Below are 224,931 nucleotides of genomic sequence, written 5' to 3'. Positions count from 1 at the left end.
TATTTCCCACCTCTTCAAAATGAAGACAAGAAGTTAAGACATAATAACAAACAAACAACCCTGTGTTCCCTGTCCTCCCCAAGTGTCCCCTAGCCCTCAAGGAGCTGCTATTTTCAACGTCTTAAAGGAAATCTATAATCGGCAGGGACATCCAGGCCAGCCTTTTCCAAAATGGTGCCCTCCCGATGTTTTTGGACTATGGCCTTGTTCATTGGAGATGATTAGTTTGAATCTGGAGAGCACAAAGTTGGGAGAGGCTGATGTCGGCAATGTGAAAAGGCAAAAGCAGAGGGGGATGGACTTGCTCAGAGTTATAAGCAAAATGCTCTTATAAAAGAGAAACCAGTCAGGCTTCCTGTGGCTATAGTCCTGCCCTTGCAGCTTTGCTCACTTTTCTTACCTTGACTGCTGTCATCTAATCATCATTAGAAAAGAAGAGATTAGAAGATGGTATCACTGGTCCTTGACTCACTAACTATGGATGGATGACCTGTGGTTTTCCTCCTACAATCACCCCTGTCCATAGACCACCTGGCAAGGGCTGATGGAGTCAAGGATGACCTGTGGTCTTTCTCCTACAATCATCCCTGTCCATAGACCACCTGGCAAGGGCTGACGGAGTCACGGATGACCTGTGGTCTTCCTCCTACAATCACCCCTGTCCATAGACCACCCTGGCAAGGGCTGATGGAAGCTGGAGTCCAACAGTTGGAGGCACCACATTGGCTAGTCCCATTCTGTGCACTTGGTCTCTGTATTACATTTGTGCAAATAAAAGTTTTTGAGTGTATATGGTTAAAATCTGAGCACTGTATACATCTGTCCTTCACAAACCCCATGTTGGAAGCCTTATCTATATCTATATCCATTTCCTTTGCTTTAATCTACATAGATTAGATACTAGAGCACAGTTTGAAGCATCTGCTGTCCTTCCTTGCACTGACAGGCTAGCTTTCCTCTGCTAAGCTCAATTCAGCAAATGCAAGCTCTCATCAGGTTATATGTAGTACAGTTTTGTTCTGAAAACATTTGCTGGGTCCTTTCCCTTCAAAACTTGTAGGGGTGGGATGATAAGGATCGATCTCCTAAATATACTTTGGGTCCTACTATCATAAGCAGAAAGTGTGTGCCATAAAGTGATGTGGATTTTCAAAAAAACACACAAAAAGCACTCTCCACTGCCCTAAATCAGTTGAGTTTTTAGAGTACAGTGGTACCTCGGGTTACAAACGCTTCAGGTTACAGACTCTGCTAACCTAGAAATAGTTCCTCGGGTTACGAACTTTGCTTCAGAATAAGAACAGAAACCGCGCAGTGGCGACTCGGCGGCAGCAGCGGGAGGCCCCATTAGCTAAAGTGGTGCTTCAAGTTAAGAACAGTTTCAGGTTAAGAATGGACCTCCGGAACGAATTAAATTCTTAACCCGAGGTACCACTGTAAAATCTGGGTAAAATTTTGGGGTAAAATCTGTTTGGAAAAATTAACAAATTTTCCTTCTGTAAAATGGGTGACCTATTGCCTCGAGTGGGGGTTAAAGGAGTGATCCACCTTGCTCATCTCTGCCTTGTCATCTTCGTGCTGTTTCAAACTGCTAGTCTCCACGCTGTTCAACATTTCTATTTGTGCGTAGCACGTAAAGTGGTCCCTAGAAGCTCACAAATACAGCAACTGCTGGCCAGGCTTAAGTACTGTTATTTACTTACATTTTTTTACATTTATACACCACCTTTTCCTCCAAGGTGGCTTTCATGATTTTCCCCATCCCTCGTTAGTTTTCCCACAACAATCCTGTGAAGTAGGTTCAGCTAACAGGTAGTGACTGAATCAAGGACTGAACCAAGCCATGAGGTTCATGGCTGAGTGGGGATTTGAACCCTCAGGGGTAACTCAGGGGTAGTCAACCTTTTTTATACCTAGTGCTCACTAATTCATCTTTCTTGATGGTAAAATTTCCTTACCGCCTACCAGTGCTCGATAGAAGGAGGATTCAGCTTGTGCCGTAGAACCCCCTACCGCCCACCTAGAATCCTGAAATGCCCACTAGTGGGCTGTAGGGACCAGGTTGACAACCCCTGCTCTAACCACTATCCCACATTGGCTCTCAGATTTGCCTCCCACCCTTTCCAAAAAAAAGCCAGGGCAGCAAACATCAAATGTTGCAGCCATGACTACCATATTGGCCTCACTCCCCCCCCCCCAATTCCAACCCTGAAAAGTTAAAGTGCGGCTAATATTCACAACTTTACGGTATGCAGCCAGGAGCGCAGTGAAGCGTCACCCTCCCCACGGGCAGTCCCCTGTCCTCTCCCCCAAGGCCAGGAAGGGAGAGAGCGAGGAAGAGGAAAGGCCGCCAGCAATGCAGCGTGCCCCCCCCCATATGCAGCCAGGAGCAGCAATGAAGGGAGTGGCTTATATTCGGGTACCGTATTTTTCGCCCCATAGGGCGCACCAGCCCATAGGGTGAACCTAGTTTTTTTTGGGGGGAAATAAAGAAAAAAAATTATTTTGCCCCCAGGCGAGCTTCCCCCGACCCCAGCCCCCAGAACAGGCTGCTATCCGCAAGCCTAGGGAGCCCGGCGGGAAGTCGCGCCAGGCTCCCCAGGCTTGCGGATATCTGCCTGAAGCCCGGGGTGCACACCCGAGGTATCGGGATGCAGGCAGCTCTCTGCAAGCTGTGGGAGCCCGGCCTGACTTCCCGCCGGGCTCCCACAGCTTGCGGAGAGGTGCTCGAACCCGGGGTGCACTCCGCTGCGCGCCCCAGGCTTTGGGATGCAGGCAGCTCTCCGCAAGCTGTGGGAGCCCGGCGGGAACTCCCTCCGGGCTCGCAAGGTTTGCGGATAGCTTCCTGAAGCCTGGAGAGCGAGAGGGGTCAGCGAAAGCCTGCATTTGCCCCATAGGACACACACACATTTCCCCTTCATTTTTGGAGGGGAAAAACTGCGTCCTATAGGGCAAAAAATACGGTAATTTTTCTTTTCCCCTCTCCAATTTTAAAGGTGTGGCTTATATTCGGGCCAATACGGTATCTTAAGTTGACCTCAACACTATTTTTGCAGCTGGGCAGGCATACACACACACACACACACACACACACACACACACACACACACACCAAAGTAGCAAGTTTAAAAATGAGGTTATGCTGTAGGCCCAATCGCCTTCTCAATCTGGCCTGTGAACGGTCTGGGAATCAGCATGTTTTTACATGAGTAGAATGTGTGCTTTTATTTAAAATGCATCTCTGGATTATTTATGGGGCATAGGAATTTGTTCATTTCCCCCAAAAAATATAGTCCGACCCCCCACAAGGTCTGAGGGATGGTGGACCGGCTCACAGCTGATAAGTTTGCTGATCCCTGCTGTAGGTGATTCAATGTAGGATCTCACTATTTTGCTGTAGAACTAGATGAGATCTAGACCATGCAAAGCCATGATCAATAAAATGTCTGTCCCTCTGCCCATCTATGGTGAGACATTAAGCTTCCAGGCAAAGGTTGGAAGTGAGCAGGGGAGGATGCTCCCACCCCCTATGGATTTCCAGAATGTTAAACAACTTAGATGTTTAAGACAGCTTCATTCCTTTTTGCATTTCCAGACAGCACCCAGACCTGCACCAGATTGCCAAAAAGATTGATGAGCTGAGCCCACCATGGCCAACCACAGAACACAAACATGGACACCCTCAATCTGCTTCCTGCTGATCATCCCCTCACAACCTCTCTGCCAAGAGTCACATTCCTGAAACATGGAGCCAACAATCAGTGTAGCAACAAGAGGGGAGATGGGGGGAAACAGGAAAGGACTGAGCACCTCTGATGTCTGCTCTGGCTTGCACAAACCAGCTGCCAAAGGAATTTTTCTCTGGATCTGACTGGTCAGCCTGACCTTAACCCTGAGCCCTTGGGCTCTTGGCCAGTCTTGTTCCACTGTTAAGGAAGGGAGGCTGTCTTGGATGCCTGGGCTGTTTGTAATGCACAGGAATGGGTGATGAAGACTCTGGCAGCCTCTGCCTGTTATGGGGAGGCAAGGCAGACAGACGTTGCTCAGCAGTAGAGCATCTACGTGGCATGAAGAGACTCCCAGTTTCAATCCCTGGAATCTCCAGGTAGGAGTAGGAGAAGACTCCTGCCTGAAACTTTGAAGAGCCATTGCTGGTCCATGTAGCTGATACTGAGCCAGATGGACCAATGGTCTGATTGCATATAAGGCAGCTTCCTATGCACCTTGACACACTGGCTGCCTTGGAGAGGAGCAGGACAGGCAGGCAGATCAGGTGTAGAAGGGCAAGCAGACCTGCCCAAGGACATTCTCCAGGAGCCTAAGAGCACAGAGTCCTAAGGGCTGGAGGCACACATTCAAGCACTTCCCAGTTCCAGGGAGACTTGGAGGGTCTGGAATTGGAACAACAGGTGATTCAGATTCTCCATGGGTTGCCATTTGCTCCAGTTCAGTGGTAAAGAGTGAGGTTTTGCAGGACAAAATGGGAAGAAAAAGAAAAAATGATTGGACACAATGCTTTAAAGTGTGGGCCTCTGCCTAGAAACACAGCAAGAAAAGAAAGTCAGGGTGAGCCCTGAGACTAATGGGGAGGGCCAATCACCCCTGGGACTGGTTGGAAGTAAGTAGGGAGGTGGGCTTGTAGGAATCAAGACTCGGGGAGGTGGGGCAGTGCCTCATCTGCCCTGATGCACCAGCCTCCAGTCGTGTAGTGGTGGATTCAAAAGTGCACGGTCCATTCATGATAGCCATGGACACACACTTTTCCAAAATAATACAACTGTTTAAGATTATACAATCATCTTATCATACAATCTTATAATCTTAAATCAATCAAGAATCTTAAATCCTGGTATTGACACAATGTTTTTGTATTATATATTTTGTGTTTTTTATATTGTAATTGTGTGTTGTGAACTGCCCTGAGATCTACAGATAAAGGGTGGTATGCAGATTTAATAAATTGAATCATCAACGTCACTGACCTAAGGCAATTCCCTAACAGTTGTTACAGAAGTCTGCTGCTATCCAATATCTCTTTGTGCCAGTCCCCATAGTGCAGCCAAACTTTATTACTACAGTAAAAGCTGAATCCTACAGATACTTATATTAAATTTCAAATGACACTGTCTGCCCCTGGGGGGCAGTGAGGTTACCTGGGAGTGTGGGTCGCTAAGAGGCAAGGGGCTGGCAGGGGAGCACTGGAGGGGTACAGTGTGATTGCATACTATGCACATTGAATTTACACATTAAGCAGTTGCAAACACACACATGGAAGGCAGGGAGCTTGCAATAGGGTTGCCATATTTCCAACAGTGAAAATCTGAATAGAAAAGTTGTTCAGCTTTCTTTTTTTTTTTTTTGCTTTGCCCAAAGTTGTTGAGCTTTTTGGGCAAAATCACTTTAGAAAATGCCTTCCTTCAGCTATTTTTATGCACTGCCATACGTCCAAATTTTCATGGATGTTTTACCGATTCCTGCACAGATACTGCTGTCAACTGCAGTAGAAGAAGAATCTTTATTTGCATCAGCCACTAGCCATAGCAATAAAACTGAATAAAATGTACTGAAGATACAGGTTAAAACTTAACTATGGAAAATACATTTGGGGGGTTTACATCAACAATCAAATAGCAGATCTTATTCTAATTGCCCCTGCTAAAAACCTTGCAGTTTTCTCTGTCACCTGCTCATCTTGATCTGCTAAAATAAAGAACACAGTAGCAATGGTTGAGCGACCTGGCAAGAACAATAATAGAGGGGTAATAACCTCACTCCTCAAATCTTTTTAAAGAGTGCAAGTAAGAAGCACATGAGCCACTGACTCAATACTGCCATCTCCACAGGGACATAACCATTTTTCTAGTGGAATTTTTTGAAATCGACCCTCAAATACAATCTTGTGAAAGTGAAAAGTGCATCTGTATTTTGCAATTGTTAAATTTGGCAAATAGGGTGCCAAAGTGTCATGACTAATTGGAAAATAATCATACTGTACCATGGACAAAATTTCCTTATTGTGGCCAGATTATTCTGTCACTCAGTATCATATATGCACTGTCTAATTAAATTATTTGCTTTACTGAAGTCCAGTATTAATAACTGTTGTGGTGATAAACCAGAAAAGTAAAGCTTTTGGTTGACAACTTAGTCCAAGCACTCTCACGACAAGCTTGTGATACTAAGGGTAGTAGACCAGTGGGGTTTAAATTTAGGCGAAGCCAATAATTAAATGTCCTATGCCAAATCTGTAATTAAACAGAGGGGAGGTTACCCTCTAAGCACAATGAAGCATTTGGAACACAGGATGGAACAGAATTTTTTTGCCTTAGGAACTTAGATTGAGCAGCTTCTGTAGATCCAAGGTGAGGGCCTGTTCAAATCTGAGCCCCATATAATAACTCTGCTAGGGGTTTAGCTTTAAGGGCTTCAAGTGCTGATGGTATGTGATTGCCACCTTTTGTATGGAAAAAGTGTGTCAGAATTTTGGCACTTTGGGACGCTTTTTGGTATGCATATTTCTGAAGTGCTCCCCATGACCCTGTTGCCTGGAAAATAAGGCCGAAGTATCCCAGCAGCGGGGTGAGCTCCCATCTTTCGGTCCCAGCTCCTGCCCACCTAGCAGTTCGAAAGCACCCCTAAGTGCAAGTAGATAAATAGGTACCGCTTTATAGCGGGAAGGTAAACGGCGTTTCCGTGTGCTGCGCTGGTGCTGGCTCGCCAGCTGCAGCTTCGTCACGCTGGCCACGTGACCCGGAAGTGTCTCCAGACAGCGCTGGCCCCCCGTCTCTTAAGTGAGATGGGCGCACAACCCTAGAGTCGGACACGACTGGCCCGTATGGGCAGGGGTACCTTTATCTTTACCTATTTAAAGACTTTAACTTGTTCAGTCAACTGATTATACCATCTATGGGTCCTATAGTTTCTTGAAAACACGACGACTTTCTTGTAATTTACAGCCAGCTGTTTTCTTTGGCAGTAAGCCAACTGCAGTATTCCGGATATGACATATTAACATATGGTAAGGTTACCAGATGTCCCCGTTTCCTGAGGACAGTCCCCAGATCAGTCCCCTGACAAAATCCATCTATTTAGTAGGGAGTTGAAAAGTGTCCCTGGATTCATTGAAAAAAATCTGGTAACCTTAGCATATGGCAACCCTAGCTTATGAGCTCTTTTTGCACAGGGTTTATCTGGTATGGAAAGAGCTTTTCAGCTCTCTGCCTTGCTTACCAGGCAAGGCCCACTCAGTGTGTGGACTCTGAGATGCTCTCGCAAGATATTGCAGGGCTGGCATGCTGAGAGGGCCCTGCCCCTTAAGCAATGCAGAGAGCTCAAAAGCTCATTTTGCACCTGGTAAGCCAAACAGACCCATTGCAAAAAGGCCCTCTCAGCATGTGGGTTACAGAAGGGTAAAGATGCTCCCATATGGATTGTTCAAGTATGTGTTCTTGTGGATACATGGGACACTTGGAACTGAATCCCTGTGTAAGATGCAACTCTTAAAAGATCGAAATATTTTAAAAAGCTGATATCACTGGATCATGTTCGTCAATTGTTTTGAATTACTTAAACAAAATAGTTCTAATGGATTTTGATTGATGGAAATGGTTGTTCCAGCTTAGGTTCATGGCTCTCACAAGCAACTCTTGAATTCCTATATTGATTATTTAGGAACGTTACTGTTTTGGAACTAAGTCTAGTTTCACTGCCTATGCAACTTTTTCTGAATGCTCTCTTTCTGAATTTCTGAATGCTGCTCTCTTTGGAGAGTTTGTAAGTAAACCATTTTTAATTTACAAAACCTGTGGTATTTTTCTTTGCTAGGAGAAGAGGGGAACCTTGGAACTCACAAGGGGATATTTTAAAGGTCTAACATTCTATATTTCCTTACTATACTGCATATTTTTTGACTTTAAATTTCTGTAGTTCTCACACCAAAAAATACTTCCCCCAAACTTGGATCTTGGCACCCAATAATTATATGCAGGCAACTCCCCATTTATGCATACTCTATTTGCGCATGACCATGCACACAAGTGGTGCTGGGAGTCTGGAAGTGGAACCTGGAAACGGGGAGCACCCTGGAAAGTTCTTCTGGCTTGTGAGGACTTTCCCAGGGCCCAAAGAAGATGTCCCATAAATGCGTTGTGAGACCTGCTTTTAAAAAAACAAACCCTGCTGCTGTTCACTGCTGTGAGTTTTGTTTTTAGGCTGCATTTTGCCCTGTCTTTAGTTGTGTTTTTATCTTGCTTTGTACTGTGTGTCAGTTTGGTGCCTTTGTGTACTTTTGTAGAAAGGTTAGGTGTGTATGTTCATACATCACAGATGAATGCATGTGGCTGAAAGCTTAGCGGTTCAATCTCCATGAGGTTGGGCAAGACTTCAGATTCTGGAAAAGAGCAGCTGCCAGTCAGTGTAGACAATACTGAGCTAAATGAACCTCTGATTCACTATACAGCAGCTTCCATCATAGCCAAGTTCAATTTTAAAATAGGTTTACATGGATAAGACAAGGCACTAGAAATTGCCTTGACTTTTAAAGTAGCTTACCTTTTTAAGCAGCCAAAATCCTTTCACGGCTCATGTTTTATTGCAGAGAATTTCGATGACTGATGTGTACAGAATGTTATTCCACCCCAAAGTTATGTTTCTTCTTATCATCAATATTGTGGTGGTGGACTTTCCTCTAGCTGCAAGCTGGAATCTAATGCACAGGATGTTTTGGTTGCCCCATGAATGTTTCAGGAAAGATTTAGATTTAGGTTTCTCATCTCTGCCAAAAAGGAGTCAGCAAACATTTCCCTAAGCAGCAGCTGCATCCTTGAGAGGAAAAGGGATCCTCTTTCAGAGCTTTGGCCCAGGGCAATATGTGAGCCACAAAGCTGTGTGGGACTCACCTGCCCTACATCTTGACAGCCTGTTTTTGCAGGGAAAGGGAGGGGCAAAAGTTGAAAGTCCACTGTCATCTTGGGGGTTAGAGCTTGTTTCGGTAAACCACACATTGGGCCAGCCTGCTCCATTATAACTATTTCTGCTGTGTGCATGTTCATATCGCCCCCATTCCAATGCAAAATGCTTTGTCTTGTGATCATCCCCGCAGCCAAAGAGATGTAGAGGCAAGGTGAGCTGTGTGGTCTCTCTTTAGCCCATGTCAGTGAGGAAAAGGAAGTTAGCCCTTCTATTGTGCCATTTGCACAATTAAAGTGCTCTAGTAAAGGTAAAGGACCCCTGACAGTTAAGTCCAGTCAGACTCTGGGGTTGTGGCACTCATCTCGCTTTACAGGCCGAGGGAGCTGGCATTTGTCCGCAGACAGTTTTTCCGGGTCATGTGGCCAGCATGACTAAGCTGTTTACCTTCCTGTTGGAGCGGTACATACTGCCGACCTTCTGATCGGCAAGCCCAAGCAGCTCAGTGGTTTAGACCACAGCGCCACCCGCGTCCCTCTACAAAGCTACTATTGAGACCAGCCTTCCAGAAATCTTGGCACCTTGCAGATGATTTGAACAATTCCCATCACCCTTGACTACCTAGCTGTAGTGATTGATGGAAGTTGTAGTCCAATCATCTAGAAGACACCACATAATGAAAAGCTGATTTAGACATTCTCTAATGACAAACACATAACATCAGCTAGCAGGAGGTTGCTGCAATTGTAAGTCAGTGAAATTCTGTTCTTATAATTTAAATGGCTAAAAATTGTAGTTTGCTCTGGCCCACTTCTGCAGCTACTACAGGTACCATAGCACCCATGCCACATTTGTAGGAACTCAAGTCCTTTCGTGTGGCAGCCCCTACACTTTGGAACTCCCTGCCTGTTGACATCAGGCAGGAGCCTTCACTGCATTCCTTTTGGTGTCTGCTAAAAACATTTTTTAGACAAGCTTAGAAAGTTGGTGCAAGCTTTAATCTGTTTTTAGTCTATTACTATTTTAACTTTTTGAAAGTCTTACATTGTTATTCATTATTCCCTGGGTCCCCCCCCCCAGCAGGAGCTCAAATCAGGTGGGCACCATTGCCATTATAAGAGAACAAGAGAGGTGTTCATGGTGAGTTCCAGCACCTCTTTTTCTAAGAAAATAGCACTGGTTCTTCCTGTTGATAAAGTTTATTATTTTATCTTTTTTTGTAAACGGATTTGAGGGCTTCCCCTCCCCCTTACAATCCGATGGTGTAAAAATATATATAATGAAACGAAAGATAAATAATTGTTTATCCTGACCTGCTGTGGGGCAGAGCTTAAGCCCCGCTTGCTCTGCCAGCAAAAGGGGAGAGATTATTGGACTGGGGTGAGCAGCAACCTGGGCAATCTAGGTTGCCAACTTACCCAAGTCAGGCCACAAGAGTGAAGTCGAAGCGGGTAAGAATCAACCCGGCAACATAAAAGGTGACCAATTTCTAGAGTTAAGAGCCTTGCTCTGTTGGCCACTGTTAATCAACTCAAGAGGGGTGGTGATCACCCCACTGCCAATTTTCTGTGTCAGTGGTTAGGCTTGCGAACGTTTTTTCTCCTTTGATTTTAGGCAAATAGCTAGAAATTAAAAAGGCGAGATTTCCTGAGACTAAAATGCATGAAGAGGCGAAAGTGTCATCTGACACAAATCGGGCAGGGCACTACTAAAGGCACAACAGCCCCATCAGGAAAAACACAAACATCAATGCCTGCTGGAGGGGGGGACAGAGTGGACCTTTTGCATTGATCCCTGAGAACACTCTGAGATTTGTTGTGTTACCTTTCTCAGTATGTGTTGTGTTACCTTTCTCAGTAACCTTTGCAGATATGTTGGGCAGATCAATGGGCATGGCGGCTGGGAGCTGGAGTACAACTGGAGTTAAGAACCACTGTGGTGTAGTGGTGAGAGCAGTAATGGCCCCTCTATATGTTAGGTGTAGTCAAAACATCTGCAGGCCACCACATGGCCTACCCCTGGGTTAGAACACTGGACTAGGCCAGTGTTTCCTAAACCTGGGTCTCCAGCTGGTTTTTGGTTACAATTCCCATCATCCCTGACTCCTGGTCCTGCTAGCTAGGGATGATGGGAGTTGTAGTCCAAAAAGTTTGGGAAACACTGGACTAGGCCCTTGCAGTCCTCTGTTCAAATCCTGAGAGCCTCAAGTTAGCCACCCCTGTTGCAAATGCAGTGGTACCTCGGGTTACATACGCTTCAGGTTACAGACTCCGCTGACCCAGAAATAGTACCTCAGGTTAAGAACTTTGCTTTAGGATGAGAACAGAAATCGTGTGGCGGCAGCAGTGGGAGGCTCCATTAGCTAAAGTGGTGCTTCAGGTTAAGAACAGTTTCAGGTTAAGAACGGACCTCCAGAATGAATTAAGTATGTAACCAGAGGCACCACTGTGTTTCCACCATCTAAACACTGACGTGGATACTGAAAAAGTAGAAGCGATAAAAACAGTCTGAAGCAAACCTATTTGCAGAAACAATTTTATTTTCTCCATAAATACAGTACAGGTACACTTTGTCATGAGGTTTACAGTCTAGACATAAAAAATAATAATACACACATTCCTATACTGGTGCAGGAGAAGAAATATATATATAGAGAGAGGCACCAAGCGAAGACATTCAACATGTTCAGAGTTCCGCAAATTCCCTCCTTCCAACAGACTGGAGACACAAGATGTTGGCATCACCCCTACAACCAGTTCCTGAATCATCTGGTCTAATGGGTCTGTTCCCAGTGGGAAGAAGTTGCAGGAAAGACCCCTGGAGTGTTGCGACAGGGTTGGGGGGAACGCAACTCCTGTTGATTTGCTTTCAGAATCATAGGATTGGACGTAACCCTAAGGGTCAGTCCAACCCCCCTGCAACACGTAAGAAAAACTACAAAGCCTTCCTCTATACAATCTACACATAGTCTTCCCCGCTGGTGCCTTCAAGATGTTTAGAACTACTACTGTCCCCCCTCCCCACTGGCCATGCAGGCTGGGGAAGATGGGAGTTGTGGTGTTCCCAGCTGGGGAAGACTCATCTACAGCATAGCTTCTATTACCCGAGTTTGTGTTAAAACTCTTAGTCTAACATTTGGTTCAAGCACAAAGGTTATCAGTTTTATATTGTCTTGCCTCATGTCCAGTACCAATAAATTTTACAGAGGAAAAGAGAAGCAGAAGAAGGAGCGTTGCGCAGCATAACTTCTTCTAAGTAGTGTCAACTTCCAACTTAATTCCACAGCAGGCCAAAAGTTACATGTGAGGAAAACAAATTTTCCTAATTACCAGGCAGATTCCCAAAGTCCCATAATTAGCATAATGAAAAGAGTGGGTGACTAGTGGAAAACCTCACTTGCTTGCACAAAACTCCCAGCTACTATGAAGTTAATTTGCAGCAGCAGAGTTGCAAAAAATAAAAAATCAGGGTGTCCCCAAATGTGCATAGAGAAATCTCCTTCTCCTACCCAGCCTGGCACAACATTTCAGGGACGAACCTGCAGCCCTCCAGAACTCCTTCCACTGGCCTGGGGTGAGTACACTCTCAAATAATTATATGGTATAAGATCACTTGCTTTGTCCCTGTTAAGGGAAATTATCCTGAAGTTCAAAAGGCACCATAGGACACAATGGATTCTTCACTTTTTTTTATGCCATTTCAGATCTTCTGAAGATGCTAAGGAGAGGTTGCATGCAACATGCTCTCTCACCTACCACAGGATGGGAGGCACCTGGATAAAGGAGAGTAGACTGACGCTCAGAAGGCACTTCCCTTCGGACACAACTTAACCCACAGTTTACATTTTGTTCAAGGGTTCCTTCTGTTGCCTCTGAATGACATAATCTAGTTACTCCTCCACATCTGCTCATTTCTCTAATATACGTAACTTTGGGATCTGTGCTGGCAGTTGTTAAAAACATGTACGACAGAAACACATTCATTTTTCAAACTTTAAAATGCATGTTTGAAATCGATCCCTGCAAAGTTTGCTACCTAGTGCTGCAATATTTATGTCAGCTCCCAAGAAACAAAATAATGCAAGTTACAGGTGTGTGTCTATATGTATGGGTATGAAAACCTGAAACCTTAGGTATGAATCTATTATAATTTCTAAATTCGTGCAGAAGATTAATGAGAGTTTTCAGGAAAATGCAAGGTTTTCAACCTGCAGGGTTGCTTTACTTTATTTAGAAAAGGACCCCAGTGTAACTATTATCTTGAGTAAGGCACTACATTCTTACATCAAAATATACAATTATTTTAAGAGAAAAAGCTGCTAACTTCTGGAATGAATCGATTATAGTCGAAGAAGGCATGTGGAAGAGGCAAAAATATGGTTTAGGGAAAACTCCCAGCATGGCCACACAGAAAATCAAGTTTCTGTCTGGTGACACACCCTGCCACTTGCTTAGTTTAGCAGTAACTCCAGTCAAGCCAGCTGAATGGCTGCAGTTTAAACGGAACAGAACAGCAGAACAACATGGAGAAAAGGCTCACAGCTTGTTCACTGAAATCCTGAATGGGATGCATTATTCCTCATCCTGCTGCAAGGGTAGGAAGCCCTTTGACATATATGAAATAAACAGAAAACTCCCCTTACATCTTGGGGTATCTAACAAAAGGACAGAATGATATGAACAATAAGATGTATTTTTTAAAAAAACAAAAAAACGAGTGCAGGCACATTGTGGAAATCAACTTATTTTTTTCTAGTCCTGGAATGTTCTGTGAAAACGGACACTCTCATAAGGAGGGCAAGGAACGTGAAAAAATGTCGTCCCACCCTTTGGAGTCCCATACGTACAATGGTTCTCAGGGACCCCTGAATATTTGGGACACTTAAACGACACTCAAAAGTGACAGCACCATGTAATCATCTGGCAAAAAGAGAAACCTGGGAAGTAACAGGCTTTGTAAAAAGGCATTATGGACGTCAACGTCTAAATAAGGTCCTTACTTTCCTTACAACACAGGGTTGTTGTTTTTTAATAACAAAAAAAATACTGACATTTCAAAAATTTAGTGCATTTAGGAGCTTGGTTTAATTTTTATGCAGATGCTATCAGATCCAGTATTTTTAAAGAAACAGAAAGAAGGTATGGGAAAGAACCTTCTTAAAAAAACAACAACCAGAACTACTTTAATAATTTTGGAACAAAATATAAGTTAACCTGCCCATACCTTTGAGAAAATATATATATATACAAAACAGCAGAAAGCTCTGGCTTCCTTTACTATGATCTGCTTAAAAAAAAAAAAGTTTCACAGGGGGAGGGGTACGGAGACACTTCTTGCTAGTCTGCTTCAGCTTTTGATTTCTTCAGATGAGATACTCCACCATTTCTGCATCATTGAGGTCCTGCCCCAAATTCTGAGCTGGGTTCTTCCTTTCTAGAGTGTTGGAATGGAAAACTGGTGTATCTATAAAGCAAGAGAAGGAAATAAGTTTAAAAGGTGGCGGGGTGTGTATAAGTTTATAGGGGTGGTAGCCAATTGACAACTACTGTATTTTTCACGCCATAAGACGCACCTGACCATAAGATGCTTTTTAGAGGGGGGATGCAAGAAAAAAAAATATTCTTTAAAGGGAGCACTGAGCAGAGCCTGTATGCACCCCAGGCTCTGCTCAGCACTCCCTTTCATGAGCTGCGTGGAGCATGTGTGTGGCACTTGTAGGCTTGTGGGCTGCCCTTCTCCCTCCTCGGGGAAAAACACCCAAGAACCGCACGCATGCTTCATGCAGCTTTTTAAAGGGAGTGCGGCTCTCGGGGGCTTTTCCGGGAGGTGGGGGAAGGGACTGAGGGGCTAAGCCAGAAGCTAGAACAGCAAGAGGGAGTGCTGCGCAGCGCTCCCTCTTGCTGTTCTGGCTTCTGGTATAGCTGTGCAGCCTGCATTTGTTCCATAAGACGCACACACATTTCCCCTTACTTTTTAGGAGGGAAAAGGTGCATCTTATAGAGCAAAAATATACTTTTCCAGCTCTTGTTTCCATCTAGCAAAATGCCTTCCAACTAGGGCTGCAATCTTTAAGTGATTTAACTGGTGAGATAAGCTGTTCCCCAACCTGATGCCCTCCAAATATTTTAGACGGCAACTCCCATCATCTCCAGCCAGTATGGCCCCTGGGCAGAATGTCACTTTAACTCATTGAAAGCCTTTAAATTATTGTTGTTCATTATACTTAAGTACTGGCTTAGCCAAGGGGAAAGTCCTCATTACCTGCTTTGTCCGAAGTGTAGGTCAGATTCATAGCAGGGAGCCTCCCCTGCACAGGAGGCAAGGCAGAGGAGGAAGAGGAGGCGGAGACCTTGCTTTGCTCACTTCCCCGGTCCGTTTGAGTGCTACAGTCTCGGCTGCCGGTCTTGGAGTGCGCAAACAGCAGTGGAGGGGAGGGGAGGATGGGCGAAGGAGTGGAAGGAATGGATTCGGAGCGGCATTCTGTTCCCAGCAGAACACCTGAAGGGGAGAAAAAGGACAAGGCAGTTGCACACCAGACGCATGATGCCAGCTTCGTCTTATATTCTGCTCCCTGGGAGCATCCCACAGCACCCAGTCTGTTAAGGCAATGTAGAGTTTTTTAATAATAAAAAAGAGCCAAGAGCCTTACTAAAGTATGCATTCCAGAGGGTCACAACACACACACATTTCCAACAGTACAACCTTAGGCAAGTGACTACAGTGGTACCTCGTAAGACGAAATTAATTCGTTCCGCGAGTTTTTTCTTCTTGCGAAGCACGGTTTCCCATAGGAATGCATTGAAAATCAATCAATGCGTTCCTATGGAAACCGCCTTCAGACCAGGTCCGGGGACAGTCTGTCCCCCGACCTCTTCTGAAGGCCAGCGGTGGGCGAAAGTCTTTGCTCCCGACCGCCAGCATTTTAAAAGAGGTCCCCGGAGATTTCCATATGGGCTTTCTTCTTGCGAAGCAAGCCCATAGGGAAATTCGTCTGGCGAAGCACCTCGAAAAACGGAAAAGTCTTTCTTCTTGCGACTTTTCCATCTTGCGAGGCATTCGTCTTGCGAGGTACCACTGTATAATGGCACAGCCAGAAGTACAGAGTGGGAAAAGATGCATTTGTGCTGCCGTGTATGTGTTTCACTGATGGCTGTCGTGTTCCTCACTGCCCAAAGCAGGAAGATGTGTCCACCCCACCCCTTGCCGCAGGTATTTGAGCCTGGAGTCAACATATTGGCACCAGAGAGAGAAAATTCCAGTGATTGTTCAAATACAACGATAAATCAAGATGGCAGTTTGAGCTGACTCTCCGTCACTTCCATGGGGACAAGTTCTAAAAATACATGCCCCCGATGTCAAAATTAAATTCTACCTAAGGATAGGGCCGGTCCTGCAAGGCAGGATTTGATCTCTGGTCAACTGGACTGCTCAGATCCCATGTATGATTTGTGAAAACACACCACACACACACAACACACACACACGTGTAAATCACCTAAGCTGCCCTTCCAGCTCTTGTCCTCTCTCTTATCTTCCAGAATGGGTGTGCTGCTCAGTGTTGAAGAATGGGAGAGCAAGCCTGAGCCAGTGTTGGAGATGGACATCAGGGATTTTGCTGGCCTCATGGAAGACAGCTGGTCAGTCTTGCTGGCCTCTTTCCTGGAACGCTGCTGGAGCACTTTAATCATGGCATCCTTCTCAATGATTTGAGCATGGAGTGTCTTGATCCTAGGACAGGGCAAAAGGACAGTCATCAATATATCAGTGATCCTGAGGCTTTTTCTGACTGCATCCCTCTTCCCAAATATTAAGAAAACTGGGCAGAGTTCATGGGTCTGTCAATAGCATGCTTGACAGCCCATGGGCTCTTGCAAATGAGCTGGGGGATGTCCTGCTACACTCAAGAAGACCCCAGATAATTTGTCCTGGTGTTGATGGGACTTGAGGTCCAAGAAACCATCAGGAGGGCACCAGGTTGGCAAGACTTTTCTTTAAATAATTGCTATTGTTTTGTAAATATAAAAGTTACAATTTTATCACTGCAAACAAGAAAAATCTAACCAATGTGGAAACAGAAATTCAATCCCCCTTCCAAATAACATAAACTTTCTTGATCCTGAAATGGTATGTTAACTACTCTCAATGTCCTTTATTAATCCACAGAGATAAATAACTACAAAATATCAGTTTATTAATATGTGTATGAAAATCGTAAAACAACAACAATCAACCACTTAATTCCTAGGAAAAAGGAATATTAAAACAACAATTTTATGTTAAAGAACTGATTATTAATAAGCCAAAAAGATAAGAGATAAATAAATAGATGAGAGAACAAATAGAAACAGGAATAATCAGATTATCATTTTAAATTAATATAAGCATTCATCAACTAACGCTTAAATTTCACGTGTTACAAATTTATACATAATGTGAAGGTGACTGAATTTAATTAACGCTGGTATAAATACAATTGGCAAGACAGGTCTGAAGCTCAATGGGGTTTCTAATCAGGGGCAAGAGAAAGAAGAGCCAGAGAAACTATAAAGGTTCTTGAAAATGAAGCATTTTTTAATACAAAAAAAATCACATTCCAAGAGGAGACTTGCCGGGCAGTGTTCAGACGTGGTTCAAAGCAATTCAGTTTGATGCTGGACACAAAGGATGTTCACATGGAAGGAGGAACCAAGAAATATCTAGCTTTTACACTGTTATAGTTGCAACATAACACTTGTTCCACATTTGTAAGAACTCACACTTTGGAACTCCCTGTCTCTTGACATCAGGCAGGTACAGTTTTGTTTAGGCAAGCCTATCCAGATATGTAGAATGCTGAAATGTGATTTAAACTGGCTTATCATTGATTTTAATTGTGTGTTTTTTCAATGTTTTGAACAGCTGTTTTTAACTGACAATCTTATTGTTTTTTGTTCTTTTTGTAAACTGGTTTGAGATTTGTTTGTTTTTACAATTTAGTATAGAAATTTTATGGGAGGGAGGGAGTTGGGTATGTGCACACACGTCAAAGAAGTTACGCTCCTCTTCCATGGACCAAGTTATCCGATCCTGGGAGTGGAGGAGCCACCTGGTTAGCCAAAATCTCTTCCTCTGGTGTTGTACTACTAAGCCTGCTTGTGTTAAGTATCATTCCCACAAAAAAGGTTTTCTGCAACCCTATGGATTGTGCAGCATATCAGTTTTGACTCCAGGAAAAAGGGTGTGGGTGTGTGAAGAGAAGAAACGTTTCCTATCCTAATTAATTATGTATTTAAAAACTGATACGAAGGAACAGCACAAGAAAAATGATCAAGCTGCAGTTTACCTTCCCTCCATGTCTAGGCATCTCCTGTTAGCCATCAGGATTTCCTCCTCTTCCTTCTGGATGCGGGCTTCAAGAGAGGTGTCATAACTGGCGTTGGGCGAGTGGCTGATGACAGTGGTGTCCCTGAAAAACAAGCAGGACTAGTATCTGGGCAGCGTGTTAGCAGGATCCCTACCCAACAGAACTCATTGCAGTGGAGCTCCTGCGTGTAACCAGTGGAGCTGAACCTCATCCAAATGCTAGCCAAACTCCTGTATCTGAAGAAGCCCATGTTGCCACACAACGCAAGGGTTGGTTGGCTGCCAGACTGAGTTTTATTGAGAAATTTAGAAATACTAGCCCTTGTGGTTGTATGAAAAAGCACACAAACTTTTATTACAAGCCAGGTTCATAATAATGAGATCCTGGAGGTTGCCCACTCTTTTTTTCTTTTTCTTTTAAAATATGTTTTACTAAGAGTATAACAGCGAATTGAAGTAAATAAGAACAAAAGGGGCAAAAAAAATTTAAAACACTTTTAAAAGCAGAGGAAAACAACACTCTCTTCTAAAGGAGTGGGTACACAGCTTCTGCATCCTTTGCTGTCGTCTGAGGCTCAGGTGACCTCAGTGGCTTCCATCAGAATATGCTTCGGCCCTTGAAACAGACACGCCTTACTTGCACATCAGTCTACGGAGCCATACTCCATGAATGAAATGAAATGAATAAATAAAAACACTGTGGGGACGTGGGCTCTATAGATATTATTTCCTCTCCCCTGGTTTCTGTACTATCAACTCCGCTTCCTACCTCTGGGCAGCAACTGTAGCTGCAGCATCCAATGCAAACTGCCTCATGACGCTTTCTTCCAGGTACTTCTGTTCCCACTTCGTCATATCTGCTTCCAGGGCAAGAATCCGTTCCTCCTTTTCCCGCAGGAGCTCCATAAGTGCTGTGGCGTTGTATTCAGAGACACTGGCCGGCTGAGACGTCCCCTGGCGCTGATGATGAAATGAGCCAATAAGCTGCTTAGAACGAAGGCTGCTGCCATATCAGAAATCCCCACTGAACACATTTTTTTGTTTCAGGATAAATATTCGTTGAAAAGTGCAAACATAATACAAAGGGAAAGAATACAATGAATTGAAAATGTAAACCTAGAGGGCCTTATTGGTGGCTGCTCCCAGACTCTGGAACTCCCTCCCTAGAGAAGGCAAACTGGCTCCCTCCTTGTTGTCTTTCCACTGGCAGGTGAAAACTGTTTTATTCTGACAGTCTCTTGGGGACTGACTGTGCTGTTTTTATCAATAGACCTGTTTTTATATTGCTTTAATTGTATTAGAGTTTAATTATTTTTAAACTATCATCTTTCATGTTTTTAGCCTTCTGCATTTTATCAGAGTTGTTTTAATTCGTGTAAGCTGGCTTTTCCAGTCTGGGGAAAAGGTGGGTTATAAATAAAGATAAAGATAAAGATAAACCATAGGACATCATAGCCTGTACAGTGCAGCTCCAGAAGGGGTAACAAGGCATTGATTCATACAAATATTCCATTTATAAGTATCGAAGAAATGCAAAAATAAAAGTGTTCTCCACCTGCAAGCTCCGTCATTACTATAAAATTGTAGGTGTGCCTACACTGGGGACACTGAGCGACTGTCCCACTGATCACATTATTATTACACTTGCTAACTCTGTGGCTTCCTGGAGAATAAAGTCTGATTCACCTAAGTCAGCCAAATGTTGGATTGCTTGGCAAGTTTGAAGTGTGCTAATTATCAGTTGTGGGACCAAGCCGTTCTGTGGGTCACTTGGACAGAACAGTTTTTATCCCCTAGTAAGAAAAATGCACACATCTCACCATGGGCTGAAAACCACGCAGTGGGACAACCTGACAACTGTTCAGCTGGAAGCTCTGCTTTGACACACACTAAATTCATTACATAACAGAGGCACTTTATGAACAGTGCACGAAGCAGCAGAAGGAAAGGCGCCTGTGATGTGTCTCCTAACAGAAAACAAACGCTCACTCTTGAGTCGCTAACTAGGGCCAGTGGCACAGTGTCTGCTCCACATGCAGAAGGTCCTGGGTTCAATCCCATTTCCAGGTAGGGCTGGGAAAGATTCCCTGCCTGAAATGCTGGAGAGCTGCTGCCAGTCAGTGTAAACAATACTGAGCTAGAGAGACAAAGCAGCTGACGTGGTGTTAGGGTTAGGTTCCTGTGTGTGTTCACCTCCTTTCAAAAAAAGCAGTCGGTTAAATAAGTTTCACTAGGGCTTTTTAAAAACCAGAAGCCCAGCTCCTCCTCCTCCTATTATTTATACCCTGCCCATTTGGCTGGGTTGCCCCAGCCACTCTAGGTGGCTCCCAGCAGAATATTAAAAACATGATAAAAGATCAAACATTAAAAACTTCCCTAAAAAGGGCTGCCTTGAGATGTGCTCTGAAAGTCAGATAGTTGTTTATTTCCTTGACATCTGACGGGGGGGGGGGCGTTCCACAGGGCTGGCGCCACTACCGAGAAGACCCTCTGCCTGGTTCCCTGTAACTTTGCTTCTCGCAGTGAGGGAACTGCCAGAAGGCCCTTGGAGCTGGTGTCTGGATGATGGAGGTGGAGACGCTCCTTCAGGTTTACTGGGCCAAGGCCATTTAGGGCTTTAAAGGGCAGCACCAACACTTTCAATACTCAGTTGGAAGGTGGAGTTCTGCTTAAGATCCTCTTACCTGCTGCATCCGGAGGGATTCGAGTTCCCTCTCCAGCCGTGTCCGTAGTCGGTGTTCCAGCTGTTCGCGCTTCTCGCAGGCTGCCTGCAGCTGAACCAAGGCCTGCTGCATTTTCTCCACCTTCTCAACATAAACCTGCTTCTTCTTCAACTAAAAGAAAAAAAGGGTGGGGGGAGTGTAGGTGGTGAAGCTCCTTCAGCATCCAGAAGCATCACAGCACCTGCTAGCTCCAGCAAGCCTTCGTCAAGAGCAGCAACCCAGATCCCCCCTCCTCCCAGTCATCCCAAAAGCACAGCAGGGGGAGGGCAACAACCACCCTTTTGCTGTCCCCCCAAATCAGGGGAAGGGCTGTAGCTCAGTGGTAAGGCACTGCATGCAGGACATTATAAGAACATAAGAAGAGCCAGCTGGGTCAGGTCAAAGGCCCAGGACTCTGTTCTCACACCCACTGACCAGCTGGAGAGTTTGCAAGCTGGTTTGGACTACAGTTCCCATCATCCCCAGCCTGGACAGTCCTATGTTGGTGGGGTTGGTGATGGGAACACAGCTATCCTATCTGGGGCTGATGAGAATTGCAGTCCAAAACATCATTAATAATGATGATCATCACCACCACCACCAAGAGGTCCCAGAGCAGATGACAACAATTCAAACAATTTAGTATGGCAGCACCTGCACTTTGGAACTCCCTGCCTATTGACATCAGGCAGGCGCCTTCACAGTGCTTTTTGGCACGTGCTAAACATTATTATTCAGATAGGCCTACCCAACTGCTTAGAAACTTGACATTAAAACTTGACAAGTTTTAATCTGTTCTTAGTCTATTGTTATTTTAACTTTCTGGAAATTCTAAATTATGGGTGTTGATTTTTTGTATTGCTAATTTAATTGTTTTATCTTTTTTGTAAACTGATGTTCATTGCAGACACACTTTTAATTGATCAAACCCTTCTTAAACCAACTAAAGTAACTGATTCGAGCCAGCTAAACATCACAGGCCTCTCCAAGAGCAGAAATAATTTTGCTTCAAGGAGATGCCTGCTATGACTGAAAAGTATTTCATCAGCCAAGTGCTTTGGTCCAGCATTACTTCTCTCTCCTCATTCCTAATCTTTTTATTGATTTTGCATTAATATACATTAAATGGACACGATAATATCCATACAAAGAAAAAATGCTAAAGTCTCCCACTGCCTCCTTTATATTCTATTGCATGATCATCACTCGTGTTTGTTTAGTATCTATTTTTGCCATTTCTACAACAGGGATCTTATGCATCAAATCATTATAGTCTCCGAAACCTGAAGGAGAAAGGACACGCACAAACATAACTTTAACAAAGGGGAAAGCAATCAGGAAGTCAGATCTGTACTGATGTAGCCAACGCATTCTGGATACATACGTAATGAATAGCCACCAACTGGCATAGAAAGTTTCCGGTTTCTTTTCCCCCTTCAATAATGCTACATCTTGAGTTATTTTCTCTGCAAGTGCTATTCTCCATACACTCTTATTTCCCTTATATGTTCCTTCTCTTGTACGTATGTACTTCCTTATCTTTTGATTAGAGAATAAACCTGTATTCTGAATGGGAGGGTTTTGAGCATTGCTGAGTTGTTGCACAGAACCTTTGAGAACCAGACGTCACGAAGCGCCACCATGCCTCAACAGCAACTCAAGCCAAACCCATCTGGTCAGTTCTTTCCCACTTTCTGTTTGCTTATTTTAAAATAAGTTATAACCCTCAAAGAGCACCTCTGGAAAATTACTCACAGACCAAAATGGAGCGTTTTTGTTTTTTTAAAACAGTTTAAAAACAACCCAGCAATTTCTGTGGCACTGCATATGCATGGACCCTTGAAACACACACACATACTATAGACAGACATGTTATATCTATGGTGTCCTAGTCATAGAGTGTTGCACTAAGACCTGGGAATCCAGGGTTCAGTTCCCCACAATTAGCTATGAAGCTCACTGGGTGACCTTGGGGCAAATCACTGCCTTTCAGCCTAACCTACCTCACAGGGTTGTTGTGCAGATTAAATGGGGTAGATTAAACAGATTAAACAGGGTTGTTGTGCAGATTAAATGGGGTAGATTAAATGGGGGAGACCGTGTATGCCACCTTGAGCTCCTTGGAGGGAACGTTGGGATAGAAATGCAATAAATGGTGGAAAAGATGAGTAAAATGAATATTCTTGGGTGAGCACATCAACCATATTGCACTTGAGGCGGGGAGTAAAATAATCACACACACACTGCAAAAAACCCCACAAAAAACCCCCAAAGCCTTCACAGAAACTGGAATTTGATCTGGTGATATCCCTCCCACCCCGCACTTTCGAGAGAAGGAATAGTGGACTGACCTTCTCTATCAGTTCCGCTGACAGAAGATAACTATGTGGTGATTGATGATAGTAAGACAGATGGTCTGACTATTAAATCATTTTGGGAGATAAGAGCGATCAAACAGGAGAACCCTCAAATGCTTTGATCAAGGCTGTTCTCTGCTTCCTGCACCTGGGGGCTTGGATGGGTGACAGAATGAGACTGCAAGCTGAGGAGCTGACACTGTGCCCAAATGCCACGTAACAACCCTCTGTGGGTAAGAAAACCAGCATCCTCTCTTTCTTAAATACTTCTGGGACAAGAAAAATGCAAATTACAGAGATTTCTCTGCTGATTAAAATTTACAATCAGAAAACTTGTAACAGCCACTTCCTGTCTCTAAGAACAAAGGGGAAAACTGGTGGTGGGAATTAATGGAGGTAAAGTTAATATTAAAGAAAAAACTTGGTTGATATTTACCAATAATAATAATCTGGGAACCCGACTTGGACTTTGGTGGGGGAAAAGAAAAGAATGATTCTGAGAGGCTTTGACTTAAAAGAAATACTGTTTAACAGAAAGTGGAGAAGATGGAAGTTATCATGGACTGACTGATTATTTCTTTTAAATGTAATTGGCAAATGGAAAATTGGAAGCCCGTTTTATCTATCTTTAATCTTTTCTTTTCTTTTCTTTTCTTTTCTTTTCTTTTCTTTTCTTTTCTTTTCTTTTCTTTTCTTTTCTTTTCTTTTCTTTTCTTTTCTTTTCTTCTCTTCTCTTCTCTTCTCTTCTCTTCTCTTCTCTTCTCTCTCTGTTTCTTCTTTTTATTTTTTCTTTGGAATCCTATGCTTGGGGCCTTTGTTAAGGTCCAGGGAATTAAGTATTCATGTGGGTGGTGGATGGTTCATGGAGGACCCTGGGTGGGAGACAGGGAAGTGTTGTCCCTCCTCCCAGGGTGAGTGGCTGGGGGGGGGAGAAAGGAAGGATCCCAGGTGAGAGATGGGAGGGACTGATGTGTTGGGCAGGGGCCAAAATGGTCAAAGGCCTGGAAATGATGCCTTATGAGGAACGGCTAAGGGAGCTGGGCATGTTTAGCCTGGAGAAGAGGAGGTTAAGGGGTGATATGATAGCCATGTTCAAATATATAAAAGGATGTCACACAGAGGAGGGAGAAAGGTTGTTTTCTGCTGCTCCAGAGAAGCGGACACGGAGCAATGGATCCAAACTGCAGGAAAGAAGATTCCACCTAAACATTAGGAAGAACTTCCTGACAGTAAGAGCTGTTTGACAGTGGAATTTGCTGCCAAGGAGTGTGGTGGAGTCTCCTTCTTTGGAAGTCTTTAAGCAAAGGCTTGACAACCATATGTCAGGAGTGGTCTGATGGTGTTTCCTGCTTGGCAGGGGGTTGGACTCGATGGCCCTTGTGGTCTCTTCCAACTCTATGATTCTATGATAATTGCCTTTGGGAGAGGAATCTATATTCTACTTGTTCTGCTTGTAGTTATAGTAGCGGCTATCTTATTGTATTGTGAAAAACTTTAATAAAAATCTTCTTTTTTATTTTAAGGAATTTGATGAAAGAAATGGAATTCATATCTTCCCATATAACAAAGGGAAAAGCTTGGCTACAACAACTGCAGACTATCGGAGAAAACCAAAATTTGAAAAGTATACTTTGAAACAAATACTATTAGCAGCTTGGATTTGATCACCACAATAGTTATTCGGCGGAAAGAAAGCAAATTAGAAAACCATGGCCATATTATCCCTGTTGATGCTGATCAAGGAACCTTCCCTTATTTTCAAAAATTCTTTTGGTGCATATTCTGCATAGTGACCCAAAGCACAAGATGTCTTCCCAGCGGGTCAAAAATTCCAAGCAATCATTCAGCCATAACTCTAGAGCTGCCAGTTTGGGAATGAGTCCCAAGACGCTTGGCAATGTTTGTCTCGTAACAGAGATGAATCCTTCTCCAGCTCCTATTAAAATCTGGGTGAGAGAAGGCTTCCAGGGCGCAGACACAGAAAACAACCCCTCTCTTCAAAGGAGATGGGAAGACAACCAAGGCAGCTTTAAAAGGGGATTGGGGCAAATTCATGCAGGAGGAGAGGGCTACCAGCAACAATGGCTGTGCTCTGCCTCTACAGCTGGAGGCAGCAATGCTTCTGAGTATCTGGAATGCTTCTGAGATGCTGAAACTGCAGGAGTAGGGAGTGGTCTTGTGCCTGAATCCTGCGTGCTGGTTTCCCGCAGGCAACTGTTTAGGAGAACAGGATGCTGTACTAGGTGGGCCACGGGTCTGATCCAGCAGGTTTTTACGTTTTTAATGCAGCTGCTCTGAAATCAGATAATCTAGCAGCTGCAACCATCCTCCAACATTTGTACTGAAAACACAATAGCACCAGCATTCCATTGCATGAGGGTTTCTTTCTTTTCTTTTACAGCCTTGGTCACCCTGGTGACCCCAAGATACCCTGGACCACAACAGCCACCAGTCCCTGGCCAGCCCAGTTCCCCCACCTGCACAATGAACTCATGTAGCCCACCCCATCTACAAGCCCCCCGCCCCCCATTGCTACTTTTGGAAGCATGGAAAGAAAAAAACAGAGAAAGGAGGAGAGCACAGTTCCCCATTTTATTCCTCACATACCCAGCTGCACAAAGACTGAAATCCCGCTGTCTCAGACGCACTGAAGAATAAGCATGCCACCGTCCAATTTTGTTATCTGGGCATCAGGAATGAAGCCACCCCACCCTACTTTATTTCCAAAAGCAAGCTCAGAGGCCCAACTGGACTTGCATAAAAACAGCCTTCACAATACTATGCCCAATCATCCTCTTAAAAAGGAGTCTGGAAAAGGTTAAGCAAGCAGAGGAGAGTCAAGGGAGCAAGAAAAGCGAAGAAGCAGCGTGCACAACACACACACACACACACCAATTATCTACATGTGCCAAGAACACCACTTGGCAAAATCCTTCCTCTTTCGTAAGGCTAGATTGGAAATTATTTACAATTACGGGCTCAGAAATGTGGACTAAGCACACAAAGGATCTGGCCAAACCACCTATAACAGCTTGATAACCAGTCGGTGCTAAAATCATAGGCCTAGTTCTCCTTTTCAGAACTCAAACACCCTTCACACAATGGTGTTTTGGAAAATTACAGTAAAAAAAGAAAAGGGCAAGTCTTTTAGGGATTTTAGTTTCCTTAATAATGCTCAGTGAGTGTTTGAAGAAAGGGGGTCCGGCAGTCAAGCTGGCTCCTTAAGGACATTCCATTCTTACTGCCTTTTAGCAGTGCAGATCCTATAAGTTTAACTGATGCTCATTCATGGAAAAGCATCCACATTAATTTGCAAGAGGAATGAAAAGCACCAACCTGGCCCTTCACAAGAGCTTTAAGCACAAATGCTGGTTGGGATCTCACTTATTTGAGATGAAAGCAGTGGAAGTTTTCCTTTTCAAAGTGTTTTGTTTTTAAGACCAATTTCCAAACTTTCTAAACTCTCCAAGGGACCTTTGCAGATATGACTAAACTGAGAAATACAGCTTTAACTATATTCTTTCATGACTCTCTTGAGATAGATGAAAAAAGCTTTTGTGCTGCCTCCAGGACATTATATGATGGGCATCTGGATAATTTGTATGGATTAATAAGAATCATTTATGCTACTGCGCAACTTGATATGACTTTCTTTGCTTTTCCGTTAAAAGTGAATGTAGATGACAGAATGCAAACACAAAAGTGTGAAACAAGAAACAGACTGAACATGTGACGAGAACCTCCAGCAGCTCCTCTGAGCTGGGGAATGGGGCCTTACCTCTTCTTCCAGTTTCACCACTTTGGCCTGAGCATTGTTCAAAGCCTGGTCGCGAATTTCAATGTGCCTCCTCTGTTCCTCATTAGCAGAGCGAACTCCAGCCAGCTCAATCTCTAGCTTCTCCTTCTCCCTCTGGGTTTCTTTGTCTGTCCGAATAAAAGGGGAGTGGAAGGAAAACTTTTTAAGAAAATGGGCAGAAGGGCAAGGAGAAAGATTGAGTCGTCTTCTGGGAAATCCATTTAAAATCTCTGTTTCTTTTAAAATGCGTATCACCCTTCTTCATTCTACCTTTCCACCAAGGAGTGCAAGGCAGTTGGCATGGTTCCCCCCTGACACTTTTATCCCTACTACAACCATGTGACAGGCCGTGACACTGGTGGATCTCAAGTTCTAGTAAAAAAACAAATTACGATTCTGCAAGCCTGATGTTTGTCCACCTGTCTTTTATATATTAACAGCCTCAAAAATCATAGCTCTTGCAGATGTCGAATTCAGTGCCTCACCGTGTACAGAAAAGGATAATATACGGCTAGCAGGAGTGATTTCGCACACCTAATTCCCAGGAAGATTATCTGACTGCTTGGTCAAGTCCAGCCTTCGCCCCATTCCTTAGCTACATGAGCTCCACAGTGGAGTTTGCTACAAATGAGACAGACAACACCCATGCAAACATAGATCCTAACTGTGCAATTCCTTGTTCGTGTGAAGGAAAGTCAATTCTGGTGTGCAAAACAACATTTTGTGCTAGTGATTAAGGATTTGGATGACTTCCACATAATATGCCTAGTGTGATTTGGGTTGGGTGATTAGAGGGAGAGAAGTGAGTCTACCCCCACACAAGGGAATTGTGTAAATTGGACTTCAACTAAGGACATTTGATTTGGCTGAAGCAAGCACACACAAACGAGATGAATCCCAAATGGAATGGATTCGCGGCTTGCTTTAATCCAACAAGAAGTGTTCTACGAAGAATGAACTATCTGGAACCTCTGCAGTGAGGTGTCCAAACAAGACCCATTTTACGGGTTACTATGTTAAAAAACAAAACAAACAGGATAATCCAGGCATGCCTAAGGCATGAGGTGGCACGGCAGAAATGAAGAATGAATTCACCAAGGGTGCTGCTTTTTGTGGAGCTGCTGTGGTTCTCAGCATTCTACCAGTTGGATGCCAACACTGACTCAGCTGCAGAATACACACCTCTTGAATAAAATATCCAGCCCTGACAACACAGGAGAAAGCACATTCCAAGCTGCGGCATCATCCCATGCCTAAGGAATCACACCAAGTCATTTTGTTAACAGAACCAGATTTTATCCAGCCAGCAGACAGGCTAAGCAGTGCCGGTCTTGCAGGTGCGGAGAGAATGGAAGCAGAAGATAATCACACACAGAATTTTGCACTGTATTCACATTGAGATTTTAGTGGTAGGGCTCTGTTTATAAATGTTATATGCTGACAGAGTCTCACTCCCATCACCAATTGTGCCACAGCATTCTGCACTAACTGCAGCTTTTGGATCAAGCCCCACATAGACCACATTCTAGTAATCCTATCATGAAATAACATTTTTTTAAATTGCATTTTTAATTTTAATGCAATGGCAACACAGTTAAGTGCTGTCTACTGGGTGGAGCTCTGAGGACAGTAAAACAGCATTTACCTTGCTTAAGTCCTGAGACATTTCAGCCCAGCGGAAATGTCGTAAGAACCTGTAACATTGGTTTTTACTATAATCCATCTGCTCCTCCAGGCAGGGTTTGTAACCCAAGGCTAACTCTACACACACTAGCAAAGAAGTGGCATAGTATAGTTCTTCCTCAGAGGAAACACCAGCACCACCATCCATCCTGCTCTCTTGTCTGGATTGGCCTAGTTTCACCCAAGTGGCTACACGGTGGATTTATATTCAGTCTCAAGGACCCTGCACTTCAGAAGTGCCTAGAGGAAGACAAGTGGAGTTAACACTATAGCTCAGTGGTACAGCATCTGCTCTGAGCGTGGTTCAGTCCCCAGCATCTCCTGCAAGGTCTGGGCATGCTCCACGTCTGGAAGCCTGGAGGGCCACTATCAGCCAGTGTTGACAATACTGAGCTAGATGGGCCAGTGTTCTACCTCGGGAGAAAGCAGGTTGTGTGTGCTTGTCTGTGGTTTGTAGCTCAATTTTAATGCTTCTTTGCAGCAAAAAAAAAAAAAATAGGTTCGCTCATGTAGGGAAGGCTTAGTAAATTGTTCCCTTTGCATCAGTTCAATGAGCCAGAAAAGAAATCCCTGCTGGCATCTCCAGGAAGAGCTGGGAGAATTCTATAATCTCTCACTTTGTTCTGCACTATAGAAATACATCCAGTACAATTTAGGAAAGGTAGCGGTAATGTGGGGGAGAACCAAGGGGTAGACAAATAAATGTTCAGGGGAAGTGTAAACGTGTGGAAGTCAAGAACTGTAGTGAGTAAAGGGTGGGAAAGTGAAACTGTTCATCACTATGAGCAGCACTGATTGTGCCTAATTTTTTTTTAAGACACCTCTTACCATCTTATGCTATGCTGAGCCATTCCCAAGCCCACCCACTGCTTGCCTGAGTGATTTCTGAACAGCTGTCACCTCAAGCCCAACTTTGCAACAGGCCTCAACCATATTAAAGGAGAAATTCAGACTCACTTTGTGCAAAGAGCTGGCAGATGGTTTTCTTGTTATCCTCAGAGCCTTCCTTCTCCGCAAGCTGCTTGTTGGCTGTTTCCATACGCTCTGCAGAAGAGAAGATAAATACATTTTACAGAATCCGCACAGCTAATTGCAGTTAGCATACTGTACGTTTTTCTAACACCAAGCTTCCTCAATCAATCTGGTGCTCCGGCTGGAGCTGATACCAAGTTGCAGTGAAGTGGATAGCAATAAAAGATGACTGGATAAATTAACGGATGGTAAAGCTATCAATGGCTACTGGCCACAATGGAGGCTAGTTCTCATGGCTGAAGAAATAAGTGCAACAGCATTTCAAGAAGACTCTGTTAGGCAATCAGGGGTGGTGAGGGGGCAGTGGGAGAGAAGGAGAGGTGCAGGGTCACTTTACTGGAGCACCTGAGAAACCAGCTGTTATTAGCCCTTCCTCCCCCTTGAACTGTTTATATCTCAGCTGCTCATTAGAAGATCTCTTCTGGTATCTGAGTTTGCTTATTTTCTCCTCCTTTCCCACTCATTTGCCTTTTCTGCTGTGTCTTTTAGATGGTGTGCCTGAGGACAGTGACAGTCTTTCTTTCTTTCTTTCTTTCTTTCTTTCTTTCTTTCTTTAAAAAACTGATCTGAAAACACCCTCCAAGACTTCTTTCCAGGCTGAAGGGTGTAGTTAGAAAAAGCTATAAATAAATAAAAGTTTTAAGCATAGAATTTCTCAAAATAGGCTAGAGAGCTTTTAGGTATGGCAAACTGCCACAATGGCACAATTCAACATCTGTGCCGCTACAACAGAGTCATAAGACAGAGAATGCGGCACTTGGGTAGAAATCTCCCTTGAGCTGTGAAGCCTATCAGACAACCTGGAGTTCATCACACGCTCTCAGCAGAACAGAGTGCCTGTGTGGAGTAGGGGTTAGAGTGTCGGACTAGGACCTAGGAGACCAGCGTTCAAATCCCCGCTCAACCATGAAGCTCACTGGGTGACTTTGGGCTAGTCATTGCCTCTCAATCTAACCAACCTTACAGGGTTGTCGTGTGGATTAAATGAGCCAGGGAAGAACTATGTATAGCACCTTGAGCTCCTTGTGGGGGAAAGAAGGTGGGATATAAAATGAATGAATGGGTGAGTTCTCAGAGACCTCAGAGTTGCCATACAGCAAGTTTCGCAGGCAAGCAGGATACCAATGTTTTCCCAGTCCAAGTTACTACACAGAGCTGTTGTAAGGGGAGATGTGCTAAGACTTGTAAGCCAATAAAAATTATTTACAAGGGAAATAAATAGTGTAGTATTAGAATCAAAAATCTTTCTATCATAGTACTATTCTTAATTACATACATTAGTCAGTCATCAGTTATCAGTGCTAACACGTAGAGTATTTTAAATGTATTTTTAATGCCTGTGTCTGCACTTCTGGAACCATCTGTTTAGAGAAATGCTGGTAGCCTTAGTGGCCAAAGGTGATTTTTATTAGCCTGCACAGTAGCCATGGCTCTAACTGGAACACCTGTACCTGGAAGAAAACAACATTGGCATAATGTGTTCCTGGACTGCAACTCCTATCATCCTTGACCACTGGCTTTGCTGGCAGGGGTTGATGGGAGCTGGAGCCCAGCAACTCCAAGCCCAGGGAAGCCTGCTTTAAACTCATGTACAAACAGAAATTTACCTCTGAGGTCTCTATTGAAGTCATGCAGCCTTCGTATCTCTCCTTCCAGCTTGTTCCTCATGGTCTTCTCCAGAGTCTCCCGCTTTGTGGAAGACTTTTCCAGGTTATTGTAGGCTTCTGAAACTTGCTGAATTTCTGTTTCCAGCTGGAGCAAACAAGAAAAGAAAACTATGCATGCATTTTCTATCCATCATCTATCTATCTATCTATCTATCATCTATCTATCATCTATCTATCTATCTATCATCTATCTATCTATCTATCTATCTATCTATCTATCTATCTATCTATCATCTATCTATCATCATGTACCTACCTACCTATCCACTATATAACAGTATTTAGCATGAACATATATAAGCTTTGTGGTGGTAGTGGGGGAATGAATGACTAGACCTCATGCAAAAGAACGCAGATCACAACCATGTTGCAAACAGAACACCTTTCACTCAGTGAACCAAAGGCACACGATACTGTTCTTACTGAAGCAAGCAGGTCTGGTCCTGAGAAAATTGGATGGGAGAAGGAGGGCCATAGCTCAATGATCAGAGCATCTGCTTTGCATGCAAAAGGTCCCAGGTTCAAGCCCCAGCATCTCCAGGTAGGACTGGTAGAGACCCCGTGTCTGAAATCCTGGAGAGTTGCTGTCAGTCAGTGTGGACAATACCGAGTTAGGTTGACCAATGGATCAGACCAGTGGCCCATCTAGTCAGCATCCTGTTCTCACAGTGGTCAACCAGATGCCTCAAAAGGAAGCCCACAAGCAAGAGCCCTCTCCCCTTCTGTGGTTTCCAGCAACTGGTATTCAGAAGCATTACTGCCTCCAAATGTGGAGGGCAGAGCATGACACCCTGGCTAGAAGCCATCAATTGCCCTCTCCTCCATCCATTTGTCTAAATCTCTGTTAAAGCCATCCAAGTTGGTGTCCATCACTGCCTCCTGTGGGAGCAAGTTCCATAGTTTAACTCTATGCTGTGTAGAAGTCTTTTCTTTTGTCTGCCCTGAATCTGCCAACATTCAGCTTCACTGGATGCCCACAAGCCATCTAAAAGGGTGTCCCATGGAAGATGGAGCAAGCTTGTTTTCTCCTGCTCCAGAGCGTAGGACCTGAACCAATGGCTTCAAGATTCTGACTAAACATCAGGAAGAACTTTCTAGTGGTAGGAGCTGCTCAATAGTGAAACAGACTCCCTCAGAATGTAGCGGACTCTCCTTCCTTGGAGATTTCTAAGCAGAGGTTGGATGGGCATCTGTCATGGAGGCTTTAGCTGAGATTCTGCATTGCAAGGGCTTGGACTAGATGACCCCAGGGTCCCTTCCAACTCTACAATTCTATGATTCTATGAAATGAGTCTCCTCCACCTTTCCAAAAAACGCAAAGTTTTGTGGGTCAACGAGAGATGTTTCAACACCCTCACAAAAGCCACAATTTCTAGGACATGTGCACAGGAAGCTGCCTTCTTGGTCAACATGGCTCAAGTGTTATGCACATTGACTGGAAGATGTTCTCCAAGGATTCAGGCCAGACTTGCCCAGCCCTCTCTAGAGATGCTGCTGGGGACTGAAGCTAGGACTCTCTCTGTACAAAGCAGGTCTCAGCCACTGTGCAAGGGTCTTCTGAAGCCATAAGCAAGACAGCAGCAGATGTACGCAAAAGCAAATGTGGTCCAACAGTATACATGCAGGCTAAACCAAGACATAAAAAGGTGCTCCCAGTAGATGCTTACACACAACAACTGTGGTGTCCTCCGGCTTCAGAAAAGGGCAATCAAAGTGATGAAGGGAATGCCATCACTCCCCTATGAGGAAAGGTGGCAACGTTTGGGACTTCTCAGTTCAGAGCAAAGGCGAATAAGAGGCCAAACAATAGGAGTTCATAAAATTATGCATGGCCTGGAGAAAGTGGATAGAGAATCGTTTTCCTCCCTGTCTCATAAAACTAGAACTTGCTGGTATCTGATGAAGCTGAAAGTTGGAAGAATGTTGGACAGATAAAAGAAAGTACTTCTTTACTCAGCGCACAGTTAAACTGTGGAACTCCCTCCCACAGGAGGCAGTGAGGGCCAACAACTTGGATGGCTTAGAAAGAGGAGTGGGCAAATTAATGGAGGATAAAGCTATCAACGGCTACTAGCCATGATGGAGGCTGCACTTGGCCTCCGCGTCAGAGGCAACAATGCTGTTGATGGAAACTGCAGGACAGGAGAGGGCTCTTGTGCTCATGCCCGGCCTGCGGATTCCATACAGGCATCTGGTTGGCCGCTGTGAGAACAGGATGCTGGACTTGGAAGGGCAGCGGTCTGAAGGGCGCTTCTTACACTCCTAAGAATGAAATACTAAATGGGGGTGGGATGGGGAGGTTCCACCAGTTCTTACCTTTTGGAGCCTGGCTACTTTCTCATAGCACCCTTCCAGCTCCTGGCGCAAAGCTCTGTTCTCATCAGAGAGGATCTCCACCATCTGTTGGGCCCTGGAGACAATGGCGAAAGGGTCGACAGGCACCTGCTGGTATGGGGAAGGGGTTGGCTGGGGCCTGCTGAGGGCCGAGTAGGAGTCCCCTTGCTGATGCTGATGATGTTGCTGCTGCATTTGCATCTGCATCTGCTGCTGCTGGAAATGCTGCTGCGGCTGCCCAACCACAGGCTGGCAGAGCCGGTAAAGCTCTCCCTGGTGGACATGGCTGGGCAGAAAGAGCTGCTGGGTCCGTTGCTGGGAGAAAGGGTCTCCTTGGACAGGGGTGTTTGGAGGCTGGGAAGGAGACACCCTGGAGGGAGGCAGCGACTGCAGGAGCGTCATGGAGCCCAAGGAGGTGAGTGAAGATGTTGGGCTGTGGTGGTGGTGAGGCCTCTGCTGCAGCTGGTGCTCCGGGTTCTGCCTGCAAAGACCAATAAACACCAGTGGCTCACTTGGGCTGATCTGGCAAAGAGACAAAGTCATATGAACAGAGATGGGTGTGTGGCCAAGGCCTCTACAGCCTGGCCATATAATGCAGGGGGTGATGGGAGTTGTAGTCCAGCCCGCAGGGGTTGCTTGGAGTTGTAGTCTGACCTGCAGGGGCTGGTGGGCATTGTAGTCTGACCTAGAACCTGCACTGTACCGCTTCAGATTGCAGGTGATGGTTTTGACCATGGAATGGTACCCGACCGAAAATGGTTCCTAAGTATGAAGAGTTAGCAGGTCAGGTAAAAAGTCTTCAACCCAGAGAACTCATTTTTAATGTGTAAGACTTTGTCCTTTTTTCCTGACATGCAGGAACTGTCAGTCACATGGGCCCCCATGTGCAGTCTGAATTGGTACAGTCAGTTGGTACTGACTGACAACCTCAGTGAGAACTAGATGCTTGTTTGGCCCAGCTACTGTATATCAATCTTCCATCAAATACAAATTAGCCTGAAAGCATAAACATTTCAGAAGCAAATAAAAAATTTTGAGACTGGCTTAAGAAAATCCCTTCTAGCATGCCAAAGGGAAAAAGAAGAGTGATCAAAGTGCCCCACTGCAAAAACCTTTGTTCTCATGTTAAGGTTTACTGTCTGAAGCTCCCAAAAATTTCTTACCTGCTGCATTCTGCATTTATATTTATTTGTGAAAAATATTTTGCCTGCTGTTCTCCAGATGGAGAATAATTTTTTTTAAAAAAATGCAGTGAAAACATCAATGCAACTATGTAAAGGAGACAGTGAGCATTCCCTCTCCCAAAAGATGTGGCAAACATTAAAAGCTTGTTTACAGTTTCCTTTGAAGAGACACAGCCTGGAATCTGCTGGATGCTGTTCCGTTAGGGTACCGAAAAAGACATATGTGCTCCCTCAATTGTTACCCAGCAGTAATCATTCCATCAGGCTTCCTGAACTCTCCATACCAGCTGTCCATTACATGAACCTTAACTTTAAGAATGTAATCCTAAGGACAAAGACTGCCTTACTACTCATTTTCGTTAGCAGTTCTGGAAGCCCTTTCAGCTAAAGAACAGGGTACAAATGCTATGAATGAATGATTAGGCCACTGGTTCTGTAATCTGTAGGCCGCCATCAAGGAAGCCCTCTCCACAATGACCACCAGCATACAAAGAAAATAATTTAATCAAGTTCTTAAAGAATGGGAAGGTCTCATATGGAAGAAGACACACCTTCAGCAATCAATGCTCAGGTTAAAAGCAGAGCCTCACCACCTTGAATTTCACCTGGTAACAAACTGGTTAGCAAGAGCAGCGCACACCAGCCCACATGTTAGATGCTCTCTGTCACCAACACCAGAAATCACCTGCTAACACATTGTCTACTTAACACAAGAACAGCCCTGCTGGATCAGGTCAGGGGTGCCAACTATAGGGGGCCCCAGGGGCCTGAGCACCCACAAAAATTTTGTTGTGGGTGCTCAGAACCCACATTGCTGGACCCCCAACACAACTTCCGGTGCCTCATGAAGCACCAGAATTCACGTCTGAGGCCTTGCGAGCCCTTGGAGATTTTAAACAGCATCGGAAACAGAGACCTCGCAAGACAGGATAGCTCAGTTGGTTAGAGCTGACAAGAGTGTGGTGCTAATAACAGCAAGGTTGCAGGTTTGATCCCTGCATGGGACAGCTGCATATTCCTGCATTGCAGGGGGTTGGACTAGATGGCCCTTCAGGGTCCCTTACAACTCTATGATTCTAAATGGGTTTCCATTTTATCTTAGAACAGTCTGTCCTACCGTGGCATTTGAAGCAATGTGTGCTGGTAAGTTTGCTCTTTGAAAAAATCTTTAAAAAATCACATGCAAGAGGGTTTGAATCTCATAACAGAGATACTATGTCTAGAAGAGATGCTACTCAAAGACTGCCTGTCTGTCTAATAAATTTACTTATATGGACAGACAGTTGTCCAGGCGGGGGCGGGGGGCTGGGTATGCTAGTCCACAGCAAATAGCAATCTGAAATTCTGAGATCATGCATGTCCATTTACATACACCTATGCATGCCAGAGAGATATGACAGACATCTGCCACTCCGAGATGCAGATTCTAAGGAGTTGGAGGAAGGGACTCAGTTTATTGGGAAATAAACATTACGAAAAGAGATATTTGAATTTCCCTTAAGAACAAGAAGAGGATTAACAACGGAGGTACCTTTAACCAGGATTATCCCTAACACCCCAAGATGCGAATAGAACACATGCAGATGGCCACTATATATGGCAGGACAGGACAGAAGGTAGATTGGGATCTACCAGCAGATCTCCAAACAACAAAAAGCTTTTGTCCCTTATGAAGAAACACTCTGGCAAGACCCAGGAATGGAATATTTCTTGGCGGATAAAAAGAATAACAACGTTAATGACCAAGTTTTGCTTCTCAGCTGAAAGGTCTCCAAAGATGAAACTTTCACGTTAATTGCAAATTGTACCTCATGTTTTTATTTTCCATATCATATAGTATTTTAAATATGTGCATATCTTATCTTTTGCATCATACTGAATTTTAAACAAGGAAATGTTTTAATTAATCTTCAACGTTTCTATTCTTTGTATGCTCTGGGTCTGTGACAGGATAATAAATCACAGAATCATGAAAAGTCAGAAGAGACCACAAGGTCATCCAGTCGTACCCTCTGCAATGCAAGAATCTAGCTAAAGAATCTCTAACAAGACGGCCATCCAACCTCTGCTTGAAAGCCTTCAAAGAAGAGGAGCCCACTACTTTCCAAGGTAAGTCCACCCCACTATCAAATAGCTCTGACTGTCAGAAAGTTCTTCCTGATGTTTAGCTGGAATCTCCTTTCTTGTAACTTGAAGCCACTGGTTTGTGTCCTACCCCCTGTAGCAGTAGAAAACAAGCTGGCTCCATCTCCTATGTGACGGCCGTTCAGATAATTGAATATGGCTATCATGTCTTAGAACATCAGTCTTCTCTCCTCCAGGCTAAACAAACCCCACACCCTCACCCATTAATGACTGACCAATTGACAAAAATCCTGCCCAAACCATCTAAAGACTAAGCAGGAGTAGTGGATTCTGTGACCTAGTCATGATTCGTGGGCTAAGCAAATGCCTAGAGGAACCCTGGTCCTTAAATCTATGTGTGCACCTGCACACACACAAAACACACGCATCACATAAAAGCACATTAGGCAAAAGCCACTATATGGGACCTGGTTCCAGTTAGTGGACCACAGGGTTCTAGTCAGAAAAACATAAAGGATTCCACAAAACCATATAGTGCCTAGTCCGGTCTCTGGAAGCTGCTCCTCCGACTCCAAAAAAGGGAGGGAGAACGAGACACAGTTTATGGTATTCATTATTGATCTAATTATCTCATTTATAACTCACCTTTCCTGCAAGGAGTTCAAGGTGACATGCATAGTCTTTCTCCTCCCCATTTTATCCTCAGAGCAACTCTGCAAGGTAGGTCCAGCTGACAAGTAGTGACTGGCCCAAGATCACCCAGTAAGCTTCGTGGCCAACTGGTGATTTGAACTCTGGTCTCCAAGGTCCTAGTCCGACACTCCAGCTACCACATCACAACTGGCTCAATATCTCCTCCAAACAGTAAACGAGGAAGATGTGGGTGTGGTTTCAGAAAAGAGAAAAGGGTCCGTGTTTCCCCTTAAATTTGTCAGGAACCACAAACTCAACCCTGCAAACTCAACCCTGCTGAATTCATAACCGTGACAGATGGCCTGGGACTGCAGAAAGGAGGCGAAAGGACAGTCTTGCCCTGTCCATTGGCCGAAGGAACAACAACCACTAGCCAGCTGTTTATTAGGCAAGATCGGCGAGAGAAGATCAGCTTGACCTGAACCAAATATAAATACATAATAGCTTAGCAGTTCATTGCAGTCTTGAACAGTTGAACCCTGTCCTACATATTTTGCAAGCTTTGTCTTCTTAGTCTGAAGTCAGATACTTATTATTATTAATAATAATAATATTATTATTAATGCTAAGGAGTTGCTTTGGGGGACAGTAACGTTAACACTTGCTGATATTTTGTGAGCACAGTATTATTTCAAAGTACCCTATGCAAAATGAATTACTGGTTCATTTTGGATTCTGTTTGCTTTTAGCTATGCTTTGTGTACATCTTATGGGCATTGAACTAATGTGACTTCAATCATACGCAGCTGAAGACTGACGGGTTGAAATTCTGCAAGATAAAGGTGGAGAGCTTCAAAGCTCCTTTTGCACTAGGTTTTCCTGGAGCAAAAATATCCTTTCAGCTCTCAGCCTTGTTTGGGGGGACAAGGCCCTCTTTGTCACGTTGGTTCTGGGATGCACTCACGAGATCTCACAGGACTGTCTTGAGATCCCAGGAGATTTCACATTAGCAGGGCCCTCTCAGCACAGTCACTCTGGAAAGTTGAGATGCTCGTATGGAGGAAAGTTGAGTATACAGTCATACCTTGGAAGTTGAACAGAATCTGTTCCGGAAGCCCTTTCGACTTCCAAAACCAAAGCTCAGCTTCCGATTAGCTACAGGAAGCTCCTGCAGCCAATCGGAAGCAGCGTCGGACATTCGGCTTCCAAAAATAGTTCGCAAACTGGAACAGTCACGTCTGGGTTTGCGGCGTTTGGGAGCCAAAATGTTTGAGAACTAAGCTGTTTGAAAACCAAGGTACAACTGTACACATTTTTGTGCACATATTGAACCCCTGGAACCAAACCACAGCATAAAATACAACTGTACTGTAGTTATAGGGTGGAAATATGGGGTGGATTTTTTTTTTAATATTTTGGTTGTAAATAACCTCTAGTACAGTAATAATTAACAATGAAAATGAACTGAATGGCAAAAAGTATGCAGCCTACAAGTGCTCTCAGCTGCTCTGAGCTCTTGGTTGGAGGGCAAGGAATTTATTTCTAAGTTTTAGGTGTTCTTAGTCCGCTGCTGCCCTGCTTCCATTGCATAATATTACCTGAATTAATTAATTGCCACCTGTCTCACTTCCACACCCCCATTGCTGCTGCTATTGCCTCCCTCCACAAATTACAAGTTAGGAACTATGTGTTTAAGTCTTCTTACTGTTCTTCTGTTATAACTGTCTTCACAATGGGGGTTATTCAGGTTAAAAAGAAGGGAGGAGGGAATCCTTGTACATATTATAGAGGTGAAATTTTAGCTGCTTCTGGCAAAAAAAAAGCATTCTAAAGTTCTCCTAAAAAGAGGGAAATGAAGTCATGTGAATATTTAAATTCAAATATGCAGAACGGGATTCACAGCCCAAAAGGAAGAAATGCATCACCAGAAGATACAGATTTTGCATTAAATCAGTGTGCTGATTTATAAGCATAGAGACAGATTTAGAATTGATTGCTATGATTTAAATAAAAATATGGTGAATCTGACCATGGGGAGTGGAGGAGACTGTGCTACCCCAATGCAGAAAAAAATTGCCCAAAGACAAGAAATAACTCTAATACACTTTAACACCCAAAGGCTGTCTGTTGGTTGAAGTTCCCATAGAAAATGAGCCTCTAGGAAAGGACATTATTAACATTAATAGTAGTGGTTATGATAATTTTATTATCATAATCATGAGCAATCTGTCAGTTTCTAAACCACCAACTCAAAGTGATTTAAACAAGTTAAAAACAGCAAGTGCATTTAGAACAAGACTAAAACCCTAACAGAAAACCTTTCGGATCAACGATATCTTTTGATTGTTTATAGAAAGTGCAGGCAGTTGGCGATTACAGGGATGCTATTCCGTAGGGATGCTATTTGCAAGTGAAGTGCAGGGTGTATTAATCACCCTGTCTTCCAGTGGTTAGGGCAGAAAAATACTGTATTGGGATGAGATGGGTAAAGATTAAATAATACATGAGAGGTTCAGGTCTTTGAATAATCAAAGGAAGGGTGGGGAGCCTGTGGCCCTCCTGAAGTTGTTGCCTTCCAACCTCCATCAGCTCCAGCCAGCACTCAGAGTCACAGGTTGGCCTGATTTAAGGGTCCTAAACAAGAACCAAAAAGCAGAGTATTTAGGAAAACGCAGAGATTGGTTTTCCTGCATGAAAGAAACCAAAGGCTTCCTGAACTGTTTTTGAAGGTTGGTTCCGTAAACTCAGCCCCAATGCCCCCTGCCCTATAAAAAGCATGATTCAGAATAGCGGTTTGCACATTCCACTAAGGAAGGTAACAAGACAATGAAAATTCAGAACAGCAATGATTAATCGCACATTTATTCAAAATGCAATTGAAACTATTCAGTTTAATTAATTTAACAAAACTGATGAACTTGATCTGGTGATACCAGTTTTTCGAAGTCTGACAGTCACTGAAACCTCCAGCGCCTCCCTGCCTGTTAGCACTCCCTGGGGTGTGGGTATGTGCTATTGCCCACTTGGGGAACCACTGAACTAAAGTGTCCAATCAGCTCAAGGACTACTGTTAGCACAACAAGGCATCTCCCTCTCTATGTCTCATGTTCCCTGCCCTGCATCTTTATTTTATTTATTTCTTTATTACATTTATAAACTTCCTTTACCTTCCAAGGAGCTCAAGGTGGCATACATGGTTCTTCTCCTCCTCATTTCATCCTCACAACAACCCTGTGAGGTAGGTTAGGCCAAGAGATGCTGACTGGCCCAAAGTCACCCAGTGAGCTTCATGGCTGAGTGGGGATTTGAACCCTGCTCTCTCAGGTCACAGTCCCACACCCTAACCATTACGCCACACTGGCTCCAGAGGACTGGCGGAACCCCAGAATAGATTTAGGAGGTGGGGGGGGGGAGAGAAGAAGTGGGAAAGTTCCGCTGTGCAAGGAGAAATCTTTGCGCCAACAGAACTACTGACTTAGCACTACCCTGACTTAGCACAAACCCAATTTATGTTTTTATGCAAAAAAAGAACCTAAGAGCAAAGTGCTCACCACTTTTGAAAGACACCATGCAAAATAGCGTTTTTTTCCTCCTCAGGGCTGGACGCCACCTTCTTGGCAAGTAGACCTAGACTTCTACAAAGCTGCTCAACTACATACCAGGGGAGAGGATGTTTTTCATCTTCGTGGGTTTGAATGCCTCAAGCTCTGATGACCCTGTGCATCGGGAAGGCTCACTGCCTGATCTCACACAGAGTTAGGCATCTGGTTTAGGCAATTATTCATAGGTCTGACTTTCAGAGCAGAGCGGAAGACATGACTTTAGCTGTTAGTTGGTGGTCTCCAATTCTGGCGAACTTAGCAACACAACTGGTCACTTTCCTTCAAGATGGCGTTCCCATATAGTTGTGCCATGCCAATCCTTAAGAAAAGTGATTGCTCAGAGCCTTGGAGCTACAGACCTACCAGTCTTTTAGATGTAGTCTCTAAACTATATAAGATGTAGTCTCTAAACTATATAAGTTAACTAAATAAGTTACAAGAATGGGATAGGAAACAATCTGTGAAAAACAAGCAGGTTTCATGCAGGGCAGGAGTACTGTAGACCAGACTTATCAGCAAATTTGTGAACACACAAACAATCCAAACAAGTTCATTTTTATAGCCACTGTTCATGTTCATCAGCCTGTAATTTAACAGAGAGTGATTATAGCATAAACATTGATAAAATAATACTCTGGTTATTCAGTTACAACATCAAGAGAATTATTTGCCTTATCACGAGCATTTCTTATCAAGCAAGGAATGAAACAAGGCTATATTTTGGCGTAATTTCTAGTAACTATTAACTATTTAAATCCAGGTACAGTGGTACCTCTAGATGAGAACGGGATCCATTCCGGAGCCCCGTTCGCATTTAGAAGCAAACGTAACCCGTGTCCGCGCATCTGCGCGGGTCACATTTCGGTGCTTCTGCGCATGACGTCATTTTGAGCGTCTGCGCATGCGCAAGCGGCGAAACCCGCAAGTAACACACTCCGTTCCTTCCGGGTTGCCGCGGAGTGCAACTCGAACACGCTCATCCTGAAGCACATTCAACCCGAGGTATGACTGTACGGCTTTCCCCTTCCTACTTTCCCCCTTCAATTGGAAATCGTAATTTGTCTGAAATGCTTTGGGCTGATGACCTGGTCTTGCTCTCCTCGAACAGAACAGGCTTTAAAGGAACATTAACCAAATTTGGGCAATTCTGTAAAAGAAGATCAGCTGGCAGTAAACAATAGGAAAACTAAGGCCATTAGACATAGGAAGAAGGCACCTAAGTTCAGGTGGTCATTAGATGGGCATGCCCTTGAACATATCCACATGATGAGAAACTCTTATGGGTGCAATTAAATTACTGCATGCCAGGTCCATACGAAAGGCGGCTAAGTAATCAATACTGCTCTTGAGATCTTTGTGGCTAAAATCATAGCACAAATGTTACATGGGGCATAAGCTTGGGGAATAGGAGCCAAATCTGAGCTGGAAATTCTGCAGAATAAGTTTATGAAGCAGACACGGGGAGCCTTGAGCTTGGTCCTTCATTGATTGCAGCTAGAATCTGTTTAGCGTACATCAGATATTGTCATAGACTAAACATCCTGGAACGCTAAGCTTTGCTGGTTGGAGCATTTGAAACGCTATTTCACTGTTATAATTTTTGTGTTCTTCCATGTAAGAGATCTATTAAATAGTACTCCTATTGCAACCCCCCCCCCCAGGACCTTAGGATGATGGGTAGGCAATAAATAAAATAAAATAATTAATGAAAATAATAATTTAAAAGTTGTTGAGCTTTTTTCTTTTACGGAAAACCTCAGAATCCAAAATTCCCCCCCCCCCGATAAATGGCAGCCCTAAATAAAAGATAGACAAAGGATTTGTAATCTCCCCATGCGGAAATATCTTAGTCCCCATGTTCTCAGGAACTGGATTTTGGATCATGATGTTGATCAAGACAAAGCATCTGTGGTTGATGCTTCCCCCCCCCCCATCTGGTACACCTAAAATCAAGATCAATCATTCAAGGCGCCGTTATTTCTATTCACAGCTCCTCGGAGCTTTTACAAAACCTAGGTTTCGGCAGATGCCCTCAGCATATTTGGACAGGAGACACCTTGGAATCTCAGTTGCAGAATGGATATGGATATTCAGTTGTAATCAGATCTAAAATATTATGCATATCTCCATGCATATCTGCTTTTCTTTTATTGATTTGATAATTGCAACGAAGTGCAGACATAACAAAGAATCAAAAATTTAAGCCATTAAGTGCCGCAGCATGGAAGGACAAAAGTACAAAGCTATAGTACAGGTCCAAAGAAATAATAAAGTATTAACTTATACAAATATTCCTTTTACAAATAATAAAGATTTATAAAAATAAAAGTATTATGCACCTATGTATAATAATATTATTCTCATTATTGAGAATAAAGATTATATATAGTCTTTAGGAATAAAATTTGCGTAAGAAATAAAATTTGCTGTTCTGCCCTTTCCATTTGGAGCCCAAAGAGAGATATTTATCCCCTATTCTTCAGCTATATTCAGAATGTCTAGCTGATAAACACATTACACATTCGGTAGCTAAACTTGCACTGTCAAGAATTATTATGTATTATAAATCTTAACACAATGTTTTGTTACCCTTGCTGGATGGCACACATGGCTACTAATGGTTGTCCTGTGACTTTCTGCAACATGCATCTCCTTTAATTCATGCATTGCTTTAGAAACTATATAATTTTTGTACTGGAAATGCCTTTGGCTGTGTTCAATAAAGCTGACTGTCAGCACAGCAGCAGCAGTAGCAGCTGGTGGCTCCCTTGCTCAATGGGAGGAAAAGGCACTCTGCATGTGCTCAGGTAAACTCTTTTAATATTCCCACTGGCTAGAATATTGGACACAATTTGCTGACTGGGACAAATAAATAAATTCTGGTCCAAGCTGGGCAGCAATCATATTTCTCATTTCATAGAGTCACAGAATTGAAGAGTTGGAAGGCCCCCAAAGGATTATCCAGTCGAACCCCCTCTGCAATGCAAACTTTTCTGCAAAGACAAAATTTAGAATACATCAACCAACAATCAGAAAGGGGGGGGGGTCCTTTCCTGCTGCTCTTCAATCTCTATTCAGAGGTATTATACAACTAATTTCAAATCATGCATGCAAACCAAAGCTTAAAACAGAGAAGCAGCGCAGAATTCATCCAGCAAAACCCCATCAATTGTCTACCTGCAATCTGAAAAATGCACAGAACTTTTGTTGATATTTGGGACAACTCACATGTCGTATCGTGAAGTGTAGAAGGTAACAGAGTCACTCCTGGATGGGGGAACACGTTTCTTCAGTGAAACAAAGCAGCCGGTAAGCCTAGGCTTACATTTCCAATCTTTGGAGGCACCAGATTTGGAAAAAAAACGCTCCATCATCAATGCCTGAGCCAAAAGCACAGCAAGAATCCTATAGACTCAAGAACACCAGACTCTTCCCTCAGCAAGTGAGGCAAGTGTGGAACCAATGTGGAAGGAAAACGCCTATGCGTCCATACAACAAGAGAGAGACAGACAGACAGAGAGAGATATCTCAGTGCCTCTCCAAGAACACACACCAAGGGGGATGTACACGGTCAAGGCAACAACTGACATCAGGCATGCGCCTTCCCTGTCCTCCTTTTGGCGAAGGCTAGAAGCATTTTTGTTTAGGCAAGCCTATCTAGATATGTGGAATGCTGAAATGCAATTTAGTTATATTTCAGCTCAATCGTCAATTTTAACTGTATTTTGAATTATTATTTTTGTAAACAAACAAACAGATGCTTGCAACTTTGTCCCATGTCCATTGTTTTAATGCTTTGTTCTCCTGTAGAATGCTTAGAGATTCTATTTGCTGTCAAGAAGGCAAGAGCCAGTGTGGGGATGAGGACCTGGAAGAGACCAGGACTCAAATCTCACCCACCTAACCACTTGGCCATGAATCTTATTAAATGAGGGGCAGAGCCATGCACACCACACCTTGAGCTCTTTAAGAGGAAAAGGTAGGATGGAAATGCAATGAATAAATGACTGAACTGATTGTTTTATTTTAAACCCTACTCAGCATATCTGGACAATGTGCTTTGTGTGCTTCTTACATTGATCATAACAATAAAGATTTGAAGACAGAAAGGATAGTTTGTTTATTTATATATCACATTTAGATCCCTTCTTTTTTCCTCCAAGGAGCGAAAGGTGGCACACATGGTTTATCCCCCTCCTCATTTAACGCCCACTACAATCTTGTGAGGTAGGTTAGGCTATAAGAGACAGTGACGGGGGCTCCATGGCCAACTGGGGATTTGAACTCTGGCCTCCCAGGTCCTAGTCCAAAACTTTAACCACTATGCCACACTGGCTCTTAAAGGTTTCAAGGTTGGGCCAGATGGAGCTCTCTTCCAGGTCCTGGAATCCCACCAAACTGGCAAATGGATCTTATGGGAGAGCATCCTCCACCAACCCTGAGGCAGCAGGCCAAATTGCAGTAGCGGGACAAAGGGAGGCGATGTGGCAACAGAGGGGAGTTGCTAGAGGCTCTGGAGCAATAACTGTGAGCTGCAGCTGCCCCTGAGAATCTGCCTCACACTGTCTAATGAGAGGGTTGGGCTTGCTGAACACACCAGCAGGTTCTAATTCAGACTATATTCAACGAAACCCTTGCTCAGCCATGCAGTACACCACAAGAGCAGCCACAGAGAGCTGACAGCATCCTGCTGCAGAGTGTGGTTTCTGTTCATGGAGAGCAAAAGGGAAAGGCATGGAAGAGGGTAACCTGGAACATTTCCCAGAATCCTCTGCAATGGGCAAGCATTCTGTAGTGAATAAATTGATGTGGCACTTGTGCCCTGGGGGTAGTAAGTTTGAAAGCCACAGACGTTCACAGCAGGAGCCATAGCTAACTGAGGAGTACAGCGTCTACTCTGTGTGAAGAAGGTGCCAATTTAATTCTCAATGGGATCCCTAGGTATCTTATGCCCAACACCCAGGAGAACCGCTGCCACTCAGTGTAGACCATACTGAGATAGACAGAGCAACAGCTCTGACTATCACAGCTTTCTACAGTCTATTATTTTAGTTATCTGCTTAACTTACAAATATAACTGCTCTTTGTTATCAAATTCCAGGATGGTTTACAAAGAAAAAACCCACTGAAACAATAGTAAGCAAAAATCACAAATACTGTACAACATTCCCATAGTAACCTTCCTGCAACAATGCCAAACAGAAAACATGTCACTCAAGAGGCTGGTAAAAAGATGAGCAAGTGTTTGTTTATATATATCAGTCTCTAACAAACTCTAAAACATACTCCAGCAGGGAGCCGGAGTAACAAATCTCCTACACCAGCAAAATATCTTTCTCTGGTTGCCACAAGATCTACACTGGTAGTCAATAGGAGCAACCAAGAAGGAATGATGCACAGATCTCAGTGAATGGGAAGCTTGACTGAGCTGACCGCTGCTAGCCTGAGTGATGACCCAGTAACTGCTATGTAAAACCACCAGCGGGAGAATTACCACTCTAGTAACCTCTATCCTGGAAGGGTCAGGCCTCTCACATCCCTTTCTGCCTACAGCACTTTTCAGTGACAGGTGCAGCTATCACGAAGTCCTCTTGTTCCTCCAGCTGTTTTTAAGGAAAGCCAGTTTCACATTAGGACGGCTACTGGCCACCATGATGGCCATGTTTTGCCTCCAGTGTCAGAGACAGAAATGCTTCTGAATACTAGTTCCTGGAAACCACAGTAAGGAAAAGGGCTCTTGAGCATCTGGTTGGCCACTGTGAGAACAGAATGCTTGACTAGATGGGCCATTAGCCTGCATCCCGCAGGCTCCTTATTTTCTCTTGATTCCCATTAGCGAAGTACAAAACCGAGACATCACCTGAAAATACTACAAGTTCCCAAGGATGGTTTGTGCAGACAGGTAAGGAAAAAGCTGAGAAGAAATTCTCAAAAGCGCCAGCAAAATACAGTTAAGCCCACAACTTATGTGCATTTAACTTGTGTGCAATCAGCAGTTATGTGTGTTGCAAGAAAAATTAAAAGGGGGTTGACAAGGTGCAGGGTTCCAGGAAAAATGACTTTGGCAATCTGGCGTGCCACTGAACCCAATGTGTCTTGACTATAAGCGATTTTAGCTTTGGGCGTTGTCCTTGGAACATAAGCCCTGTGTATGTTGCGGGCTTACTGTAGCTCATTCTGGGCCCTTTGAGGACCTTGGGCTGATTTGCTCCCTTTCTTTGGTTTCGTGCATGAAAGGCAGGCTGCTTACCTGAAAGATCCATATTCAGGAGGATGCTGGTACCTCATCAGTGGCCCGTCAGCTCGGCCTTGCTGACCCAGGCGGTGGTCGCTGTAGAAATGCCCAGGGTCCATCTGCTTACAGCTCATCGGAGGGGTGGGCATGTTTTTGTAGGGGTACTCGGGAGGAGGCCCCCTGTGCTCCATCCCTTTCATATTTGGCTGGGGCGGGGCTGTCACAGAGTTCTTGTAGAAGTCGTTGGTCTGCTGGGGAGAGAGCGGGGAGAGCGGGGCGCTTGTGACGGGCGCGTGGGCCTTCACACCACTGGTGGCCAGAGACAGCTGCATCAGCCTCTCGCTCAGGGAGCGGACGTGCCCTTGCTTTAGGTCCTTGAGTCCTTCGTCCTGGTGGACCTTCCCAGGGCTCACACGCTGGACTGTCGGGCGCCCCTCAGTCCTCATCTTCTGGTTGGAGACCCCCGTCACATAAAATGCCGCCCCAACGCTGGCGTGCTGTTGGCCCCTGAAGTACTGGGACTGGACTTTCGCTTCCTCATAGGTTGGGAGGTCTTCGCTGTTCTGGAGCCTTGGGGAGAGCTGCTTCTCCATGACACTGTTGTCCATTTGTATTTCCTGGCCCTGGGGCTCCTGGCGGGCAACATGGGCTCCGGCCTGGTGGTCCTGAGGGCTCAGCCCTTCGCTTGGAGCCCCTGGGCTCCCGTTGCTGGCGAAAGTGGGTGTGTTGCCCGTAGCTTGGTGGTGCAAAGCGAGGAGGTTGCGGCTGTCGTTTGGGTTCCCATATCGCAGCTGCTCCTGCAGCAGGCGCTGTAAAACTGTCGTGGCTGTTTGCTCGTCTGAATTCCTCATCTCAACTGCGAGGCCTCGGGGGTGGAATGCGAAAGGGGGCGCGCAGGCTGCCCGTGACCTGGAAAGGAGGGATAAAAAAGAGGGGATTGTTGGCCTACATGTTGAGTGAGAAAGGTGGAAGTTCAGAGGGAGAAGGCAGAAAACCCCATACCTTTCCTTATTCAGCGAGTGGGGCTTAACAAAAAGATTGCCATTAGCACCTTGGGACCAGTTTGTCTATGAGACTGCCCTACCCTGACTGCTTCAATCTGTGGCATTAGCACTATTACGGGCGCTGCCTGCTCCACATTTGCAAGAAATCAATCTTTTAGTGTTGCTGGACCTATAGTCTGGAACTCCCTCCTTATTGACATCAGGCAAGGCACCTTCAATGCACTCTTTCCAGTGCCTGTTAAAAACATTTTTGTTTAGACCTACCTGTGCAGATATGTAGAATGCTGACACACGTTTTAATCTGTTTTTCATTTATTGCTGCTTTAATCTTTTATATGTTTATAAGAGGTTTTTTTTTTACTGTTTTTAGTGATAATTTTATTGCTTTGTTCCCTTTGTAAACCACGTTGAAGGGTTGTTGTGGGTTTTTTTTTTAAATAATCAAGCCATGTCTAAATTTTGTGAAATAATAAATAAATTCAGACAAAGGGATTTATCTGAGAAGGTGGTCTGAAATAAGAGCGACAAGGAGCATCAAGAGACTAGCCATAGGTTTGATTGCTAAAATACAGACAGCGTCTATACTGTCAAGTTCACACCATCATGTTGAACCATGGTTGAAACCTCATTTTCAGACATGGCTAAAAAATTCCCACTTTGCTCTCTCTCCCCTCCCTCCCCCCGCCCACTGCCACAACTCCTGCTATGTTGCCAGGAAAAGGGACAGAGTTCATGGCTGTGCGGTTTCTTTTAGAAAAAGCAAACTTCCAAGCAGTAAGCTCCTTATTTGCTCCTTGTTTGGAGAAAAACAAACCAAAAGCCCAAGTTTGGACATCGCAACAAGCTAGTCCACTGGTTCCCTAACAGTTTTGGCCCATCAGCCCCTTGGTTCCAAAAGCTGGTGCCCATTCCCCACCAACCTTACCTTATAAAGAATGTTACAGTGGTGCCTCGCAAGACGAAATTAATTCGTTCCGCAAGTTTTTTCTTCTTGCGAGTTTTTCGTCTTGAGAAGCACGGTTTCCCATAGGAATGCATTGAAAATCAATCAATGCGTTCCTATGGAAACCGCCTTCAGACCAGGTCCGGGGACAGTCTGTCCCCCGACCTTTTCTGAAGGCTGGGGGGGGGGGGACAAGGGCTTTTCTTCCCACCGCCAGCCTTCAGAAGGCTGTTCTGAAGGCTGGCGGTGGGAAGAAAAGCCCTTCTCCCCACCTCCCACCCCGCAAGCTCCGGGGACAGGAGGGCTTTCCTCCCGACTGCCAGCATTTTAAAAGCCCCCAGGACAGCGGAGACTTCTCCGCTGTCCCGGGCGATCTGAAAATGCTGGCGGGCGGCACCGAAACTTTTGCTGCCGCCCGCCAGCATTTTCAGATCGCCCGGGACAGCGGAGAAGTCTCCGCTGTCCCGGGAAGGCAGGCGGGGGGAGCAAAGACTTTTGCCCCCCGCCGGCCTTCAGAAGAGGCCCAGGACCTCTTCTGAAGGCCGGCGGAGATTTCCCTATGGGCTTTCTTCTTGCGAAGCAAGCCCATAGGGAAATTCGTTTTGCGAAGCACCTCCAAAACGGAAAACTCTTTCGTCTTGCGAGTTTTTCGTTTTGCGAGGCACCACTGTATTTAGAATAGCGGTTTTCATGATCCACTAAGGAATATAGTAAGATAATAAAATTTGGAACAGTATCAGTTACTTGCACATTTATTCAAAATCCAACAAAAACTGTTCCGTTTAATTGATCCAACCAGACCAGGGGTAGTCAACCTAAGGCCTGGGGGCCAGATGCGGCCCAATCGCCTTCTCAATCCGGCCCATGGATGGTCTGGGAATCAGCGTGTAGAGTAGAATGTGTCCTTTTATTTAAAATGCTTCTCTGGGTTATTTGTGGGGCATAGGAATTCATTCATTTATTTATTTTTTCAAAATATAGTCCGGCCCACCACAAGGTCTGAGGGACGGTGGACCGGCCCACGACTGAAAAAGGTTGCTGACCCCTGAACCAAACTGATGAACTTGATCCAGTGACAGCAGCTTTTCAAAGTCTGAGCGTCATTTACACCCTCAGCGCCTCCTGCTGTCCCCTTGCCTCTTAGAACCCCCTTAAATAACCCCACCTCTACCAGGTAGTGCTACTGCCCCTTTGGGAACCACTGAACTAGACTCTGAATTGTTTCCTGGCAGCAGCAGGAGTAGAGAAGGAGCACAGAAATGATTGTTAAATGTAAACAAAGTGGAGAGCTTAACACTTTGTTTTGCACTGGGTAACCCATGAGGAACCAGAGTGAAAACAGATTCTAAGCCAGGGGTGTCAAACTCAAATTCATCGGGGGCCGCATCAGCAGTTTGGTCACCCTCAAAGGGCCGGTTGTATCTGTAGGTCCTACAGTAAAGTGGAGGTTTCCTGTGTAGAACGGCGGCGCCACTAGAGGGCAGACGTTCTCTGGCTTGTAGACTGCCACGCATGCGCTGAAGAGGCGGCTTTCTTGTGTCAAAAAAAAAAAGCGAGAATAAAAGGTGAAGGCTGGCAGTGGCTACACGGGCCACATGACGAGGTCTGGCGGGCCGGATTCGGCCCGCGGGCCTTGTGTTTGACACCCGTGTTCTAAGCTCTCCGCCTTGCTTGCTTGGCAAGACTTAATTTGTACACAGGCCCTGGGAGAACAGGGAATTCTCTCTTTCTAACCCTTATTCACTAGTTGTGGGGCAGTTCCAAAGGCTTGCCTATATGCAATTTCTGGGATCGTATGCTAGAAACAATTAGAAATGTCATCAATCAATCAATACCAAAAAAAAGTTATATGGTTGTATAAAACAATAGAAATAAACCAATCTAATTTAACAGCTTAAAACTAAGCAGGAGAGGGAATAATGCCTAACACAGTAAAAATATTTTTTTAAAGTAATATACCAATCATCCACACTCTCCAGAGGATGCAATTATTTCTAAGAGTTTGTATCCAAGATTAAATCTTCAAAGATCCAGAGGTCATGGCCACTAAAAAGTCCCCCGTTTCTAGCTGTTTTCTGCAACTCAGGAGCACCCCCTTGCAACCAAGTTGAGATTTCCTGCTACGAGATTTGGGACTCTCCTCTGGTTGGGTAGAAGAGCGGAAGACAGCCTTTCAGCCCACTCTCCAGAAAGCTTTTAGATGTGCTGAAGAGGAAAACTTTCAATTGTTGTACGATTTGCATAAGCAAGCAAACAAACTGCTTGCACGCAGTAAAATGGACTACTTCTCTCTTGGGCCAGGAGCAGGAGGTGAGATCTGGCTGATTTTCACCCCTTAAATCACTAACTTTGCAGGTAGCAACTGATGGTATCTTCTGGGGAATTTCAGATAGTCTCTCAGTGTGAGACCCATTGAGGTTTGCAAGTTTTACTTGTGGACCTCTTGCTGTGCTGGCTGGTTATTTAAGGGGTTTCTAATTGGTTCTGGTTTTGCTTCTCAAAACGGCTCTAGCAGCAACGCAGTGCCTCTCTTCTCTTGCTTTGGCTTTCATTTCTTCTAATAATAATATTTTTGCTGGCTTCCCTGCAGAATAACGGTTTCCCCCCTTTATTTGGGTTCTGCTGCATCTCTCTTTTTCCCCCTAGGAATGCAGGGCTGGGGAGAGCAGACTGAAAATTATGACAAAAAAAGGAAGATTTCCTTTGGGTTTCCTTTCCTGATCCAATAGTCACCTTTGACTGGACTTAACTGTCCAGGAGTCATTTACCTTTACCCTTTCTGTGTACCTACCCATTCTGAAGTTTTATTTTGTGTATCTGATGGTGTGTTTGGTATGGAGCAGGGAGTGAAAGTAGGGTAAATATTCTTATATCTTGAAATAGATAAGAAAACCATTCTGGTTTAATTCATCGTTCCGGTCCTATCCATCTGTGATAGTGAGTTAAATTTACTGGATGCGTGTTGTCTGCTTTTTGAACCTAGGTTTGCAGCATGAGACACAGCATCTTTCTAGTCCTTTCTGGAGATCACAGAATCATAGAGTTGGAAGGGACCCTGACGATCATCCATAGCTGTCAACGTATCCCCTTTTTAAAGGGAAATTCCCTTATTCCGAATAGGATTTCCCTTTAAAAAAGGGGAAAGTTGACAGCTATGGGATCATCTAGTCCAGCAAAGTTTGCTGATGACACTAAGTTGTACAGGGTTGTTGTTGTTGTTGTTGAACTAAAAGAGGCTATGAGGCGACCAAAAAGATCTCTCCAAACGGGGTGAATGAGAATTAAAATCACAAAACTGGTTCAATGTTAACAAGTGTAAAGTGATGCCTGCTGATTCTAACATTACATATGTTACTGAGCTCTGAGCTGGTGGTGACTGACCAAGAATGACATCTTATGGTCATAGTGGATGGATCAATTAAGATGTTGATCCAGTTGTGGCAGCGGTTAAAAAAAAAGGGGGGGAAATTAAAGTTTAGGGATCATTTTGAAAAGGATTGAAAACGGAACTGGCAATATCATAACCGCTTTATACAAGTCTATGGAGCAACTGCCCTAGAAATACTCTTTATAATTCTGGTCACCACATCTCTTAAAGGATATCATAATGCTGGAAAAATTTAGAAAAGGGCATAAAACCTCAATCCTGTTGTCGTTACTCTTGAATATCACATTTCCAGAAGGCATGGATTGAAATATTCATCTTCTCTCCCCTCCCCTCCCAAGGCATACAAAGGAGAAATTTATAAGATGGTAGCTGAATGGGAAGGGACGTGGGTGGCGCTGTGCGTAAAACCTCAGTGCCTAGGACTTGCCGATCATATGGTCGGCGGTTCGAATCCCCACGGCGGGGTGAGCTCCTGTCTTTCGGTCCCAGTTCCTGCCCACCTAGCAGTTCGAAAGCACCCTTAAGTGCAAGTAGATAATTAGGTACCGCTTTATAGCGGGAAGGTAAACGGCGTTTCCGTGTGCTGCGCTGGCTCGCCAGATGCAGCTTGTCACGCTGGCCACGTGACCTGGAAGTATCTCTGGACAGCGCTGGCCCCCGGCCTCTTGAGTGAGATGGGCGCACAACCCTAGAGTCGGACACGACTGGCCCGTACGGGCAGGGGTACCTTTACCTTTTTTAGCTGAATGGGAATGAGATGCAAAAAATACGGCCAGTGATAATTACAGCTTAATTGTATGTTCAATAAGCGGTGAGATCAAACATGGGAGAAATGGGGGGTTTTGGGTTGTGGAGAACGATACAGCTCCTTGCCAAGGGTGCAAACAACCCTCGACATGCCTCTGTCACTGAGTTCAACTGCGACTTAGCTGTCCAAAACCATGTGTAGGTTTATCACATTATCCAGCTTCTCCAGCAAAGTATCCTTGGATCTTTCATATATACAGGGATAATTGAGAGACCTCATGGATTGGCCTCCATAGAAATTTTATCAAACAGGACTGTGCCACCATCATCACAAGAAAGCCAAAACACTGCTGGGATATTTTAGGAAAGATTTCAAAACAATATTGTGAAAAATGAATAGGCTGAATGTGTGACTCTGCTCCTGAAAATATTTTAAGAACCAACTCCTGGATCTGTTGCTAGGGGGAGTATTAGAAAACAAATTGCAGTCCATTTAGCAAATAAATTAGTATTACACACTACTGTAATGATAATAGTGCTACCTTCTTATAATCGGTTTATATCATTGTCATATCAAGTAGTGTTTCTTACTAATCTAGAACAATATGTTACACCCACACCAGCATTTATAAATATTAATTATTCAAATGACTTGTGGTCGGCACCTAAGGCTGAATCCCATTTATGTTTGTCCAATTAACAATTGCTATGAAAAATGTGATATTAAAAATGTGTCACTGCAATAAAGCTTTGTGATACATAAAAAAAGAATGCCAAGACACTGCATTTTAAAAGCTCACTCTGAAACCCGGTAAGGGAGGGCAGTGAAGAGCTCCTGGCTCACCCCTGCTCCTTCTACCTGCGGTCAAACCTATCTTACCGCAGTTGGCAAACTAAGATACAAGCATTTTCCAACAGAGATTTATACAGCCACATGAAAGCTGGCCACAGTTATCTTCTTGCTTGGAAAAGATTGTGGAGGCCTTTGATGTACCTTAGAAAACAAACTTAAATTGGCGACTCCAGCCTTGGCTCTTGCAGCATGAAGTGGGAGTTCTGGTATGAGAGATGACGATAGTCCCTCTTTTCTTCCTTAGTCAATAGTGGCAGCGTATTTTTGGGTCCCTTGAAATTTGGGTTAGCTTGGCAATTCCTTGACACTTTAGAAAATTCTGAAAAACAAGAAATGGTGGAAACTGATTAAATAAGGCAGTATTGGAAAACAGCTACTAACTGAACTCTGGAGGCATGGTGAGATAGGCTATGCAACACAGCCCTTATAGAGAAATGAATGAAGCATCTTAGCGTGCTCAGGAACACAAAGGCCAACGGTGATTTTGAAACTGTATGGCCCCTGGCCCATGTATATTCAGTGTGCTGGAAAGTGCAGTGCTGCCCCCCACCCACAGCTGCCCACAGCTTCCTCTGGGCAAATCTGTCTTGAGAGTAGAACTGTAGAGTTGGAAGGGACCCTGAGGATCATCTAGTCCAACCCCCTGCAATGCAGGTATATGTAGCTGTCCCATAGGGGATCAAATATGAAACCTTGGCATTATCATCACTCTAGACAACGGAGACATTTAACTGATGTGATCCACTCTAAACTATTTAAAAATTTAATGTTTGGCTGCATTTCTTACATGGTATACGCATGGAATGTTTATTGGGGGTTAGGGATAACATGTTTATGTTTGTTACGTGTCCTTTTAGAAACTGAAAAATAAAGTTAAGAATTGTTGGGATTTTTTTAAAGGAAACATTCCTACTTTCATCTGCGGCATTTGATAATACTGCATCCAGTTTTGACATGCTTGATTAAAATGTTGTATTAAAAAGATATTACTTTAAGCAAAAGGAAGTGCAGTAAACAGCACCTATTTCTAGGTAAAGAAGCACATTTTCTTCTTAAGTTCCGACCCTAAGCGAAATAAAACTGAGCAGATCAGAATCAGTTAAAATTACAATCTAAGTAAGTTGAATGCTGCCAATGTCAGTGCTGACACAAATACAAACGCTTTAGGTTGCGGTTCTTCATGTTACGGACCGCCGAAACCTGGAAGTACCGGAATGGGTTACTTCCAGGTTTCGGTGGTTGCGCATGCGCAAAAGAGCTAAACCGCGCTTTGCGCATGTGCAGAAATGCCAAATCGCAACCCGCGCGTGCGCAGACACGGGTTGCGAACACTGTGGGTTGTGAACGTGCATCCCGCACGGATCACGTTTGCAACCTGAGTGTCCACTTTAAGGCACAAGAGCCTTTCCGCCCCCCCCCCCCCGTGGCCCATAGCACCCCAGACGATAAAAGATAGAGAGGCACGTTATCTGTAGGGCAAGGGGGCTGGTCTCCCAATGATAACTACATTAGCCTCTCTCCATTGCACTGAAATTATTAGCAGTCCAGCAGAAAGAACAGAGTCTCACCAGTGACTCGGGTCCTGCTAGAGAGGATCCCACAAGGCATCTTGTTGGCCATGTGAGAAGAGGATGCAGGACTAGATGGGCCACCGGGTATTCAGCAGGGGCTCTTCTTACATAATTACGGAAGCCACCAGAGAGTGCTCTTATCCTCAGATCCTGATTGTGGACTTCTCATTGGGGCATTTGGTTGGCCACTGTGAGAAAAGGTCGCTGGGCTAGATGGGCTATTGGTCTGATCCCACAGGCTCTCCCTCTGTTCTTATCTATTTGTCACTTACAACCAAAAATGAAAGCTATGGGAACAGGCAGCCGAGCTTTGTGCGACAGAGGTTGTTTTGGCTGGCAGGAGTGTGTGCATGTGTGTATGCAAGCATGTGATAACAGCAGCTGTTTCTGCAACGTGAAAGGATTTTGGAGCATGTTGTTTGTATGCATTTGGTCTTTGGAGGAAGAGCTGGTATTCGGGGGGGGGGTGAGTAGAGGAGATGTGCTTTAATTCACCAATCCTCCTAACACCCTACTCTTCTGCCAAAATTGATCAAGGATTTATTACAAAACTCTCTCTGTGTGTGGGGGGTGGGGTGGGTGGGTGTAATTTGGTTCCATAACCCATTTGAGTTGGACACCCCTTCTCTACATTCTAGCAAATTGTGAGGAACAAAATCAGTAACTTAAGGACATAGGTTGAATGACAATATGCCATTGTTTTATTTCTTATTCAAATATTGAGGGAGACAGTCAATCAGCACCACCAGTATATGCAAATGCCTGGCTCATTTAAGACTTTACAGAAACTGTTCTGAATAATGATGGAACTCTGAACTATAGATATGTTATAAAGCAAGATGAGTTGGCAGAGGAACTGAGGGAGGGTGCCAAATAGCATCTTGGAATGTTTTTTAAAAGCAGATATAAAAAGCAGATATTGCAATAACAATTATTATTTCACCCAAGTTCAAGTCTTTATTTGTGATTAAACACACAGAGAATCTCTACTGAGCCACTGATTGTATGGATTCTGTGGCTAAACCCAAGAAGATAATCAAATTTAAATTGGTTAAATAAGAAGCGACATGACAGAAGTTTATGAAATTATGCATGCCATGAGAAATTCGGTAACGAGACAAATTCATGGAGGAGAGGGCTGTGGGTGGCTACTAGCCATGATGGCTATGCTCTGCCTCCACAGCTGGAGGCAGTAATGCTTCTGAATACCAGTTGCTGGAAACCACAGGAGGGAGAGCTCTTGCACTCAAATCTTGCTTGTGGGCTTCCCATTGGGGGCATTTGGTTGGCCACTGTGAGAGAAGGATGCTGTAGATGGGACACTGCCTTGAAACCGAAGGTTCTCCTTATTTTCCTAAAACAAATCTCCTCCTGCTAGATTCAGAAGGATGTACCAGTCTTTGGCACTCTGCTGCCCCCCCCAGATGTTTTGGACTGCAATTACCATCAGCCGCAGCCAGCACAACTGCCGGGAAAAGGCTTCCTAAAGACATCTGCCAACAAACATTCCAGCAAAGGTAAATCCAAGTCTTAGAACAACAGAAAAGCAGAACCTTTCTGGCATGTTTTACAAGGAGCTAACTAAAACCATTCTTACTTCAGCTGTCCATTTTTTTTTTTAATGCCCAAAGCCACTCACAACACAAACATAGTTAAAATAACAAGCAGTGAAGGGAAATACAAGGGAAACGGGGCGGGGGGGCGGGGGACAGATTCAGACTGAAAATACAAAGACTAAAACCTTAACAGAGCAGCTGGTCAAATATCTGCTGTAAAAGAAAAGTCCTCCTCTTGCAACAGAGGACCACAAGAAAGGAGGGCCAGGCAGGACCCACTAGGAGAGTGTTGGCGAACCTATGACACGCATGCCAGAGAGGGCACTCAGAGCCCTCTCAGTGGGCACGCGCGCATTGCCCCAGCAGGGCCGAAACAGCCTTCCCTCACTCAGCACCAGGGCCGCCAGAGCTGGAGGAGGGGGTGGTTGCTGTTGTGGCAGCGGCAGCAGAGGGACCCATCGCTGGTGGGAGTCAGGTGCCTGCTTGCTTGCTGCCCGGCCTGCCTTCACTCACTAGGAAAATTAAGTGTGGCACTCAAAATGGAAGTTATACTCAGAACAGAGCACGTTCGGCTTCTGAAAAACATTCCAAAACCGGAACACTCATTTCTGGGTTTGAAGTGCTCAGGTTCCAAGTAGTTTGAGAACTAAGCTGTTCAAAAACTGAGGTACCACTGTATTTATTTTTCCCAATTTGAACTGTATTTATTTCCCCCCCAGTGGTGATTTTCTTGAATCAATATGAGAGTATCCCTAAACATTTTTTTAGAAAAATAGAACCGAGTTATACCATAAAATTATATATCAATGGAAAGAAAATTTAATGAAGAATGTAATGCAATAACTTTTATGAAGGATTATTTATTAAAACAGCAGTCATAAAGAAGAAACATGAAACACACAGGAAAAAAAAGAGATATACAGGTTAAATTGCCGTGTTGGCACTTTGCGATAAATACTGTATTTTTTGCACCATAACACTCACTTTTTTCCTCCTAAAAAGTAAGGGGAAATGTCTGTGTGTGTTATGGAGGGAATGCCTACAGGTGGCATGCCTACGGATTTTCCTCCTCTAAAAACTACATGCGTGTTATGGTCGGGTGCGTGTTATAGAGCGAAAAATACGGTAAGTGGGTTCGGAGTTGCAGTTTGGGCACTCGGTCTCTAAAAGATTTGCCATTACTACACTAGGAAGACAGTTCCACGGACTTGGAATGACCACAGAGAGAGACCACATCCCAAACAGACACACTGCTCAGATGCTGGTGGGATGCAAAGGGCAGCCTTTCCAGAAAATCTTAAGGACAAGTTCATCAGGGGAAAGAGAGTTCTTGAAGCACCCTGATCCCAAGTCATTAATGATTCAAAAGGTCATAGCCCGCATTTCAGATTTTGGCCTGAAAACAGACTGGGAATCAGTGTAGCTGTGGCAGGAAGCGAGTCACAAGCTCTCCAAAACTGGCTGTAATCAGCATTCTGGACTCCTTGAAGTTTCCAAAGGTAGCCCTACTTAAAGTACAGTATGACTGAATCTCACACAGAGGCTCAGTTCCTAGGGTTCTGTGTATACATGAAAATCGCATATACCCAAACCCTTGGAGCTGCCCTGACGCCTAGTGTGGGAGGGAGAGAGATAGCTCTCCGTATTCCCAGAGCTAGCACACTGAGCAGGACTTGCCCAGCAAGTAGTGCAAAGAGCTTAAAACCTCTTTTCACACAGGGTGAGCCCAAGCAGACCTGGTGCAAAAACGGCTTTTAAGCTGTCCACTTTGTGCAATTTCATCCAGCACGCATATGGCTGAAACTGTGTAGGTTGAATGTGTGTTAAATGCGCAGAAGGTGCAATTGGTTGATGTGAACAAAGGCATGCGTGTTACCATGCCCATGACTGCATCCAATGTTACATTCCCAGGCTGAGCACCAACTATGGCCAGAACAGGCTGTTCACCTCGGCAAGGAGACTGTTTTGAAGTGGGGAAGGCAGTTCCCCAACAGATTCTATGCAGTCACCTTCAAAGACACACAAACACAGGCCAGATGGGGTACCTGAATAGAGGAATGCAGCCATGACAAAGTAATCTGACTCCACCTTTCCAACCTTCCTCCCTCTAGCCTGCTGAGGTACCACAAATCCTAAAGTGAAGGCTCCTAAGTCTTACTGTTAATTGCTTCTGCCAAGCTGTAAGCAGCCCAAATCATTTTTTTTATTATTAGAAAGAAAGAGGGGCTTTATTTGTATTAGACGTGAAAGTCTATTCCTGCCTCTTTGCTGCCATATTCTCTCAGTGTCAACTGGATAATCCCATTTACTTGTTTCACATGCTGTTGTTTTAAACAGACAGACACACATTTCTCTGTTCTCCAGAGTACATTTTGGTCGCCGAAAACATTCCACAGACCCTAGTTTTCAATCTTAAAAATCTATTTAAGGGGTGGTGGTAGAGGAGATTACTTCATTGGGTGGGATCAATGAATATTTACGAATAAGCCACAATGCCCAGGAATTCCTCTCTCATGCTGACTGGGATGATTAAGATGACAAAGACTGGCTCCTGATTGTGTGACCAAGTTCAAAATCAATTACCTCCAAAGTCATCACCATTTTCTGCAGGCCTAAATTCCAGCAATATTCAGTCGATCGACAGCAACAGCACAATTTTACCTGCCTGCATCAGTCCAAGGTACGCCTTAGTGTAATGACCCACATGCTTAAACGTCATGCCCTCACACAAGCTTGTAGTCCCCAACCTGATCTTATCTCTCCTCCATTTTATTCAGCCATCCTATTCTTTCATTCTTATTTACTTATTTTTGCTCACCTGTTCATTTCACCGATACAGTGTTTTCCTTTATTTCTCCTTCCTATATTTATCGTCACCTCATTTCCTCCATTTTGCATGGTTATTTCCTGGCTGGGGCCCTCAAGAAGCAGGCCACAGCACTTTCACCTCACATCAGAGACCCTGCAGGCATCTCACCCTCCTTAGACCTGCAGTGCTGCCTCATCACCAGGGAGAGAGTGTCTGATGGTCACATCAACCAGAGCTAGGGAATGGAAACCAGAAGACATGATCCATTGCCATGGGACTGGAAAGGTATCAAGGACATTTGAGGAACGGGTTCATGTTTTTGAAGCAAAGGTGTTGTTAATGGAGCACAGTGCCTCGGGAGTACTCTCTGGAGAGGGCTACAAACTCATCCTGCAACCGCTTCAATTATCCTAATTCCATGCAGTGCACACTTCAAATGTCAAAAAGGCCACTTGAAAAATATGGAATGAAATAAGCAAGATGTAAGTGATCACATGGGGGATGAAGTACTTGCAAATTATGCCACATACTACTTCCAGAGAGTGCTGCAAGCTACCGTATTTTTCGCTCCATAAGACACACTTGACCATAAGACGCACCTAGTTTTTACAGCGGGAATGCAAGAAAAAAAATATTCTTTAAAGGAAGCGCTGAGCAGAGCCTGTATGCATCCCAGGCTCTGCTCAGCACTCCCTTTCACAAGCCGTGTGGAGTGGAGTTGTAGGCTTTTCCCCGAGGAGGGAGAAGGGCAGTCTGTCACTGACCGGCTGCCCTTCTCACTTCTCAGGGGAAAGCCCCCAAGAGCTCCACGCAGCTCTTTAAAGGCAGCGCAGCTCTTGGGGGCTTTTCTGGGAGGTGGGGGAAGGGACTGAGGGGCTAAGCCAGATGCTAGAACAGCAAGAGGGAGCGCTGCACAGAGATCCCTCTTGCTGTTCTGGCTTCTGGGATAGCTGTGCAGCCTGCATTCGCTCCATAAGACGCACACACATTTCCCCTTACTTTTTAGGAGGGAAAAAGTGTGTCTTATAGAGCGAAAAATACGGTATTTGTCAGATTGTCTGCTGCAACTGAAACAGTAACAGGCACATACAAGTGCTTCTCCTCTGCTTGCAAAATTAAGAAAAGTGGGCCACAAGATTTGGTGTAACCTGCAATAACCTGCCCTGGAAAGAGCCCAGCCAAGAAATTAATAGGGAAATATTCCTAATTGGAAAGAACAAGTTCACCTCCCTTTGTGGGCAGGGCACCAGGGCAGGCCTGCCCCTATGAGTAATCCAATGTTAGCCATAATAAATAAAACTAGAGGGCTCAAAGGCTTGGGTTAGTAGACTATTATTTCACAGTGGAAGGTTCATACTATTCTCAGAAGGCTCTCATTATGTTTGAAAAATGCAAACACAACACAAGCATCCACCTGAGTTGCAAGAGGAAGGAAACTGTGTTGACAGTCTTATGAGAAGTCTCTGAGAATCAGAAGCATTTCTCTGCCCTCAACCCAGCAGTAAACCTCTGAGTGTACACCGCACTCAAAGCTATTCCTGAAAGAACCCCCCTTTAGTAAAATGGGAAAGAGTTGTGAAAGTGAATCCATTAGAAAAGGGCTGGGCAAAAAGGACAAATGCTCAGTGTCCTGTTCAGCCTGAGGCATCACTGTCATCAGGCTGTGCAGTACATAATGAAAACTTCAAAAGGTGGCTTCTGCCCAGAACTAAAAATTCCCATAAGCAAACAACAGAGATCAAAAGCAGAGGGGACAGAAATCCTAAAGGACCCAACTCAGAGCCTGTGGAACTCTTAGGGGTTTCTTCAAGTAACTAGGACCCTTGAGGTGGAGCAGAAAAAATAGGAGCATGTTGACAGGAAAGTGAAATGACCAAGAGGAAGGCATGGAATGGAAAGCTTGGCTAAGAAGAATGTTTACAAAACAACGACTTTTCAGCTTTCTGTATAACTAGAGTTAAAAGTCAATTATACTGAAGTGTACACAACTGGTCCCAATTAAGTAAATACAGTGACAAAGAAATGGGCCGCATTGACAATTATGCTGCTTTAGCTACCCCTATCCCAGTTGCCTACCAACTGTGTCTCAGGTGATCACACAGGTGTGGCACCAAGCAGGTCAATGGACAAGGGCCAGTATTACACATCCTCATTCCAGAGAGTGAGAGTCACCCTCACCACCACCTCCTGTTAATTAGAAACAAGAAGTGAGACTGCAGGAGACATACACATATTCTTAGCATGAGCTCAGCTTCCCAGCTCCTAAGGCAACGGAGTCGTACAGGCGAAAGGCATAATGGAAATTGCTCCTATGACCCGGTGATGCAAGGCAAAAGCTCATTTTCAGCAACCACTTGCCATTTTAAGAAAGGAGTTTAAGCTGTAACCACAGCCCATGTGATCTGAGCGTTTCCCAATCAATTAAAGTTCAAAACTGGAGCACCAGAGCACATTCAGACCGAAATAATAATATTATAATAATAATTTGCTGGGCCAAATTCTCCAAAGTGAACCAAACACAGTATGATCACATGTTACATGGGGAGTTCAATTCCAAGAGTTCTGCATATACACGAAATTCATGTATACCCAAACTCTTTGAGCCACCCCTGTGGCTAGCATGTGATGGGGAGAGAGAGATTCCCCAGCACTCCTAGACCCTGTATGCTAAGTGGGCCTTGCCCAACAAGCAAAGCAGAGAGCTTAAAAGCTCTTTCCAAGCCAGAAACCCCAAGTGGACTTGAGATAGCTCAGTCTCTAGAGCATGAGACCACTCATCTCTGGGCCATGGGTTTGAGCCCCATATTGGGCAAAAGATTCCTAGTGGTCCCAAAAGCTTTTCAGGCAACCACCCACTCAGTTCCATAAACTCGCCTCCAGTGTCCTCTGCCCTGTTATTCATAATAGCAGTTCTCACTAAGCAACCCACTAAGGAGTAAAATTCAAAACTGAGACAATGAATTGCACCTTAATTCAAAATGCAATTAAAACTATTTTGTTAAATTAATTCAACAAAACGGATGAACTTCTGGTAGTCATTTACACCTCCAGGGACCCCCCTGCCACACCCTTGCCTCTTAGTGCCCCCGCCTTCGTAATCCCACTGCCTCCCCAGTGCATAGATGTCAACTTTCAGATTTGAAAATAAGGGATCAGCAGCCTCACCTGTCCCGGGGTCAGTCTACGGGATATCTAACAATCCAGGATAGCGGTGGGAAACGGTGCTGGAATAAGGGAATTTCCCACAAAAAAAGGGAAGGTTGACAGCACTGCCCACTTGGGAAACCTATATAATATTTACACACCCATTGTGAAAGTGCTAGGCAGGCCAAAAAGCCTACCCAGTACAGTTCTATCGCAAGAGCCAGTGACCCAACACAAGCAGGAATTTAGGAGTTATAGTTCAGCTCCATTCCCTTTGCTTTGCTCCTTAGCGATCCGGGTCCTGCTCTTTCCTCTCTGTTGTTAGAAGCCCCATCCCACAAATATCCTAAGAATGCTTCAACGTCATCTTCATTTATTTGAGTGGTTTTTGCCATTCCTCTGCTTATTTAGCCCAGGCCTCTCTTTCTGCTCTGGGGTCCCAGTTAATGAAAACCACATGAGATCACAATGTGAGTTTGCCTAGTGCTCAAATCAATGTCATCTGCATTAATGGGGGGGGGGGGAGAGCATTTTTTAGCATATTGTTTTTAACAAGGATCAAAAATGTCAAGCTGCAGTGCGCACAGAGAGATCAGATAAGCGCACAAATTTACCCACCTATCCATGCCCCCTCTCCCCTGTCCCGGCCACTGTAATATACTTTTGCAGAAATGCCAGCTGAGATTATAATTGTGCTTAGCACTGAAAGCCCTTTTATTATGGCCGAAGTGCTTCGCAGTATATTATCTCACTAATCCTGACAACTGCTCTTTAACGGAGACCAATATTATAATTATTGTAGATGACCTGCTGATAGGGTGGCCCTTTGTACATTGCCAAAAAGGGGAAAAGAGAAGAGGGTGCAGATTTACATAAAATTTGCATGTGGTAATTACAAAAAAACCCACAATTTTTGTAATAATAGCTATGATCTGAACAGCAACACACCTTAGCGCTGCTGTGAACAGGTGACCTGTGTTGCTTACTCAGCCTGATGCCCAGCTGCAAACTAGGGATCAGGCCTCCCTGATCTCTCCTTTTGGGGATCTTTAAACTGGATTTGCAGTGGATAGCCTTTCAGACACACACAAACTGTTTGTAGAGAACTGACCTCTGTAAAGTAAGACACACGGCTGCTCTATCGGGTCAGTCAGAGACAGGGCAGGAGCCTAGCCTTAACTAAGGCCCCCAATGAGTGGGCGGCAAAGGCAAGGTTTGAACAGGGGACACAAGTTCTCAGCCACTATTAGCACAGGGTGGCATTTAGGTTGGCCCTAATGTGGTGAATGGATTCTTTGATGGCTCTGCTGGATTTGGTCACAGAACTCTCAATTTTCAGATTTATATTTGTGACCTACTTTTTACTCAGCACTTACACCACCGTGAAGTTGTTGAACTGAAGAGCAGGATACACACCCTGTCTCAAGTAATCAATTACTTGTTGCAGTGTTTCTCCATTAGCACATTACCCTTGCCCAGGGTATGTGAAAGGGTTTCAAAGGGCACACAGCAGAACTTTTTAATTTTACTTTATCATAGTATAACTCTTTATTAGATACTAATGAATTGATGCCACATATTGTAATTGGTCCAGTCTAGATAAAACAGTACAGTGGTACCTTGGTTCTCAAATTTAGTCTGTTCCAAAATCAAGGTGCACTTTCCCATAGAAAGTAATGCAAAACGGATTAATCCGTTCCAGACTTTTAAAAACAACCCCTAAAACAGCAATTTAACATGAATTTTATTATCTAACTAGACCATTGATCCATAAAATGAAAGCAATAATCAATGTACTGTACAGGGTGGATTTGATTTAAATCAAATCGATTTAAATCACGATTTAAATTACTAGTCAGTAAGGCTTGATTTAAATCATTTTTTTTTACAGGAAGACTCATTCTTTCTGGTATAATCTTAATATTTACAACCATATGAAGGTTTCATTTTTGGAATAATAAATTTTCAGAGTAGTTTTTACAGTTATATCAAAAATTACTGATTTGATATACTATTAGAAATACATAGACAGATAATTATGAAATTATGGTGAGGTTTAATAAGTTAACTGTTTATATTTGGACAATATTTCTGCTGTACTTTTTTGGAAAGAGAAAAATAATCATTTCCTTACTAACCATTTAAACAATTTATTTAACTGGTTATAGTCATTGTTTGGATGAGGGCTTTTATCCATTTCCACAGTCACACAATCAATCAATCAATCAATCAATCAATCAATCAGTAGCTGAACTGGGATCCACGCAGTCCCCAAAACAAATTAACTAAAAAAGCCTCAAAACAAAAAAATGCAAAATAAATAGCAAAAACAAAAGCACCAAATATAACCTCCAAATATCACCACAGAACACTGCAATTGGGAATGGAAGGCTTGAATTACAATGGGAGGGGGCACAAATTAGCAGCGCAACAGGAAATCACGGAAACGGAAGGCTTGAATTACAACGGGGGGGATCCAAAATAGAAGCGCAACAGGGAGACTCAAAACGGAGCATGTTCAGCTTCCGAAAAAAGTTCGAAAAGCGGAACACCTACTTCCGGTTTTTCAGCGTTTGGGTTCCAAGTTTTTCGTGAACTAAGCTGTTCGAAAACCCATGTACCACTGTATTATTAAAACTACCCCCGAATTACCTTCACCTAAGAAGAGGCATGGCAGTAAGACTAAACTCTCAAAAGGGACTGAGTCAGGACACTACAAATGCTGTCTAGCTTCCTCGATCTGCATAATGGGAGCTGGGAGTTCCTCCTCCTGCTCCATCCCCACCTACCTCTCTCCGATAGGGCTGGGCGATATCTGGTTTCCAACATTGTGATATATAACCAGCTAAACATTGTGATACACTGATATATCACTATGTCTGAAATAAGGATGGAGCTATGTAGAGGCATTGACTGGCTTCACGATTTTCCCTGCATCATGATTGCCAAGTCAAAAATTATGAAACTGATGTCACGATATGGACTTCATACCAGTTTTGGACGATATATTGCCTGGTCCTACTCTCTTGCCATGCCCACCCCAGCACTATCAAATACTGGGAGTTGACCTGCTTGCCCTGGGATGTTTCACCAGTTGACACCTCCCAGTCTCCTGAGTCTAGGAGGAGTACTAATATGGTCTTGGTGTGCACTCCTGTTCTTATCAGGATCAAGTAGTTATGCATATAGAGAGAGCCAATGTGGTGTAGCGATTCAGAGTGTTGGACTAAGACCTGGGAGATTGGGATCCCAGTCCTCTCTCAATCTTAATCTAGAGCTCACGGACCTCCAATGAAACTGAATATTGGAAGATTCAGAAAAAATAAGAGGAAGTTCTTCTTCATGCAGTGCATAGTTAAACTAGGGAACTCACTCCCACCGGAGGCAGTGATGGCCACCAACTTGGGATGGCTTTAAAAGAGGATTAGATAAATACATGGAGGAGAGGCCTACTGACGGCTACCAGCCGGGATGGCTCTGCTCTGCCTGCACAGTTGGGGGCAGCAATGCTTCTGAATGCCAGTTGCTGGACACCACAGGAGAGGAGACAGTGCTCTTGTGCTCAGGTCCTGTTTGCAGGTATCCCATGGGCATCTGGTTGGGCACTGCGGGGACAGGATGGTAGACTAGATGGGCAACTGGCCTGATCCAGCAAGGATAACAAGGGTTCTTGTTATGTTCCTACGTTCAAATCAGTAGTAATTAAAATGTTGTACAGTACTTGAAATATACAGGTCATCCCAGCATGCGGATCAGGCAGGCCAAGAAGCAATTAGTTCTACCTTTTGAGTCACCATATTATATCTGGCTCCAGTTGGCAGGCTTCAATGTTACAGTAGACACAAACACACCCTTCAAGCCTCACTGCAGGCCAGAGATGGGGAACATGCATCGCTCCAGATGTAGTTCAACAACATAATGGTAGTTGTAGTTAACTACCATTATCCCATAGCACTGCCCAGGAGAAAGGGGGTTGGAGCCCAACCACAACTGGAGGGCCAAAGATTTCCCATGCATACTGCTCAGGGCAATTTTGCCTTCGTGAATTTTTCTTGGAGGGTAAACTACATTTTTTAAAGGGTCAAACTCTCTATTCCCCATCACTTGAATCTAACAAGTCCTTAAACTAGTATTAGATTGGACTGATGGCACCAGTTCTGGAGATCTGATTAGTCACATGCTAGCATAACCATGGAGCAGGAGGAACTAATTCCTGTCTTAATCAGAGATCTTTGCAACTACAAAACCTAGCACTCTAGCTCAGTGGTTTCCAAAGTAGGTAGCACTGCCCCCTGGGGAGGATAACCTAGGGGGCTCTAAGAGGCAAGGGGTCTAAAGGGGGGCCATTAGAAGCATAAATGAATATCAGACTTTGAAAAGCTGGTATTGTTGGATCAAGTTCATCAGTTTTCTTGAATTAATTAAACTAAACAGTTTCAACAGGATTGTGAATTAAAGTGCAATTAGTGGTTATTGTTTTGAATTTCATTTATTATCTTCCTTAGTGGGTTGTGCAAGCGGAATAATGCTTTTTATGTGTTGTGTAGTGGGTTCTGGGGATGTGTTTATGGAACCAACAGGGTGGAGGTGCAAAGAAGTTGGGGAACCACTGGACTAGTTCTTCACTCGTTTGTCCTGAGAGAAGGGAGAAAAAATAATGGGTCAAACTCAGAGCACAACCTGCCTTGTAACTTACAGGAACATGCAGTGTTTAAGTCTTTTATGGGTTGCACTGAACTGCAAAGGTGGAATAAGATCTGTTCATTCCAATGCAGTTTCATTTTAGTCTTGTAAGCAAGAGTGAGATGTTAACAACAGTTCTCAAATACCTTGGATGCAACAGCCACTTTGAGGGTTGCTGTTGCTGTTTACAATCAAGTGGCATGTAAATTTTATGAAATAAAACAAATTTAGTATGTATTACACCCAGACCAATCCCTTTGCAGGGCCTACCATGCTGCTACGTAACAATATAAGGGTCATAAACACACTTGGTATTCAGACACCACACCAAGTCAAACCATAAGTTTAGCATGAGTATATGGACTCAGGGAGAGGAGACTGCAATCACTTCATTCCTTTCTGGTTGTTCTGCCACTATGCCTCACTGAGCTAAGCCATGGTTTGCCGTAGCATGTTGTCTTACTTTGAACTTATGATATAGTTCTCCAAAACAAACCATGAGCTACAAACAATAAGATAAGCTTTGGTTGCACCAGGCGGGTGGCGCTGTGGTCTAAACCACTGAGCCTAGGGCTTACCAATCAGAAGGTCGGCAGTTCGAATCCCCACCACGGGGTGAGCTCCCGTTGTTCGGTCCCTGCTCCTGCCCACCTAGAAGTTCAAAAGCACATCAAGTGCAAGTAGATAAATAGGTACCGCTCCGGCAGGAAGGTAAAGGGTGTTTCCATGCACTGCTCTGGTTCACCAGAAGCAGCTTAGTCATGTTGGCCACATGACCCGGAAGCTGTACGCCAGCTCACTCGGCCTAAAGAGCAAGATGAGCGCGCAACCCCAGAGTCGTCCACAACTGGACCTAACGGTCAGGGGTACCTTTACCTTTACCTAAGGAAGCTAAACCAAAAGCCCAGATTTAAGTGGCACACTAAGCGGAACCATAGCTTAACTCCTTCCAAATTCCAATTCAACACCGCAGCAAAAAGATCAGGGAGGCCACAGCCTCTTCTATGGGAGCCTGCACACGAAATAAGTCATGGTTTGGCTTATCACGATATACAAACCAGATCATTCTGTTATCCGTACCGTACTAAAAATTAACCTATGTGGGATGATATGGGAGGGAAGTATCAGTGCTGCTGTAAACTTCAGTGGAATACAATAGGTCAGAAAAAATCAAAGTGAGGCTGAAGAGACATTGGGGGCAGGGAGCAGAACTCGCCCCAACCAAAGATTTTAACACAGTTAACAATGCCTAAGTAGGGCTAATTTTGCACCATTTAAAAAAATGTTTACACAAATCTGCATGTGTAAAAATATTTCTGCCTACATACTTTGCTTTTGATCATACAAGCAGGTTGTAGCAATGATCTTTTTGGATAAGGTATTTCCTCCTCTGGGAGAGAAGAGGGACAATGGTTCTCTCAATGATACTTCCACTCTCTATTTTTTAATATCTGCATTAAAAATTATGAGTTATATCGAACCAAGTTCTACTCAGAATAATCCCACCGGAAATAATGCACTTAAGTTAGTCCTGCCTGTTATTTTTAATGGGTCTACTTTGAGTATATTTATACCATGCCCACCTGGCTGGGCTTCCCCAGCCACTCTGGGCGGCTCCCAAGATAATATTAAAAACATAATAATAATAATAATAATAATAATAATAATAATAATAATAATATAAAATAAAACAACTTTTATTTATACCCCGCCCTCCCCAGTCAGAGCCGGGCTCAGGACGGCTAACACCAGTAGAATTACAATAAAAACATAATTGGGGGGGGGACAATTTAAAATACAGGTTAAAATGCAATTTAAAATGCAGTCTCATTTTAAAAGTAGCCCATGGATCAAAACCATAAAGGGAGGGAAAACATAAGGGTCAGACTGAGTCCAAACCAAAGGCCAGGCGGAACAGCTCTGTCTTGCAGGCCCTGTGGAAAGATATCAAGTCCCGCAGGGCCCTAGTCTCTTGTGACAGAGCGTTCCACCAAGTCAGGGCGAGTACTGAAAAGGCCCTGGTCCCAGTTGATACCAATCTAACCACCTTGCGATTTGGGACCTTCAAAGTGTTGTCATTTGTGGACCTTAAGGTCCTCCGCGGGGCATAACAGGAGAGGTGGTCCTGTAGGTACGTGGGTCCTAGGTTGCGTAGGGCTTTAAAGGTCAAAACCAGCACCTTAAACCTGACCCTGTACTCCACCAGGAGCCAGTGCAGTTGGTAAAGCACTGGGTGAATGTGATCCCGCGGCAAGGACCCCTTAAGGAGCCTCGCCGCGGCATTCTGCACCCGCTGGAGTTTCTGGGCCAGCTTCAAGGGCAGCCCCGCGTAGAGCGCGTTACAACGAGCAAGCCTGGAGGTGACCGTTGCATGGATCACTGTGGCCAGATCAGGGAGAGAAAGGTAAGGGGCCAACTGCTTAATATGGCGGAGATGGGAAAATGCCACCTTTGCTGTGGCTGCAACCTGTGCCTCCATGGAAAGGGAGGCATCGAAGGTTACACCCAAGCTCTTGACAGAAGGCGCTGGCACTAATTGAGCCCCCGCAAGAGATGGGAGTTGGCCCCCCAACCCTATGTCATCCTGACCCAGCCAGAGGACCTCTGTCTTCGAAGGATTTAACTTCAACCAGCTCCCATGCAGCCATCCAGCCACAGCTTCCAAGCATCTGGTCAGTGTGTCCGGGGTCGAGTCAGTGCAGCCATCCATCAACAGATAAAGCTGGGTGTCATCAGCATATTGATGACAACCCAGCCCAAAGTATTAAAAACATTAAAAACTTCCGTAAACAGAGCTGCCTTCAGATACAACCCAGTCTCTTTACCCATTTTGTTTCTTCTTTGCTGCCCAGTTGATTGGGGAAACCTTCCATAGTTTAAAACTGATTAATTTGGGCCACTGCCCCCTTGATTCCATAAGCTCATCCCCAGCGCTTCTTACCCTATAAAAAGCATTATTCAGAATAACTTACGGTTTGAGATGTATTTGATTTAAACGTAATTTAATTTATTAATTTTATCTTGTTATACCTGTTTTGCTGTATGATGTATTGAATATGGGCCTATGGCCGTAATAAACTATCTATCTATCTATCTACCCTATAAAAAGCATTATTCAGAATAGCAGTTTACAGCAGCCACTAAGGAAGATAGCAACACAATGAAATCCCAAACAGTAACAACTAATTACACATTGATTCAAAATCCAGTTAAAACTATTGAGTTTAACTAATTCAATAAAACTGATGAACTTGAGCAAGTGATGCCATCTTTTCAAAGTCTGATAATCATTTACACCTCCAGTGCCTCCCTGCTGCCCCCTAAGTAATCCCACCACCTCCTGGGGGCAGTACCACTCACTTTGGAAACCAGTGACTTAAGTTGTAAAATGCTTCACCCTTAGTGCTGGTATAAGTTAGGTGGTACCATCACTGTTTCACCATCAATGGGAAGAGGCAAGTGACCACATAGACTTGACCTGGGAGAGTTTACAGGCTCTGCAAAGTGTCAACAGTCTGGATTCTGCAACCGCAATGATTTGCATGCAAACCACATGTAACAAATGAGGATGCTCATGCCTCCATCTCGCCCATCCAGCCAGACCCTTCCAATCCCATCTTGTCCAAGAATCCCAGAAGCACAGCACTGGAAGGAGCCAGCTTGTGTCACACCCCACCGTGGGAAACTGAGAAGCTAACTGGAGGGGTGGAGCACCCGTTCCACGGCATTCCTCCTCTGCCCTGTGACACACACAGCCTGGGAGCAATAAGAGATGGAACCACAGGACGTACAGGCAGACATGCTTTGCCTGAGCATGGTGTATGCAGGCACCATGTGTGCTATATACACAGCCAAGTAATGTATTGGTGCTATTTCAGGTAAACATTGAGTTGTGGCTGATCACTTCTGTTAGCAAAAGAAATAAAACATCTAATTGCAAGTGAATGTGGTTTAATGCTCTTAGGCTTGGTGCACTCTTTAGATCAATGTTTCTGGAGAAAAGCCTGAAGTGTTTGGTTATTTGTTAATTGGTTCAGTTGTACTTTAATTTCATCTGTACTTGAAAACAGTTGACAAAAACGAACTGGAAAAACTGAAGACGAAATAATACATAATTGCAAGGAATGTGGTTGCTCTGCTCCAGTATTGACCAGACACACAGTACTACCAAAATATATGCTTGGGTCTATTTCCACCCACTTAAAGAATGCCCATTAAAAAAGGTACTGAAAAGTCATACTGCTCACTTATGTTTGCTTGACAGCAAAGCACAGAAAGCAGTTTCTGAAGAAGTGTAAGAGGCAAGAACAACTGGGCCCTCTGCTTAAGCATAGATGGAACTGATTTGGAACAAAGGGACCCAGGAATTAATGATAAACAAGTCAAATTAAAAATCAGTACTCAAGTTCTACTATCCTGTTGCCCTTTTAACTAATGTTACTTTCCATCCCAATATTATTGCAAGAAAGGATGCTGTTATGGCTCAGTTTACATATTGGCCAGTGTGGTGTAGTGGTTAGTGTCTTGGATCATGACCTGGGAGAGACCAGGGTTCAAATCTCCACTTGCCCATGAAGTTCATTGGGGTTGACCCCCTGGGGGCCAGTCTCAGTCTAATCTAGGGTTGTTGTGAGAATTAAATGAGGAAGGGATGAATTATGTGTGCCACCTTTGGCTCCTTGGATAAATAAGTGGGGGGTGTAAATGCAATAAAATAAATAATACAAAAAAAGTTAAGAGTGGCAAAATAAAGTATTAGTTGTCACTGTTGTCATTTGGCAGTGAAGACTGACAAGCCCACTTGGAGAATAACTTGATAATTCTAACTGGGCTAAAACTTTAAAAATCCATCAGGTTCCACACCAGGTAGCTCCTGCATATCTTCCCCCATGTTAAGTAAAATTACGAATTGCCAGAGAAGCCGCTTTCGTCTTAAGGGTGTTGCTGTCGCAGGGAAACAAAAGTGCATAACTTTTCATTCCTGGCACACACACAGGCCCGTGAGAGAGAAGGAATACTGGAAGGAACTTGATTTCCCAGTTGCAAAACCCCTTCACCAGCCTTTTGCCTTCAACATGCAGGAATTATATACTTTTGTTTTCAAAAAGTTGGGTTAATATATATAATATATATTTTGCCCAAGAAACCAAACCTGTGCGCGTCCCAGCATCACAGGAGGCGGAGGCGGAGGTCCAAAGGGGCGGAAACGGTGCCGCTGGAGAAAAGCAAGGGTGGGGTGGTAGGGGCGTCCGTCCCGACGACTCAGTTTGTCGCGTGCGAAAAGGCTGGAAAAGGGGCGCTTCCTCTGCACAGTCTCAGCGGGAGCTGCTGCCGCTGCCCGGGGGACAGGCAGAAGCGTGCAGGCGGCCCATCCCCGCGTTCCCGGGGCGGCAAGAAAGATTCGCTTGCCTGCTGCTGGTGCCAAACTCCAGAGCGCCGCTCTCCTCTTGCGCGCAGGCGTTCAGCGCTCCGCCCGCTAACGAGGAAACATGGCCGGGGAGGGGGGGAGGGAGGGAGCAGTGGGAGCGGAGTGCATCGGGGAAGCGGAGAGACTCAGCCCCTCGCTTGCCTAGGGGAGCCTCAACCAAGGAGAGAGAGAGCGCTCAGCGCCGCCGCAGCCTTGCCAAGCGCCCCATCTCCATCGCCTTTGCGCGCTCAGGACGCGCCCTCCTCCCGAAGACTTTAAAGCAACAGCAGCCGCTTTGGAAACCAAAAGCTTGGAAGGAGAGGCAGGCAGGAAGGTCTGCCCAAAGCCACACGCCGTCTGCTCACTGGCCCGAGCCGGCCCAGCTGCAGATTTCCGTTGGCTGCCCGGCCTGCCAGTCGCGCTCATTGACAAAGAGGGAGAGGGAGGGAGGCGAGACACGGTTCTTTTGTCATCTCTGGCTTCTGCAGCAGAAAGAGTTGCAAAAGAGCCCGGTCTCAGGCAGCGCCCCTCCGGAGTAGGCTTTGCAAAAGGCTCCTGATTTTGCTGCAGGATCTTGTCCCGCGTTAACGCAGAGTTAAGTTCCACAAGGACACAGACGATCTCACACAGAAGACCCAAAGCCATCTTCCTCGCACGGATTCACACACATTAAGTTCAGCAATTCTTACAAACAACCCTGCCGGGTAGGCAAGCATTACCTGCATCATACTGACAGGCCCCTTGTGGCCAAGTGCAGTCGAGGCCACACAGTGAAGTCCTGGCAAAGGTTGGAGTTGCAATTAGGACTTTGCAGCACAGTACTTCACTGCCATGTCCTGTCAAGTTCCCATGAGATGCCCTTTTCAATCCCAAGGAAACAAAGGGCACATTCCCACCATACATTTAAAGCACTAGGAAGCCACTTTAAACCATCATGGCTTCCCCCAAAGAGTTCTGAGAGATGGAGTTTATAAAGGGCACTGAGTTGTTAGAAGACCCTCCCCGCCAATTCCCCTCCCAGAGCTACAGTCCTGAGTATACTAGAATCAGAGGTGTACCTAGGCTCCTTTGTGCCCTTGGCAATGAACTGTAATGGTGCCTCTGAAGCTGGGAGAGACTATGGACAAGAAACTCAAAAAGTTTGCTTTTCAACACCTTTCATGCTCCGCCACTTACTTCCTCCACAGCCATCAAGGCAATAAGGCAAGGGCCACTGGGAACGAGGTTTAAGGAACCAAGGGCAAGGAGTGGCCTGAAAAGCTTTGGGAACCACTGGTCTAGTGAGATGTACCAATGGGACAGTTTTGGATGTTGCTCTTAACAAAAAAAACAGGACTGGTTGAAGACATTTTGCTCTGTGTTGAGCGACAGGATGCCAGCCCTTCTCATTCCATATGCAGAAGCCAATTTGCCTGGCAGCTGTATCAGACTTCAGCATGGTCTGCCCCTCTCCTCCACCCAAGGACAGCTGTCTAGCTTAGGCACACCACTTCTCTGACCCTCAACTTCACTCTGCCTGATCCTGGGGAAACCTCTGACTCACCACATGTTGCTAGGCTAGATTACATCGTCTCTGACCATTTATCATGGTGGCTGAGACTGATCGGGGTTGAATTCCAACCAACATCTAAAGGGCCACAGGTTCCCCATCCCTGACTGGCTAGGAATCCAGGCTGATATGTTTGTTGGTAATTTAGTTTTTTATTGAGATATGTTTTAAATAAAGAAAAAAATTAAAGTACATATAACACATCAACAACCACAACTGGGGTACATTTCAGCAGGTAAATCAACAAAGGATCAAGAATTGGAGGTGTGGGGGGGAAAGGGTCACCTTAGGGAAGAGGCAAGTAATGACACATTCAGTGTTTAGGTAGTTGCTTAGAACCAAAGCATTTGACAAACTCACATGAAGGACCAACAAACTCACATGAAGGACCGCAAAGTACAGCGAGAATCTGGAGGCAGGGGGGCTCCTTGTTAATGTAACACAAATGAAAACCTTGTGACTGAAAAAGGTGACTTGCCTTTAAGTCCCCAGAATTGTGGACTATGTCCTGTAAGTTTCTTGGCCACTGCCCTTTGCCATACCCCGTTCCACCACCCTGCCAAAGAAAAATGGGCATGAGGCCTCCAGTGGTGCGCAACTTCCATGGAATTGTAGAATCATAGAATTGTAGTGTTGGAAGGGATCCCAAGGGTCATCTAGTCCAACCCCCTGTAATGCAGGAATCTCAAGCATCCGTGACAGATGGCCACCTAACCTCTACTTAAAAACTTCCAAGCAAAGAGAGTCCACAACCTCCAGCGGTTGACCATTCCAGAGTGGTTACAGTTAGCCAATAGCACAATCAAAACTTTGTACAAAGTGTTTTGCATATTTTCTAACCAGCATTTGTCAAACCATGCCTTGAGATCTGTTGGGAGGGCTGCCACAGCTTATTCTGCAGCGGCTCATAGCAGGGCCTTCTTGCTTATATAGGCACTATGGCTGTAGAAATCCTTTCCATTGAAGGGACACTTGACTCCCCCACCAATGTTTCCTCAACAATCACTGAAGATGTACTTGTTCTGCTTGGCCTTTGGGAACTGGTTGGCTTAGTCTGTTCACCATGACTCATGCAGGCACTGGTGAAGATTGGTGGGAAATCTGTGAGCTTTGATCATTTGAATGTTGAATCCGATATCATTGCAATGCATACCCTGGTCTTAAATTGGGAACTCTGAACATAAGAAGAGTCTCCTGGATCAAGCCAACAATGACCCAGCCAGCATCTGGTCCAGCATCCTGTTCTCACTGTGGCCAACCAGATTCCCCAAAAGGAAGCCCACAAGAAAGCCCTCTACACTTCTGTGATTTCCAGCAACTGGTATTCATAAGCATTTGTTGCTTCTGACCATGGAGGCAGAGCATAGTCTTCATGGCCTATAGCCTTATGCTCCCCCATGAATGTTCCTAAGCCTCTTTTAAAGCCATCTAAGTGGGTGGCCATCACTGCCTCCTTTGGGAGAGAGTTCCATAGTTTAATTCTGCTCTGTATGAAGAATGACTCTCTTTCATCCGTGTCCTGAATCTTCTAATATCCAGCTTCATTAGATGTCTACGAGTTCTAGTGCTATGAGAGAGGGAGAAAAACTTTTCGCTATCCACTGGTAGTGTAAAGATATTATTAGGTTAAAATGATGGTGGTGGTGGTCAGGAAAGCCCTGACTGAAAGACAGCTCTAGGAAGTTCTGGAAAAGAGGCACGCTGGTTCCTTTACCCTTTCAGAAACAGTTCTCTTGTACTGTACTGTAATAGCTCTTGTGTGACCAGTTTCCTTTAATTTCAGGAGAGCAGGAATGCATTGCGTTTTCTAACCAAACAAAGCCAGACACGACAACTTGAGCTGAACAGGAAAGGAGCAAGGAAAGGAGCAGGACATCCCAGGTTCCCTTTGCCAAATGTTCCTCCTTCCCTCCCCCCACTCCGTGAGCTGCAGCAGCACACTCTTGAGGGCCTGCCAGATAAAGGAAGCTTGCGATTTTCCATGAATAGATCACACTACAATGTCAGAATACAGGAAACAGCGCAGGAAAGGAGCTAGTAAAAGCCACTAAATTGTAGTGCATTTCTCAAGCCAAGTTACACAACTGAGCAAAAGGTTACTTCTGGTCCACGGAAAGAACAGAGAACACAAGGGCTACTCTGCAAACAAATTGGAAGGCTCCAAAATGCCTTTTTTGTTGCCATTGCCTCCCATAGGAATGTGGCTGGAAAGAGCTCTATCTCAGGTTATTAAGAAGCTGTGTAACAGGGATGGTGCTGAACAAAAGGGTACCCTAAAGGTCTTCTGTCAGTGAAAGAACAGGAGACTGCAGCCATCGGTATTAAATTTCCATAGAAGGATGTTTGTTGCACAGTGAAGACCACTGAAAAGAGAATCTGCAGAATTTTTCTCCTTAAAAACTCTGGAGCTGCAAAGTGCGCAGGAATCTTCACTAGTTCAAAAACATGCCACAAGAGATTAACTCAAGCTCATTTGTTAAAATGGATTAAAAGTCACAGAAATAACCCATAAATTCCCAATACGCCACTCCCTATTTGTCTATATCAAAGACAACCAGGATAATAATAGGACACTACTATTTTCAGGTAGGATGCAAACACATACCAGCAAATTCAGGATGTGCATTTACAGTTGATTGGGAGGTCTTGTGCAACAAATCCGCTTCTCTAAAAGATCAGACATTTTGCGATAAGGAAGGTGGCAGAAAAATGCACTGGAGAGTGTGGGACTACACTTACTTAGCACCACACTGTCTAACCTCCCTGCAAAAAAATCAGGATAAAGGCTCCACATACAGGTCATTGGGAAGCACTTTTACATTCTCTTATTCCTGTCTCCCCAGTGGGTGAAGACAGTTATCAGGTGGCTTTAATATACATAGCTGCAAAATCTTGTAGCACATCTGGGTGCTACCTTCAAGGTTCTTGGTGGGGATTAAAGTAGTCTGAGACCTATGACCTGCTTGCATCTCTAGAGCCGTTCAAATACCCAGCAGTTCAATGAATACTTCTCCATATAGATGTGCACCCTATACTAGAACCTCACAATCTACCAGCTGGAGCCAGGTGTAAAAAACACACACAGTTAGAATTGAAAAAACAGTGCTGAAGTCAGTTAGGCTGGCAAGCACACAAGGCCTTCTTGGTGGCGGCCCTGCAGTAATGGAACTCTCTTTATGTTACCATTCATTGGCCCCTCCAGCTCTAACATTCAACAAAGCCTTAAACACGTGCATTTGTTACTATTACCTTAAAGAGAGTTTAGGTGATCCAGTTCGGTTTCTCTCATACACATCTTTGTCTGTATCCATACTCCATGTTCTGCCTAATGCTCTGTTGCTTTATCTCCCTTCTCTGAGCTTCGTGAGTTCTTGGCCAGAAAAGCAACTAATAAATAAGCAGAATAATACATATTCTGAGTTGAGGAATTTTTATGCACCAGAACTGAACTGAACTTATACAGCCCTTTGACACAAAAGGCCACCCCCTGTTAGCATTCCTCATTACACCAGCATGGTGTCGTGGCTAGAATGTTGGACTAAGACCTTGGAGACCAGGGTTTAAATCTCCCAGTGGACCTGGGAGACCTTGCCGGGGGGGGGGGGGGAGGGCATGTCTGTCGCTGCCTCTCAGCCTAATCCACCTCACAGGGCTGTTGTGGGTATTATATGAAGAAGGTGAGAACAATGGATGCCACACTGAGCTCCTTGGAGAAAAAAGCGGGATAGCAATGCAGTGAAATAAATAAAAAATAAATGTGGTCGTCTGCATCTTAGGTGGGAAAAGTTGTTTCATTGTTGCTCTTATAAAATGATTGGGTGTCACGATAAATCACTCAAGAGATCCATCACCAGATCCCAATCTACCTTCCACACACCCTTGTGTTAGGTCCAAGGAAAACAAATTCAGCAGTTTGTATGGCTTTATTGGAGATTTGGACTGATCTTCTCCAACTTGATACCCTCCAGATATTTTGGTCATCAGCTCCCATCTACCTTAGCCAGTATGGCAGGATCAAATCAACGATTTCTAGGCATGATCCTGGGGACAAACCACACAAAAGGGTGGTGGTTGTTTGTGCCAGACTTGTAAGCTTCCCAGAAATGCCTGGCTGGCACTTTTAGGAACAGAATGCTACATAGATATTTGATCTAATATAGCAGGACCTTCTGCACACATTGGAAAAGCTCTTCCACTAAGCTATGGCTCTTCCCCAGAACATGCCATGTACATTGATGGTGCTATGATGCTACTATTATGCTATAATGATGCCTACGATTAGTACCATGAAGTGGCTCTTGATTCTTTTGAGAGTCACTTTCTTGGAATCAGAGAAAGTACTGTAACAAGGAATTCAGAGGAGGCATAAATTTGCTTTGGCCATGTACAAGCCATGCTAGATGTTCTTGGTTCTACAGAAAGTGCTGCTATCACAAGGGAAGCCTCCTTGAACAAGTTTGGAGAGTCTCTGCTGAATTCAAACCCCATTCAAGCCGAGAGAATGACCCAGTTATGCAGATGCTTATTGTGATCAGAAACACAGCATTTATAACAACACAAAAGAAGAGCCCTGCTGGGTCAGGCCTATGACCCATCTAGTCCAGGACCCTCTCCTCACAGGGACCAACCAGATGCCCCAAGGCAAAACCCACAAGCAGGATTCAAGCCTATGAGCCATTCTCCACTCTGGTGGTTTCCAGCAACTGGTATTCAGAAGCAATTCCCATCTGTGGAGGCAGAGCACAGCCATCGTGGCCTTCTCCTTTATGAATCGGTCTAATCCTGTTTTAAAGCCATCTAGGTTGGTGGGCGGCCACCACTGCCTCCTGTGGGAGCAAGTTCCATAATTTAACACTATGTGCTGCATGAAGAGGTGCTTTCTTTAAACTCCCCTGAATCTTCATTGTATGTCCACCAGGGTTATTACAAGAGACGGAGGAAAACTTCTCTCTATCCATTTCCCCCATGCCATGCATGATTTTATAAACTTCTGTCATGTATCCAACCCTACATACAAACTGCAGGCAAGCAAAACTAAAGGTGGTTCTTCTCATCCTGTCACTTTTATGCCTTGGAAAAGGTAAATGCAAATAGAAATGTAGCACCCCCTACTGGTGGTATGTGGCTCCACAGGCCTTTTTGAAAAGCCATTATGGGCCAGTTTTAAATGAAAACAAAAAACAAAAAACAAAGCTCTGCAATTACCCTTGCAAAATATTACTAATAATATCTGGCTACAGACCTGCTCCAACCTTAGGGACCTTGCAGCCATATGTGTATGTGTGTGTGTGTGTGTATACAAATTTCATGTTCACTAATGGTGTAATATTACACTATGTTCACTAATGGTGTAATATAAAGCTAAAGCAAAGTGGGCGTTCCTTTCTTGGTTTTGAAGGAAATGGTTTAAAGATATAATTTACGGGCAGATCTTGCAGCCAGCCTTGGTGCAGCAGGTGTTGTAACGGGAATGATATGAGGCACTGCCATTAATCCATCCAACTCAGTATTGCCTGCACTGACTGGCAGCGGCTCTCCGGAGTTTTTCTCCCAATCCTACCTGAAGCTGCCAAGGACTGAATCTGGGGCCTTCTGCATGCAAACGAGACCTTCTTGCGCTAAGCTAACCCTACCCCCGACCTGCCTTTTATCAAATCTGTCCACCTAGCTCAGTATTGTATATACTGGCCGGCAGCAACTCTCCAGGGTTTCAGACCAAAGCTGTCCCCCAGAGGCCCAGACCTACCTGGAGAAAGTCCAGGGACAGAAGCTGGGACTTTCCACCTGCGCACGCTCTGCCATTAAGTTGCGCCCCATCCAAACACTTCTCCCCGCAGCAGGCAGGCAAGCCTTCCTTCTCCAACTCCCACAAAGGCTCGTTCTGTTTTACTCGTCAGCAGCTACGAAGCCGCTCCGAGGCGGGTTCAACCTCCCTGCTCCCTTCCCGCCGCAGCTGCCCCAGACCCCGCTTGCATCGGGGCTTGCAAAGCAGCCATGCACGGCAGCTCACCGACTCTCACAAGCTCCCCCTTCCAGGAAACTGGCTGTTGCAAGGTCAGTAGCTGGACAAAGCCCCCCACCACGCGGCGCCTCGCTCCCTCCTATCCACCTTACCGTGCGCCTTCGCCCTCGGAAGCCCCCATGGTTAACAAGGGCAGGCAGCCGCCCTCTTCCTCTCATTAACTTTTACCAGCCAACTTCAGCTACGATCCTCAGCGTGCAGCTAGAAGATACGGTGAGCAGCAAAGGCTCTTGGGAAATGTAGTTCATTGCCCCGAACAACCTTTGCTGTCTCGTCGATTATGGCAAGGCAGTGGGTGCATCGCAGCGGCACCTCCACCAGGACCCACTTCTGATTTACCAGAAGTGCATTCTAAAGCAGACTTCACCAACCCAGGTGTCTTTCGGACGTCTTGGGTGGACTACAACTCCCACCAGCCCCTGTCAGCAAGCTCATCAGCCTGTGGGTGTTGTAACCCAAAACATCTGGAGGGCAGTAGAATGATGATAATGATTATTAATTTCATTGCATTTGCATCCCACCTTTCCTCCGAGGACCTCAAGGTGGTGTACGTGGTCGCCTCCTCCCTCTCTATTTTATCCTCACAACAACCCTGTGAGGTAGGTTAGGCTGAGAGGCAGTGACGGGCCCAAGGTCACTTTGAGGCCTAGTTCTAGCTGGCACACCACACCACAGGGTCTCTAGAAGGCTCTTGTTACAAGACTGCTCTAAACACACATGGAGTAAGACTTGCTTGTGAACAGACATGCATAATGCTGTCACTCAAGAACAAAAGTAAGAGGCATTGCTTCTGCAGAGCGTTTATTATTAAATTTCTATCCCACTTTTCCTCTAAAGCAGTATTTCTCAAACTTTGGTCTCCAGCTGTTTTTGGACTACCTCTAGCTAGCAGTGATGGGAATTGTAGTCCCAAAACAGAGAGAGACCCAAGTTTGGGAAGCACTGCTCTAAAGAGCTGAAGATTCAAACATAGTTGGGAAGGGTCTTATCCCAGTGACAGATCATCTGTTTGTATGCAGAAGGTCCCAGTGGGAGATGGCAGTATGAGGTAACCAGCCCAAATGTACCCTTTTGAGTTTGCACCTGTGAATTGCGATAACTGTAGGTGGTTAAGGGTTTTTCTTGTTTTGCAACCCAGACATGTATGCTCTCCCAGCAGATATAGTTTCTTACCACCATCTCCCACTTCTTAGCCTAGAAAGTGGTGGCTGTCTTGCAGCAGGGCTGCAAGGGCAGAAATTGATTGCGCAGCAGCTCCTGCTGGCTACACCAGCTTTTCTGCAACATTTATGGAAAGTTTGGTGAAAGGAGATGAAATTATAAGGGCAGTTGTGCTCTTTCACTCTCTCAGCAGTTATTGATGCCTAAAGTGCATTTCAAAACTCAAAACCTGAATACAGTATTTGGCTGCAATGCAAGCTCTCATGCTGAACGGTGCATCTGTCTCCCCTTTCGGTCTTGGGAGCCAGTATAGTCGTGAGTGTCAGACTAGGACCTGGGAGATGGGTTCAGATCCCGACCATCAGCCAGGAAGCCCACTGGGTGACCTTGGGCCAGGCACTCACCCTCAGCTTAACCTACCTCAACAGGGTTGTTGTGGGAATTAAATGAGGAGGGAGAAAGAACTATGTACAGCTCCCCCCCCCATTTATGTGGGGGTTATGTTCTAAGGCACCATGCACATCAGTGAAATCACATGTAATTGAAACCGATTGGAAAAGCCTGCAAACACCCAGTTCCGCCCCTTTAGTGATGTTTCAAGGTCCCTTTTGGGTTCGGTGCGATGTGCGTATACATGGTCACACACATATTGAACATGATGCATAAACGGGGGTCTGCCTGTATGCCACACTGAGCTCCTTGGAGAAAAGAAGGTGGGATGGAAATGCAAACAGTTAACAAATCAGCTCTAAAAGTAGAACCTGTGGCTTTGCGCAGAGAAAGGCCTGGCTTCAAAACAAACTCCAGCTTCCCCAAGCAAAGCAGAGGAATAAATACCTTGTGTGAAATGTTGGAGAGGGGGTATCTGCTAGTAGTCTGTGTTGACAATTCTGAGCTTGGTGGACCCATGTGCTTATTTGGCACAGGCAGGTTCCTCTGTTCTGTTCAAACAACTTCATGTTCTCAAAGCTTAGCCTTTATACATCGTAAGAGTAGCATCATATATTGTTTCTGCTGCCACAGACTAAGACTTGAGGCAGCTTATAGACCAAAACATTTACAATGGCTTAAACTTTCAAAAAGCTTCTGTAATGTTTGCCTTTAAGGTGCAACACTCTTTGCTTTAACCCTTTTATCTTTGGTTACTTATTAAATGTACTCCAAATGTTTGCTCTCCTCTGCCTTCTCTCCAACTGCCACCTCCACTGCTAGACCAATTATTTGAACTTCAGCCATGTATTTGCATTTAAGTCCAAAGCTCATGCTTCGGACTAAAAATCAGCTATGCTGCTCCTGCAAAGATTAACACCCCCCCTCCGAAAGAGTATAATTGGATTTCCCATAACAGGAAAATATCTTCAAACTTCTCAGTAGCTATATCCTGTTATTGGTAACAGAATTTATCCTGTATCCCCAAGGGATTATTGTCTCCTCTCAATCTGTTGCTTCCCCCAAAAACCTTGTTATCATATCAGCACTCTTCATGTTTTAGCCTTTCTCTGAAGTAGTGAATAGCATGTTCTTCTTTATCCTCCAACTCATGCTACATTAGTACGGCAGTTTATTCAGTTTCCCTAACTGTATTATATTTGAACTTTCATGTGTCATAAAAGGCACTTCTGGAAATCTAGTGGAATATAGTGAAAACTTGGCACTCATTTCTGTGTTAATTGGTTCCAGAAACAATATATTTGCAACCCTAACCCAGAAAATAGGAGTAAAGTGATAAAATTTGAGGCAGAATATAGGTATATAGTCCTTTCCTGCCATTTTCTGGGTGAATCATGGAGCAACTGGACAGAAGATTATAATCAGGAAAGCTAATGCAATATAATACATGGAGAATTACACCCTCAGACTTGAAGCAAATTCAGGAGTACATGTATGGTATTTCAGATAAATTTAAATTTAGGAAATTCAGGGAAGGAAGGAATAGAAGCAATTTGTTTCCCACCATAAACAAGAAATTAAATAATCTGTCTCTGAATAAGCATTAAAAATTGCAGTCCACTACTTATAATTGTTATAGAGAGTTTAAAAAATGTCACATGCTCACTTAGGAGCACTTTGAAAGATTTACAATGCATACTATACTGTACTAAATTTAAAAGGGGGGCATTATTGCAGAGGCTGTGCAAGTCTGGTTCAATGATCAAATCCAAAACAATAAAACTCATACAAGTAAAACTAATATTAAATTAAGTATTAGGAAAACTGTTAATTCTGAATAATTCTAAACTGTGCAAAACACCACCTACTTATCTGAGATCTTTACTCTAAAATTTTGGGTAACCTCAAGGCAATCTTAAAAGATTAGGATTAAGAGCGGGTGGCGCTGTGGTCTAAACCACTCTTGGGCTTGCCGATCAGAAGGTCGGCGGTTTGAATCCCCACGACTGGGTGAGCTCCCATTGTTCGGTCCCGGCTCCTGCCCACCTAGCAGTTCAAAAGCATGCCAAAGTGCAAGGAGATAAATAGGTACCGCTCTGGCAGGAACTAAACGGTGTTTCCGTGTGCTGCTCTGGTTCACCAGAAGTGGCTTAGTCATGCTGGCCACATGAACCGGAAGCTGTCTGCGACAAATGCCGGCTCCCTTCCCGCCAGAGATGAGTCAGATGAGTGCCACAACCCGAGTTGTCTGCGACTGGACCTAACGGTCAGGGGTACCTTTACCTTTTAGGTTTGCTGTGGGGCCAGAATCTTTTACTGTGATATGCTGGGACTTTATTTTAATCATAGAATTGTAGAGTTGAAAGGGACTTCAAGGGATGAAATGCAGATATCTCAACAAAAGCATCCATGACAGATGGCCGTCCAACCTTGGCTTAAGACACTATCAAACAGCACTTATCGTCAGAAAGTTCTTCCCAATGTTTGGTCAAAATCTCCTTTCTTGTAATTTGAATCCATTGGTTTGGGTCCTACCCTCCAGAGCAAACAACCTTATTCCCTCTTCCATGTAGCAGCCAGCCCTTGAGATATCTGAATGTGGTTATCATCTCTTCTCTCAGTTTCTTCTCCAGGCTAAACATACCCAGCACCCTCAACCATTCCTCATAAGGCTTGCTTTCCTGAACCTCTCCTCTGCACATGTTCCATCTTGTCAATATCCTTCTTAAACACCAGACTTAACCCTGACCTGCACACAGTACTCTCGGTGTGGTCTAACCAAGGTAGAATACAGTGGTACCTCGGGTTAAGTACTTAATTCGTTCCGGAGGTCCGTTCTTAAACTGAAGCACCACTTTTAGCTAATGGGGCCTCCTGCTGCTGCTGCTGCACAATTTCTGTTCTCATCCTGAAGCAAAGTTCTTAACCCAAGGTACTATTTCTGTGTTAGCGGAGTCTGTAACCTGTAGCGTATGTAACCCGAGGTACCACTGTAGATCTATTTACTTCCCTTGATTGGGACACTGTTGATGGTAGCATTAGCTTTTTTTGCTGCTGCATCCCATTCATGTTCAACTTGTGGTCTAGTAAAACCCCTAAATCCTTTTCACATGTACTACTGGTAAACAATGTGTTCCCCATCTTATATTTCTGCAGTTGGTTCTTCCTGCCTAAGTGAAGCACCTTACATTTGTCCCTACTGAAATTGTGTTAGTTTGCATCCCACTCTCAAACCTGTTAAGGTCATATTGAATCCAGATTCTGTCTTCAGTGGCATTTGCTACCCCTTCCAGTTTGGTGCCATCTGCAAATTGTATGAGCATCGCTTCATTACCTGCAATCTAAGTTGTTTATAAAAATGCTGAACAACAGGCCCAGGACAGAACCCTGCAGCATCTCACTTGTCCTTTTTTTCCAGGATGAGGAGGAACCATTAGTGAGCAATCTTTGGGTTTGGCCAGTTAACCACCTACAAATTCACCTAAAAGTTAAGCTCATCCAGTCCACATTTTGTCACAACACCTGTTGGAAACCACCAGGATAACTTGACTTCAGGTCTTCTGTCAAGGTCCAGCTTTTATTATTGCACTGGTATTTATTTTTGCCTCTCATTGATATATGATTATCTTATATACAGTGCTAATGCTCCTGCTCTCCCGTTCTGCTTTGGAGGAGGGGAATTCTTTATGTAGACTTGATGTTCTGGTTTGCTCTCTATACAACTGAAAAACTAATAAAAATATATTTCTTCTAGTTCATCTCAGTCTAAAACAGAAAACTGTACCTATGTAATTCATTCAGACTCCAAACAGCAGACGTAAGAGGCCTTTTCAAATAGTTGCACCCAACCTGGTGCTCTCCTGATGTTTTAAGGTTGCAACTTCCCTCAGCCAAAGCCAGCTGCCAGCACCTGCATCCAGCAAATATGTGGCAGCAGGATTTCTGCAGTCTCAAATATCTGGAGGGCACAAGCTGTCCTAGAAACGGGTCCAACCTGCAATTTTCCAGTACTAATAAGATCATCTTTTTTGGTTGTCTTTTATCTATCTGCCAGGCTTAAATAAACAAGTGCTAGATAATTTGCCTGTTGTTAACATACGTCCCCACCATGTCCTCCAAAGGGTAAGAAATATAAGCAAGACTATAGAAGTATACAAGAATAACCAGATGCACAAAACAGTGTGAAGATAATGTGCATGATAGCCCAGGGGTTGGGGGCGGGGGGAGAAGAAACACACTTTCAACTCTGTTTGCATCTCAAAACATTTATTTAGAAGCTAACATTGCAGTTGACATCTGTATTTTCCCTCTACCTTGTGGTACTGTGCAAAGGTGAGAATTAGCAGTAGCTAAACAAGCTGTTGAGATTGAATAAAGAAACTTGCTTTGAGGTACTGACAACTAGTAGGGGAACTTGGCCTTGGTAAGAAGGCAAAAATATATAAATATATCCACTCTAAATATCACAAAAACCATTTAACACTAAATTCAGGTGGGGCAACAGTCAACATCAGGTAAACTGCAGACAAGAGCCATTTTAACGCTGCTGTAAATTTTCCAGGTTACTTTATCTGACTCTGCTGCCAGTACGAATACAGAAGCGCTGCAGTGGTTGCTTTAAGGGCTGTGCACAGGAACATGTCAGGGGGGAGCTCTTATTCATCCCACGCTCTCATCTACTGCTACACGTTGCTCAGAGCAGCCACACCAGGAAGAACTTTACCTGCACAGCGTAAGAGAGACAAACACATATAAAGATGATGCATCATGGAACATCTTTTAACACATTTATAAAGAATCTATAAAGGATGGTACATGGAAACTGGCTTTGGCTGACATTTTCATGACTGCCTTATATCAGGCAGGTGTCTTTGCTGTACTTTTTTTTGGCATCTGCTAAAAACATTCTTGTTTAGACAAGCCTGTCCAGATGCTCAGAAAGTTGATGTGTATTTTAACCTGTCTTCAGTCTATTGTTATTTTAATGTGGAAGGTTTTAAATGGGGAAAAAATTGTTGATAATTGTTTTTATTTTTTTGTAAACAGCCTTCAGATTTTTGACTTTTTTTTATAGTCAAGCGATATTTAAATTTTATGGCATAAAATATAGTTTATTTTTAATAATTTATTTTAGAGTCTCTGTACCCCACCTTTCCTTCAGATTGGAGACTTGCAGTGTGTGTGTGTGTGTGTGTGTGTGTGTGTGTGTGTGTGTGTGTGTTTTGGTGGTCAAGGAATCACATACCCCTGCACCTTTGGAAGCTTTAAGCAACATCACAGGAGTCTTCATAGGACCAAGGTGAAACTGCCACGCTCCCTTGTTATTTTAGTTATCGATAGATATTTGCTATGATGTTGCTATGAGATTATTTTCATGATGGTTGATTTTGGGACATATTTTTTGTGGTTGTAGATCTGCGCATGATTCTTTTTGTGAAAGGGCAGCATACAAATAATAGTATTATACATGACAGGGGGCCCAATGTCATTCTTCCCTGCCTCCGTCTCACTCTTGGGAATCCCCCTCCCAGGCCACACACCTACACTCCTCTGCTTCAAAACCCTCCTTCAGAGTTTTTGCCTGACTTTAATGTATCTTTGAGCTCTGATAATGCAGTCTGTTTTCTTGGAAGGAGGATAGAAAGGGGTCTCTCTCTCTCTCTCTCTCTGTGTGTGTGTGTAGAGCAACTAGCCTAAGGCACAGAAGCAAAATTTCTATGAATATCTCCACCCAGTTTTGCCCCAGGTGCTGCCCATGATTTCCATGTGGCCCTTGGAAAGCTGTCCAGGAGAATGCAGCTCTTGAGCTGAACAAAAGACCCAGAACACATATGAGTGTTTTTTTTTAATGAAAAGGAAAAATACCCACACATTGAATTCTGCCCAGAAATTAATTGGTACCCAATAAAGGTTAACAGAGATGTTACATCTACAAAGCCTGAAACCCATCAGCAGTCTAAAGCTGCAATCCTAATCCCCACATAGTTCAACAGGATTTACTTCTGAGTAGATGTAGTTAGGATCGTGCCATAATTCTGCCAACACTTTCACCTTTCTACTAAAATAGGTTTAAAAGCTTAATTGACAGGTGCTTTCACATAGAACCAGAAACAGTTCTTTTCAGAACAGCGGAGTAATCCAGTGCCAGACTTCTCAGAGGTAAACCTCTTTTAATTCAATTAAACATATTCCCAGATAAATATGCTTGGGGCTGCATCTTAAAACCCTAAGATTATTTTATTTTTTCTCTGAATTTCTGATACACATCTTGCACTGTGCAACTTAGTTATTATCATTAAGTTTGCTGCTGGGGTATTAGTCAGGATTGTGAAAAACTTTAAATGCTGATCTGTATAGAAAGCACAGTCACAGTCCTGAAGGTGGACAGATAATAAAGTATTAAAATTGCCTCAAGTGCTGAAAGCTCTCCATGAGCACCCTCTGAGTAAGCTTTTAAAGAGGCCTATTATCATTCTGGGGCAGGCTGGGGGTAAGAATGAGGCAGCAGTAGCCGGTCTAAAAGCCACAGTGAGATTTTGAGCAAGGCCTTTTGACAAACTCAGGTCACTGCTATCATTTATTGCCTTTCTATCCCCTCTGTCCTCCATGGTTCTCCTCCCTCTCCATTTTATCCTCACAACCACCCTGTGAGGTAGGTTACACTCACTTTTATCTTATTTACAATGAATACAGACACACACGACTCCCTCTCCATGGTACATTGTGAAATTTGGCTTTCCAAATGGCCTTAAGTACTCTATTTACCTAAGTCTCCTCCAGATATACTGCACTGCTTTTTTGTATTTGTAAAACCCATTATTTTTATTGTATTGCTTGATGTACTCCAATACAAAATTATTTTTTAAACGAATTCTGCAATCTGTGACTTTTTATCCAATTCCTTTCTCCCCAATCTGAAGCTGCCTAACAATTCTTCTACAGTTAAGGAAAAGGAGTTTGGTGCAATTTAAAACTCTGAAGTTTAGTGCCACTTAGCAAAGCCTACATTTCCCAAAATGTCTTCCTTTGGTGTGTATACCATTGCAGGTCTCCTTTTATTGGTCTGCATTTTTTCCTTTCTCCACTACTTCCTAGGCAACAGAAACAAAGCCCTTTCAGAACATAACTTTTGGTAACAACAGCTGACGAGTCCAGTGCCGCCTCTTTCTTTTTTAGGGGGAAGGCACTAGGGTTTGGAAAATGTACATGTATTAAGAAACAGCTAATTACCAGAGGAAGCTCCCAAGAGTCATTCATGAAACAACAGCACCCACAAAAAACTTCCATTGACAATGCTGATTGAACACTGAGTAAATCGACACGGGACAGTAATCCAGCTCAGTGGTGAACCATCTGCTTTGCATGGAAAAGGCCCCATGTTTGATCCCCCAGTGGCATCTCCAGGTGGGGCTGGGATCTTGGGGAGCCACTGCCAGTGAGTGTAAACATTGCTAAGATGGATCAAGGGTCTGACTCAATATAAAGCAATTTTCTAAACTGTTTCTATTATAGACAGCTCTTTTAAAGAGCTGCAAATATGAGGGCAACTCTTTAGTCCTGGAATTACGAGCCTGGTGAAAGAGTAGGCAATGAATTTGGTTAAGTGCATAAGCCTTTTTTTGGCGGCGGCGGGGGGGGCACATAGTAAACATTAGTTTCACCCCTTTGTTTAGTCAAGGCATGTGGCCAGAAATGATGTCCTGCGTCTGGGTTTTATGGAGGCCTCAGTCCGAGCGCTTGAGAGATGTAGACCTTTTTCTGGTCACCATCAAATATACTGTTATGCAAAAGTGCAGCTGTCATGAAAATGGTCCCTATGTGGGGTCTGCTGGAACCATCACAGGCACCAGCTACTCTACTTGTCTTGCCCCACGTCCCTGCTCAAGAACCTTAGGAGGAGCTGCTCATCCTGCTCTCTCTTGCTTTCAAGTCTTTCACTGGGAATAATCTGCTGCCTTTTTGTCAGGAAAATGAATGGATCAATACTTTTGAAATATTAAGATTTATTTTTATTGTATTGTATATGCATTTGTATTGTATTTGCATTATTTTATATTATTGTATTTGTATGCATCTGTTTATTCTTGAGAGCCTTTGGGCTGAAAGGGGAGGTTGGGTGGCCATCTGTCATGGATGCTTTAGCTGAGATTCCTGCATTGCAGGGGATTGGATTAGATGACTCTTGAGGTCCCTTCCAACTTTACAATTCTAAAGAAACAAACAGTAGTATAACATGACATTGATTTTCTTTAGCCACCTGGCCCTGGTCTTTGAAGAGTAATCATGTGTGTGGATAGTTGTAAGCATGACCTAGGTACAAAAAAGCATACAAACAAAATTAATCCCCTGGACATCTTTAAGGAAGAGGGAGGAAAACACACACTACCTTCTAGGAGTTCCAAGCTGGCACCACCTCCAGTACTAACATGACTAACTTTATCCTCGGTGTTCCATTTGGCACAGCATGTAGCAGTGTCTCCACCACCTGTTCAAGAAAACACAGTCAAGGAACCTGAAAATGGTTTTGGAAGCATAATTTGGAAGCTTAACTGCGAGGTCGCCTTACCCCATACACTGGCATGGTGATAGGTGCCACATAATACTTTTTGCATTTGTAAGAAACTGGTATTTTAGTGTGGCAGGACCTATACTTTGGAACTCCCTGCCTATAGACATCAGGCAGGAGCCATTGCCATACTCTTTTTGGCGCCTGCCAAAAATGCCAAGTTCACCTGTGGAACTTATGGGCAGGGCTGCTGCAATAAACAGGTGTGCAAGCCTTTGGGAAGCATAAAAGCAAGAGGGCATCAGAGGGAAGGAAAGAGGGACAGAGGCCAGAGTTGCCTGGAGCACCCCTGACTATCATTAAAGGCACCCCAGGGGCACACTGGCTGAAAACCACTGCACCAAAGGGATTGCTGGGGTGTGTGCTAAGAGGCAAGGGGGTCATTGGAGATTAAAATGACTATGAGACTTTGAAAGGCTGGTATCACTGGAGCATTTTCATCAGTTAAATAGTTTTAGTTGGATTCTGAATAAATGCACAATTAATTTTTACTATTTTGAATTCCATTGTTACTATCTTTGTCATTGGGTTGTAGAAACTGCTTTTCTGAATAATGTTTAATCAGTTAGGGTAGGACAGGGGGTACTGGGGATGAGTTTGTGAAACCAAGGGGGCAGTGGCCCCAAAATGTTTGGGAACCACTGGCTTAAAAGCTCGGTCCCAGAGTCTGACCATGTATAAGGCAACTTCTTATGCCCTTCTTATGAAGAGAAAATAAATAAATCAAGTATTCCAAAAGACTGAAAAACTATTCATTTGAACTGGAGAAGAAGACGAATGGTGGCTCTTACCAATGATGGTGATGGTGCCTTTGGATGTAACTTCCACAACTTTATCCATCACAGCTTTAGTTCCTTTAGAAAACTTGTCCCACTCAAAGACACCAACTGGACCGTTCCATACAATCAGCTTGGCCCTGCCCACTGCTTCCACAAACAGTTTAACACTTTCAGGACCACAATCCAAACCCTAGGATCAAAAAGAGGAGGGTGGTAGCTGTTCAGCCATTGCACCAGAAAGATCAAACAAGTAGAAGAGCTCCTCAACCCACCCACCCCAACCTCTCCCCAGTCTTTAAGCCAGAATTCTCCATGTGGGTCCCTTTGATGCTTTCGACTGCAACTCCCATCAACCCTATGCTATCTGGAGATGATGGGAGCTGCAATCCAAAACATCTGCAGGAAATCAAGAGTTAAACCTACCATCCATCCATCAGGTATCCCAGAGGCCACAGTGGCTTCTCCAGTGTTAGCATTCTCATCAAATTTATCTGCAGTGACGAAGTCAACAGGCAAAGTGATGCGTACACCATTCTTCTCTGCTTTAGCCATCAGGTCCTTGACTATTTTTGATCCTTCTTCATCATACAGAGAGTTGCCAATCTGGAAGCAGAAGACAATGCACTATGTAGCTATCTACAGATGTTTGTGTAGACTGCTACAAAGCAAATCAGAATCTCGAAAGCAAGGTATTTTTTATTATTAAATCCAAGTAACATCAACAGATAATATAGGTATGTTAAAGAAACTGTAACTAACAGAGGACAGAGAATTAATGCAACCTCTTAACTGCTGCCAGGATTATTATTTGCCAGAAGGGGGCAGGGCGGGGGGAAAGATATCAAGAAAAGCAACCCTGAGGAAATTTATAACTAAAACCTAGGACCTAGTACTATTATTATTTATTAAATTTGTATACTGACACCTGTAAATCTCAGGGCGGTTCACAACATAAAGCTACAACATGAAACCCACAAAATACTTTAAAAATATAAGAAAAAAACAAAAATCCCCCCTACCATAACACATTTAAAAGAGCATTAGATGTCAATCAGCCAAAGGTCTGGGTGAAGAGGAATATTTTTGCCTGGTGCCTGAAGTATAACTGAAGGCACATAGTAAGTAAGCATGGTTAAGCTTACATAGTGAAAACCAAAGAAGGCAGGTAACAAACAAATGTCTTCATAGAGAAATGAAGTCTTTTTATAATGTACTAGAATAATAAAGAACAGGATAATGTAAATCCTTTTGTGTTACTTGAAACCTTGTGATATTAATTTATTGTGTTAAGACTTTGTAATGAAAATCTTTTTTTCACTACAAAGTCTTAACATAATAAATTAAATAAATCCAAATTATGTTTAGTTCTAGAAATCTCTTTCTACTTCTATTTGGCATTTGTTGGTATACTTTATTATGTTAGGTAAAGTCGTGGCCGACTGTGGGGTTGTGGCGCCCATCTCGCTTTATTGGCCGAGGGAGCCTGCGTACAGCTTCTGGGTCATGTGGCCAGCATGACTAAGCCGCTTCTGGTGAACCAGAGCAGTGCACGGAAACGCCGTTTACCTTCCCACCAGAGCGGTACCTATTTATCTACTTGCACTTTTGACATGCTTTAGAACTGCTAGGTTGGCAGGAGCAGGGACTGAGCAATGGGAGCTCACCCCGTGGCGGGGATTCGAACTGCCGACCTTCTGATTGGCAATCCTAGGCTCTGTGGTTTAACCCACAGCGCCACCCGCATCCCATAACTTTATTATGTTAAATATATATAAATAAGAAAACACCAGATAAACTACATGAAGCTGCAGGAAAAACATTTTCAGCTTGTCCTCCGAGCGTTTAAGTTACAGCCAACAGCCATAGATTTTACCAGCAGCCTAGCCTGCCCCCAAATCCAATGTCCTGTTATACATGATTTATTTTGCTCATGAATTTGCATCCAGATCTGTTTAGCAAATTTTAAGCCATAGAATGCAGTTCAAAAACTATTGTCAATTAAGATTGCACATATGGAACAGTCTTCCCCAAGCTTGTGTTCTCTGGAAGTTTCAAACTATAATTCCCATCAGCCTCAGCCATCACAGCCATATGATGCTGGGGCGGATGAGAGTTGCAGTCCACAACACATGGAAGACACCAGCTTGGGGAAAGGTTATAAAGAAACAGTCAAGGAAACATAATCAGCATCTTTATCACCGAAATTATATATAGCAGACACTGCAGGTTGCATACCTTCATGTTTTTGAGCACTTTAAGGAAGGTAAAAGCCATTCCACCACCGATAATCATCTCATTGACTTGATCCAGCAGGTTTTTGATCAGCTGAATCTTATCCTGAACTTTAGCACTGATGAACAGAGAGAGGTTAGGGGAAGAAAAAAAAATGTGAGTTGATGCACCACTTTATTAGCAGGGTTGTAGACAAGCCTACTATTGCCAAGTTTCACTTGTTATCAGTACCTAATACAGAAAAATAAATAGAGAGAACAAATACATAATTATTGATCAATGAGGAAGTCACATGTATTGATACATATGCATGATAATCTAATAATTCTCTTAAAGCAAAAAAGGGGATAAAGTTACAACTGTTAGAAGCCCACTCTCCACCCCTGCCTGGGGAAAAAATCAAGGTTTGGCTAATGATTTGAATGTGTATCTATAAACACTAGAACTACAGGAGGTATCCAACATTTATTAAATATGTGGTATGGTTGGACTCTTGTTCCAACTTCTTCCACTGCATTGGATGTTACTAGGATTTCATCTCATTTTACAGAAGCATGAAGCAATTTAACTCAAAGCGAAACAGGAAAAGTTGCAGCAAAGTGGGAAGGAAAATACCCAGGGTCTCCAAAGCTGGCCACTCTAGTGTGCTGCTCCCTACCCCCCCCCCAAAAAAAACGGATTCTGAACAAGGCACTGTCTTGTTTTTATTGATTGTATGTAAGCCACTCTGGGAACCTTTTTGGCTGAAAATGCTCTAAATAGTTATTTCTAAAAGACATTATGCACTACAATCATACCTTGGTTTTCGAACAGAATGTGTTCCAAAAATCTATTTGACTTCCGAAGAATTCAGAAACCAAGGCGCAGCTTCCGACTGGCTTCCAATTGTGCAGGTGTGTCGGAAACAACAGTGGAAGCTGCATTGGATGTTTGGCTTCCAAAAAAAGTTTGAAAACCGGAACACTCACTTCCAGGTTTCGATCGTTCAGGAGCCGAAACGCAAGAGTACCAAGCCGTTCAACAAGTACCAAGGTACAACTGTACTGGTAGCACTGGTTAATAGGAACACAGGAAATGACTAGCATGGATTCATTAATGTCAGAGTAGTCATATTCACTGGTCAATCTAGCAAAGTATACTCTCCAAGGACTGGCAGGAATTCTCCAGGATTTCAAACAGCGTTCTCTCTCAGCCCTACTTGGAGATGATAGGGACTAGACTGGACTTTTATTATGCAAAGCAAGTGCTCTATAAATTATTGAATTTATCACCCATCTTCTCACCAGCTGGTTTCATTTGACACCCACAATAATGGGCTGACCAAATGTAGTGTCTACAATCCTACCTCCGTTCGACTTCCAAAAAGTTCGGAAGCCAAGGCGTAGCTTCTGATTGGTTTCCGATTGTGCAGACATGCTGGAAACAATAGTGGAAGCCACACTGAATGTTCGGCTTCCAAAAAAAACCCAGTTACTTCCTGTTTTTGATCATTCGGGAGCCAGAATGTTTGATTCCCAAGGCGTTCAGGAGCCAAGGTACAACTGTACACACTGCAGTTTTAGGTAAGAGATTAAAACAGCACACCTACTGTTTTTAACATTATGAATTGAGTTGGCACAACATGTTTAAAACTGGGGGAAGCAGGCTTGCTCCCAACCTCTGCGTTTTGGACTACAAGTCCCATCATTCCCAGTCAGCACAGGGAAGGCTGGCCTTTGGAAACGCCATTGAGAAATTTAATGGACTTCTGGTAGCAGCAGCACAGCAAATGAACAGAGATTGGTCAAGTCAAGAGCTGCAAGGATACTGTGTTCCCTATTATTCATGGTTGCATGCTTGCCCCCACAGGGGGGCCTTTGCTCAGCGTCAAAAGCTTGCTTTGTTTTTGCAGGGAAGAAAGGAACAGAAAGATTTTGCCATCAAAGCAGCTCAGGTCTTTGTACTTTATCATACACATTTGAAAGCTGTAATTGGGGCAATCAGGAAGATTCAAAGCAGTGCACAATAAGAATGAAATCTTAATTGCAATGCAGTCCTTGAGATTTGCATGAGGATTATGATTTTGTATAACTACATTTGTGACAATCTGCATTCTTAAAAAAACAAAACCCTGAAAAATGCTTTTAAAAACCCTAATTTCATTTTTCTAAGCAAAGCGGGGGGGGGGGGGGTATTCCAGACAAAAACAGCATTTTAGGCTTAACATATAGAATTCTGGCATCTGACCGCATGTTCTGAGACTGTACATCTACATCTACATCATCAAACTATGCCTCTTGGAAGCTGTAGGAGCTGACATGTATCCAGCTACAGTTCCTCATAGTTGCATAACGACAGGCAGTGTCAATTTACACACAGCACTGCTGAATAAGGACTATGTTTGTACTTTAAACTTTGGTGGAAAGGTCAGCCACAGGCAGACACACAGACATGCTGATTTGGCCCATGACACAATATGCACTGACTGTACTCTACACTTTTATGTACTCTATTATGAACTGGTTTGAAAATGCCTTATTTATAGCCATATCAGAGAAACTGACCCACCAACTTCAGGTTCTTGGAGGAGATGTGGGCCCATTTTTGTAGTTTAACAACACATTCAGGCAAATCTTATCCAAATGTGATTTCATGTGGTGTAGTTCTTGATTACAATACATGAGTTTCTGATCTGCTGTGTCTTATCTTGGAATACTGCCATATTGCCTTTTTTGCACAAATTCTTTTAATATTTTCTCCTTATCTTATACCTAATCATGCTCAAATGTTTTTTCTTACCACCACCCCCCTTTGTTGGATTGTTGGGGCTACTTCAGGCTTGTTTGTTACACATTTAATAAAATTTAAAAATATTATTTTTTAAAAGAATTACTGAAATAGACATAGTGTTGAAAATATGGAAGGTAAAACTATTTGCACAGTAAACCAATTAGTTGCAAGTTTACATAAAGGTAGAAGCAAACAACAATATAGGCAAATATATTTTGTCCTTACCCTCCCAGAATTGCTAGGAAGGGTCGCTCTGGTTTCTCTAGAGCTCTTGCAAAATACTCCAGTTCTTTCTTCATCAGGAAACCAGCAGCTTTGTGGGGCAGATTGACACCTACCATGGAACTGTTACATCGGAGAGAAAATATACAAATCAGCCAATAAAAATGAGTTCCACTGTTGTTTTTGATGCTATATGTATGGATGCTACAAAACCCTTCAAGTCTACAACTGTGCAAATATTTAGCAACAAATAAATAACTGTGTAAAAGGCATGTTACTTCAGAAGTCCACATAAAAAAATTGTTTTGTTAACAAATAAAAGTGCAGACATAAAACACAAAGATACACCGCAGAAGCCTTCTCCACCTTGTGAACTCCATCACTATTGAGAATAAAGGTTCTATATAGTCTTAAATGAGCCAGGCATTTGCATATACTGGTGGCACTGTGTGACCTCAGAAATTAAACCATGCCTTGTATCATAAAAATAGTTGAGCTCTTCCATCTAGATACTTTTAGGTTATGAGATAACAAAAGTCCAGATATTTTTTTCTGATCTAACAGGCACATGATCTGCAGATTCTGTAAGGAACTTTTTTAAAAAAACATTTTCAATATGGAATACCCATTTTATGCTACTGGGTGAAATTCTGGGAAAAGGGAAGTGAAAAGATCCATCACCAGAGTTTTGCTTTGTTAAATGAAGAGTGGTTTTTTAGAGGCTGCATGGCAAAACCTGAAAGTTATTTCTGCAACTTGACAAAGGATATAGATTTAAAACATGTGCATGACAGAAACACACTTCTCATACCTTGGCAAACTTAGTTTTCAAAACCGAATCAAGGAGTATCCAAGGCCTATGGCAGTCAAAATTTTCCATCCCACTGGGTGTCAATGTAATGCAGCTGCTTAGTAGAATATACAACTCAGCAGTCTGAGTAAAACTGAGCCCATATAAAGCTGTTTTCAGTGCATAAAGCAAACAATACTACATTGTTAATAAAGCAAATATCACTGTGTATTTCATAAAAGATTGAAAGGATTCTGTGATAATGGTGAGAATCCAAACCTAAAGTTCTGTGGAATGGGTGCTGTTACAGGTGCCACATAATTCTCTGTGTTGTAAGTGTGGCAAAAACCTATACCCTGGTACTCCCTGCCTACTCATATCAGGCAGGTACCTTCGCTATACTCTTTCCAGCTCATCTTAAAAACATTGTATTGTATTGAACTTTATTACGGCCATTGGCCCATCACACGACAGTTTCCCATTTTTGTTTAGGTGAGCCCATCTAGTCCTGCAGAAGTTACATGTGTTTCAATCTGTTTTTAGTTTATTATTTACCTGTTTTTACTGTCTTTTATTGATAATGTTAATGCGTTTTTCTTTGTAAAGCCCTTTGTAAAGCACTTTGTTAAAAGCCAGTCTCTGAAACAGATAGAAGCCCAGCCATGACAAAATAAAAGTCAGAGGCTTACATACCTGTGAGCTCTGTGTGCAGTTCCAAAAGCATCATTGATATAAACATCTCCAAGTTTAGAAAGTGACACTCTGAAAGCATCAACCTTTGCTTGATCAGCCTTGATCTGGGAAGAGAAAGAGAATTAAAAACTCACCAGTTTTAGTTACTTTATCAATGGGCATTAGAAGCCACCAAATCACTGTTTAAATAGAATTGTTAAGAGCTTTTCCTGGGCAGGGTAGGGAACCTTTCCATCCAGTAATCACAACAGTTGATCTCCTGGTATAAGATGTATTTTAAATGCCTCTGAGCACACATGTAAACTCTCATCTTGACAGCAGTATTTAAAAAATGGAAAGTGAATGCAGTACATACGAAAAGTACAAAAAAATAAGGAAGACAGGTGAGTTTTAAGCTTCATTAAAATGCCATCATCATTAAGCACTTCTGTACAGGTTGTTTCATTTATTTTATGTAGCAAACTTTATACAGGTTGACTGCAATGAAACCTCAAAACAGTTCACTAGGAGAATGGGCCACATTTCTGTGCCGTTTCTGAACTATGTACAGAAGAACAGCTCATCATATTGCTTCCACCACAAGGTGGTTCTCATTCAATGCAAAGATCAGAGCTCTTCTCTTTTCTAGGCTAGTGAAAGCCATTCTGGAAGGGGTGCAGATTCTACTCTGATAAATGTTCATTATAAAAAAATTAAGAGAGGATGTGACTCCCCTTCTGCCTCTTGAAAGAGCAAAACAGTTTATTAATGAATCAGAATGAATGCACACAGTATTTTTGCAACTTAAACATCATCATCATCATCATCATCATCATCAACAACACAATCACATTTTGAACTAGTCAAAGGCAAATAGACTCTGCCTGCTAACTCTCCCATTAAAAACAGGGCAAAGCTCTTAAAGTCTTATGTGACTCAGTATCTCAAGGACCACCTCTCTCCATATGAACCGATTTGGACCTTGCAATGATAATCTGAAGCCCTTTTTAGGTGCCCCCTCCAGAGGAGGTTCAGAGGGTGGCAACATGAGAACAGGCCTTTTCAGTGGTGGCTCTGTGCTTGTGGGATGCTCTCCCTGAGACTTGTCTGGCACCATAACATAAAAGGTAAAGGGACCCCTGACCATTAGGTCCAGTTGTGACTGACTCTGGGGCCGTGGCACTCATCTCGCTTTATTGGCTGAGGTAGCCGACGTACAGCTTCTGGGTCATGTGGCCAGCATGACTAAGCCGCTTCTGGTGAACCAGAGCAGCGCACAGAAAAGCTGTTTACCTTCCCGCCAGAGCGGTACCTATTTATCTACTTGCACTTTGACGTGCTTTCGAAATGCTAGCTTCACGCATAAAAAGTTTTTCTTTTCTGGCTTTTAATTATGTATGGCCTCCTTCAGAGAGTGGGATGTTTTAATCTTGCCTTTTAAAAATAGGATTGTCTTCTAGATTTTTCTTGGTTTTTTCTTTTATGCTGGTCTCAAAGTAGGTGCTATGCTTTTGAGTTATCTTGTTAAGCAACCAATTAGTTAAACAAACAAACAAACAAACAAACAAACAAACAAACAAACTCTCTTCAGCCTTCTTGGCCAACAACACACTGAGAAGCAGTGTGGTGTAGTGGTTAGACTAGGAACTGGGATACCTGGGTTCAATTCCCTACTAGCCTAGCCTACCTCACAACATTGTTACAGGGATTAAATGAGCTCCTTGGAGAAAAAGGTGGGATATAAATGAAACAAACAAACAAACAAACAAACAAATATCCAGTATGGCTTTGGTTGAGTTGTGCAGTTCAACCTGCCAAAGCCTCTGCTCATATGGCAGTGGAGGTAGGGATCTTAAAAATAATCCTGTTTCAAGACTCGGAAGCAGCAGGAAACACTGCCAACTAACAGTTGCATATAGGCAGTACAGATCTGTAGCATTCCTCTAACCTTGAGGAGGGGAAAAAATCTATTATTATTATTGGTTTAAACTAATACAATCAATTGCTGCTTCATCTCCTCAGCTGATCAGCTTTATGTACTTAGTTTAACTGTCTCTACTACAGCCAGTGGCAGCTAGCAGAATAGGAAGTATGTGCAATCCATTCTCCTTTAGCTCCTGATTAAGTCACCAGCACAGCACATAGGCGCAACACATCTTAAGTGTTTGCTGCAGCATTTCTAAGGCATCTGCCGTTTATTCAGCTCAGGCTTGTTGAGGCAGCCACCTTTCCTGTTGCTTCTCCAAGGTAACATACTAAAGCAGGCAAACAATGAGAAACAAGCCATACTTAAAGTGCACAACAAGAGCAAATACTTAGCTTTTCTGTAATTTAAGATGGAAATCCTCTCAAAAGATGAATTGCACCCAAATGGGCAATTCCAAATATTCTACATTCACTGAGGATTATTCCTCCTGATAAGTAGTTCTATAACTTATTTTATGCTGTTCACAACACAAACTTTTTTCTTAATATTGGCAGCATAGAAAATTTTGCAAGTAAATAATTACATTTCAGTGATACAGGCAATACTATCCCAATATTTCAAGAATAGAAGAGAGGTAGACAACAAAAAGGGAAGCCAGGGTCTTAAGAAAAAAATGGGACCATGGGAACAAGTGTTAAAAGTGTAAATGCAAGGTAACTTGACAGTTACTTTCGACTGGAGATGAGGACGAAAGGATTGTGCCAAGAGGCTGAAGCTGGAATCTCTAAATTCAAGCTCTTCATCTTGAGAAGTTAATTTGCATGTGCTTTTATAGCACAGTGTGGTGTTCTGTATCAACCTAAAAAAGGACACTGTACTATATATCACTGTGGCTGCATCGAAAAGGAGCCAAGACTCAAGTCTTAATAGGGTCAGAGGTGCTAAGAAAAGAAACCAAATGGTCATGGCGACCTTCATTAAAATGTCAAGAGGTATGGATACCCAAGCGGCTGCCCAAGCAGAGTGTGGCATCTGGATTCAAAGGTTTTGCCAGTCCCAGTTAACAGGGTTCAAAAAGCCTATGAACAAATCACAGCATTAACTGAGCGGAGAAGGGAAACATGCTTCTCACATGCTCTTGCTGAAGATATTTCCTGCAAAAACATACCCATAAACCTGTGTTTCCCAAACCATTTCAGACCGCCAACCCTATGGTTCCAGTAACTCCCCACCCTAACCTATAAAAAGCAGTACTCAAAATAGTGGTTTGCACAACCCACTAAGGAAGAGAATCACCCAGTAACATTCAAAACGGTAACAATTAATTGCACATGTATTTAAAATCCAATTAAAATTATTTAGTGTAGTTAATTCAAATTGATGATCTTGATCCAGTGATACTAGTTATTTCAAAGTCTGATAGTCATTTATACCTCCAGCAGTCCACTGCCTATTAGCACCCCCACCCCAAGTACCATCCACTTTGGGTAAAAGGTAAAGGTAAAGGGACCCCTGACCATTAGGTCCAGTCGTGATCGACTCTGGGGTTGCGGCGCTCATCTCGCTTTATTGGCCGAGGGAGCCAGCGTACAGCTTCTGGGTCATGTGGCCAGCATGACTAAGCCGCTTCTGGTGAACCAGAGCAGCGCACAGAAACACCGTTTACCTTCCCGCTGGAGCAGTACCTATTTATCTACTTGCACTTTGACGTGCTTTCGAACTGCTAGATTGCCAGGAGCAGGGACTGAGCAACGGGAGCTCACCCCATCGCGGGGATTTGAATCGCCGACCTTCTGATCGGCAAGTCCTGGGCTCTGTGGTTTAACCCACAGCGCCACCCGCTTTGGGTACCACAGCCTTAAACAGTGATTTTAGTTATTTAGCCAGCATTCTTCCTTCATTCTCTGGGCACAAGATGGTTAATCAGCACTCATGCACTGCTCTATACTTATATGCATATCATCAATCTCCTGTGAATTATTTACATATCAGGCTTAAACGCTCAGCTGAGCATCTCTTCATGCTAGTTGCTACAAGTTGTCTTTGTAACCATATCAAGGAAAAGGGTTACAGATAATAGATAATAGATTGCTTGTGTGGGGGCAACTCCAAGCGGGTGGTTGGTATACATATGCTTTGGTGTATGCATGTCACTCCCTGAACATAACCCCTGCATAAAAGGAATGATACCTATATTGGTGCAAATAAAACCATATATCCCAAGGACACCACAGTCACTGCTGCCTTCATTCCAAGAAAATTGAACCTTGGAGAATCACCTAGAACCCCTGGATTCTCTCACCACTTGGGAGATTGGGGTGGCATGTATCAATTTCTAACTCTAACGCCATCTGAGAGCATGAACTATTAGTAACTTTGTGGAAACATCTACATGAGAGTGGCACAATTTAAGCACCCAGAAGTGATGCAGTAGAGAAAGCAGAACACAAGACGTCTCACCTTGTTCCCTGAAGCATCCTTTCCCTTCCCTTCCTCTTCTACATGGAATCGGAGGTTTTCCAGAAGAATGACTGAGCCAGTTGCAGGATTAGCGCAAGCAGCTTCCACCTCTGCACCCACGCACTCATTCAGGAACATGACATCCCTGGAGACAATTCCCAGATAAATGTATAGCCTCAGTTTACCAATTATAAGAATGCTTCACAACAAATTATCATTCAAAGCACCTCTTTCTAGTCAGTCTGTAATGTCATCGTGCCATACCTGCTTAGCAAAGCTTTGAGCTCTGCTGCTACTGGTTTCAAGGAGTATTTGTCCGGCATAGGAACCCCATCAGGCCGGCCCAGGTGACTCATCAGCACCACAGACTTGGCTCCATTGTCTAAGCAATGCTTGATGCTTGGGACAGCTGCCTTGATTCTGCAACGAAAATAGAAGAACAGAAGGTTCCCACAGCAGTTCCTGCGGCATCTAAGCTACATCAACAGATCATGGTTTTAAATGAGAGATTATGCACATCAGCTACAGAATCAAGGGTTATTAGAATCAGGAAGTAATAGATCCCATTAACCTCTTCATTCCTACCTCACCAAGGTAGAAATATTCTCCCTCATCAGCTGCTATACCACACTAACTGCTCCCTACAATACAAACTGCCTTGGTCACTATCACTTTACCATGTATGGGACTGTAACAAATGTTTCACTAGTCCTGTTAAAGATGGATCAGTTTGATACCATTAAAATCTTTGCAGCCATTAACTTGCTTGGTGCACAGACTATCCGTTTGGTGCAATAACTACTCAAAATGCAGAAAGGCTGAATATACAAGTCGAAATAATATATAGCCCCTTTTGGGTGGTTGTGTTAAAAAGAAAATGCTGTGGCAATGCCTAGTTAGCTACTCTGGAATGAATGTTCTGCAGCGGATAAGTGTTTTTTATCCTCATTCTCAATAAAATAATTTCTAATCCTGTTTTAAAATATCAATCCAGAGAAAAAGAGGCACATCCAACAGTTACAGAGGTCAGTAGGGCTTCTTGCTACTAGAACCACAGCCTGCAAGAGGGGACCTGCTTCAAGCGAGACAGGTCGCAGAGCTCCTAAGTACAGATCCTGCCTCAAGTTTTTCTCCCTGTTTGGCCCTGTCTTGCCCCTTTCTTTCCTCCCGGCCAACAGAAGGCAAAACAATACACCAGCAGTGGTCAAATTCAAAAAGGTGTGTGGAGAGGCCTCTCCTAAAGTACAATGCAAGTGTGAGCTGCTAGGAGACCAATGGTCTCGAACACACCTCTCCTGCTCAAGCCCCCTCAAGCCTAGCACAGCATTAGCAGGAAACATGAAGCTGGTATGATGAGCTGCCTTTAATCAGAGGCAATCTTGATATCAACTTTGACTAGCAGTAGATTCAAATAGAAAGCTGCCTTATACAAAGCCAGCCAACTGGTACATCTAATTCAGTATTGTCTACGCTAACTAGCAGCAACTCTCCAGGATTGTAGGAAGGGAGTCTCTCCCAACCCCACTTGGAGATACCGTTCAGGTATGAACCTGGGAACTTCTGCTTGCAACGCAGATGCTCTACCACTGAGCTATGGCCCTAAATCTAGCTTGGCAGGACAGAATGAGCCCAAGACATGTTTCACATCATCAGTACCTCAGTATCTTACCTGGAAATATCAGGGCATCAGTCCTGAAACCTCATCTGAGGAAAGTACTTTTTTCTTTTTCTTTCACTGAGTCACAGTCTAGTAGAATCACTAAGCAAGGAATGACTAAGCATATGCCCTACTTGGAATTTGCAGGGGACTCTTACCTTTGGTTGTTGGTTATTTTGTTGTCCTTCATTGGAACATTGAAGTCAACCCTAAAAAAATGGGACAGAAATGTTTCAATGCAAGTTGTTCACACAAACATCATTAATTACTGGACACTGTTGTTAATGTCCCAAAACAGGCAAGATACTAAAAAAGAAGCTGCAGCAAAAGCTGCACTTGGATGGGGTGAGTGGAGAGGGAGAGCTGTCACAGTATTACTGCACTACTCCCTTCCCCTGCTGTGTTGGTTGGTACAGCACTCAAAGGCTCTTAAATCCATGCAGCTTCTCTTCTCTATACCAGGGATATAAATTTCAAAACCAGGGTCCAGTGGTGGAGCATGAGACCATGTGAAGGGAAAAGCCTAACTGTGCTGAATCACTTTGGGTAAACCTGTTGCAAAAAGAAAAAGGCTTGCAAAAGGGTTTTGCAAGAGCTGTTCTGTTTCAGAGGCTTCTTGAGTGAATTAATCCACTTTCAGAGCCAGCATGGCATAATCATCAGTGTGTCTGACTAGGACCTAGGAGACCAGGGCTCAAGTCTCCACTTGGCCATGAAGCTCACTATGTGAGCTTGGGCCAGTCACTCACTCAGTCTAATTCACATTGCGGGATTGTTGTGGGGATAAAATGAGGGGGAGAACCATGTACACAACAAAGAGCTCCTTGGAAAGGAAATTTTGCAAATGAGTAAATCATGCTGAGACAGCTTCAACACTCATGAACAAGGCTATATAAGCCAGCTGTATTTCCTGCTGGAGGCTTCTGCTACTGTTCAACCCCTAGGCAGGCAAAAGTTTAGAATTCATTACTATGTGAATGAGAACACCAGAATGTTGTTGGGCCCCAAGTTCCATCAACTCCAGTTAGCATGGCCAATGATGATGAAGGCTGCAGTCCAACAATACCTGTGGGTATGTCACAGGTTGGCCACCCCTGGCCTAAAACAAAAGTGACCAGTTATGAATATCTAAGTTATCAAGTATTAACAGAGATGCCCTTGACTAGAAAGCAAAGGTTGAATTCAAAGAGAAAGGCAGAGAATAGGAGAAAAATGTTCTAACACCCATTCCATAACCAGGAAGGGTAGGGGTTTGAGAGGCACAAAAGCCACCTAGACACAATACGAGTTTTACAGGCAAGGTAAACACGGAGTGCAATCATATTCAATATCTGTTATAATCCCTTATTTTCCTTCACAAACTGCTTTAGCTATACTGTTGTAAAATAATAATAATCCAGGAAGGATGCAGCATCTGAGGCTTGGCTGTGACTAAAGCAATGGGCTTTTATACAGAAAATCTAGGATCAAGTCACTTATCAAGCTTGTATGATTGCCTTGGGTCAACCTAAATACTCTGGGATTACCATCTGGGATTGCAATTACCATTTAATTATTTATTTAGTAAACTACTGCCCCACTTTTGTGTAAACTACTATTTTAAGTGCTGTATACAATCTCCCTGATCACAGATGCTTGGCAATTCTAGCAAAATGTTATAAAATAAAACTTTTATTAAAAAAGATAATTCTAACAAAACTTTAGGGCTTCCATCACCTGGGATGTCAAAAACAAGCACATAACATTTAGCAAGCATTTGTCTCAAGCATTTAGCAACCATGTACAAGGTTTGGATTTTATAAGAGGCCTGCTTGATTCAGCCAGCACACTGTACAAAACGTAGATTCAATAGCAAACGGTGATTCCAGAAACACTCATCTCACATGCCTACGCAGGGAGATTACTCAGCAAAGGCCCGCATGATGTAGCCTGCCCAACAGACAGAAGAGCAGGAAGAGCCTCAGAAGCCATTTCTACAAAGCATGCTGTGCCCCAAAGCTGAAGGAGACAGGAAGTCATGTTGCATAATACAGCAACTGGCAGAACAGAACACATTACAGTACGATTAACAGGACTAGATTTTGTTTTAAGCAATGTAAGATTTTTAGAATAACATTCCCCAAGTTTTAAAGGCACGAAATAAACGCAGGAGCAAATCATTTCTTTTCTAGATTTCTCCATAAATAACATGCTTTGGTATATAACATTCTGCTATCATTAAGTTAGATGGTAAATGTGGAGGACTGGTGGGAGAATTGGACTGATGGCCACAGTATATAGAGGGTAAGCTTTTATTATGTATTTTGTGTTTTTATTTTGTATTTATATGCTGTGGACTGCCCTGAGATCTTTGGATGAAGGGTGGCATACAAATTGAATAAATAAAATAATAAATAAATAGCTCCATGCTTTTGATGCTCTAGTCATCCAGCTATAAATCAGATGGCAATTTAGAGCACAACACTGAACCAATAGAGAAAATAAATTTCATGCACAAACTAGGGTTATCACCTCGCAGCCAGAATGAAATTCTTTTATCTTTGAAGATCTGGTACCTCAGTTAATGAGGAGGCACAAGCAGAACAGGGGTAAGCAGCTAACTAAAGATGATAAAAGCCAGAGTTTCTCTGCCTGAACTTTGCACCTATGTAGTTGTATCCATTGGCCTGCATAAACACAAACAGGCCATTGAACATCTCTACACAGGGTATCAAGTGGGAGGCCCTGCTCACCAATCTCCTTAGTTTGTGTGCAGCACAAGTGTCTTCACAGTGAATAAAGGTGGAGTCAGTGACCAGACTGCAAGCTGGCAACTATTACCACAATGGAAGATGCTTGGAAAAACAGGGTATGAATGAAAGAATGCCCATGACATTAAGGTCACTTGGTAATGCAAGTCTTTGGGATAGATGTATAAAAAATGTAGAAAAGTGAAAGTGTTCCACTGAAAGTTTCACAAAGGTTTAAGAGAGAAACTGTCACTATCTTCAAGGAAGAAACTGAAATATGAATAACAAAATGAAATGCCTTTGCTTAACCTCAATGACCTTGAAAAAAAAATACTGGAGACTTTTATAATACACATATACAAGGTTTGGAGACAATAAAATACCCACACACATGCGGTATGAGTAGCAAACTATTTCATAACAAATTTTTCATGGCAGTTTAAAGTCTTTTTTTGAGGCTTACAACTCAATACCTGAAATTAAAGTACTTGCCTCAGCTCAAAATTCTGGTTTGACTGACTTCTGCTTTTAATAAGGTAGTACTACAAAGTTTAGATGCAACTGACTTTCCCTCTTCTAATTTTGATTACGCTCTGTAGGCATACAGTTCCTTAGCTTGGATTTTAGACTCCAGCCCCCACCTATGATCTCTTGCCAGGCTTGGAATAGTTTGGCATTTACAACTTTCCCTGTCAATCAAATGCTGGACTAAATGAAAAGCCCTCTTTAATATTAGTTGAAATAAATAGCTTAATTAAAGCACATTTCTGAAATTATAATATACTATGCATGAAAATATAGTTCTATGCAGTTTGCAACACCCAAAGGGATGCTGAAATGAAAATTAAGATCTTGCTTTGAAGTTGTCCTTGGTTTAATTGACTATAGGGAGCTCAGTATTACTTCTGGATAACGGAACCACCTACAACTCCTTTCCTGTGCCTGATAGGAATCACTGCAATTCTCAGAGTCTTATTGCTGAGGGTGGGGTTGAAATTAGTGACACAAGCCAAAGAAGCCAACAAGCTATGAATAAAATATGCACCTGCAAGCGGAAAAAGGTTTACTATGTGCATCCTGTATTAGCAACGTGTATAGTGATTTGTACAGTGATTATTAAGCACTGTTAGTATAAGTTAATACTTTATTTTTAGAAGTCCTACAAAACATAATCACAGTCCAGTTCTCCCGGATTTGGAATCAAATAGCATAATTTTGTCCCCACTGTGTTCAATTATAAGTAACCATGTTCAGAATACACAGCATAAGATGTGTAACATCTTAATTAAAACAGAAACTAGAGTTTTTATGGTTTCCTGATCCTGTGACTTTATGATTAGCACCTAAAAGACAGCGCTTTACTACTTTTCTATACTGTAATGGGTTTATGCTAATCATTCCACAATACTGCTCCTTCCCACGTGGGTAACTATGGGGCTTAAGGCCATTTTGACCCCAAAGTAGATATATGCCATTGCAAAAGGGGGGGGGGGTCTGATACGCCATGTAAATATTCTGTGATGGCTGAAAAGTTCAGCAGCAGATGCAAGTCACTGTGTTGTAGTGTTTGAAGTGTTGCACTAGGTAGGCCTTCTGGCAGGCCAGAGTTGAACTCCCTGCTCAGCCATAAAGAGCACTGGGTGACCTTGAGCCAGTCGCTGCCTCTCGGCCTACCTCGCAGGGTTGTTGGGGGGATAAAATGAGATTAGAGAAAACTACCTAGATCTCTTCGGAGGGGGCTGGGGAAGGTGGGATATAAATACAACTGTTTGTTTCTCCCCCTAACATTATCTGCTTCGCCAGTACTTAATTGAAAGCCTCAGTGAACGTTACCATAAAAATAAACCCAACCCATAACGGTTTATGTTCATTTACGTTCTAATTCTTACATCACTTGCTTTGCCACCACTTAACTGAAAACCTCAATACACATTGCACATATATAAATGCGAAGAGGTAAGCCAACCTCCCCCCCCCCGCCAAACCCTCTTGAAGATGCGTTGCTTTTCCTTCCGCTCCCACCAGCCCACCACACCAGGCTACCCAGTTTTGCACCCAGCCCTGCGGTGCAGGCCTACGACGAAAAAGAAGCAGCGAAAGCAGCTCACCGCATGACCACGCGCTTGCCCTTCACGTCCACTTTGTCCAGGGTGAGTTTGTTGGAGAGAGACATTTTCGCAGCAGGAGCAAACAAACTGCAACCTCTTCCTCGTTCGCCGGCAGCAAGAGAAAGAGGAGGAGGGAGGACGAGCTAGCGCTGTGGTGACCTGAGCGTGTCGACCGGAGCCCCGCCTACCACCGGCTTCGGGATTGGCCGGGCAGCGCCACCCGCGCCGAGGATTGGCTCAGAGGGTCGCATCAATCTCGGAGTGGGTGGGGGAACCGGGGCACCGGCTGGCGGCGCGGTGGTCACGTCTCGCACGCAGCAATGGCTCAGAAAGGGCGGGAAGCCCGTGAGGGGAGAAGAGCGGTTGGGTATCTGGTCCTCCTCGTCGACTGAGGGGACTGGCTGCCCTCGCGGGGTACCCAATGTGTCCCCCCTGCCACGTTATACAAGCACAAACATACACACGTGTATATAATTGAAAGGTTCAGAGAAGAGTGACAGAGGGGAATCGACGGAGGAAGTGTTTCTTCCCTCCTCACACTGGATCTCTGGGACACTCAAGAAAACGATGTGGGGAGAAAAAGAAGCAGCTAAACTCCCTCAGGAGGTAGTGATGGCCACCAACCTGGATGGCTTTAGAAGAGGGTTGGGGAAATAAACGGGGGATAAATAAGTTGTCGGCGGCTACTGGTCACGAAGGAGGCAAGCAATGCTTCTGAATGCCAGTTGCTGAAAGCTGTGCTCAAAGTCCTGCTTGCGGGTTTCCCACAGGCATCCCGTTAGGCAATGGAAGAGGAGTGTACTGTACTAGATGGGCTACTGGCCGGGTCCTTAATTCCCCTCCTCGGAGGGATGAGAGTGGGTTTGGATCTTGGAGCCCCGCACCGAGGTTTGCCACCTTCGTTCCTGCAAAAAGCGGGGCGGTTGGGGAACGGTTTTTGCTGCTGAAGTGACTTCAAAGCGACCCATGACAATTTATTGCAGCCCAAAAGGAGGTCCTCTCTGAATTGTGTCACGCGCGCAGGCGCACACACATACGCATGAATTTGTAAATCTGTCTGCCCTTGGCTACCCAGAGCTTAAATGCATGACCTTTCACACACCTTTTCAAACACATGCATTTGGAGAGGACCCCTAATTTGGCGTGGGGGGAGAGAAAGGCCTGAAATACAAGACAAAACTGTATTAATACAGGATGCAGCATTTTACATTTAAATACAGTTGTGAACAGGATCCGTTCCAGAGGCCCATTCGCAACATGAAAAGCCTGCAACCTGAGCGCCATATCTGCACAGGTGCAAGGCGTGATTTGTTGCTTCTGTGCATGCACGAAGCGTGATTTGGCGCTTCTGCGCATGCGCAAGCAGTGAAACCCGGAATTTTTTTTTTTAATAATATTTTTATTAAGGAATTTTTTATAACCACAAAAACATAACATAACAATACAATAAACACAACAAATACATAAACAAACAAAAACACAAACAAAAAAAAGAACAAGTACAATTTCATATCTTAATTTCTTATACCTTACTTCCCCGACTTCCTCATGCCTCCCTTTTCTGTATTCCAGATTCTAATCAATTAATCAGCAAATCTTCCCTTATTTTATTTTAATTTAATCCTCCTTATTCTCCTTGTCTTAACCGTTACTAATAGTAACCGTTTACTTTCTAATCCAACATCATTCTAACTTTCATTAATATTGTAATATTTCTTTAAATAGTCCTTAATTTTTTTCCATTCTTCTTCCGCTGCTTCTCTTCCCTGGTTTCGGATTCTGCTCGTCATCTCTGCCAGGCCCATGTAGTCAATCACCTTCATCTGCCATTCTTCCAGAGTGGGTAGATCTTGTGTCTTCCAGTACTTTGCAATGAGTATTCTTGCTGCTGTTGTAGCATATATAAGAATAGTTACGAAAGAGATGCAGAGGGGGAAAACATTATATTAAGATCCAAAAGGGTGGGGGAGGGAAGTCAATGGGGATTATATATTTATGTTTTTAACTCATTTATGTAAAATAGAAAATGCAAAAAATAAAATTTATTAAAATAACAAACCCCAGACCCCATAAACACAGCAACCACCCTAACTAAAGAACTCAAGATATTCACAATGTTGTCGGGCCTACAAGTAAACTTTGCAAAATCTGAGGCTATGTGCTTCAAAACACACACATTAAGTTGTGGGTGAACATATCAGACGACACAGCGATTCTTCAAACAGCTCTTGGTTATTCAGAGGCCAGAGCAGAACTAAACAGCAAACAGCTCAGCTGGCCTGCTTTTATAGGCAGCTGGCTGTCAACATTGTAGCAGCAACCCAGGAATTCCCGCCTAAAATAACTGACGTGGACCTGAGTGAAAACTATCTACACAATACTCCTGGTGGCCAGGGTGACAACTTCAATACATAACACCCCTCCCCACTGAGATAAGGCATTAGTTACAATCATAGCGGTTCCATTACATAAAGCAATACCCTTATTGGTTTCAGTAAGGCACATAAGCATTATTGTCCAGTGAACATAGTCCTTTAAATAAGTTGGGCGCTTGGAAACTCTGCTGGATCGCCGAGGGCCAGTACCAGAGTCCGGGTGGCCTTGCAGATTTCCTGGGCGGAGAGTTCAGCAGCTTCTGAGGCCACGGCCTCCTCAGTGGCTTTCTGCAGCGTGAGGTCTGGCTTGGCGAGGAGACGCCGTTGCAGACGGATGTCCCGGACCCCGCAGATGATTTGATCCATCAGGGCATCGTCTAAGTCTCGGAACTTGCAGTGCATTGCAGCCTGTCGGAGGTGGTGGTGTAGTTGTTAATTGACTCCCCCTCTGCCTGGTTCTGGTGGTAGAACGCATGGCGGGCAACAATCTTGGACAGCTTTGGTGCGTAGTGGTTGCAGAGCTTCTCTTGAATCGTGTCCCACAGTGCTGCCTGGACTGCTACAGGTGCAACCAATGCTCGGGCTGTCTCAAACACCTCAGGCCCACAGAGGCTGAGGAATAGGCCCTGCTTCCGCTCCTGTGATACTTCTGTCAGCTCATTGGCTTGGAGGTAGCAGTCGAACCGAGCGAGGTAGGAGTCCCATGATTCAGAGGCTGGGATAAACGGTGGTAGAGGCACGAGTGAAGCCATGGTTCCGATGCCAACGTGGAGGCGATGGATGGAACACCGTGCTCTAGCCAGAACAGTCAGCTCTGAATTGGTTCTGTTCAGTGATTTCGCTCAGTGATTCAGCTCAGCTCAGAGGGCGGCTGTATCTGGCTGTGCTCTGATGTCCATCGATCCCATCCTCGTCGCCAGTGTTAAGTTGTGGGTGAAGATATCAGACGACACAGCGATTCTTCAAACAGCTCTTGTTTATTCAGAGGCTAGAACAGAACTGAACAGCAAACAGCTCAGCCGGCCTGCTTTTATAGGCAGCTGGCTGTCAACATTGTAGCAACAACAACCCAGGATTTCCCGCCTAAAATAACTGACGTGGACCTGAGTGAAAACTACACGATACTCCTGGTGGCCAGGGTGAGAACTTCAATACATAACAACACACATACACGTCTTGCATACCCAAAAGGAATTCACCAACATCACAAAGATAAAACTCTGCTTCACTAAATTCAGATACCTAGGCAGAGTTAGAACAAAACATTGAGATTGAAGTCCATAAAAAGGTTAAGTATTTAGGGATTTGGTTAACATCAAGAAATATAAACCTATTTAAAAATAACTATGAAAAAAATTGGCTTGAGGTAAAAAGAAATCTAGAAATTTGGAGCAGAATGAATCTCTCACTGTTAGGCAAAATATCGGCGATTAAAATGAATGTGTTGCCAAAAATGCTATTTCTTTTTCAATCAATACCAGTCATCCTGAAAGATGAATGTTTTTAAAAATGGCAGAAAGAGATCTCAAAATTTATCGGGGGGGGGGGGAAGGAGCAAAAGGCCAAAGATAAAACATAAAATACTTACAGATATAAAAGATAGAGGCGGGTTTGCCCTCCCAGACCTTAAATTGTATTACGAATCTGCTTGTCTGGTATGGGTCAGGGACTAGATGAGGTTGGATAAGCAAGAGGCATTAGAATTAGAAGGACACGACAATAAATTTGTCTGGCATGGATATATCTATGGTATGGGAAAGGAAAGGTCCACAGAAGTTTTTATAACCATATAATTAGGAAATCATTAATGAGAGTAAAGGTAAAGGTAAAGGTACCCCTGCCCGTACGGGCCAGTCTTGCCAGACTCTAGGGTTGTGCGCTCATCTCACTCTATAGGCCGGGAGCCAGCGCTGTCCGCAGACACTTCCGGGTCACGTGGCCAGCGTGACAAGCTGCATCTGGCGAGCCAGAGCAGCACATGGAATGCTGTTTACCTTCCCGCTGGTAAGCGGTCCCTATTTATCTACTTGCACCAGAGGTGCTTTCGAACTGCTAGGTTGGCAGGCGCTGGGACCAAACGGCGGGAGCGCACCCCGCCGCGGGGATTCAAACCGCCGACCATGCGATCGGCAAGTCCTAGGCTCTGTGGTTTAACCCACAGTGCCAACCAATGAGAGTATGGGAGAGATATAAAGATTTATTAGAACAAAAGCTAGACACAGCTACAGCTTCTCAAAGGAACAGCTTCATAGATTTTAGTTTTCAGCAAGATTGATTTGGGCCTATGCTGTGCAACATTAACATCTAAAACTACAGATGCATATACAGTGGTATCTCTGGTTACGAACTTAATTCGTTCCAGAGGTCCGTTCTTAACCTGAAACCGTTCTTAACCTGAGGTACCACTTTGGCTAATGGGGCCTCCTGCTGCCGCCGCGCCGCCGGAGCACGATTTCTGTTCTCATCCTGAAGCAAAGTTCTTAACCCAAGGTACTATTTCTGGGTTAGCAGAGTCTGTAACCTGAAGCGTATGTAACCTGAAGCGTATGTAACTCGAGGTATCACTGTATACAAAATGTATAAAGAAGACAGTAAGAAAGGATTTAGCTATACAAGATCTAGGTTCCAAACGGAAGTGATTGAAGGGAAAGTGAAATTATTGAAGGCGGCATACAGCATACTATTAGAATGGGAGACGAAAGATGAAGAGGTAAAATCAGTCATGATTAAATGGGCACAAGATGTAGGCCATAATATTATGATGGAAGATTGGGAAAAGTTATGGAAAAATTTACAGACTGTTCCCTGTTGAAGGAGAATTATATGAAGAGGATGTATAGATGGTTTATGACAGCAGTGCAGTTGGGAAAATGTACAAAATTAGTTGAAATATATGTTGGAAGTGTAAGGAAAAGGAGGGGACATTTTATCATATGTAGTGGGATTGCAATGTAATTAAAAAAATTTGGGAAATGATATACAATGAATTGAAGAAAATGTTCCACTTAACATTTGTTTAAAAACCTGAAGCATTTTTGTTAAGGATTCTAGGGAAAGACCTGCTGAAAAAGTTGAAAAACATCTTCATGTATGCGACAACAGCCGCGAGATTTCTAATAGCACAAGGATGGAAGACTGAAGAAACCCCAACTAAAGAATCATGGCAAGAAAAATTGATGGACTATGCAGAACTGGCAAAATTGACATACAAGCTACAGGACAAGGATAACTGTGACTTCAAAGATGAATGGGAACCCTTTACAAAGTATTTGAAGACGCAACAAAGCGAACTGGACTCCTTGGCAGGTTTTGAATAAACATTTACAAACTCTTTATTGATAATAATCAGTTAGATAATTTAAGGATCTATACAACTTTGTAACATGCAGAGAATAGCATTCACAGAGAAACCAAAGATTGGAATTGAGGGAAGTCAGGTGGGGTGGGGGGGTGGGTCTTGTATGGGAGGGTGGGGGGAGGGAGGGAAATGGTTAAAAAACGAAGAATGACATGTTTTTCGATAATATGTTTTGTTTAAATTTCTAATAAAAAATTAAATATTAAAAAAATCAGGTACATAGGGGTTCAAATAACCAGAAACCTCAGCAAATGATACGTCCGTGATTATGAGCCCCTGTGGCGACAAATGAAGAGAGACTTGAGGAAATGGAACAACACCAACTTCACTCTCAGACAAAATAGCCATAATCAGAATAAAAAATAGAAATAGGAAAGGTGCTGGAAGGAGTGTAATGGGAATTAGCTGGCTGAGAGAGAAAATCAACGTCTGTTGAGAGAATATTATCAAGCATCACAGAGCCCACTCCTAGGGGCTAGGGGGTCCACCCCCCTGACAATAAAATATTTGAGGGAGCTGGGTCACCTCAAAGTTGAAGGGCATTGCTATTCTAATGGTGTGTGTGCACTGTGACCTGTGATTATGAGGAGAGGAGCTTACCTGGGCCCCCCAGTCAAGCATATTGGGTTGTGTATAAGTCACTGAGTGGGCTGCAGAGAGAAAGGTGAAGACCAGCTTTTCATTTTGAATTGATGCAGCTTTTGCTGGTCTGTGGTGAAGGGGTTTACAAAAAGGATTTCATTACCACTATGAAATTTAAAACCATTTCTTTGACAGGTCCTGATTTGTCAAGAAAGCAAAAGACCGGGCAGGAAAAGCAGCCTAGAACAGCGGTTCCCAAACTTTTGGGGCACCCCCACCCTTGGTTCCATAAACCCACCCACAGTACCCTCTACTCTATAAAAAGAATTATTCAGAGTAGCAGAATTGCATGTTTATTCAAAATCAAAATAAAACTATTTAGTTTAAGTCAACAAAACTGGTAAACTTCAACCAGTGATACCAGGATTTCAAGGTCTGATAATCATTTGCACCCCCAACGACTCCCAACTGCCCCAACGTCCCTCCACTGTCCCTGCCACCCCCTTGTCTCTTAGCAGGGGGTGGTAGTAGGTAATCCTACTGCACCCAGGGCAGTACCACCCACTTTGGGAATCACTGGTCTAAAAAGAAACTCATGTGTCTTTAGTAAGGGTTTATTTTAGGGTTGTCATATTTCAAAAAGGTAGTGCTTTTTTCGGGGGGCGCGCGCAGGGGTACTTATACCCCTAAACATTTTGTGAATCTTTGTACTTTTGTCCATTTACTGTATTTATTTTTGCCAATTTGAACTATAAAATTGTGATTTTATTGAGTCAAAATGAGAGTACCCCTAAAAATGTTTTTAGGGGAAAAAAGCACTGCAAAAAGTGAAAATCCGGACACAAAAGTTGTTGCTGCCAAAGTTGTTCGAGGTTTGTTTTGTTTTAGTTTTGCCCAAAATTTGAGTTTTTGCACTATTTTAAAGGAAATTCACCAAAATCTAGACTTCTGACATGGGATGCCATATGTCTGGATTTTCCCAGACATTCAAGCAATTTCTGCCCAGATACTGTTTTCAACTACCATATTCCTGCTACGTCCAGGAAATTTCAGATGAAGAAGAAGAAGAAGAGTTTGGATTTGATATCCCGCCTTTCACTCCCTTTAAGGAGTCTCAAAGCGGCTAACATTCTCCTTTCCCTTCATCCCCCACAACAAACACTCTGTGAGGTGAGTGGGGCTGAGAGACTTCACAGAAGTGTGACTAGCCCAAGGTCACCCAGCAGCTGCATGTGGAGGAGCGGAGACGCGAACCCGGTTCCCCAGATTACGAGACTACCGCTCTTAACCACTACACCACACTGGCTCACACAGATGTATGGTGACCCTTTTTTTTATGGTGCCACTGCCATAAGTTGCTTGAAGATGCATTAATATTTAATTTCTGTGAGGGAGCTGTAGTTTCCTATATTCATTGCTAAACAGGCACATTCTGGAAGGGGGATGTCCTGTTTTTTAAAGCACTTATTGACAGCCAATGTCTGTGCCTGCCCATTCTTTACCTGGCCAATGTTGATCAGTGGGAGCAACACATAAATAAAGCTGTCATCTCATCCCGATCATTCATTTTTTAAAATCAGATGCTTAATGTCAGGGAACTGCCATTGGAACGAGAGGGGGAGGAGGGGCTCAGTAGGGAGAGAGGCAGGTCTCCTGTTGGGGAAGAAAATCAGCGCGACACCAGGGATGGAGGGGGGCCAATGGGGGAAGCGGAGAGCAGGCTCAGAGACTCTTCACTGGACACCAGCGGAGAGAGCACAGGTCCTCCGCTACCCACGCCCACCCTGCGCAGAAGGCTTCCGCGCAGGGAGGCTAGGAGGAGACTGGGCGTCAAACAACTTTTATGTTGGAAAAGGTTGAAGAAACGCCCACTGTCGGATTCTGCCAGCGACTGAGCAGCCACGAAGTGAGGGGCTGTCCAGCCAGGAAAGGTTTAACCAGGCCACCTAGCCAGGAGTGACGGCAACTTACGCACGAGCAACCCCATAACCATTACACTTAAATTTTGAGGCATAGAAAAATAACAAGGTGCAATCATGTGCATATTTTTGCTTATGTTGCAAATTCTCTTGGAGAACAGGGCTGCCCTCTAGGGTCTTCTGGGTTGGGCACCTGTTCTGAGTATATTTCAGCACCCAACCGGCATGATTCAGGGTGGGCCCCTTTCACCCCCTTTCATCCCCGCAACAGCCTTTGATTCCCACTTCAACCCGGTTGATTTGATTCTCCCCCTTTTTGCCAATGTAGATCTTCATTCCTCCTTGTCCCAGGGTGACCGCCATTTTGCAGTTTGCCTCATGTGTCAAAATGTTTCAGGCTGGCTCCCCAAGGGGCTGTCCTATTGCTCCCTGTCACAACTGTTGAAACAGCAATTGGTTGTTGAAGAAACTGGGATGTATTGGCTTTGAAAGTGAGGGAGGGGGTAATAAATGAGTTTTTTAATAGCTTTGTAAATACCTACGCTAGGAGTTGTAGATATTTGCCTCATGCCTTGGAAAGCCTGGTGGCCAGCAATTGCTGGTTGGCCAGAGGTTCCCCATCCTTGGCTAAAGCCATTATTTACAGAGCAGCAATGATGCTTTTATTTGTAGCATCTCTTTCTGTCAAGGCTCAGCATGGAAGGACTCTGGTGCAGGAAACGGTCAAGAAGACCAGGAAATGATATCCTTTGAAAATAAAAAGTGTGTTGAAGAGGTAAAAATAGCTTTCTGTGGCACCCTCAGACACTAGAAGACTGTTTTCAGAATAACCTTGGCAGGAGGTGCAGAAACCTGCCCTGAGATTCGAAACTGGGACTGTGGAAGAGATAACAGGAAACAAGGGAGAGAGGAGGAAAAGCAGGGATTACTTGAAGAATAGATTCAGACTCACTTAGGCACCCTTTGGCATCATTTTGGTTTGGGTAGCAGAGGAACAAGAGGTTAATTGTTTTGTTTCTGGAAAGCTGTTCAGTGAACAACGAAGTAGGGCCTTTGAAGAGAGAACCATGCTGGCCAACTGTTAAACGGATTTTAGGCGTGAAGCTGAGGCTCCAGTACTTTGGCCACCTCATGAGAAGAGAAGACTCCCTGGAGAAGACACTGATGCTGGGAAAGATGGAGGGCACAAGGAGAAGGGGGCGACAGAGGATGAGATGGTTGGATAGTGTTCTCGAAGCCACAAACATGAGTCTGACCAAACTGCGGGAGGTAGTGGAGGACAGAGGTGCCTGGCGTGCTCTGGTCCATGGGGTCACGAAGAGTCGGACACGACTAAACGACTAAACAACAACAACAGTGGACACACACTTCACAGAAAACCAATCCTTCACCCTTAAAAATTAGGAAATATTTTTTTGGGGGGAGGAATACACTCTATTTGAGTTCACAGAGCAATCTGGAAGTCATCTTGACTCTCTTAAAGACCCCAAATATCTTCTCTGCAGAGGAAGAAAGTATCTTGGTAAAACCTTTTCTAATAGTTCTTTTCATGTGCAATCTTTTGAATCCTGTAAATAGATAAACTTCTCACACAATTGGTAAAAAGATCTGGCAAGTATCTGTTAAAAGCAGAGCAGAACTGTCAAAAGGGCATATTCTGTGTATGAATAAGGGTAGCTTTGTAACAATGGATTCAAGAACTAAGGTATTTACAATTTCAGAATACATAATGGCCCCAGTTGCCAGAAAAAGGAAATCAGCAAGCATTATTAGGTATCCTGACAGACAGGAGACAAGTCATAGTCTCAAATTTCTGTTGTAAATTGCTTCTTTTGTTAGGCTTGTAGGATGCTTGTGGGTGGTCTTTGGCTAAGGGGTTGGGGAATTTCTGAAGTTGTTACACACCTTTGTCCCAGGTCCTCACCTTCTTGCAAGGGGAGAGGGAACTCTGTTGCAACAGAAAATAAAGATATCCCTTGCTTTCCTCTACTGGTTTCTGCCTCCACCCATTCTTCTCTGACCGATCATGGACTTTGAGGATACTGGGTCACTTGATGGGGATTTTGGCTGTAAAGGCTAACCCCAATTTTCCTTATAACACAACCTCCAAATGTAAAGTGAGATGCCCCAGAGCTGAAAAATCATTATTCATGTAAACGTAATGTCTGTTTCCAAGGACATATGAAACGGGTATAGCCACATCTCAAAAGAGAGGTTCACTCTCTCTCCCTCCCAGCCAGCTGCTCTCCGTTCTTCTAGACCAGGGGTCATCAACCTAAGGGCCATGGGCTGGAAGGGGCCTGCGGAGGTCATTTGACTGGCCCACGAGCTGCTCCTGAACTAAGCTGCCCGCTCGCGTGCTGTGCTAAACCGGTGCAGTGCGACTTGCTTCTGTGGCGCCAGAAATTGCGTCTGCGCATGCGCAGATGCTGGAAATCACGGGCGTGCACAGTCACACACACACGCGATCTGGCCCATGGAGGGATCTCCACGGGACTGATCTGGCCCAGGCAAGATAAACCTTGCTGACCCCTGTTCTAGACCCTCCAGTCAGGAGAGTCTAATACACTGCTTGAATGAAAGTTCTATAGCTGGAAAATGCAGCATTATTTCCACAGTTGATTTTGAGTGGTCTTAACATCCCTAATTAGCTTTTATGTCAATTACCACAAGGTGTGCCTGTAATTTTTTCTATTAAGTACATTTTCTGTAGTCTGGCCAAACCTGAGGTATACCAGATTAAGTGTCAAGTATAACACAGGGGAAATATGGATTTTTTTTGGGGGGGGGGAGTCCCTACAGCCAAACTGCATTTTTGAATGCTGTCATTAGTATCTGATTGGGGACTCTAATAATAATACAAAGCATTTTTATATTGTTTTTAAACTGCCCTGTGATCTTCAGAGGAAAAGTGGTATAGAAATTTAATTAAATATAAATATAAGTAAATAAGCATTTTGAATTTCCACTTCCATAATTTTCCACGGAATGGGTGTAATTTCGAGAGACTCTCTCCCCTTTCTTCCTTGTCGTGATCAAATGTGTGTTTTAGCTTGTTCCTGCTGACGTCTTCATCTAGGTCCACTTCACCCTACCTGTGTGAACACAAAATAAAAACAATCTTTGTTGGAGTTGATATGGGCATCTTTCTTACTCTGGCACAAATTTTTCCTGTAATAAAGCCATGGCACTGGAACATGAGAATTCTAGAGAAATCCTGTACACAGTCTGCTGGTTGACTTGGCACCTGCAAAATGAAAGAAATGAGCAACCAAAGACGAGTGTGTAGAGGTGCCCTTAGCCTTCCTGGTTCAGTGCTTCAGTATTGAGCCAAACCTCTGGGAAGTATGTAATACCATAAAAGGTAAAGAGACCCCTGACCATTAGGTCCACTCGTGACCGACTCTGGGGTTGTGGCATTCATCTCGCTTTATTGGCCGAGGGAGCCGGCGTACAGCTTCCAGGTCATGCGGCCAGCATGACTTAGCTGCTTCTGGTGAACCAGAGCAGCGCATGGAAACGCCGTTTACCTTCCCGCTGGAGCGGTACCTATTTATCTACTTGCACTTTGACATGCTTTCGAACTGCTAGGTTGGCAGGAGCAGGGACCAAGCAACAGGAGCTCACCCTGTCGCAGGGATTCAAACCGCTGACCTTCTGATCGGCAAGTCCTAGGCTCTGTGGTTTAACCCACAGCGCCACCCGCATCCCTAACATATGACTTATTCAAGCATAGTGTACCAGGTTTGTTAGTACTTGCCCTATATGGGCTGAAGCATCCATACTGCAGGGGAATCGGGGCTGTAGCTTAGTAGCAGAGCATCTGCTTTGCTTGCATAAGGTCCCAGGTAGGGCTGGGAATGTGTGTGCCCCCACACCTGAAACCCTGGAGAACTGCTGCCAGTCAGTGCAGATAATAGTTAGATGGACTAGTGGTCTGACTTTAGATAAGGCAGATTACTAATATTATTAGTATTGCCCTCCCTTCACCACAAAGTATCTATTCCAGAGGCTGACACTGTACCTCCACACTATGAGGAGGAAGTGAGTTGCGGGAGGAGTTAGCTGCTAGGAGCAGTTCTAATGAGTCGATTGCAGTCTCTGGGAGCTTATGGCCAGGACTTGTAAACTGGGGCGTTTGTGAGGGCATTTTGATGGGGATGCCCAGAGTGCTATTTCACAGTGTATGTAGGACCAAGAGACATGAAGGACAAGGGAGCTGCTGGAGCCACATGGGCACCTTAGTTCAAGAAGAATATTGACAAGCGGGGGATGTGTGCAGAGAAGGGTGACCAAGATGATCAAGGGTCAGGAAACTAAGCCTTATGAGGAATGGTTGAGGGAGTTGGGTATGTTTACCCTCAGGAAGGGGAGACAAAGAAGAAGACAGCCAGCTTCATGCATGTAAGGAAGGTGGAAGATGGAGCATGCTTGTTTTGTCCTGCTCTGGAGGGTAGGACCCAAACCAATACGTTCAAGGAAGAACTTTATGACAATAAGAGTTTCTGACCGTGGAGCAGAGTCCCTCAGGGGGTGGTGGACTCTCCTTCTTTGGAGATTTTAAAGCAGAGGTTGGATGGCCATCGGTCATCGATGCTTTAGTTGAGATTCCTGCACTGCAGAGGGTTGGAGTAGAATATACGATACTTGGGGTCCCTTCCAACTCTACAGTTCTATAATTCTATGAACCTCAAATCCTTTGGAGCAATGCTTCCCAGAGTGGGTGGTGGTGCCCAGTGGGGGACATGGGATTACCTTGGGGACACTTAACATGCAAGGGGATGGTGCTGGAGGTGTAAATTGCTATCAGTCTTCGAAAAGCTGGTATCAGTAGATCAGGTTTATCAACTTTGTTGAATTAATGAAGCCAAATAGTTTTAATTGGATTCTGTATAATTATTTGCTACTGTTTTTAACTTTTATTGTGTTACTTAACTGTTACTGTTTTTAATTTTAATGTGTTATTATTTTCTAATTGGATGAGCAGGACTGGATTGCATCTCCCATTGTTCTCAGCAGATGAGAGTTAGGAGGTAGCAAAAAAGGTGAAAGAAGAAACAAATCAGAAGCGGAAGTTGGGGGAAGCCCAAGAGGGGAGGGAGGAAGGAATGTATAGTAAATGTTATGAATATGAGATCTATGTAATGAATGAAAAAGGAAAATGAATTAAAAAAATTAAAAAAGAAAAAATAAATATTTCCAACAACAAAAGTGCAATGATGTGGTTAAACAGTGCCACCTGCTGCTTGGTAGTGGGAGTTTGTTTGCTTGTTGTTTTAAAAAAACACATCACCACTACCATATTTACGAGACATCAAATCTAACTCATACCTCAATTTTCAAAACCTTGAAACAAAAATGTACTGCATTTTTCTGTGCAAAAGACGCCTCCACGTATAATACGCCCCCTATTTTTTTAAACCCCAAATTAAGAAATTAACTTGTTTAGCTTTTTTTGGCGGGGGAAGCCTGCTACTGCTGATCACTTGCCACAGCTACTGCCGATCACACACCTCGCCACAACCGCCAATTGTCTGCCTGCTTGCCGCCACCGACAGCCCACTCGCCCCCTTGCCGCAGCTGCTAATCACCTGTCCCCCTCGCCACAGCTGCCAAATTGCTGCAGCTACAGCTAATCGCCAGCAGCCACCAATCACCCACTCAATCACCGCTGCCAACCTCCTGCTTGCTGCTGCCATTAATCGCACATCCCCCCTCTGCATTCACTATCTGTGTATAAGATGACACCCAATTTTTTTAAGCAAAAAGCATTGTCTTATACACAGAAAAATACGGTATTTGCTGGTGCAATCAAATCTAATGCACACTCTAATTTTTGCAATGTTATTTGGCCAAAAAAAGTGTGTATTACATTCGAGTAAATATGATGAATATTCAAAGCGATATCATGACAATTTAAACCAGTGGTTCCCAAAGTGGGTGGTCCTGCCCCCTAGAGGGTGGTGGGTTACTTAGGGGGCGCTAAGAGGCAGGGGGCAGTAGTAGTTGTTGAAGGTGCAAATGACTATCAGGCTTTGGAAAGCTGGTACCACTGGATCAAGTCTATCAGTTTTGTTGAATTAATTAAACTAAATAGTTTTCATTGCATTTTGAATAAATGTGCAATTAATTGTTACAGTTTTGAATTTTATGGTGCTCCTACCTTCCTCAGTGGGTTGTGAAGACTGCTGTTCTGAATAATGTTTTTTACAGAACAGGGAAGGTGACACCCAGAACCATGGGGTTGCTGGCCCAAAAGTATGGAGCCACTGCTTTGGAGGCTGGAAAGTAGGAACTGACTGAGGCAATTGTTATGGATGCAATTGTTTTTCTTTCTGGAAGAATTCATAAGTGTTATGTATGATACTAGCAACAAAAACAGACTAGGAAGGTATGAGAAACCCAGTGCCAGGTCTGTTTCAGCAAATAAACAGTCCTGTATTAAACCTGCCATCATCTGAATGATAGAGAAGATTGCCAAACGTTTCGTCAACTCACCTTGATCGGGCCCAGCTCACAAATCCGTTTTGAAAGTCTGCACGTTTGTGGTTGAGCGGATGCTCTGTAAAGAAAACCTTTGCTTGCATTTGATTTGCTGCATCCATGCCTCCCCATACGGCAAGGTTGCCCCTGGAATGAGGTTGTCTCTCGTCTGCTGCGCCTTCAGGCACATGGCGAACAAGGACTTGAGCTCGGAACGGAAGCTGTCATTCAGCCAGCAGTAGATGAAAGGATTGTAGCAAGTGCTGCTCATGGCAAACCAATGAAGGACGAAATAGAGGGAGTTTTTGGTTCTGATGTTCATGGTGGAGATGAGCAGCACGTAGCAGTTGAGCGGGAACCAACAGAGGGCAAAAACCACCACCACCAGCACGAGCATTTTGATGCTTCTCTTCTTGTTGTTGTGATGGACGATGTACTGCTGCGTGGTGACATCCCCCACGGCATTGCGCAGCCAGAGCTTCTTGGCCAGCTGTGTGTAAGTGACGGAAATGATGAGGAGGGGCAAGAGGTAAAGGAGGAGGAAAGTGGAAAGGTCCACATATTTCTGCACCACCTCTGCTGGCTCAGGAAAATCTGGGAGGCACAAGCTACGAATAGTAGTTTCCCTTTGAAAACAAATAAACATTTATTCTGGATATGTAGTCAAGAAAACTTTGGAAATTTTTATGTAGCTTAACATAGCTGAGCATACTGATATGAGGGTTTTTTTGGGGGGGGGAGGGAGGGATGCGGTCTGGATGATATTTGTGGGTCCCTTCAAGGGCCTGCTTAGAATCTAGGAGATGAGGCTGCTGAACCAGCAAAACCAGCTCCTTTGCTGGCCAATTTAAGTGCTATTTACTGCATCCTAAGAGGTTCCTCTGTTGCCATAGAGTCCGTTTTATAATTCTGGATTGATAGAATTTCATTAATACCAAAAGTACATCTCTTCAATCTGTGGGATAGCGAGCCTCATCTGGCATTGCCATACATCTGGATTTCCCCCCAACATATCTGGAATACTGCTGCCTCTAGCAGTGTCTGAGTTGAAATCAATAAAATGTTGGGGAAAATCTGGTTGTATGGCAGCTCATGTTGGCGGTGCAGTTTTTGCTGATTTTCCATTCAAAAAGCTCAAAAGCCACAAAAAGAATAAATGCAATTTTGCCCAAAAAAGCTCAATAACTTTTCTGTCCAGATTTTCCCTGTTTGAAATATGGCAACCCTATCCTGTAACCAACATGCTTAAGTCTAATTAATGCATTAAGGGGTTAATTCTATAGAGTTAGCTGTCCTGCCAGGCTTAGCTAGTTCACCCACCCGCACCTTGGGAAAAGGGTAATCAAGCCTATTGTTACCAGAGAAGCTCAGTTTTGAGCTGGTTGCTACAGTTCAGACTGCATGACTCTTACAAAGCATTCTTGTGTTCCTATATGAATAATTTTGGAACTTTTCCCACAGTAACTATGACAGGTTTTACTGCCTCTGTTTTCTGCCTGAATATATGTAAGGAAGGTGCCAGGAAAGCCTCCATGGGGAGAGCATTCCACAAACGTGGAACCACCACAGAAAAGACCCGTACGCGTGTTGTCACCCCCCAGGCCTCTTGTGGAGGAGGCACATGAAGAAGTGCCTCAGATGATGATTGTAGAGTCTGAGTCGGTTCATATGAGGAGAGGTAGTCTGTGAGGTATTGCAGCCATTTAAGGCTTTATAGGTCAAAACCCGCACTTTGTATAGGGCCCAGAAACTGACTGGCAGCCAGTGCAGTCAGACCAGGATTAGTGTAATATTCTCAAACCATCTTGTTGTGGTGAGCAACCTGGCCGCCAAATTCTGCACCAGCTGAAATTTTTGAACCATCTCCAGATGCAGCCCGAAGTATAATGCATTGCAGTAATCTAACCTAGAGGCATAGACAACAGAAGTCAGGCTATCTTCGTCCAGACAGGGGTGCAGTTGGGCCACCAAGCAGAGCTGGTGGAAGGCACTCTGCACTAGGGCTGGGTGATGTATTGATACATTGTCCAAAACCTGTTTGAAGTTCACATTGTGGTAATGGTTTCATAATAGCTGACATGGCAATATATCCTGAATCACAATGTGTGTGTGAACTACATACAAAATTACGATGTGGGGAAAACCGTGAAGCTGGTCATCGATTTTCTCATTATTCCTGCTGCATTATTCCTTGTTGCTCTGCCGCCTCAGCTCTCCGCTGCCTCGTGCAGATGGCAGGGAACCACAAGAACAGGCACTGAAGAAAGCAGCCTGCCTGGGAACTTTCCTCAGTAATAGTGACGCCATGAGCTTCTTGTTTTTAAGCTCAGGGGCCAGGCTGGTAGGTGGTTGAGGGAGATGCCGGTCCCAGCCGGCTATGGATTTCTTACTGGGAGCTCCTTCCCCCCTCCATCCTTTCTCCTTATTTGGACTCTCTCTGCTCATCCGAAGGTGCCTCCTGACACCTGACCTCCGCCAGGGCCCTTGCAGAACTCCTTGTGCCTCACCTCCCCACCCCCACCCCCCATGTCGCTGCCAAACCCTGTGTTTTGAACCACTGCTTGGTCCCACTGAAATTAAACCGTATGCAATATGCAAGCTCAGATTACTCTGAGATCCTTCTTCCCATTTCACCTCTCTTCTCATCCATTCTTGTCCTACAGATATTGTCACTGCATAATTTTTTTCATGGCTTGATTCACATCTTTAATATCCTGTTTTCAGCCTCCTGAACTGCAGTGATGCTGTGCTGCGAAGGGAAGTTCCACACACACTGGCTGTTGTCCCAAAGTAGGAAGCGAGAATGGAATGGCAATAGATTCCCCAGAACAACTGCTCCCATTCTGTTGTTCCTTGCCAGATGAATATTGGTTACTTGATTTAAAAAGGGTAGGGGGCTAATCTCAAGGAAGGGGTGGCTGAGTTGGTGCCATCCAGGTGTCATATTGAGCTCCCATCAGCCCCAGACAACACAGTCCAAGGTCGGGGATGATGGCAGTTGTGTAGCACAGCAACATACTGTTGTGGGTTTGGTGAGTCCTTTCCCATTTGGGGGGTCCTGCCCAGTGAAGGTTGGAATCTAACAGAGGAGGAAGTTGCTAAACTGGTCAGACCTTTTCTTTGTAAGATGTGACCTTAGCTGCTCACTCAAGTGTCCTCATCAGCACCCCAAAAGAATAAGCTGGGTTGCAAGAACTACAACTAGGTGTGATGGGGCCCTCGGTGCTAATGGGTGGGGCTTTCTCCCATTCACTCACCTCTGTACGGTAACTGATTTGTAAGAAAATCAATAGCTGTTATTACCAATAATTGGCTGCCTTGTGACTTACAGCAACTCAGAATCATAAATGCAAATGACCAAAGGAAATGGCTTTGAAAGCCGCAAAAGCAGTAACACTTAAAATATGAAGCGAGGAAGGTGTGCTGCTTTAGGCTGGAGTCTGACTAATTGTAAATAAGCAATCAATGCACTCAGAGGTGCCCACCTCCAGAGCCCCCTGCTGCCCCTTTGCCTCTTAGCAACTCCCCACCTCCCAGGGGACATTGCCACCTACTTTGGGAATCACTGGTGTAGGCAGTATTCAGCTGGATGGGTGCATGGCCTGACTCGATATAACACACCTTGCTGTATTCCACCTACAGAATGGAAGTTGCCTAATCCAGCTTCCTGCCAATGTAGGAAACCAACTCCTGTGGCCATCTTTGGTAGGAGGTGAAGCTTGCTTTTTATTTTTTATTTTTTAAAGTAACACATAGTTTGACAGGTGAGAAAAGAAAAGGGTAGGTTAAAAGACTCACCTATAATTATAAATGAAGAGCTTTTGGTAGATAGCATGGGGTAATGAAAAGCAGGCTGCCATCATCCAGATGCTGGAAATGGCCAGTGCTCCTTTGGTCAGTGACATCCTTGGCTTGAGTGGGTTGAGGATGACCTGGAAGAAAGGATGCCTCACAGTGATTCTCATCTCTGCAGACCAGGGGTGGGTAAAGTGCAGGCCATACCCATACCCATACCCATATAAAGCGCCCCATAAATGTAATTGCCATGTTGGGCACTATCTGCACCATGCATTTAAAGCACTGTGACCCCATTTTAAATGGCCACAGCTTCTCCCAAGGAATACTGGGAGCTATAGTTTGTTAAGGGTTCTCACAGTTGTTTGGAGACCACCTCCCCCCACCCCCAACATTTCCCAAAGCAGTTAACAACCAGTCTGTCTTCCCAGGGAACTCTGGGGATTGCAGCTTTGTGATAGGAATAAAGGGGTCTCCTATGAACTCTCAGCACCCTTGACAAACCACTTCCCATGATTCTTTGGGGAAAACCATGACTGCCAAAAGCAGTGACTCCTTTTTTGGGGGCCACCCCCTCATTCCATAAACTCACCCCAGTGCTTCCTACTCTACTCTACAAAGGGCATTTTTCAGAATAGTGGTTTGCACAGCCCACTAAGGAAGATAGGAACAGCATAAAAATCAAAACAGTACCAGTTAATAAATTGGCATTTATTCAAAAGCCAATTAAAACTATTTAGTTTAATTAATTCAACAAAGCTGATGTGGATAGTTCAATTGGTAAGAGCGTGGTGCTGATAACACCATGATTGCAGGTTCCAAATGAAACACCTGCATATTCCTGCATTGCAAGGGGTTGGACTAGATGATCCTCAGGGTCCCTTCCAACTCTACAATTCTAAGTTGGCGACCATGGCTGCATCTAAGTTAGTGATGGACTTGATCCAGTGGTACCAGCTTTTCAAAGTCCAATAGTCATTTGCACCTCCCACAACCACTACTGCCCCCCTGCCTCTTAGCATCCTCTAGGTACTCCCACTGCCCTCTAAACGGTCATGATACTGCTTTAAATATATAGTGTGGATGTTTTAAAAACCTTCCACTCCCACTACCTAGCACTACCATCACTGCACTTATGTGGTTGGAGAGATTTAACCCACATCTCTGTAACCAGTGCAGGCAGCCATGGGAGATGCAATTCAGACCCACTGATCCAATCAGTCTCGACAATGGAGGCTCTTGACCTTCATTATTGTGCTGGTGCGAATCTTGAATCAGAGACAGTGCTTTGAGTTCTGAAGTCCTGCCTCTTCTTACTGCATTAGACATAAAAGGGCTGGGTGATCATGCAAGAATATTGGCATAAGCAACCACCATTATCAGCTTCTTGCTAATGGAAAGCTGTTGGCTGAAGTTTGCAATCCATGGGAGATGCACAGACTTGGCTGAAGAAAGGCAGCAGAGTTACCTGCAAGTCTGTGGTTTCCAGTTAATGCTCAGCACATAAAAGGGAGTGCAGTGTTTCTAGTGGTCTGCCCGTGTGGGTTTGTGTGGCGAAAGCCAAGTAATTCTCAGAGGAGTGGCTAACGTTAGGCTGAAGAAAGGCAGCCATCCCTGCTGCAGACAATCTGCAAAGCTTACCTCACTGCTACCAGCACATGACAATCTGGTGCTTTTAATGCTGCCAGTGCTTGACTTATTAGGGAGAGGCCTCAATAATAACAGAAAACTTTCTCTGAACACTCAGGGGAATATTTCAGTAATCACTTCCTAAGCCTGCAATTTCTTTCTACCTTCTTTCAGTGTCACAGTGTTCTATTAATCATTTTCCCTACTGAGCTGATATTATAATACACATTGTTAGCTTATTGATGAACACAGTACCTCAGTTAATGAAAGAAGCTCCTAAGACACACTCCAACCTTTTTTAACTGTTTCATCTTTCTGTGAGTATATTCTCCAGGAGTTAAACAAAACCCACTATGTGACACAACGCCTATCAGTCTATCATCCTGCATTGCAGATTCTGCACTGATGGGGGAGGGAGGTGCACTTGATGATCTCCTAGGTCCTTTCCAACTCCATGAGTCCTTAATAATCATGGAGCCTGTGTAAACAATCTACCAGATGCTTGATAAACCATGTAATTTTGCTGCAGGACATTTATCAAGAAGTGCAAAACAACGGTCAGTTATTGTACATGAGTATGTGTGAGAGCTGAACCTCTTTATTCTAATATAGACCAATAGTGCCATCTAGAGCTAAGAACACTGTATGGAAACAATATCCTTGGTTTCATTTCATTTAATCCTTTCTTTCCTATAATAGCAAACTGGTCTGAATTGACTAGTTCTTTCGTAATGGAAGTTCAACACCATTAGGAAGCCGAACCAACCTCTAGGCACATTTCTGGTTAGTGGTTGTTGGCATCTATCTGTCTTGAGAGACAATGCAGTGTACCTTTGGGGGTGAAGTCAAACTGCTGTGTTAGCAACACCAAAGTGACCTCCCTGGGGTGCACTGTGCATGGAGGTCCTGGGCTGCCTAGATGACAAGACCCGCCCCCCTTGATGTCACTGATGCAGTCCAAAGGAAATCAGAGCAATATGTTTGGCACCCCAGGAGTTGCTGAAAGGAGGTGTACAAGGCGCTGTCCAACTGTTTTAGGGACTGCACTCCGGATTTGTGTTGGATCCAGCAGAGGTTTAGGGTCAGAGTTTTCCTTCCCCTGGATGCACTACCATCTCAGGTAGATGAGTCCCATCTGCCCCTCACTTCCATCTACAACACATGCAGAAACTGCCTTCTTGAGGTCTATTGGGTCCACTCAGTCCACAACAGCCTGTTTTCACATGCAGGGGAAGTCCCCTACTCATCAAGGATTTGAGACCCATTGGCTGCCCCTCACCTGGTTTAGCTTGCCAGTCAAAGCTGTTCCTGGGGTGTAGCTGCTGTCCTATGCTGACAGCTTCTAGGACCCACAGGTGAGAGCTGAGTGCAGGGTGGGGACCCAAGGTGGACAAACTACCTCAGAAAATGCACAACACGTCATCCACCAGAGGTACCACCCCTCCCCTAACACCCCAGACACTGCTTCTGATTGATACCTAACCACTTACATGAGAGATGGAGCTTATTTCACCATTGGTTCAAACTACAGTCCAGGCAGGCGGCTTTTTCTGGACCTAAACTATAATAAATGTGTGACATATCCTTTAGTCCTTTGTCTCCTTTGGAACCATGAAAACCAGAGATATTCTGCAAGGGACTAGCACTTTCCTAGGCTGCTTTTTTTCCAGGAGCTCTGCATGTTTTCTGACACCCAAGACAATACTCAAATAGGCAAAATGTAATTAGCTAAATTAGATTGCCTTTAAAAATGTTATTTGGAAGTCTCTCTCTGTGTGATTTGTTGCATTCCTTTCCCCCTCTGAAATAAACTTACTTATATATCATGACAGTTGGTTTTCTCTGTAATACAGGCAACCCACATTTTGCACCCCCATTTCTGAGCATTCATGCGCGTTGGCAGAGCACGCATAAGCCAAGCCCACCCCACCCCGTCATGCCCTGTTATGCCCTGTCCTCTTCCAGGTCCAAATGACCCGCATGTCAGTGGTCACGCAATAATTGAACATGGGCAAAATAACCACTGCCCAGGCTGTTTTTCACCTGATCAGATTGGATGGATGAGCTGCAGTACCCTTCTCTGACCATTATGGGTAAGGGCCATAGCTCAGTGATAGACCATCTGCTTTGCATGCAGGGAGGTCCCAGGTAGAATCTCCAATGGCATCTCCACTTAGTGCCGGGAGAGATTCCTGTCTGAAACCCTAGGAAGCCATGGGCAGTCAGTGTAGACAGTATTGAACTAGACACACCAATGTCCTGACTTCGTATAAGAAGCTGCTTATACACCCAAGTGACCACTCCTAACAAATACATACATACACTGGCTGTTTATTATGGTGGGCAATTTCAATTTCCTTGTGTCCTTAGGGCACCCTTTCTCCCACTGCCCACTCCACAACTTTGTGTAGTCAAGACTAAAGGCAAAATAGCGTTAGTTTCAGGCATAGGAGCCAACCTCTAGGGCCCAAGGTCCCTTCAGCCACTCCCCAATAAAATATTTGAGGGGGCCAGGGTTCCCCAAAGTTGATGAGTAGTGCCATTCAAATGGTGTGCATGTGCTACATCTTGTGATCAATTATGCAGGACAGGGATAATTGACAGGGATCAATTATTATTAAAGTTGGCACCCCTGGTTTCAGGATACCTTTTGCAGGGGGAGGTGGGGAATGGAGTTGAGTTTCATACCTGATGCCGGTCCAGGGCTATAGCTGTCAGGGTCAGGGTGGAGACATGGAGAGAGCAATACTGCGCAAAGCGGCTGACATGGCACATGCTTTCCCCAAAGACCCACGTGCTGTTCACGAACCGAACCTGCGGAAGAGACTGGCAAGAATAATGGGGCCAGTGGAAGATTTGTGGCTAACAACTAGGATTCACTTGGTACAGTCAAGCACATGGGGTTTCCATCGGCACATGGGGTCAGGAGGACCTCTGTCCATTTGTGAAAGTTCGCAAAGATTAAAATAGGGACTTCTGTCAATTTGTTACTTGATCTGACTGTTTGCTTGCCAGGTGGCAACGGGAGTGGAATAGGACCCTCCTAACAACTCTCAGGACCTTTAACAAACTACAGCTCCCAGAATTCTTTGGGAGAGCCATTTGTTTATTAATTTTATAAGAGTACAGTATTTATAGTCCACTTGTCATTGAATGTATTCAATCTCAGAAAGGGGAACAAAGTTTATAAAAATAAACATAGAAATATATCCACCAAAATTACAAAATCATATTAACAGGACCAATAAATAACCAAACAATTCTATCATAAGGCAAACAAGCAAAATCACTGCAACATAAACTAATATTTCCAATTTAATGAAATATGAGCCTCAAGGTCAGCAGTTCGGCCAGGCAGGGGTGGGCAGATGGATTTGCTGACCTCCTCTAGCTCTCCCATGAACATTTAAAGTGTGATCACAGTGCTTTAAATGTATGGTGTGAACAAGGCCCTGTGTGTCCAGCACACCAAATGCAAATGCAAGGCAATGACTTAATCCAGGCAGTGACCTCCTCCCTTTCTGGCCTGGGGGCATGGCAGTTTGGCAAAGGACTTACCAAAGTGAAAGGTGTGTTGAGCAAGGTGATCATGATATCGGATATGGCCAGGTTAGCAATGAAGAGGCTGGTGGCCGAATGCATCCTTCTCCTCCTCCTCCTCTTCTTCATCACCACATGGCATACCAGCAAGTTACCAAAGAGAGATACGATGATGATGATTGTGTAGGCCACAATGAGGAGAGCTTTCATGGTGGGCTTCTGCGACTCTGGTTCGTATTTAGCCAGCTCAGCAAACTTCTCCCACTCAATGATCTGGCTCTCTGTCCAGTTGAAGGGTGTGCCATTCTTGGCCAGAGAAAAATTACATTTGGGCTCCTGAGGAGGGCATGGGAAGTGAGGTGAATGGGATAGAGGGAAGAGGAGCATGTGAGAGAGGTGGTCTTCCAGCCAGCTGGAGCCTTGCATGGAGACAGGCTAAGTTACCAGGAGGTGTTTGTTCCAGCAAGTGGGACTAAATAGCAGAGAGAGAGAGAGAGAGAGAGAGAGAGAGAGAGAGAGAGAGAGAAGCTTTTTAGCCAACTCAGGTTGGGAGCAGCTGTCAGGACAAAGGCAGCATTTAAATATACAAGTAGAAAGAAGTCTTGAGGTGCATTAAATATGTTTTGTAGCACACTGTCAGAAAGGCACTAGTGTGTCATTTGACAAAAAATGTGGACAGTAAAAGTGGAGCTGGGAGAATCTGGTGTGCTCATTTTTCTTTTGCATGCTGAAGGGCAGCATATATGTGCACAAAAATAAAGAAAAATGGCATACGGCAGAGCACACACAAATCATGGAGAAAGATCAGGTGTGCAGCTTTAATTGGTCATCTTGAGTCATTTTGTGCTAACCGTTATTGAGGCATTCAGTCTTCCAACTTCTGAGAATGCCCTACAGTGTTTTGTTCTCCCCCCTTCCTTTTTCCAAAGCACTTTACCATCCTATTTGCTTTGTCAATTTTTTTAGAGCACAATTCTTCTAAAATGTGTATTTTCCCCTCCCTTCTTTATAATTCTCTTCCCAGCTGGATTGTCCTGCAGAATCTGTGAATGATATCAGGGGAAAACATTAACATTATGCTGATAGATTTGATTTTTTCTTTTCTGTACAATAGAAAGCGACTATGCAAATTGCCTTGATAACAGGTCTCCTAACATATTCAGAGATGAGCTTGGAACAGTGTCCTAAACAGGGAACAAGCTGGCTTCTGGCACCATAAGTTCACCTCTGTTTTCTTTTCTTCCTGCATTCCGTTTTCTTCTTCAGTACAGTATAAAATGAAGGGTTATTTATTTAGTCTTTTGCTTTCAATTACATTTTTTCAATCAGTAGGCAGCCAGATGAACAGATGAGGCACGATTGTAACTCTGTACAAACTGAGCAAGGTTTGATAACTAAGAGTTCTTGTGACTAGATTGTGAAAATAAAATGTCCATTTCCAGAACATGTTCCTCCCAACAGTAAACATTACTAGCTCAGAGTGAACAGGCAACCTAGTTCTGAAGCAAAAGTCTATAAAGTAAGCACCCCCCCTTCTGAAACTCTGTGGTTAGGGTTGTTCAGACAGTTGCCATGGTTTCAGGGGTGCCAACTTGAATAAAATATTGGTAAGCTCTGCCCCACATAATTGATCACAAGATATGGTGCATGCACACCATTTGAATGATAATACCCATCAACTCTGCCCCCCCCCCCCAGCTCTGATATGTTCTCACAAGATATTATGGAGCCATCCAAGTCCCCATGAGATCTCCCAGCACCACCCCTGGCAGAGAGCTCAAAAGTTCTTTTTGTGCCAGGAAAACCTTGCATACATTTAATTTGCTCAATTTCAACCGGCCAGACTTGGACCACACAAGCTTGAAATCACACAAATTAAAAACGTGTAAGATGCAATTGTACTGTAGTGCTATGTAGACATAGAGAAACAAACCTAACTTTTAAAAAAGTAATACCTGTGCTCCGCTTTGTCTACCAGAGTACTCATAATCCAGCATGCTAAACGGAGAACAAATAATAAAAGTTGTTTATATACTATTCATTCATTAATTCTCTGCCCTTCAGGTGTGTGTGCGGGGGGAGGGGGAGGGGACCCAGTCTCCGAAGCAGCTTTCATCAATCTGTAGTAAGCTACCATAGTCCCTGTCCCTCAGGTTTACAATTTAAAAGACACAACACAAAAAGAAAAGAAGTTGGACTGGAGATGGGAAAAAAGGCAAACTCAGACACCAGTTCTCAGGTACAATACGTGCTATTTTTCTAGAAAAAGCAGAACTCACCATGAATGCCTCCCTTATTCTTTTAGAATGGCAATGGTGCCCACTTGAGAGGTGCCAGAACTAAGTTCCATTGAGTTCTGGCTGGGGGAACAAAAGCCCTGGATATAATATTTTTTAAAGTGCTTTTCCTGACAGAGAGGCACAAAGCAAGCTCTCTGCAGTTGTTCCTTCTCTACCCAGTGGATAGGGCCAAGAGGCTCTTCAGAGAGTGCTGCCCTTCCAGTCTGCAGTCCCAGGAGAACAGTGCTTTCTTTTTCCACCCACCTAAATTGTTACGATTGGGAGGCAATGCTCACCAACATTTAGTTAAAACCCAGAAAGAACACAGCAGACAAAGCCAGCAATCATGTTTGGAGAGTCAGCTTTTATGTCTTACCAGAAGGAGATGCAATGGCACAGTACAATCCCACACAAGGTTGCTCAGATCCAAATCCCACTAAGCTCAATGGGTTTTACTTACTTACCTGGGGGTAAGTGTGTTTAGGCCTATGGTTTAACTAACTACTGCTGAAAATCAGCCCCATTAACTACGAACTCCTAAATTTGGGATCCTCTCCAAACCTGTACCAAAGTTTAGGAGGTTTTTTTTGCAGTGAAAACCTTGCGTCTTGTAGCACCCCACAAACTGAGCAATTGATACATCAAACATGGGGTTCATACTTAACTACAAACCCCAAAATTTGGGCACCAGGAATTATGTTTTAAGTGACCACTGCACCTTATTGGCTTTGCCTGGTACATTTTTATGAAATGAATGGAACAAAAATTCCCACTTATTTAAAAGGTGCATGTTTCTAGATTACATTTCTTGTGTCTTAAATATGTGGCTTGTGTGTTAAATCTACTTCAGGAGCCCTTACAAACTAGCTATTTTTTGGGTATTCATTCTGACTGCTTGCACAAAGCTTCCTCAGAGGCTAGATTATATCTGGTCTTTATCAAGCATTCATTGTGATTTGCTTGTGGGATGGTTACATGACAATGAGAATTTGTCTGGAATCCATCCTAATTCACTTGAGGTGTCTTTAAGCATCTTCATGTTAGTCATTCATTCATCCCACGTTTTACTGTGAATTTCCCTGTCAGTTTCCAAACCAAAAGTCCTTTTCTCAAAGAAGAAATAAAGTACGGTAGATTTGCATGTCCTGGCGCAAAACAGCACCTATTTACTTTAAATGATCTACTTGAATCAGCACTGCAAAATACTGACAGTTCAGACATTAAATTGGTTCAGCAAATCACCCCTTTTGTCTGTTGAAGTGCATTTCTGCTGTGAATTTTCCCAGTTATATTTTTTAAAATACTCGCGTAATCTGTTTTAAATTGTGTTATAAAACTAATAACCGCATACCTACAGGTAACATTTTTTTTACCAGTCATGAATCAGCAGTAAGAGTAAGATTCTATGCAACAAACAAGAAGCAACTGTGTGTACAGCCTCATACATAGAACAGAATCGTAGAATTGTAGAGTTGGAAGTGACCCCAAGGGTCATCTAGTCCAACCCCCTTTAATACAGGAATCTTGCCCATAGCTGTTCCTGGGTACCTGGAAATCAATTTGGCAATGCAATACAATGAAACATGGGTAGGAATGCACACACTATGGTGCACAAGTGAGTGGTTTTCTTACATAGGAATGATAATTCATACAGGAAATTGTATTGGATGAAGCTACCTTAAGGCAGCAATCCTATATATCATTACCTGACAACAAGCCCCATTGAAGATAGCAGAGGTTACTTCAAAGCAGCCAGGCATATGATTAAACAGTACATAATACTTCCGGCCATTGTTTGTCAGCTGAAGGCAATAACATTCTCTATTCACTGCACAATTATTAAAACTGAAAGTTATACACAAATAAAATCTAATTGCCTGGGACTTGTTTTCAAACTGCTTATCCTCAAGGAGCAGTTTCCACTGTGATTTATTTTTTTGTTGAGAACCCCCACTTATTTTTCCACTTGTGCCTCTCACTTTCACAGTAAGGCTGCTGCATCAACCAAGACCCCCATGTGTGGTGCAGAGAGTTATTGGGCATCCAGAGGGGGTCTCCTTTTACACAGGGCCCTCCAATAACATGTTAGACCTGGTTTTGCCATTACCTGCCCACCTTTTTTAAAAATTGCATCTTGCAGCATTGCAATGTACCTGTCTTCTGTACTAACACATTGGACCCAGATATTGTAAGCAAAGTCACTTAAATAACCCAAATGCAGTTCCAGAAAGAAAAGTCCAGATAACACTTTACTGAGCAAACTGAACAGAGACAGTGTGTAATCTGAAGAGAAAGGAACAGAGAGGTTTTGTCTTTCTTAGTTCAGGCCTTGTACATAGCAGAGAGACATTCAGCCAAACACACAAATTAAAAAAAACTCCCTCAGAACTACAGAGCCAATCAGAGTGCATGCCACCTCAGGGTAGATCATGCCACTCTGCTTGGTTGCTATGTGACACCTCCACCCACCCACCTCTTGGCTTTAACAGACTGTAACAGTAAAAGAATTTACTACAAAGTTACAAACTGAACGATCGCTGCTGTTGCACTTCCAACAGATACTTCAGGGACCATCTGCTCCAGAAGCCTGCCCTTTCCCAGGTCTCTATGCCATTAGAGGTCTGATGGGTGGTGAACAGAGAAGGGGCCTTCTCTGTTGGTGCCCCAGCTCTGGAATTATTTCCCTCAGTACAACTGTCCTTATTTATATAATAGGGGCCTCCTCGACAAACTACAGCTCCCAGAGCCCGTGGGTATTTAAAGTAGTATGATATCATTTGAAATATATAGTGCGGATGTGACCTTTGACAAGCTATTATTGCTTTTATTCCCCTTAACTTTTATACTGTTTATACTTTTGTAACTTCTGTAACTTTTATACTGTACTTGTAGCCTGTCTACTGTAAATAAATTATATTTGATTTGATGTTTGAGTTTGAAACTGCTAACCCAGGTGAATGAGGTCCAAATTAAACTTGAGGACATCGAGTGACCTATGGAATTTTAGGGATTCCCGAATGTTCTGGGGGCCAGTGAGGTGGGGTGGCATTCTAGTTGCAGTGCTGGTGCTCATCTAAGGGCTCTGGTCTCACATGGAATGGGGAGGTGGACAAGGCCATTGACTCCTAAGTGAGAAGAGGCCCTCCCTGGGCCATGGGTTCTGACCACTACTGCCCAATTACAAATATCCCCTTATTGGGCAAGGTACTTGAGAAGGTGGTGCCAGTGCCTCTTTACGGAAGAAACAGATTCTCTGGATCACTTCAGTCTGGCTTTGATTTATTGGTTGAGTTTATTTCCACAATGAGCTGTGCCCAAGGCATTTTACAGCAAACATTCAAAACACAGAGCATGGGAAAGGCAAATGCAGAACATCAGTAAATTCAAAAGCGGCAAAAATCAACAATCTGGCAAACACAGAATAAATTCAATATTACAAAACAAAAGCAATCTATGCCCAAGTGCATTTATATCCCACCTTTCTATCCAAGGAACTCAAGATGGCATGCACAGTTCTCTCGCGCTCCTCATTTAATCCCCACAACAACCCTGTGAGGTAGATTAAGCTAAGGGCTAACCCACACTTCTGCTTGCCCTGTGCCTAGAAAGCAAGGGCCCAAGCGTTTTCCCCTTTGCCTGGCTCCTTTCCCAGGGAAAACCCACTTTTTAGTGTTAAAATCAGTGCAAATGTCAATCCAGAGAGAATCCAATTGGTGTTTGCTCCGATTGAGCGCTAAAGGGCAGTTTTCCCCAGAGGGAAGCAGAGGTTGTCATTTGCACACATGCAACAGCTCTCTCAAGTGTACATACCTCAGCTTAATTGTGGCTTGCATTTTAAAATCAAAGGGAAGCTGATTTGAGGGAAAGTGCACCAACCAGCAATATTTTATAAAACATGGCAAGATGTCTCTGGATCATGGCTAATGCTGTTTGTACTCAGCTTCAGAAACCAGTCGAGGGAAAGCACTGGAACCAGAGCAAAGATTAATATGACAGGCTTTTTTGTACTCAGTCTACTAAATGCCTTGCCACTGTATATTTCTATGCCTAAGAATTATCATTCAGTTTGTCTCCTCAGAAATAAAGCCGAAAGAAAGCTTTAGTGTACTGCGGTCTAGCAGAAAAAGTTAGATTTCAATGTGAGTAAGAGTCTGTTTCAGAATTGCCAGTGCAAACCTGGAGATGGAATGGCAATGTTACTATTTATTACAATTTTTATGTCATGCCCTTTCTCTCAAAGGAGCCCAGGGTGGCAAACACCAAACAGCACTATAAAAAACCCAAAAACAAAAGAATATTTAAAACACTTGGAAACTATTTTAAGCTTCTGAAACATTAAAAAACTTTTAAGAATGCCTTAAAACATATAAAGCATGGAAAGTCATACATTTCACAAACAGCCTTTGAATGTGTGTCTATAAGAAAAGAAGTCCAGTGGCAGCACCAGACATTTATTTTTTTTGAGGGTGCGTACAGAAGGGGCAAAGTACCGATATACGTCTAGATGGGTGAGTTGTATCCCACGTGTTAAGATCTCTGAATGAAAAATAAGGGTATATGTTTGTGGCAGGAGTCCAGCAATGGGGGGGGGGAGTGTGTGTGGGAGCTCCTTGCTGGGTGTGTGTGTCTGCTGTCTTCTCTCCCTCTGGTGATGCCCATGATAGCATCCCAATATAACAGAATATATTCATTGCAGAGGGTCGCTTTCAACTCTACGATTCTCTGATTCTGTATAAACATTTATACACAGCTGGAAATGGTAGACACATAGTATAGTCTAAAGAACCTTCAAATAGTGCTTACTACTACTATAATAGTACAGTTGTACCTCGGGTTACAGATGCTTCAGGTTGCAGACTCCGCTAACCCAGAAATAGTACCTCGGGTTAAGAACTTTGCTTCAGGATGAGAACAGAAATCGCACAGTGGCAGTGGGAGGCCCCATTAGCTAAAGTGGTACCTCAGGTTAAGAACAGTTTCAGGTTAAGAACGGACCTCCAGAACGAATTAAGTTCTTAACCCGAGGTATCACTGTAGTAATACAGCTATTATTGTCTTTATTACACATTCAAGGCAAGATCTGTGCTACTTCAGAAACCACAATACATTATCTTCTAGTGTTACATGTTCAACGTAGTATCAAACCAACTCTGCAGTTGAGCCGCATCCTTTTGATTTAACTCGCCAGAAACATCTGAACACATGAATACAAAATTGTGCAAAAGCCGCGGAAATCTGCAGCAGCACAGGAATATTGATGCATGGGTGACAGGCAATGAAAACAATTCTACTTGTCCTTTTCACTTTACTCACCCTCTGGGAACTGCTTCGGTTGATCCTGCTGGCTTTTCCACAGCCACCCAAACCTATGGCCCAAAGGAAAATGTTGAGCACTCTTTCCCTCCTCTGCTGATGAACTACTTCCCAATCTCTCACTGTGCCTTCTTGCAGGACACCCTGTTCTGCCTGCTCTTCCTCTAGTCCTGCAGAACACCAAACACACACAGTCCCTTCTAATCACTGGGTACATGTGCCTTAACTGACTGGCCAATCAGAGATAGGCAGGAAAGTGGGCGAGGTGGGAGGGAGCTTGCTAGTAGTGAAGTGCTTGAGTTCCTTCTGTCATTTACAGGATGATGAGTGACACTTACAGTAATGCTTTTTATTACAAGAGGATAAAAAGGGATGGTGGTTCTGATCACTCAGTGCAGAAGAGGGAGAAATCCAAGGGTTGTTTTTAAACCACAGTGAAAACTGAATCTCATTTCCCTTTCAACTCACAGTTTACAATTCTTCCCCACTCAACCCAATCCACACGCACGTGTGTGTGTGTGTTTGTGTACTGTGTGAGAGCTGGGCTAGAAGCAGGCTGCAGGTAGAAGTCTGAGAGTGATAGCCATGCTTCATTTTTGCTGGAATCCAAGACTGTGACTATGGGAGAAGCAAGACCTTTTTTGGTTGCTAATCCTGCAAGCTCCTCATCATAGACTCAGGTTGTATATGTGTGTAAATAAACCATATATCCTAAAGACACTACACTCTCCACTGTCCCTCATTCCAAGGGAACAACCCCAGAGAAGCACCTGGAATCCTCCAAGCACTGCTTGGAGATTGGGTTGGTGGGCAACACCTCAGAATAGAAAGTTGATCCTCAAATCACAGAAAAATCCAGCTAGTGTTTGCTTAGATGTACCGGTAAGTCCCATGGTATTCACAAGTAATGTGCACAGGAGTGATCAAAATGGAATGCCTGTCAATCTTAATTTTGCAGTTTGACGGGAGCCTGTGGTGCTAATAATAGGGGCCTTCCAACCCTTGACTGAAATTTCCCCAGAAGCTGCTGGAAGAAAGCTAACTACAGAATAAGCTCCACTGTGCTTATTAAACTTACTTTTAAATAAAGTTGCAAACTCTACAGTGAAACTGTTTCCAAAGGGTCTCCAAACACTAGAAAGCGTTTATGCTCACTTGTCTCTGTGTGTTGCCTTCTGCATTGATAAATGGACAATTTAACAAGAGCTGGACAACAAACATTAGTGTCTGTGTGGGGCTGGAGTGACAGAATATGTTGATCATGTTCTTTTGCATTGTAAACCACTGGAGACTATTGTAGGTAAGTGGTATATAAATTGTTTAAATAAATAGTAAGTGCAGCTGGATTTTGATGTCCCCGCTATTAAGAACCCTTCCTTATATTTACTGTGTCTGCTGCAGGATGTGGCTAATCTTACTAATCTTATTTGCATCTGTATATGCTGATGTTTTGCTGGTTTTACTTTAATTTGCCAATTGAGAAATAAGCTTTAGAAAACCAAAACCAAACCAAACAAAAAATAAACAAAGTCTCCTGGGAAGGTCTACTATAGATTAGGTATTGTTTTGATTAAGGCACATTTATTTCCACATTACTGAGAGCGTTGCAAAAATTAGATCTGAAATCAGTGCAGACGAGGAGAAATTTGCTGTTAGTTTCGTGTGTGTGCGTCCATTTCAATTAGTTCTTCACACAGCACATTTTTAAACTATGGAACTGTGTTGAACCAAAGGTGAACTGTTTTGGAAGCTCTACAAACTGTCATCTTGGTAGTCAAGATAACCCCAAGATTAACTGGTAGTTGTTGTAGCAATGAGCTCATATATGTTTATACCTACTTGTTTTGATGTTATCCTCATCTGTGGGCTTGGGGCTCTGAGCTCAGAAAGAAGAACTATCTGTAAGATGTGGGTATTTGCCACCTATGCCGTCAGCTGGCCAGGTGGAGTGATGGGAAGCCCTGGCCAAAGTGATGTATGCTGCTTTGTGTATAAAGAATGCATGCACGCTTGCTTGGGTGTGGACAAGTCATCTCCTTGCTGTCCATCTCACATCTGGAAAGGCTGAGAGACCTGGCAAGCTAATTTGCTGTAAGTCTACACCATGGGTAGGCAAACTAAGGCCCAGGGGCCGGATCCAGCCCAATTGCCTTCTCAATCTGGCCTGCGGACGGTCCAGGGATCAGTGTGTTTTTACATGAGTAGAATGTGTACTTTTATTTAAAATGCATCTCAGGGTTATTTGTGGGGCATAGGAATTCGTTCATCCCCCCCATATAGTCCTGCCCCCCCAAGGTCTGAGGGACAGTGGACCAGCCCCCTGCTGAAAAAGGTTGCTGACCCCTGCTTTACATCTTTGTTTAATAAAGCACTGGAACTGATCACTCTGATGTTTTTGACAACCTTCTTTGGTATCCCTGCACTCAACCTCCTTTGGGCTTGTGGTTCAGAATAGGAACTCACTCCCCCAGGAGGCAGTGATGGCCACCAACTTGGATGGCTTTAAAAAAGCAGAATTAAATAAATTCATGGAGGAGAGGGCTGTTGAAGGCTATGCTCTGCCTCCACAGATGGAGGCAGCAATACAGTACTTCTGAATACCAGTTGCTGGAAACCACAGGAGGGGAGAGTGTTGCTCTTGCACTTGAATCCTGCTTGTGGTTTTCCCACAGGCATGTGGTTGGGCACTGTGTGAACAGGAAGCTGGACTGGATGGGCCCATGTATTTAATTTTCTTGGTCTGTGATCATAATGAATATTCCTTCCTTCCTTAATTCAATTGAGGAGTAGGATTTGCATCTTAATTTGCTTCTACTATTCAACTCAGCTGGAGGCATTTAAACACCTCTAGACTTTCCAGGTGCCATGATTAGAAGCTCTCCTCAGATTTACAACAAAACACTTTGGTTTAAAACCTGTGAATGTTGATATCCCAGTGTATGGTACTAGTTGCTTTGTGTGTTTTTTTACCTTGAGAGGATTTTAACAGAACCTGAAATCAGAACAACAGACAAACCAGGTGTTAGACAGCAGGAGCTGCATCAAAAAATCCCACAGATGTTATTGCCTTTGACATTTCCTTGTTTGCTGAATGAATTCTCCTCCTCATCTTGTCACAATATATAGGTATTATCAGTGCCTCATCACCAGGGCTTCCTGGTCAGAGTCTCACAATTCTTTTGCTTGTTTCTGACTCCATGCTGCTTATTGCCCAAAGGACTCTGCAGGAGTTCAACCACTCAAGGTGGGTGGATCAAGGTAGACCCAGTACATCTCAGTCTTCAGATCAAAGGATAGCCATGTTCAAATCTGTGTCTTCATGTGGGAAATGGAGTTTTGGTTAGCTCGAGTGAAATTCTTCAGCTTTCTTAAAGGTAAAGGCAAAGGACCCCTGACCATTAGGTCCAGTCATGACCGACTCTGGGGTTGCGGTGCTCATCTCACTTTATTGGCTGAGGGAGCCGGTGTACAGCTTCCGGGTCATGTGGCCAGCATGACTAAGCCGCTTCTGGCAAACCAGAGCAGCGCACAGAAACGCCGTTTACCCTCCTGCTGGAGCGGTACCTATTTATCTACTTGCACTTTTACATGCTTTCGAACTGCTAGGTGGGCAGGAGCAGGGACCGAACAACGGGAGCTCACCCCATCGTGAGGATTCGAACCGCTGACTTTCTGAACAGCAAGCCCTAGCCTCTGTGGTTTAGTCCACAGCACCACCCGTGTCCCTTACTGAGCTTTCTTACTGAGAGTCAATTGCAAGCATCGATTTGTAGTTGGTTTTAAGGGGTAAACCAAGTGTTTCTCAGGGGTGCATATAATAGTTGAACTACCCCAAGGGAGGCAAAGGCAGGTCTGCACCTTACGCAAAGAGCTAAAAAGTGATGGGTATGAAGTTTAAGGCATGCAATGCCCTAAGAGAGAATATTATGAAAATGATATATAGGTGGTACATGACCCCAGTCAAGCTAGCAAAAATCTATCACTTGCCCGATAATAAATGTTGGAAATGTAAAGAAACTGAAGGTACATTCTTTCACCTTTGGTGGACGTGCCCAAGGATTAAGGCTTTCTGGGAGACGATATATAATGAATTGAAAAAGGTATTTAAATATACCTTCTTGAAGAAACCAGAGGCCTTTCTCCTGGGCATAGTCGGCCAATCGGTGTTAAAGAAGGATAGAACTTTCTACAACAGCAGCAAGAATACTTATTGCAAAGTATTGGGAGACACAAGATTTACCCACCCTGGAAGAGTGGCAGATGAAGGTGATGGACTATATGGAATTGGCGGAAATGACTGGCAGAATCCGAGATCAGGGAGAAGAGTCGGTGGAAGAAGACTGGAAGAAATTTAAAGACTATTTACAGAAATATTGTAAAATTAATGAATGCTAGAATGATGTTGGATTGAAATTAAGTGGTTTCTAGCTGTAATGGTATAAAAGAACATGAAAAAACGGTTTTTTATAAGTAAAAATTTGATGTTATAATAACTTAAGATTAAAGATCTGGGTAGAATAAAGAGGGAAAGAAACTGCTAAGTTAAATAAATTGAACTGGAATACAAAAAAGGGAGGTAAGAGGAGGTCCGGGAAACAAGTTAATGAAAAATAATGTGATGAAAAGATTGATTGTTTTTAACTATTTTTATTTTGTATTTTTTCTTTTTTCTTTTTCTATTTTGTAATGTAAAAACCCTAATAAAATTTTTATTAAAAAAAAAGTGATGGGCCTGCTCTGTCATAAACTGGTGTCAACAGTGTGATGCAGCAGCAGCAGCAGCAGCAGCAGCAAAAAAGGGCTAATGCTTTTCTAGGCTGCATCAACAGAAATCTAGTGTCCTGATCAAGGGAAGTTATAGTCCTGCTGTATTCTGCCTTGGTCAGACCACACCTAAAGTACTGCATCCTGTTCTGGATACTACAGTTTAAGAAGGATATTAACAAGCTGGAATGTGTGCAGAGAAGGGTGACCAAGATGATAAAGACTCTGGAAAACCAGCCTTTTGAGGAATGGTGGAGAGAGCTGGGCATGTTCAGCCTGGATAAGAGGAGACTGAGAGGAGATATGATAGCCATCTTCATATAGCCAAAAGGCTTTCACATGGAAGATGGAGCAAGCTTGTTTTCTCCTTCTCTGGAGGGTAGAACCCAAAGCAGTGGATTCAAATGACAAGAAAGGAGATTGCAATTAAACATAAGGAAGAATTTTCATTAGAGTTTCATTAGAGCCAGTGTGGTGTAGTGGTTAAGAGCGGTAGTCTCGTAATCTGGGGAACCGGGTTCGCGTCTCCGCTCCTCCACATTCAGTGTAAAGGAAGAAAAAGTGCCTCTTCTTTCTTCATGGTCTGGCAACTGTTCACATCCAACATGAGACAGGAAGGGCAGACCAGGACTTCCCCACAACCTTACAGTGGACTTTGGAGAGATCTCCTTGATTAGAGTATGTTCTCATATGCCATTTGTATGGTGTGACGATGTATTATTCTTTCATTAATGATTTTCTGAATGCTCTTATGGGTGAATAATGAAAAGACTGTGAGTCAAGATGCTACTTATACATTGCAAAATGAACTAAAAGCATTTTATATTAAAAAAAGAGGAAGTTTTCAAGCTAGGTATCACTCAATATTTGCTAGGCTTCCTGAAGCCGGAATGAAAGCAGTAAAACCCAGCTTTAATCACAGCAGCGAAAAGTAACAATAAAACACCAAGCACATTCAGCAGAATACAGCAACAGATTTAATACTACTACTACGACAACAACAACAACAACAACAACAACAACAACAACAACAGCTGCAGACAGAAGCTATATAGTAAGGGGGCCAATCTAATTTCCCGAGGTGTCAAAACAAAAAAGACTCTTCTCCGTAAAGCCTGCTGAACCTACCATCTCCATTCTTATCTCAATAAAAAACAGTCCATGCAAGCTGTGTTTGCACACACCCACTGGAGGGCAGCAAAGACCATGAATAATGAATGAGGACTTTATTCCTTTCCTTCTGACTCAGGCTTCTCCTTTGACATTTGAAGCGAGAGTTGTGTATTTTATCTACTGAAGACAACAAGAACAGCAAAGATCCTCTAACATTGCCCCCACCCCTTTTAAAAGTCATCTGAGCTCGGGGCCATCACCACAGCTTGGGGTCTGTCCAAAGTGCAGCTTACTTTTGAACCTACTACTGATAATTTTTATTGGGTGACTCCGAGTTCTAAAGAAAAGGAAGCAGCTGTCTCTATCCACTTTCTCCCTGCCACTCATAATTTTATAATTTCATATCATGCCTTCCTGCAGCCATCTCCACCGCCTGTTACTTTTAAAGTGCACCTGTTTCCAGTTTTAAGATGTTGCTCAAATAAAAGCTCTGTTGTAGGAAAGCCAAGACACCACACTATGCAGCAATGAGAGGCTTTATTGAGAGCCTTCACTGGAGAGGACAGGTTGAATATTGTGTGTTCATTCAGCTGAATTGGCCTCCCTTCCTCTAAAATTCACATCCCCAGTAGTTACTGAAGCCTTTGTGGTATATTATCCTTAATTGAGCCTTGCATATATATATATATAGAGAGAGAGAGAGAGAGAGAGAGAGAGCACACAAAAAAACTATGAGATTTTGCCAAAAAAGCTCTATTACCCTGGCCTATGTATTGAACCCCTAAAGGGAGATTTCTCCCACACTTGGCATCTTTAGCCAATAGACATGGTTTCAGCCTAACCCAACCAACATTATTTATTTTGTGTATTATAAAACATTTCTATGTTTCAGAGAACATATCCTTTTTGTTTACTCTGCACCCAGTGCACTCCCTACCTTTGTGAAGCAGTGTAAACAACGTTAGCTACAGTTAGTATTTTTCCTGCATCTATCCTGATGTTTCTTATCAAATGCTGCATTTTGATGTGTTTTCTCCCAAATTAGCTTCGATGCAAATGGAGGAAAAACGCAATGCTTCTAAATACCAGTTGCTGGAAACCAAAGGAGGGGAGAAGGGCTGTTGTGTTTAGTCAGGTCCTGCTTGCTTGTTTTCTTCAAACATCTTGTAGGCCACACTGAGAACAGGATGCTGGACTAGGTGGGCCATTGGCCTGATCCAGCAGCCTCATTTTATGATCTTAGGTTCTTACAGCCTACCAGTTTTAAACTGGTATTCTGTACACAGCCTATGATTTTTGATATTTGGCCTCTAAAAATAGCTCCCAAAATTACAGTACCTTTTTGGCTTGTGCTCATAATAATTGACCTCTTCTGTCACTTCTCCTTTCAGTAAATTATAGTTGTGTCAAGGACAGTCCCACTTTTGTGAGGGACAATTCTTTTATCTGCTAAAAAGGGAAAAGCATCTGAGGAAACAACCTGTTACTTGCTATTATTTAAAAAACCCCAAAACAAATTATATTAAATATTTTCTTAGTGTAGAAAAGTACGTGTATTGTCTCTTTTTTCAGGTTGTGTTTTCTACAGATCAAGTACATTCGTTGTGAGACAGTATAAAGTTGGGAAGAAAAAGGGGGGAGAGGGCTGGGTGGGGTAGAGTGGAGTGCTAAAGCTTATATTCTTCTACTTAGTGTATGTATGTGGGTTTTGTGTCAGCAACCCTTGAGTAGGTTCTCTTTCTATTTGTTTTGTTACATTTGCTTGCTGGTGAGAGAGGTTGGGAGTGGCCTAGGGTGTGGTTGGTTACCTTTGGTTGGCTGCAGTGTGATTTGTTTATGGGGGGGGGAAGGATTGTTGGGTCAAGTTAGCCATATTGATTCATACGCTGTCAGTGGATTCACATTCTTGTCTTGTTGGGCTATGTATGTAATAAAGGGGAGGCATACTGGGGTGAAGGCATCCTCTTCTATTTGTCCCCGTGTCAGTTTCAGTCTATTGGTTAGCTTTTCTAGTAAGGCCTTTTCTCATACTACTTGATCCCAGTGGTCCATGTTTATTCCTGACAGGTCTCTCCAGTGTCTGGCTATGAGGCTTCTGGCTGCTGAGAGTAGGTGGGTTATGAGCTTTTCTAGTGCGAGTGGGCATTCTTATTTTGGAAGATGTTCAATAGGGCCAGTTCTGGGGTGACTTCTAATACTTGTTTAGTTATTTTGTATATTTCTTGCAGGACTGCTGTCTAGTAGGGTTGGATTTGGGGGCATTCCCACGACACGTGGAGGTAGAGTGGCCTGTGGAAGGGCAGCCTCTCCAACATTTTGGTGATGTTCCTGGATGTATCAGCACCGGTTCCCATGGTGTTAGGTGCCATCTGTAAGTTTCAGAGTGAGTTCTCTTCTTTTGGATTTAAAGGGAGGTTTAGACCACATTCCAGTCCATTGGGTGGGGTTAATTTCGTTGTTGTGCTCCCATTGTTCTTTGATTGCATCAAGGGGGGTTGTGGGATTTTGGAGCAGTATTTTGTATATTGTAGATACCATCCCCTTACCATGTTCCTCTGCTGTCAGGAAGAGATTTTCGAAGGTGGTCAAGGGCCTAGTGGCTGCTGATTTTACTGCTGGATTGTTTAAGAAGGCATGTAGTTGGTGATGTGTTAGCCAGGGTGTTATGTACTGAGTTGAATAGGATCCAAAAGGCAGCAGTCTGATTCAGTGGCGTAGCGTGGGGGGTGCCAGGGGTGCCGGCCGCACCGGGCGCAACATCTGGGGGGGCGCGAGTCCAGAGGGCCCAGCCGCGTCGTGCCCTCGGCCCGCCCCTATTGTCAGAGGCTCAGTGCGGAAGTGTTAGCAAAGTTTCAGAGGGGGGAGCGAGTGGGGGGAGGGACGCGGGGAGGGGAGGGGGTCCCCGCTTCTCCGGCCGCCTTGCAGAAGCGGCCACCGCCCGGCGGCTCTGCCTTTGCTCGCAGGCCTGCCTGGGGGCTCCCTCGGCTCCAGCGCTGAGCTGGCGGCCCCGATCCCGGGAGCGGCTAGGCCTGCGCCAGGGCCCTGACCCGACAGCTTCTCCGGCTCCCCAAGCCGAGGACAGCTTCGGCTGTGAAGCTGCGCCTTCCGGGCTGGCCCCTTCTCGGCTTATCACGCTGGGCCTCGCCTCTCCAGCTCCCGGTATGTGTGCTCCGCGGTGGTCCCCGCTCCTTCCAGACCCTTCCACCGCCCCCTGCCAAACTGGCTGTAGATACAAGAAGGGCAGCTGGGGTGGGCGATAGAGGACCCTGCCTCCCCCTGCGGGGCTCATCTCTGGCAATTGTCTTAAACTGCCGCAAGTGTCTCTGCTCAAGGAGCCCCCTGAGTTTTGGCATTGTCTCTCCGCGCCCCACCCCGCCTGTCTCCAGGAGCTTTATGGAGCCGCCTGGATCGGTTCTGCTTTGGAGGAGGGGAGCCTTCCTTGACCGGCATGTGGGGCGCCCTTTGCGGCCTTTCCCTCTGGAGAGATAGTCACACTCCCTCTAGCGCAGTTCCTAATCGCCAGTCGCCCTTCTGTGGCGAGGATTCTTCCGAGCCGGGTTCTTCCGGGGCCCTCCGGCTGCTTCTCTTTCGGCCGGCGGCGACCCTCCAGCTAAATACCCCTCGGGGGTTTGTGGCAGCCTCGCTTATTGTTCTCGGGACTCTGGTTTTACCTCGCTGCGCAATTACGCACAATTGCAGCGCCTTCACCAGCAGTGGCGTAGAGTAGGGGGTGCAGGGGGGCCGGCCGCACCGGGCGCAACATCTGGGGGTTAGGGGGCGCAAATCCACGGGTTAGGGGGCGCAAATCCACGGGTTAGGGGGCGCAAATTACTTGCCTTGCCCCGGGTGCTGACAACCCACGCTACGCCACTGGTCTGATTGGTCCTAGAACAATAGGATCCAAAAGGCAGCAGTCTGATTGGTCCTAGAACAATAGGATTCAGAATGCAGCAGTCTGATTGGTCCTAGAACAATGCAGCAGTATGATTGGTTGGCAGGAACTACCCAATCATGCTCCAGATAGAAGTGAATCCACAACCTGATTGGCTTACAGTAGAATTCCGGAATTAGCCAATCATGTGCAGCCCATTGTGTAAATAATGTATATAAAGCAGGTACTTTGAGGGGACATTCATTCATTCCTCCTCACCACTATGAGCTGAATAAAGAGCATGAAATCACTTTGCGACTCTGAGTATATTTCACAGGGTATTTGGGTCTCCCCTAGTTTGTCTTGTATTTCTTGTGTCAATATGGGCTTGCCAGGTTTTTATCTGGGGGTTTTGTGCTGCATATTGGAATAGTGGGTGATGAACCAGGGGGATTGCTGGGGATGAGGTTGGAGATAGTTTGCTTACCCTTTCCTTCTGTGTGAACCTGTTTAGTGTTGTGAGGATTTTCCTTAGTTCATTTTGGAGGAATGGGTATGCTGTGGTGTTTTCAAATATGTCTCTCTCCAAATGTACCTTTCATCTCGTCTTCTAGAATGTATGAGATTATGTGGCTCACCCGGTTTGTGACTTGCTTGCTATTATTAAGATACCAAGAAAACCAGCCAATTTTGAAAGAGTTGACTTTTGTCCTGCAGGTTCACACATTGACCTGCAGCATTTTCTTTGCACACATACAGAAACACCCTCAAGGTCTCATTGGGGAGAAATGTGAAGGTTTATTCAAATGCATTCATTCCCGAATTACTTATTTTTTAGTGTGAGCAACTAAGATGGAAACAGTGACTCACTCAGGGGAGCTATCCAGTCAGGCTGCCATAGATGAAGCAGAATCTGACCAAGGGAGGAGGAAAAAACCCATAAAAAACATAAGAATCTGCATCAGACCTATGGCCCATCTTGTTCAGCATCTCACAGATGTCAAAGATGTCTGTGGGAAGCCCTTAAGCAGGACTTGAGTGTAAGAGCACTCTTATCCCTTATGTTCATAAGCAGGGGTAGGCAACCTAAGGCCTGGGGGCTGGATGCGGCCCAATTGCCTTCTCAATCCAGCCTGCGGATGGTCCAGGAATCAGCGTGTTTTTACATGAGTAGAATGTGTCATTTTATTTAAAATGCATCTCTGTTTTTACATGAGTAGAATGTGTGCTTTTATTTAAAATGCATCTTTGGGTTATTTCTGGGGCATAGGAGTTTGTTCTCTCCCCCCCCCCAATATAGTCCAGCCCACCACATGGTCTGAGGGACGGTGGACCGGCCCGCAGCTGACAGAGGGTGCTGATCCCTGTTCATAAGATTATAAGGAGAGCCTGCTGCATCAAGCCGATGGCTCATCTAGTCTAGCATCATGTTCTCACAGTGGCCAACCAGATGATCCCTGTGGGCAGCCTATAAGCAAGACATAAGCACAAGAGCACTCTCCCCACGTGTGAGGATAGACTGTATAAAAGGAAGCTTGCTGAACCAACTAAACCACTTATTTAAGGTTATTGGTTGGCCAGTTAAACCTTGGTTGACCAGTAAAATACTGCCATTTACATGTCACAAAAGCTTGCATTACAGCAGGCATGTCCAAAGTTCATCTTGGGGGCCTAATCCAGACCCTGTGGCAGTTTATTTTGTGGGGTAAAATCCTAAAAAAAGCTCAACAACTTTGGTCGGCCCGTTCATCAAATCTGGCCCTCTTTGGACACCCCTGCATGATTACAGACATAATTGATGATTACAGGTGAGTGGGCCTTTTCCCACCTCACCTGGATGGCCGTCCCATCATCCTAGGATGGAGAACAATAGGCCAAGGGAGTTAGTTTTGGTGTGTGTTTGGGCTGATACTGGAAGCTGGAAGTTGCCTTGCCCTATGCTGGAGCCAAGAGCATAGCGCTTCCCGGGAAACCTAATGTGGAAACAAAATATTCTGGTGTGTTAATACTGTGAGACCATCCATCCTATCCTCGGGTTGTATATTTGGGTAGATAAAACCATAGCTCTCAAAGCTACCACAGGTTCCATTGACTTTCATTCCAAGGAAACTGAAACCTTGTAAGTGCAAGAACCCTTGGAGTCTCTTACTACCTGAAGATTGCAGGATGTAACAATGTCCTTATTAGGGTGTTAGTTCCAATAGGATCACTATTTATGCATCCCCAAAAAGGATATAGCTGTGCATAACATTTCCAGTTTGTAGCTTATATGAATAGATGCAAATTTTATTATTTTGATATAATTGCTGTAACTTAAATAGAAATACAGAACATCTTGCAATAGTGGGGAAGACTGACTCCAGGCACTGGTTGTCTGGATGGGTTTGGCGAAAACCCGTGAGCCTCTGTGGCAGCAGGAGGGGACAGGGAAACAAGAAAAAATGGTGCTGCGTGTCTGGAGGAGAGAGGAGACACTGCATTGGGCCGCAACAGCTGCTCACAAGCAAGACGGTAAGTGGCCATTGTTTGGCAATATCAAGGCTGTTCCTGCAGTTTCTTGCTAGGGTTTTTTTATGTTTAAAACATGCAGAACTCAGTGAAACTTGGTTCTGAGTAAATGTGATTTGGATTGTCACGCGCTGCAAACATCAAAAGCTTATAGCCTATCTAAAGCAAAGTATTCTCCCTGAACTCAGTGGGATTAAGCTGGCACAAATGGCTGGAGTGCAGTAGCCAACAGCAGTTGAACCTTGCCCACGTAGTTGTACACATGAACCTGCCATGAAAGAGGATCCTCTTCACCTACCCAGTCCGCTGCACTAAAATCTTTCATTTTATAATGCTTTGCATCTTTTCTAAAAAAATTGTTCCTTTTGACAAGTCCCTTTCATAATTACAGAACGAAGATCTCCTTCTGTGCATTATCTGAAAATTTGACTAGATTAGTCAAATCCATCCCCAACCATTTTTCCCCAATAGCATATGATGAGATACCCACGAACACAGCCCTCTATCCATTGGTAGGTGGATGAATGCAGCTCATTAAAGTAATGGCTGTTATTGAGAGAGGCATAAGCAGAGAATAATAGCATCAATTGACTGATCTCCACTTTGATCTCATGATGGACACTGTAGGGTGCTCAGATGCAAAGGAGGGCACAGCTCGTGTACCATTATAACTGTGATGAAAATGAAATGAAATGAGATTATTACTATTAATTTCTATTCCCAGAGTCTCCTGGGATGGCTCCTCTCCTCTGATGGGATAGGTTCTTGCACGGGGGAGGAGTCATTCTACACTCGCCAGACCAGCTGGCCAAGCAGGAAGAAATCTCTCCCCATCACTTCCCTGTGGCATCCTGTTCTGCTTTGCATTCCCCATCAAGATTGTATTGTAACCTCACAGCTCCATGAAATAAAAAACTCAGGGATGGATATGAATAACATTAGTATTCTACACAACCTTAAACCCCAGGCCACCTCTCCTTTTGGTACCCCCTAAGGGAAATGGTTGTCTCTCTAGCTATGTTTGGCTAGACTGGTGGGTGCTGTCCTCCAAGAGACTCTGGGAATAGAAATTCATGGTAAGAATTTTCTTTCATTCCCCAGAGGCTCCTGGAGGACAGTCTTTATGTTGGGATTTGCCAGAGCTTTACTGACAGGGCGGGCATGGAGAGACAACATGGTTGTACTACCCTTTGCAGCACCTTCCTATTGAAGGCTGTGTCAGACAAAGCCAATTTGTAGTGTCTGGGAAAGGTGTGCAGGAAGGTCCATGTGGCCACTCTGCAAATGGCTGCTTAACGAGAAAGATTTATAATAATAATAATAATTTATTATTTATACCTCGCCCATCTGGCTGGGTTTCCCCAGTCACTCTGGGCGGCTCCCAACAGAATATTAAAAATAGAATCAAACATTAAAAACTTCCCTAAACAGGGCTGCCTTCAGATGTCTTCTAAATGTCAGGTAGTTGTTTATCTCTTTGACATCTGATGGAAGGGCGTTCAACAGGGCGGGCGCCACTACCAAGAAGTCCCTCTGCCTGGTTCCCTGTAACTTGGCTTCTCACAGTGAGGGAACCGCCAGAAGGCCCTCAGAGCTGGACCTCAGTGTCCGGACTGAACAATGGGGGTGGAGATGCTCCTTCAGGTTTACTGGGCCGAGGCCATTTAGGGCTTTAAAGGGCAGCACCGGGAAGACAGCACACCTCCCAGGACATCCTGTTACCTCTGCACACTGCTGCCTCTGTTCCCCTCAGTGGGGAGTCAGCTTTCACCCCCACTCATTTCCTCCTCCTCTGGGGAGTAGCAGGAATCATTCTATTGGCAGTGCCTTCCAAAGGCTACTTGGAGTGTTCTGAGATCTGCTTCTGTTGTCCTCAAGTCTTCTGCTATTATTTATTTCTATATTGTTGAGATTAATTACAAAGGCCGAAAACTTATTGTTTGAGTACTTCCTACTCCTTCCTCCCATCTTGTCATCTTTAGGCTGCAATAATACAAGAGTTCTTGGGATCCAGGCTCAATTCCGCTTGCCTCCCTGAGTCATAGCCATTCTCTTGTTTGCAAATGAGAAACCTCTCAATGTCATCAAATATTTCATGGTTGATGATGTCTTTGCTGCTAAACATTCTCTGCTGTCATTGTATGGCCTTTAGGTAGCAAAGCCAGGCCGCGGTGACCTTCCATCCTTAAGACACTTATATCTTATTGATTTCAGTCTCCTATTTAAGCCATCACCGCAAGGCACGCTTCAATGTACGGAACATGGTTTCCAAAGCAATAGGGAGGGCGGGGGCAATAGGGAACATTTCCCTCCCTGCAAGTGGTGCATACCAGCCCCATCTCCCGCTCTCCTAGTCTTGGCTTCTTTCTTTGTCTATTTTTGACTCAAGCAATAGAGATGTGGCTGCCCTGACATTTTGACAACAGTGGGACTTTATAAATGAAAGATTCCACCGTCTTCTTGATTGGTGTTTTTTTTTTATAGCTTCTTTATGCTTCAGTCCCCATCTGCGGAACTCAAGTGCCCTTCTCATTAAGAGGATGGGGCGGGGAAGAACTCGTGGACATCCAATTAATCTGAACGTTGGAAGTTTCCAGACAGAGAAAAGTAACTACATTCTCACAAAGTGCATAGTTAGACTAGGCAACTTCTCCCAGAGACAGTAATGGCCACTAATTTATATGGCTTTAAAAGATTAGACAAACCCACAGAGCAGAGAGCTATCTATGATTATTAAGCACAATGTCTATGATCTGCTTCCACAGCTGCTGGAAATTACAGGAGGGGAGAGGGCTCTTGTGCTCGGGTCCTGCTTGTGAACTTCTCATTGAGGCACCTGGTTGGCCTCTGTGAGAACAGGAGTCTGGGCTATATGGACCACTAGCCTGATCCAGCAGGCTCTTCTTGGGGTCTTATGAGAGGAAAATACTCCAAAGTTTTAGGAGCCCAATTAAAACACTTAGGTGCCAATGCTGGCTTAGAACTGAGCAGGCCAAATTTACTTCTTTTAGTACAGCTACACTGTGATAAGAATTTTAAAGTCTTAGATATATATAATGTTCATAAATGTACCAACCAAGCACGTACATAGATCAGCACAGGAAGACCAACCTGAAACCATTTTTTATTCCCAAACTGACCAAATGTTTTCTCTGCAAGGTCAAAGGAAAATGGAAAAGCCTCCCCATTGTCTTTTCCTTCACAAATCCTGTCTTAAGGGTATGTCTCTCTGTGTTTGAATAGGGTGCACCTGTGACCTGGCTCGGGAACTACCGTATTTCTCCCTCTATAAGACACACTTTCCCCCTCCTAAAAAGTAAGGGGAAATGTGTGTGCATCTTATGGAGCGAATGCAGGCTGCGCAGCTATCCCAGAAGCCAGAAGAGCAAGAGGGATTGGTGTGCAGCGATCCCTCTTGCTCTTCTGGCTTCGGGGATAGCCACGCAAAGCCTCTTGAGTGCAGCCAGAGCGCTCCTGCCTCTTCGCTCAAGAGGCTTTGCGTTGCTTTCTTGTTTCTTGTTTCCCTCCTCTAAAAACTAGGTTCGTCTTATGGTCGGGTGCGTCTTATAGAGCGAAAAATACGGTGCGCGCTTTTTTCCTCCTAAAAAGTAGGGGGAAATGTCTGTGCGTCTTATGGAGTGGATGCCTATAGATGGCGGGGGGATCTGCTGCAGTTGCGAGCAGAGGATCCATGGTTCCCCTTACACGGGTGTAAGCGGCTCCTGTCCAGTTGGCTGCTTTAAAGTGAGCGTGCTCTCTTTCCCTCCCTCCTCCCCGCTCAGCTGGCTGAATAGTAGCAAAGCTTTTCATCTCGCTGAGCCGGGGAGGAGGGAGAGAAGGAGAGCCCGCTTTCTTTAAAGGAGCAAAGCGGGAGAGGAGAGGAGCCACTTACACGGCTCCTGTCCGGCTGGCTCCTTAAAAGCAACTGTGCTCTCTTTCCCTCTCTCCCTCCCCAGCTCAGGGAGCTGAAAAGCTCCTTCTCCATACACCCCACAGGTGCTCCTTGTCCCTTGAGTGCTTTTCCTTCCCTTCCCACTTAAAACGTGGTTACAAAGCACAGATCCACATGGATCCTCAGGATTTTTGCATTGGGTCACCCCAAATTCACCATCAGATCACATAGCATGTCCGTGGCTACAGCCTGCACCAAAAAAATCACACACCCACTGTTGTGTGGGGCCGCAATGGCACAAAAACGTGGTTACAAAGCACGGATCCACACGGATTCTCAGGATTTTTGCATTGGGCTACCCCAAACTCACCGTCAGATCACATGTCTGTGGCCACAGCACGAGCCACAAAAATCATACATCCACTGTTTTGTTCAGAATATTTTTTTTCTTGTTTTCCTCCTCTAAAAACTAAGTGCGACTTTTTGTCAGGTGCGCCTTATGGTGCGAAAAATACGGTAAGTATTTATCATTATAAAAGACTGGCCAGGCTCCCCAGGATATCCAATCAAGTGAGCATTAACAGGTAAACCTGTCAGACGAGATAAACAATGCACTCAGATTTCTGCTGTAGACCGCCTTTTCTGTGATGTAGGTATGATGTATCTGGGGGTGGTGGTCTTGGATTACACCCCTTCTGTGATGTATGTATGATGCAGGGAGGGGTGGTCTTGAGCTCCAGCGCAGGGAATTTAAAATGTCTATATAGGGGCAGGCAAACTTTTGTTCTGGGTTCCTCCTCCTTTCCTGCGTGTGAGGGGAGCACCCTGTTGCAATAGATCACTAAAGATCAAGCTTACTAGCTACTTTGCTTCTCAATATTCTCTGATTGGCCTCTGTTATTTTCTCCTACCAATAGGGAACCTACGTAAGGACTCTATATGGTCTCTTGGATACCCCATAAGGGAAAAGGGCAGATTTTTGTTTACAACAACACATTACTTTTTTTTACATAAGTGTGATGGCCTGGGAATCTGATTCAGAGGCTGAACCAGAGGAATCCCAGCCTGCACAGGAGTCCCCGCCTCCAGGGCCAGCTGAGCCGGGACAGGGCCTTGAATCTGAAGCGCCTGCACCTGTGCCGGATCCTCAGGAGCAGACACCAGATGAATCCACTCTGGCTCCGGAGGTGATTGAGGACCCATTGCCTACAGGTGTGCCTCTCCCAGCCCTGTCAGGGGAAGGTGAGCCTCCCCCTGGGTCCAGTAACCCTCCAGCATCTCCTGAGCTGCAGAGGCTCAGGGCAGAGAGGTGGAGGGAACTGGGTTCTCTCAGGAGGAGTGCTCGCCTTAAGGCCAGGAGAGGTGGATCACCTGTGGGCCGGGACCACCCCTGGCCTCAGAGAAGATAAAGGCCAGTCAGCCCGGTCCCAGGTTTCGGGAGCAACATTGTTGGAAACCTGTTTCTGCCAGCACCCAGACCTGTTCTTCCAGAGTTCCCGTCCTTGCCCAGCTCCTCGCTTTGGACCCCGCTTCGCCCTTGGTGGACAGTCTCCAGACCCTCGACCCAGGACCGGACTCTGACCACGCCTCACGGTAACCTCCCCCCAGGACCAGCACAATAAGACATTTTAAGCTTAACTGTAAGCTTGAAAATATGAAGTTTGAACACATGGCATCAAGCATGTTCTTCTTACTTTCAGAAATCAAGCTATCTTTCCCTCCCCACCCCCCTCAGCTTTTAAGGGACAAGGGCTGGGCTCACTTTACTGTCTTCAAATTCAGTGTGGTCGTTCTTTTGCTTAATGTAGATCAAAGCTGGTTTGGGGTGGGAAATGCATCAAAACACAGTATTTCATAAGAGGAAACAGGATGAATGCACCACTTACTGAAGTGAGAGCTTGCTCTAGAAAGTGGGAGAAGAGGGTATGGAAGGGTCTGGTTGTGCATCTTGCTTGCCTTTGGTTTGGTATTGAATCCAATGAACATATTTTTACTTTTCTGAAGGGGTGGTAGTGGTGGAGAACATCAGAGGAGCCCTGCTGGATCAGACCAATGGCCCATCTAGTCCAGCATCCTGTTCTCACAGGGGCCAACCAGATGCCCCAAAGAGAAGCCCACAAACAGGACTTGAGCGCAATAGCCCTCTTCTAACCTGTGACTCCCTGGTGTTCAGAGGAACCGTAGAGGCAGAACACAGACCTTGTGACCAGAAGCTATTGATGGCCTTGACCTCTGTGAGCCTGTCTAATCCTATTCTAATGCCATCTGATTTGGTGATCACTATCACTACCTCTTGTGGGACTCCAGCTGCAACTGATCCCAGTTCTGAAGATCTAAACATGCATGTTTCTCAAACTAGTTTATATAACAATCTCTGAATGGTGTAAGATTCCAGGGGTTCCAGGCACTTACCCAGGGTTCATGGTTTTTTTGTTTTTTGTTTTGTTTTTTGGAATGAGGCACAGCAGAGGCCATGTAGTCTTTAAGATATATGGGTTTTTTTAACGCATACTGCATATACAATCTGAACCTTCAATGGAGGGGTTCAGAGCATTAACACCCCCAAGGGTCTTGTTTCTCCCATAGCCACAGCCTTGGATTCAAGCAGAGATCTAGCATGGCTCTCTCTCTCTGTCTCTGCTTGCTGATTTGCTTCTGGCCCACATCACTGCAACTCAGCTCTATATTCTGGCTTCGTCATTCTAACTAACCACAAGCTAGGGGAAGGCCCCCACCCATTTGCCATCTCACAAAGAGCCCCCTTTCTCTTCTCTTCTCTTCTCTTCTCTTAATGGCCCACCACCCAGGCTATAACCTCAACACACTTGCTGGATCCATGGATTAGAAGGATCTCGCATATAGCCTACTAGTCAAACTCATAGCACCATTCTTATCTTGGAGCTGTTCTTGGGGAATGGGGATGCGGGTATGGAAAAGCACCCAACAGAAGATTTAAACAAGTATGAGCAACAGTTTAAATCAGATCTTTCTCTTTTTTTTTTAAAAGCTTTTATTCAAATTTCAAAAATTGTATAAAAAACAATAAAAAACATAACAGAACAAAAAATACAAAAATACAAACAGACAAAAATAGAATCGAAAAACACCAAAAATAAATAAAACAAGTATACTTTCTATCTCTTATTTTCTTATAACTTACTTCCCCGACTTCCTCATACCTCCCCTTTCTGTATTCCAATTTCCAATTTGTTAATTCAGCAAATCCTTTCCCTAAATTTCAATTAATTTTTAAACTTTCGTTTCTTTTTACTTATCCATTACAGCTGAAAACCGCATAAGTGCTAAACCAGCGTCATACTAACATTCAATAATTTTACAATGTTTCTTAAGATAGTCCTTAAATTTCTTCCAATCTTCCTCCGCTGTCTCTCTCCCCTGGTCTCGAATTCTGCCAGTCATCTCTGCCAGTCCCATGTAATCAATCACCTTCATCTGCCATTCTTCCAAGGTGGGTAGGTCTTGTGTCTTCCAATACTTCGCGATGAGTATTCTTGCTGCTGTTGTAGCGTACATAAAGAAAGTTCTATCCTTCTTTGACACCAATTGGCCGACAATACCCAAGAGAAAGGCCTCTGGTTTCTTCGGGAAGGTATATTTAAATACCTTTTTCAGTTCATTATATATCATTTCCCAGAACGCCTTAATCTTCGGGCACGTCCACCAAAGGTGAAAGAATGTACCTTCATTTTCCTTGCATTTCCAACATTTATTATCAGACAAGTGGTAAATTTTTGCAAGCTTGACTGGGGTCATGTACCACCTATAAATCATTTTCATAATATTCTCTCTTAAGGCATTACATGCCGTAAATTTCATACCGGTGGTCCACAACCTTTCCCAGTCAGCAAACATAATGTTATGACCAATGTCTTGTGCCCACTTAATCATAGCTGACTTCACTGTTTCATCCTGCGTATTCCATTTCAACAGCAAGTTATACATTTTTGACAAATTTTTAGTATTGGGTTCTAACAGTTCTGTTTCCAATTTTGATTTTTCCACCTGAAAGCCAATTTTCCTGTCCAACTTATAAACCTCCATTATTTGATAATAATGAAGCCAGTCTCGCACTTTATCTTTTAATTTTTCAAAGCTCTGCAATTTCAATTTGTCCCCTTCTTGTTCCATAATTTCCCAGTACTTCGGCCATCTAGACTCCATGTTGAGCTTTTTCACAGCCTTTGCCTCCATTGGCGAAAGCCACCTAGGAGTTTTATTTTCCAGCAAATCTTTATATCTAACCCAGACATTATATAATGCTTTCCTGACAATATGGTTTTTAAAGGCTTTATGAGCTTTAACCTTGTCATACCACAAATATGCATGCCATCCGAAAATATTATTGAAACCTTCTAAATCCAAAATGTCAGTGTTCTCAAGAAGCAGCCAGTCCTTCAACCAGCAGAAAGCTGCCGATTCATAGTATAGTTTAAAGTCTGGCAGGGCAAATCCCCCTCTTTCCTTTACATCAGTTAAAATCTTAAATTTTATTCTGGGCTTCTTGCCCTGCCAGACAAATTTAGAAATATCCTTCTGCCACTTCTTGAAACAATCCATCTTGTCCACAATTTGTAATGTTTGGAATAAAAACAACATTCTAGGCAATACATTCATCTTTATAGCCGCAATTCGACCCATCAAGGAAAGCTTCAAATTTGACCAAATTTCCAAATCTTTTTTCACTTCAGCCCAACATTTCTCATAATTGTCTTTAAATAAGTTCACATTTTTAGCTGTCATATTAATGCCCAAATATTTCACTTTCTTAACCACAGTCAAACCTGTCTCATTCTGAAACCTCTCTTTTTCAATGGCTGTTAAATTTTTCTCTAATACCTTAGTTTTTGACTTATTCAGTTTAAATCCTGCTACTTGACCAAACTCTTGAATTAATTCTAGAACCCTTTTAGTACTAGATTCTGGCTCTTGTAAAGTAAGTACCAGATCATCTGCAAAAGCTCTCAATTTGTATTGTTTAACTCCGACCTGTATCCCTTTAACCAGCTGATCCTTTCTAATCGTATTCAGCAAGACCTCCAGGACTGATATAAAAAGTAATGGAGAGATTGGGCACCCCTGACATGTCCCTTTTTCTATCTTAAATTCTTCCGTAACCACATTGTTAACAATTAACTTTGCTTTTTGTTCGGAGTAAATTGCACCTATACCATTTTCAAACCCTTGGCCTACCCCCATCCCCCGGAGATTCTTTCTCATAAAACACCAAGAGATATTGTCATAAATCAGATCTTTCTCAAGGCTTTGTTCGCAAATTAAGCAGAGCAACCTGGCCTACAAGTGCCATAATCTGATCTATAGCCAGATCTACACACCTGAGTCATAATGTACCGTAATTTAAACCCTGGAGAGCTTTGCCATTTCCAAAATACAAAGCAACCCTTTGGAGTGCACTCAGATGGAACATTGCAGAACTTAATATATTTATCTGCCTGCACTGGAGTAACTGGAAACAGAAAACAAAACAAAGAGCCACTGACTGAATCAATTAATAGATTGCTTGCGGTGGAGTGGAGAGAAGTGGAACAGTCTGGCTTTCGTAGGGCTGTGGAAATGAGTGTATTCAAAGACAAATTGCTTAGCATGCCAGTGCAATGAGGCAGATCATGTTGTTGCAATGCCTCAAGACCACCTCTCTCCATATGAACCGTATCCATGCCCATATTGGTAAATATTGTAAAATCAGAGCACACCACAGTAATAGATAGCACAGAGATAGCAGGTTTTAAATGCAATCATGAATGTCCTGGAGATTTGTGGTGAGTGCTTGTAAGGTAGAGTGTGAGTAATATAACTGTTTTTGCACTTGGAAAAGGCAGTAGGAAGGGGCAGAGAGAGCTGTGAGCGGTTTTCTTTTGGGGGAAGGGTGTGCTGCCTTGTATGGCTGTTCTGAAAAATGTGTTTCCAGGGTAGGGCATAATCTTACCAACAAAGCCACATCAGCTCTTTCTTAACAGACAATTCAGATGATAAGAACAGGTAAGACTGAAGTCAAAATGGTCTACTGAGAAGAAGAAGGAAGCATTATAATTCTGAGAGGACCCCTGAGGTTGGTCAAAGTGCATTAAAAAAGAAGATTGTAAAACAAAACAAGTCACACATCAGTGAAGACTGAGCATGGGGAGTACATATGGAATGTTGACTGTCAGCTGTCAACTAGGATGGAATGGCCTGCTTGCAGCAATGATGAGCATAATAATTGAGAGTGACTCTTTGCCTTTGCTAATGCTTTACTTGCATACTTGCAAATAAAGCTAATATTACTGTAAGTGAGAGCCTGTGTGGTGTAGTGGTTGGAGTGTTGGACTGTGACCTGAGAGAGCAGGGGTTTGAATCCCCACTCAGCCATGAAGCTCACAGGGTGACCTTGGGCCAGTCACTGCTAGGATGGCTATGCTCAGGGTCCACAACTGGATGCAGTGATGCCTTAATACCAGTCCATCATCCCCCACACCAGTTGTTGGAAACCACAGGAGGGGAGAGTTGTTCTTGTGCTTGAGTCCTGCTTGTGAGTCTCCTGCAAGAGGCATCTGATTGGCTAGACTACATGGGCTGGACTATGAGGGCCACTTGCCTGATCCAGCAGGCTTTTTTTATGTTCTTATATAAGTCACCTTGAACTCCTTTGAAGAAAAAGTAGGATATAAATGCAACAAATAAATAAGTGTGCTCTCTCTCTCTTCTACAAGAAACCAAGCCTTGCTATGCTGACCTTGTAATTTCTGACTTCTTAGAAAAATGGTGAGCTTATAATGATATTCTTCTATGGCAGATTCATCTTAACACAATTCTGTAGGCATTTCTTTAATCATGCTGAATCCCATCCTTCACCGTGAAGCACCTTCTCACATCTCCATCACTGCATTGAAAAACCATTTCCAGGTTCTTTTTTATGCTTTCTCTTCTAATAAATGTGTAGCTGATGAAAGGGGATAGCTCCTGACAAGAAAAGATATACTGTGAATATCTGCCACACAGACTGGGAATTTCATCAAGGAGGAAAGAAATACAGGGCAGGGGGTGTTTTGGACAAGCTGCCCCCATTATGCCTCTTCCTGCAAGAACAAAGAAAGACTATTGATGCACAGCAGAAAGGAGTGGGGTCATAAATTAGTGGAGATAATTGGGAAAATAGAGGTTTACTGAACTAAGGATGTAGCGACATAGTGAGGGGGGTTGCAAATTTTCTGGCCGGTGGTGGAAAAAACTCCTGTGCCTTTAATACTGTAACAAGGGTTGGGGGATGGGGGAAATCAACTTGTTCAGTTTGGTCAATCTGTAAAATCCTTGAGGGTCCCTTTCAAACCTATGATCCTGTGTACCGTAGTTAAGGGTTGAATCTGTAAGAGACAACCAATTAGAATGAGGTTGTATCGTTGCTATAGAGACAAATGGGGGCAACCCCCCCCCATATCTGCTTGGAAGCAACATCGCCTTGTAGGGTAGGAGAACAAGAGCCACAGGGGTTTTTTGTGTTTCTGACTGATGCTGGAGACACAGAGTTGTGTCCTGCTTTTTGCTGGACTCAAAACTTGGGATTTGGGCTTTCTTGGAAACCTGATGGCAAAAACCAGATTGGCTGGAGTGCTAATGCTGTGGGTCCTTCTATCCTGTGCTTGTAACCTATTGCCTGTTATTCTCCATCCTAGGTGATGTGGCATCTAGCCAGGTGCCGTGCATAAAGGCCCACCCATTTGTCTCTATGGCAACTTCTGAGTATATGAAAATAACAGTACTTAACTGCCTGGCCCAGGCCATTACCTTACCAAATGAAGTGATTTGGCCAATTTAGCAGGCTTCCTTTTATACATTGTAGTCTCACAGGTACAGGATCACAGGTTTGGAAGGGACCAATAGTTATCACCTAGACTGACCCCTGAGATGCGGGTGGCGCTGTGGGTTAAAGCCTCAGCGCCTAGGACTTGCCGATCAAAAGGTCGGTGGTTCAAATCCCCGTGGCGGGGTGCGCTCCCGTTGCTCGGTCCCAGCGCCTGCCAACCTAGCAGTTCGAAAGCACCCTCGGGTGCAAGTAGATAAATAGGGACCGCTTACCAGCGGGAAGGTAAACGGCGTTCCGTGTGCTGTGCTGGCTCGCCAGATGCAGCTTGTCACGCTGGCCACGTGACCCGGAAGTGTCTCCGGACAGCACTGGCCCACGGCCTCTTGAGTGAGATGGGCGCACAACCCTAGAGTCTGGCAAGACTGGCCTGCACGGGCAGGGGTACCTTTACCTTTACCTTTAGACTGACCCCTTACTATGAGAACCTGCCTTATGCAAGCCCCAGACCATTGGTCCATCTATTGTTCTCAGGGAGTGGCAGCCGCTTTCCAGGATTTCAGGCAGTTGTCACTCCCAGCTCTACCTGGAGATGCCATCAGGGATTGAACCCAGGACCTCCTGCTTAAAAGACAGGTGTTGCTGCCAGTTAACTATGGCTGTTCCCCATCATCCTTTGGTAATGGGCACAGCTTCCAATGATTCACAGCCAAACTGATTCCAAGAACAATTCGCATTTTCTCCCTCTCTCCTGAATTGATGGAGAGATAAATGGGCAAGAACAAATAATGGGTTTTGCTTTGCCCAATAAACTGTGAAAGGGGCTGAACAAGTCCAATGATCTGTCAAATTTAAATATTCTTTAGGACACCCCATTGTATTATCCTTTATGACAAACCATTATATCATGGCAGATAATGAAATCATTTGAATAAATGCAACTCCTTTTTGTTAACTATACTCTTTGTGGAGGTTAAAATGTTCACAGTAATCTGTCAGTACAGTGAGTGACTGGCTGAGCATTAGAAGACTGAAAATTGAATAGTACCAGAATGGTACCTTTTAAGCTATTAAGCAGGTCTGCCGTTAGTCAAAGTATCATTGGTTTATTCAGGGTGAATAACAGTTCAGCGTGTACAATTTTTTTGTGATATTTCAAACCAGCTGAATTCTGTGACCTCTGAATTTTGCCTCCTCTAAAGGTGCTCTCAGGATAAAGATTGGGTAAAAGACCCAGCGGCTTTGCTGCTTTAACGGTGCAGCTGTGAAAAAGAGATATTACTTTGTGGAGATGGAATTTTCTTTACCCCGCAGTGTACAACCCTTAGTGTCAAAAGATTTTGGCCTGACTGCAGTTCCCACAGTCTATGTTGCAGAAACTGACATGTATTTTCAGGAGATCAGCAGGTTAATTTTTTTAGTTGATTGACTGAGCAGCAACTTTCTTACAGGCTGGCTCATTGATTAAGTTTAAATCCTTTCATATTAGCAGAATTCAAACACAGGTGACTTTTCAATAGGTTTACCTATGAGATTACCTTACCCCAGATACACCCACTCAGCCACTTCAATTGGCAGAAGGTGCAAATTGTTACAGGAGCCACAAATTAACCCATTCCACATTTGTAAGAATTCAACCTTTTAGTGTGGCAGTACCTACCCTTTGAAACTCCCTGCCTATTGATATATTTTCAGCGCCTGTTAAAATGATTTTTGTTTGCACAACCCTACCCAGAAGTTCAGAAAGTTGATACAAGTTTTAATCTAGTTTTAGTCCATTGTTTTAACCTTTTGAAAGTCTTAAATTATTGTTGTTAATTCTTCTTATTGATGGTTTTGTTGTGTTGTCTTTTGTGTGTGTGAACAGCTTCGAGGTTTTCTTTTACATCCAAGCAGTGTATATATTTTATCAAGCAAACAAACAAATATGGGAACCCTCCGCTTGCTTGCTGTGTTGCAAATAAATTTAAAATGGTACCCACTTAATGGAGACAAAGGGTGGACAGACACAGCAAATTGGTGAAAAAGAAGGTGAGGTTTTATTGCTGAGCAATAATGGACCCAGTTGGAATCCTTTCCAAAAGACTGGGACCCCAAAGCATTCAAGTTCTGAGATTATATACCTGAGTACAGCATCACAGATCATGAGACAATCATGAGACAATCACGAACGCCAGCAACAAATCACCAATAAGCGCATTCTGTCGGCTCCTGACCGCGCACAGAGTATAACTTCCAACTTCTGCTTTCTTTGTCTGTACAGTAAAAGTACAGTCTCACCTTTTCCCTAGTTGATGGAACAGGGAATCGAAACTTTAGCTAGGAGGGGATCTCCTGGCGCTAACTCCCCCATGCATCTGTTCATGTAGGGGTATTGTGGTCAGCCCTTCCTGTTTCGTGTCCAGAATTAGTCTGGATCTGAGGGGGAGAGATGTACCAGCATCTTCTGATTTATAGCTTCCCCTTTCTCTAGGGTGCAAAAAGCACTGGGGGAAAGGTCGAGCCACTTGCTGTCACACTAGGCAAAAAGCTTTTTTTTTAATATTTAAATGGATTATAAAAATCACTGTAAGCCCTGATTATGTGTGAGCATATGTGAATATATTGATTACTGATAACTGATTATATGAATAACTGATTATATGAAAAGCCTAAGAATAATAATCCTCTAGGGTCCTGCTTCAGCTGCACCCCACCAAACAACTACTAAAAGTTTACCAGTCAAGCCAGTTATAAACTTGCAGCCCTAATCTCATACCCTCCAACATCCTGGGAACCAAAATCGAGGTGCTTCTTTTTTTGGCCCCAAGCTCTTGCGCATGTCCAAGACCAAAAAATGAATGACTTTTGTTCTGGTGTACTGTGCAAGGCTGAAAGGGGAGTGTCTTCCAGTCCAGCACTCTGGTGCAAGCCAGCTGACTCATGCCAGAGAAAGTGTCTTTTAGTCTGGTGCTCTGGGTTGAGCCAGCTGACTCATGCCAGAGTGATGGATAAAAACAACAACAAAACGGGACAACCTGGGATCCAATACAGATTTCCCTTTGTGCCACTTTTCTAGGCATACATAGGTCTGAGCTTTCAAGTTCCATGTTTGAGCACTTTTCATTTTGCCCTGGTGCTTTCCCCACAAAGACACACTCTTTACCATCAAACAGCATTCTGCAGAAAATCCGAATTGCCATTCAGCATTTTATGAGGGGGTTTTCCAGGGAACCCTGGGGCAAGGGGAAAGCACTCGGACACAGCGCTTTCAAGCACAGACCTGTGACTAGAAAGCATGGGGTAACAGGAAAGTGTGGATGAGTCTCCATAGTTGTCAAGGCTGGAATGCTTCATAATATGTAGCCAATTTAGGACCATTTCAGGGTCCAATATGGAGGCAGTGTTCAAAAATCCTATTGTTCTAGGTGCATTTTGTGACAGGGAATTTCATTAGGGTGAGAGGTTACTGAGCTCTGGGCGCAGTACTGCACCTAAGATTTCAGATTAAAACTGCAGAGTGGAAGGAACGGAGGACCTTTTTCTGCCTCCCCACTTCCAGCTACTCTCTGAAGACTGGAGAAGAGACCCTCTTAAGAATATTAGGGGGAAGGCAGGGGAAGGACTAGACCCTGTGAAAAATGAACATAATATTTTAACTGCATTTCATTCATTTTCAGCTTTGTATTCTTGTTATAAAAAAGCGCACTTAGACATTCCATAACCTAGTTTTAAGGAGCCATTTAGCTCCTACCTTTCATATCTCAGTTTCTAACGTTGTATGGAGGCTCACACCCAGGGGTGCCAGCTTGGATAAAATATTGAGGGGGAGGGCAGGTAAGCCCCACACAGCATAATTGATCACAAGGCACACACCATTTGACATGCACCCATCAACTTGGGGGGTAGCCCCCTTAAATATTTTATTAGGGGACTGAAAGGATCAGCCCTTGCATTAATCTTCTAAGCATCAACGTAGGCTTGTCTGAAAATTGTTTTGGTTTAGCAGGCACCAAAAGCAGTATGGCATGATCACATCGTACATAGGAATTCATACTCAAACCTTTGGAACCAGGGCCTCCCAGGACTTCTGGAGCCAATGCACCATGACCCCAGGATGCTCTCCCTAGATCTCGTTGAGCTGTCCAAGTTCCCAAAAGATCTCGGAGCATCTGAGACCCAGTGTGCAACAAAGGCCCTGCTTCCCAAGTGAGCCCCAGAACTTAAATGCTCTTTTTGTGCCAAGTTCTCTTGGTGCAAAAACAGTGTTCAAACCAGAGCTTTCCAAACTTTTTAGATATGCATCATTTTGCGACACAATCTAGTTTTACTAGCAAGTTAGAGGTTAAACTAACCGCTTTCCAGCCCTGGGAGGAGCACAGGGAGCAATCATGCAACACACCTACACATTGCAGCTGACACACTAATGTGTCGAGACACACAGTTTGGAAAGCTCTGATTTAAACTCTCTGCCTTGCTTGCATTTAACATGTGCAATTTCAACCAGTGGCTTTCAACTGCGTATGTGCACAAAATGTGATCGTACTATACAGTGAAGTACGTCTCTTTGCGCATCTAGTGAAGGCAGCTTATGCCAGCAGCTTTAGGTACCTCCTTCTGCAGTCACAGGCCCATCAATCCACACAAAAAAATTGGACCACCGACTGCCAATTTTCTGCAGCTTCCTGTCTACTTTCCACACCCACAAATGCTTTCAGACCTGGTGATGTGGCTGTTTCGGGCTCCTAGCAAACACAAGCCCAAGGGACCAGCAACTGTCAGCAGGCAACAGGGGTGATCTGTGCAATCAATAGAATTATTTTGCCCTCCAGCTTCACAGCAGGTTGCTTTTGTCTGGAAATCACATTAATGTCTTCCTCATGGTGCAACAGTGGGTGACAGCATTACAGGAGGCTGGAGGCAGTTAGTGTGGTGTGTCATAGCAGGAGTTATTCTGAACACCATCCTCTCAAGAATTTCTTTTATGTAAGGTATAAGACCTTATGTCTACTATATACATTATGAAGGTGCTTTTTGGAATTCAGACCATGGCCTCAGCCCATATTTAAAAAGGTTGAAAATTGCCAATAGCTACTCAAAACAACCTCTGCTGGTTTCTGAAACACCCTCTTGTGCAGTTAGATTTGATACACAGTAGAGAGCTATCAATTATATGATCAACGCAGTTTATATCAATTTCCCATTTAAGAAGCAGAAACGTTGAATCATTGCATGATTCTGCAAGAGAGTGATTTTCCAGTTAAGGCTTGTGTTGTCAGATGTTTCTCATGGGTGAAGTATGGAGGAAAGATCACAGGATGATTAAGCTACAGTGCAACTCCCAACCTTTCCCCTTGCCATCTGCACAGTTGGAACAGATCCTTTTTGTCAAAGATATGATTTTCTTCTAAATGAACAGCTAGGATCTTGGGTCATTCTGTTTTTTGGAGCAAAGTGAAGATGGAAGTCATTCATCTGACACATGCCTGCTATGACGCCTGCCTAAACTTCTGCACAAAAGTAAAAATTTGTGCCCCTTGGGGAGGTGCAGATCACTTTCCCCTGGGACCTTCCTCTCTTCTCTCATATCTGGCTCTATAGACAATTTCATAGTGCAGAATTCCACAACTCAGTTCCTACAACTTCAATCAATGGAACTGGAACTCCTACAGGTGCCACATAATCCCTGTTTTGCATTTGTAAGAACTTGATCTTTTAATGAGGCAGCACCTAATTTGGAACTCCCTGCCTATTAATATCAGATGGGTGCCTTCATTGTACTCTATTTGGTGCCTGCTAAAAAAACCTTTTTAGATAAGCCTATCCAGCGGTTTAGAAAGCTGATGCGAGTTTCAACCTGGTTTTAGTCTATTGCAGTTCTTTTTTTTAGGAAAAAAAGATGGCAATTCTCACCATGTTGTTGAAACAGTAAGTGCCACACTTTTGGGGGGGTGCTGGTACTGTGTACCCTTGAGTACCCCCAGAAAAAACCACCAGTCTATCGTTATTTTAACTTTTCATAAGTCTTACATTATTGTTGTTAATTGTCTTGGTGAGAATTTTGTTTTATCATTTTTGTAAACTGTCTCTCTCTCCCCAAGCCCCACATCAAGTTTATACATTTTATGAAATAAAGAGCTTCTCCCCATCTTCTTCAGACTGGGAAGGGGACTGTAGCCTGCAACATTAGCCTTTGTGACTGGCAAGCAGTAGAAAGCCTTTTGACTGGCCCAACATGTTGCATGTTCAGACCCAGAGACCTCCCCCCTATATAAATTCACACATGACTCAGATTTTAGTTTTTGGCAGAATTTAGGCCACAACTTTGTTGATTACAGCAAGTGAGTGGTTGTATAGGCTCTGGTTCGACTAGCTCCCCCCACTCTTGCAGGCAGCGCTGACCCTGGGCACCACATAGGTCAGCCAAGGGTGAACACCTGGGAAGGTGAAAAGCCGCGGACAGACTCCGTTCACCACCCAGATGCCCCCCTGGACTCAGGTACAGGCACAACCCCCTCTCAGGGGTTGACCAAACCAGTTGAGTCCCTGGATTCCTTTAATGGAATACCCTTTACACAGGGATGGCGAGAGCCCATCCCTATCACCTGAACTAGAGCCTATCCGCCACACGAGCCCCGTGCTCACCACCAACCACTCAGACCTGTAACCAATCCCTTAACTCTGCTGACACGGAGGTCAGCCAAAAATCATTCCCAATTACAGATGAACCCCATCAAGCCTGTAAAGGGACGCAACACAGAAGGTAATGCCTGGGTGACGGATCACCGTCCCGCCCAAGGTCAGAACCTTCTTGGCCACTGCACTCTGCACGCGCCTCCTGGCCCTCTCGGTGGCAGCTGGGCATCGGCTTCCTTGACACGCACGTCGCTGCAACAGCTGCAACCAAAAGATTTTGAGTCCAGGAAGAGCTGCCTTCAACTCCTCCAAGTCCTCCTGCATGCGGGTCTGCAGGCTCAAGCTGGGAGCTTCTGGCAAATCGTTCTCGCCGAGCTGCACCACCATCGCCGCAGGCGTGCCTTCCACAGACACCTTGTTCTGCACCGTTGGGAGAAGCTCATCCCAATGCATTCCTCGTCTGGACACCCAGGAGACACACATGTGGTCGGGGAGCCCGAGACTGCGTCCAAATCTCTGCACCTCTTAGCCCTGCGTTTGGAGTAACGACTCCTCTGCCACTTGCCACCAGATGAAGGGACTCTAGGCACTGGGAGATACTCCTCCGAAGCCAGGGAGAAGAGTTGGTGGAAGAAGATTGGAGGAAATTTAAAATTTATTTACAGAAGCAGTGTAAAATGTATGAATGCTGATGACATTGAAATGAAATGAAGGGGTTTTAGTGACGAGAGTGAAAGTTTGAAATTATAAATTTGGGAGGTAGGATACTTAAGGACAAAGTGGTAGGATATGAATTTGCTGAACCAACTGTCAAAAAGGGATACAAAAAAGGGAGATGTGAGGAAGTCAGGAAAATAAGTTAATCAATGTTGAATAATTAGAAAAGAGTGACTTGTGTTTTTTCTTATTTTACTTCTGTGTGTTGACTGGTGTTTTTTTTCTTTTTTTCTTTTTTCTTTTTTCTTTTTTAGGTTAAATGTTTGTATTTTAGGTATTTTATGTATTGTGAAATCTTGGTTTTGTGCTTTTATTGTCCTTTGTTTGGTGATGTCTTTCCTTATTGTTAAATTTAATAAAATAAAATAAAATAAAAGATACTCCTCCGAAGACTGGACACTGAGCGCTTCCCTCGAAGGAACAGACCGGACCTGCACAGAACTAAAAATATGTGAGGAGCTTGGCTGGGGGAAAATCCCATCTCCCACATGCTGTGCAGGCTGAAGCCCCGAGCTCCCAGAACCTGGGGGTGCTGACTGCAAACGAGGCAGCCCTGACCGAAAGGCACCATAGTGCCCATACTCCTAGGACGACCCCTAGGACTAGCTGGGACTTGTATTCTGGAAGGCTGAAATTGGGACAGCAAAGCCCCAGAAGGATCGTAAACCTCACCCCCTTCACTCACATCCGAAGGACCATGATCCTCAAAAATATTAGAGGATGTAGAGGGGCCGGGCTGAACATCGGGCTGCCTCCCAAATTGCTGGGCCAGTGACTCAAGTTCTGTATTGAAGCAAGCCATGGCAGCCAATATTGGCTATAATTGCACTCAAGCGATCCAGCATAGGCTGATGAACTGCAGGGGCTGGCACAGAACACAGTGACTGAGAGGGACCTCTAATGACCCTCTTAGAAGGGAGAGCAGGACTGGGATTCCTTTTAATAGGCATTGCGATCCTTTCTTCTTGCTTAGGGGCACTAATTACAATCACACAAAAGGACCCAGGCCTTGAAATGGTGCTCCAGCCTCAACAAGATGGCACTCCCGCCAAGGCAAAATAACGCTCCCACAAAAAACTAGTCAGGAACGAACCTATCCCTGCTATCTAAAATGGCAGCCAGAATGAAACGGGGATTTCCCCCCACCCTTAACAAGTACCCAACTAAGCTAAAACAAAAGGGGCACAATCAAGACAAGGAGAGGGAACTCTTGCTGCAATGAAACCAATAAAGGACTTAACAAGCGCTAATAGAGCAGCAATCGCAATTGCCCAAAGTCGTATATTAAGAACAAAGCTGTTGCCGGAGCCGGAACACCAGCCGTTGCAATTTGAGGGAGCGATAAACAGGCAGTGGCAAGCTCCACAATGAGAGCTCCGGGGGCTGGAGCCCCAGAGGGGCAAAGCTCCCCTAGAAGGAAGGGAAAGGGACGGAAAGGGGAAGAGGACAACTCAAAAAGGAACAATAAAAGGCAATAACGAAAAGGGGGAATTAAAAAAATGGAAAGAAATCACCAAGACGATCCCATCGAAGGTAAGTCTCTTGGCTGCACAGAGGACACGCTGTTAGCTTGTTCTGAATGCACGAGCCAAAAGAGAAAGCTCTGGGTCACGTGCATAGGTATAAACAGGTCCCTCGATCCATTTGGACTGCGCCCCATTGGTCAGATTGAACCCAACATCGAGGGACCTACCAATCAGGGACCTACCAAACCAAACCAACCCACCCACAACACAGGAGGTTGGTCTCCAGGTCTCACCACAACACGTGCCCTCTTTTAGGGAGGACACAATTTATAAATACTTAAGCCTTTCGTCTTTATTTGCTTAACAAGTCAGAACTCCTCTAATGCTGTTCATTTGACTCTAAACTCCAGGTCAAGTCTCTGACTAGGTATGTGCACCAAATTCATGGTTGTTTTTTTTGGGGGGGGGTTGAAATTGCTTATGTAAAGCACAATGTAATTCACAATTTTGTGCCCTTATTGAAGCAAGCACACATTGAGTGGAATTCAGTGAATGTTCTTGGGATTACAATGCCCTGGACCATATTCTTTTCTAAATAGTTAAAACTTTTTTCCTGTAATAATAAAACCTACTAGGTTAGCTTCCCTTTGCGCATATCTGATCTCAGTAGTAAGACTTCACAAAATTACGTAAACCGAAACAGGCACTGAAGTTTTCAAAAACAATGAAATCTTGTTAAAGAGAATCAAAATGCTGCACAAGAAAGTGGGTTGGGCTCAATAATTCACAATAAAATGGATGAAGTAACATGACATCATCAATTACATCGCTAGCTGTAACTTCTGGTACAAAAAAAGTCTTGTACCTTTGGCCAGTGCCTTTTTTCCTGGCAGTTCTCAATGATACGCAGTAGTGGTACATTTCCACCATAAATTGGTAAAACTTCATGTTGCAAAAAAGCACTGCCTTTGACCAATGAGGCCAGAAGGCCAAGGCATACTTGTTATCAGCTAATTGAGAAGCTGGCTGTCCCTGGGCTGCTGTTAATTATAGATGGCACATGGAGCAGGAATCAATTAACTAGCTATTAGGGTAGAGGTCCATCTGGAAGGAAGTATACAATGCTATGCTTGAATGAGAATGGGGGGGCAGTGCTGTTTCCTGGAAAGTGAGTCATCAACTTGCATTAATGGAAATTCCTGAGCTAGTTAATAATTCACAGACAGCACAATATCATTTGAACTAACTAGTCGCTTATTCACATGCAGGTCCTAGTGACATTTAAGCAGCTTCCTAAATTGCAGGGGCGGTTGTACTGTTGGTTCAATTCAAAAGCCCATCTTAGTCCAGCGGTCAACAGCAAGCAGCCAGATGCCACTTTGGAGAGGCTCGGGAATTGGACATAGAAGCAACAGCCTGTCTTCAAAACTTCTCCGGTGTTTAGAAGTTCCACCGCCATCCTCCTTTTTGAAATCAGGTTGGGTAGGAATGTGGGAGCAACTTGGTTTGATTCACAATGGGTAAAGGTATTAGAAAAGAGGTTAAAGCTCTGTCCCAATATCTTGGAACAAAGAGAACCATGTATAGACTTGAGCAGCTTTGGGGAAAGGTGGGATATAAATGCAATGAGTTAATTAATTATAGAGCCAATGTGGTGTAGTTGTTAGAGATTTCTGCATTGCAGGGGGTTGGACTAGATGACCCTCAGGGTCTCTTCCAACACTATGATTCTATGATTCTATCTCACTTGGTATAAGGCAACTTCTTGTGGATTCCCACTCTAAATTTCTGAAGTGCCTCTTTCATGCTGCACTTTTCTCTCCTGCAGTTTCTCTCTGCTTGAATTTACCCTTTCCAAGTTATCCGACTCAGCTTCCAAGAGAATCTCCATTTGTTTCAGGAGAGGGTTTCGAGAAATCTTGTGATTGGTGTAATTTTAACAAGGGAGATGAAGGTGTCGTGCTGAACTCCACAGACATAGTGATTCCTTATTGGAAAGAGGAATGCACCCTAGTTTTGACATGATTTGGCTTATTTTCCTGTAATGCTGGTTGAATTACTCATCAAGATGATACAAACCGTTCGCTTCGCTCTCTGTGACTGCGAGTATATGATTGCTTGCTTAGTAGTTACATGAGTGGATGACTGTGAAATGTTCACATGGGTCCTTTAAAAATTCATCAGATGTCGCTATCAAATCTGGCTGCAAAAGGAGGAGTAGAAAAAATGTGTAAAAGGCAGAAGGACACCGAGACAGGGAAGAGGCATCTTATTGCCAATATTATTTCTTAGCAATTATTGCCAATATTATTTCTTGGTTACTCTTCAGAAGCAGAAGCAGAAGCAACTTTATACTCTAATTTGCTCTCTTCAGAATCCCAGAAAAGCAGGAAGAATAACAGAGTGATTGAAAGTACAACATATTCTGTTCTGAAGTGCTACTCACAGACAAGCCACAGGCTCCAAGCTTAGGGCAAACCTGGATGAGATGATGGTGGGAGATCAGATCTTCCATAGTTTTATAAGGATAAATGCAGCTGTCTAGGCTGTCATTCAGATCAAGGTATGGATCAATATATCTCTATCTCTATCTATTGTTATAGATTTGGGGTAGGGAAATTCCCAGACATAGCCAGGATTCGCTCGTTGAAAATGGCATCCTAGCAGAATTTTCGGAAAGCGGTTAAAATGTCCCAAAAAACCTGGGCATAAGTGTTGATTTAGCAAAAAACAACTGTTGTGTCTGGATTTTCACTTTTTTGAAATATGGCAACCCTAATTTTTTTTTTTGGGGGGGGACTCCCTAAACCAGGGATGGTGGGAATTGTAGTTCAAAAACAGCTGGAGACCCAAGTTTGGAAAGCCCTACACTAAACCCTGGAAATCAACAAATGCTAGGATTTTGATTATTTGGGATGTGAAGGTAGAACAGAAGCTGCAGAGGAATTCCTGGGCTAGTCTATGCAAAATGACCTGACCAGGCTAGGGTCATTAAGGAATAATAGAGGGCCTTTGAGGGCCATTGGCAATGCTAGAGAACCGGTCTTCCCCCTTGCCCTGAGGTGTGAACAGAGACAAGGGTTTGGAAGGTTGTCAGGGTAACTGGGTATGAGGTGACAGGAAAAGAGAGTTTCGAGCAAGGGTTGCTGGGAGAAGAAAGAAGAAGGTCTGGGATCCACCTTGGGCAGGCTGGAGAGATGCCTTGGACTCTGGGGGTGCACTGCTGTGGGGGACAAGCCCTTCCATGCAGACTGAAGGTGTAATTTGCTCCTAGACCTTCTCTCGAGGAAACAGAGATCCCACTCCTGACACCAGTGTTACAAAAGTATTACTGAGCGGTGGCAAGACTCCAGGGGGTTCCAGGCACTCACCCAGGGTCTGTGTTCCTTTGGAGAATTGAGACATGGCAGAGACTGTCATAGCTTTGAGAAAAATGGTTTAGTCACCTATTTACACCTGCAGTCTGCATGGAGGGAGTCCAGATCTTACATGGTCCTCTGCATACAGCCAGTCCATGACAGATCAGGGGTGAACGAAGGCGTCGTTACACCCGGGGCGGGGCATCATTACGTAGGGCGCATGCGCGGTGTCACTACATATGATGCATGCACTGTACGTAGAGATGCCGCACATGCGCTGTACATAGTGGTTTGCTGGCGCCAGCGTTCCAGCGCCGTACAGATGGTGCCGGGATCCTCTGCTCGTGGGTGCAGTGTGATGGCTGCTCACACCACCGCGCCCGGGCTGGGGCGGCAGGGCAAGCACCCCACGGGGTGCCTTCTTGCCACCCTCCCAGATGTGGAATCTGGGGCACACCACCACCCTGCCCCCCTGTTGCGATGCCACTGTGACAGATATAAATGCAGTAAATTAATTTTTCTGGAAAATTATATGTTCATAGAGCTGACAACTAAAACATGAAAGGGGATAATGCTCTCTCATGCACTTTGCATGAACATCTTCATAAGGCTGCGAAATGACAAAGTATCTCTGTCCAAATATTTAATTGTAGAAAGATTGTTCAGATTAGGAGGGTTTGGCACAAACTCCAGTTCTGTATTTTGGGAGCCTCAGAGACTCCTCATGAAGAACATATTGAGGGGAATCGGGCAGGGTAGCCATGTTATCACCAAGGTATGCGGTGCCCACACCCCCACTGCCAGCCCATCATGTGAAACAGCTATATGCACATATATGTCATATGAGCACATAGAGCTCTTCCACGTGAGGGTGTATCCTGGCCCAGCCAGGATCCCTCACATGGAAAAGCTGTGTATGTACATCATTATAGTGTTATGAGTTTGGATGGCAGGGTGGGGGCAGTAGGCTGCATGCAGAGACTCTTCTGATTCCTGGAGTAGGCAAGTTTCTTGGTGAGGTGATAACCCTAGGTCAGGCATAGGCAAACTCAGCCCTCCAGACGTTTTGAGACTATAATTCCCATCATCCCTGACCACTGGTTCTATTAGCTAGGGATGATGGGAGTTGTAGTCCCAAAACATATGGAGGGCCGAGTTTGCCTATGCCTGCCCTAGGTAATGGTACATTAAGGGAAGAAAGGAAGTGATTGTGTGCCAGACAGCAAATAAGTGGGCCGAATCCCTCAACTTACTGGGAGTTAGAAAGACAGAGTCGAGAGTTGAGTTGTGTGAACTGGAAGCTGGCAAGGTTGCAGGCTGGGCAGCTGGGAGACAGGGCTATGCCTGGTTTCTCTTGGAGTCCAGGGATGTGGCTATGGGAGAAGCAAGACTTTTTTGGTTGCTAATCCTGCAAGCTCCTCCATTGTAGGCTCAGGTTGTATATATGTGTAAATAAACCATATATCCCAATGAAAACACAGTCTCCACTGTCCCTCATTTGAAAGGAAGCATGAACCCTGCGTAAGTGCCTGGAACCCCTGGAATCTTGCACTGCTTGAAGTTTGGGGTGGCATGCAATAATATGTTCATAGGGACCATATGCATGCTTGTCATATGTGCACATCAGCTTTCCTGAAAGCCCAGCTCCACCAGGCATCCCCTGCCCCTAAACTGGGCCAGCTGGTCAGTATATAAACACAACTGTTTAAGGACTGGATTTCCACCCCCCCCCTTCCCTTCCCTCCCTGCTCCCTTTTCTTTGTGTGTCATGCCTTTTAAAGGTTGCAAGTCTGTGGACAGGGAATTTCCTGTTTGGATTATAGGTAAGCTTCTGCAGGTACAAATGCTCCAAATAAATAAATAACATGGAACCAGACTATTGATCCATCCAGCTCAGTGATACTGACTGCCAGCAGTTCTCTCAGGCAGGGGACATTCCCAGCTCTACCATTTGGGGACTGAACCTGGACCTTCTGCATGCAAAGGAGAAGTTTTAGATGCTCTACCTTAGAGCTACAGCCGTTCCCTGTCTTTAAACTTTCAATGACCTTTAAGACTCTTATGCCACATGTATGAATGTTCCACCCCTTAATTCAAGTGCAAACCATGTTTTTATCATTTAATACGTACAGTGGTACCTCGGGTTAAGAACTTAATTTGTTCTGGAGGTCCGTTCTTAACCTGAAACTGTTCTTAACCTGAGGTACCACTTTAGCTAATGGGGCCTCCTGCTGCCGCTCAATTTCTGTTCTCATCCTGAAGCAAAGTTCTTAACCCGAGGTACTATTTCTGGGTTAGTGGAGTCTGTAACCTGAAGCGTCTGCAACCTGAAGCGTCTGTAACCTGAGGTAGCGCTGTTATTGAAATAAACAATTTTGTTACCCTGTCAGTACTTTCCTTGTAGGTGTCATTAGACCCATCTCTCTTGTAGTTTGGGACCTTCTGATCACACTTACAACATTCAAATCTGAGGTTATCCTGGACTGCAGGGTCCTGAATTCATCTCTGATGTGCAGCCCTAGCTACACCTCTCACAGCGTGACCAACACACAAGAGGGAGGTCTCAGCAGGCTCAGAGGAGCTCTAAGGTTTGCAGAAGTACAGCAGAGAGAGAGAGAGAGAGAGAGAGAGAGAGAGAGAGAGAGAGAGAGAGAATGAATAATATTCCTAAGCAGCAGTGGCAATGCTAAAACAGCCAATGTGAATTAAGAGTCCATAGAATACCAGAAAACTGGCAGTGGTAGAGAGGATTGTGGCATATTGCGATGTTGGTGGAGCATGGCTGGCTGTCTTCCTGTAACAGTAAGCACACACATGCATACATCATTTTATTGTACTTATGCTGTACTTATGCCGCCTTTCAATAGTAAAACCATGATCAAGGTGGCTTGCAACATGAAAAATATACAAAACACAATAAACATAACGCACTGCAACGTTTCGTTACAGGTCTCACTCGCAATGCTCTGTTATTCTGTGCAGAGAATAAGTACAGCACATACCTATCCCTAGTGTCGTTTACTCAAGGACTAAAAGTGTAGCTTCTTCAAAAAAGCTTTTCAAAAGCCTCTTGAGGAAAACTTTCCAAAGGCACTCTCTTTTAATGCAACGCTTTAAGGACCCGACAAAAGGACAATGATTTCATGTGCTTGGCAAATGGGGGAAGGAAGGAGGATGAGATGCCTTAATAATGGAATCCCCTTACATGATCACCCTTCTTATTTAGAGAGAGTCTTCCTTAGCAGTGCATTTCTCTTATTCTTAGAGGCAATCAGTCCCAAGAACAAGTTGCTGCCTCCGTGAGAAAATCTTGGCTACAACTCCATTAAGCCCCAACCAGAATGGCTGGGATGGTAGACAATATCTGGGGGCCCAGGAAAAGGTAAAAAGGTAAAGGATCCCTGGACGGTTAAGGCCAGTCAAAGGTGACTATGGGGTTGTGGCACTCATCTTGCTTTCAGGCCAAGGGAGCCAGTGTTTTGTCCATAGACAGCTTTCCGGGTCATGTGGCCAGCAGGACTAAATTGCTTCTGGTGCAACAGAACACTGTGACAGAAGCCAGAGCGCACAAAAATGCCATTTACTTTCCCCCACACAGTGGTACCTATTTATCTACTTGCACTGGCATGCTTTCGAGCTGCTAGGTTGGCAGGATCTGGGACAGAGCAATGGGAGCTCACTTCATCGTGTGGATTCAAACCCCCGACCTTCTGATCAGGAAGCCCAAGAGGCTAGGTGTTTTAGACCACAGCGTCACCCACATCCCAGGAAGGACTAGCCAGTGAGACCCCCATTCTGGAAGGGGGCTTCAGCAGGTAAATATGAACCATCAGCTTTCCCTGCTCCCAAATAAATACATCTTGCAATAAGATTATTCCTCAAAGAAATGGCAGGGGAAGTTCCAGGTTCTACTTGGTGCAGCTTAGGTTGCCAGACCCACCCTGTGAGTGAGAACTCCTGGATTTTTATTTATTAATTACAAGACTGTGTGGGCAGCTTGTGAGCTTCAGTTTGGCAGGAGCTGGCTACAAATTATAGCAGTTATTGTGAGAAGGGGATCCTGCCCTCACCCTCTCTCAATAAACCTCCACTTCCAAGGCTTAGTGATGGGAGGGAACACAGAAGAAGAAAAAGAACTGAATCCTAGAATCATAGGGCCATCGAGTCCAACCCCCTGCCAAGCAGGAAACACCATCAGAGCATTCCTGACATATGGTTGTCAAGCCTCTGCTTAAAGACCTCCAAAGAAGGAGACTCCACCACACTCCTTGGCAGCAAATTCCACTGTCAAACAGCTCTTACTGTCAGGAAGTTCTTCCTAATGTTTAGGTGGAATCTTCTTTCTTGTAGTTTGGATCCATTGCTCCGTGTCCGCTTCTCTGGAGCAGCAGAAAACAACCTTTCTCCCTCCTCTATGTGACATCCTTTTATATATTTGAACATGGCTATCATATCACCCCTTAACCTCCTCTTCTCCAGGCTAAACATGCCCAGCTCCCTTAGCCGTTCCTCATAAGGCATCGTTTCCAGGCCTTTGACCATTTTGGTTGCCCTCTCTGGACACGTTCCAGTTTGTCAGTGTCCTTCTTGAACTGTGGTGCCCAGAACTGGACACAGTACTCCAGGTGAGGTCTGACCAGAGCAGAATACAGTGGCACTATTACTTCCCTTGATCTAGATGCTATACTCCTATTGATGCAGCCCAGAATTGCATTGGCTTTTTTAGCTGCCACGTCACACTGTTGGCTCATGTCAAGTTTGTGGTCAACCAAGACTCCTAGATCCTTTTCACATGTACTGCTCTCAAGCCAGGTGTCACCCAACTTGTATTTGTGCCTCTCATTTTTTTTGCCCAAGTGCAATACTTTACATTTCTCCCTGTTAAAATTCATCTTGTTTGTTTTGGCCCAGTTCTCCAATCTGTCAAGGTCGTTTTGAAGTGTGATCCTGTCCTCTGGGGTGTTAGCCACCCCTCCCAGCTTGGTGTCATCTGCAAATTTGATCAGGATGCCCTTGAGTTCATCATCCAAGTCATTGATAAAGATGTTGAATAAGACCGGGCCCAAGACTGAACCCTGTGGCACCCCACTAGTCACTCTTCTCCAGGATGAAGAGGAACCATTCATGAGCACCCTTTGGGTTCGGTCAGTCAGCCAGTTACAAATCCACTGAGTAGTAGCATAGTCAAGACCGCATTTTACCAGCTTCTTTACAAGAATATCATGGGGCACCTTGTCAAATGCCTTGCTGAAATCAAGGTAGGCTACATCCACTGCGTCCCCTTCATCTACCAGGGTTGTAATTCTGTCAAAAAACGAGATCAGGTTAGTCTGACATGACTTATTTTTCAGAAATCCATGCTGACTATTGGTGATCACAGCATTCCTTTCTAGGTGCTCACAGACTGTTTGCTTAATGATCTGCTCCAGAATCTTCCCTGGTATTGATGTCAGACTGACTGGGCGGGCTCAAGAGGAGGAGAGGGTTGTGAGTGTGCATGTGTACCTGGTGCAAGGGGTAGGGCTGCAGAAGTAAGCTGAGCACGTGAAGAGCAGCAACAGGAGCCGAACCCTGCTGCCTCTACCACCTTCAGCAACTCCTGGTTGGCCTTTTGTTCTTCTCAAGTGAGTCAAAGACAACAAGGACAAAAATTGACTGAGGGAGACTGGAATGTTGAGAGACAGGAGTGGAGAGTGTCTGGACTGGTCTCAGGTTTGGGCCCTCAAATCTCAAGGTCAGAATCTGGGATGCTGCTGACCTGGGGACCAACTCTTTACAAAGGGAACTCAATGACATCAAAATAGCATCTAGAGTTTTGTGGATTGCACAACACACTAAGGAAGATAATGACACCAAAAAATTCAATTGCACATTTATTCACGATCCAATTAAAAACAATTTCACAATATTGATTAACTTGATCCAGTGATAACAGCTTTTCAGAGCCTGATTGTCATTTAGCAAGAGTCTTTAGATACAACATTTAGTAACTACTTCACAACTTCAGTAAATTCTTAATATGATGGATGGGCTTACAATCATAAGTTTGTAACACAACACAAATATATGCTCTGATCTATTCTTGAGGCTAAAACAAGAATATGCAGCAATGAATATTTCATGAGAAATATTTCTATGCATTGTTACCAACAAAAGCATGACGAAGGAAATCTATAGCACAAAATGTTTATATATTACTCCTTACCAAACACACACAAACCTTCACCTTGCACATATGCACGGTAACTAGTTTATAAGAAAATAAATAACTATTACCAATAATTGGCTATCTTGTAGCAGCAAGAATCGTACATACAAAAGTGACCAAACAAAATAGCTTTGGAAGCCACAAGAGCAGTAGAGCTTTAAGCTAAAAGCAAGGGTGGTGTTTCACTCTAGACTCTAGCCTGGTCAATCGTAAAGAAGCAATCAATGCGCTCAGAGTGACCCACCTACACTGACTGTGTGCTGTTCCCTTGCCTCTTGGCACCCCCTAGGTAATCCAACCACCCCAAGCGAACCACTGATCTAAGATCTTCTAGACAAGAGCATCAGCTGGGGTGGGGTTCTAGCGCTGGATCTACATTGATCATCTAAACATTATTTAAAATAACATTCTATAACATTTAATGGCAGTTTCTCTTTGCTGATGGCTTGCTGCTCTGCAGCACCCTCTGGTGTTACATTTCAATAATACTTTTTAAAGTTGTAAATGACAAGTGTAGATCCGCCGCTAGGTCTGTGGCATCAGCCCTCTGCTCACCTAATGAGAACTTGTGTGTTTCAATGCTGTTAAAGACACCTGTTGGTAGGAGACAGCTGTGTTTTGAAAAAAGAAGATTGGGTTCTTAATTTTTTTGGAGTGTGGTGGCCAGTGTTGCAGCACTACAGAAGTGGTGGTGAGATCAATCGACATATCTGTGGTTTCCATTCCAGCACCTAAAGAAATAAAGAAAATTATGCACCTGATAAAGAGTTACATCTTTATGAGTTTGTTTTCCAGATTAGTTTGTATTTTACTAATTCTGTTAACAGATCTCTGAGAAGAGATGCCCTGGATATGATTAAACTTGTGCACATGGTAAGATGGGACTCACCAAATTATATTATTTCATACTAACTGCAATTACTTTGGGGTTTTTTGGAACAGGAATAATATCTGGCGCATACTTGGAATATCATGGTCTTATACCAATCAATTTCTGCTTCATGAGTGATAATGAATCATGTTTTGTTTGAACAGTTACTCATTTTCATACATTTAAAATGCCAGATTAGTGTTGCTAATTTGACTCATTAATTTGAAAAAGTAGCAAATTTCAACTGCAAATTTCTACCTGAGCTATTTATGAAGTGAATTTCACAGTGCCCAGAATTCTGTGATCTTTTGCAATGCCTTGCACTGGCTGGCTCTGAAATACTGGATTTCCCCCCTAATGTTCAAATCTTATTGTATTTTGTGTTCCATTCACAAAAATGTTCGTTCTACAACTGACTCTTTAAAATCATGGAACTAACTCTTTATAGATATATATATTGCATATTAAATATAATATTTAAAGTATGTTATGTATGCTACTGTGGTTTCAAAATTTTGTCAGTTCTTTGTCAGTAAACCACTTGAACTGACTGCAAATCCTAGAGCTTGCAACAGGTCTCCCTGTACTGAACATGATTTGAACATCATCATCATCATTAATTGATTACCTGCCCTTCACTCTATGGTCCTAGGGCAGGTTGCAGCATAACAATACAACATTCAAAACTATTTAAAACAACATGAGACAGTTGGGGACACCACCAGCAACCATTTCCTCAGGTTGAAGCAGAGGGCAGAGCCACTTCACCAGCTCAGCTGAAGGACCCTCTCCTCCTCTCTCTGAACTGTCTCCATCCCAGCTAGACTTTTTCTTTAAAAAAAAAGGTATTTTAGAACTAGTACCCCAAGTGTTGCTTTCCCTCCCTTCCTCTTCCTCTTCCCCAACCGCTTTTCCTTTTATGCTGTACCTTTTAGGCTGCAAGTCTGAGGGCAGGAGTTGTCTTATTACTGATCTTTGCAAACTATCCTGAGGGGTCTTCTTTTGCCTGAAGAGTAAGGTAAAAATGCTTCAAACAAATATATAAGCATAAAACAACAGCCATTCTCGTTCCTGCAAACCAGACAGATGGAAGTAAAAAAAAAAGGGGGCGGAAGCAAATAAGATTTCTTTCTCTGAAACTACTTTAATCTTATTTAGGAAAGGATGACAGTTAGCAAAAGTGATGAGCCACAGAGTAAGGTCTAACTTTCTGCAAGGGTTAACAGAAAACCATTGATCTATCCACAAACTTGTGCCTTCATCCAGCAAGGGAGCATATGTGCGCAAAGATAGTATGTGCAGAAGCACCACCTAGAGGTTGGTATAGGGCACACTAGTGTACCAAATACACAGCCCCTGGGGCTTCCATTTTTCTTTTTCAAAGTAAGTCTCTAGTCTACTAGAATGAAAGTTATAAAGCAAAATGTTTAGGTGCCCTTCTAAACGATTTCTGTGAAATGAGCCTGCCTGGTAGTGTTTTCAGCTGATGAGTAAAGTCAAGAGTTGTTACTGATGAGTGAGTTGTTTGGGCCCCTAAAGAGCTGCTCTTTAGTTCTCCGCTTTCATCCACTTTTCCTGCCCTGGTCTCATTTCTTTCCCCAGTCCTTTGCTCTCTCTCTCTTCTCTGCCCTTCTTTTTTCCTAGAAAAACAGGATGCATCTTTTCTGCAGTGGATTCAGATACAGTACACCTTAGAAGATATTTCCTGCAAATACTATTACACACAATGAGTGCAAGTGAAGGTCAAAGAACCGCTCTTCCCTGAAATGGCAAAAGCAAAATGTGAAAACTTTGTCCAGAAAAAGGGCATAGGCTTATCTCCAACTATGCAGGAGCTGAAGTCCAGTCACTCTTAAAAATTCACTATATAGTTAACAAACAATAGAATGGTAAACATGTCTACTCAGCAATAAGTCTCCGTGATCAATGGGACTTACTTTGATGTATGTACAGGGCATGGTTTAGGGTTGGCACTGGGAGAAAGCAGGGTTCTTGTACCTTTAACAGCTGTGTGGCAAGCAGCAATTCAACAGGTTAAGCACTTTCAAGCATGGAAATGCAATTATGGGGAAAGTTCCAAATGCTCACATTTTTGTTGTTTATCATACACTTGTAGTGACTGGTTTATTTTGGGGCCTTCCAGTAGGCACACAAAACAGGGCACAAACTTGTATATGACATGTACCCCGTTTCATGAGCTAGTTGGATGATCCAAACTATCTACAGTGTAGCAGGCACAGAATATCCTGATGGCAACTCCTGTGAATTTCAGGCTTGATGAAGAACCATGCATGTAAACAGGGGTGTCATCCATGGTTTCTTCTCCCCTATACATTAAGAAATAGAGGCTTCTTCCAGAATCAGAAATCACACTTACCAGCTGTTAAGGGAAAAGGATGAAGTGATAGATTCAGTTTCCCTGCACCCCTTCCAGATACAAACAACCAATCTCTTCTACAGCATTGTGAAGATGCCTCCATGCAGCCTAGATTACTGAACACACACCTTGTTGGTTCGAAGACCAGGTTTATCCTGAATTATGGGCATTCCATCATAACGTCGACCATCAGTCAAATTCACCCTCTTGGTTCCTACTGAAATAAGTTGCCTGTTCACCAAAGATCTGTTTAGCATCTTGCCATTTAAGCACAGGCCAAAATTTGATAACTTGACAAAATTTGACAAACTGGATTTCCTCTCCAAAGGAAAAATGTTCCATCTCCAAAGTATAGAAAGAACATGTTCCCAGGCCTCAACAAGGGAGGGTCTGCTGAAGGTCCCAATGTTTAAGAGGAAAAGATGCATGTAGGACCTTCTCATACCCACAAGTGTCCCACTTTAAGCAGGACATCCCAGATCACAGAAGTCAATTCTGGCTTCTGTTTGGATCCCGGAATGTCCTCTTTTTTTGGTCCAACACGCTGATGCAAGTACTCACACCAGAGCGCCAAACCTAAAGACACTCTGGCGTCAGTCAGCAGGTTCGTGCCAGAGTGCTGGGCCAGAAGATGCTCTGGCATGATCCTGCTGATGATCCCCAGAGCACTGGACCAGAAGGTGTGCCTCTCCTGACTTCCCTATTTTGGGGACAAAAATGTTGGAGTGTATGCCTTCATCTCTCACAATCTCTCTCCTCCTGATGACCAAAATGTAAGCTGGATCCAAACCAGAGCTTTTTGCTTTTCAGGAGGGGTGAAACTATCCTTCTTTGGTCCAAAATGCACCAGTGCTGCTTTTTGTGTGCATGCATTCCTGTGCGCAGATAATAGCCCAGGAAATACTTTCAAAACATGCACCGGTGTCAGGTGGCAACTGAGGCACCACAAGCTGCGGTGAGGCAGTTGCCTCAGGTGGCACGCTGGGGGTCGCTAGGAGGGGCGGCAGATCTGGGCCCTGAGGAGCACACTGCTTGCAGCCTCCTGCACTTGTTATCCTCATCACCACTATCCACCCACCTCCACTGCCTGTTGCTCTGTGGCGTCTTTTCTCCCCCTCCCCCTTCACTGTACAGGGGCTTCCCCCATGCCACCTCCAGGCACTTCATTTTCTGTTTAGCCTAAGGTGGCAAAACATCTGTAGCTGGGCCTGCAAGCGAGGCACTAAGGAAATACATTCTACATCAATTTACTGACTGGGACCTTCAAACCTGTGATTGAAAATGAAGCCTCAGTCCTAATGGTAGCTTCTGTGCCACAATCAGAAGTGCTTTGTGAGAATGATCCCTTCTACCAGGCATGGCCAAACTTGGCCCTCCAGGTGTTTTGGGACTACAACTCCCATCATCCCTAGCTAACAGGACCAGTGGTCAGGGATGATGGGAACTGTAGTCCCAAAACATCTGGAGGGCCAAGTTTGGCCATGCCTGCCTTCTACTAAAATCACCACATCTTTCCTGGAGAGCTGCACCCTAAAGCTGTGACTGATTTGTGCAAGAGTGCATTGACTAAGTTCAGGCCAAAAACCAATAATGCCTCTGTTTCTCAAATGCCTGAACAGTCCATGCATCTGTGTATGGAGCTGCTGATATCCCAGAGTTGTACTGGCTGGCTAGCTCCATACACAATGCTGTGGGAGCCCTCTGAACCCATTCATTCTCCCAGAGCAGCCTTCATCAGCCTGGTGCCCCCAAAGTAGTTTTGCAGCACAGCTCCCTTCAGCCCCAGGCAACACGCTGATAGGAGTTGTAGCCCAAAATATCTGGGGGGCACCAGGCTGATCCAGAGATGCATCTACCCATTATTATTGGCTGGACATTGGATATCTCTGTCCATACCAAATTCCTGTGGGATGCACCTCTTGTTTGCTGAAATGGTACCTTGCTTGCAGGAGCAATTCTCACTGCAGGTGTGCCTGAAAGGGGCCATTATTAACTGCAGGGTGTGATTTCCAGTGGCCCTCTTCCTCCAGCGCATACGCAGCAGGGACTTGAACTCCGAGCGGAAGTTCTCATTCAGCCAGCAGTAGATGAAAGGGTTGTAGCAGGTGCTGCTCATGGCGAACCAATGGAAAGCGAAGTAAAGGATGTTGTTGCTCTGGATGGCCTTGCTAGACATGAGGACTAAGTAGCAATTTAACGGGAACCAGCAGACAGCGAAGACCAGCACGACCACCATCAGCATCTTCAGAGTCATCTTCTTCTTCCTCTGGTGGGCATAGTACTGCTCCATGGTCACATCACCAATGGCGTTCCGCATCCAGATTTTCTTGGCAACCACTGTGTAAGCGATGGAGATTACCGACAGGGGCAGGAGATACAGGAGAAAGAAGGTGGTCAAATCCAGGTACTTCCAATAAAGATCTTTTGGAGGGGGGAAGCTTGGGAGGCAGACCACACGAATCGTTCTGTTTCTGGAATACAGAAGAAGAACAAATTCCTCCCTGAAGAGTAGACAATACTGATGGGAGTTGTAGCCCAAATCAACAGGAGGCCACCAGACTGGTGTAGACTAGGCAAGCTAGGCCCATGTTCACACCATCCATTTTTAGTGCTATGATACTACTACAACCATTCATGGCTTTCCCCAGAGAATTTTGGGAGCTGCAGTTTGTTAACAGAGGTATTATGAGGTTTCAGGCAAAAGGTGAGAAACAGGTTTCCATCTTGCATGGGATAAGTTGGGCTAGACAGACAAAACAGCCCTCTCATCCCAAACCTGTTGGAGTTGCAGGGGGACGGGGACGGACTGTGTGATAAAATCTAGCATCATATAACCACCATGCTTAACCCTAATTAATGCATGAAGGGGTTAAGACCATAAAGGAAGCTGTGCTGCCAGGCTTTACTAGGTCACATCTCCTCACCTTGGGAGGAAGGGTTACCAAACTCTCTGTTCTCTTCTCTTCCACTATGAGAACCCTACCAGTAAGGTGGTCTAATTTGGATATTCCAAGCCTAGATTGCATTGCTTACGCAAGCCATTTTTGTGTTTTATACAAATAGTTATTGATAAATATTTGCCAATTTTGAAGTAAATCGTACTGCTGGTCTTTTCTTGCTGCTGGTGGAATATGGCATTTTGAAGAGTTTGTAAGGAAGCCATTTTTAACTTACCAAATGTGTGGTCTCTTTCTAAGCTAAGGGGAAGTGGAGAACTTTGGAAGCAACTTAGAAGGGTTTTTTTTTAAAGGTCTATCAGCCTTTGTATGGAGGGAGGGAAGCAGTTCTGGGGAACACCAAGGCCACCTTCACAACATAACATTTAAAACAGTCATGGCTTCCGCCGGAGAATCCCGGGAGCTGTAATTTTGTTTTGTTTTGTTTTGTTTTAGGGCACTGTGTATTGTTAGGAAACCCTCTATTCCCTTCACAGAGCTACAGTACCAGAGTTCCCTGTGAAGAAGGATCGGCTGTTAAACCACTCTGAGAACTGCAATTCTGTGAGGGGAACAGGGGTCTCATCACAACTCTCAGCACCCTTAAACAAACTCCAAGTCCCATAAATCTTTAGGGAAAGCCATGACTGTTTAAGTGGTATCATAGTGCTTTAAAGGTATGGTTTGAATGTTTCCCAAGTAGAGCATGGACACCTAAAGAAGCAGCTAAAAGACAGCAGCAGCATTGTCAGAGCTGAACCCTTCAAATAAATTTCCTCTGCAGTACCTTCCCATCTCTCCAGGCATCATTTGTAATATTTGCAGCGACAAATAATGCAGCGGGTGCCCCTTTTAATGATGTGTCTTTTTTATTCCTCTTACCCCATAGAAAGCCACATCAGCTTCTGGTAGATGGCATGGGGCAGGGAGAAACAGCTTGCCATTAACCAGATGACAGCAATGCAGATCCTTCCTTTCACGATGGACATTCGAGGCCTCAGTGGATGCACGATGACCTAAGGAAGTCACAGAATGAATAAGGTTGTAAATCCTCATACAGTGGTACCTCGGGTTACATACGCTTCAGGTTACATACGCTTCAGGTTACAGACTCCACTAACCCAGAAATTGTACCTCGGGTTAAGAACTTTGCTTCAGGATGAGAACAGAAATCGTGCTCCGGCAGCGCGGCAGCAGCAGGAGGCCCCATTAGCTAAAGTGGTGCTTCAGGTTAAGGACAGTTTCAGGTTAAGAACGGACCTCCAGAACAAATTAAGTACTTAACCTGAGGTACCACTGTACAGGCCTTGACTCACAAACATATTCCTATGTCTTATGGAGATCAATAGGACTCAACCTCATGTAATAAAGTGGGCTGAGTCAAAACAGAGGCGAAAAGAGGCTTTGTTTGTTTTTGCAAAAGGTCTTGCAAGCTGCTGAAAATGGTCTCTTGCAACTGAGGTTGGCGGTGGCAGGGTTATTGCAGATATGGGCACAAGTGCTTCTCCCTTTCAGGGCGCGAGTGATGTTTACTTGCTCCCACTTTGAATTTGCTTAGTATATTATTTCATGAACATAAGGACAAATGAAGAGCCTACTAGATCAGGGCCGTGGCTCATCTGTACCAGTATCCGGTTATCTTACTGGCCACCCAGATACCTGTGGGAAACCCACAAGCAGGATTTGAGCACAGGAACAGCTCTCTGTTCCAGCTCTATCAAGTAGTATTCAGAAGCGTTGCTGCCTCTGACGCTGGAGCCAGGGCATAGCCATTATAGCCAGTAGTTATTCCATGAATTTGTCTAATCCTCTTTTTAAGCAATCAAGGTTGGTAGCCATTATTGGTCAAATCTGAGGCCCATTTAAAAAACAACATTAGCCCATTCCAGTGTTATGTTTGAATGACATTCTCGGGAAACACCAGAAAAACTGGCTGTCAGTTGATATGTGAAAATGCCTTTATACACTTGTCTTGGAATGCCAGCACAGGCTGACATAGACTGTTCCAGTGTCCCACCCACCTGCCCAAGCAATGTTCAGTGTTCCCTCTTACCTGCCATTAGCAGGCCATTCTGTTTCTCCCAGCTTTTAAAGTGCATTATTAATTCTGATTGTGGAATCTGCATTCTCTTGGTGCAGATTTCGTATTCTCTTTGTAAAGTATTGGGATTTAAAAAAACGATACTCTACCTGATGGCGGTCCAGAGCAATAGCTGTCAGAGTCAGCACAGAAACATGGACAGAGCAATATTGAACGAACCGGCTCACGTGGCACATCTGCTTTCCAAAAACCCAGGTTCTGCTAACAAATCGGACCTAGAAAAGTATAGCAGGCAGTTTTTAAATCATCCCAAATGTGGGTTAAAGTGAAGGGGTTCCCCCCTCCCCCAAACAGGAGCTTAATATCATAAAGGATCATTCAGATATCGTAAATGGGTTGCTGGCAAAATGTTTTTTCACATTATCAGAATCTTACTAGAAAGGGCAAACCTGGATTATTATTATTATTATTTTGGAGGGGGGTAATAGAGACACCATGTGGGTGTACAAAATATTTGCATGTCTGCAGACACATCCCACAGTAGACACCCATGTGGAAGCACTCCTAGTTGTTTACTTGTTTGTATGTTTGTTTTATTGCATTTATATCTCACCTTTTCCTCCAGTGAGCTCCAGGGGCTTTCAGAGGCCTCCTCCTCATTTAATCTCCAAAGCAACCCCATGTGATAGGTTAGGCTGATAGGCAGTGTGACTAGCCCCCAAGGTTACCCAGTGAAAGCTTCATGGCTGAGTGGAGATTTGAACCCATGTCTTAGCCCCAAACTCTAGCCACTTCGTCAGACCAAGGAACACAGGATTCATAGTTCCTCTTCAGTGTATCCTTACAAGAGCATTGTATAGTGGGATAGATTGGCAGACAGGTGAACCTGTCATACAACCCCCCATCAACACACACACACCAGGTGCAAATTTGAAAACAAGTTACCAAAGCTTCCCTTTTAGGGTACAATTCCCATTGAACTGCATGAATTGTTGTAAACAAGGGCAGAAGACTTTCACCACACCAACCAAGGCCAGCCCAAGACTTCTGGGCACCTCAAATGAAGTACAAAACAGCACCCTGCTTACTGCCATGGAAGAAGGGATAAGTGAAGATCTACATCAGGAACAAGAGGGGAATAAAGATCAGCATCGGGATCTGCTGCCCCTGGGGATTCTGCCACCTGAGACACTCACCTCACTTTGACTCATGGGTGGACTGGCCCTGAGGCCAATTGTAAAAGTGTCTGTGAGAAAATGGGGCCACAATCCATTTGGGATGGTACAAGAGATTTTCCCAGTGGATTGTACACTGTGTTTCCAAAACATTTCCCAGACTAACATTACTTTGGGGGACGGGGACAACAACCAGTTTCTTCTGTTCGGTCAGGAGCTGTTTCAGGAGCTGTCAGAGAAGAGTCATCTATCTGCATACCTCCCCAAGCCCAGTATCAAGCTAAAGTACTTTAAATAAGGAGAGTGGGTGGTGGTGAATATGTGATTTAGGGTTAGATCTGCAGTTGATATCAGACATGTGCCTTCACTGTACTCTCTTCGGTGCCTGCTGAAGACATTCTTATTTAGACAAGCTTATCCAGATGATTAGAAAGTTTTAATTTGTTTTAATTTATTCTGTAGTGGTTTAAATTTTTTATATATTTTAAATTATGGATGAAGTTAGACCATCGGTCCATCTGCCTCAGTACTGTATACATAGACCAGCAGCGGCTTTCCAGGTTTCCAGAGATAGTCTCTCCTACCCTTACCTGGCCATGCTGGGGATGGAACTTGGGACCGTCTGCTTGCAAGGAAGATGCTTTACCTGGAGCAACAGTCCTTCAATCTCTCCCACCTAACCTACCTCACAGGTCTGTTGTGAGGATTATTTTTAAAAAGAAAAAGGGGGGGGGGACTTATGTATGTTACCCTCTGCTCTTTGGAGGAAGTGTGGGATAAATATATCATTACTGAAAACTGATTGAAAGAACTGAGCACCATTTTTGTTGCACTGAGAAGGGACAGGAAGTTTCTTCATTTTCTAGAGATGTGAATGGTATACGTTCTCCTTTGCCCCAATACTGGGGGGAGTTTTAACTTTGTGCACAAATGGTGGTGGTCCAGTAGAGAACAGAGCAAGTCTCTGCTGGATCAGGAACAAAAACTCCAAATGCTTATTACCAGAAGCAGCCAGTGCTGGTGTAGCGGTTTGAGTGCTGCACTAAGACCTGGGAGACCAGGGTTCGAATCCCCACTCTGCCATGAAGCTCACTAGATGTGACCTTGAGCTAGTCACTTTCTTTTGGTTTAGCCTACCTCACAGGGTTGTTCCAAAGATAGCATGGAAAGGAATGACGGCATTTATGCTACCTTGAGCTCCTTGGGAGGAAAGTTGGGAGAGAAATGTAAATAAATAAATAAATAAATAAATAAATAAATAAATAATAAATGTACACCTTCCCTCTTATTCCCCTGTGAAATCATACTCTCTCACAGTTGGAGGCTGTACATGACTATACACGGCATTCCAAAATAATAGCATTTGCAGAAGTTTAAAAGGTTTAAAATACACAGAAGCTTAAGCACACCCTAGAAATGCACTTTGGTAATTTTAGACTCAGGACTTAATGGTCATATGATGGGTGGGTGGCTTTTTAAATGTGTGTAACTTCACTCACACCAAACATGTGGCAAGTCAGTCCAACTGCATCTGCTCTCCTCCCCCCCGCCCCCATTCTGCTGAGCATGACCCAGGGCTTCTGCCCCAAAGTCCTGCCCTGATGGCGCTATAAGCCAAGACATTCTGGCACACTGTGCTAGTGTGGAGAGGTCCTCTTGTGGGTCAGGAATTGGTTAAGTCACAGGAAGCAAAGAGCAGGAATAGATAACAGTTCTCTGAATGAAGAGAAGGAGAAATCAGAGTCCCCAATGATCCCCACAGAGTACTGTGTTCCGTTCTGGTCGCCTCACCTCTAAAAGGATATTGTAGAGTTGGAAAAGGGTTCAGAAAAAGAGCAACTAGAATGGAGAGTTAGGGACTTTTTCTTTTAGAGAGAAAGTGAGGAAGAGGCGACATGATAGAAGTTTATAAAACTACACATGGCATGGAGAAAGTGGAGAGAGGAACGATTTTCTCCCTCTCTCATCATAATGCTAAAACTCGTGGACACCCAACAAAGCTGAACATTGGCAGATTCAGGGCAGATAATTCACTCAGCACATAGTGAAACTGTGGAACTCTCTCCCACAGGAGGCAGTGATGGCCCCCAACATGGATATCTTTAGAAAAGGATTAGACAAATTCATGGAGAAGGACTGCCAATGGCTACTATCAGTGGCCATGCTCTGCCACCGCAGTCAGAGGCAGCAATGCTTCTGAATACCAGTTGCTGGAAACCACAAGAGGGAAGAGTTTTCTCTTGTGCTCAACTCCTGCTTGCACCTTTCCCGGGGAGGAAACTGATTGGCCACTGTGAGAACAGGATGTTAGACTAGATAGGCAAACTGTTCTTACGTTCTTATAGACAGACACACTGTGCCCAGCCAGCAGATAAAACTACAGCAGGAAGTTGAAAACCAGTACACACATACACAGCCTGCACACATTATAAGAAATTGAGAACCATAGCCAGAACTAGACAGCCAGTGTTGGTAAGGTTGTTAGCTTCCTGGGCTAGGACTTGGGAGACCTGGGCTAGGACTTTGGGGACCAGTCACTGTCTCTCAGCCTAACCTACCTCACAGGGTTGCTATGAGGATAAAATGGGAAGACGTCCGTCCACACATTGGGCTCCTTGGAGGAAAGGTAGGATATAAATATAGAAAGTAAATAAACTTAATAGGAGCCTGCTGGAGCTTAGTTCTCAAAAAGTGGCATAGTTGTGAAGGATGGGAGGTGCAAGGGTCCTGAGGGGGATTTTATTTTATTATTTTCTTTTTAAAATGTAGTTTGCTGTTCACTCCTTGTTGAATAACCCTACGGCCAGTGTTTCCCACACTTGGGTCTCCAGCTGTTTCTGGACTACAATTTCCATATTCCCTGCTAGCCAGGGATGATGGGAGTTGTAGTCCAAAAACAGCTGGAGACCCAAGTTTGAGAAACACTGGACTAGACAGTTCTCCTTTGGCTTCTGGGATTGGGGTAGGGTTTCTTAAAGAGGGGTATGAGCGAGCCCCCAAAGGCTTTCAAAGAAGGAAACTGACTCCTGGTTAGGATAGAGGTGTGCCTCCCCCCCCCCCGTCAGTCTATTCCTGCAAAAACAGCAAAGACAAACAAAATTTTATGCCTGTTCAGTACATTCATCAGCTTTAAGGTGCTGCAATACTTTCTGATAAACTTGCTTAACCTTGAGACTTAAATTGGAGCAATTGCACAGACAGATAAAAATTATTGATTAACTCTTATATGCTTCACATGGTATGCGGAGCTTTTTGCTGGAGGCTGGCACCAGCACAGAGATTTGGTGTGCAGTTTGGAGCAGCCACTTGGAAAGAGGAGGGAACTCTGCATATCATCAGGGGAGCTCTTGCCCCTGTTATTTTGTCTCCTGTCTTGGGACTGAGCCCTGTTTGGGAGCCAACACAATGCTAAATGCTGTGGGCTAATGATTCTAAGACCTGATGACCCAGCTGCTGCTAGCTTGTTCAGATTTAGATCTACAAAAGGAATTACTCTTCCCAAGGAGCAACATCATGGTGAGGGGGAAACCAGCCTGGTCTCATCCATCTGCTGGAGAAGATGCAGCTGGTGTTGCCCTTCCCTGCCAGACTGAATACTTATAAGAACTTTGCAACTCAGAGCTAGCCTCTGGATTGGAGGTTTTCCCCCCTCTTCCCTCCCAATCCCTTTTCCTTTTGTGCTATGCCCTTTATGATTCTAAGCCTGCAGCCAGGAGCTACATAACTTATTCTTGCTCACTGCAACTTGCTGGCTGGGTGAATAGGGGAGCGTTCCCTTCCAGTGACCATTTCTTACCAAAGTGAAGGGCGTGTTCAGGGTGGTGATCATGATGTCCGCCACGGCCAGGTTGGCGATGAAGAGGCTGGTGGCCGTGTGCATCTTCTTGTTCTTCACCACCACGTGGCAGACCAGCAGATTCCCGAAGAGCGAGATGCAGATGATGACCGAGTAGGCCATGATGAGCAGCGCTCTCACCCTGCTGCTCTGGGACGCCCCTTCGTAGCGCGCGCCGCTGTCGAAACCGTCTAGGTCGTCCACGTCCCAGTCGTCTAGGGAGAAGGAGCTCTCGTTGTCGAAGCCCTCGAAGTCTGAAAACAAGTCTTCGCTGCTGTTCTCGCTCTCGGCATCTTGGCTGCGGAAAAAGGGATTTGAGAGGAAGAGAGGCGGAGGCAGCCAGAAGGGCCGCTGCCGGCTCATAGTTGGTCAGAAGCCAAGGGTCTTGCAGCGCCCATTGGATTCGGATCTAAGCTTTCTTGCGAGGGGTCCGGAAAGTTGCGAGCCAGCTGTTGCCAGCTGCGTCCCGGCTGCGGCTACGGAGGCAGAGGGAGCCGCCGGGACGTTGGACAGCCTCTGCCTGCCTGCCTTATATCTGCTTTCTCTCTCCCCCCACCCGGTCGGAGATGGGCTGTTACCCCTGCTTAAAAGTACCCCCACCACGCTCTGCTCCTCCCTCTGTCCGCCACGCGCGCCCAGAGTCTTGCTGTACCTGGCCGCGCAACGAAGCCGTCAACAGTCAAGGAATGGGGACTAGGAGTGGGGGGGGGCTGACTGTCCCCTCCCTCCCTCCCATTTCCCTTCTGGAGGCGAGGCGGCGACGATTGCATTGAAAGAGGAGGAGGAGGAGGAGGAGGAGTCCTCGCTCGGCCAGAGAGAGAGAGACAGAGACTCATCCAGCTGAATGCTCCACGCGAGGAGCGAAGAAGAAAGTGGAATAAAGACCTGTTGAGTTGGAAGGATCGTCTGGCCCCAACCCCCTGCAATGCAGCTGTCCCATACGGGGGTCAAAACTGCAACGTCTTTGTTTTATTTCATTCTTATGTTCGCATAGCCGCCTTTTCTTCCGAGGAGCTCAAAGTGGCGGCGCCGTTCTCTTCCCATTTTATCCTCACGAGAGACCCAGTCCAAGTGGATCAGGCGGATAGTCACTCTAGCCCAGCATCCTGTCTCACAGGAGCAAACCAGGTGCCTGTGGGAAACCCTGGGCACCCCAGCAGCCCTCTCCCCTCCTGTGGTTTCCAGCAACTGGCATTCAGGAACATTGCTGTCTGCCACTATCAACACAACAACCCTCTGGTCTATGTCAGACTGAGAGTGGGTGACTGGCCCAAGATGAGGTTCATGGCCAGGCAGGGATTCGAACCATGGCCCTAGTCTGACACCCTAAACACTATACCACACTGCCTTAATTGCCATATCCCCTGACTCTCGCCACTGATGAGACAGTGAATGCCATTCATATAGAAGGCAGGAAGAGGCTGCCACCCAGACATATTTTATATACCAGAGGAGGAATGACCTCTGGGAGGAGGGCAGAAAGAAGAAACTCTGTGGTGTACCTGCATCAGCACAACCTGATGCCTTCATCTGCCCCAGCTGCAACAAAACATGTCTCTCCAGCCAGAGCAGGAGCTTAAACCTTCCAACAGTTTGACTTCATCTCCAAAGGTGCAGTCTTCCACTGTCTCCAGAGACAGACAGTCTACACCTCCTTTCCCTCCTAAGATCTCAAGGTTGGGTACATGGGTCTCCCCTTCCTCATTTAATCACCACAACAAACCCTCTAAAGTTGGGGGAAATTGACTGCTCCAAGGTCACCCAGCAAACTTCATGGTCAAGTGGGAATTCAAACCCTGATGCTCTACCTGCTGTAACCTTATTCTGCACTGGTTCTCTCCCTCCTTCTTTCCAAAGTCACTGAGAGTTCTGGAGGGCAAAGGCTGCAACCTCTTTTACTGCTCTGTTAGGTGTCCCCTTCCTGGAGCCTCCCTCCTTTCTTCTCTGTCTTCAAATAGACCTTTTGCCCCTGATAATTCAGGGGGCAAACTGAGTAAGTGGGGAGAGAGCACCCTTAGCTGGGAAGGTTGGCAGACAGCTTAAGCTGTGGGCGGGGAGGAACACAGATGACTGAAAGAGGTACCTACAGGACAGCTATTTGACAATCCAAATAATCAAAGGGATGGAGCAATTCCCCAAGAGGAAAGGTTGCAGTGTTTGAGACTTTTCAGTTTAGAGAAAGGGTACGTAAGAAGCGACAGGATAGACGTTTATAAATTTATGCATGTCCTGGAGAAAGTGGATAGAGAAAAGCAATGAAGGGTACAGGTAAGTAAAAGAAAATAAAAAGAAAAGATTGTTCAGGTGGGAAACATACAATATTGATGTAACAGGAAGCAGAAAACCATTTACTTACTTATTTACTTACTAAATTTATATTCTGCCTTTCATCCAAGGATCACAGGGCAGTTTACAGAATGAAAACACAAAAATATGAAATAGTACAAACAAAACAATAACTACCCCCTGTTTAAGGAGCCAAAGACCTGGGAGAAGAGGAACGTTTTCACCTGGCACCTAAATATATGTAATGGGAAAAAGCATTCCATATAGTACGAACAGCCTTATTTGTTATTTCTAGCTCTTCACAGGGCATTTCCGGTGAGTGAAGAATATCTGATGGGGAGGGGGGAATCTATATGAGATCCAAAAGCTTTTAAATGCCACAGGTACTCATTTCTTGTTTGTGTAATAATGAATAAAGCTGTACTGCTCTTATGAAACTAAGCATGCCAAATTATTGTATAATGCAACAGGGGGATGTTGACTGTTATTTTAATTATTGAGATAATTAATACAAGAATGCCATGATGAAATAAATTTGTCAGACTTAGAGACTCTACTCTCAGCTTCTTTTTCAGTTTTTCCATAAAGGCAATGTACTATACCTTGTAATACAAATATTACACATAGCACGTAGTTCAACTATGGAACTCACTCCCAACAGAGGGAGTGATGGGTGGCTTTAAAAGAGGATTTGCCAAATTCATGGAGGACAATAAGCTATCAATGGCTGCTGGCCACGATGGCTGTGCTCTATCTTCACTGTCAATGCCTCACAACTCTCTACCAGTTGCTGCGAATCACAAGTGGGGAACAGCTGCTAAAACACTCAAAAGCCCACTTGCCCATGAAGCTCACTGGGTGATCTTTGGCCAGCCACTGCCCCTTTCAGCCTAGCCTACCTCACAGCATTGCTGTGAGGATGAAATGGGAAAGAGCAGCATCATGTATGCCACCTTAAGCCCCTTGGGAGAAAGTTGGCATATAAATGTAAATAAATTGCATTTTTAGTCTTGTATTTTATGCTTTGTTGTACACACTCTTGATATGCCTAGATAACTGGTGCTATATAAGAACCATATATGTCTTTAAATAAATATATATCTTCATATCAAAAAGAAAACCATTCCCCAAGAACATTCTGACCCTGTCCCATATTTATTTTATTTTATTTATTGCATTTCTTTCCCATCTTTTCCTCCAAGAAACTCAAAGTGGCAAATGATGTTCTCCCCCATCCTTGTTTAATCTCTACAACAACCCTGTGAAGTAGGTTAGGCTGAGAGACAGTGACTGGCCCAAGGTTACGCCCACTGAGCTTCATTTCTACTTGGGGGGATTTGAACCCATCTCTCCCAGGCTCTGGTTCTACATTCTAACCACTGCACCACACTGGCAGTCCAACCTCCAACATTTCTCTGATAAAAATTGGGACATCCCATTCCATAATGATAATAGTACTATTTTTACCCCACCTATCTTACTAGATTGCCATGGCCACTCTGGGCAGCTTCCAACATATATAAAAACATAACAAAACCTTTCCTATATAGGATTGCCTTCAGATGGCTTGGGGGTCAGATAACTCCATACCCTCCAACATTTCTCCAGTGAAAATAGGGATGTCCTAAGGAAAAGCGGGACATTCCAGGATCAAATCAGAAACTGGGATGCCTTCTCTAAATCAGGGATGTCCCTGGAAAACAGGGACACTTGGAGGGTACGCACTGGCTCTCAAAAAAGTCATTCATTTGTAACTTGGCAAGCATGTTGGTTTTCTGAAATTGCCATAGTGTTAACAGATGTGATGAGATGCCTTGCATCACACAGCAATGTTGCATCACATTAAATACAATGTTGTTGTATTTAAAAGCCCCAAAACAAAATATTATTTTGAACCCATCTATTTAGTGCATGTGACGCGCCAGCTGACAAATTCCCCAACTCTTGGGTTGCAAAGGCCCTGGAATGTCAGCTGAGTGACTGGGAGCCTTCAAATACCACACTTCATCTCTCAGGGGAATTAACGCTCATTTCTGGATGAGACGGATCACCATTTGCCTTGGAGGCTGCTGCCTCATACTTGTAAGTACAGTAGCAGGGCCCTGCTGGCTTGAGCCAAGACCTCATCTAGCTCTGCTTGCCTGGAACATTCATCACCTGGATACTATCCACTGAGAAGCCCAGAAAGCGGGCATGAAGTCCAAAGCCCTGGCTGTTCCTTTTTGCTGTCTTCAGCACCTGTCGCTCAGAGTCAGGCTGCCTTTCAACATGGAGGGTCATTCATTGGGAAGGGGATGTAGCTCAGTGGTAGAGCACCTGCTTTGCATGCAGAAGGTCCTAGCTTCAATCCCCAGTGGCATCTCCAGGTAGGTCTGGGAATGTTCCCTGCCTGAAACTCCTGAGAGCTGCCAGAGACTCAGTACTGATATCAGATTAAATGGACCAGTAGGTTAATTTAGTATGAGACACGCTTCTAGGTCCTATCTGAGTTATCCAATCTCTGCCCATAAATCTCTGTCCAGTCCTTCCGAGCCAACTAAGCTCCATTAACTGGTAAATAACCATAGGAATCCATACACAATGTCCATGTGAGATTCAGAAGCCCGGGGTTTTGTAAATTTCACAAATGTATGTGCCGTAACTTGGGGGTGTGCCCATCTTCCAAACCTTGGGTTTGCTTCCACAGCTACTGTTATCTTCCAGGACACTATAAAGCAGGGGTGGCCGAACTTTTGGAGGTCAAAGGGCCTCATTGCAAATTCTCTGGGGTGTGTGTGTGTGTTATCATGTCACAGTGGGAGGGAGTGAAGTGCCACAGAGGGGTCAAAGTCAAGTGATGTTATCATTACTCAGCGGTCGCCTACGCTTGCTTTGCAAATTAGTTTTCTAATATTCCCAAATAATTGTGACACTATTTGTAAGAGCCTGAATTAATTGACATGAAATAATTAGGCTAGCTTGACCGATACTTTCAAAACTACCTATAATTATTTGAAAGCTTCCTCTGCTCTTCCATCTTTTGCATTCATTTGAGATAAAAACATTCCCTCCAACCTTCTTTTCCCCATTCTGCCCCCAAACAACTGAGAATGGTCACTCTCTCTCTATATATATATTAGGTATATATCGGCAGGGGGGGGGATAATTGGTATGCACTCAGATTCCAGAATAATTAATTTATTGACCAATGCCTTTCTTAAATAAGTACTTGGCATGTACATGGGATCTTAGCCCTGTCCAGAAGTATAGCTCCTTGCAATGCTGGCAGGAGGATGATCTGCACCTCTTAGACCCAAGTTTTGACCCGGGCTATGAAGAGTGTTTTTGGAAATCGTTGAGTGCACCAGGTGCAACTCTAGTCTGCTCTGATTTTATGAAACAGTCTCCTAACTGCTGACAGGAGAAATTGCCAATGCTCAAGAATGCAGAAGTAACAGTGGTGATGCTGCTTGCCATCAATGTCTCCTAACAAACCACTGCTGATCCTTGCATTCCCAAACCACATGGCCAATGGTGGTTAGAGAGTATTGGGATAGGACCTGGGAGAGGTTTCAAATCCCCACTCAGCCATGAACCTCATGGGGCTTGTCCTTGGGAGCCAAGTCACTGCTCTCAACCTGACCTACTGCAGAGGTTGTTGCAAGGATTAAATGAGGTTGGGGACAGAACCATGCACACTGCCTTAAGCTCCTTGGAGAAAAAGGTGGGATATAAATTGAATAAATAAATAAATACATTTGCACACACACCCCTAAAACTGCAGAGTGGTTCATGACTTTCTGAGGGTGGGTGGGTGGTGCCACCAAATTATTGGCAATTCTGGGGTCCTTGGAAATAGTTTGGGGATCCAGATCAGGCTCAAAGCCCACTGGTTAGCCACCCCCCATTAAAGGTTATCAGTGTAATAACAACTCCCTGTGGAGAGAGACTGCAGCATTTGGGGCATTTTAGTTTAGAGAAGAGGAAAGTAAGGGATGACATGATAGAAGTTTATAAAAAAATGCATGGCATGGGGAAAGTGACTAGAGTTTTTATTCCCCTCTCAAAACACTAGAACTTGTGGACATCCCTTGAAGCCGAATGTTGGGAGATGTAGGACAGATTAAAAGGGGGGGGGGGCTTCTTCGCATTGCGCATGAACTATGGAATTCTCTCCCACAGGAGGCAGTGATGACCACTAATTTGGATGGCTTTAAAAGAGGATTGGACAAATTCTTTGAGGGACAGAGGGGGGAGGCTATCGGTGGCTATTAGATTAAAAAGGTAAAGGTAAAGGACCCCTGACAGTTAAGTCCAGTCGTGAATGACTATGGGGTTGTGGCGCTCATCTTGCTTTACTGGCCAAGGGAGCAGATGTTTGTCCACAGACAGTTTTTCTGGGTCATGTGGCCAGCATGACTAAGCTGCTTCTGGCAAAACCAGAGCAGCGCACGGAAATGCCATTTACCTTCCCACCAGAGCAGTACCTATTTATCTACTTGCACTTTTGACGTGCTTTCAAACTGCTAGGTTGGCAGGAGCAGGGACCGAGAACGGGAGCTCACCCTGTCACGGGGATTCGAACCGCCGACCTTCTGATCAGCAAGCCCTAGGCTCAGTGGTTTTATTTCAATTATTTCATCTCTGAGCCAAAAAAAAGAAAGAATTGTAGTGCAATCTGACTACCCTATTCAGTGAAAGATTCTCTGTTACCAATAATGCTAGAATTGGCACAAATAAGAAAACATATGGAAATTCAGCTGAGCCCTGACTTAAATCTGCCTCCATTAAACTAAAATAGGCAAGTTATTGTGGGTTCTGCAACCAGGAGGTCTGAAAACATGAGTCTTGTTTTAGGGCTGCATTCTGTTTTGTTTTACTCTCCCCAGCCATAGGTACATATTGGAAGAGATTGCTTGTATAACCACCAGATCTGTATTAAAAGGTTGCCTAAACAACCACCAGATATAAATAGATACATCATATACAGTCATAACTTTGCTATGGGCCAAACCAGATGAGATGTAGCATAGAATTCATTGCATCTTTTCCGGACTTTATTTTCCTTTGTGTGGTTTTTATTCTTCTGCTGCTTCTGTTTTAGAACAGCCTTGGAGGCTACCAATGAGATCAGAAGACTACTAAGAATACTCTCTGATTGCTTTCTTAATTCTTTTTCTTCCTGTTCATTGTTGATTTGAAAATGAGGTCCCTCTGACATGTTTTTCCACCATGAAGAAAAATGGTGATACGGACTTTCTGTATTTTTCACTGTGAAAGGAAAGTGGTTTGTGGGAGGGTGATTTTGAACTGAAAAGTTCGAGGGGAAAAGGCTTAAGAACCTTGCCTTTTCAAATTAAAACATGCACACAAACACAGTCTTCAACACAGCACAGAGGAAAAAAGACATAGAAGTTGGAAAGGTCTAGTTTTGCCCTAAACAGTAAATGTAGGATCCTTTGTAGGATTTGCTGAAGCAGAAATATGGGCAGCATAAGGGACAGGGTGTGGTTCAGTTGTCACCAGCTCTACAGCAGCCTTCTGCAACCAGGTGCCCTTCAGATGGAGACATCTGGAGACTAGGTCAGGAGGTTGTTCCACAGACTCATAAGAATATAAGAAGAACCTGTTGGATCTGGTCAGTGACCCATGTAGTCCAGCATCCTGTTCTCACGTGACCAACCAGATGCCCATTATGGGAAACCAGCAAGCAAGATTTGAACACCAGATCACTCTTACCTCCTTTGGTTTCCAGCAAGTGATATTCAGAAGCATAGCTGCCTCCAACTGTGGAGACAGATCATAGCCATCATGGCTAGTTGCCTTTGATGGCCCTCTGCTCAATGAATGCATCTGATCCACTTTTAAAGCCATCTAGGCTGGTGGTTGTTTCTGCCTCCTGTGGGAGCGAGTAAGTTAAGGGAAGAAGTTATCAATCCAGAATCTTCCAGCCTCATTCTACTCTTGCCATGTGCTCTCTTCCTGGAGAGGTTTGTGGATTGGACCCAGAACACAACAAAGCTTGTTTGTTCGTTCCTTTCAGAAGCATTCCTTTAAGGCTGGAGGATGGAAGTACTGAAAGAAGTGGTTCAGAAGGGAGGAAAACTTTTACGGAGAAAGTTAAGGGGCAGTGGCCCATGTGCTGGGATTAGTTGTGGGAATTCCCTCTCTACTTCCAGGCTGAGTTGTGAAGCTTTCTCTGCAGATAAAAGAAATTACTTCTTAGAATAATAGAATTGTAGCATTGGAAGGGATCCAAAGGGCCATCTAGTCCAACCCCCTGCAATACAGGAATCTCAACTAAAACATACATGGCATGTGGACATCCAACCACAGTACTCCAGGTGTGGTCTGAACAAGGCAAAATAGGTGCTCCCATTACCACACTATTCATTCAGCACATAGTTAAAACCATGGAACTCGCTTCCACAGGAGGAAGGGGTGGCCACCAACTTTAAAATATTATTGGACAAATTCATGGAGGGGAGGGCTATTGATGGCTACTAGTCACAGCTGGAGACAGCAATGCTTCTGAATACCAGTTACTAGAAACCACAGGAGTTTGGAGTGCTCTTGAGCTCAAATCCTACTTGTTGGTTTCCTGAATAGGTAACTGGTTGGCCAGGGAGCGAAGAGGATGCTGGATTAGATGGGCCAATGGCCATATCCGGCAGCCTCTTCTTATATCCTCTGGATGAACTTGGTCAGTTCCCCTTCACTCAGTAATCTTTCACTCTGTTGTGGTAAACAAGGCTATAGACATGAAAGGTCAGGCTGACCTCCTGAGTTCTGCTTTTTAAATTATCCACAGCCTTGGCTTGAAGTCAGCTTAAGTCTTACATGTATTTCTTATATGTCAAAATGACAGCGAGATTGTCACTTCTCGGAAACTGCACCCACTTTCTTTCTCTTTTTCTCATTCTTTAAATGTCACCAGAGACCCCTCAAATATCTTATGAAACCTTGTATTCCCAAACATGCACTGCAGTTAATAACAGCATATATCTGTTAAAAAAAATGTTCTTCTAAAGTTGTCCACAAGTTAGTACAGTGGTACCTGAGGTTAAGAACCTTCGTTCCGGAGGTCCGTTCTTAACCTGAAACTGTTCTTAACCTGAGGTACCACTTTAGCTAATGGGGCCTCCCGCTGCCACCATGCTGCTGGCGCACAATTTCTGTTCTCATCCTGAGGTAAAGTTCTTAACCCGAGGTACTATTTCTGGGTTAGTGGAGTCTGTAAACTGAAGCGACTGTAACCTGAGGTACCACTATATAAACCTTTGGGATTGGATATGGGATTGGTTTTCTGGAGCATTTGTGAATATAATGAAACGCTATCATCAGGAGCAACATGCCCCCTTTTGCTGCTTGAGGTAGAACAGGAAGAGCCACCCTGACAGGAAGTGTTGCGCTGTCATGGTGTCCATGACACTTTTTTAGACTTCCAGATGTGCACCGAGCCCCAAAAGACTGGAAACCATGATTAGGTGTGTGTGTGAAGGATCCTACCAGCCTAATAGGCTGATTAACTACCTCCTGGGGTCTGACTGGTCTGCTCCTGCAGGCCAATCAAGTTGTTGCATTCTAGGATTCTACCTGCCTATTGTTCTAGGATCCAAGCTCAGTACATAGCAGTGTGTGTGACAGAGAGCAGGGTATCATCCACACGTACCTTTTGCCCCACACTTTCTAGGCCAGGGGTCTGCAACCTTTAAGACAAAAAGAGCCACTTGGACCCGTTTCCGAAGAAAAAAAAACTGGGAGCCGCAAAACTCGTCATTATAAAAATAACTTCTTTGTCACTTTTTTAAATTATTTCTTTGTTTGACCCCTCAGAATTACTCCTCCTCATAGAAATAAACGTTAAATTAACAAGTTACCTTTTGTGTGTGTGTGTTCTTCACTCCCCTTCAAAACAGTGACCAGCGTACATGCCCCCTTTCAATGCAGTGACCAGCGTACATGCCCCTTACAATGTAGCGGGCGGGCGGGCGGGAAGGTGACGTCGGGACGGTGCATGACTAATGCACGCACCGCCCCCATGCGACATCATAGCCAATACAGTGCCCACCACAGTGGGGAGTGTTGGGGCGCACAATGCGCCTGCTCCCCTTGCTAGTATCCGCCCCGAAGCCACGGCAAAGGTGTAAAAGAGCCACATGCGGCTCCGGAGCCGTGGGTTGCAGACCCCTGTTCTAGGCACAGTCCTGTGCTTTCCTAGTCTATGTCTAAGTGCTTTTTTTGCCCTGCTGTTTTCCCCAGGAAAACCTGCTCTTTAATGCTGAATTTGGGTTTTCTGTGGGTTGCCATCCACTCCGATTCAGGGGAAGGCAGTGCACATGTGCAACAGTTAGGCAGCTGTGCCATGGGTGCCTCTTGTTAAGTTGTGGGTGAACATATCAGATGACAGCGATTCTTCAAACAGCTCTTGTTTATTCACAGGCCAGAACAGAACCGGGCTGAAGGGTTCAGCCAACCTGCTTATATAGAGCTCAACTACAAAGCAACAGTAACAACTTTCTGTAGCTATCCAATCACTGAACTTCACTTTCAATTCCTTATTTGCATATGCGGACCTGAGTGAAAACTATCTACAGTATCCTCCTGCTGGCCCAGAGTGAGAACTTCAGTACATAACACCTCTGAAGCTTTGCCATGTTGCTGGGCTGGGAAGGGCAAGGGGATAAAAGAATTCACTCTTGCCTTTCCAGCTAATCAGCCTTTTCTCAGGAGTTGAGTGCAGGGGATGGGGGAGGCCACCCCTCTAGGAGCCACATGCCATCAATGTGTATGGCCCCAAATAGGTGTGGCAACCCCACACTCTTGCACGCATATACACCCACCCACAGGCACTCAATCCAGGGTCTGCCAGGGTCTGGGATAAGCTAGAGAACATTGATTGGTGGGCTGGATTTGCTCACCCCTGCTTTGCTCACTCACCCTCTTAAAAGAGCAGTTAGATAATTGCACCTGCAAATCACTGCAATCCATAGTTTACTGTGTCGCATCCTCCTAATATTGACTTTTTGGGAACTATAATTTTATGGCTGCACCATTGAGGCTTTTCAGGAACTATAATTCACCTCCTTTTATCCCCCCCCCCTAATACCGGATAGGGAATTACTGAGGAATGGACTCTTGAATAGTCTCTCTTAACTGCCACTTAACGTGTGTTTCTGTTACTGTGTGCGGAGATGGTATTAATTAACTAGTTTTTCTCCTTTGGATATGCGAAATAGGCTGTTTTATGTACTTACGGCACTAAACATTTACAGTAATTGAAATTGCCAGGAATCCTTGCTTGATGGAACTTATTTGAAATTAAATATTATAGAAGGGTCTTGTCTGGATAATGTTGCGATACACTAAAGTGCTTTGTGGAATCTCTGTTCCTGACAATTGCGGAAAAGTAATGCCTCAATAGCACTGAAGAGGTTGAATTTAGAAGCAGACTCTGATAATATAAGAGCAACCAGGGAAACAATTTCAGATTTAAGTAGTGGAGTCCATGGGTAATGTGTGTGTGTGTGTGAGAGAGAGAGAGAAAGAGAGAGAGAGAGAGAGAGAGAGAATTAAATGTCACTCAGATCCTGCATTTTTTTACATATTTGCAGTTGTTGTTTATGATTATTATTTTATAATAATCCCTTTTAAAAACTTGTGCTGAATGTACTTGTAGCTTGAATTTTTCCCAGTAAAGTTAGAAATCCTAATAATAAAACCAAGGCATAAGAATGTGTATGCTGTCTTGGAAGTTGTGTGAAATGGAGCAGTTATCTCTTGGTGCAACAGGCAATATAAGAAGTATGACAAATGCTTTTGGGCTTTTGTAACAATACTGTAGTTTGGATTTTTTGGTCTTGGCAACTGCGTGATAAAATGTCCCTTCATGTTCTTGACACTTCCAACAAACATTTGAAACATTTTTGTGCATTCTAAATAACTTCTCAGGAGTTAAGTACCAATGATACATCATTTTGTAAAAATTCTCTTTTAAATCATAACACAATGTGCATTTTAATTCATTTAACCCTTTAGTTCACGTATGGATTATCCAACTGTATATTATAACTCCCCCCCCCTCATTTAAACATGCATTCTTTAACTTGTTCTTCTTGCATTTCAAATTTCCGCAAAAGTTTATACATTTTCTCAACAATACGTTCATCATCTGTATACAATTGTATTTCAAAAACTGTATTTTTTGTTCTATACCAAAAGTCTTTTTATTCAACTTAAATCTTTCTGCTAGTTGTAAATGAGAAATCCGTCGGAAACTTAGTGGTGCGTCGCACCAGGGTGCCGGCCTCTCAGGGGTGCCCCAGCAAGTGGGGGAGCTGCACGGCTTTGCCAGCAGCCTCCCCTTTCCCTGCATGCCAGCCAGCTGTGCCCCACCAACCATAAGGCTCCCAAGCCTCTGCGGGGATCGCTCTCCTGCAGCAGCATGGGGGAGAGTTGCGCCCCCCCATGGCTGGCAGTGCACAGCTATGGCCACCCCAACACTATCTGTGGTAATTTGGGGGTGCTGGGTGGATATTGGCACCCCGGCACCACATCTGCTAAAGACGGCCCTGCCTGCAGCTGCACCAGCCACAATCACCAGTGCCACCGAAAATGGTAAGCAGTCGTTCTTTCCCAAGTAAATCGCTTCTGTTGCATTTGTCCTAAACATCTGCAAGAGAGGGCAACATGAGTTTGATTTGTTCTGCCACCTGAAAAGCCTGTTTGGGTAGGGGAAAAGCAGTTTGTGATCATGCAAGAGTAGCATTAATTAGAAACTGACATAGAGCAAGGCAGCAAGAAACTGTGTTCCGATGGGCTCCGTTACAAAAATGTGATTAATGGATGAAAACAGAAATTCATTAAAGGGACCCCAGAGGAAAGCCACACAACTGCCTGCCTGTTAGAATGCTGGACTGTGGAACAGGGGCCAGTTCAGCTATTAGCTGTAATGGCCTGTGTCAAAGCTCAGGTGGTAATTAGTGTGTTGGTGCCATAATATTTATAGAATAGTTGGAACATTTCCCCTCCTAACTGATCTGGTAGATATTCTGCAGTGTTCAGCTAGCACTAGAAGTCATGCCTTTGAAACATTAGCAGTGAAAACATTTCTATAGTTTATTGAGATATTTCCCCCCCTGTGTAATGTAATATATATATATATATATATATATATATATATATATATATATATATATCCATGAACGTCACCTGTTGAATAAATGAAGGCCTTAAAGACAAATAAAGTTGAAATATGAAAAAGGAGCTCAAGGTGGCATACATTGTTCTCCCCCTCCTCATTTAATCCCCACAACATCCCAGTGTGGTAGGTTTGGCTGAGAGGCAGTGACTGGCCCAATGTCACCTAGTGAGTTTCATGGCTGAGTGGGGGATTTGAACCCTGGTCTCCCAGGGCCTAGAGTAGACTAACACTCTAACCACTGCACCACACTGACTCTCTTGATTTGAATATATGCCTCCGCTATCTATATTAATGTTATTTGTAGAACAAAATGAAAATGTTATAACAAAAGACCAGTTGAAGCTCAGATATAGAGAACTTTGCCTGCGTTAAATTTAGATTTATGAAATAAAAATGTACAGAGACCAGCAACAGTAGAAAAAAATAACTTGTGATGCTAAAGCAATGAAAGGGTTTGTGAAACTAACCACATTCTATTCCGCATGGCATCTATTTATCATGTATACAAAGTAAGTAAGCTATCACCAGCAAATCAGCAAATATGGATGTCAGTGTGCCATAGAAGGGACTGCTGTAATTGTTCATTTTCTCAGGATATCACATTAGGAGCATCATCAATTACCTGCCAGTTTACAATCACAGATATAGGATGGGTTCTGAAAACACACATCCTAGGATAAAAAGGTGTGCCTTCAGCACTCACCAAAAGCTGCATAGTTAAGAAGCTGGGTACGCCTCTATGAAGAGTTCTACAAATTAGGGGGCTACCACAGGGAAGGTCCTCTCCTGCTTCTCCCACCAACCGCTGAGGGTGGAGGAAGTACCAAGGGCTCCCCCAATGCTCATCCTAACAGCCAGGAGGGTCTGTAGGGAAGGGAGCAGCCTTTCAAGTATTAGGAGTGCAAGTCATGCAGGGCTTTGAACACTAAAGGCTTTGGCCTTTAAAGACTGTCACTAGATTGCCATAGAAATGTTCTGGTATTACTTAGATGGCAATATTGAAGGATATTAATATTCATCAATCTGTACCACTGACATTTTATGACAGTTGTAGGTATATGTGCTGCCGAAGCGAGCACATTTTATGACAGTTGTAGGGGGAAGGGGTGTACCATGTATTTGTTTGGGCTAAACATTAATTAAAAAAAAACCTATTTCTGTAAAAGAAAGAAAAGAAGAAAAATAGCTCACTGATACCTCCATGACTTAAGAACATCAGGTGAGCCAGTGTCACGGTGACCAACCAGATGTTTCTGGGAAACCCTCAAGCACAATCAGAGTACAGTGGTACCTCTGGTTACGAACTTAATTCGTTCCAGAGGTCTGTTCTTAACCTGAAACCGTTCTTAACCTGAGGTACCACTTTAGCTAATGGGGCCTCCTGCTGCCGCCGCCGCCGGATTTCTGTTCTCATCCTGAGGTAAAGTTCTTAACCCGAGGTACTACTTCCAGGTTAGCAGAGTCTGTAACCCAAAGTGTTTGTAATCCGAGGTGTTTGTAACCCAAGGTACCACTGTACAACAGCACCCCCCTCCTGTGGTTTCCAGCAACAAGTAAAGCTGCCTCCAAATGTGGAGAGGAGAGCATAGCTGCAGTGGCTAGTAGCTATTGATAGCCTTCTCCTCCATGAATTTGCCTAATACAGGCAATCCTCACTTTGCATGGAGGTTCTGTTCCAGAACCCTGTGTGCATTGACAGATTGTGCATAAACCCGCCCCTTCCATGACACCTTCATGATGTTTTGGGGCAACTTCCGGGTTTGGTGCCATGTGCGTGAGCACAATCATGCATCTGTCAGATATGCCTAAATTGGTTGTTGCCTGTACTCTTTCAAAGCCATCCAGGTTGATGGCCATTACGGTCTCCTATGGGAGTGAGCTCCATGGTTTAACTATGTGCTGTGCAAATGATATTGGAACCATTATGGCTTCAATGCCCTGATGTGGCTCATGCTGGGTGTGGAATTGCTGCCTCCCCATGCAGCCCACCGGAACTTGGGTGGATGAGTACGTGTGGGAGAATTGGGAGTGAAGAGGAAAACTTGTTTTTCTTTAGTGTGGGGGAAGAAGAGAAGCAGATTTTGTATTGTTCTGACACACCATGTTGTAAAAATCAAAATTGGACTGTAATATGATGTATTTTTATTATCATCATCACCATCACACTATGGCATTTGCAGTCCTCCTCATTCTGAGAAGTTCAAACTGATGTGTTAGCCTAAGCTCCCTCAATATAACACTGTGTGATTAAGAGATATTTTGGGCAAAGCCTCTGAATCCAATATCCCATGGGCTTCCACAACTAATAAAAAACTGTTTGGGGAGCGTGTTTGCTTCAAACAGTCGTATATGGTGCTGAAATATGAACATCCTTTGGAAATTGGCAAATGTGTCATCTTGCTTGCTCTTCAAAATATGGTAACTCTACTGTAGTATGTTCTCGAAGCTACCAGCATGAGTTTGACCAAACTGCGGGAGGCAGTGGAAGACAGGAGTGCCTGGTGTACTCTGGTCCATGGAGTCACGAAGAGTCGGACACAACTAAACAACTAAACAACAACAACTGTAGTATGCAACAGTGAGCACACAGTGAGTACACGCATGCGCGCGCGCACACACACACACACACACACACTCTTTGTCCTTATCACTGCCACCCAGCGGGCATCTCGATTCACTGATTCACTAGATTCCATCATGCAGCCCTTGGCTAATAGTGTACGAAGCCCTGAACATCTTAGTATATAAAGCCCTGAACAACAACTGTACTCTTTTTGGTGTCTGCAAAAAACCTGTCCAGATATGTAGAATGTTCATATACGTTATAATCCATTTTTAGTTTATTGCTGATTTTATCTTTTGAATGTTTTCAAGTGTTGTTCTTACTGATAATTTTACTGTTTCGTTCCCTTTGTAAATCATTTTGAGGCTGTGGGGGATTATTATTATTATTATTATTATTATTATTATTAAGCAGTATATAAATTTTGTGAAATAACTAAATAAATGTTTTAAATGGTATTGTACAATTCACACTGTAATACAATAAAATACAATATGTAATTTTAAAAAATGTGCAAGAAATAAAAGATGTGGTAAGAATACAATTAAAAACATCCAGCACCGTTACAATTGCTGTGACAAGCGGAAAAAACCATTAAATGGTCTACCAAACAAATTTTGAATGGGGAAGAAAAGTTTGGGGTCTGCTGTACTACTCTATTGTTTACACATCCTAGAATTCCAGTAACTTTTTCGTTCTTGCTACTGCATTGCACTGCAGAAAGGCATGGAGAGGGAGAGGGAGGGCACTGTCAGCGTTTAGAGCAAGGGTCAGCAAACATTTTCAGCAGGGGACCGGTCCACTATCCCTCAGACCTTGTGTGGGGGCTGGACTATATTTGGGAGGGGGGAATGAACAAATTGCTATGCCCCACAAATAACCCAGAGATGCATTATAAATAAAAGGACACATTCTACTCATGTAAAAACATGCTGATTCCGGGACCGTGTGCGCGATGGATTGAGAAGACGATTGGGCCGGATCCGGCCCCCGGGGCCTTAGTTTGCTTACCCATGGTTTAGAGGTTGCACAAGGATGGAAAGATGCTACCAATATTACCTTGGACAGGTACCTTTTTTAACAAAGCTCTATACATTGCTACTGCTAGGAAACTGCCCTACCAGCTGAAGGTTTTGAAGGGTAGAGCAGAAGCAGAGGGCTTTGCTGCTTTCTGGTAGACTTGTGTAATGCATATGAATAAGCAGCTTCACAAAAACCTTGGGTGAGCTAAATATGGCACCTTTTAGAAATACTCTCAATGTGCTTTTATTTATTTTATGTTTTGCTGTGAGCTCTTTAGAACCTGCTGTTCCTTCTTTTGTCTGGCTTCCTCCGATTCTCTTAATCAACCTCTGCATTTATTTCTATCTTCCCAACCTGCAACAAAAAGATAGGTTTTGTTTTCTTGTTATTATTTTTTTCTTTTGCCATTTTTACACTGTACTTGCCTTTTGACATCATTATATATGTATGTACACACACAATAGGAAATCCATCTTATTACAGAACTACACAGGGCATGTACTTGCTACCACTGTACCATACCATGACCTCCATTGTGTGTCCTGGTCCTCTTGCTATCTCGAGCACCTGGCTTTTCTGTGGTGGTGGACTCTGCTCCCTTGTAGGTTTTTAAGCAGAGCTTGGTTGACCGTCCGCCACATATGATCTAGTTGAAATTCCTGCATTGCAGGGGGTTGGACTAGATTGCCCTCAGGATCCCTTCCAACCCTACCATTCTATGATTCCCCTTCAGTGCTTGGTATGAGGATTGAGCAATGTTCTGCAGGGGACACCTGGCTCTCCATTCTAAATAATTTAAAATAATTTGACTTTGTTTTGCTTTATAGTCTGTTGGAAATCTCCAAATGTGGAATGTTTGGTAATCTGCTCTAGTAAAGCATTATCCAAGTCTTCAGTTTGGCTTGGTGGTCTATAGCAGACACCCACAGTAAGGTCACTGTTGTTTCTCTCTCCTACAATTTTTACCCATAAACTCTCAATCTGCTTTCCATGCTCCAGCTTATGTCATGGATGTCTTCACATGTGTACACATCCTTTACATACAGTGCTACTCCTCCCTCCCTCCTTCATGTCTGGTCTATTCTTTTTGAGTAGGTTGTACTCTCAATTCCCAGATTTCAGTCATGAGTCTTACCCTTCCATGTTTCAGTAATGCCTACTAGGTCATATTTGCCATCTTGTATTAAAAGCTCCCATTTATCTTGCTTGTTTCCCATACTCTGCGCATTAGTACAGAGACAACTGAAACCATGAGTCATTTGCTCCAGCTGCTTCCTCCTTGTAGTTTCTTGCTTGGTGGTCTATAGCAGACACCACACCAAGGTCACTGTTGGTCTCTCCAATAATTGGTGTGGTGGTTAGAGCACTGGAACAGGACCTGGGTGACCTGGGTTCAAATCCATACTCAACTATGAAGCTCATTGGGTGACCTTGGGGCACTCACCATCACTCAGCCTAACCTACTTCACAGGTTGTTGCGAGGATTAAAAGGAGAGGAGCTGGACCACACATACCACCTTGAGCTTCTTGGAGGAATGAATGCCATAAATGAACAAATTCAAGCCCAAGGGCAACACTTTCTACTCCAGCAACTGATACTCAGAAGCATTGCTGCCTCTGGAGACAGAGCATAGCAGTAGCAGTAGCAGTAGCAGTAGCAGTAGCAGTAGCAGTAGCAGCAGCAGCAGCAACAACAACAACAACAACTTTATTATTTCTGTGCTGCCTATCTGACTGGGTTGCCCCAGCCACTCTGGCTAGTAACCTTCAGTAGTCCTCCTCTCCATGAATCTGTCCAATCCTCTTTTAAAGCTATCCAAGTTGGTGGCAATCACTGCCTCCCGTGGAAGCAAGTTCTGTAGTTTAACTCTGCACTGAGTGAATGACTTTTTATCTATCCTGAGAATCCCTATATTTCCTGATACTGTCAGCATACCCTCCAACATTCCTCAGAGGAAAATAGGGAAATTTCTTACTCCCCCTGCAACGGACACTCAAGACCCAATTTTTGTTCCCCATCCTGTAGAGCATTTCCTATCAGAAGACAGACAAGTTCCACCACCACTACGTCAATGGGACACAGCACACCCACCCACCACTGTCCTGAGAAAACCTCTGAATCCCTATTTTATTTTATTCTTTTGTAGATTTACAAAACAAACAAACAAACAAACAAACAAACTTTCAATGTATAAAAAAAGAACCCCAAGACTCCTTGCACCCCACTATGCTCCTCCTTTCTTCCCACCCAGGATGGCCCAGCTCTCTGCCTGCCCCTCACAGCAAGCACGGCATGCAGGGCTGGGGCCTGGCAGTGGCAGCATCTCCTCCTCCTCCTCCTCCTCCTCCTCCTCCTCCTCCTCCTCCACCCGTCCTCCAGTAGCCACTACAAGCTGTCCAAGACAGGAGGTCAGCAACGGCAGCCATGGAGAGACCATGAAGGGGCCATAGAGAGGTGAAAGGATGCTCTCTTGCAGCTGCCACAGCTGCTGCCACCACTTGGGGCAAGCATTGTTGGCACTGGTTTGGAGAAATAGGGACATTCCAGGACTAAATCAGAAGCTGGATGACTTTTGTAATTCTGGGACTGTCCCTGGAAACTAAGGACACTTGGAGGGTATGCGTTAGCTTACAGAGCCCTCCAAAACTGTGTCCCACTTGAAAAACCTATTCTCTACTTCTTTAGCCTTCTCTCTTGCTAGAAGGTACAATAAGAATGAGTCGTTTCCTCCAGCCATCTGCTAGCCTTCTTGGGATCATTTACCTGCATCAAGAAACAATTGTCTAGCAATTACTTCCCATGGAAACACAATGCCTGTATATAGCAGGCTACTGATACTCCTTTGCCGAAATCCAATACTCTGACTAGCTATTGTCTTAAGGCAAGGGTGGGGAATTTTCAACCATCCAAGACTCATCTAAGACCTATTGTCTCTGACCTTTGGCCAGGCTCTTTGGGGCTGATAGAAACTTGGAGTCCAATCCTGTCTTGAAGGTCATGGGCTCCTCATCCCTGCTTCAAGGCTAGTTGAATAAATAGTCGTATTAACAAAAATATGGTAGCAAACATTATTGCAATAATTGTTTTTTTGTATAGTAATAATAATGTTGAAATTATCTACCTTGGAACATGAGAAATGCTTCTGATGAGTAAGAGCTATGGGCTCTTTCAACTGAAATCTATTAGTATGATGTCCATTTAATTTTTGAAATGCATTCTATGAAGCATCTCAGAAGAATTTCACAATGCAATAAAATATATCTACACTTATATAAGGCAATTTTGAGATGAACTGGGGACTCAGAAGAGCTTGGATACCTTATTACCTGTACTACCGAGGCAAAATGAAAGCGGGCACAGAGGGGATGCAGAAGCCTGCCCCCCATTGCCAACGGTATGGCTGTTTCAATGAAATTCAGAGCCCCCTGCAGCTGGATTAAAGCACAAACAGGAAAGCTGGGAGACTGAATTGTGGTAAAGGGTGTTGTTTAAGCTGTCAATTTCTGTAATTTTTTCAGCCCCATGACATTCTTTTAAGACCAAACTAATGCACAACATTCTAAATGTGACTGCACCATAAATTTATTCTTACATAATCTTCCCCATTTATATAAGTGTTTACTGGCAGAGAACAGAATAGGAAAGTCCTAGAGGGAGGTCAATTTTGGAAGTTTGCCGATTAGTTGGAGAGCTGGGTTGTTGCATTAACTAGTGCTCACAAGGCGCTGTGCATATGCAATGGTGTTGCAGGTCCTTCCTGTTTATGTTTAATTAGCAGTGACTCCAAGTAAGACAATCTTCAAGGCTCAGAAAGGTAAATGACAGGGCTTCAATTCAAAGCCATCGCTCTAATGAAAGGTAGTATCCTTCCATATTGAAATTCGTCAAATGAGAGCTCTTCTAAGTGGGAGCTCTGGGAAAGGCCAGAGCTCAGTTAAATGAACAACACACTTGCATGCAGAAGGTCTTCAACTCCATCTCTAGCAGCTCCAGATAGGACTGGGAATGTCCTGAAACCCTGAAAAGCTGCTGCCAGTTAATGCTGAGTTAGCCGGACCAACGATCTGACTCGTTCCAATCACTGAGTTCATCCTCACTTTGGCTGCCCCCCCCCCGCATTTTGCTTGTGTTGTCTGAAAGCTTTTCCTCATTGTTCCATAGCCGTTCCATGTGAAAATCTGATCCAATCCACAGAAGTGGATCTTTGCAGATGCATGGGAAATCTGAAGAGTAGTTTTGCTTAATGGAGCTCCAATTCTGTGGGTGAGGTGGGATTTTTGCAAGGCACCGCCATGAAAGAACGAGAAAAGCTCTTGGACCCAAGGAAATTAACCGAGCAATACGATCTAAATATGGGTGGTCAAACAAAAGTGTGGATGAGCCCTCAGTGTAAGGCTGAGCATTGCTAAGCATTTGTTGTTCCTGCTAGAGAAATGTAACAACCTTGGGTAATATATCCCCCACACAAAGGCTGCTGTTTAAGGTCTACTTGCAGGGTCTCACTCTGATTTGCTTTGTGCCATTCTCCATGAGTCAGGCAGTCCTTGGGAACATCCACTCAGTGTGGATGTTGATGAACCCTTTGAAAAAGAGGGATGTGACTTGTTCCTGAGTCACCTTGGCAACTCTTTGTGAATGTACTCTGAAGGTGAGAGCCAAACTGGAGTCCCTTCTCTCTCATTTTTAACCATAGCACAGCTGTGAGGAGCTCGGAATTGGATTGGAGCAGCTGTGGGAGCTTAACCATTCTTTTGCACCAACGGGTGCCCACAAAGAAAGCCACCTTGGACATGTTTTCACACCTGCAGGAGCAGAGGTGTCAGATCAACATATCAAGAGTAACGGACCAGGGTTCAAATTCCCCACTTGAGCACATGAAAGCTCACTGAGTCTGGCCTTGAGCCAGTGGCTGCCTACACAGGATTGTCATGGAGATGAACCAAGGAGGGAGAGAACCACCTGCACTATCTTGAACTCCTTGCAGGAAGAGGTGGGCTTAAATGCAAGAAATAAATAAATATCATCACATCTTATTCAGGGGTTCATTCCAAAGTTTCCATACATACATGAAAATTGCCTTTACCAAAACCTTTGAAGTCACCAGGATCAGGGGCAACCCCCCAAACCAGCTAGGGAGACAGTTTGCCATAGTTTTTAGCACCTCCACAGTTGGTGAACGTGGCTGTTGTCAAACTGGCTTCTGTTCAGGGCTGTCCCGAATCACCGGCAACTTGTTGCAACAACTTCATGGTGAGGTCCAGCATCTGTTTTTCCTGGGGGTGGGGCGGGGTAGAGCACATTACAAACATAGCAAAAGCATTCGTAAACATTACATAAAACATCAAAAGTACACAACCAAATTAAACAATTTCCACAGAAACCCTAATACAATCTAAAATAAAGATACAATAAATTAATATCAACAATTCACCCCCACCCCAACCCCCCTAAACAATACTCCAACCCAAGGGTCTGTTCAGCAGCCTCAGCTTCCGTAGCTGGAGTCAATCAGGGCCCCACCTTCCCAGACCAGGTCGTGGGGTGAGAGTAGGGGTGGGCAGCCGGCAAGGCAGGGATCAGGTCTACCAGGACTAACAGCCAAGATGGTTCAACTGCATATGGTTGAAATTGCAAGTCAAATCTGCGTAGGTTGTGATCACACTGTAAATAAATCAATATCTGGAGTGAATGTGGTCTCAGGCCGAAGAAGCTGGCCACTTTGTTTTAAAGGTTCTGCTGTGCTCACAGCCATAAGGTTGTTTTTGGTTTTTTGGTCATATTTCGATAACAATTGAATTTTGTGTCTGGTTAACATCTGTCCTTGGCATATGCTGGCACCTTTTAAGTCTGAATGACTCAGCCAGACTCATCATCAGCCGGATACTTTCCTTAGGCATCTCTTAGGCAGAGGAAGCAATGGAAGCTCAGGGTCAGGGCCTACCGTATTTTTTGCACCATAACACTCACTTTTTTCCTCCTAGAAAGTAAGGGGAAATGTCTGTGCGTGTTATGGAGGGAATGCCTACGGGTGGCATGCCTACGGATTTTCCTCCTCTAAAAACTACGTGCGTGTTATGGTCGGGTGCGTGTTATAGAGCGAAAAATACGGTACTTGGCATGACATCTTAAACATTACCACCCAAAATCCCAAATCATTTTTTTATCCTTGGTAAACACTGGAGGGGGCAGATTTTGTAGGCACACAGAAGCATATTACTGAGGACACTTTGAGCAGGCCATGTGCTTCAGTTTATTGATTTACTTGGTCCCACAGGTTATAGACACAATTACCTCTAAAGTTAATAGTAACCATCATCATCATCATCTGCCAAGAGTAACAATCATTTTTTTTTTATAATATTTTTTATTAAGCAATTTTTATATTAACACAAACAAAACATACATAAACAAGCAACAAACAATAACAGAACAAAAAACAAGTACCATTTCATGTCCTAATTTCTTAAACCTTACTTCCTCGACTTCCTCTTGCTTCCCGTTTCTGTATTCCAAATTCTTACAATTATTCAGCGAATCTTCCCTTATTTTACTATAAATTTATATTAATCATCCTTATTCTCCTTATCTTAACCATTACTAATAGTAACCATTTATTTTAAACCCAACATCATTCTAGCTGTCATTAATTTTATAGTATTTCTTTAAGTAGTCCTTAAACTTCTTCCATTCCTCTTCCGCCGCTTCTCTTCCCTGGTTTCGGATTCTGCTCGTCATTTCTGCCAAACCCATGTAGTCCATCACCTTCATCTGCCATTCTTCCAGTGTGGGTAGATCCTGTGTCTTCCAGTACTTTGCGATAAGTATTCTAGCTGCTGTTGTAGCATACATAAAAAAAATTGTATCTGTCTTTAACACCCCCTGGCCGACAATACCCAAGAGAAAGGCCTCTGGTTTCTTGGGGAAAGTATATTTAAATACCTTTTTCAGTTCATTGTAAATCATTTCCCAGAATGCCTTAATCTTCGGGCACGTCCACCAGAGGTGAAAGAATGTACCTTCCTTTTCTTTACATTTCCAACATTTATTATCAGGCAAGTGGTAGATCTTTGCAAGCTTGACTGGGGTTATGTACCACCTATAAATCATTTTCATTATATTTTCTCTTAAGGCGTTACACGCCGTAAACTTCAACCCGGTGGTCCACAACTTTTCCCAATCAGCAAACATGATGTTATGACCAATGTCCTGAGCCCATTTAATCATACTTGATTTTACCATTTCATCTTGTGTATTCCATTTCAGCAGCAGATCATACATTTTTGACAAATTCTTAGTACTGGATTCTAACAGTTCAGTCTCTAATTTTGATTTTTCCACCTGGAAGCCTATTTTACTGTCTAATTTAAACACTTCATTTATTTGATGATAATGTAACCAATCTCTCACCTTCCCTTTTAGTTTTTCAAAACTCTGCAATCTCAATTTGTCCCCTTCCTTTTCCAAGATTTCCCAATATCTTGGCCATTTCGACTCCATATTTAGCTTTTTAACTGCCTTAGCTTCCATTGGTGATAACCATCTTGGAGTCTTATTTTCCAGCAAGTCCTTATATCTAACCCAGACATTTAATAGTGCTTTCCTGACAATATGATTTTTGAAACTTTTATGCGCTTTAACCTTGTCATACCACAAATATGCATGCCACCCAAAAATATTGTTAAATCCTTCCAAATCCAAAATGTCTGTGTTTTCAAGAAGCAGCCATTCTTTTAGCCAGCAGAAAGCTGCCGCTTCATAGTACAATTTAAAGTCTGGCAGGGCAAACCCCCCTCTTTCCTTTGAATCCGTTAATATCTTAAATTTTATTCTGGGCTTCTTGCCCTGCCAGACAAATTTAGATATATCTTTCTGCCACTTCTTGAAACAATCCATTTTGTCCATAATTTGTAATGCTTGAAACAGAAACAACATTCTTGGCAATACATTCATTTTTATAACTGCAATTCGACCTAACAAGGAAAGCTTCAGATTTGACCAGATCTCCAGATCTTTTTTCACTTCTGTCCAAGTTTTTTCATAATTATCTTTGAATAGGTTCACATTCTTAGCTGTCATATTCACACCCAGATATTTCACTTTTTTAACCACAGTCAACCCCGTCTCATTCTGAAACCTTTCTTTTTCAATCTGTGTTAAATTTTTCTCCAATACCTTAGTCTTTAACTTATTCAATTTAAATCCTGCCAATTGACCAAACTCTTGAATTATTTCCAAAACTCTTTTCGTGCTAGCTTCTGGCTCTTGCAATGTAAGTACTAGATCATCTGCAAATGCTCTCAGTTTGTATTGTTTAACTCCGACCTGCCAAGAGTAACAATCAAGCCAGAAAATTTTCTTACACTTCTTTGCTGGGATAAAATGGTCTTCACCAGGTGCCAGGCATCCAACAGGAAAGTCCAAACCTTCCCCATACTCAGATCAGACTTGAGTTGGGCCCTTCCATTAAGACTGCTCTGTAAACTGTGGTTAGTAAGCTTGAGAGTAGGCGCTGTGCTCCCAACCTCTTCCCCTCATGGTGAGTTGGTACATCTAGGAATGGATATTGGGGCTAACAGACAGAATACCCAATTTAGGAGGGGGGCAAATGACCACCCAAAGAGCGGTGAATAAGGGAAGCCATGGGAAACAGGTCCAATGTCACCTCTTGGGTCAGCAAGGGGGCCACTGGGGTTGGCGCTGATTACAGCAGCATCTTTTCTATTTTCTTTTTTCAAACAAACAAACAAACAACAAACAGGGGTGGTTAACTTGTTTTCAGCTCGAGGGCTGCACTGATGGTCCGTCACTCCAACGAAGGCCTTGGTGGAGGATGGGCCACACACACTCACACTACTGGTCAGGCAGGCAGGCAGGCAGTGTTCTCTTGCCATGTCTTCATTTCACTCTTTATCTCATACACATAAATACAACCTCTCACACAATAACATTTATGTACACACATGTCACACAGAGAGAATACATACCCTCCATCATTTCTCGGATGAAAATAGGGACATCCTAGGGAATATAATTTTATTATGGTTACCCCAGCCATTCTGAGCAGCTTGCAACATATATAAAAACATAAGAAAAACATTAATCTTTTTTTAAAAAAACCTTCCCTATACAGGGCTGCCTTCTGATATCTTCTTAAGGTTGCAAACTTATTTTCTTGGCTCGGGGGTTGCATAAGTCTATACCCCCCAACATTTATCTGATGTGAAAACAGGGATGTCCTAAGGAAAAAGAGGGCATTCTGGGATCAAATAAGAAACCGGGATGACATCTTTAAATCTGGGACTGTCCCTGGAAAATCAGGACACTGGGAGGGTATGAGAGAATAGCATTTCCAATGCTCCCCATTCCAGTGCTGGAAATGCTGTCTTTACTTCACACAGATTGTTCTGTGCAAAGTAAAACACAGCATTACCGGTATATCTACCCCTCACAAACTCTAGTGCTGGGCTGTGCCCTTGTCAATGTTGTCTTTCAGTCTTCCAAGAGCAGGGAGGTTTTATTAGCACTCTGGTACTTAGCACTAAGTTCCAAGTGCCCATTAGAGAGAGTCTTAAAGCTGTGGGGGCAGGACTGGCCAAATACATGTTGCTGCCTGAGGTGAAGGATAAGGCAGCACCTCCCACAGTTCATGTACAAAAGCCAGCCAGCCAGAATGCTGGTGCAGGATAGCATCCTCCAATCTCCCTGAGGGCAGCAGGGCAGCTTAGAAACTGCAGTGTGGGCAATGTGGCACACAGCTTTGTCCATGGCCCACCCCTCACCATTTGCTACCTGAGGCAGCTGCCTCACTCTGTCTCATAGAAGAGCTACTACTACTACTACTACTATTTACTACTACTACTATTTATTAAATTTGTATACTGACCTATTCCTGCAGGTCTCAGGGCAGTTCACAACATAAAGCTACAATATAAAAAACACAAAATGCATAGTAAAAACAAGAACAACCCAACAATCCCCCGTTCTTGTGGTTTGGCAGTTTGGATCCAACCTGCAGGCCCCAGGTTAGCTACCCCCGGTTTATTGTCAGGGTTACTGTCAGGCAGGCATGCTCAAGGTGACAGCCACTGGCTTTATCATTTTTACTTAAAATATGCATATTATCATTTTGTATAGCAAAGCAAACTTGTGTAGCATCCAAGTAGAAGAAACAAACTCCATTTCATTCCTAGAGTCCTGTTGGTGCTGTGATTTAAGTGAGTTTGAAATGTGAACCTGCATATGATCAAAATATTTCTTAGAAAAAAATCATGATTGCCAAGATGGACCCCTCCTTCTGCTCTAACATATCAAGAATCTAGAAGTTGTACAGCATGACTACAAAGTCCAGGATCTAAAATTACCTAGCACCATTACTCCTTGTCCTATTTTATTCCTTTTCCCCTGTTCAATCAAACTACAGTTTACTGTGATGTCTGACCTGGCAAACTCTGATATGTGGGATTCCCTCTAAACCAAGATTGCAAGGGACACAGTTTAATTTTGGTTTCCTGAGTTTTGCTTTTTGCCTTTGTTGCAGTGGTTGGCCAAAGCGTTCTTTTGGGGGCTCTAATGAGGGCACTGATGTGGGAATGCAGAAAACATTTGCACCGCTGTGCCAAATATCCTCTGAACACGGAGGTTGTGTTTAGCCTCATGACTGATAGAGTTTCTGTTGGCAAGGCCAGGGTCAAGAAAGTAGGAGGAACATTGGGTGGGTGGACTCAATGGTAGTTGTGGGGTGAGTGGCAGAGCAGGATGAATGGGACTTGTTGGAAGCAGTGGATATTGCTAACAAGCTACATATATAACTTTGCTATGTTTGAAGCAGAAAAAAACAAAGAACCATACCCTCACTTGCTCATATCTTATTGCAGTCCCAACCTCAATTTCTCATCAACACTCAGAGGTCAGAAACTACGGTATGTGCTTATTTCTCATCTCTTAACAGCATTGCAGGGCTGTATTGCCTAATCCTGGAAGACCTTTAATCTTAATAATTTGGATTGCTGGTATTCAAGATTGCTGTTGTTCTCAGGTCCTGTTTGCCATCTTCCCATGTCCAAATAGGATTTGGGACACAAGGCCTCAAAACTTTAGGTGATTTGTTTAGTCTAGCAATTCATGAAAGTACAACCATAGTCACCATGCTGCCATTTCTTAAGAGAAAGTTGCAAACAAAAGTCTACTGGAATACGCCTTTCATGGATAGCAACATTGATTTTTATTTTTATTTTTTTCACCTAAAGTGCTTGTGAGTTACATAATATCCATGGAGAGAGCCCAGAGCTTGCTATGATTGATGGTTCAGGCTGCAAGTTCTGCCTTTTCTGGGAAATCATTTT

At 44.0% G+C, this 224,931-nt stretch overlaps 4 protein-coding genes across 12 annotated transcripts; all 4 read right to left on the bottom strand.

The window, feature by feature from the left end:
- Positions 1 to 13,106: 13,106 nt before the first annotated feature.
- AMOT (angiomotin) lies at positions 13,107 to 81,449 on the bottom strand. 3 transcript variants are annotated; one of them, XM_053374441.1, is made up of 14 exons: positions 81,328 to 81,449; positions 78,463 to 78,600; positions 54,636 to 54,813; positions 47,575 to 48,468; positions 33,803 to 34,301; positions 31,427 to 31,571; positions 29,745 to 29,831; positions 27,087 to 27,232; positions 20,934 to 21,083; positions 19,019 to 19,209; positions 18,230 to 18,352; positions 16,403 to 16,635; positions 15,169 to 15,405; positions 13,107 to 14,370 (listed from the first exon to the last, which is right to left on the bottom strand). In XM_053374441.1, exons 4-14 carry the CDS (start codon positions 48,408 to 48,410, stop codon positions 14,270 to 14,272), a joined length of 2,748 nt encoding a protein of 915 aa, XP_053230416.1. In that variant the 5' UTR covers positions 48,411 to 48,468; positions 54,636 to 54,813; positions 78,463 to 78,600; positions 81,328 to 81,449; the 3' UTR covers positions 13,107 to 14,269. The 3 variants fall into 3 exon arrangements, with proteins under 3 accessions (XP_053230416.1, XP_053230415.1, XP_053230414.1); XM_053374440.1 differs by lacking the exon at positions 78,463 to 78,600; XM_053374439.1 differs by lacking the exons at positions 78,463 to 78,600; positions 81,328 to 81,449 and adding an exon at positions 73,410 to 73,993.
- Positions 81,450 to 87,035: 5,586 nt separating this feature from the next.
- On the bottom strand, positions 87,036 to 109,876 carry PGK1 (phosphoglycerate kinase 1). The gene is made up of 11 exons (XM_053374447.1): positions 109,698 to 109,876; positions 105,019 to 105,069; positions 103,468 to 103,623; positions 103,204 to 103,348; positions 98,838 to 98,941; positions 97,358 to 97,477; positions 94,367 to 94,481; positions 92,555 to 92,734; positions 92,144 to 92,321; positions 91,173 to 91,271; positions 87,036 to 87,509 (listed from the first exon to the last, which is right to left on the bottom strand). Exons 1-11 carry the CDS (start codon positions 109,760 to 109,762, stop codon positions 87,469 to 87,471), a joined length of 1,254 nt encoding a protein of 417 aa, XP_053230422.1. The 5' UTR covers positions 109,763 to 109,876; the 3' UTR covers positions 87,036 to 87,468.
- A 14,569-nt stretch (positions 109,877 to 124,445) lies between these two features.
- On the bottom strand, positions 124,446 to 172,002 carry LOC128406959 (G-protein coupled receptor 83-like). The gene is made up of 5 exons (XM_053374858.1): positions 171,700 to 172,002; positions 133,397 to 133,714; positions 132,527 to 132,652; positions 128,213 to 128,346; positions 124,446 to 125,040 (listed from the first exon to the last, which is right to left on the bottom strand). Exons 1-5 carry the CDS (start codon positions 172,000 to 172,002, stop codon positions 124,446 to 124,448), a joined length of 1,476 nt encoding a protein of 491 aa, XP_053230833.1.
- A 10,945-nt stretch (positions 172,003 to 182,947) lies between these two features.
- On the bottom strand, positions 182,948 to 197,319 carry LOC128406769 (G-protein coupled receptor 83-like). 7 transcript variants are annotated; one of them, XR_008328619.1, is made up of 8 exons: positions 197,187 to 197,319; positions 196,496 to 196,827; positions 191,674 to 191,799; positions 190,366 to 190,499; positions 188,486 to 189,018; positions 186,676 to 186,764; positions 185,099 to 185,176; positions 182,948 to 184,030 (listed from the first exon to the last, which is right to left on the bottom strand). XR_008328619.1 is itself a non-coding variant. In XM_053374443.1 (7 exons), the coding sequence occupies exons 1-6, from the start codon at positions 197,302 to 197,304 to the stop codon at positions 185,136 to 185,138; spliced, it is 1,326 nt and encodes a 441-aa protein (XP_053230418.1). In that variant the 5' UTR covers positions 197,305 to 197,319; the 3' UTR covers positions 182,948 to 184,030; positions 185,099 to 185,135. The 7 variants fall into 7 exon arrangements, 5 of the variants coding, with proteins under 5 accessions (XP_053230418.1, XP_053230417.1, XP_053230419.1 ...); XR_008328620.1 differs by having other exon boundaries at positions 186,676 to 186,761; XM_053374443.1 differs by lacking the exon at positions 186,676 to 186,764 and having other exon boundaries at positions 188,444 to 189,018.
- Between the last annotated feature and the right edge of the window lie 27,612 nt (positions 197,320 to 224,931).

Source organism: Podarcis raffonei, chromosome Z (genome assembly GCF_027172205.1).
Source record: "Podarcis raffonei isolate rPodRaf1 chromosome Z, rPodRaf1.pri, whole genome shotgun sequence".
NCBI lineage: Eukaryota > Metazoa > Chordata > Lepidosauria > Squamata > Lacertidae > Podarcis > Podarcis raffonei.
This window is presented reverse-complemented; position numbering and strand designations above follow the sequence as displayed.

What these genes read in the sequence shown, in the direction of transcription:
- PGK1 (XM_053374447.1), bottom strand. Translation starts at nt 109,762, where the DNA reads ATGTCTCTCTCCAACAAACTCACCCTGGACAAAGTGGACGTGAAGGGC. An exon ending in GGATACCTGATGGATGGATG is followed by an intron (nt 92,322 to 92,554) that starts GTAGGTTTAACT and finishes TTTTGATCCTAG; the next exon opens with GGTTTGGATTGTGGTCCTGA. An exon ending in CAGCTTGGAACTCCTAGAAG is followed by an intron (nt 87,510 to 91,172) that starts GTAGTGTGTGTT and finishes TACGCTGTGCAG; the next exon opens with GTAAAGTTCTTCCTGGTGTG.
- LOC128406959 (XM_053374858.1), bottom strand. Translation starts at nt 172,002, where the DNA reads ATGCATTGGGATGAGCTTCTCCCAACGGTGCAGAACAAGGTGTCTGTG. An exon ending in TCAACACACCTTTCACTTTG is followed by an intron (nt 132,653 to 133,396) that starts GTAAGTCCTTTG and finishes TCTCTTCCGCAG; the next exon opens with GTTCGGTTCGTGAACAGCAC. An exon ending in TAGCCCTGGACCGGCATCAG is followed by an intron (nt 128,347 to 132,526) that starts GTATGAAACTCA and finishes CCTTTCTTCCAG; the next exon opens with GTCATCCTCAACCCACTCAA.
- AMOT (XM_053374441.1), bottom strand. Translation starts at nt 48,410, where the DNA reads ATGAGGAATTCAGACGAGCAAACAGCCACGACAGTTTTACAGCGCCTG. An exon ending in CTTCAATAGAGACCTCAGAG is followed by an intron (nt 29,832 to 31,426) that starts GTAAATTTCTGT and finishes TCTCTTCTGCAG; the next exon opens with AGCGTATGGAAACAGCCAAC. An exon ending in CTGCCAGCTCTTTGCACAAA is followed by an intron (nt 27,233 to 29,744) that starts GTGAGTCTGAAT and finishes TTATTCGGACAG; the next exon opens with ACAAAGAAACCCAGAGGGAG.
- LOC128406769 (XM_053374442.1), bottom strand. Translation starts at nt 197,304, where the DNA reads ATGCAATCGTCGCCGCCTCGCCTCCAGAAGGGAAATGGGAGGGAGGGA. An exon ending in CGGCTTCGTTGCGCGGCCAG is followed by an intron (nt 196,828 to 197,186) that starts GTACAGCAAGAC and finishes TCCGCAGCCAAG; the next exon opens with ATGCCGAGAGCGAGAACAGC. An exon ending in ACCATTTCAGCAAACAAGAG is followed by an intron (nt 185,177 to 188,463) that starts GTGCATCCCACA and finishes CTTACTCTTCAG; the next exon opens with GCAAAAGAAGACCCCTCAGG.